Below are 283,849 nucleotides of genomic sequence, written 5' to 3'. Positions count from 1 at the left end.
AGTTCTTTGCTGGTTTTGCACAAATTAATGGCACTAAGCAGAAGGCAGAAATTATATCAAATTTTCCATGTTGTAAGATAAAAAAAATTCAACAATGCTGTGGGTGATGATTTGGTATGCTTTTCAGGTCTATTTCAGTCCAGCTGCCTCCTCATCATGAAAGCAACTCCATATAAACTACCTTGCAAGCCTCCTGTATAGTTTTCTAAACTTAGACTAGGCAAATATATTCACATTTCTTGAATATAAATGAAATCAAATAAAATGTAGTCAAGTTAAGAAACCCCACAAGGGCTTTTGAGGGCAGACCCACCAGCATCTTTTTGGTGCAATAATTGGTGAACCAAATGAAGAATTTGTCATAGTTTCTGTGCAAGGCAAAGCAGGGCGCAGCCATTGAACTTTTAGCCCTTTGCAAGCTGTAATTTTATTAATTAATATCAGGATGATGATGATGATGATGATTGTGTTGAGGATAAGGAAAGGATAGATTGCTGGTGAAGGAAAGCAGGCAGGCAGGCAGGCAGACAGTCACTGGTGCACACTTGTGTTTAATTAGTTAGATAATGGTGGTGTGGGTCAATTACTTTATATGAAACTTGTGATAGTTTGCTTTTTAATTGTATAATAATGGCAGATTAGCTCCCCACATGGATAGCAAACCAATATATTAATCAGTCAAATCATGTGATTAAAGTAGTCAAATCATCTGATTAAAGTGGTAGATGAGTGCTTAAATCGCGTTAGTTTCACCAAATCTCATTGTCGGCACTTGGAAATGACCTTTGTTTGCCCCCACAGGGATACTATGAATGGAGAGGGCCAAACAAGTTGTTCCCACCCAAGGTTTGATGAATTCACAAAGTCCCACCAGCTAAGTTTCAAAAACCCAAAAGTACCACCCGTCATTAGTTAAAATTAGCACAATCTGTTGGTGAAAAGGGTAATAATGTAAATTTAGGTTTTTAAAACATTTTTCCATTTGTCTTACTGCGTCTTCAACCTGGAGCTTCTTCACCACGCACTTCAACTCCTTCATCACCTCCTCTTTCTTTCTCGTTTCACTGAGTAGTTTCCCCTTCCACTTCAGCAGCCAAATTCAGAAGATTGGATAGCTTCTCGGAACCTTTACTACGTCCTTTCGGCTTTTCCTCATTTTTACTCTCTAAATTCTTTGAACATGTCGTGATGGAAACATCATCGTCCTCTTAAAACTCTTGACGCAGCCAAGAACTCTACCGTCACAACTAACGGTGTCGAAGACTTTTCGACGGAATGAAGCGGTGATCCAGAAACGGTGGTGGTGGTGGTGGTTGGCGGTGGGGGTGGAATGATTGTTGAGGACTAAGGATCGGATATTTTTTGGATGATTCTTCGACATTATGGGTTGGCTTGTAGAGAGAAGTCCGATTTGCATTTCCACTTGAGTTTGTGATATTGCTTTGATTTGGTTGAATTGTCTGAAAGTTGTGTCATTTGATTGATGGGAAAAGGACTATTTCCCTCCTAAATTTTAGCCCAATGTCACACCCACGAGAGATGAGAAATCCAAACTCTCGTCTATGATCAAACTACCATCCAAATTTTTAATTAAAAAAATAGGTAAAATCATTATTTTATCTACAAAATTTAAAAATTCAAAATTTTTATCATTTTCCCCTTTTAAGTTTTAAAAACTAACATTTCAATTCATCCTCAAAGTTTAAAAAGTTTAGATTTCACTCTTAAGGTTGGCTTCCTTCTTCGACCACCACCGACGACCGATTCTTTTCACCAATCTCCGTTCTCCAACTACAAAAGACGGCGAAGGAAAAACCTTCGTCTCCCAAATCTAGTGGGAGCTATTTCCCATCCAAATTTTAGCCCAAAGTCACACCCATGAGAGATGAAAAGCTCAAACTCCCACCCATAACCAAACTGTCATCCAAATTTTCAATTAGAGACAGAGGTAAAATCATTATTTTATCTGCAAAGTTTAAAAATTCAAAACTTTTATCATTTCCCCCCTCTAAGTTTTAAAAACTAACATTTCAATTCATCCTCAAAGTTTGAAAAGTTTAGATTTCACTCTTAGGGTTGGCTTCCTTCTCCAACCACCACCGACGGCCGATTCTTTCCACCAATCTCCCTTCTCCAACTACAAAGGACGGTGAAGGAAGAACCTTCGTCTCCCAAATCTGGACGACAAGACAAATGACGAAGGACAACAAAGTGTCGTCCTTCGTCATCTGCGTTGTGCAACGAAGAAGTCTTCGTCGCACTGTGGGATGAAGAGATTTTCGTCTCTTCGTCGCACCGTACGACGAGGAGATTGAGATCTCTTCGTCACACCACCGTCGTAGCAACAGGAGAAGGAGGAGGCTAGAGAAGACGTCAAAAGATAAAGTTGAAGAGTAGGGATAAAACTATTATTTTTTAAAGTTATGGGGGCGGCTAAACTTTGAAAAATATGAAAACCCTAGGTTTGAGGGTGAAAATGTTATTTTGTAAAGTTTAAAAACTTTAGGTAAACGTAAAATGTTAGTTTCTAAAACTTGAGAGGTGAAAAGTAATAAACTTTATAACTTTTAATATAAATGGTAAAATAATTATTTTACCCCTCCCTTTAACAGAAGTTTGGTCATAGGCGGGGGTTTGGGCTTTTCATCTTCCGTGGGTATGGGTTTGAGAGTGGGCTAAAATTTGGGTGGGAAATAGTCCTTTTGCCTTTGATTGATTTGTGGAAGTTTGGTTTGTTGAAATGTTGTTTGTAATTGGGAACAGTTATGTGATTAAGAGTGGTCTTTGTGGAGGAAACTTTCTTTGTGCACAGTAAGTGTTTGTTAAATTTTCTGTGTGACTTGTATGAGAGCAGTTTGTCTGATGACTGCTATTAAATAATTTCAGTCCCACAAATTTATAATGACAATTTTAAGTTTAATATTATAAATTAGCTTTTAATATAGATAAAGGGTATATCAGTAATTTACTGTTATACCAACCGAAAATGTTAAAAAAATTGGATGATAGGAGGCATTTTGGGTTTCTAAATTTAAAAGGTGGGATTTGTCAATACATTAAACTTTAAGTGGGTATGAGCGTTTGAGCCAATAAGGTTTGGATTCCAAATTTGTTAATATCATATTAAGATTTGATTTTATAATTATTTGATATAATAATTATAAAATTAATTATTAATTTTAAAATTTTATTTATTCGATATAATTAATTTAAATTCTAAAAATATTATCCAATTTAAATAACAACCTTTATTATTTAAAACAATATGGGTATTCGGAGTCAAATTAAAACATGGAAGGTGAACGACAATCACAAGTCCGTGACAAAAGAGTAATGAAATTATAATTTAATTGACAAGCAAAAACAAAATGAAGACCAGCATCAATTGACTTGTTTGTCTCATGTAATCAAATATTTTAACATTATTTGAAGAGATGAAGATAAGTTGGAACATTTTCTTGTCATCAACGAAGACAATTGAATGTGGGGGTGAATCTTTGGGTACACATGTCGTATTAATGACACTAGGCCAAAAGATTTGTTCCCACTAAAGATTTATTATAAACCCAAGCTAATACGTGTCGGAGTAAAGAAAAATCTAAACTTTTATTTATATATAGCTAAAATTAATTGATTTTATAGGTAAAATTATTTTTTAACTATAATATATTAAAATTAATTTTTTTAAATTTTTCTCCATATTTTTAATTATTAACAATTTCCTTTTTGGATTAAATTTAAAAAAATGTATTTCTCTCTTAGGATTTTCCCTAAACTTTTTCGGTGTTGGAATTCGATGGTCATCTCTCTTTCTCTATCATCGACAATCAACCTCCTGATAGAATCTATAGCAAAATCATGGTGAAAAAGATGTCTTAGTCTTTGATGAAGATTTCATTTTCATCTAGAGATGAAAACATCGTCGTTGTTGTTAATGATGGATGATGAAAACTGACATCTTCGTCTTTGATGAGAATGTCATATTTGCCATGATTTCATCACAGAGAGAGAGATTCCATCAAGAGGTTGACCATCAACGACAAAGAAAGAGAGATGGCTATCAAATTTCAATACCAGAAAAGTTTAGATAAAAATGAAATCCTAAAGGAAAAATATAATTTTTTTAAGTTTATCCAAAGTTAAATTGTTAATTTTCTAAACTCAAAGAAAAAATAAGAATTTTTTTTATTATTTTTAATATATTATAGTTAAATGACAATTATATCTTTAGAGTTAACTGAATTTGTTAATTCTGTGAATTTATGGGTGAAAATTTGAATTTTACATATTTAACAAATACCAATTTAGATTGTAATAAACCTTGGGTGATAACAAGTCTTTTGGCCACAATATTATCGGTAGAGTAGGAATTTTAGAGAGACTTAAAGCTTGTCTCGTGCAAGGAGGTAAGGCAACACTCTTTTTTCTTTCCTCTCAACATTACCCCACCATTAATCGATAACATAAATTTTAACTCAATGTGTTTCTTTTTACTCATCCGTACAAAAAATCATATATATATATATATATATATATATATATAAAAAGATGATAAAGACATAGAATTTAAGAGGGTCAAGTGTTAAATTAAAAAAAAAAAAATTGGATAAAATATATAAGAGCAATACTATGTATATCCATTTTGGATACACAAATATATACACACTCATATGTGTCATCATATGATTGGTTATTGTTTTATTCTTAATTCAAAATCATCCAATCACATGATGACACATATAAATGTATACATATTTGTGTACCCAAAATGGGTACACATAGTTTTATTGAATATATAAATAGTTTTTATTATATAAATAAATTATTTATAAAATTATTAAATCTAAATTACTAATAAATTTCATAAAACTTTATTGTATTTGATTTAATGTAAAAAAATAATAATCAGATATTATTTTACTTAAATATTAAACTAATAAACCATTATAAAATAATATTTATATTACTTATTAAATTAATAAAAAGTAAAGTTTTTTTCTTAAAAATTAATTAATAAAATTAAAATTATTTCTTATATTACATATCATATCATTATTTTTAAATAAAAAATAAATAAAATTCTTTATTATATAAGAAATTAAACAAAATAATATTAATAATAAAAAATAAATTAATAAAATAATTCTTTATTAACTAAAACTAAACATTTTTTTTAGTCTTAATCTGGTAGGTGTCATTGTCATTCTACTTAGACCTATTCAAAATTTGTCACTGTTTACTTTTTTGTTTAATCGGAGACCCTTGCTTTATTAGTTAAATGGGTATCTTAGCGTATAATAATTAAATTCATAATTATTATGTCAAAAAAATTTTATTATATATTTTTATAATAAAATTATATATATAAATAATAATATATTATCTTATAATTATATATTATTTTATTTTTAATTTTTAATAATTTAATCATACAATTAAATATAAAATTACACCAATAATATTACTGTTTTTTTCAATCAGATTCTCTCTCTGTGTATATATATATCCCGAAAATTTATTTTCCAATAAACCCTTCAAATTAAATGAAAAAGTGAAATAAAAATAAAAATGGGGCACGTGGATGAAAGTAGTCCACAATGGAACCATGGAAAATAAAAGAAGGGGGCCACCATTATCAAATCACATGACACCCACTAATCATTTCTCTATAAAAATAATAAAAAAAATAAACAAATCAAAATTTGGGCCACAAGTCAAGTGGAGGCCAACACATCACCTTTATCCTCCAATCAAACGTTTCCACATCACTAATTTCGATTTATTATTTAATAATATTAATAATAAAAATGCTGGCCGGCAGATATAATACAAAGAGTCCGGCCTTGCAAGACAAGATAAGGAGACAGCTCCTTTGACATGTTTTTCACCTTAAGTGGTGAAGGTTAGTTAAAAGATTAATGGGCAAAGGACTATTCCTACTCTAATTTTAGTTTAATTTCAAAAATATATCTATAATAGTTTAAAATTTTAAGTATTTATTTATAAACTATTTTTTATTAAAATTTTTAGTTATAAATAAATATAAAATCATCATTTTATCTTCATATTAAAAAATAAATAATTTATATCATATCTTCCTTAGATTTTGAAAAAAAACATTTTAACCTAACATTTCATCTCTATAAACTTTTAGGTTTTCTTCTCTCTGGCAACAGTGATAACAACGACGATGAACACCATTCTCTTCCCTTTTCTCTTTGTCATCGTCGATGATGTCCCACAATGGACAAAGAAGGATCATCTCCACAAATTGAAGACGAAAGGATTTAGCTTCTCTAGCACCAGCATTGTTTTAAGTCAATTCAGTTTTACACAAAGATGGATCGCATGATGAAAACTTCATCTAGAGCTGATTTAATGAAAAATGTGATAGGTCTAAGAGAGAAGGGAGGAAAATGCGATGACATTCTTTGTCTTCGATTCATCACATTAATGTCTTTTTGTCAGTCATGAGATGTCATCAATAATGGCAAAGAGATAAGGGAGAAAAATGGTGGACCTAAGGATTTATAGAGTTAAAATATCACTTTTTTTAAGTTGAGAAGTTGGGTTGAAATGTTATTTTTTAAAATATAAAAAAAAATTATATAAATTATATATTTTTTAATATAAAAAATAAAATAATTATTTTACCGTTATTTATAATTAAAAATTTTAACAAAACTTAATCTATTGATCATATTTTAATTTTTAAATTATTATAAATATTTTTAAGATTAGACTAAAATATAATTAGGAGTGATGTTTTACCCAAAATTAATTAATATAATCAAGTTAGGGATTCTCTGCTAATCACCTAATTATACCTTTCAGATGAAAATCCGAAAGGGACGAATGTCTTGATTAATTGAACCAGTGTGGTCTAATTATGGATTAGGTAATTATTATGAGTCAACGTACATCTTGTTAACCTAAAATTAAAATTGATGGCGTCATTAATATTATATTATAGGTAATTTTTTAAAAAATAAAAAAGAAAAAGGAAAATTGAGGTGAAAAGTGGGATAGGCGAAGGACGCGTGTATCCCAGTGAGTTTAATTTAAAAGTCTCCTCACCCCTCCATTTGCCTTTCTCCTCTATAAACTTAATCAACTTCTCCTTCTCTTGTTCAAACAAATAAACATTGTATTCAAATCAAACCTAACTGTTCCCTCTTCATGGAACCCTCGTTCTCCGATTGCGACTCCTCCTCTTCCTCCTCCCTCAAACCTAATCATAAGAGACGGAGATTAAGCTATGATCATCAACAACAACCGCCGCCACCACCACAGCATCATCATCAACACCAGCATGATCATGATAGTCGAAATCAAAACGCATCTTCTCAGCCTACCAAGCGATGGACAACAGACATCGAGCAACAGATCTACTCCTCTAAGCTTCTCCGAGCTATCCGCCATGTTCGTCGCTCTAACACCGGACGAAGCCGAGAAATCCGCCAAACTGCTGACCGACTCTTGGCCGTCTCTGCCAAGGGGACAACGCGGTGGAGCCGAGCGATTCTGGCCACTCCGCTTAGTTTCAGACTTAAAAAGCGACACGTTAAAGTCAAAACCAGCTATAGCCACTTGAAACGGAAGGCGGAGTTGAAGAAAGAAAAGAGCATGAACAGCAAGTTACCGGTTGTTGAGAAAAAATTGCGTGTTCTAGGCGGGTTGATTCCCGGTTGCCGTAAGATATCGCGCTTGAATCTTCTAGAAGAAACGATTCAGTATATAGCGGCTCTGGAGATGCAAGTACGAGCGATGACGGCTCTCACCGAGATTCTGGCCGGTGCTCCACCAGTGGAGAATCGGATCGGCTCAGACATGAGCTCGTAAAAGAATTGCCATGGCTTGGTTTGCCAGGTTGCATAAATTTTTTCTTTTATAAACTTTGTTTTTTTAATTTTTATGAGAAATTTTAAATTGGTGTACTGTATTTTATTGTATTATAAACGACATGACCTTTTCTTTTTTTAGAGCTCCAATTTGGAAATGTAGTTGGTTGAATCAACTTGGTGGTGTAAAGTCTAAAGCAGCACATGATATGCTAAACTTTTAGGTGCGTGTAATAATTGTTTTAGATTATTGACATCATTCATTCTCTGTGACTCACCAATCGTCAGTCAATAACTCTGCACAGTTCTTGTCAAATATCTTATAAATGAGCCATGAAGATTTTGCATGATTTGATTTGTTTTGTTCAAGAAAAGGGGTTTGGAAAGAGGGAGAGGAGAGGAGAGGATATTAGAGAGATAAGAAGACGCGGATAATGAGGAAAATGTGGGGAAGGTAAACCCCACAGGAGCAGAAAAGGGGTGAGTCAATTTGCAAGTAGCCATATTGGGTTTATGAACAAAACAGTTTCACTTCAGTACATACATACATGTGCATTGCTTTCATAGTCCTACCAGACCCCACCTTCCTAACCTAATTGTCTTCCATTGCATGTGATTGTTTTAAGGCTAAAGGACTTGTTTTCATCCAAAATATATTGTTTTCTTAAATTTTTTTTTATTAATTTTAAAAATTTTATTTACTCACCCATGAATGATTAAATCTCTTATTTTAAGAATAAAATTATTATTTTATATTTAATATTAAAAATAAATTTATATTTTATTTTATTTTTCTTTCTTAAACTTTAAAAACTAATAATATTTTTTCAACTTAAGTTTTCAAAAATAGTATTTTTTATTAGGGTTTTCAATTTTTTAGATTTAATTTTTTCAACAACGAAGAGACTTCTTCAACAATCTCCAAACAATATCTCTTATTCTCTGATGTGTCCTTCTTTTGGTCTTCCTCCTTCCAATGTTGTGCGGCGACTTGTCGTCTTCATTCTTTGATAACAATGACGTCGCACAGCTTTGGAAGGAGGATAACCAGAATGGGGATGCGTTGGAGAGAAAGAGACGTAACCTAAAGATTGTCAGAGAAGTCTCTTTATTACTGAAAAAATTGAATCTAAAAAATTGAAAATCTTAGGAAAAACAAATATTGTTTCTGAAAACTTGGATTGAAGGAAAATTGTTAGTTTTTTAAGAGAAGGAATAACTTATAGGTGGGTAAATGAAATTAAAAAAAAAAAATATTGTTAGTTTTTTAATTTTAACTATTTATAGGTGGATAAATGAAAATTTTAAAATTAATGGAGAAAAACTCAGGAAAACAATATACTTTGGGGTTGTGGTGTTTTAATAAAACTACTGTAACTTCCAAACATTTTTACACCAACCCCACCTCTTTCTCGATGTTTAATTTCTACATCCATGGCCATTACTTGCAATCCATTTTTTCATTCTTTATATTCTATTATTATTATTATTGTTATTATTTTTTGTTGATAGAGGGAATCTACTCGACCTCACTGGACAAGTAAAACCCTAATAGACAGTGATTAAACCTTATCATTACGCTAAATGAGTTAGAGTTTCGTTTTGTTGTAGCCCATCATTATTCAGACCCATTGTATTTTCTATTGCTCTTACAAACACTATCAGCATCACCACATCTTTTTCATTCATGAATTAGAAATTTTTTTTCCGTCAATACAGGTTAAAATTTCTATAATTGTTCATTTGGGTTTTGTTTATGGAGTTACCAAAGTCATGATTCCTATGGAGTTTTATTAATTAATTAAGCACCACATACGCTTATTTGTATTGTAGATTTCATAACTTTATGTTTTGTTTTTGTGTGTTAGCTATCAAATTCATACATATGTCTGCTCATGTTCACATGCATCCATGTGTTCATTCATATGTCTGCTTATGTTCACATGCATCCATGTGCCTTCATTTATGAAGTGCTTCCCTTTTACGGGTCAGTTATTAATATTGATTTAACCATAAATACAGCATGTATTGAGTTAGATGGACATTTGCACAATGAAGTTATAACCAAGATATGATTTTGCTTAGTTAGAAATAGTATATGAACGTTGTGATGTAGGTCTGGCAAACTATAACTCCACATTAATATGCCTGGCGAACTTCCCAATTAAGTTTATTAAGTGTGAGTAGCTGTGTACCTGAGAATAACGTATAGGTTCCAGATGAAGTAATTTAAGAAGATGGAAGGCAATTAGTTGGGTTTATAAATAGGAAATTGTCAGAGGGCGGCAGAGAAACAGGAACGCACGTGTGTTGTTCATATCCACATTACGAGTTCTTCTTTTTCCTTACTGGAATTCGTAAGGTTAGAAGTCATCAATTTATTATACGTATGCTCTTGTTTTAGGTTGCCAAATTTTAAGCTCAGCTATCTATGCATGAGGTTTGCTTCCAAAATTTTCAACCTAAGAAGATAGTTGAACTGATTTTATGAATATAATTTATAGATGGGTTTTTCGAATATACCTGAGTATTGAAGTCTTAAATTATCAATCAAATTTATGAAATTTGAGAATTTTTGTTCCACATGTCAACGCAATAAATAAAATGGAGTAGGCATTAATAGTGGTGGAAGGAGAAGACAAATGAATCAAACTTATGAGTTGGCAATTGCCCCCAACAAAACTGGACATATATATATATATATGGCCAAAGGATTATTTCCCACCTAATTTTAGTTAAAATATATCTATGGGAGTTCAAAAATCTAAGCATTCATTTATAGACTAACTTATGTTAGAATTTGCTATTAGAGATTATGATAAAATCATTATTTTACTATTAAACTTTAAAAAATTATATTATTTTCTCTCTTTTTTATTTAGAAAACTAATAATTTCCCTATTAGAATTAAGTTTTGAAAAATGACTTTTTCCCTTTTAGGGTTTCAAATTTCTCCAACCATTTTCCAGCTAACAACAGTCACTCTCTCTCCCTCCAACATCTTCTCTCCGTTCAAAGCTTTCTCCCTTAGATCAGCGTTGTTTAGATTTTTAAAGAATTCATATGAAACCCTTTGTCTGAAAGATGAATGTGTCATCTAGATGAGAGGTTTCGTCTAGATTCTTTAAATCAAGATGACACCAGTTAAAGGGAGAGAATTTCAAACAGAAAAAAGACGTCAGAGGGAGAGCCATCGTTGGGAGGAAGAGAGAGCGAATGTCATTCATCGGAAAATCAGTAGAAAAATTTGAAACTTTACGAGAGAAATGTCACTTTTCAAAACTTAATCCTAAAGAAAAATTATTAATTTTTTAAACAAATGAAAGAAATAGTTCTTTGGCCTATTCATATAAGAACAAAACAAAATTGCATGTCCACCACAAACACATGGTACTCTTTTTATATGGAATGAATACCAAATTATTTATGTGGTGGAGCCGTGAAGGCAATACACTTACACTCTAATAATTGTACAATATGAAAATGAGGGAATCATCACACCATTTGTATTTATAGACTAAATTTATTTCCCACCCAACGATTAGGAAAACTATTTTCAACCTCTTTAGATGCAAAAACTATAAAATATCATCTCAAACACACGACTCATTTAATAAAAAAGTCTTAACACGGTATAATATGATACAAGTATATTATCATATTATTACTTATTATTTTAATTTATTGAAATTATCATTATACTCTTGTGAGGGTAACTTACAATCCGTTTAGTTATAATAGTCGTAATAACACTAAAATGATATAATTTTTAAATTACAACTTTTTACTATTAGAGTCATCGAAATCACATTAGATAGATGTTACAAAATTATGTCTAAAAAGGTGTAATTTTATGACTTGCCTTGGCGATTTCGATCGGACCACACACTTCTTAATGCAATCTAATGATTTGTAATCCTAACTTTTTTTTTGAAAAACTTGTAAAGGATTTAGGGGCTTCTACCTTTTTTTTCCTTTGACGGATTTGTGTTTTAGATGAATATAATGTGAATCCTTACCGTGTGACAAAAGCTTATAGTCAACATAATTTCTTCTGATTTTCCAATTTCTGTCAATCCGTCGCCTGCCACACGTGGTTCCATCTATACGGTGCTTTCATTAGACTATGACACCACCCCTGTCACCTGTTCTTTTTCTTTTATTTGCGTTCTTTTTTTGTTTTTTACAGGGCAATTAAAACAAATTTGGTAGAGTAACCTTATATACATATTTTTTTATATAATTTTATAAATAAATAATGATATATTATTATGTAATTAGATAAATAAAAATTAGAAATAAAATAATACTTAATCATATTTTTTTTATCTAACCATTAGAGGATATCGTTCCTAACCATTTTCTTGTTAATTTACTTTCAATAAAAAACTATTTTCCAAAAAATTAAATCTAAAAAATTAGAAATCCTAAAGAAAAAATACTGTTTGTAAAAACTTAGATTGAAGAGAAATTATTAATTTTTAGAATTTAAAGAAAGAAATAATATAACTAATAAACTCAATTAATTTTAACCGTCTTTAAGTAGATAAATGAAAATTTTTGTTACACATTTCAACGCAATAAATAAAATGGAGTAGGCATTAATAGTGGTGGAAGGAGAAGACAAATGAGTCAAACTTATGAGTTGGCAATTGCCCCAATCAAACCTATACATGCACACAGACACATATACACAGATAGCCAAATGAGTAGGTTTTAATTTAACTTTAAAAATATATTTGTGAAAGTTTAAAAATCTGAACACTCACATATTAGTTAATTTATACTAGAATTTACCATTAAAAGTAATAATAAAATCGTTATTTTATCATTAAATCTTAAAAAATTATATTATTTTCTCTTTTTTATTTAAAAAATTAATAATTCCTACCAAAAACACATGTTACTTTTTTTGTACGAAATGAATACCAAATTATTTATGTGGTGGAGCCGTGAAGGCAATACACTTCCACTCTCATAATTGTACAATATGAAAACGAGGGAATCACCCCACCATTTCTATTTATAGGCTAAATTTCTTTCCCACCCAACGATTACGAAAACTATTTTTAATTTCTTTAAATTCAAAAACTACAAAATATCACCTAAAACTCGACTCATTTAATAGAATAGTCTTAATACGGGATGATACAAATATATTATTATATTATTATTTATTATTTTAATTTATTGCAATTATCATTATACTCTTGTGAGGGTAATTTGTGATCTGTTAAGTTCTGATAGTTATAATCACACTAAAATGATGTAATTTTTAAATTATATTTTTTTATTATTAGGTTATTAGAATTGCATTAAAGAGGTGTTACGAAATTGTGTCTAGAACGGTGTAATTCTATAACTTGTCTTGGCGATTTCGATCGGATCACACAATTCTTAACGCAATCTAATGATTTGTCATCCTAACTTTTTTTTGAAAAACTTGTGAAGGATTTATGTGCTTCTACCTTCTTTTATTTTTCTCTTTGACGGATTTGTGTTTTGGATGATATTTTATAATTTTTCAATTTAAGGGGTGGTCCTTGGCATGTGACAAAAAGCTTGCTTGTCAAAATAGTTTCTTCTGATTTCTGTCAATCCGTCGCTTGCCGCACGTGGTTCCATCTATACGGTGCTTTCATCAGACTAGGACACCACCCCTGTCACCTGTCCTTCTTCTTTTATTTGTTTCTTCTTTTTTTCACCAGACAGTTAAAATAAATTTTTTATATGAATATTTATATACAAATTTTTATATATAATTTTATAAATAATAATATATTATTATATAATTTAATAAATAAAAATTAAAAAAAAAATAATAATCAATTATATAATTATTTATCGTTATTAACAATTATATACTTAATTTTCTATAATTATATAATTTTTTTTTTTTAATCCAACCATTAGTGGGTACAATTTTTTTTTTTATTGATTTACTTCCAATAAAAAGCTATTTTCCGCACATTCGAACTTTATATGGATGACCCTTCTTTCTCTTCTACTGTAAACCTGATTTCTGTCAATCGTCGCTTGCCACACGTGGTTCCATCTATACGGTGCTTTCATTAGACTATGGCACCACCCCTGTCACCTGTTCTTTTTCTTTTATTTGTTTTTAACCGGACAATTAAAATAAATTTTTTGAAACAATATTATATACATAATTTTTTTTTTATATAATTTTATAAATAAATAATAATATATTATTATATAATTTAATAATTAAAAAATAAAAATAAAAATAATATTCAATTATATAATTATTTATCGTTTCTAACAATTTTTTTTTATTGATTTACTTTCAATAAAAAGCTATTTTCTGCACATTCGAACTTTATACGGATGACCCTTCTTTCTCTTCAACTGTAAACCTCATTCTCGAAAATTTTTTGACAAATCTATAGTGACGTTTTTTTTTTTTTTAATTTTCCATTAATTACAGTTATTTATTTATTTATTTATTTACAGATCGTCTCATCTGGACTGGGAGTTTATGGGCTGAGCTGAATATGGGCTTGATATGGGTTGGGAGCTCATTGCAGAAAGTGACCAATATCATATGGATTTATATAAATGTGTGGAGTACAAGACCTTTTTGCAGGGATAGACGGCATTGATCAAAAATCTGTTTATAAGGCTTTTCAATTACTTGACTTCAAATAACAGAGTTAAATGTAAATGCAGAGGATATTGACCATAGGGGTTAGTTTGAGTTGTGAAGGGAAAGGGTCTCCTTGTGAGAGGTTAGAATTCGAATAGTATGAATTTCCTCTCTCATGTAAGAAAATTTTGGGCTTACTAACTTGGGTCTAAATAGTTAGATACAATATAGCAAAACTTTGACTTTATCTAGTGCAGTTGTTATATATCTAACTACTATATCTCAAAAGTTTACCTATCCGGTGAAGTCAGACAAGATTCCTCGGATCAAAAAGAAAAAAGTTTAGAGAATATCAACAATTTGCCTTCTCATAAGCAAGTAAATATGCAATGCAAGATGACAGGGATGTTCAAGCTTTGAAAAGGCAACAATCAATTTATGAGATACACAATTTTTGTCATATGATGATGAGAGTGAAAGCATTGGATTAGCACGCATAATTTTTGGCGTTCCATATAAACACGTTCCTAAATGAATTTTTCATTTAGGGGCATTTGATTTAGATAATATTTTATTATCAAAATAGAGAGATTATCTTGAAGATATATTACTTAAAAGATTATTGGATATAAATGATTACTATGTCTGATAAAATTTGGTAGATATAAATAATTATTGTGTTTGGTTAAATATAATAAAAGAATACTAATAAATTATTTTACTTAAATGTCCTTAAATATAATTATTTTTAAATATTTTTATATTATTTATTATATTAATTAAAAATAAATTTTATTTTTGTCTCAAAAAATTAATAAATAATAATATAATTATAATAAAATTAAAATTACATTAGTAATATTTTAATACCTAAGGTGAATGTGGTAATTAGATTACCACTTATATTACCTGTCATGTTCGCATTGATAATAAAATATTATCATAATTTTTTATTACTGACAAATCAAACAAGGTAATGTAAGTAATAAAAGATAGATTATCAATGTAATATTTAATTCCCTGGAACCAAACAACCTCTTTGCGTTTTAAGATTCCCGTTTCAATGGCATGTTCCTTTTCCTTTCTTTTATTTTAACCTCCCTTGATTTGATAATACCATTCCAATTATAAGAGTAAATTATAATTTTCCAACAAGACATGACAGGGATCAGGTCGCCTTACCTAGACCCCCATTTTAGCCGATCTTTTTGGCAAGACGCTTGAGCTGACCTAATAAAATATAATAATTAAAAATTAAAATATACATATAAAAAATATATACTTTTGCATATTGGGTTGCAAAAACATGTCAATTGTCCACGAAGACATAACCCAAAGAGTCTTGGGCCGTGCCACAAATTTTACCATGCTAGACACAGATCGACCTCTAGGCATGGTGGGTTGTGTCTGAGTCGATCTGACGTGGTCTACTCTCGTCTCTAAACAAGTTAATGGGTCAGGTTAGGTCGTGTTGTATCGAGCTCAGCTTGCCATGCCAAGCCTCGCCACAATGCAAGTCGAGCCAGACAACCATATATTGAAGGCTCATGATATGACTTGCATTTTAAGGGTCATGTCGTGTCAAGCTTGTAGGCTTTTAGTGGGTTAACTCACTAACGTAATATTAAAACAACTTTTGCACCAGTAAGATGTCAGAAATTTTTATAAAAATTATTTTTTAATTTTTGGAACCGTTCACTATAGTAATGTGTCAAGTCGGGGTAACCTATGGCACGATCTAGACAATCTGCTACAGTAGTGGAATGTGCTCCTATAGATTGGGCTAAAAATGGGGGCTTCAGATTAGGCAACCACATATCAGGTCTTGATGGAATTGTAGTGAGATAGAAATTAGAAAATTATGTTTTTTTCTTTAGGGGGTGGGGGTTTGGGTTGTTTTATTTATTTTTTTATTTGGCTCGTTACAGTAGCAAACTATATCAGGTTGGATTTTCAAACCTAGGTATGACCTAGACAATTTATAAGTCTAACACAATCTACTACAATAGTGAATTATACCTTCTGTGGGTCTAGCCAAAAGAAAAAGACCCAAGTGAGATACCTTGTCCACTCATGTTTGTTTATAATAGGCCAAAGGGTTCATTCCCGCTAAAGTTTTGATGCGTTCTCAAAATCACACCCACAAGATTTAAAAAACTCAAGATCTCTTTAATGCACCAATTGCTGTTAGAATTGTCTGTTAGTAGCATAAATAAAACCATCATTTTACTAATAATATTAAAAAATATAAAATTCATTTCCCCCCATAAATTTTAAAAACTAACAACTTCACCCATACTTAAAGTTTTCTAACTTCGAAAAGTCACATTTTCCCCTTAAACCTAAAGTTTTTTTAGCACTTTTTCGGCGTCGATGACCTCCCTTCTCCACCCTAAACTATTGGTTGGTGCATGGGAAGAGATCTGGAGACACTAGCGATTGGAATCTCTTCTTCGATGAAGAGATCTCTAGAAAGATGTCTTTGACAAGATCTCTTATTGTCGATGTCTCTAAATCTCTTTTCATACATCAGCGGAGATTGTCGACATCGAAGATAGTGGCCAGAAGAGTAAAGAAAAAACCCAAGGTTTGGGGGGAAAGATGCGACATTTTAAAGTTAAAAAACTTTAAACAAAAATAAAGTTGTTAGTTTTTAAAACTTACAGAGGAAATTATAATGAATTTTATGTTTTTTTAATATTATTAGTAAAATAACGATTTTACTCTTATCTTTAATAAAAAATTCTAATAGCGATGGACCCATAAGTGAAATTTTGAGTTTTTTAAATTATATAAATATAATTTTAAAAGTACATCAAAACTTTTGAACAGAAAATAGTATGTTGGCGGTATACAATATCCTTTCTATAAAATTTGACTATCTGCAAGTCCAACACTACCAGTAGTATTCCAACTACTAAGGTGTAATCTTTCCACCAATCTCACCTCACGGTCTTCATTTAGATTTTGGTGATATGCAAGCACAATTTAAAAATTAAATTTTGAGTGGGTATTTATAATTTAGAAATTCAATAAAGGAAAATTATGATTGGCCGTAATATTGAATGGGAAATAATAATTTACTGTAACATAAAAAATAAAATAACTTTACCAATTTAATTGTCACACCATTCAATGTATAGATAACATTATTATTTATTATAATAATAGTTGTTCATACTTTATAATATCTATCTTAATTTCCAAATTAAGTGTTTTTCTAAAGGTCAAAGGATAATTTTCCACCTAAGTTTTAGTTGGATTTCAAAAATATACCAGTGATAGTTTAAAAATCTAAATAAACATATATAGACTAACTTCTGTTAAAATTTTTTGTTAGATAGAAGGATAAAATCGTTATTTTACTATTAAACCATAAAAATTTATACATTTCTCCTCCTTAATTTAGAAAACTAATATTTTTTTCATGATTAAACTTTAAAAAACTATAATTTTCCCTTTTAGGGTTTCGATATTTCAAGTGATCAATCTGAATCTGGTGGCTTAAAGGTTTGATTGCCACAGAGAAGAAGCGTTGATGAAGAATTCGATAGAGAAAAAGTTTCCTCCGTTGACAAATTTCGATGACAAAGTGTCATCCAAAAGTGTCGATGCATTGTCATCCATCTAGAAGCTTCAACGCTTTTGGACGATGATGTTTTGTCATCTAGAAGTGTCAATGAAGGATGCTTCTTGTCCATTGAATCTTTTGTCGACGCTTCTTCTCCACAGCGGTCAGATCCATTGAGCCACCAGATTTTGGTGGATCACCTACAAAATAGAAACCCTAAGGGGAAAAATTATAGCTTTTTAAACTTTAATCATGTGAAAGAAATATTAGTTTTCTAAATTAAAAAGAGAAATAATATAAATTTTTAAGATTTTATGGTTTAATAATAAAATGATAATTTTACCTTTACCTTTAATAAAAAATTCAAACAAAAGTTAGTCTATAAGTTGATATTTGAGTTTTCAAATTTCCACAAATGTGTTTTTGAAATTCAATTAAAAATTAGGTGGGAAATAGTCCTTTGACCTTTTCCAAATTAGAAAATGATAATCCCCTTTATTTTCTAATCTTTTGTTGAAATTGAATGCCAAGTTCATGAACATGAATGTATTCCAGCTAATTACAACCAATAAATGCCAAAAAATAAAAAATAAACAAAAAATAGAAAATTCAAAATTTCCCTCTCAATCAAAATTCAAAATGAAACCGCTATTTGTCTAATATACTAAATCAAGGGCAGTGGCATTGAGAGTCTTAGAGTGAGACCCCATCAAAACTCTCATGCCACATTATTATCATGCACATGCACTTATCCTATAAATATCTTCTCTCCTATATATACCCTCACCACTTGCCAGAGTAAAACACAGACACTTCACTTGGATTCAAATTAAGAGAAAGTTTGCTGCAGGAATGGCGTGGACGGCGATACGGTGGGGACGGATGTTCACAGTGTCGGAGTTGACCGTGGACGACGTCGTATGGAGTTTGGTAACGGTAGTGGAGTCTGTGGCTCTTGTCTCCATGCTCTGTTTCTTCTTTCTATTCTGTGGCTGTACTGTCTAATTGAGGCTTATGTGAACTCCTTGTCCAACAAGTGATATCATCTCTCTAGCTGAGGTCGTCGGAATCTGACGTCAGTGGCGGCATTGGTGGCGGAGATATCTATGTTAGTGGCACTGTAGCAGGTGGAGATTATTTGAATTTTGTTTGGGAAAATTAATGTATTTGTTTAAGCAGCCTCTAGTGATGCTAATCTTCTATTATTGTTATTATTATTATTCCATGTACCCTCAAAAAAAGGGAACTTCTGTCCTAGTAAAAGAGAAATTACTAGATGGGTAAATTGAAAATATAGTGCCATGAATTATTGGTCATGTTTAATTATTTGATCGTAATGACTCATGTTTGGATATTTGAAGACCGTCTCAGCCCTGGGTTGTCTTTTCAAATTGATAAACAAACAAGACATTTACCAACATCTTGGCTTAGATTATGGCTACAAATTCTTCATATTAATGTGTATGTACTTAATTAGGCAAGTTATTCCATCTAGAAATATAATTATGCATAATAATGTATGGCTGGAAAACCCACTTTATCTAGATCAAATCATTGAGCTTTATCAATTAATTCCACTCTAACAACTTCAACCCCAACTCTAAACCATCCACTAACATGCAATCTCTCAGGCTCGCATTTCAGCTTCTCGTTGAATACCAACAATCATCACTTTCAAACAACACTTTGATGTTTCATGCAGAGGGGGCACTCTTGAAGGCATTTGAAGGTGGAGGGATAATAAGAGCTTTCCTACTCTTTCTTGTATACCCTCTTGTTTATTTGGCTGGTGAAGATATGGGTTTAAAGATTGTCGTGATTGTGTGTTTTGTGGGGATCAAAGAGAAAAGTTTTCGATTAGGAACAACTGTCTCGCCCAAGTTCTTCCTGGAGGATGTTGGCTATGAAGGGTTTGATGTGGTGATGAGACATGGGGTAAAGATTGGTGTCAGTGATATGCCTAGAGTTATGGTAAAATAACGATCTATGTTTCAATGGCAGTAATGAAACCTCTCATTGCTGTCACATACAGTCTGAGTAGGAGTTCGGAGAGGCTTTCGCCAATCGAAACTGTGAGATTAACGAGGGACAGAGAGAAAGATTCGAAGATATTCGAAAAGCTATTAAGCCAAGGCGATGATCTTGTGATTTGCCCAGAAGGAACCACTTGCAGAGAGCCTTATCTACTGAGGTTTAGTCCTTTATTTGCTGAGATGAGTGATGATATAATTCCAGTTGCTATTGACATTCAAGTTTGGATGTTCTATGGCACTACTGCTAGTGGGTTAAAATGCTTAGATCCTGTTTTCCTTCTCTTGAATCCAATAACAAACTGTTCTCCAAAGCTACTGGAGAAGTTACCGAAATCATTCACATGTGGTGTTGGTGGAAAATCAAAGTTTGAAGTAGTTGATGTTTTGCAGGAACAGATTAGTAAAGCCTTGAAGTTCGAGTGCACCAATTTGTCAAGAAAAGACAAGTACATGTTGTTGGCAGGTGACGAGGGGATAATCTAGAATTTCAATCTGTATAATGCAAATTCAGAGGAAATTTTCCTTCCCCACATATTCTGGCCACTGGAACTGTCTCCGGTGGCCTTTCTTAGTCCAATCTCCCTCTCCCTCTCTCTTCCAATGTTCTCTCCCTCTCAGCGTAGATCGGACGCTCTCTCTCTCGGAAGATCGGCCATCTTTGTAACAACTAAACTGAAGCAAACGCGACAAAGTGGTTGCTTCTTAAGTTCGTCTTCGTGACGGATCCGTCTGAAAGCCACGAAGATCTTTATAAGTAATATGAGTTCCGTCACGACTGCTTCTTAAGATTGCTTGTCTCTTCGTGACGGATCTTGTCTTCATCGTGTTCACTTTGTCAAGATCCGTTTGAAGAAGTGGTCGCTTCTTAAATTCGTGATGGATCTTGTCTTCTGAGGGAGACAGAGAGCGTCTGCCCCGTACTATGAGAGAGAGAGAGTGGGCTAAAGAAGTGGCCAGAAAATGTGGGAAAAAAAAGAAAAAACTTTAAGAATTTACGTTAAGATAAAATTATGTGTTTTAAAATTAAACTAAAAAAATAAGCTAAAATTTTAGTTTTATAATATTATTAATTAAATAATAATTTTATTTTTAAATTTAATAGATTTCATTAAATTTAATAGTTAATAAATAAGTATTTACATAATGAATTAAACTTTGGGTTTGACCTATAATTTGTTGATATAGCTAAGCTATCCAAATCACATGTTATGGAGAATTTTAGGGGTGGAGACAATCAAGTTGAATTTAAACCTCTCTTGACTCGAATTTGATTCAAATAAAAAATAATTTAGTTTAAGTTTGATTTGAATTTGATTAGTCAAAAATAAAGATAATTCGAGTTTGATTTGAGTTTTTAATTCTAATTTATGATTTGAATTTATAACTTATTAATAAAATAATATTATTTTATTTAATAATGAACAAAACAACGTCGTTTTGATATTGATTAACATAATTCGAATCGAATCATAAATCAAGTTTAAGTTGAATGAAACCTTCTTCGACTTTTGAAGTGATCTCTCTCTAATTTGAGTACAGTTAGATATTAAAAACAAGTCGACACTCTCCATTTGAACTTGGGTCAAATACAAATTCGAATCGAATGAAACAAAGTCAAGCCAGCTTTTGGGGTTTAATCAGCTTGGTTTAAAACTAGTTGAAATTATAATTCAGGCCAGAGCCACCAAATGATGCAATAAATCAAATCCTATTACGAGGAATTTTTTCTATGAAGAATTGCGTATAAAAGGCGGTGGGAAATGGCCGTCTCATTGCCCGGAAAATCTGACTTTACCAACTTTATGAAAAAATTACGTTTGTATTGGTTTCTTTGAGTGGGCATTATTGTATTTTCCTATAACCCAAAAACTAAAATTAAAACCTCAAGATCATAGATTTTCACTGTTACCCAAAACCCTAACCCTAATTCTGAGTAATTCCAAGTGGGATTCCAGAATGGCGTGGAGGCAAATAATCAACACCAAGATGACGACACCCATTTCAAGTCCAACATTGTTCTCTAGATTCTTCTCTAAGTCATCATCCCCTTACCTCGGTAACCTGTTTTTCTTTGCTTCTATTTTTACTTAGAAACTACATAAAATGCCGTAGATTGAGATTTCTTTTGTCGTCGGGGAGATTTCTAACTTTAGCTTAGAAGCTGTGTGAGGGTGCGTCAATTTGTTTTTTTTTTTTCTTGGCCATTGCTGAGAAATTGGCTAAAGAAAATTTGTCCTTTTGATTTTGCTTTTCACCATTTTTTTTCATTATTGTGTATTTTAGTCGATAGAATAAAATTTTCTTAATAAACAGAATATAATAGAAATTCAACTCAATTAAGCTATATAGCGGTTTTACTCTTAATTCATCAAGTTTGATTTGAATTCCTGTTACTTGCAAGAGGAATTTCGGTTTTATAATCTTTTATTTTTAGGTTTCTGTGGAAATTGGTGATGACCAGAGTTAAGATGAATGGCTCTGTCAGGTTAATGAGTGGTGATTTGTGCTTGCCGGTATAATTATGTAGTTTTCTCCGCTTTTTATTGTGAGAAAACAAAGTATTAACTCCCATGTGGCCGCTGGAAAACTCAACATAAGAATGAGTAATGAAGCTGAATTGTGTGTTGAATGTTGCTTGGTTTCACACACTTGCTTGTGAAATTTGTATAATTTAAGTTGTTGAAATATACTTAACCAAGTGGAGGTATTGTTCTCGCATCTTACCATAGGCTAATAATCAGTCAGAAATCTGGAAAATGGATTTTGAGAGCATGCTTGTTTTTGTTGCACAGTCAAGGTTGGAATACCAGAGTTTCTGAATGGAATAGGGAAGGGGGTGGAATCCCATGTGGCCAAGCTTGAATCTGAGATTGGCGACTTTCATAAACTGCTTGTGATACGGACTCTTAAGCTCAAGAAACTTGGCATTCCCTGCAAGCATGTAAGTTTTCCCAACTTTTCAGAAACTTTATTTCCGGTCAAACAACTTGAAAAAATTGTCAATAGAACTATATGCACTTATAATGAGTATTAATTTGTATTCCCACAATGATTTGTCATTACATAATTAGGTGATTTTGAATTAAAAAAAAGTAACACCAGTCACTTGGTAATACATTAGCGTGAGTACTCAAATTGACACTCCAAAAATTACAGTGATATGAGAAATACATTGGGGATGATGTTGTTATATTTTCTGCAGAGGGACTGAAATCTTGTTTAGAATTGCCATCTACTTTACTGGTTGATGAACTGCTTTCTCCTGTTTATGATCTGGTAAAAAATGTTGATTAGATTGGGTGGGGACAAAGTTAGGTTGAAGTGCTTAGATTGTTGGCTTGAAGTTGTGTGGTGCATTTCTTACCCTGAAATAAAACCGTTACATAACATTTGACAAAAAAGTGGCACTATTTTTGAGAATTCCTATTTCCAGTTGGGTTTGTATTCCTTGCTTAATGAAAGAATTTATAAGATTTACCCTTGAGTACAATATTCAACCTCAGTGTGATTCTTTGCTTCTGAAATTTCTTCTTAAGCAAGTTATAACTTCTTATTTTTTGGTTTGGCAGAGAAAGCTGATATTGAACCACACCCACAAATATAGGCTGGGACTTTGGAGACCAAGAGCTGAACCTGCTAAAGCCAAATAATTTTAGAAGTGGCTAAACGAAAAACATTCCCCTGTCAAAATGTACTTCTGGGCAATTCGATATGGAGATGTGGAAATCTTGAGTTTTGCTTTATTATTTATTAATATTTGAAATCTTGTGTCACCTATTAGAATTTAATGGACAAAGGGTAATGGCACTAGAATTTTCTTGTCATCAGAAGCAAAATGAGTTGTTTAGTAGTTCCCCAGAACTTGTGGAATAATATTCTGAATTTTTCCAGTATATATTAGTGACATGTGAACATTTCGATTTTATGATTCCATACTAGAATATTGCAAGATGATTTTTAATTTTCCAGACAGTTTGAAAACGGACACCACCTCTTTTTCTGGCTGTTACTATTGCAAAGTTTTCAAATTTTGATGGATTTTAGATAAGCTTGAGTTCCATATAACTTTGCAGGCGATGATGAAATCATCTATTAACATCATATGTGGGAACTGTGAACCCAAAATACCTTCAAATCATATAATTTGCATAAGCATTGAACTGTCAAAAGAAGGAAAGCATGAGCGAAAGAATGTGCTGACAGAGACACTACTCACTACTCTAATGTTACTAGAATACCAAACTGACTGGAATAATAGGTTGATGGTACACGTAATTTACTGAATCCTCTATATTTTTCTTGCTTACTTCCTAGAATTCACCCTTCTATGACGCCTCCAGTTGCATTAGTGGATTATCTTGATAAGAATCAAAGTTAAGACGGCAGAAATGGTCCAATTTTTTTAACATTACATGTAGACTTGTCTAGGGGTTGAGCTGGCCTGTAACATGGCCTGATTTGCTGAAAGAGGCACGACCTGCAAGGGCACAATCTACAATTTTGCATGTTGTGTTAGACTTGTGGGTTGTATAGGGGGCCCTAGGCTCAGTTTGGCCTTAAAAAATAGAAAATTAAAAAAATAAATATATAATATAATAAATTGGTTCGCTAAAGGTTTATGGGAGGCACAATTTAGAGGTTTTTGGGTCATACCCCAAATCTTCTCATGTTATAGATCGGCACGACATAACTCATGGGCACATGAACTGCACGAAATTCGGCCAGGCACGAGAAACAACCTTGCCCTAGCACATTAACCCCCTCTCAACCACGCCCTCCAACATATTAATATTCTCACTAGAACCTAAAACTTTCTTATTGCTACTCAATCCACTGTTAGTTTTTACATCTGCATTTGGATTGGACACCTCATGGGCTCTTTCTTTAGAGGCCGAATGACTTATTCCCACCCATGGTTAAGTTCATTGTTAAACTCCTACCTACTAAAGTTCGAAAGTCTAAATATCCACCTCTTTGCTCTTAGGAGGTATTTGGTTTGAGTAATGTTTATCTTATTTTTATTTAACTATTAATATTATAAAAAATAAAATTTTATCTTATTTTTCTACCTTAGTTTTAAAAATTTATAATTTTCTCTAGTTTAAGTTTTGAAAAGTTATATTTTTTGTCTAAAGTTTATTTTTCATCCCCACATTTTTTGGCCATTGGAATGTCTCTAACCACCTTTTTCAATCTAGTCTCTTTACCTCCCGACACTAACCCAACCAATCTCTTCAACAAAATGACCCAGTTCAGCATGAACCGAAGCATGCCCGTCTTTGTCTCTCTGGCTTTTTCAGACAAATCTTGACGGTTTTTCAACTGACCACTTCTTCAGCTTCAATTTTGTCGACAAAAGATCTCGATTAGGATGACCATCTTTGTCATGTTCACTTCGTGGTTGGTCATCTTCATGGCTGAAGAACACCATCTTTGTGACTAGTCATCTTCATCTTATTTACATCAGAAGGGAGAGAAACTGGGCTGTGAAGGTGATCAGAAAACGTGGGAAAGAAAAATAAACCTTAGTGGAAAAATGTAATTTTTCAAAACTTAGGTTAGGGGTAAATTATGAGTTTTTAAAATTAAGATGAGGAAAAGTTTTTGTGGGTATTTTGTTGGTTTAATGGAGTAAAAGAAAAGCAGTTTCAATTTTCATGATGATATTTTTGGTTTTGGCTGCTCCAACAAGTCTCTTCATCACTATCTCTCTTCTCATTGCAAGGTAATTCATCTATTCTCAATTCTTCTTATTCAAGTTATTCTAGTATGTTATTTCTAAACGTGAATGAAATGGTTTTGTTTTAGGTGGTTTACTTGGTGAGTGAAGCAGAGAAGGCAAAATGGCAAATTCTTCCTAGAGACTAGTACCCAAAAGGTTTGATCTTTCATGATGGAAGATTGGCTTTTACACCAACTTCAAAATCCACCTTATCTATGTTCATATGGATTCCATTTGGGTTCTCTTTTTGCATCATTAAGGTTCTAATTGTCTTGCTATTGCCTTACAAATTGTCCATCCCAATTTCAGAGTTCACTGAGATGAGAGGTACCTTATCAAGACCAGAATTTATATAATTAGATCTATTTTCAATTCGTATCTATTTTTATCCACACATGCATCGATCCACTGTGATCTGCCCATTTGCCCTATAATAATTATATGGCTTTCAGAAACTTCTTTTCTGCTTACAACACTATACTAGGTGTAAGGCGAAATGAGCTGACAATAGGAAAGATTCCATGTAGTTTGCTGAAATAGCCTAGTCACATGAGATGGCGGCTGCTGAAATCAGATTTCAGGCCAGATCCACCAAATTATGCAATAGATCAAAGGCCAAAAGACTTATTGTCACTCAAGGTCTACACCATTGCCAAACTTTCACCAGTTAAATTACTTATTCATATTATTTGTTAAAGTTAATAAAATTCATTAATTTTAAGGATTTAATTGTTATTTAACATATAAATTTAAAAAATTCAAATTTTATCTCTTTTTCTCGTTTAAATTTTGAAAGTTTATCCTAAATTAAGTTTTAAAAAGTTAACTTTTCTCGTTTAGAGTTTTTTTTTTCCCTTCCTTCTTCTACAACCATTTTCATCTTCAACAAATTTTGTTTTCCCACCCATCTTCTTTTTCTACTATAGACAATGAAGGTCGAAGAGTCGCTACATTCATGTGAATTGAAGAGAGCGATTTATCTTAGTGGGAATCGAATTGAAGATGTTTCGATTTGATTTGTCTTCGCTCTCTCTTGTTTGATGAATCATTGACAAAAGATGCACTCTCTCTCGCTCAATGAATCTTTGGCCAAAGATACTTTGATTCGATAATTTGTCTTTGACTGATTCAAACAAGAGAGAGTGATTTGTCGAATGCAACTAATCTTTGTGTGAATCGAACTGAAGATGGGTTGTAAGAGTGAAGATGAATCGCTCTCTTCAATTTGCACTAATGCGGTAGTTCTTCAACCTTTGTTGCTCGTAGCAGAAAAAGAAGATAGGTAAGAAAATGAAATTGGTCTTAGAAGGAGATGGTTGTTGAAGAAGGAAGGAAAAAAAACCCTTGAGAAAAGTTAAGTTTTCAAAACTTAAGGTGAAGAAAAATTGGTAATTTTTTAAATTTAAGTAGAAAAATGAGATAAAATTTTATTTTTTTAATATTACATGTTAAATGATAATTATATCTTTAAAACTAATAAATTTTATTAATTTTAATAGTTAATGAGTAAATATTTAAATTTTCAAAATTTAATATACGAGACTTTGACCATAAACAAAAAAAAGTCTTTTGGCCTAAATCAAATTATGTTTTTATTGATTTGTTTGAGTCGACATTAAGATCAAGGGCATTATCGTATTTTCATACCACCCATGAACTAAAACTAAAACCTCACCAAGATCGTTGAATTTTACAGTCACCCAAAACCCAAATTCTGAGTAATTCGAACGGAGATTCCGGTATTCTGACTCTGAGTAATTGGAACGGAGATTCCAGAATGGCGTGGAGGCAAATAATCAACACCAAGATGACGATACCCATTTCAAGTCCAACGTTGTTCTCTAGATTTTTCTCAAAGTCATCAGCCCCTTACCTCGGTAACCACTCTTTTTTTTCTTTTAATTTTACTTTGAAACTACATAAATTGCCGTAGATTGAGATTTGTTTTGTCACCGGGATATTCGGAAGGAAGAGGGCGTAAATTTGTGGTTATAAGTTTCAAACTTTAGCTTAGAAGCTGTATGAAAGTGCATCAATTTGTTTTATTTCCTTAGCCATTGCTAAGAGATTGGCTAAAGAAAATATGCTGTTTGATTGTGCTTTTCATCTTTTTTTCATTATTCTTAATTTTCGTTTAAAGAATAAAATTTTTTCTTAATAAACAGAAAAAAAATGGAAATTTAACTCAATTAAGCTCAACAGCGGTTTTACTCTTAATTCATGCAAGTTTGATTTGAATTCCTGTTACTTGCAAGAGGAATTTCGGTTTTAAAATCTCTTATGTTTAGGTTTCTGTAGAAATTGGTGATGGCCATAGTTAAAGATGAATAACTCTGTCAGGTTAATGAGTGGTGATTTATGCTTGCCGGTATAATTATGTAGTTTTCTCATCTTTTTATTGTGAGCAAACAAAGTATTAATGCCCAAATGGCTGCTGAAAAACTGAACATAAGAATGAGTAATGAAGCTGAATTGTGTGGTTTCACGCGCATGTGAAATTTGTATAATTTAAGTAGTTGAAATACACTTAACCAAGTGGAGGTATTGTTGGCTCATCTTACCATAGGCTAATAATCAGTCAGAAATCTGAAAAAGGGATTTTGAGAGCATATGTGATATTAAAGCTGAATCTGAAATATCAGTGATGTCCTAAAATTGTTTTTGTTGTAACAGTCAAGGTTGGAATACCAGAATTTCTGGATGGAATAGGGAAGGGGGTGGAATCCCATGTGGTCAAGCTTGAATCTGAGATTGGTGACTTTCATAAACTGCTTGTGATACGCACTCTTAAGCTCAAGAAACTTGGCATTCCCTGCAAGCATGTAAGTTTTCCCAACTTTGCAGAAACTTTATTTCTAGTATAACAACTTGAAAACAATTATCAATAAAACTATGTACACTTATAATAAGTACTAATTTTAGCATTAATGATGATATGTCATTGTGTGATTAGATGATTTTGAATTAAAAAAAAAGGAACACCCAATCACTTAGCAACACATCATCATGGGTATCCAAATTGCACTCATTATAAGTGCGCATAACGTTATTTCAAAAAGTTATTATGACCTGAGAAATACCTTGGGAATGATATATTTTCTGCAGAGGAATTGACATCTTGTTTAGAATTGCCAAGAATTGCTTTCTTCTGTGTTTGTTCTGGTAAAAAATGTTGATTAGATTGTTTGAGGACAAAGTTTGGTTGAAATGCTTAAATTGTTAGCTTGAAGTTGTGTGGTGCATTTCTTACCATGAAATAAAACCGTGACATAATGTTTCACAAAAAAGTTACACTATTTTGAAAATACAAATTTCCTATTGGGTTAGCATTTCTTGGTTAATGAAAGAATTTATAAGATTTACCCTTGAGTACAATATTCAACCTCTATGTGATTCTTTGCTTCTGAAATTTCTTCTTAAGCAAGTTGCAACTTCTTATCTTTGGTTTTGGCAGAGAAAGCTGATATTGAAATACACCCACAAATATAGGCTGGGACTTTGGAGACCAAGAGCTGAACCTGCCAAAGCCAAATAATTTTAGAAGTGGCTAAACGAAAACATTCCCTTGTCACAAATGTATTGCCGGGCAATTTGATATGGAGTTGCAGAAATCTAAAGTTTTGCTTATTAATATTTGTAATCTTGTGTCATCTATTAGAATTTGATGTACTAAGGTTAATGGCACTAGAATTTTTATGTCATGTAAAGCTAAATGAGTTGTTTAGTAGTTCCCTAGAACTTGTAGAATAATATTCTGAATTTTTCCAGTAAATATCAGTGGCATGTGAACATTTCTGTTTCATCATTCCATACTAGAACATGGCAAGATGATTTTTATTTTCCAGACAGTTTAAGAACTAACACCTTTGCTTTTTATGGCAGTTACTATTTTCCAGACAGTATAAGCTGAGTTCCATATAATTTTGCAGACAAGATATCTTGACCAACTCTGTGTATAGAACTCTACATAAGCTTATTTTGAATTTAGATAATCAAAACTGTAATATATATATATATATATATATATATAGGTAATAAAATCTGTAATATATCGCCTAGAAGTGTTAGAACTGGATTCTACTGTAATGATATTAGAATACTAAACTGTCTTACTAGAATATGATAATGTTGAATTTCTATAATTTTCTTGCTTAATTCTTAGAATTCACTCTCCTATGATGCCTCTGGTTGCATTAGCGGATTATTTTGATCATAATCAAAGTTAGACTGCAAATTTGGTCCTATTTTTTAATGTTAGATGTAAACAGGGTGTTGGGTCAGTCCACAATATGATCTGACTTGCTAAAAAAGACATGACTCACAGCGGCATAGTTTGCAATTTTGTGAGCCGTGCCAAACTGTGAATTGTGCAAGCCGAGTAGGGTTTTTATGGTCTGTCCTAATATTCTCTCCTTCTCTCTCTCTCTCTCTATCTTGTCATGTTATGGGCCTGCATAGCACAACCCATGGGCACACAAGCTGACTTGAATTCTGCCAGGCGCGGGAAACGATCTCGCCCTAGCACATTAACTCTCTCCCAACCTCGCCGTCCAACATCTGAAAATCCTCACTAGAACCTTAAAACTTTCATGTTCGTTCTCAATCCATTTGTCCCGTTTACATCTGCATTTGGATTGGACCGCTCATGGGCTTTTTCTTTAAATGCCGACCATTATAATCCGCAACCATTTTCCAAATCAGCAGCTTGATCACTTTCACTACTTCATCTCCATATGATCCATGGCATGCCTTATCTCTTTCATTTTGCTTTCAACCTTTAAACTGAATTAGACTCATCACACAAATTTTCACCAACCCATTACAACAACCAACAAAACCCACAACGACTTTCAGCTGGTCTTTCACATTAAGCAAAATAAACAGGCCAAAAGACTTATCCCCATCCAAGGTATAGTGAAATTTCAAAGTCATATTTTTTAATTTTTAAATATCTAAATATCTATCTATAAAATAATTTTTGTTAAAATTCTCATATGAGGTTAGAGGTAAAATTGTTAAATTTCAAAAAATTAAAGTTTTATCATTTTTCTCCCAAAGTTTATAAACTCGCAATTTCCCCCACCAAAAGTTTGAAAAATGATAATTTCCTTCTAAAGTTTTTTTCTCTTTTCTTTGGCGAGGATCCGCTATCTTTGATCATTAGCCGTCCTCCCTCCTGTTTTATCTCTCCCTTTCAACCTTTCTCTAATCACCAATCGATAGAAATTGTCTGAAAATCCAGAAGATTTTTGTTTAGACAACGACATCCAAACGAAAGTCTTCTGGAAGATTTTCAGACTATTTTCATTGATCGATTGTCAGAGAGAGGCCAAGAGGGAGAATGGTTGACGGTTGGAGATGATAGATCGTCGTCGAAAAAAAGAGGAAAAAACTCTAAGAGAAAAATTGTTATTTTTCAAACTTTGAAGAAATTTTGAGGGAGGGAGAATTGTGAGATTTTCAAATTGAGAGAGGAAAATGTGATAAAAGTTTAGTTTTTTTAATTTTTTATTAAATGACTGTTTTACCCCTAAATTAACTAAAATTTTTAATAAAAATTACTTCATCGGTAGGTATTTGGAGTTTTGAAAGTTGGAGGGTAATATTTCATTATACCTTGGTGGGAATAAGTGTTTTGGCCAAATAAAGATAATTTCCTTAAACACACCCTTGCTAAACTGATCATATCACTCACAATCCATCTTACATTCAAGAAGAGCCATCTCAGAGCTTAAAAATTTGACCTTTATGACGAGACGCTCTCTTCTTTCAACAATCGATTCAAAATCAACATAATATAACCAACAACAAAAATTAAAAAAAAAAAATAATAAATTTTAGAAAAAAAGGTAAACAATCTATCTTAAGCAGTATCATGAATCACTCTTTTCAGAATTATATTAGACAATAAATTTTGTAATTTGCAGAAGCAATTGATCATCTTCAATTTTGCCTCCTTTTTGGTTGCAGAGAAAATTCAAGATAACAGCTGAAAATAACAGAGGCATGATTGAGCCACATTTTGTGGCAAACCCACCAAACTAAATCACGATAAAAATAATTGCAATCATAGAATCATTTTTTAGAATTTTCTGTTTCCTTTTCCAGGATTATTTTCCCGGGAAACTAACAAAAGGGTAACAAGGAAACGAAAACATAATGCACGCAAGGAATTAGTACAGAGCTCGAGACGGGCGATGCTTGTACAAAATGCACCGTTTAAAACCTCTTCTATTGAACCGCGTGGTCGTTCAAACTTTATCCATTAAAACGCATTGTCGGTTTCTTTTTGTTTATTTTACCAGCTCTAATCTTTGATCTTGAAAAATTTTAAGTAGTTGGGTATAATCATTATCCGAGGGATTTTCTGTGTTTTAAAAAATAAAATCTGACGATATATCTCGAACAACTGAAAAAGGAAAATTTCCTTAAAACAAAAAAAAAAAAAATTAGTTAAGATAATTAACTATTTAAGATCCAATAAAAATCAGTCGCTTTAACATTTCACACCGTCCCCTCTGTCTGTCTTTCCACTCCTTCCCAAACACCCCGAAAAAAGAGAAAAACGACATGTCGTTGAGGCCTGGCACTCGGACTGAGGTGAGAAAGAAGGGCTACAAGACCGGCGTCGATGCGGAGGAGGCGCGCCGCCGGAGAGAGGACAATCTGGTAGAGATCAGAAAGAACAAAAGGGAAGATAATTTGTTGAAGAAGAGACGTGAAGGTCTCTTGCTTCAGTCTCAGCCACTTTTTGATGCCTCTCAAAACGCCTCCGCCGCCATTGAAAAGAAGGTATAAACTTTCTCCCTGATTTGTGTCTGTATTGATCTTTGCTTAATGGGTTCTTGTGGAAATTTGATTAAGTTGTCTTTGTGTGTGTTAAAACTGTAGGGAGATAGTGATTTAGGGTTTCAAGATATGACAACTTATAAGAAGATCAAGAATTGATTATTGTTAGTATCTTTATGGGTTTATCAGTTTGGGGTTTGTTGAAATTATAAGCACTGAATTAAATTTAGGTTTAGTTTTGGGTTTTCAGTTATGATATGTTAGGAGTTTGGGCTATTTATGTAAGCTAGGAAAGAAAAACCAAAGGAAAAAAAATCTTGTTATATATGTTTATAAGTTAAAATGAATTCATTGGGGTAGGTTTCAAGTGGATTATGATAGGGTCGATGTGGTTTGCCTGTCTCATCTAAGACTATTTCATGTTGATGAGTCCTTCTATTAAAGAAGCTTGTGGATTAGCGCTGAGTCAGTCTTTTTTTGTCATTTATGATCTGTTAGGATTTGGATAAATGAAAGTGTAAGTTATGTGGTATGCATATCTCACAGAACAACTATCTTGGGTGAAAGTGTGATTTGCTATGAATAGTTTACTCTTGTTAGTATAGAGTCACTGTCTCATATAGAAGCATTTCCAATAAGGACAATTTTTTTTCATAATTGCTTTCGCTCTCAGTGGTGTTTGATTCAACAATTACACATAATCTTGTACTTTTTTATTTTTAATATTGTTGTTGTCTAACAGTTGGAAAGTATTCCTTTGATGGTACAAGGAGTGTGGTCCGATGATCCTACATCACAGTTGGAGGCCACTACACAGTTTAGAAAGCTCTTATCAATTGGTAAGGACATAATTCTGTCTTATTATTTCGTTGAGGAAGATTCTTCTTTTATTGTTGACTATGGGGACTCTATCATTGTGTAGAACGTAGCCCACCAATTGATGAAGTAATTAAAGCTGGTGTTGTACCTCGCTTTGTTGAGTTTCTTGGTAGGCATGATCTACCCCAATTACAAGTAAGAACTATTTCTGGATTTTGTTTTCTTGTTTGAGTAAAATAATGTGGTTGAAGATTTTGATCAAACTTAACGACTACTGACTTTGCTATTCTGAGCAGTTTGAAGCTGCATGGGCGTTGACCAATGTTGCATCGGGGACATCAGAGCATACAGGAGTTGTCATTGACCAGGGTGCTGTGCCTATGTTTGTGCAACTCCTTAGCTCTGGCAGTGATGATGTTAGAGAGCAGGTTGACTCTTATGTACTTTTTTTTGGTTAATATTGGAAGAAATTGAATAAATTCATCTTAAATCATAAATTTTTCATAGCAGTTAATCATACTGAAGTGTCTTATTATTCACTTTTTGTAAACAATATCTAAATGCTTCTAAGTGTCTGATAATAATTCCCTTCATATAGCTGTATGTGTATAATGTCTCACTTAATTTCACTGAAGCTGAGTTTTTTTTTTTTTCACAACCTTTAGGTTATCCTGTATCAAGTTGCTATTAATATCTTTGCCATTTTGTTGTTTCTTTATTAGGCTGTTTGGGCTTTGGGCAATGTTGCTGGTGACTCCCCTAATTGTAGGGATCTTGTTCTCGCTAATGGTGCTCTCATGCCATTATTAGCCCAGCTAAATGAACGTTCAAAACTATCCATGCTGAGGAATGCTACATGGACTTTATCGAATTTCTGTCGTGGCAAGCCACCAACACCATTTGATCAGGTGGGGTTTGAAGGAGAAATTTCTAACCTGATGTTTGGTTACTAAATCAACCTTTGGTTGTTTTGATATAGGTTTTACATGTTAAACATGTTTTCCTTGGTTTCTTTCAGGTGAAGCCTGCTTTGCCAATTCTCCAAAAACTCATCCATTTGAATGATGAAGAAGTTCTAACAGATGCATGCTGGGCCCTCTCCTATCTTTCAGATGGTCCAAATGACAAAATTCAGGCTGTAATTGAAGCTGGTGTCTGTCCACGTCTTGTGGAGCTCTTGTTGTAAGTTTCTCATATTTACTTCTTTCTTGAAACCAGGACTGACCTTCTCCTATATTTGTTCATATTTTTCATAACATACTTGTCTATCATCTTTTCCTTCAATGTAAATGTTTTCTATTATTATAAATTTTTACTTACACAACCTGTGAAACTGCTGTTACCAATTAAATTTCTGTCTGCCAGGCATCCATCACCCACGGTTCTGATACCTGCTCTTCGAACGGTAGGAAACATTGTTACTGGAGATGATGCACAAACTCAGGTACTTTCAATATCTTCATGTATTTACTGATCTGGACTGCTTTGGAGATTTTATCCATTTTAACCTATTTAGGAATTAATAACCTAATGGTGATCACAATATGGAAGTTGGACTTTTTGATTTGGGAAACCATAGACCAAACAGCCTCTTAAATCTTTTTCGTCATGTGTAATTTGCTGAAGCAATCTTTTCTTTCATATCACGAAGCAGCAAATAACTGAGTTTTGTATTTCAGTTTGTAATTGATAATAGAGTGCTCCCATGTCTGTATCAACTTCTTACACAAAATCACAAAAAAAGCATAAAAAAGGAAGCTTGTTGGACGATCTCAAACATTACAGCTGGTAACAGAGCTCAAATACAGGTATAATAGTCATTCTATATTTGTCTTCTCTATTAAGATTTTTCTTTATGTCCTAATTATGTGTTGCATCCATTAAGTGGGTCTTGTAGATTCAAGAATTGTGTTATCTTGTCGCATATCTGATGTTTGACTATTGTTGCTTAGACTTCTGATTTATTGGTGGACTTAACTGGTTGAGTGAATTTTGTTTGATAAAGAGCCAGCTTACTCTCCTGCATCTGTATTAAGAACATTCATTATTAGATATTTTTCCAGTAAGGCTTCATCAGTGAAATATAGCGGGCAGATTACCTTACCAAACAACTCTGTCTCAATACAATATTATTGCTCATGTTTTGTTTCACTGTTATCTTATACCGATGATATGTCTTTTGGTTTCTAATTTGTCATTAAAGGTTATCTTAATTAATTGCATGATATTGTTTAACCGGAGAGGAAGAGCATGCAGATTGGTTCTTGTCTATATGTCAAGTACTCTTGCATCATGTACACCATCTGAAACTCTGGCAATTATTCTTCTTTCTTTCTTTTTTTCTTTTTTAGAAAAAAATGTATTTGAAGTTTTTATTAACTTGCATGTAATGCTTGTGGGATTATGCAATTTGGTGATAAATGATTGGGTACTTTTTGTTGGAATGATAAAGGAATATTACCTGGTATTAGGAAGTGAAATATGTTTGACTGTTGTGTAATTTCTATTTTCTTCTTTGCAGTTGCTTGCTTATCTTCTTTATAAATAGCCAATACAAACTTTATCTTCTTTTTTTTTTTTTTTTTTGAATGGAACTTCCTCAGATCTATGTAGTGCCTCCATAATGTTAGTTACAAACATTATTGGTTGTTTATAGTTAGAAATTAAATACATTGATTGTTGGGACTCATTATTCTCTGTTAATTCGCTGTCCTACAGGCTGTTATTGAGGCCAATATTATCCTCCCTCTTGTACACCTTCTCCAACATGCAGAGTTTGAGATCAAGAAGGAGGCTGCATGGGCAATCTCTAATGCCACCTCTGGAGGTTCTCGTGAACAGATTCAGTATGTTACTTTGCTCTTTTTTACTTTTCCCTAATTGGTAATGTTCTTAAGGATGTGAACTACTGAGAATACTTGCACACTAACTTCTTTTGGTTGTGTGGCATGAATGTTTCAAAATAATAATTAAAATGTAATTATTTGTTGATAGTAACTAATTGCTAACTATTGCAAGGTCATGTCTGCTTATACTTTTTTAAAATTCTGTGGCTCTAATTTCATGACAATGTTTGATGAAATAATTTACTTTTGTGGGTGGTGACCTTGGGAACCATACCATGTGCAAACTTCATCTTAGTAAATATTCACATAATGGTCCTGCAATATAGCTTACTTGGTAGACCACTCATATTTTCATGTTCTTGCAGATTTCTGGTTAGTCAAGGATGCATCAAACCACTCTGCGATCTTCTGGTCTGTCCGGACCCTAGGATTGTAACAGTGTGCCTTGAAGGGCTTGAGAACATTTTGAAGGTGGGTGAGGCTGTCAGGGAAATGGGAATGAATGATGGAATTAATCTCTATGCCCAAATGATTGATGAGTGTGACGGATTAGATAAGATCGAGCAATTGCAGACCCATGACAACCATGAGATTTATGAGAAAGTCGTGAAGATTTTGGAGACATACTGGGCTGAGGAAGAAGAGGAGGTGCAGAATCTCCCAGATGGTTTTGCTTTGGGGAACAACGAGCCCAGCCTTCCACCTGGTGGCTTCAATTTTGGTTGAAGTAGTAGTATGTGGATCTGCTTGCTATCTTCTTAGGCATTGTTACTCTTGCATTGAAATTTTCTTTTCTTTTTTTTTTCTTTTTGGAACGTAGCGAGTTTGTTAGGGGCCAAGGGTCAGGATTTTTGGTCTGGCACATAGGCTTTTGTTTGTCTATGGAAAATATGTTGAAAGCCTTAGGGCTTTAGCTTTCAGTTTTCAGCTTGGTTTGTATTTTAATATTCGTAGGAAAATTTGTTCTTTATGGTTGCATTGATGTGTAATTGACATTTTGCATCACATAACCTTATCTTGCTTTGAACTTTTGGATGACAAATATTATTGGAGTTAGTGTGCCTTGAAGTTGTAGAGCTGCATCCATATTTCCACCAACCTAACCTCCATCCACTATTAAAAAATACAATAAAACTATGTATAATTTTTGTGCAAAACAATAATGTATTATCATGTGATTAAGTATTATTTTATTTTTAATTTTTAATTAATCATGTAATAATACGATAATGTTTATATATAAAGTGACATGCAAAGGTTATACACGTAGTACACTCTTTTTCGAATATGATCTAGGGTGACACTTAATAAGGAATGATAAAATTTAATCTGCCTTCAGGTATAGGCAACCACCTTACAATAAAGTCCATGGAAATATAAGTACAAGTTTTATACGAATTGGTAAGGGTTGTAGATTACCTGGACTTTGCACTGATTCTGGCTTGAGCTACTGACAAACTTCACAATTTCTATCAATATTCCTGACTTTTTTCTACATTTTCTTCCAATAAAAATATTGGAAATGTAATGATATGTGCATTGTACTCTAGAATGGCTACACCAAGGAGATTTGTGAAAATAAAACAACTGAAGTCTAAATATAGGTTTAGCCTCTATTACTAGTTTTCCTTTCCTTTTAAGCTTTTCTTGTTGCCAAGTACATTTGGGTTGACGTGCAGGATGTAGGTGGTTTATGGTGTCAAAATCATACACAGGGAACAGAAACAATATTTAAAAATTTTAAGTATTACATAAAAAATGATATTTGGCCATTAACCTTTTTGGATCCGTTTATGGGGATCATTATGCAATCATATTATAGGATAAGAGCAACCGCAAGGGGGTTAACATATTTCTTACTCCTGTTGGGGGGCTTCTTCGTCATTATAATGCAAGGGCGTGTGAATTAATCCCAATCCAAGTCTAGGATGAAGCCAAGGTATCCACTTGGAGCACCCAAGGCAATGGAGGCTATGGATGGCTTTAGAGTTTACTAGGACTTTGGGTGAACAAGTTACGAATTAGTATTGGTATGGAAGTGACAACAAAGTTTCAAAAGGTTGAAAATCAATTCGTTTATATAGAACATGATGAATGATTGTGCATAAAACATAATCATTTACGAATCATATCATATCATGGTATTATCCAAAATCTATGATTATCTAGATTTTTATGTATATAATAAAATTATTTAATAATATCAACTCAGGATAATAAATGCTCGTCACTTACTGTGCATGTTCGTTTATATAACTTGTCACTTATCTAATTTTCAACTTATCTTTATCTAAATTGGATAAAGTCAATACTCCATTATATCATTTAAACCCATCCATTTGCATGTGATTATGTTTTGACCATTCAAGTATATATAGTTAAGTTCAATTATTATATGAAACTCAAAATTGATAATCTGGATACAAAAAATGATTCACCCCATACAAATCAAGGCCTCTAAAATTGAGATTATCCTTTTTGTGAGTAATCTATAGTGTAACATGCATAGGTACATCTCAAGAGTATTTTAGTATTTTTTTCTTGTATTTATGTGTATATACATGGTTATGATTGAGTTGAGATTAAAATGAGTTAATTGTTGTAATTTTAAAGGGATGTGCAACTATACATGGAGGATGTATGCTCGTACATCGTATGCTACATCAACCAAAGGGATAGCGTGCTATGTTGGATTTTTTAAAGTGGTGCACATTGTAATGCTAGTGTCACCACAAACTCTACACAATTGCAACTAGGAGACGTGCTAATGGCTCTGATACCAAATCAAATTATATTGAGCCTATAAGTATGAAGATTGAAACTTATATTATATAAAACTAATTGACTTATATTAAGGTCTAATCTACCACATTTGTATACCTCTCACTCATATTGTTTTTATTAGATGCGGGACTTTAGTCTCCAATAATAATCAATGTTGGATCTTGGATTTGGGAGCATCGAACCACATGACAAGTAACCCATCACTGTTTCACTCTTATGCTTCATGTTATAATTGTTCTCACATGAAATTATTAATGGATCCTTTTCCTTTGTGGCAGGCTCAAACTCTATCTGATTATCTAATTCATTTACCTTTCATTAAGTGCTTTATGTTTTAAATCAGTCTCACAATTTACTATATATTTGTAAAATTATTTTAGAAAGATAATTGTTTTGCTAAGTTTACTACGACTTGCTATGAAATTCAAAAGCAAACATTGGGGAGGACGATTGGCAATGTTAGAGTGAGGGATGACATCTATTATTTTGTGGAAAGAGATTTCGAGAATAAACAAACAGTCGTGGAAAGTATGTTAATAGACCTTGTATTACTTTCAATGTTTCCAATAAAGATGTAATCATGATGTGGCATTGTAGATTAAGGCATCCTAATTTTAGTTATCTTAAACGTTTGTTTCCAAATTTATTTTTAAATAAAAATTTGAATTATCTACCCTGTGAAAATTTCAATTAGCAAAACATATTTGTATATCATATCCAATAAAGTCATAACAAGAATCAAGACCTTTTAGTGATATCTAGGGTGCTTCACGTGTTTAAAATATTTATGAATCTCATTGGTCCATTATATTTATCGATAATCATACACGAGTTTGTTGGTTATACTTCTTAAAAGAGAAGTCTGAAGCTCAACAAACCTTTCACTATATGTTATACAATCAATTCCAAACTACAATTCAAATACTTAGAGTTGATGATGGTACAAAATATTTCAATTTTGTCCTTGGTAATTATTTGGCAACCCATGGGATTATTCATTAAAGCTCTTATCCCAACACCCCTTAACAAAATAGAGTATTGGAAAGGAAAAGTCATCATATGTTAGATGTTGCCCAATTATTACTGTTCATAATGAAAATCCCTAAGTATTTTTAGGGGAAAGTTGTTTTAATTGCATCCCATCTTATACATTGAATACCTTCTTGAGTCTTAAAATTTCAAACACCACTCTTGATCCAAAAGAAGGCTTATCCCTTATCTTGTCCATCCTCTAAGTCAATCTAAAGTAGATCCAATAGCTCACAAATATGTATTCATTGGCTATTCCCCAATTCAGAAAGGATATAAATTTTATTCTCATAGTTTAAAAAAGGTGTCTGTTTCAAAAGATGTTACATTCTTTGAATCTACATCTTATTTTTCTTATACTCCTTTGTAGAAAGGGTCTACCTTATACCAAAAAAAAATCTAAAAAACATTCATCATCATACTGTTCCTTTATCATAAAATCCTAAGCTTACCTATACTATTCTTGATCCTGATCCTAAGGTATCAATTATGATTCAACAAATATTAAAAATAATGGGAATAAAACCTCTATCTGATAAACCAAAGTTGATTATTTATTCCCGAAGAAGACTTTCACAAAAAATAATGGAATCTAATACCTCAAGTTGCCAAGAGTCTAAACCGAGAATATGCTCAAACTCTAAGGAACCTATACCATCTAAACTTGAGCCAAGTTAAGAGTTCTTTCAATTGCTTTGAGAAAAGAACTAAGATCATGTATCTAACATCCAATATCTAAATTTGTGTCATTTGATAGGCTATCTCCTACCTTTCAAGCTTTTGTCACTAATATTTTGAAGGTTGAGATCCCATAAAACATACATAAAGTTTTCACATAATAAGATTAAAAGAAAGTATTTTAGAAAAAAATGAATACTTTGAGAAAAAATGGTACATGAGAGGTTGTAAATTTACCAAATGGAAAAAAATTATTGGATGCAAATGGGTGTTTACAGTTAAACATAATACAAATGGAAACATAAACAGGTATAAAGCATGAGTGGTTGCAAAAGTGTTCACATAGACCTATGGTTTAGATTACCAAGAGACCTTTGCACCAATTGCCAAACTTAATACTGTAAGAGTACTACTTTTAGTTACAACAAACTTGGAATTACTCCTTTAACAACTAGATGTACAAAAATGCATTTCCCAATAAGGACACCGAGATTTATAGGAGACAAGATATCAACTCAAAAAAACAATTTATGGCCTCAAGTAATCTCCTTGAGCTTGGTTTGACAAATTCACTTAAGTTGTAAAAATCATCACTATGTACAAACTCAAATTGATCATACCTTGTTTATAAAGCACACAAAAAAGTGGTAAGATTGTAGTTCGAATTATGTTGATGACATTATTGTGGTAGGAAATGATCTCAAAGAAATTAAGACCCTAAAATCTTATCTCGGTAAAGTATTTGAGCTAAAGCATCTGAAAACTCTTAGTATTATTTATGTTGCAAACATGTGTTAATTTCATTAACTTAGTTATTATGTTTCATCCATTGTTTGAGTTTGAATTCATACTTTATTGGTTAAGTTGCAATAAAAATGAAAAAAAACATGAAATCAAATGCATAACAAATAACTCATCGTAAATAAATATATAAATAACAACTCAAAAATCATATGAATAACCAATGATAAATATAAATGTACATCCATAATCTATTTGATGTAGTGAAAATACAACTGTGAGGTCAAACACCTATGCATCGAGGTGAACGACTCGTGGGGAAAATCCAGGCTCCATGAAAACACCAAACACTTTATAAAGCATAATATAAAAATACTACAGTCATCGAAACCCTATGGTAGACGCAATATCAAGCAATCTTTTTATGGTGTACGCCCAATAGTGGCCCAAAAAGTTGTTCCCGCTAGTAATGCTAGGATGAATGTGGTGTAGGGTCTCATCTGTTGTGCGAGCCTATCATGTTTGCCTATGTAAGTTGTCTCAAAGTCATATAAGGTGATCAACCAATCACACAAATCCAAGACCCTAGACCCCAATGGGCACAATTGAAGTTTATAGAGATGAAAACCTATAAACATTGAAAAATTATAATGAACACACGTTGTATATAAGTAAATTATAATGGAAACATGCATATACAATACCCTATCGACCTCTTCCTATAGTTTGTAAAACAAATCGGGCATGTTATCTACCTCCACCATCTTTGTAAATAACTTAAGCCACTCATACTCATTTGACGACGTGGTACTCCAACTCTCATATGCCATCTTGATATACCCCATAAAGAAGGTATAAGTTGTCATCCAATTCTATGGGACGATGACAGTCTACTCAAGTTGGTACCAACGTAGTAATGCTGGGAAAAAAATCTATATACTAAAATAAATATAGAACATGAATTGTATTATGTTTTGACAAATATATAAAACATTTAACCAAAGTCAATGGGTATAGACCACTTATATTATCAGTCAGCCACTCGTGCAACTCTGTGTGCCAAAAAACAACTTTAGACTTAGCTTCTATGCAATAAACATCATAGTTATCGGATATTGCAACTCTGATGTACTACATGAGGAAAGATTCCTCATGCTCTGTAGTAGAGAATGAAATGGTTTGAATTTGTCATTTTGCCCTTAGTTTGATTGGATTTGTATACAGAGTGTAAACAAGCGGACCCTTCTGGATGACCCTACCATGAGCACTTCACACCAACTAAAAAATTATATAAAATTGTTAATTCAACAATTCATCTTAATTAACAAATATAATGTTACCTTCTTGATGCACGATGAAAGAGTTTTGGTGGGGGAATCTTCTATTGTTATCAAGCCAACCATCTGTACCCTTGAGATGGACTAGAGAAGTAATTTAATATTATCAGTAATCAATATATATGAACATATAAAAATTATAATGGATATACCTAATCCTACTCTCCTTGTGAAATAACATCGAATAACTCGTCCCTTTGTGAACTAATATTAATAACCCATTTGCTTGCATTGGGGATCTCAGCAATTAACCATAATTGCTCATCCTAAAAAGAAGGAAAAAAAATTTAAATATATGTAATAATATTTAACTGCATTCAACTAATTGAATAACAACAATCTATGCTACCTTTATGATTTAGGAAGGTTTACATATAGAACTCTTAATCGATATCCCCTCATGACCAGTACTCTATACAAATATTAATAACAAATTATTCAATGACATTTCATATAAAATATATTAACAACAATTAATTACAAACCTTAAGAAGGGGAGGTGATGGAATTAAAGGGCCAATGGGTCAAGGCCTTTTAACACCGTCGCGAGTATCTTATACGAAATTAATATACATGTTAGACAAATGGGTAAATACAATTTACAAAATGAATAAATAAGATATGACTTTGTCACTTGATCGATTGTCTCTGTTATGTACACGTCATGATATTCTCAAAAAACTTATACGATTCTTTAGTCGAGACATCTGCTTTCGCAAGACAAATATCTGGTCCTGTAAAGAAGAAATCTCACCTAATATCATATTGCCCTAGAGGCTAATGCAATATCTAAGGGGGATAGAATGGGTGACATAGTTGATGGGCACTTATGCGTGGGGTGCTTAGTAACAGGGTCCTAAACTCCGTGAAGTTGTATGGTTTTGGTGGCTAAGGTCTCAACAACAGGACATGTAGTCTGCTCGATAATAGAGGTTAGAACATCTACAGGTATCTCAGGACTAGGGGCCTAAATGTCTATAGGTGGCATCGCCAAAGAAGCTTCATCTCCTGCTAAGGAGGGCGATGAGAAGGATGAGGATGATCGGGGATCCAACATACCTGTGTAGATAACAATGTTAGCATACCATCGTGTAACCTCCTCAATCAGTGATGGTTGGAGTGAGAAAGTAACATCATCCTGCTCATTTAAATATATAATTAAATATATTTGCATTAATCAATAAATCAATCAACCAATCAATTAACAATTACATACCTTATCACCAATGAATATAATTCTCATATGACTCCAACTTGGAACATCTCTCATATGCCACCGAACATCCGTAGAGATACATCAATAACAACAAAATCCACCCAATTATACAAGGTGTTGATCATCTCATAGATCCAATACTGTAATGCAAGTATTAATGTTTAAATTCAACTAATAATTTTTCCCTTGACAATCAATATATATAATTAACAAATATACAATTATTTAGAATGCAAGTAAGAACCATAAATGTCATATTTATGCATGTCTGACATCTGACCTAAGTAAATCTTGTCACTCATCGGGACACCCACTTAAATGTCATTTTCCACACTGAAATACTCCACGGGTAAGAATTAAAACTGTCCAAGTGATAGACCAACTAGAGATACTTTACAGATACCCTATTTCGTCTGTTATTCCCTAGTAACACCATATGAAGGCAATACAATAAGGCCATTTTGATGGCATCAATATCATTATCCCTTCATGGCCTTGTCAAGAAAACTCACTTCAAATCATGATATTGCATCTTCTGACATCCCCAAAAATAGGTCTTTCAAATTCTATCTCTAGATCCTCATAGAATATATGATAAAAGAGCAATAATCTGACTGAATGGTAGATTGGTCATAAGTGCAAACTCGAATAAGCTGAATCTCATGTCAACCCTATTAATCCTAAACCAAAACTCATCTCTCCCTAATCCTTGATATAACTGTCATAACATGAAGGAGTGCACTAATACTCCACTAAATCTTCTATTTGGCAATCAAAGTAAATGCCCAAAACAAGTCTTCTCAAACAACTATAATTGTGTTTGTGTCAATGTAGATTTAATCATGGATATTGTGGTTCACTGTACACAAGAAGTAACCTTTACTCGAAAGTGTATTGCCTTATCTGAGATTCTTAATTTGATGTCCTCATGTTTTCTGTTATAGGAAATATCTTGTAAAAAAAAATTATTATCATGTCAAAGTTAATAAAAATTTCATAAAAAACAGGTATAAAATTGGAGACAAGAATTAAAAAAACCTAAAATTTGAAAACTACAAGTCAAAAACTCTAAAATGATAAAAATTGAAAAACTACCTTGAAATTTAAAAACTACATATCGAAAAATTATAGAATGACAAACATAAATAAACAAATTTGAAATTTGAAAATTACACATAAAAAAAACCTTAAATCACAAAAATAAAAAAAACCAACTTAAAATTTGAAACTACAGGCCGAAAAATCCTAAAATGACAAACATAAAAAAAGGACCAGAAAGTCGAAAACCACAAATTGAAAAACCTTAGAATGATAAATATAAAAAAAACTACCTAAAATTTTAAAACTACACATTCAATTACCCTAGAATCACAAATACCTAACAACTAACCTGAAATTTGAAAACTACACGTTAAAAAACCTTAAAATGAGAAACACAGAAAAACAAACCTAAAATTCAAAAACTATACATCCAATTACCCTAAAATCATACAAACCAAAAAATTGATCTAAAATTTGAAAACTACACGTCATAAAATCTAATAATGACTAATATCGAAAAACTAACTTAAAATTCAAAAACTACACTTTGAAAAACCTAGAAATCACAAAAATTCAAAAATAGATCTAAAATTCAAAAACTATATGTCAAAAAATCTTAAAATGACAAAAACAAAAAAATTGACCTAAAGTTTGAAAACTACATGTCAAAAAATCATAGAATGATAAACATAAAAAAATGGACTTGAAATTCAAAAATTACACGTTGAAAAACTTTCAAATGAAAAACATAAAAAAAATGGACTTAAAATTCTAAAATTACACGTCAAAAAACCTTAAAATGATAAAAACCGAAAAACTGATTTGAAATTTGAAATATACACATAAAAAAACCCTACAATAATAAACATAAAAAACATATCTAAAATTCAAAAACTACACGTCCAATTACCCTTAAATCACAAAAATTGATTTAAAATTCGAAAACTACATATAAAAAAACCCTATGATGTGAAAAAACATAAATAAAATTTGAAAATTAAGCGTCAAAAAACCTAGGTTTAAGCAAAATATCAATTTGCCCCTTAACATTTTCTCACTCTCCTTCAAGTTATAAATGTTTAAAAATATCAGTTTGCCCCTTATCAATTTCTCTCCTTCCCATTGGTCCAAAATCTTTAAAACCTCACAATTCTCCCCCGAAGGAGCCACGGGTGTCACTGCTTAAAAAATCAACATTTCTCCCTTCCCCTGTGGTCCTCCGTGGGATACTATTCAAAAACTTGCAATTTCTCCCCACCTCCGGGGTTCCCATATAGACCTCCCGATATAACTATTTTTTAGAAAATCACAGTTGCCTCCTCCCCTGTGGCATTGATTCAACCTAGGGGATATTTCCGAAACCCTAGATTCCCCAAGTTTGTCAATATCCCTTAGGGTGAAGTTCCAACTTCAAAATAGGTCAATTTTTTGGCCAAAATCTCAGTTTTTAGCTATAATTTCAACAACAAATGATTACACGCATATTTAAACACAATAGTCTTAAATTAATTCATCCAAAACAAGAAATAATCAAACCACAAAATCATTTGTTCAAATCTGAAAACCCTTAACTAAACACTCCCAAAATCATACTCTAGTCAATAAAATCTAAATATAAAAATAATTCAAATAAGATAAAAGATGATTTACTCATCTTCTTCATCATTTTCATTATCGAAAAAATAAAAAATTCCTTCCAAAACATTAAATGGAAGACCCATGGAAATCTGATTTTGGGAACAGTGGATCAAGGAAAATATGGGTAAGGATATGAATTTTTTTTTGTTTATCTATAAGAGCATTTTGGTCATTTCAGGTAAAGAGGTATTTTTATTTAAGTCCAAAAAATTCGATAATTTCACTTAAACTCCTTATGTTTAGGATAAGTATTAAATATCCCTTTATTTTATTTGGGCGGGAAATTTTATGATGGTCAAATATGATTTATTAGACCTACTTTTCTTACTAACACATACATTGATTGGTTGTTCCATTTAATTGCTTGTGGAGTTTGTCGGTTCCTAACAATGACATTTGACCTAGTAGGAAAATGATATCCACCGCATGAAACCTACTTGCTCAACAAAGTCATATTTTTCTTAAAAAAATTAATGAAGGTTTGCAATGGACAGGTGATAACAATTAAACCGGAATACTGCATCCCAAATTTCGTTTGATGCTTCATAGAGGACTAGGTGGTCTATTTGTGGAAATTTGTGCACACAACTCCTAATTGTTGTTAATTTGATATAACCCTTGAATCCTATCTTTGTTATCAACATATCCTTGCATAGATGGTAGTGTTTATGTAAAATGTTGATGTTAGTCATAAAACAAAGAAACATGTTGCAGGTTCTGAGGCATTGGCATAAGGATTGAGGATGAGATTATCAGAAGTAGAGTATTAGGTATAAATTATGACGAAATTTATATTTACCTTTTGGTTTTATGATAAACTAGTAATCGGAGAAACGCGATTAGCCTTAAAACAATTTTCCATTTTTAATTTGTATAAATAATAATTTCCCACACAAAATCAAAAACTTTGTTGATGAAACAATAATATTAAGGAGTGAAATTACTATTTTATCCAAACTAGTTTATGTTAAAAATTATCACATAACCCTAAATTAACAAAAATTAAAAATAATCTTTAAATATCCAAATTATTCAACAAATCTTTTATTTTTTGTCCTTTCATTTTTATTTTTTCTTCTTCTATTCCTATGGATAAGATTGTAATTGTCCTATAATCGTATATTAAGAAATAAATTGTAACTTTTTTTTAAATAGGGGTTTTTATGAAATTTTTAGGGGTTTATTGCAAATTTAAAAAAGGTTTTAGAGTCTTTTGAAAAATTTTAATATTTTTGCCTCTGAATAGTTTCAAAAATGGAAAATATACTCCCAAAGAATTGATTATAATGCAATAAAATTTTTTAAAGGTTAAATTATCATATTTAAAATGTTTGAGTTAATAAAATATTGTTTTCTATTTTCAAAATCAATGGATATTAAATTTATGATTTTACCCTTACACCATTAGTTTTTTACAATAAGGTTTGAATTTGGGTGTGAAAGTGTCATTTATACTAAGGGTAGAAAAGTGTTTTTAGGCCAAACCTTGGGTGGGAGCATGTCATTTACTCTTCTGATATTGGAAATAAATGTTGCCTGGCAATTACTCTGCTTCATAAATACGGATACCCACAGTTACTCCTGTAGTTGTACCTATCGGATCATACACCAAACCCCAAGTTCTTTTTAAACGACATATATATTTATAGCGACAATTGTTCAAACATATACATACATATAGAGAGAGAGAGAGAGAGAGAGAGCAAATAATTTGGTACAGTCTGTAATGTGAAAGCTGCATCCAGTCTAGAAGAGCGAATTATTGAAGGAAATAACTTATGCAGGCTATCTTATCTACAGATTGATTGATTTCTTGTGTTTTAAGAATTTTACTTGCTTTTGAGATTAATTTGTAGCCTTGTATAAAGTGTTAACTAGTACCATTGCAATCCCTTGCTTCAATTTAACACATTACTGAACTTGCCAACTAAGTAATGGAGTTGCCAAATAAGTAATGGAGACTGATGGTGAAGGTTACATTATTCTTAGGTTTGGTATATACAAAAGGCTAAAGGACTATTTTCTATTCAAGTTTTAATATAAAGACAAATATACATTTACGGTGTTTAAAAAACTCAAACATCCACTTATGGATTAATTGTTATTAAAATTTTTTATTAGAATTAAAGATAAAATCATCATTTTATTAATAATATTAAAAAATATATATAATTTTATTTTATTTTTTGTCCTAGGTTTTGAAAACTAACATTTTATGCCCCATCCTCAACTTTGAAAAATAACTCCCCCCCCCCCCCCCCCACCCCATATCTCTAGAATTTTCTCCCCTCTCCGAAGACAGTGGTTGCCATTGTCTTTACGTTTAGCCTAACTGTCTCCCTTTTGGGTAGACAACGTTGATGGAGATGCAACCATCTTGTCCCTTTGTCAATGGCCAACGAAGAGACAAAAATAAATTGTCTTCATTTTTTTCTTGACAAAGAGATAAGATGATTTCATCTAGCTTCGTTAATGGAGACGAAATTCTTTATTTTTGTCGATGTCGTTTGTCGAGGTGGGAGATGGTTGGGCTAAAGGTGGAGATGGTGGCGGCCACTATTGCCTTCATTGGATGAGGGAGAAAACCTTACGGATTTGGGGGAAGGGAGGGGGGGGGGGGGAGTTATTTTTCAAAGTTGAGGTTGGGGTGAAATGTGATTTTTCAAAACCTAAAGAGAAAAAAAGATAAAATTATATATTTTTTAATATTATTAGTAAAGTGATAATTTTATTCTTAGTTCTAACCAAAAAAAATATTTAGGGTTAATTGATTCATGAATATATGTTTAGGTTTTTGAATTTATCTTTAAATTAATACCTAGTTGGGAAATAATCCTTTGGCCTATTCAAAAATTGACTCCTCAACAAACTATCTATCGTTAACCTACCTCTAAAATATGTACCATTCCATAACCTTGTCCAGTAGCTAAGGCTAAAACAATGAATGCACCATTTATGAAAGACTCTCTACTCTTAGCCTGGTCAATTTAAACAATGTTATATCTACACATATTTGGGTATTTAATTAATAATATAGATAATAAATTATCATATAATTAAATATTATTTTATATTTAATTTAAAATTATTCAATTATATAAAAATATATTATTTATATATTTAATTATATACTCAAATATATATTCATATAGTTTTATGGGTCTATAATGAAGAAAACTTTTGAACTGAATTAATGGACATGGCCAATTCATGACCGTTCATCCAAGCGCATGGTGACAAGGGTGAAGTTGATGGGTCTCTTCAAAGCCACAACTTGATCAATTGGCGTTTTAAAGTTTCCAAGGACTGGTCACGATTTAAGTCTTCCCAAAATAATAGGATCCCATTCCAACTACATTACAAGTGTTCATCTCCTATTGGGCACCTCCTCCAACCCACATCAATGCCTTTAATTCTGCCATAAATTTTCCAACTGCATCATAAATACAATCTGCCTATACAAGTAACCTGAAGAACCCACCTCGACTGTCTAATCAAATCAACGGTTGAGTGTTGAAGGTTGAGGGTTGAGTCTTCCCATTTATACCAAGATACAATATTTTGTGTCGGTTCACATTTAACTACCAAACATATACAAGAATTAAATTGTCCCAAATTTATTAGTTTTCTTAGCTGTCCTGCCATTTCTTAGAAGTTTTTGCACAAGGGCAAATTTATGGCCTATAAATATATATATAATTGTTACTACTTTCCATCCCATTAAAGTCAAAGTCGAAGTTGTGGAGTAGAAGGAAAGAAAACATGTCTCTTGTCACAGAAGAAATCAGGGCCAAGGCAGAGATGTACCGGGGAGACGAGATCTGTAAAGAGAAATCTCAGCTGTTGCTGAGGGAGGTAGGGTTGCCAAATGGGTTGTTGCCATTACATGACATTGAAGAATGTGGGTATGTGAAAGAGACAGGTTTTGTGTGGCTGAAACAGAAGAACAGCATAACCCACAAGTTTGAGAAGATTGGGAAGCTAGTGAGTTATGCAACTGAGGTCACTGCTGTTGTTGAACCCAACAAGATCAAGAAACTCACTGGGGTGAAGACCAAAGAGCTATTGGTTTGGATAACACTGAGTGATATATATATTTCTGATCCATCAAGTGGGAAGATCACTTTTCAGACTCCTGCTGGGCTCAATAGGTCTTTCCCTGTTTCCGCTTTTCAGATTGAAGAGAAAGAGAAGGATGTGAAGGACAAAGACAAGAAGGAGATGAATGAAGCTGTGCGAGTTAAGGATGTGTAATAAGCTTCATCTGATTCTCTGTAGTGTTTCTCCATGTGGATTTTTATGTACTGTTCTCTCCTCTTGCTTGTCTTACTCATTAAATAAGAAAAAATGATGACCACATTCCCCTCCCTCCACAAACCCCAAAACCCCACACCACCACCACGCCACCCCCAATGTGCACTTTTTATGTACTGTTCTCTCTTCTTCCTTGTCTTACTCATTAAATAAGAAAAAATTATGACCACATCCCCTTTTCATTTTCGGAATATTATTATGGTTATACTGTTTTCCTTTGGTCTTATTTGAGACTGGTTAAAATATCTGCTTATCTGTTACAAGGCCGGGTAAAAGAGAGATTCAGATTAACTTGATTATGATTTACCCTGAGTCATAAGATCTGATTATGAACAGTACTAAACAGTAGTTATGAAGAGAAACATGTTTTATTGACACTGACAAATGTGGGAGAATGGGAAGAAGAAAAAAAAAAAAAGATTGAGTTGAAGAGAAAGAATCGCCGTCATCCATTGTGAGTTGAGCTCGATGAGTTAAAATTACATTAGATTGAATTTAACTCATTCGGAATAGGACAGTGAGCTGATTTGACTCTAATCTATCGGTACACAAAGCAATTAAAAGAAGTAATAGAAATTATTCTCATTTGCAGAAGGTAAACTGAAACAGTCACTTCACATTACAGATTTTATGAACATCCTATACACCAAAATTATTTGGATTATCAACTCTAATGAATTTAAGAAGCGCTTAAAGAGAGTTGAGGTTTAACGCAAAAAAAAAAGTGATTTCAAGGCAACCACCAATGCGCAGTGCATAAGACTTCTAACTCCTACTGCCACTATGGCCAAGACCTAGAAATTAATATCAATCTCTCTCTTTCACTTTTCAGCTCTCGCCTTTCAAACCCTGAAAAAGTTCATAAATAGTCCAACCATTAGCGAATAAAATTTGGTCATAATTAAAAGGCCAAACAACTATTTCCCATTCAAGGTTTGTGCAAAGACAAACACATACCTTCAAGATTTCAAAGACTTAAAAGGTTTAGTCTATTTCCATATACTCATGAATTTTCGGTTATAGTTAAAAGTAAAATTATTATTTTATCAATAATATTAAAATAAATAAAATTATATCTCATTTTTTTTCTTAGTTTAAAAAACTAACAATTTCTCTTCAGGTTTAAGTTTTAAAAATTTTACTTTACCTCCTATGGTTTTGAAGCTTGAAATATTCTCTCTCTTTGGCCTCCCTCTCCAGCGAACGGTAGATAAAACCTTCATTTGGACAACAACTTCTTCATCCAGATGAGGCGTTGTCTAGACCAAAGTTTTGTTTGTCGTTTGCTAGAAAGGGAGGTCAGAGAAGGAGAGTACTGTTGGAGAGGTTGAAAATTTTTCAAGCTCCCAAACCTCTAGTGGGGAAATGAATTTTTCAAAACTTAATCTTAAAGAAAAATTGTTAATTTTATAAACTAAGGGAGAAAATGAGATAATTTTATTTATTTTAATATTACTAATTAAATGACGATTTTATTTTTAATCATAATAAAAAATCATTTTTTAAAACTTAATTTTGAAAAAAAATTATTAATTTTATAAATTAAGAGGATAAAATGATATCAGGTTTTATTTTTTTAAATATTATTGTTAAAAAATAATTTTACCCTTAATTTTAATTGAAAATTTTAATAGATTTTAGCTTATAGATGGATATTTAAAATTTTTAAAATTAGATAATGAGACTTTTATATTTTACTTTAACTTGGGTGAGAATAATTTTTTGGGCAAAAAAAAAAAATTTCAAACCCTCATGGAACAAGTGGTCCTTAGTTATCCGTTCAATCATATAATACCTTTCCACATGCCTCTTATCCTTCTTTCTAGCACCACCAACCAATTACACAAAGCCATGTCTGCAAGAAAATATTCCAAATTCGGAGGGTTATTTTTTCCTTCTCTCTTCTTTTCACTCCTATTTGATGGGTGCAATCAATGGAAGACTGATGAATATTTGTAAACTTGAAATCTCCATGGTAGAGTCGGTCAAATCACAGAATTGACCCACCAACCATCATTATACAAAGCATCAACCTCATCAATGAAGCTTATTGAAGCTATCAACAACCCCAGTATGAAATGTAATGAGTTTTTACAATTTGGTCACATTATATCCAATAAATTGATTTTGAGGTATATAGATGCCAAGAACTGTCAACACATAGATGAGAAGAAAACAAGAACTTACATTCCAGAGAAATGAGTGAAAAAACAACTAATTGAATAGACCAGAGAGGCTTTGCATTTAGATCCTCCTTGGTCAAAGGGGTTTTTAGATATCTAGGTGATTTATGGTTTTTGTAACAATGGAAACTCTTTTGTCCAAATTCACTAGTTAGTCACATACCAAATCAAAACATGCATGTAGAAAGTTTTTGTTCGTTCAAGGGCTATTATTCAATGGCCATTGCCAGATGCTAGTGGCAATGAAAATCACATTAAGCTTCTTAGTCCCCAAGAAATCATTATATATTGTTAAGGGGTTAATTTTCTCTCTATCTCATTTCTCTGGGAAATTAATTAAAATCAGTGCTAATCTTTTTCCCTAAACCTTTTTAGACAAATTTACAGTGATTTTACATTTTTAAGCAAATTTAATTTTCTTTCCAATAATACCCCTCTCAGCTAATAACGTCACCCCCTTAGCTAATTACATTAGATTTGGTATAGTTTTTTTTTAAGATTTGATAAATTATGATTCGAAGATTTAGTAAGTTATGATTCAAAGATTAAAAACTTATTTGGAAACTGATAAATTTTTGTTATAATATAGATTGGAACAAAAATATGAGCATAAGTGAGAAGAATGGTGGAGTGCGAGCGAGTGCGTGGGTGCGTATGGATGTGTAAGGGTGAGCGCGGGTATGCGAGGGTGCACACGGGTGCGTAAGGGTGTATGATGGTGAGTAAGGGTGTGTGCAGGTTCGTAAGTTATGGAAAATTGCGAGCAAAATTACGCGCATTTATGCATAAGAAAATTGAAAAATTGAATGTAATTGTTATGAAAACACTTGTCATTAAACGATTGCATAAAACAATTTAGATAAAGAAAATTGATTTTAGTCACTAATGATTTGGATAAATAGCTTTAGAGGCAGATGAAAATATTTACTCTATTAACACATCTTTACTTTTTCATTCTTTACTTAATTGATTATAAACAAACCATATTTCCCTTCAATTGAAACCATATTTCATTTACTTCAATTGATTGATCTGAAAAAATGGTAGGAGTGATATTCATGCTTCGATTTGGTAGGCAATAGCGCAAAGGAGAATTATGTTTTAGAATTTCCAAACTCATTTAGTCGACCCCATTTAGTGGAAACCAAAATTCCTCTCCCAATACACCCTTATTACTCTGTCAAAATAATACAGAATGCATTAATGGAGAATTATGTTTTAGAATTTCCATACTTAAAAATAGTCTAAAACAACTTTCTCTGAACAGTTCTTTCTGCCTACGAGTAAGAGTAGTCCTAATATGCTTAATTGTTTCAACATGACTTCTAACTTTTATCTTAGTCGTAAAATTATGTGTATCATTATAACACCTTTCGTCGAGCTAATTATTAACCGAAATTCCGTAAAAAGTCCCCTGAAAGCAGAAAATTTGCAACATTAAATCATTTGAACCCAAAACAAAATAATCCATCTAAAAAATAATCCATCATGTGCGTGTGAGTGCCAAGAGGTGCGTTCGGGTGCGAAGGAGTGCGCTTGGTGTGTAAGGGTGCATATGGGTGCGTATGGGTGTGTAAAGATGCATATGGGTGTGTATCAGTGCGTATAGGTGTGTATGGGTGCGTAAACGTGTGTATAAGTGTGTATGGATGCGTATGAGTGTGTATGGGTGCAAAATAGTGTGACGACTGTGGCCAAAAACCTTTCTCCTCCATCAACAACAACACAACAAAATCAAATCTGACAAAATACACTACATTATATTGGAAACCTACAGAACTCTAAACCAAAATAAATCACATCCTACAAACTCTAAACCTAACACAACAGATAGACATTTCAATGACCTTAACATTTTTCAACCAATAAACTTTCAATCATAACAATGCAAAGGAGTCAGATATACCTTAGACGACTTAGATGACATTACCAAAGTGTTTGTCGACGTCCCTAATCTGAATGTGAATCGATGGATAACAGATGGGTGGGTTTTTCCTCTTTTGTTATACAGTGGGTAATGGTCAAATGTGTTTTTAATAACCTCTTGCACCTAAATTGTACCCTTACATACCCTCGCGCACCCATATGCACCCTCATACACCCTTACACACCTTTCTTCGCACTTGTTAATAATTTCATTCCACTCTGTATTAGAACAAAAAATTGATCATTTCAAATAAGTTTTTGAATTTTCAAATCATAATCTAACAAACATAGAATGTTTAAAGCTTGTCGAAAAAAATTCCTAATTTGATGTAATTAGCCGAGAGAGTGACATAATTAGTACGAAAGGGTTATTATTAGAAATAAAATTAAATTTGCTTCAAATAGTAAAATCATTGTAAGTTTGCCTAAAAAGGTTTAAGCAGAAAAATTAGTGCCGATTTTAATTAATGTTCTCTTTTCTGTCAATCTCTCATCTCTTTGTTATCTTCATTTTTATTTGTATGTATCCTTATCTTCATCTGTAAGCTAATATAAATAGCAATATGCTCTTTGTATTATTCATTCAATACATAATATATTTTTTCACAAATCATTTTATAGTTCAAATATGATATTAGAGCTGTAAATTGATCTTATTTGTCCTTTTATTTTTTTTAACTTTGACTTATCATGTCAAATTCAACCTCTTCTTCTACCAGAAAATAAAAATGTGTTGGGCAATAAATGAGTATTCAAAATAAAAAAGAATGTGGATGGATCAATTAATTGCTACAAAGCACGTTTGGTTACTAAGAGATACTTTCAACAACAAGGAGCTGATTATAATGAAACTTTCAGCCCTATGATCAAAGCTACAAAAATCCATAATTTCTTATCAGCGTAACTATGTTGGGATGGGATATGCATCAATTTGACATATCTAATGCCTTCTTGTATAGTTTTCTTACAGATGAGGCCTATATGCAACAACCCCAAGGTTTCAAAGACAAGAATCACCTAACCTTTGTTTGTACATTGCAATGCTCCATCTATGGTCTTAAGCAAGCCTCTAGTGCTTGGTTTTAAAGATTGAGTTCCTATCTCATGGGGGTTGGTTTTATGTTATCAAAATTAGACACATCATTATTTATTTTTTATGATAAGATTAACAAAATTTTTGTTTTTGCTTATGTTGATGATCTCTTTGTTACAGGGTCCTCATCAACTTTTATTGATGAAATGATTCATGATATGAAAAGAATGTTTCATGTTCATGACGTGGGCTCTTTACATTTTTCCTTAGAGTTGAAGTCACGAATCTATCTAGTGGATTGCTTTTAAGTCAACATAAATGTTTGTGATCTTCTTCAATGGACAGGTCTATCTAATGCCAAAGCATGTGCAACTCCTATGGCTACTACACCATTATTGTCTAAAGAATCCAGTGTACCACTTTCCAACGGTGATGAGTAAAGGCAAGTCATGGGTGCTTTGCAATATCTTATCATGACTCGGCTCGATATTGCCTTTTCGATAAACAAACTTTGTCAATTCATGCATAGCCCAACTAATGTTCATTGGAAGGCTGTGAGAAGACTAATATGATACTTGAAAGGGACGCCATCCATTGACCTTTTTTTGGACAAAGACTCTCCACGTCACGTGCATTGTTTTAGCAATAGTGATTGAACTGGTTGCCTTGATGATCGAAAATCCACCAATGGTTATAATATTTATCTTGGTAAGTCTCTTATCTCCTGGATGTCCAAAAAGCAAGCAACAATTGCAAGATCCTCTACAAAAAGTAAATGTAAGACAATTGCGAATGCAAATGCAACAATTGAATTGCTTTGGATAAAAAACTGTTTTGAAATAACTTGGTATTGCATGTAGTCAAATTCCTACTCTTTGGTGTGACAATTTATGAGCTGTTTATCTCACTTCTAATCCTGTATTTCATGCACGCATGAAGCACATCGAAGTTGATTATTACTATGTGTATGAACAAATTTCCAATGGTTGTTTGAGAGTTCGATTCATTTCTACATGATCAACTGCCAAATATTTACACCAAGTCCTTGCTTTCAGCTCATTTTGCCTTTCTTCTAGACAATATGCAACTTTGGCCCTGTGCAAGGACTTGAGGAGAGTTGTTAAAAGATTAATTTTCTCTCTATCTATTATCTGAATCTCTCTCTTCTCTCTATCTCTATCTCTTATCTCTTAATCTCTCATCTCTTTGTTATCTTTATCTATATGTATCCTTATTTGCATCTGTAAGCTAATATAAATAACACTATACTCTTTGTATCATTCATTTAATACAAAATACATTTTTCCGTAAATCATTTTATAGTTTAAACATATATGATTAATCAATCATTCTTAAGAAACCATAATATATCACCATAACAATTGCAGGATAACATGGTATTGATACATACGGCAACAAATATAGAGACCTACAAGACAAATAATCATGACAAAATTATCTTTAAATTCTTTTAATAAAAATGCATTAGATTTTTACCAATAAGATCAATCTATAGTTTAGTCAAAACTTAGAAAAGTCAATAAGAATATAAACACATAATAAAAAAATTGAAGTTCATTAGAGATGACCTAAGACATATTTATCTGAAGCTACAAATGTAGAAACCAAGCAAAAGAACTGAAAGCAAACAAACCAAGGAGCAGTTTTGATTCAGGTATGACCTTGCATACACAGCACAAAAAAGTCAGGTGTGAGAGAGGAGGGAAAGTTATTGATGCAGTACATTATCCGATTATCGGTTAATAGATCAAAGTTGATTGAATACATATCTTATTGTTGTTTAAAGTTATTATATTTATAAAAAAAAATTGTAGATTGTTGCATTTTTTTATAAACTTTTATATTTATAAAAATATCATATATTTTTCATATTTATATATTTTTTATATGTTTATATCTATATTTTTTTTAAAAATACGTTTTAATGTTTCAATTTTTATATTTTTACGTTTTTGTGCTTTCTTTTGCATGCTTTATAGGTTGAGGGTGAAGATGATGGGTCTCTTCAATGCTAAAATTTAATCAAGACGTTTAAAATTTCCAAGTACATTAGTGTTAATCTCCTATCGGGCAACTCTTCCAACCCATCGCTGTGCCTTTAATTCTGCCATAAAATTTCCAACTGTATAATAAATACTAGAAGCCCATACAAGTAAGTTGAAGCACTCATCTCATTTGTCTAATCAAAATCAAATCAACGGTTGAGTGTTGAAGGCTGAGGTGGGTTGAGCCTTCAGCCATTTACAGTTGGGCCAAAAGACTTATTCCCACCCCCAAGGAATTGCGAAAACCCAAATTACTACTTTTCAATTTTCAAAAATTTAAATATCTATTCATAACTTAAATTTTATTAAAACTTTTAATTAAAATTAAAAGTAAAATCATTATTTAAAAAAAAACTAAAGTTTTATCACTTTTTTTCTCTCAATTTGAAAATATAATATTTATCCCACCTAAAGTTTAAAAAATGACAATTTATTTTCTAAGGTTTTCTCTCCATCTCTTTGACTACTGATTTCTCTCGGTTGTCGGCCAACCTTCTCTCCTTCTTCTCTATTGGCACTTCTCCTTTTTCAAAAACTCAAACACTTATCCATGACCAAAACTTTGTTAAAATTTTCAGTTAAAGTTAAAGATAAAATTATCATTTAACAAAAAAAATTAAAAAAACTAAAATTTTATCACATTTCCCTTTCTCAATTTGAAAATCTAATATTTACCTCACTCAAAGTTTAAAAAGTGACAATTTCCCCTTAAGGTTTTCTCTCCATCTCTCTGACTACCGACTTTCCCTCCTTCTTTGTTGGCACTTCTCCTTCTTCCCTCCTTCATCAGAGACAGAGACCGTTGTCTTCGTCTCAGACGAAGACAAAACATTTTCATCTTAGACGAAAATAGAACACATATTTTTCCTAGACAAAGATGTCGCCTTTATCTAAGAAAAAGACTGAAAAAAATGTTGCCTTTATCTGAGAAAAAAACTTTTTATCTTCATTTAAGATGAAAATAACATTTTCATCTTAGACATAAACGTTCTCTGTCTCTAACGAAGAACGAAGGAGGAAGGAGAAGCGTCGACTGAGAAGAAGAGGGAAGGCCAGCCGACAATCGAAAAAAAATTGGTCCCCAAAAAGAAAGAGAAAATACCCTAGGAAGAAATTGTTATTTTTCAAACTTTGAAGGAAAACTTTTGGGGGGGGGGGGGGGGGGGGTGTGAGTTTTAAAATTGAGAGGGAAAAATGTGACGAAAGTTTAATTTTTTTGGTTAAAAGATTATTTTACCCTAACCCTAATTAAGATTTTTAATAGAATTTGATTCTTAGGTGAATGTTTGAATTTTTAACAGTTAAAGGATAAGAGTTTATAATTTTACTATACTTTTTACAGTTTTACACCAAAATACAATATTAGTTGTCGGTTCACGTTTGACTTCCAAATATATACAAGAGCTAAATTGTCCTCTCAATCTATTATTAATTAGATGACTTACCCAATTGGTTAGTTTACTTAGTTGCCCTACCATTTCTCTTAAGTTTTTCAAAATACGGGGGCAAATTTCTAAAAATAAAATTATGCATATTTATCTTTGAGTACATGGATATATACATATTTGATGTGTATTATCGAATAATTAGATAATTTTAAATTAAAAATAAAATAATACTCAATCATATAACAACATATTATTTGTATATTAAAAAATGATATGTATAACATTGCTCAATTTATGGTCTAAAAAGTGTGTGTATATATATATATATATATATATATGCATACTGAAGTTGTAAAGTTTTCAAGGAAAGAAAACATGTCTCTTGTCACAGAAGAAATCAGAGCCAAGGCAGAGATGTACCGTGGAGATGAGATATGTAAAGAGAAATCTCAGGAGTTGCTGAGGGAGTTGGGGTTGCCAAATGGGTTGTTGCCCTTACATGACATTGAGGAGTGTGGGTATGTGAAAGAGACGGGTTTTGTGTTGCTGAAACAGAACGACAGCATAACCCACAAATTTGAAAGGATTGGGAAGCTGTGAGTTACGCAACTGAGGTCACTGGGAATTATATAATAATATATCATGTGTGTAATCAAAAGTGATATGTATAACATTTGCTCAATTTATAGTCTAAAAAGTGTGTGGGTATATATATACTGAAGTTGTTGAAAGAAAGAAAACATGTCTCTTGTCACAGAAGAAATCAGAGCAAAGGCAGAGATGTACCGTGGAGATGAGATATGTAAAGAGAAATCTCAGGAGTTGCTGAGGGAGTTGGGGTTGCCAAATGGGTTGTTGCCATTACATGACATTGAAGAGTGTGGGTATGTGAAAGAGACGGGTTTTGTGTGGCTGAAACAGAAGAACAGCATAACCCACAAGTTTGAAAAGATTGGGAAGCTAGCGAGTTACGCAACTGAGGTCACTGCTGTTGTTGAACCCAGCAAGATCAAGAAACTCACTGGGGTGAAGACCAAAGAGCTATTTGTTTGGATAAGACTGAGTGATATATATATTGCTGATCCATCAAGTGGGAAGATCACTTTTCAGACTCCTGCCGGGCTCAATAGGTCTTTCCCTGTTTCTGCTTTTCAGGTTGAAGAGAAAGAGAAGGATGTAAAGGACGAAGACAATAAGGAAACGAATGAAGCTATGCCAGTTAAGGATGTAAAGGACGAAGACAACAAGGAAATGGATGAAGCTTTGCCAGTTAAGGATGTAAAGGACGAAGACAACAAGGAAATGAATGAAGCTGTGCCAGTTAAGGTTGTAGAGGACGAAGACAACAAGGAAATGAATGAAGCTTTGCCAGTTAAGGAATTAAAGGACGAAGATAACACGGATATGAATGAAGCTGTGCCAGTTAAGGATGTGTAATAAGCTTCATCTCATTCTCTGTAGTGTTTCTTCATGTGCCCTTTTTATGTACTGTTCCGTCCTCTTCCTTGTGTTACCCATTAAATAAGAAAAAATAGTAATATAATTTTATAAGGTGTTTCCTGGTTTGAGTTTCGCAGTCTATTGATCCTTTTTTTTTTTTGAATATTATTATTGTTATAGCAGATCCATCTTTGAGATTAGTTCAAATACCCACTTATCGAGTTCTCAGATTTACAAGGCATGAATGATCATTTCTAGGAAACTTGTTTATGATTTATCTTTCCATATAAGATCTTATTATGAGCAGTACTAAAGCAATAGTTATTGACAGAGGAGGAAGGAGAAGAAGAAAAAGAGATGTGGATGTCCATTGCGAGCTGAGCTCAGCAGTTAAAATTGCTTCATCTTGAATTTGACTCGTTCAAATTGAATAATGAACTGACTAGACTCGAATGAACTCCTACACAAAGCAATTAAAAGAAGCAATCGAGATCATTCTCATCTGCTTAAGGTAAAACTGAAACAGTCAATTCACATAAGAAGTATTTAGAATATCAACTCTAATGAATTGAAGTAGCACTTAAAGACAGTTGAGGTTCAACGCCAAAGATTGAGATTTTAAGGCAACCACCGATGTGCAAATTGGATGCAGAAATGCATAAGACTTGTAACTTCTACTACCACCATAGCCAAGGCACCAACCAATTAGACAAAGCCATGTCTGCAAGGAAATAATCCAAATTTGCAGGGTTATTTCTTCCTTTTCCCTTCTTTTTACTTCCCCTATTTAATGGGTGCAATCCAGTGGAAGATTGATGAAAATTTATAAACTTGAAATCTCTAAGATAAAGTCGGTCAAATCACAGAATTTCATGACCACACTTTTATTTGAAATTTTATTAGCATGGTCAATAATAACAAAATCTTATATCATCATAAATCAGAAAGAAAAAGGGAATTGCTTTTATCAAAACCGTTGTCCCTTTTTTTTGGCAACGAGGAACTTCACCCAAATCGGATTATCACTTTTGAGATTAAATCAATTATATTAAATAGGATAAGTTATGAGTTTAATAACTGATTTTATAATAATTAAAATAGATAAATAAAAAATTTAATCTTGGTATATCATCAAAAGTGATTTAAAACTATATTCTTCTATATATAAAGTTTTTTTTTTCTTTTTTTAACTCAAACAACACTTTGAGGATAAACCATTGCCTTCTACCCTTTACCTTCCATGCACTTGCAAATGTCACTTCCATCACTAGGATAAGATTTACTGTTGTCTTGCCTTTTACGCTTGACCTTCCACGCACTTGCAAATGTCACTTCCATCACTAGGACAAGACTTACTGTTGCTTCTTTACTTCAGCCTAATTTTCTTTGTTCTGTTAAAACCCCAATTTCTAACTCCAACTAACAGCCCCCTCTTTCTTTTACATATTATAAATGTCTTTTTAAAATACAAGGAAGTCACTCTTTTCATCTAAACGTACAGATGACTTCAACAAAGATGGAATAGCTTAATCATTACGCAAATTTGCTAGAAAAAGTCAGGTTATAGGATTCTCTCCAGTGAAAAAGGAAGTGCGAATGCCTATCTCTGTCAGTGTGATCAGGATAAATAAGAAGTTCTAATTCTTTGATGGCCAACAAAATTCAAACAAATTAACCCATCCAGGGTCCCTCTTGCCCCAAAAGCACCCTAATAATATTCTCATTTTATCTAATCACTTTCTCTAGTTCCCATGCATTATTCAACCAACAAATGAATGAAAACACCAACCCACATTATTGTTTTCTCTGTTTCCTTTCTTTGTTTCCCGAAAACAAAAAGAATTCTTTTTGCAAAATTTTGTGAGTGTAAGTGTGAGTGAGTGAGAGAGTGTCCCTCTTGGTAGTTTCAGATAAAATTTGGATATAAGATTAATAAGGCATCAATGTTCATTTCTAGGAAACTTGATTATGATTTACCCTCGCTTATAAGATCTCATTATAAACAGTATTAAACTAATAGTTACGAAGAAAAACATATTTTATTAACATTGACAAAAGTGAGAGAAAAAAAAAAAAAGAATAGATAAAGACAAAAAATAAAACTGTTGTCGTTGATTGTAAATTGAGTTTAATGAGTTAAAATTGTTTTAGCTTAAAATCAACTCATTCGAATTGAACTGCGAGCCCACTAGACTTTAATTTACCCATACACAAAGTAATTAAAAGAAGTAACAGAAATCATTCTCATTCGCAGAAGGTAAAACTGAAACAGTGACTTCACACTACAGATTTTATGAGCATCCTATACACCAGAAGTATTTAGATTATCAACTCTAATGAATTTAAGTAGCGCTTAAAGAGTGCTGAGGTTTAACGCCTAAAATTGGGATTTTAAGGCAACCACCAATGTGAAACTTGGAGGCAGCAGTGCATAAGACTTGTAACTTCTACTACCACCATAGCCAAGGCCTAGAAATTGAATATTAATCTCTCTCTCTCTCTCTCTGTTGAGCTATCACCTTTCAAACCCTGAAAAAATTCAAACCATTAGTGAATAAAGTTTGATCACAAGTGAAATTAGCACAAGAAACTTTTGTGTGCAAATCATTAGCACCAATTTGAAAAACGAAAACCATGAAATATGCTTTAACCTGTCAGTCAAAGGCCAAAAAAAAAATTGAAAACCATCATGGAACAGTGGTCCTCAGTTATCCGTTCAATCATGAAATAACACCTTGTCACATGCCTACTGTTTTTCTCTCTCAGCAACAACCAATTAGACAAAGCCATGTCTGCAAGAAACTATTCCAAATTTGCAGAGTTATTTTTTATTCTCTCTTCTTTTTGCTTCTCCTATTTGATGGGTGCAATCCAATGGAAGATTGATGAAGTGGGTCAAATCACAGAATTTCATGACCACACTTTTATTTGAAAGGTTATTCCCACCCAAGTCATAGAATTTCATGATCACGCTTTTATTTGAAAAGTTATTCCATCCAAGTCACAGAGTTTCATGACCACACTTTTATTTGAAAGGTTATTCCCACCTCAGGTTTACTTCATTGACGAAGTCTTAAGGTTTAGTTTACTAACAGAGTCTTCCCAAATACTCACTGTTATTCAATTCTGTCAATATATTCTATTAGTTTAAATTGAAAATGACTGATTTATTTTATTTTATTTTATTTTTTAAATACATGATATGGTGGTCTGTATTTAATTGTCTACTGAAAAAAGTGTGTATATAGTATTGCTTACACTATAATGGAACCATTTCAGTAAAGAGAAGTCATCCCACTTCAACTCTAGGGATAACTAATGGAGGGAGCAAAGTAAATCTTTTTCAATAAAACTACATACATAATTTTGTGCACAAACAATAATATATCACTATGTAATTAAATATTGTTTTATCTTTAATTTAAAATTATCTAGTCATATGATGATATATCATTATTTGTACACAATATGCACATAGCATTAGTCAATGTTTTTACCATAGGCCACAATTTAATGGTTGTAATTTGGGTCATTTGGTCCAAAAACAAGGACCTAAAGAGCATCCATGGGAGGCACATATAATCAAAATACAAGAAAACACCTAAAGAGCATCCATGGGAGGCATATACAATCAAAATACAATGCAACCAATCCAATAATGAATAAAGAAAGTGAATGTGTAACTGATACATATACTATTATGAATACAGAACAGATGACCTTGCAAAAGAAGCATATCCAGGGCCTCCTTCTATGCTTGTCAATACGAACTATGACGATCAACTTTTTCATTAATCAATCGGACAAATAAACCATCAGTCACTACTAAGAATTATACTAAAAAATCTATATGTTACACTAAAATTTCATTTTATCAAAACCTTTTATTACTATGCCCTAAACTTGTCACTGTACAATAAAAAGATACTCTGCCTTACGGCGGGAGTGTCTTTGCATAGAAATAGTATCTCAGTTAGACAAGAATCTGAGACTTAGCTGCACCACGTGAGCATTTCTTCCGCCCAGTCTTGCTAAGAGCACAGACACAAATCTCGAGAAGATCATAATCCTCGTCCCAGAATAACAAGGAAGCCATATCTGGATTCTCCAGGAGCATTTTAGAAGTCAGGAACCCAGCAATAGTCCATGTCTGGAAAAGTCGTGATTGTTTTCCAATAAACTTCCCTGTTCGGGTGTCATAATATTCGGGCCAACGATCAGCTGAAAGCCTCTTTTCAGCCATGTCAACTGCCTTCTGGGCTAATTCGAATTTTCTCATCTTGATGCATGCCAATGTGAACTGAAAATGAGGTAATTATAAATGTTAGAAAGCAAAGCTCAGTTACAAGACTTAAAAAGAATTAAGCATTAGGCACTTATTTTAGATAAAAGAATACAGGCCATCTATCATCCTGCCTTCAGGCTGTTTATATATGCTATCTACTGCTAACATCATTACATCCTTGACTATGATGTAAAACTGGCCATTCAATGAATTAACCAGAAAATGGAACATTTCAATGGTCAACTGCACAGTGATTTAAAAAGGGATAAAAGGGAAGGGCAGAGGAATGTTTATGCAACCAAATCCACATACAAACTGCAAGAAGGTGGGTTGAGATGGATATATTAGGGGACCTTGTAACAATTAAGTGTTCACTAATCAAGTGTTCAGTAATGTTGAGCGCCACTAATTATACTAGGATAATCATAACATTACCTAAAAATCAAATATGTGATTAGCGATCCTCAGAAGTCTCAATATATGTCAATGATATCTAAGCTTACCTGCCACAGAAGTGTTGGCCAAGATCCACCATTATGATATGACCATGGTCTGCAAAGATTTGTAAAAGAAATGTTATTGGTGTTGATGAAACATTTCAATACGGTCATATTATAATTGGCTATAGCTACAAACACAAGATATTTACAGGCATACACACATGTGCACATGAAGACGTACTATAAGCATATATATGCACACACATACAAGTGCACTGGTGTGAGTGCCTGCAAATATACACAGAGAACTCACGTGTTCTTTGGGTCACTTCCAGTGATAATGTGCCACTCTTCATACTCCAAAGCAGGATAACATATCTTCAAAGGCATATGCCCCACAAGATCATTCCATTTGACTTCAAAAAGATTTAAAATAGCTTCATTTTGCTTTGGAGTACCCAAAGATGAAATGATGGACCAAAGGTTTCCAAGTGTGAAGAACCTAAAATCCATGTGAGCAGGTTGTAGATTGCCAATCAAATATCCACCTTCCTCTGGTATCCAATCCATTAGCCATGCAGGAATTTGTTCAGGATAAATATTAAACTTGTTGGTGGCATCCATGGAGTATTCTTCTGTTTTGTATCGGTATATTTCATTGATCTTCTTCATATCCACCCAATAATATTCTCTGATGTGAAATGATAATGCACTCAGTCTATTGTTGATTGCTCTAACTAAATTCTTGGATCCTTCACTAACTGACAGCATCTCACGGGAACACCGTAGGGCTGAGTAAAACAAGGCCTGCAGAATCAAATTTTAGACAGGCAAGTTCACTAGAAGAACATAAATAAATCTCAACAAAGAATAAAATAAATCAACAGTTTCCCTCTTTGTACTGAGGTTCCCCAAAAAAGTATTCATATATATATTTAAGGACCTGGCAAGATAAAGTACCATGTAAAATCTATAATATAAAGATAAAGAAGGATAAAAACAAAAACAAAAACAAAAAGACATCATAACTGATCTAACAACAATGGTCTGATATCCAAAACCAAACTTTTAAAATAAGTTCTTCAGCAACGTTCATGGTATCTCATTTTTAAGTATAGCTCAGCTTCCTTAATTCAGAATTTCATGTTTTAAAATTAATCCTATTTAAGCCTCCTTCCAAATTCCATATATCATAAACCAGGCTTGATATATGTTTTTTTCACATTCCAAATTCCATTCAAATTCCAAATTCTAAATTCCAAATCTCTCACATGTTTTTTTCACATTCACTTCACACAGACAATTTACAAGAGCAGATACACCATGGATTAGTATCCCTCAGATTACCATGAAAATAATCAATGATAACGTAAGGCACACAGACTTAGTTGAAAGGCAATAAATGATGGGAAAAAAGGGAAAGACAAACTCAAACTCACTTGGATCTCAAGGGGGTGACCATGGATACCCATCCGACGGTCTATCATGCAAGAACCATCAGTGACTAACAATGAAGGAAACATATCAAAACCATCAGCCAAGCACAAATTCATAATCAATTTTATGCCTGTCTGAACATCCACCCTTTCTTGCAATGCATAGTCACCAGTAATCTTTCCATATGCCCTCAAAAGAATAATCCACCACAACCCTATCACAGAAGCATAAAAACTGATGCTATCGCTAAAAGAAACTTCTGGAAGAACTTACAAAAGTACAAGAAAGACAGTACTAACAGTGTGACATCAAAAAGAAAAGAGAAGAATCAGATATTGGCAGAGGACTGTAAAGTCACAATGTACAAACCAGAATCCACAGGTGCAACACGACCAATTGCTGATTCACCAAAATCTGGATCTAGGACTTCTTCAAACTTATTGTCATCAAGAGGTACATTTCTGACTTTAAAACTGGCAGGCATCAATCCCTGTCCTGGGCTGTAGCAGTCCACTGTTTTCTCCCAACTCTACATTGAATTTGAAAAATTATTGTAACTTCAAATTAATCAAATACCGTACGACTGCAATATGCTAGCAATGCAATCAATAGAAAGGGATCCATATTTGAGAGTGCAGAACATGAAGACAGTCTGTAACATCACAAACAAAGAATCAGGCATAAATGAAACAAAATACCAATTCTAAAGTTCCAATTGTTGACTATCTATCCACTTCCTCTGCACAAGCTACCGTACCCAAAAATGCACACTATATCTCCATTATAGTGGAGAGGGAGATCAGATCATATGTTGTATTTAATAGAGAGAAAGATAGTCAACATGCAGCCACTCAAAAGTTATCATAAATACCATGCATATAAGTGCTGAGATTATTCTAAAATCACAACGGAAAAATGATTCTCCATTCAAATTTCAGCATTCTATCAAACCCAGGGATTTGATGAAAGTTATTTATCACCAAGGAGGCATTTATGAAACAAATAAACCTGCCAAGTATTTCCCTCCAGTAGAAGTTTGCCTCACAACCGACCATCACCAAAATATCAAACTGATTATCAATACAATATACCCTTTTAATACTAAATATATAATAACCTTCTCCTAATTACGTATCCAGCTTAAGATCATGCAATGAAATTATACAGCATAAAACCATCATCAAATGAATCTTAACGTAAAAAATTATGCTACCGGATTATACAATATAAAACCATCATTTGATGAACCTGAACATAAAGGAACAAACATTCATCATCATACATATGTAGCCAAAGCACAAAATAGCACATTACAACCACTAAAAAGCAATCAAGGTAAATTTTGAATTATAACCTGTAACTGCAAGGTATGAAGGAGGAAATTCTTCACTATTTCAGCTTCTCCTCTCAACAAGAAAGCCAAAGCAGAAGGCACGAAATCACGAATAAACACTTGATCATAATTCAACGGTTGTTTATCATTAGGATCATTAGCAGCCATAGTCCCTACAGGACTCCCACAATACCTTACAACAGATTCTTGCAACAATCTCCATGCCTCCTTTTCGATATCAGTCTCTTCTCTCCTAGGACTAGTCTCAATCACTAATCTCTTAACACCCTCCAGATTTTTGTCTCCATCAACATCTTCAACACTGTCAACTTCAGCTATTGATTCTTGCACTACCGCGATGTTTTCATCTTTATCAATTCTCTCAACAACCAAAGGCTTAACATTGACACCATTTTGAACATAAATTCTTTCAAAATTCGTATCATTCACACGAGTCTCAACAGAAGTTGACAAGTTTTGAACTTTAGATGCTAAACTAAAAGCTGCAAGGCAGAAACCTCTACTTTTAGTCGAAACACCACAATAAGGCCTTGAGACAACCCTGGTTTGGCCAAAACTAGGGCTCAAAGCGCAAAAACATTTCTGGGTATTGTAGAATATGCGTCGAACGCTCCAAATTTCAAAAGGACGTGATTGGATTTGGTTGCTCTGACCAAAAGTTAGAAAATTTTTGGTTAAAGTATGGTGTTGGTACTGGTGTTTAAGGGTTGGTAAGGACAAAATTGAACCATTCCCACGAGTCATTAGGAATCTGCCGGAGTGCTTCATTGTAGAATTGCCCAGAAGAGTTATTGTTTTCATTACAAAGAAAGAAGATTTTGGGTGAAAAACAAATCAGATGGTGTAAAATCTGTGTATCGCTATGTAGATTATACAACCTTAAGGAAGTATTTGAGAGAAGAAAGAAGAAATAAAACTCACAAAAGGAGAAGAGACAGATTAGTGATTTGAGATAAAGAATCTGACAAGAGGAAAATGGTGTCGGACGATCGTTGAACGAGGATGCTTTGAAAGAAGGGCTCTGTTTTTGGTTACAAGAAAGCATTTTTTTGTCAATTTCAATTTACCACCGTAAGTTTTTTTTTTTTTTTAAGTTTTTCAATGTTTAAATGGTTTTTAATTTATTGAGGAAATATTTGTAGATTTTTATTAAATTTCTTTTAGCCTTATATAGTAAACTTACAAGTTTGTTTAATATTGTCTGGTAGTCAAATCACGTATTATATCATGTATTAAAATATAATTTTTTATATTATATATTAAATATTATATCGTATCAATAATATAATTTTAAAAAAATAAAATAATAAAATTTTAATTAAAAAATAGAAAATTTAACTGATACATTATTATTTCAAAAAATATTATAAATACCAATGAAAAATTTATAATTTCTCATATATATATTTATATTGTATCATCATTTTCTCAAAAAAATATATCAATTTGTATCGGTGATATGTATTATATCATATGATGTATTTATTATGTCATATTAATTTGATATATCTTATAATATGTTTTATTTATATATTATCATAGTGTATAATATATATCATATATCATAAGATATTAATAACTATGGTGAAGATAATAGAGGGTGATAAAAAAAAAATTCAAGTCATTAACTATAACTTTGGCTACCTATTTGATTGAACAGAAGAAAAAAAAAACTTACCCTAATTGCATGGTTTGCCATGAGCTTACTTTTACACTTGGCTTCTTAATAAATCTTGTAAAGATTTTAAGCAACAAAAATGATAGTTTTTACTCAAGTAATTTGAGTGACAATAGACAAAATTTTATGCAAAAGAGGGTATGAGTTTAAATCCTATTTGATAATATTTTAAAATTAAAATTTTTATTTATCTAATAAAGTGATTATGGATCTTCACTGGATTATTCCAAATAAACGATAGAGTCAGAATAATCTAACTCAGATAAGATTCCTCATCATAAAAAAAATTGATAGCTTTTACTTTGATATATTTATGAAAAAAAATCATTATTTATAAGTTTCTATTAAGTGGATAGGAGATGTCGGGTTTTAGAGAGAATGATTTACACTTTTCCAACCAAGATTTAGTCTTGAAACCTTTTTATTTCCAATTGGATAAATAACACTTTTTCACTTAAAATCTATTTTTTTGTTAAAAAAATTGATATTATAAAAGTAAAATAATAATTTTATTATTTAAACAAATTAGAGAAAAGTTAAAAGGAATTACTTTTTCACAAATTCACATTAACATATTAAACATATAGTTTGACTCTTTCATAGGTTTGAAAACTTATAATTCAATTTTACTTTTCAAGTTTGAAAACTCTTACCATCAAAATCTCTGTCCAACCAAACACAAATCCACCACAACCGCCACTCCTCGAAGTATACTCATCATCATCCAGGTATACTATTCAAATCCCAAGACCGTAAGTGGACCTTCCTCCATATTTAAATTCACTCCTACCATCTCAGTCAGAACCTTGTTCTTGTTTGCTCTCGTAGCCAAATTCATACTCAAATTGCCCACTTTAATGGGACTTGAATTCAAGTTTCTAGCCATACCTAGATTTAAATTTAGGTTTTTTATCATACCCAAACTCAAAATTGAGTCTACACCCATACTTAGGGTCTAGTTTTCGACCGCACTCAAATTGAAATTTGAGTTTCCAATTATACTTATCAATTTTCTTTCATACTTTGACTAATAAATCTCTCAAACCAAAAAATAAGTTATCAGTTTAATTCAAAGCTCGACACTAATATAGAAAGTGTATCAAATGGCGAGAGGCTTAGGTTGAAGGCTCGTTGTAAGAAGAGAATTTGGAGTATTGGAGAAAAGGGAAGTGAAAATGAAACTGATATAAGAAGCGCTATTTTAAAGTTTTATAAATTTGGAGTTATGTATTAATTTTGAAAAATAAAATAGTGGGAAGTGACAATAGAGAGATAGTGCTGGTGCTGCGTCAAGGGATAGAAATCCATTGCCTCAAGCATCAGCATCCACCACTTAAAAACCAGGCTTCTTTTCCACCATCAACATCTTGCCACGTTTCATCCCTTTTGTGGAGTTTTGGGTTCTGCTCATTTCCTTGCAAGCCCGTCAAACTAAAAACAAGAATCAAGATTGCTTTCATTTCTACGTAGAAAAGTGCACCGAAAGTAGGCAACAAATCATATGTATTAAGCCTTATCCACAATTGCTCAATCCATTTTGCTTTCAGTTGACATGGGCAATGAGCCAAATCATAGCCAAGTATATCAATAACCGCATGGTTTCTGGGAATGGAGTCAACCAAAAGGCTTACGGTTTGTTTGTTCAACTATGGACAAAATTAGGGATCGCTTTTGGAGTAAAACAAACAATATGGTCCCCAGGCCTTCTAATGGGTTTCAGATTGAATTGGATAAACCAAAATTTGAAGCCAAGCTTGCATTTGTTCTAACATTTAGGCTGACTTGTTTTCATTTGAAAGATGATGAAATGAACATTGCATATACATTTTTTTTTTTTTAACAAATCAATCATAGTTGTGGTGATGAGTTACTTTTAAAGTGGAGAATTTGACTAAGTAAATGCCTTGTAAGTTGTACTAGCTGGCTGAATGAGAGGCTGTGGACAGAAGCAAAAATGTGTCGTGGATCATTTTCTTATCCTGTCCTGACTGTAGGGAGAGCTGAAGAAAGAAAGTTGGGAGTTGGGTCATTTCTGTTTACTGCTTTGTACTGTTTCTATTACATTGTTGAAGATGTGGAATTCAATTGTTTAAGAACCTTAAACCATCTGAAATATTTTACTGTCTCACAACATATTTCTTGAGGCTTTTGCAGTTCCAAGGAGGAATGCAATGGCCTTGCTCTTGTCAAGCTATATCATCTATTGGATTCAGGGAACACATAGGTACCTTTGATGGTTATTCCTTCAAGTATCCTCAAAATTGGGGAGATGAAGCTGACATATTCTTCAGGGATCCTTAGGTTCGTGATAAAAATGTTTCTGTGGAAATGTCATCACCATCATCCCAGACTGTGAAAGACTTGTGTCCACCAGAAGCCAGAAGGAAAGTACTTAAGCAGTATCTGATAGAGTTCATGTCTACAAGCACCAACATATGACACATCACAAAAAAAAAAAAATAATAATAATAATAATTAAAGAAAACTTCCTCGATAGAACAACAAAGCAGAAAGATCATCTCAATACAAATGATGATATATCAAGATCTCACTTCATATTCCCCTGCTTGTGTGAGAGCTCAAAAACCTTTGTAAAGCCAACTAGGTACATTCTTTAGATTCAGTTTATCAATTTGCAGGCCAGAGAGGGCAATGCCCATAATCCTAAAACCTACTTGAAATGTGGGAAATACATGAAGATGCTCTAATCCTTTCTCAAGCACCATTGTACCAGTCAGTGACAGGGCTTTATCTTTCAGAATCCATCCAATCGACCAAGAGCACACCTGTGGATGAATGTTCACCATAAAAAATAAAATTCCAATCATGGATTTCTTTTACATGCATTGTCATCCTCAACTTCAAAATTTCTAATTGATCCTTCATGGTCTAACTATAAATATGAGATTTATATAGAGCATTTTTAAGGCAAAACATATATATTTTAATATTTGTGATGCAGTTTGAATATATGAGACATACAATAGAGGCATGTGAGAAACTTGTATACTTTCATCCATGATCCTATCGCCAGTTGTAACCGATCTGTGACAAATTTTGTTAGCACCAGTTATTTGCCGCATAGGTAAACCCATTCCAGCCTTTGGGCCAAGTTCAGTTTGTGCATCCAGCCCTCAAATGCAGCCAAGGGCAACTCAAGTGTTACAGTCCAAAATTTCAGCCTATTTCGAGAATCTTCTAACAGAATTTCACCTAGAGAAGAATAGGGTAGTCGGGTGTTGCAAAATATACTTAAAGAAAGCATCATTTCAATATATTTACCTTTTTAAAAATCGCTCTAAAATACTTTGTGCCTACATAAAAAACTATTTATACCACCCAAATCATCAAACAATACAAAAATATTTTCCGACATATTTCTATTCTCTATTAGCCTTTCTTTGTTTAATCTTTTAGTGTTATGGCTTTGCATTTCCCCACTCTCATTTTGCCATGAGCTTTCAATTGTCTGCAAGGAGCTTTGATTTTCATTTTTTTTATGATGTAAAATTTATGTGTATAATTTCGATGGCATATTATCTTTGATTTTCATTTGTCCCTTCACAAATACTTGAAGAGAGGAATAATTCAGACAACAATCACACCTATTGCTAGCAAGGAGTGTACCATAATTGCCACAAATTCAAAAAAATTTGAGTATTCTTCTTCGTATACAATGCTGTGTCATATTCCAAATTCAAAATGAAAATACAAAGATTTCTCAAATAATACTATACATACCTATTTTAAATATATAAATAAGTATACATTTATATGTGTCATCACATGATTGAATATTATTTTATCCTTAATTCAAAATTACTTAATCACTTAATAACAAATATCTAGTATATTCAAAATAGATACGCATAATTTTATTAATATAGAAAAGATTGTGACTAAAACAACAACTTACTATTCTATCAACGAATTTCCTGTGATTCCATTATACAAATATTGGAAGTCCACCAGGTCAAAATAAAACATCTACTAATTTGTTTTCCCATACAAGTTCAACGATAAGCTGATCAAAATCCAGTGCTGGCCAAATTGTTCATGCTGCTTCTTTTCTCAACCACACTTTATCTTACCCCAATCTTCTATAATGAATGACTCAGACAACGCTGAATGCTGACTGTAGGGTAGATGAGAATCGAGTGGCAATGGTCTGGGTGGCAAATTGCTGGATCTGCTTTTTAGCATCTGAAAATAACATCAAAGTTATCATCAGCAAAAATAAGGAGAACATCTTTAAAATGATATAAAAAAGGTCATAGAGACACTTTAAGCTGCAATAAGAGCATTTCGAAAAAGCTGAGGGTTATGTGTAATTAGGATCATCCAGTGTCATTATGGTCATTAACTGCAGCTCCAGGAAATCACTTAGAATATACAGGGCTCAGACAAATTAAATGCTGTATAGTGCTACAAACAGATAACAGTTCATGAAACAAATTGAAAGCTAGTAAATAAGGTGTTGAACCACTCAAAAGTAAAGCCAACAAAATTCAGCTATCCAGCAGCAATACCAGGTCCCTCAAAGCAGGTGACTAGAGATTGTATATTTATGCATTTTATTTGGCCATTCAACTTTGCTCAAATTTTCTATTATGATCACGACAAGGGTGTTCACATTTACCGTTATGGTCACAACCATAATCTTCCACAGAGCCTCAGAATTTTTCTAGGCAACAATTAACATGATAGAAGGTCAAATTTAAGTTTTCAATTTTTCAAATACCCAACAGATGAATATCTTCCAACTTGATGCATCATTCTAAGGACTTATTTAACACAACTGAAATTTATAACAAAGATGACATTCAAGCAGACACAATTTTGTGCTAAGAGAATTAAACAAACAAAAAAACTGCTCACCCTTTCTGCATTTGGTAAAGCCAACGATATTCGCAATGCTGAGAGCTAAACAGACTCCAACAACAAGGAGATAATCAGCTTGGAACCTAATCAGAGAGAATATACCAAGCACCAACCATGCAACTGCCTACAAGGTACAAAATCAAGAATCTCAATGTAGACATACTTTGGAGAAATGAAGTACAGCAGATGAACAAAGTGACAACCCAGCAGCAGCATTACAAAAAAATATTGAGAACTTTAAGTCCAACACAGATTCACTTCCAATTTTTGAAGTGTTTCCCTATTCTACAGAAAAAATATTAATTAAAATTTTATGAAATCCCTAAAATTTGCGCATCTCTCTTGACCTTTTCTAAACAGATTATAATACACCTATGCTGCATTAGCATCTATTGTACCCTCTTACTCTGATGACAAGATTAAGTGAAACAGTCTCACTTACTGTAAGGTAAAGAGTCCACCAGAACAACCAGGAATCTTTCTTGTTCATTCGAGCCATAGACTATAAGCAAAAAGCATAACTATGCATGAGTATCAAGTACCAATATTGCAGGATTCTGAATAGGGTGATAGTTAAAAGAAGATAAAATTTAAATTAAACAGAAAATAGGAAATACATCTATTGAATAAATGAAAAAAAGGTAATACTAACCTCTTGGTCAAGACATTCAAATTTCCATACACTCTCACCCAAATCATTTATTTCATTCCACCACCTCAAACCAACTAAAATACGCCCACTTACATTTTTGACAACCCAAAAATCAAGAGCACCAAGAAGAACAGTCACCACAAAAATGATGACAAAGCTATCAAAAAATAGGGCAGAAAGTATGTAAAATGCCAAAGCTGCAGCCTGCAGCAAATAAGAATCATAATTTCATACTTTGAAATAAGACAATACAGCATATATACTAGAAAAAAGATTATACAGCCAATATACACAGGATGCATAAGATGTGACTACTAACCTTGAAGAGAACATGAAAGAAGCATGTTTTTGGGTTGGCATAATTTTCACCAGGAGGCTGCATTGCAATTGAAATTATATCATCCAAAATGAAGACTAAAACTGGATAATGAGGCTCCAATAAAAAATTTGATTTCATCTTAACAATAATCTTAATGATAATTACCAACAATCATATGCCAATATGTGATATGCAAGGTTCTGTTTTCTTTTTAAGAGACAAAAAAGAAGTTTGAAATTGCACAAGTACACCTACTTTTCATTAAATTTAGAAAGAGATACCAAACTTCGCCACAACTGAAAATTCGAACTTACTCTAAGTAGCTGCAACTTTTAAAACTTTTACACCCAAATTGGTAAAAGTAGAGAAAAATTTCATTTCCTTCATTGGCATACCTCCGCTTGGCCAAATACAAACTCTTAATAAAGCAAAGAAGTAAAATTCTGATATAAATTTGAACCAAGAGCTCCCTAAACGACGTCATCCACAACGGTTACTTAAATCCGCTTAACGCTGCATTTCATCAATACCACATGGTGTTGTTTTTCGTTTTTGTGAATTAAATAAGAAATGCCAATTGTATGAGCTGATGTGGATCAACCATTATGAGGAATATTATAAAACACTATATAACGAAATCTATATCTATGGAGGCCTCTTGAATATCACTTATTTTCCAAATAAGCCAACGGGTTGTGTCGACTTGCTTTCCTTCCAAAGCAACTTCCATTAAAACCATATCTCTAAAGGTCACATGACCGTTTGTGTTCTTCCATGCATTAAGAGTTAATGTGATCATTCAACAGAGAACATAAAGTGTCAAACTTCTCATCAAGGTTAATTTTGACGTGTGAGGGTTATAATACCCACTTCCCCCACATGCATTCCAACCAGCTAACAAGTTGTATTCTGACGGCATGTCTAAAATCCTGTCACAGTCACAACCAAGTCACCACACAAACTGTTCCGGTGTGACAACCCATTCCTCATTTTTTTAAACAAAATTTCATAGCACAATATTTTGCGTTGCCTCTTTCATCCATCTCAATATTCAATGAACTATATAACTCAAAATATATTTTCATATAAGTTCAAATACATTAAACAAATCTTATCCCACTTTAAGATTCTTAACCAATTTCCTATTTCTTCACTGAGTCCAAACTCACTCAAGATATTCATAGCTAAACTTCTTCCAGTGTAAATTCCATGTTGCATTTGAGAGTTAAAACTTACTCGTTGAGCTTTTTATGATTAATAGAAAGAGTACAAGTGACAGTTGCCAATTTTTAGGAAATATGTTGGTTTTATAGTTTTCAAATAAAAAAAATTCGGTGGCAACTTCTACTATAGAAACCGAATACGTTTTTTCAATTAGTTGTTGTGCACAACTTTTACAGATAAGACAACAACTCATGGATTTTGATTTAAAAATGAGTATCAATTCTAATCTTTTGTGATAACACAAAATGTCATTCAACTTTCCAAAAATTGTACTAATTTGTTTAACACAACTCATGGATTTGTTTAAATTGTTTCTTAAACTTGTTTTTGTCAACAATTTAAATTTTGATGATAACAAAAACAATGTTAAATGCACTAATTTGTTCAAGGCATGACTTAGGTATGATCAATTTGACAAAATTTGAAAAATGCAGGTATTAAGGTAATGCATGACCATGCACCTATGATGCACGCCAGTGCATATTTGAAATTCCAACCAAGCATGCATGTGTACAAAACCGTATGTGGATCCTGTTCATGCCTCTGGATTTTTGGGCTATATCAAACATGTAATGCACGCTCGTGCAAACTCGACCCACAATTGTGTATGACATAGATAAGGTCAGTCACGAGCAAAGGCTTTTTGTGCACAATATCTCATTCACACCTCAATTGACGTCAATGCAGGATTTTGATCAACATTGATGCATGCCCGAACATACAATTCATGCATGCCAGTCCATGACTTTTGTGAAGGAGTCACTAGCAAGCCATCCCATGCAAAGGTGTGCCATGAATCTTCTTGTTCAAGTCAACTTTGATAAAAGTCAACATTTATGCACACCCATGCATGCCTTGTGAAGGAGTCAAATCCAAGAAGAGTCGTGCACAACCGTACAAGAGGTATGTATACCCGTATAAAAGTCAAATTTCAAGCGTACATACTCCCATACATGCAAGGCATTCAAGCTACTAAATTTTTCACATAATCATCTTATGAAGCAATGTACGATCATGCATGTTACAAGAGAGAGATAGAGTTTGTAGATTGGTATCCACAGAAAAATGTCAAGACAAGTTCATAAATATTGTGAATTGTGATAGCTTAAGAGAGTAGTCATATGACAAGAGTGTCAAATCCTTGTTTTAGCTGAGACTAATCAACATAAAAATGAGATAAGATAAGATAAATACTTTCACCATAAGGAATAAATGATATACATACAAAGCATTCCATCTCATCCAAGAAAAGGTAGAGATGAACCTTACATGAAGAGAGAACTAGTGTACTAGGAAGGTAAGATGAGTAGAAGAAAGAGAAAAGAATTTGATTATGTTATGTAGGGTAGATGTTCCTACTTAGTATTTTATCACTCCACCCTTTTTGTTTGATTTGCAAGTAAGCATTAAGGTGGTGATGTCGAGGCAACCGGTTAGCTAAGCTATAGCATGAGCAAGACTCTTGTCACGAATTTTGACTATATTCTTTCTTTTTGTATACGCATTCTTTGGATGGTTTATGGTTTGATAGTGTTGATTGTTACTTTGTATTTTTTTTAATTATAACATTTGGAGTTTATTCTACGTTTACTTAATAAAGGGCATTTTAGTAATTTTCCCATACTCGAGAATGTTTTAAGTATTTTTATAAGGCATGTTTAGGCTAAGTGGGTAACATTTCCATCAAAGGGGAGGACCTTTGATGTGGGGTGTTGCAGCATAGGTTTTGATGCAATTGCAAGGATTCTCGCCGACTACTACAACGTGGAAGTAGGGCTGGACTCGAGCCGAGCCAGCTTGAGCTCGGCTCGGTTGAGCCCGAAACGAGCTGGACTCGGCTCGGCTCGATCGAGCTCGAGCCGAGCTTGAAATGGCTCGGGTTGGCTCAGTATATATTTTTTTAAAATTTTTTATACAAAACGACGTCGTTTTGATCAATATATATTAAAAACGATGTCGTTTTGCTAATGAAAAACGAGTCGAGCCGAGCCGAGCCGAGTCGAGCTCGAACCGAACTCGAGCCGCCCATATATGAACCGAGCCGAGCTCGGCTTGGCTCGAATCCAACCCTACGTGGAAGTATGCAAAGGAGATGAAGCATCGGTTTCCTTCGTTTTCCCTTGAGGACAAAGTAATTGAAGAGGGAAGGATTTGATACGAATTTGAGTTGATATCTCCATGAAACGATGTTGTCCACAATAGTCACTTAAATATGCTTAATGTTGTGTTTCGTCAAATCCACACGATGTTGTTTTTCATTTAGGATAATTGAACAAGAAATGCCAATTGTATGAGCTGATATGGATCAACAATTATGAGGAATATTATAAAAACATTGTATAACGAAATTTTGGATTTAGGAATGAAAAGCACAATACATTGTCTTCTTCAGCTTTCTGCTGTGAATTCTTCTCTCTCTAGAATTTCCTTTGTTTCTTTGATATTTCTGATTATTCCTATATTGATAAGCATCAAATTCATGCCCCAATCCCACATCTTGTAATCAGTAACAAACGCAAGACATGACAATGTATCAATCTTCCAAAAATCTTAGAAATTCGCTAGCACAACAAACAGATGGTCAAAGAAAGCAGGCCAAAACCAAATGGAATATTGGTTCGCAAAAAGAAAGAAACCAATATTCACAAAGAACAGGAAACCGCCATATGAAATAATTCGTGCTTGAATTATCTTTTTCTACCCGTAGAAGATTAATTTTTGCTGTAAATTCTAACATTTTTCCATCAACCAAACAAACCCGATTGAATCTAAGCAATTCACCTAATTAAGGAGAGTTTGACAACAAAATCATCATATTCAATCTCTTTAAACAAATAAAGCATCGTCCTTTTTTCAGATTTCTTTAAATACTATCATCTGAATATCAATCAAACAAATGGTATGTCTTTAATCATCTAAAATCCACAGATCTAAATTAATACTAGAAATTAGAGCTGATAAATTAGATAAACAAAAAATAGCAACCAAAATTAAGTAGAGCATGTATAACAACTGACCGGGTTGAGATCCATTATGAGAATCCGAAAACGAATTCAGATTTGAATGTTGCTGCACTCTTTTGTTTTTGGTAAATCGCTGTTGCGGATTAACACTTGTGAGATTTATGAAAGAATATCTCATATTTTTAAGTATTACCTATTCACCCAAAACGTTTGTTTATTTTATAAATCTCCACAAACTTTGGATGCGGGCTGAAGCCTAAAAGGTTATTGGCCCAAATATCTCATGGGCTGGTTAGGCAATCTTAAAATCAAGGCCCTTTAGGGTGTAAGGCTGACTGTTGATGATAAGATAGGACTTTTTTATTTTTTTCAGAGTAAAGGGATGACAAATTCGAACTCAACAAATCTTTGTATCAAGATTAGGAAGGGCAATCATTTAAAGTTTATATATATATATATATATTTTAGTACACAATTTAGATATGTAGATAATATATCATTATGTGATTGAGTGTTATTTTATATATTTAAATTATATATTAAAAATGTATACGCATAATTTTATTGGTATATAAAACATAAACAATCTTATATAACATATCTAATGTAAAAGACTTGATTTGGTGAGATCATATATTTGGAATTATGAAATGGGAACATATAATAAGAAGTGAATAATATTATCCATATATATGTTATTTTATGGGGGCAAATTAGAGACATAAATTAATGGGTAGGAAGGATGAAGAGAAAATAGAGGAGGTTATGCAGTATAGAATGAGAGGCCGTGGATACAACCGAAGTGTGTTGTGTAGTGGGTCATTGTCTTATCCTCTGTTATGTAAGAAATGAGAGACACCACCCAAACTAGCTTTGACAGACTCAGTCAGATTGCAATTCTCAAGAACCATGGCAAGCTTGGCTGTGTTGCACCACCAAACTCAGCCTTCTTTCTCTCTTCTCACTTCTTCTTTCTCTGACTTCAATGGCACCAGAGTCGTCCACTCTCATCTTCAGGTTCCCCTCCTTCCTAACTTTGTTTATCTGTCAGTATCATTATGACTTCTTGTGATCAAAGCAGCTCAAGTTTCGTTTTTGTTTTGATCATCCACCAGTAGACACTCGTTAAATTCGTACCATAGACTTAATAGTATGATGTGACTGGTAATTCGTTTAGCTGATTGTTAACATCGACAATGAACAGTTTAAAAGAAAGGCATTGCAGCCAAAAGGAGCACTCCATGTTAAAGCAACAAGTCAGAAGAAAATTCTTATAATGGGAGGAACTAGATTCATTGGTGTATTTTTGTCTAGACTTCTAGTGAAAGAGGGCCATCAGGTATAGCATACCCTTCTCTTTTATCATTAAACTTTCTATAACTATTGTTTCTGGTAGCTTTTCTTTTCTTTTCATGTCACATTGTCATTTCGAAGATGGGTCTGTTTATAATTCTCCACGCATCATTCCTATGGCAGGTCACCTTGTTCACTAGAGGGAAAGCACCCATTACTCAACAATTGCCAGGTGAATCAGACCAGGATTATGCTGAATTTTCTTCCAAGGTATTGTAAAATTGATTTCAAATGTCTGTCATAGAGTCTTCAACTTCAGCTGCTTAGTTGCAGACTGCAGCAGTGTGTGCCAAGTATACAAGATATTTAATGCTCCTTATAATTGGCTAGATTTTGCATTTGAAAGGAGACAGAAAGGACTTTGATTTTGTGAAATCCGGTCTCTCAGCTGAAGGCTTTGATGTTGTTTATGATATAAATGGTTAGTATAGACTTCTGTGTGCAGTCATCACGCTTCTATGCCTTCCATTTGAATACAATATGTTATAGCTTGCACATGATATATCGTTTTTGCATATCTTCAGGACGAGAGGCTGATGAGGTTGAACCCATATTGGATGCACTGCCAAATCTAGAACAGTATGCTCTCAACAATCTGTTGAGGATGTTCTATTCGGTCAAACAGCTACACTTATAATCATTGCACATTGAAATTCTATTTGTCCTTCAATTTTCATTCATTAGGACTTCATTACTGTCACTGGTAAAAACTCTTTATTAAAAGATCAAAACCATATATTCTCTTGAAGTTTGCTGAATAATTTAAATGAACATATATTAACTTGGAGTGTATGTGCTTAAAATTACAATGACTCTCTATGAAAATTCCCACTTAGTTCAGATGTGCACAAGTTAATAGATGTTGTTGCCATAAGATGGAATAGTTTTCTGTGAGTTAAATTGACTTGGATAGAAGCAAAAAAGTGAATGAATACTCTACCTTAACTAAAGAAAGCTTTAAGACTAAAATGCTTCATATCACATTACTGGTAATGCTGTCAACAGGTCAGTAGAATGGTGTGATCTAATCTGTCATGTTTTTATGCAAACTCATGAGAGAATTTCAGACTATATTTTTCATTTATGTAGAAGTTATCTTGAGGATATATAAAGTTTGGGTTATTCTCAGGTACATATACTGCTCCTCAGCTGGTGTGTATCTCAAATCTGATCTTCTACCACACAGCGAGGTGTGCTATTGATTATACTTTTGTTTTAGAATGGACAAAGTAAAGATCTTAATCCAAAAGATTATGAAAAAGGGGCTATACCATCTTGTAAATTATAAGATGTTGCCATGTGAAAAATGTAATATATCTGAATAAGAAGTTCCACTTCTATGAAATTTGTCTCTTTTTCTTACCCAAGGCTGCACTGTCAAATTGGTTTGGAAATTTACTTGTTCCATATTCTCATTTTACTTTATGCTTTTGTAGTCTCTAATTTTTGTGAGGTCCTTGTGATAGACTGATGCGGTTGATCCAAAGAGCAGGCACAAGGGAAAGCTTAATACTGAGATTTCGCTGGCATCAAGAGATGTGAATTGGACTTCTTTAAGGCCAGTGTACATCTATGGGCCCTTGAACTACAACCCTGTTGAAGAGTGGTTTTTCCACCGCTTGAAAGCAGGCCGCCCAATTCCCATACCCAATTCAGGAATGCAAATTACCCAACTTGGTCATGTGAAGGTTTGAAAATTTACAAACCCATTATTCATTAGCATGCAAGTTCTTGAGAACAACTCCTCCATGAATCACTTTCAGTGAAGTATCTATATCAAATTTGGTTTCTTTCAGGACTTGGCAAAGGCGTTTGTTGTTGTTCTTGGCAATGAAAAAGCTAGTAAGCAGGTATTCAACATCTCAGGAGAAAAGTATGTGACTTTTGATGGATTAGCAAAGGCCTGCGCGAAGGTAATTTGACTACTCCATTAATTTACTAATACTATAGTTAGCATAGCACATGAACCGCCCTTGATTGAGGCTAAATGACAGTGAAACTATTCATTTTTATAATAATTTTCTCCAGGCTGGTGGGTTTCCTGAGCCTGAACTTGTCCACTACAACCCCAAGGAGTTTGACTTCGGTAAAAAGAAGGCATTTCCATTCCGTGACCAGGTAAATTGTATATCTCTAGACTGCATCATTTCATGAAATTTTTAAAGTTAAATCTTCTTGGGTCAGTTTTGAGCCTTTTTGTTTATCATTTGCCATGATAATGCAGCATTACTTTGCATCTGTTGACAAAGCAAAACATGTGTTGGGAGTAAAGCCCGAATTTGACCTGGTGGAAGGCCTTACAGACTCTTACAACCTAGACTTCGGCAGGGGTACATTCAGGAAAGAGGCTGATTTTTCTACAGATGACATGATTCTGGGCAAGAAACTTGTTCTCCAGGCATAGAAGCTTGAGTAATTGTTATTGTCCCAGTTTGAATAATTATTCTTTGAATCCTTTACTGTTTGTATTACCAGCAAAAGTCATAATGAAAAATGGAAATTGCAGGGGATGCCGGGGTTTATTTTCTTGACTGCTATGTCTGTTATTATAATGTAGACAAATCAACCCTTGACTGCAAAAGTCATAATGAAAAATGGAAATTGCAGGGGATGTCGGGGTTTATTTTCTGGACTGCTATGTCTGTTATTATAATGTAGACAAATCAACCCTTGAATGCTGGAAATTTAGGTTGCTTGTTGAATGTTGAGTAGACTTTTGTAACATTGTTTCCACATACAAATCACGAAAATACGTAGAATAAAATTATATATATACAATTTTAATATATAAATATGTTATGATGTAATTAAGTGATTTTAAATTAATAATAAAGTAACGTCCAATCACATAATGATATATTTATGTGTATATGCGTTTGTTTTGTGTATTAAAAATGAATACGCATAGTATTATCCAACTATGTAATATAGTTGAATCGTGACATGAGAAAATTAACACTATAACTACCATTTAACATGAAAATTCTACATTCTCACTTCCAAGAGATAGTTTAAGTAATATAGAATGTGAGGGGTTCAAGTATGAGAGTATGTGTTTGAAATACACCATCCATCGACATATCAATATTAAATTTTTAATTTATTTAGTATAACGGTTGTGCAATCAATCACTAGATTCAAAATTTTCAATGTTTTTAAAATTGAACTGCACCATCCGTTTAACTGGTTCAACTGTGATCCAATTTATAATCTAGTCCAGTTTATATATATATATATTGAATTATTTAAATTTGGTAAAACTTGGTAAATTTGTTGAATCGAAAAAACTATTTAAACCAATAATTTGTAATTGGTTTTTCTCATTATTTATATAATAGAATGTCAATTGTTTAATTAATATATTTAAAATTATGTTTTATATGTTTCATATATTTTATTTTTTAAAAATATATTAAATGTTTGTACTATTTAAAAAATACATGATAATTTGATAATAAGTTTAATTGGTTAATTGTTTGATTAAACCCATAAAACCATAAATAAATAAAATGATCGATTTAATCACCGATTTAGTTTTGAAAAAGGCCAAAGGACTTATTCCCACCCAATGATTAGTGTTTTCCAAAATTTCCACACATTAATTTTAAAAATCCGAAACATCTACCAATCTATTAATTTTTTTAGTTATTATCATGGGTAAAATTATCATTTTATGAAAATATTTAAAAAAAACTAAAAATTTATCATATTTTCTCTTAGATTTAAAAATGCAACATCCCCCCCCCCCCCCCCCACCGAAGGTTTGAAAAGTGACAAATTCTTCCTTAGGGTTTCAATCTTCTCATTTTCAGTAAATAGTGACTTCCCGACCATTGACATTCTCTCTTCCAATCGACTTATCTCTCCCTCTCGATCTCTGTATTGCTTCCCATGTTGTCATTGTCTTTAACGAAGACGAAATGGTCTTCATCAAAGTTGAGATGAAACGGTCTTAGATGAAGAAGTCTTGTCTTTGTGAACAATGTTTATCTAGATCGGTGAACGATATGTGACTAATGAAAACCTATGAACGAAGACCCTAGTCGATGAACAAATTTCGTCCAGATTTAAATATGTTTTTGACGTGTCTTCGTCTTTTTTTGAACAGGGGAAGACAATCGTCAAATATGATCTAAATAGGGGAGGATGACAGAGAGACTAGAAGGAAGAGATAAGTCGATCCGAAGGGAGAACATCAACAGCCAAAAGGTTGTTGTTCACAAGGAAAGGAGGTGATCGAAACCTTATAAGGGAATTTATTATTTTTCAAATCTTGGGTGGAGGGTAAGAGGAAAATGTTAGATTTTTAAATCTAAAAGAGAAATATGATAAATTTTTTGATTTTTTTAATATTTTTATTAAATAATAATTTTATTGTTAATCATAATTAAAAAATATAATATATATATATATATATATATATATATATATATATATATATATATATATATATATATATATATATATGTATTAGTATTTAAAATTTTCAAAATTAATACATAAAAGCTTTAAAAAACACTAAATTTTGAGTGGAAATTAACCCTTCGGCCTTTTAAAAATATTAAAAATGTTATTAATTTTGTATGATTAAACAACGCTCCGACTCCAACGATCTTTCCTTGTGGAAAATTAAGAAAAGTCTTCATTCTCCAAAGTCCAAAAGTCAAAAATCAAAATACTAATCTATTAATAGATAAGGTCGGTTTTCTCTGGAGTCTGAAACGTTACGTTGGCGGTTAAAGCTTGGAGTTGGACCAACTAACTTAACTAATATGAAAGGGAGCTGCACGCTGCAACGTGGCATTTTCTCCTACTTCAAACATGGATCGTATTTTATGGGCCCCACGTGGCAAGCCATGTAACAGGGGACTGGGCCCGTATAACGTCTATGTTTTTTACGTGTTGAGAAACCGCGTTACACGGGCGTTTACATTTGTAGACGTAGGGCCACTCATAAGGCTATTTTTAAACATTTCTTTATAGTTTTTGATAAGAGGAAGCTTCTCGGTTGACTTACAATAATATGTTTTTATTTTAAATATGTAAAGATATATATTATTATATAATTAAATATTATTTTATTTTTAATTTAAAATTATTTAATTATATAAATATATTTATATATCTAAAATAAATATATATAATTTTATTGTAATAAGTTTTATATTATGTTGATCATTTAAACCTCACTCTAATCAATAAATTAATCTAAACCATTCGTTGAGAGATGTTAGTTGACCCGAAGTATAGAAAAATGGCCCAACTTATTACTGTAGCAGATCGGGCTAAGTTATGGGTCTTTCAGACCGAATCTTAGGCTTAGTCATAAGGGCTATGGATTGGTGCAACCCATTACTATTTTCATAATTATTAAAAAATTAATTAATAATTACAATATAAAAAATTATTTTTTATTAAAATTAATATAATACATATTACAATAGAACTTGATTCAACTATTTACTATAGGTCCCAATTTGAGCCTATATATATAACCCTAGATCGTGGATCTCATACTTTTTATGGGTTAATTCGATCTATAAAATTTGTAAATATACCACTTATTGGTTGATCTAACTCATACGCCCGATGGGTCTTGAACTAGTGTTGTGTTGTGTTATAATAACTTTTGTATTCACCTCACTTCAATTAATAAATTAATCTAAACTGTTCATTAAAACTTCTCTTTAATTTTATTTTGCGATAACACAGAATTATAAAATTGGATATCTATTTTTTATGTGTCATCTTTTTACATTGAATTCTTGCAAGGCTTGATATTCTTCTCATTGGTGCAAACTTTCACACCATCGACATATAAGCATTTTGAATTGTGGTATAATTGCTATATTTTAGATTATTTTTTTTCTAATTTTAGATTAGGTAATTAAAATGTAGTCTAGCATAGTATAATGGAAAGGAATAATTATATCATTATTTATTAATTTTTTTAAAAAAAATAAACTCTTTTTTAATTAATATAACAAGTAACATAAATAATATTTTAGATAATTATAAGCAATAGTATTTAAGTAAAATAATATATTAGTATTTTTTTATTACTTTTAACCAAACATAATAATTATTTATACTAACCATTTTTGTCAAATATAATAATAGTTTATATTTAGTAATCTTTTAATTAATCTATCTTCAAGATATTCTTTTAATTTTGATAATAAAACATTATATAGATCAAACACAATATAATAATTTGTAAAGATTTATTTACTCATTCTTTCATTAGGTGTTTATTAGGGATAACAACGAGGAGGGGTAAGGAGAGGATCTTAATTTTCTCCCCACAGGAGATATTAATTCCCGTCTCTATTATGGGGATGAAAAAAATTCTCTATCTCCTTTCAGCGAAGGGAAATCCCCTCTTTGTTTTCGTCTCTATGCTTGTCCCCATGGAGAAAAATCTCATCCTCATACATTCTAAACACAACATAAATATATAACAAAATTAATTATAATTAAAATTAACCCATTATTTCAAATATTACAAATATCATATATTAACCTCCTTAATATATACAATAAAAATATAAATAAATTTTAAAAATATAAATAATATAAAACTATATGAATATATTAGTATTTTAAATAAAGATATTAATATAAAAATGTGGAGATGAGTATGGTAGGGGGCAGGGCGAAAACGAGACACATATCTCTGTTTCAGATTGTGAGAATATTTTTTATTCTTATTTTTATTTTTGTTCTTATCCTATTTCTCATTTTTATCAAAGAATTTTTTTTTGTTAGAATTGAAAAAGGTCCAAAATCTTAAATTCAGAATGAAGTTATCATATCTAGTGTTTATAACAGTACATACAATTTTACCCCGGGGATTTATTTAAGTATAGATAATCCCTTTTTAGTATTTTATTAGACAAACATAATCTTGCACTTGGGTCAAATAACACCGACATGGCCGCATGTGTTATGCGTATTTTAGGATATTCTTTTCTTTATTAAGTTTAATTATATTTCCCTGTGTCCTGCACCGTCCTAATCCAGAATTCTCTCTTTATCCGCTAGATCAAATTTTTTCCAGAAGTCCCCTGTCAAAACGTCACTAAAACTTAGTCAAGTCTATAAAAACGACCACGGTTAAGATAATAATAAAATTATGTATACCTATTTTGATACACAATTTATATATATAAATGAAGTGTTATTATATGATTAGATATTTCTTTATCATATGATGACACATATTTTAAAATCACTTAATTATATGATGATACATCATTATGTACAAAAAATAAGTACACATAACATTACTCTCAAGATAATATGACATCTTATACTATCATAGTCTAGTCCCCTCCATCCGTGGAGCCCAAAATCCTATATAGCACCCCACCACTACACTTCATTTCATCAACTCAAATCGGAGCAATCTTCAAACCTTTAAGCACTCTTTTCAATCTTTCAAAATTTTCTCCTAACTTTCATTTCTTAAACTTTTCAATATGGCTCCTAATACCACCACCACTGCTGTCACCAAGAACACCCTTCTCTCCAAGGCTCCAAGCCTGTCAAGCCGTGCATTTGTGACTTTCTTGGCTGGTAACGGGGACTATTGGAAAGGAGTGGTGGGGTTAGCCAAAGGGTTGAGGAAGGTGAACAGCAGTTACCCTCTAGTCGTCGCGATTTTGCCTGACGTTCCTGAAGAGCACAGGAAGATTCTGGTCAATCAAGGCTGTGTTGTGAGGGAGATCGAACCCGTGTATCCACCTCAGAACCAGACTCAGTTCGCCATGGCTTATTACGTCATCAACTACTCCAAGCTTCGAATTTGGGAGGTACGTATTTCAATATCATTGGATATCACGTATTAATTACTGGTAAAACTATTGTTTGTGTAATTTTGTCGCTACTTTGGCATTTTTGCAGTTTGTTGAGTACAGTAAGATGATATATTTGGATGGTGACATCCAAGTGTTTGAAAACATCGACCATCTCTTCGACATGGCTGATGGTTATTTCTACGCAGTGATGGACTGTTTCTGTGAGAAAACCTGGAGTCACACTCCTCAATACAAGATTGGTTATTGCCAACAGTGTCCTGACAGGGTGAGCTGGCCGGCTGAGTTGGGTCCTGAGCCTCCACTTTACTTCAACGCCGGCATGTTTGTTTACGAGCCAAGCCTGTCAACTTATGATGATCTATTGAAAACCCTCGAAGTCACACCTCCCACTTCTTTTGCAGAGCAGGTAATTTTAAATTTATATTTACTGGTCAGTTTCACATCATCAATTCAAGTTAGAATTGTATATTAATTTTTTTTTTTTTTTGTAATATTGTAGGACTTCTTGAACATGTACTTCAAGGATATATACAAGCCTATTCCTCCAATTTACAACCTTGTGTTGGCTCTGTTATGGCGTCACCCGGAGAACATTCAACTTGATCAAGTCAAAGTTGTTCACTACTGTGCCGCTGTGAGTATTCTACGTATGCCCTATTGATTTGATATGAAAACATAAGGATCTAAATTCTAACTGATTATAAATTTCTCAGGGGTCTAAGCCATGGAGGTACACTGGGAAAGAAGAGAACATGGACAGGGAAGATATAAAGATGCTAGTGAAGAATTGGTGGGATATATTCGATGATGAATCACTTGACTACAATAACACTGCAGCAAGTGTGACTGAAGCAGAGCCAGGGAACTTGGGGCAGTTATTGGCAGCGTTATCAGAGGCTGGTGTTGTTCACTATATTACCGCCCCATCTGCTGCCTAGAGAGGCTGCCGATGAAGATCCATGTTTTTAAAAATGTATACAGTGTTCCATGTAATAATTTAGCTGTGTATAGGTGTAAAGGGTGTTGTCTTGTGGTGAGGTCTTTCCTTTACTAAAAGTGGGAGAACCTCCGGGAGGACGAAGACTTTTGTTCTTCCTCTTTATGGAGTGTTTAGTTTGTATAATATTTTATTATTAAAATAGAAAGATTATTTTAAAGATAGATTATTTTGAAGGTTATTTAGTATAAATGATTACTATATTTGATAAAATTTAGTATGTATAAATAATTATTGTATTTGATTAAAAGTAATAAAAAATTACTACTAAATTATTTTACTTAAATGTTCTTAAATATAATTATTTTTAAATATTTTTTATATTATTTATCATATTAATTAAAAATAAATTTATTTTTATCTAAAAAAAATAATAAATAATAATATAATTATAGTAAAATAATATAATTATTTTTAATTATCTTGATAATCTTTAAATTAATAAATAATAATATAATTATAGTAAAATCAAGATTATCTTAATAATCTTTAAATACCTAAAGTGGTGAAGGTGGTAATCAAATTATCACTTATATTACCTGTCACGTCAGTATTGGTAATAGAAGATTATTATAAACCAAACAAGAGAATAAAATATAAATTACCAATGTAATCTTCGAAAACTGAAACCAAACAGCCCCAATGTATGTTTGCTAAGTGCAGATATATTGTATTATATATGAATTTGTTATTAGTGAATTTCATTAGTTTTGATAGAGAGGATAAGTTCTCTGCGCTTTCTTTCTTTCTTTCTTTCTTTTTTTAAATTATAAAATTAGACTTAATATTTAATATAACTATTAAATTATTAATATATTCTCGTTAATTAAATATTTATTACTCATACTTTAAAAAGGTATAAAAAAATTATCCAATTTAAAATATTATATTTTGATAAATTTTTTGAAGGGCGTAGCCATTTTTTTTTAATTAATAAAAAATATATTACAATTTTAAAAATTTTCAACTAATAATGCTAAACTTATTTTTAATTTTTAAAAATCTCTTAAAATTTTCATTAGCACCAGTAATATTTTTAAAATTTTAGTTTGCACTCTAAAATTATGAAAAGGGGAAATATAAGAAATAATGTGAAAAAAGAAGATTAAAAAAAAAATTTAAAAAGAGAGAAAATAATGAGAAAAAAGTGGAAATAAAAAAATTTATGTAAAATGATTTTCATACCTTTTCACTTAATAAAATTCACTCAAAGAAGTAGATTATGGTGAAAATTTGTTTTTTTTTTTAATTTAAAGATGGAAATTTTGTTATTTTAATAAACTTTGGGTTGAAAATAGTCCCTCGGACTAAAAAATTTATCAACTTTCTTTGGCCTCTATCCATTAAAGGTTAATAACATTAACTCCCTTAAGAGTAACCTGTCAACTATTTCATGGTAAAATGTAATTAGAGAAGATTATATTGTCGTTTCTTATGCATTCTTTTCAGAAAACGCCAAAAAAAAAACATTATTAATACTCTTATCCTACATCGTCTTTGAGATTATCTTATGCCATCTTTAGTCGACTCTATCATTTGTATGCATAAGATGGTTTTGACAACAGCCAGTCTCACTGATTTGTATTCATGACTTGACCCTTTTTGCCTCTCAGTCCAAGTTTATTCATTAAAGGTGATTATTCACTTTTGTTTCACCTATGGGCCAAACTAATTTATACTTAGGGGTAATGCTATTGTTTTTGCAGCAAGTCTCTATGGCAGCATGGACTTACTGGTCAGGAAAGCTTATTCATGTTGAATTCTGAGCGGTCTTTAAAGAGTGTTGGGATTTTGTCCTTGTTGCATTGCCTTTGTGGTTTTCTGGATGGTCTTGCTGCCCAGCTCTGTAGCCTTCCTCTTGGTCCTTTAGGAGGTAGTATAAAGCATGGAGTTTGGTCTCACAGCAGCTTTCCAAGTTGCCATGAGATAAGGCACAGTTTGTTCTTAAGTGTTGCACAACCCAGACTGTAGCAGGCTCCTCTTTTGATTCTGCAGGTTCCTGGTAGCAACAGATTGGATCAGCCTGTAGCGGTTTCCAGAATTTCCAGTTTTTATAGTAGACTTGGTTTAAGAGTTACTGAAGCTGACATAGGCATTTTGTTCAAGGTCTGGACTGCTACCAGAAAAACTAGAAAGACTACACGTTTCTCTGCCCAAATTTTGCTTCATAATAGCTCTGCAAGGAGATTATTTTGTCGACCCATCTTGGCCAATCTACACTGCAAAATTATGCATTTGTGGGAAGTATCTTGTCTCATTTTCAGCTACCCAGAACTCACTGCACAGGCAGGAATTCTCCTAATCAGCCCAGTCTTTTGGTTGTGCCCACAGAGGAACTCTGCTGCAATCTGGAAGTGTCGCTGGACTATGATTTCCTCCAGGCAGCGTTTAGGGGAAGACCAACTGTTTTTGCTCCTGTGCAAGTGAATTTTATTTTTGTTGAATTTGACAAATATTTCTTGTTTTTGTTTCTATGGTGATTTGGTATGTTCTTTCATCTTGTCAAGTTAGAAAATAAATGTTTTTGTCTCTCTTAAACTCTATCATGATAGGAACCATGATATACTTTCAAGAAGAGATAATGTTGTTTTGTTGGTTTTTTTTGTTGTGTTAACCTTTCCAACTTTATTGAGATTTCAACTATCATTCTCGTTAGAAGGGAGGAGCGTAGGTTGTTTTTAGTTCTTTTTCTTTAGACTCTTTCTTTCTTTTTTCTAATATATACAATTACTTTTATATATATATATATATATATATATATATATATATATATATATATATGCATATGCTATCGTTTTCATTTTATGTAAGAATCAAATAATATTTTTCGAACAAAGTATAAAAAGAAGGTGAGAGATTGCAAAAAGAGGAGACTACATACCCATAAAAACCTACACATAAACCACAAAAAGCCTAGTAATTGATCTCTACTTTGACAAAATTTCTCGATGTTGATCTTGTCATTAGGCTTGTCAATTAGGTCAAACAAGCCTGAGACTTAATTATTCGACCCAAAAAATTCAGTTTTGAGTTTAATAGAACTCAAGCCTTGGTCAAACCTTGATAAAAAATTTTGTCTATTAAGTTATCAGACTCAAACTTGAACAAAGGTTGTTTAAGCTTAGATTCAATGAGGACTACAATTTTATTGTGGGTTGAGGTGTACTTATTAGGTTTTTAAACCTGTAAGAGATTATAAAGGTGTTTTTGAAAGTTTTAAAAATTATAGGGACAAACCTAGTAAGCAGGAAACATGCTCAAAGTTGGAAATATTTTAATGAACTAGGTTTGAACAAAAAATTTGAGACCCTTTAGGTTGAGCTCAAAATTTTTTACAAGCTTGAGCTTGAACTAGCTAGGCCTGAAGGCTTACTCATCATTTCTAGCCTCCCTTAATGTTACTCTTTATCATTTCTAAATCTATCCATATTGATCTCTTATCAAGATGATCCTTTTAACATTGTCCTTATTATTTTCAATCCCTCTTAAACGTTGATCTTATCACTTTTGGTAATTCTTCCTTTGAACTACAGTTGACCCCATGCTTGAATAATAACCCAATGTAACTCCTTTAATTAAATCACAATTCAAAGTGATCTATTAAGGAAGCAAATTGTACCTTCCTTAATAGAAATCTATTTGTTGTCTCTTGACCTCACTTCCAAGTTTTGTGACCCATCAAGCTCCTTGAACAATGATTTTGTGTCCAACACATAGTTAGAACATCCATTGTCCAAAAACCATACATCATCAGCGACAACATCATTACAAAAATGGGTCATGAAAGTTTACTTCATTTTTTTGCTTTCCAAAACTTGCTTGATTATTCTCATCTTCTGCTTTGGTCTAACAATCAACTCCCTTATGGCCAAGTTTCTTGTAATAGTGGCGCCGAATTGAGCTTTTATATTGCATATTTTCACCAAATTGTCTTCTACCTTTGCCACAACCACGAATACGAAAACCACCTCTGCCATTGATTTTCTAATTGAATATTATGTCTTTTCTTTTCAAGATGACTCACCCTTTACTCAAGACACTTTCTCTTTGTTCTTGTCATGCGTCCTAATTAACCTCTCTTCGTGAGCTTGTAAAGAATTCATTAATTCATCAAAATAATAATTAGATAAATCATGTGTTTTTCTCAACTGTGACAACTACATGACTATATAATTAATAGATTTTACTATAATCACCATTGTTGAGCACTGAAACTCTTTCATAATTTGTCAAACATTTGTTGAAGTATTTGCTTCTGCAATTCTTGATAAGACTGACTTATGCTTTGCTTGTTGAATGAAATATAAAGTTTTAACATTTTTCTTCTTGATTTTTCTCACGTTCCGCGCTAGCATACCCACGTTCAAGTTCCACAGTTCATGAGACTTGAACAAAGTCTTCATCCCATAAACACACTTAAACAAATCACATATACACTCGTTCAACCTAATCAAGATGACTTATTTATCTTTATTCATTAAATAAATAAATTTGAATCACTCTTAATCGATTAGATGTAACCAGGAAGTTTATATTCGGGCTCTCCTTGTTAAATTAAAATGATGTTTTATAAACAAGATTTAATAATGTACAAGTGTAGCTGTGACAAATTAATATCAGAACCTTTGATTTATTATACATACAAAAAGAAATTATGAATATATAAATAAGTTGGAGGTAATAAATTATCGAATTAAAGTATATAATTTGTAAAGGGATATTGAATTTTTTGCCTTAATTGGAGCACATTTATACATTTATACTATATTTTTCACATTTTAAATATTTTTACCATTTTATATGTTGAAATACCTAAATTGCTTTTATTTTTAACATTGAAAAATCAGATAAAACAATAATATTCTCTTTATGCATTACAGAGAGAGAACATATGGAGATATATAGTCTCAATATTTGAAACAATGTTTATACATGTGTTTGATAAAATCAAGAGAATTTAAAAATTTTTAAGTTTAAACTTCTTAGATTAAATTACATTTGAATTTAATTTTTTGAAGTTTAAATTCAAATAAAAAAATTTTAAACTTGATTTTATCTCTTTAAATTTCAGTTGACGTTAATCCAATATTGAAGCTATACATAAGAAAATAAGTCAATAAGTGAAGCCTCTATAGCCCATGAAGAGCATGCAACCTAAAAGCCTTGACGTGAAGTCTTGACTTAAAATAAACCTGAAACATAAAAACACTTGTGTTGAAACATAAAACCTTAGGTGTTAAGGTCAATATGTAGATTTTATATGGGATCACAGGGGTTGGTGTTAATGTCAAGCCTCGGCTTTGACACCAACCCCGTTTTTCCTCTGTTTTTGATTTAAATTTGGATTTTTGTCAACTTGTTCTTATTTTTACTGTAATTACATTATAGCAATATTAAACAATACAATAATATAAAATCACAATATTAAATAATAAAAAAATATGAAATCATAATACAATTATATTTCACATGAAGTCATAACTATTAATCTATTTTATATTATTTAATTTTAAATTGTTAAAGAAAAAAACATAAAACATAAGGATTTGAATAAAAAATCACACACTTGCTTTAAATATTTTCTAAAGTTGAAGAATTATTCTGTTTCAATTTTTTTTATATTGTAAAGATTTTTTCTTCTCAAAAGATTGATAAAAAAGAGGATGAATTTATCTGTATGGGTCACTCTTATGATATTTTGTATGTACAATTAAAAATAAAATAAAATATTCAATATCCCGTAAAAACTTTGGTTATCGCTTTTTCATCCGAAGGACTTAACAAATATTATTAACGAAGCTTCGTCCCAGGTAGCAAAATTGCATGTTGAAACGTGGCACTTTCTTCTACTGGATATTGACACTTGTTGAACGGTTGAACCTACCCGTCCGTTACAAAATTGTTTGAGATGCCGCGTTGCCAATTTTCTTATTACGTAGTAGCCCCATTTGACCAACCCCTTCCACCACTTTGCAGTTGCCACGTGCCCTCTCTGTTACTATAGTATTTGTGGGGCCAGGTCGGTTGTGGGGTCCTGTCGGTGTGTTATTACTTTTTGAAATAAATTCATTTAAATTTTTTATTCACACTTTTTCTCTTGTCTTTTTTGTTTTTGACTTGTCATATTTGACCCTCGACTTGTGTAAAATAATACCTATTCTCTGTTAAATAAAGTTGTAGATTGTAGAAGAGAGAAGGGTGTTTCTGTATTTTGAGCAATGTGAGTATCTTCCGAGGATATTCTACTTTATAATTAAAATAATGATATTCCCTCTTTTGTGCACCGCCCAAATCCAGAGTTCTCTCCTTAACCGTTGGATCGATTTAATGCCACACGTTGAGCCCTTAACGTACTTAAGTTTCAGTTATCAAGACCAACAGTCAGTCTCACCAAGTCAGTCTTCACAATATCAAAATGACGTCGTATTCCACCATATCCTTGTCCCTTCAACCTAAGTATATCCGTATTTAGTAATTTACTATTCTACCCACCCAAACTCCTATATAAACCCACCGCCATCACCGTTTGCTCATCAAATCGAAGCAAAACATTTTCTATCTTTTCAAAGCATTTTCTTCCAGCCAAACACTTATTTTCTTTTCTTCTAACTACATCCGCTTCTTTTCTTGAATTTCAATATGGCCCCTAATACCATCACCACCACAGTGACCAGGACCACCTCTCTCTCAAAGGCTCCAAGCTTGTCAAGGCGTGCATATGTCACTTTCTTGGCAGGTAATGGGGACTATTGGAAGGGAGTGGTGGGGTTGGCCAAAGGTTTGAGGAAGGTGAATAGCAGTTACCCTCTTGTTGTTGCGATTTTGCCAGACGTTCCTGAAGAGCACAGGAAGATTCTGGTGGATCAAGGTTGTATTGTGAGAGAGATCGAGCCTGTTTATCCTCCTAAGAATCAGACTGAGTTCGCCATGGCCTATTATGTCATCAACTACTCCAAGCTTCGCATTTGGGAGGTATTTATTCTAATTTCATTACATTTTATGTTTTTCACTTAAAAACTATCAAACAGGGCCCCGTTCATTCACTGGGTTTCTTTTGATTTTGCAGTTTGTTGAGTACAGTAAGATGATATATTTGGATGGTGACATCCAAGTGTTTGAAAACATTGACCATCTCTTCGACATGGCTGATGGTTATTTCTATGCCGTGATGGACTGTTTCTGTGAGAAAACCTGGAGTCACACTCCTCAATACAAGATTGGTTATTGCCAACAGTGTCCTGACAGGGTGAATTGGCCGGCTGAGTTGGGTCCTAAACCTCCTCTTTATTTCAATGCTGGCATGTTTGTGTATGAGCCCAGCTTGTCCACTTACCATGATCTCTTGAGTACCCTCGAAATCACTCCTCCCACTGCTTTTGCAGAGCAGGTAATTTTAAATTTATATTTACTGGTCAGTTTCATATCATTAATTCATGTTAGAATTGTATATCAATGTTTTCTTTGTAATAATGTAGGACTTCTTGAACATGTACTTCAAGGATATATACAAGCCTATTCCTCCAATTTACAACCTTGTGTTGGCTATGTTATGGCGTCACCCGGAGAACATTCAACTTGATCAAGTCAAAGTTGTTCACTACTGTGCCGCTGTGAGTATCTACATATGCCCTATTAATTAATTTGATGTGAAAAGGTAGGGATCTAAATTCTAACTGATAATAAATTTTTCAGGGGTCTAAGCCATGGAGGTACACTGGGCAAGAAGAGAACATGGACAGGGAAGATATAAAGATGCTAGTGAAGAATTGGTGGGATATATTCGATGATGAATCACTTGACTACAAGAACTCTGCAGCAACCGCGCCTGAAGAAGAGCCAGTGAACTTGGAGCAGTTAATCGCAGCCTTATCGGTGGCTTGTGTTGTCCACTATATCACCTCCCCACCTGCCGCTTAATGGTTGTGGATTCTCTATGAAGAATGAAGATCCATGTTTTTTTTTTTTAATGGATTCATGTTTCTCCTGTATAGGTTTATAATTTTTTTCCTTTTTTTTTTATTTTTTATTGGTTAAAAGTTCTGGTGTTCTTCCTTTCTTGGATGAAGAAAAACCTTAATTTTAAGATTGTAACTTGAGGAGGAAGAGGATTTTTGTTCTTCCTCCATTTCTTAATGTTGTGCATATTTAGTAATATATATCAGCAAATGTTTTTTTCTGTATATGAACTCCTTGCCTAAACCATTGGGAAATTACTTGCAGTATGGACTTATTCCCACCAAACTATAACTTCTGAAAATTTCATTTACTCGTTTATAGACAAATAAGTTAACTTAAATAGTTTTAAAAGTAAGATTGTTCTTTTATTTATAATATTAAAAAGAAATTTAAATTTTTTTTCTCTTTCTTCTTTAAACTCTAAAAACTAATTCTTTTTTTCCCAAATCAAGTTTTAAAAATGATATTTCCCCCCTAGGATTTAAATTTTTGGAATAAAGGTCATTTCTTCCACCCCTTTTATTAATTCAAAAGAATATATATATATATATACACACACACTATGTTACATCAATTTAAAAAATAAAGGAAATGAAACAAAAAAAAAAACTAGAAAAAAGGCATACTTTATTAAAATAATTATTTTCCTAATCAATTAACTCAATCAAAACTTTCTAAACTTAAATCCAAAAATTAATATAAATTAAGGTACAAAATATATTTAACAAACTTTTTGAGATTAAATGTTGTTTAATTTCAGTAAAAATTAAAGAGTATTTTTTTTATTTTCAACAATTCTAGCATGTTAGCAGATTTCAAAAAAGTGGTTTTTAAACTATGAGATGGGACCATGTCAGTGAATATAAAAAACACCCTTTTGAAATTAAAAAAAGAGAGAAAAAAATAATATTGTATATACATATTTTTTAATATATAATTGAATATATAAATGATATATTATCATATAATTGAATACTATTTTATTACTAATTCAAAATTCCTCAATTATGTAATGACATATTATATGTATATTTAAAAATATATGTATCTGTAATTTTATTGGGTGAGAAAATATGGATGAGAAAAACATTTTTTTCAATTGTTCTTAAGTAAATTATCTACAAATATAGTCTTAAAAATTCAATTGATTGGAAAATTTCCTATGTAACCATAAATTTTTATCATGTTGTCCATTCGGCACGTGGCAGAAAACACCAATTACCCTTGTATGTAAAATGTCCATTAAGCCCCATAAGATAAAACATTAATAGGGTTGTGGAGTCTTCAACTTAGAATTTCCTTGTGTTTCAAAGTCTCAATTAAGACATAAAGTAGGTGAGATATCAGATTTTACAGATAATCCTTCGCAGGTTTGGTACTAACTCCATATTTTCGTTACTCTTGTTGGAGTTTGATTGCTTTTATTGTGCTCGTGTAGAAAAATTCATGCATGCATGCATGCATGCATATTATTCATTGAATAATGCTATTTGAAATCATTAACATTATTATCTATATATGAAACTCTTTATAACTTGTGTTGCGTTGTGTTTTCATTTGACATGGTTTAGAGGCAAGGCACCATTGTGGGTCTTGACTATTCCCTAGGAAATTATTCCTTTTAGCCTTGGTAATTTTGAGTCTAGTTATGTTTATTTTTCACAGGTAGTTTATGCCTGGTATCATCTTCAGGTTGTCTCCGAGACCAGCTTATCTCTGGCAAAGTTTGATGTGGCCTATAGTCTTCGTTTGTACTGAAGGAAAGAAGAGTAATGATAGGTATTGATATTAGTTGAGAGTTAATTTGTCAACACAAATTGAAAAGAGAGTAATGAGAAAGCAAGGGATGGCCAGAAAACTACCGCATTCAAAACCTTTAAAACATTTTGAAAAACTTATCCTGATTATATTGAAATTTTGAGAACATTCATTTTTCATGCATTTAAATTTATATGGTTCCGATTAAAAGATAGTCTTTATAAAGCTAGCCGTGAGTGCTTTGCAATTTAACAAAATAAAAAAGATGACTCTGAAACTCAACACGCTCTCCCTCTTACCCCTAAACCCAAAACTTTCTTTTCAATTCCATGCCACTACCTTCATGCCCTCCGCTACTCTTTCTATTAAAACCAAGTAGGTTTTTCCTTTTCTGTTAACCCAAGGTGGAATAATAATCTTTGTCGATAAGAATTAATTTGTTTATAAGTTTTGTATTTATAGTTATATTAACTAACAAATATGTTGGTTAAAGCAGAAAGGTTAAAGGTTCAAAGCAGCTGTGTTGCGGTCTGCCACCAGAAAAGGTGGAGATATTCAAGTCCTTGGAGGGTTGGGTTGAGCAGAATGTCTCAGTGCACCTAAAGCCTGTTGAGAAAAGTTGGCAACCAACAGATTTTCTGCCAAAACCTGAAACTGAAGGATTCTACGATCAAGTCAAAGACTTGAGGGAAAGAGTTAACAATCTTCCTGATGAGTATTTTGTTGTATTGGTTGGAGATATGATTACAGAAGAAGCCCTTCCAACTTAACCAAACAATACTTAATACACTTGATGGGGTAGGGGATGAGACTGGAGCAAGTCTTAGTTCTTGGGCAAGTTGGATAAGGGCTTGGAGTTCTGAAGAAAACAGGCATGGTGACCTTCTCAACAAGTATCTTTACCTTTCTGGACGTGTCAACATGAAGCAGATTGAGAAGACCATTCGGTATCTCATAGGTGCAGGGATGGTAAGATAAATTTTATAATACAAATCTAGAAAGCACGGAAACTTACCCCATTTTGTGTTTCCGCATTTTGAAAATGTTTCTATTTCTGAAACACCCTAAAACTGATACCTATAAACATCCTAAAACTGGTACAAAGCGTTTAGAGGTTGTTTAAAAAATATAAAAAAATTTGAAATTCATTTTTTTTCTTATTTTTTAATTGACTAAAAATTAATTTCATGTATCACTTTTTTTTTACAATTTCAAACTTTAATTGTGATTTCATTTCTCCTTTTTTCTAGCATCTGAAGTTTTTTTCTTCTCTAATGTGTTAAAACTCTTCTCTTCTCCATCTCTGATCTCTCCAACTGTCAATGAACGCTTAAAAAATTGACTTAATTAAGTGTACACTTTTTTGTTACTAAAAGGATGTTGTATTATTTTGAAGATATACAAGTTGTATTTTTTTTTTTATAAACTTTGACAATTGTAAAAAAATCCGATATTTTTTATATTTATAAATTTTCTCACATTTCCGCTTCCTATATTGTTGAGAAATACATTTCAATGTTTCCATTTCTATGTTTCAACGTTTCCACGTTTATGTTTCTATACTACATAGATACAAATTTAATTAATCGATTAGTAATAATTTATCTATATATCTTAATCTATTAGGATCCTCAATTTGAGAAAAATCCTTATAATGTGTACTTCCAAGAGAGAGCAACATTCATCTCTCATGGTAACACAGCAAGGCTAGCCAAGGAGCATGGAGATGTGACACTTGCAAAAATATGCGGTATTATAGCTGCTGATGAGAAGCGACATGAAATTGCATACACGAAGATTGTGGAGAAGCTATTTGAAATTGACCCGGATGATACTATGTTGGCTTTAGCCGGCATGATGAAGAAGAAGATTAAAATGCCAGCGCATTTGATGCACGATGGTGAAAATAGTAAGCTATTTGACCATTTCTCAGCTGTTGCCCAATGCCTTGGAGTATACACTGCCAAAGATTATGCAGATATTCTAGATTTTCTTCTAGGAAGATGGAATGTAGATAAGCTGACGGGTCTTTCAGATGAGGGGCGCAGAGCTCAAGAGTATGTGTGTGAATTGCCTTTGAAGATTAGAAGATTGGATGATAAAGCTCAGGCTAGGAAAAAACGAGCTGTTGCTCTTGTTAATGCCGTGCCTTTCAGCTGGATTTTCGGAAGAAAACTAGAGCTAAACGTCTAAGTTTGATGGCAGCTTATACATTTCATATTTATTACTAATAATGCCAATAATTAAGCTGCTCATTAACTACTATGATATGAATAAAACTACGTTTTTGCTTTTTTGTTAAGTACAAGGGACATGCCTCAAGTAACGGTAAATCAAGCTCCCCCATTCAAAATTGTAGTGCCAAATCAAGGGGGGCGGGGGTACTCTAAAACAACAATCCAACAACAAGAACAATCATTGGCTCCTCCTTTTCATATAAGACACAAAATTGAAAATTCATTATATTTACAATCATCTTCCATAGTTCAAATATTTGATATTTGAAAATTCGATTCAATTGTGTCAGTATTAATTCTAGATAAAAATTTAATTAAATTATATCAATATCAAAATTCTTACATTCAACATTTATAGCAGGTCAAAGGTCTATTTCTCACCCAAGTTTAAGTGTGTTCTCAAAATCACACCTATGAGGTTTAAAAAGTCAAAAGTCTCACCCATCCGTTTAAAATCTCAGTTAAAGTTAAGGGTAAAATCGTTATTTAACAAAAAATTTAAATAACTAAAATTTTATTACCTTTACCCCCTTTTGTTGGAAAATCTCATAATTCCCTCCCATCCAAAGTTTGAAAAATCAATATTTCCACCTTAGGGTTTGCAAATCATTGTCAGAGACAACAAAATTCGTCGTCTCCGACTATGTTGGCTCTCTATCTCAATTTATGTCTCCTTGTCGATCAAATCCCAAATACTGAAGTATCCAATTTCCTCCAACAAAGGTGAAATCATCTTTGTCGGAGTGTCTTTGTCTGGGACGAAGGCGATTTCTTCTTCCTCGAAGGAAAGCAGGTTCTCTAGTGCTTGAGATTTGATCGACAATGAGAGATAAGCCAAAAAGGAGAGCCAACACAACCGAAGACGACTATCTTCGATGACGATTTGCAAACCTTAGGGAAAAATTTTGATTTTTCAAATTTTGGGTGGAGGGGGATTGTGAGTTTTCCAACGAGGGGGGCAAACGCAATAAAATTTTAGTTTTTTAAATTTTTTTATTAAATAACGGTTTTACCCCTAATCCTAATTAAGTTTATAAACAGATGGGTGAGACTTTTAACTTTTTAAACCTTACGGGTGTGACTTTGAGTACGCACCTAAACTTGGGTGGGACATAGTCTTTTGGCTTTTGTAATATGTGATATAACAAATGCATCACTACTACGACTAGTTATATGCCACTATCTCATATAACTCTTCAAGTCACTTTATCCATGATAAAGTTTCTATGTTGTTTGCAATAAGTCACATGCCTCGCACTTCATTGATTTGAGAAAAACAATAAAATAGTATATTTTCTTACATTCATTACTATGTGTCACTCTTCAACAAGTTGTAATGCATCATTTATATATATCATCTATTTTTTTTAATTAAGAGTATGCGATTTACTTTTAAGTCTAAATGTTTATTATACATAGTCTCAAGATGAATCATTAGACTATCAGACTATCAAATTGTTGTTGTGTATTGAAAAATGGGTTTCACGTGCTCTGACGCAGCAAAAACGTGGTCCCACACACCTTTAAGAGCCAAAACAATGTCCTTATGCACCTTTATGAGCCTGTTATAAACAAGCATGAATACGAACACGAGCCTAAGCAAAAATCAGGAAATGAACTAGCCCGAACCTAAATAGGATAATACTCGACTCGGTCAGCTCAATGAGTCGAGTTGAGCTTGCTAGTTTATAAGTTGGTTTTCTCTTCTATTGCACTGAGTTGGTTGTCTATTATCTAATTGTTTTTCAAAAGCTTGCTTTGTTGGCCTTCTATTGCATGAAAAAATGTCGTCGTTTGAGAGCATTTAAAGTTTAAATGAAACCCAAAAAAAAACCTAATCAGTTTTCACTTATCTTCTTGCTATTTCTTCTTTGTTGAAACTAAACCCAAAACTAAACTAAGTTGTCGTCGAACTCTTCTATTCACTCACAGTTGAAACATTGTTCAACTACCACAACTGCAACGCCGTTCAACTATTGACAAGGTTTATCTCTCCAAAACCTTTCAAAACAGTTGGTGATGTCAAGGACTACCTCAAGCCCCTACAACGGAGCTTCACAGCGACAATAAATGCCCTCCTGGAGCTATCTCCCAAAGCTTATCTCATTGTCTCAATGAGCATATCAGTAGAGTTGTTTATTGAGATTTTTATTAGAAACATTTTAGGAAAGGAAAAAAAAGCATATTTAACGAACTTCTCTTTTTCAGAAACTTGGTAATGTGTGCTTAGGAATTTTGAATGGTGCTAAAGTAGGGTTGCAAGATTTAAACCTTATTGAGGGAATGTTCAATACGAGCCAGAACCCGAGACAGTATATACGAACCCGAGTTTGGTGCGAGTTGAGCATAAACATTTAAATTATAAAATGAGACGAATATGAACATGTGTTTCAACGAGATCAGTGAGCCCGAACTGAGCCTGAGTTGAGCTTAAACGAAAATGAGTTGAACCTTATTCGGGCCATGACACACCGAATCAGACTTCGACCATTGACTCGTCGTTGACTGACCTATGTTATCGTTGACTGGTCGTTGATCGACGACTACTAACTGTTGATTATCAATAACCCATGGATGTTAATCGGTTCGGGTAAAGTGGTTGCCCAAGGGGTTGACCCATTGACCAAACGAGTTGGACAATCTGGTTTTCCCAACTCGATTGTAATTTGCGTCACCACAAAGAACCTTAATTTCGACTAGTTTAATTGGCCATCTTCTAGCCGTCGATCTACCGTGAAAGCTTTGGGCTTTTGAAGAGCCCACATTGGCGGTCCTAGAAGAAACAATTTTCGGTGTTAACATCGTCGAAATTTGGCTAAATTGAGGCAAGGAAGACATGACTATGGGTCTTGGTTTTTGCCTTTGATTTCGTCGATTCAAGGTTGTTTTTGGTGTGATTTTCAATTCAAAATATGTAAAAAAATCTAGGCATCATACTAATATGTTTCCAACTTCCAATTTCATGCAGATTGTTCAAATTAATTCAAACTCCAACATTCGAATTTTGAACAATTTTAAGCAAAAATTTCACATAATCAGATTATACATTCACAAACTAATAGACATAATCATTAACTTGTCTCTGGTTGCCAATGTTGGAAAATCATGTCAAATTCTGTAAACTGAAAATACAATATATTTGTGTACTCAAATTTAGGAATCTGCTTCTATTTCGAATTGAAAACGATCCGAGGCGCATTTGGATTAGTTATTTCCACAACATTATTTGTTTTTCATACTTTAATTTGGATTTTGTAGGAAGAAGTTTAGTGTATTTGGAATTGGAAGGCCTTTATGCCTTTTCTGCCACTGAGAGGAGGCAAGCAAACTTGCGGTAAACTGAAAATGGGTAGCTTTACTTTATGGCAGTTGTTGGGGCTTTAACATGTGCCCAATTGCCAATAACCTCCTCCAATTGTCAGCAAAGGCAGTTAAGGCAAACGGCCGGGTTGACCCGTCATAAGTAGACCTAGATCAGATATATATATATATATATATATATATATATATATATATATATATATATATATTATGTTACATCAATTTAAAAAATAAAGAAAATGAAAAAAAAGCCTTAAAAAAAAAGGAATACTATATTAAAGTAATTATTTTCCTAATCAATTAACTCAATCAAAACTTTCTAAACATAAATCCGAAAATTAATATAAACTAAGGATACAAAATATATTTTATAAACTTTTTGAGATTAAATGTCGTTTAATTTCAATAAAAATTAAAGAGTATTTTTTTCCTTTTCAACAATTGTAGCATGTTAGCAGATTTTATAAAAGTGGTTTTGAAACTATGAGATGGGACAATGTCAATGAATATAAAAAACATCTTTTTGAAATTTAAAGAGTGAGAAAAAATAATATTATTTGTACAGTATATAATTGGATATTAAATAATGTGTTATCATGTAATTAAATATTATTTTATTATTAATTCAAAATTACTCAATTATACGATGATATATTATATGTGTACTAAAAAATATGTGTATATATATAGTTTTATTGGATGAGAAAATATCAATGAGAAGCATTTTTTTCAATTGTTCATAAGTAAATTATTTACAAATATAGTCCTAAAAAGTCAATTACATGAAAAATTCCATAAATTTCTATCATGCTGTGTATTCGGCACATGTGGTAGAAAACACCAATTACCCCTCTATGTAAAATATCCATTAAGCCCCATAAGATAAAATATTAAGTAACTCCAATAAGGTTGTGGAGTCTATTTGAAATCATTAACATTATTATCTATATATGAAACTCTTAATAACTTGTGTTGGGTTGTGTATGTATTTTCATTTGACATGTTTTTGAGGCATCAATTATACCTTAAGGCACCATTTGTGGGTCTTGACTATTCCCTAGGAAATTATTTCTTTTCCTAGGAAATTATACCTTAAGGCACCATCAAGTTTGAGTCTAGTTATGTTTATTTATCAAAGGTAGTTTATGCCTGGCATCATCTCGGGCTTGTACCGAGACCAGCTTATCTCTGGCAATGTTTGATGTGCCATATGGTATTCGTTTGCAACTATATCAAGGGGACAAAAAGATAGAAAACTCTGTGTGTGATAAATTGAATAATGTTATATACACAAACAATGATATATCACTATGTGATTTGATAGTTTTAAATTGACCAAAAGACTTATTCTCACCCAAGGTTTGATGTGTTCTCAAACTCCTATTCATGAAATTTCAAAAACTCAAAAACTCAATTTTTGTTAAAATTGTCTATTACGGTTAAAAGTAAAAATATCATTTAGCTAAAAATATTGACAGAAGGTGGGCATATAGGCTTTTGAAACTTCATGGATGAGAGTTTGAGAATAAGTTTTTTGGCCTTTTAAATTAAAGATAAAATAATATTCAATCATATAGTGACATATTCTTAATTTTGCATATTGTTTGTGTACATAGTTTTATTGTGATAAATTTTGGTTGTTGAAAAGCAATCTTGTAAAGCAGGTTAAAAGGATATTTGGGTGAAGCTTGGCTTGTCAATTTCTCCTGGTATGTGTACCTCATCTATGTCTTAATTAGGTTGTTTCATAATCTTGGTGTGTGTGTGTGTGAGTATATATATTTTGCTATAATAATTTATCTATTACTTGATTTGCAGAAAGATAGAGAGGAAGAAGAAAGAGTATTGCCAAATTTTTTTTCAAAAGGGTGTTTGTCTCCAGGTGGTACAAGTATGAACTCAAATGAGAAGTCTCCCCAGTCATCCCTAAAACCAGGTTCTGCCATGCCCGGACACCTAAGTTGTACATATAATCATCTATAGCGTCCATGTTCGCCATGTATAGTGGTTTTGCTCTATACTTCCTTTTTGCTACCATGTCATAGGGGAGTATAAAGTTGATAGTAAGATCGAAGTTATGATTGTTTATAATGAAATATAATGAGATGGGTTTTACCTAATATGAAAGAATCGCTGAATTAATCCAATTGATTTGTTACTTAATATAGGTTCTTGGGGGAGGAAAGAGTTACGATATTAGTTGACAGCTAAATTTTTAATCGATGCAATTCTTTCTTTCCTTTTCTAAACCTTCCTCAAAGTCATCACTCTCACTCAAATGCTGTTTGCTTTCCTCCTTACGATCTTCCTCTTTCTCATCTTTTGTGTCTTCAATGTGTAATGAAACGATTTAGGGTTGGTTGGGATGGAGATAGGTTGTTCAAAGGTGGGTTAATGGAGACGTGGAGGGCCAACAAGACAGAGTCCCATCAGTAGTCTTAAAATCACAATGGTTTATGATAGCTTTTAAATGGATTTTTGCTCAAATCAATTGACAAGGTTATTGGATTAGAGTTCAATTTTTTTAGGTACGTGGGAGGTTGCTGGATTGGGCTAAAGGTTGTGGTAGGTAATGGCCAAGATTTGTAAGCAAGGTGAGGAAAGATGGGTGATACAGCTCGAAGGTCTCTCGAGATGTGATCCTATTATTTCTTGGTCTTTAATTTTGTGTGTACATATTAAAGAATCTAACAGCTTTTGATTCTCTGACTTTGGTGGTGATTCTCTTTGACTCCATTGAATGGATGGGGACTTTAACAGGTAGTCATAATCTTGCATCAGGCTGTGACACCTGGAAAACCAATTCTGATTTTGGTTTGTATTCCACTGTTCCCTTTGCCAACTGCTCGAGTCAATTCAACCAAGCTATCTTCATTGAACCGCAAAAGAACATGATCCTTGCAGTATGGGCACCGACAATCATGTTGAAGGTGCCTTGACTTCCATCAGCACACCGGAAAATGGCACAACACAACCAATTATTTATAGAGGCTTATTTCAGTATAATTATAAAAAGAAAAGATTTAAAAAAATATAATATAAAATAATATTATTATAATCAAACAATTTTCAATAACAAAGCAAATAATGTGTGAGAAAATGGAATTTTTTTCAAATTTAAAAGGTAAAAAATAATCATTCAACAAATATAAAATTGTGTAACGAAAGTCGTGTTTCCTTATAAAAAAGGCTAAAAGACATATTCTCACCCAAGGTTTGATGTAAACCAAACCTTTAACGCGCTAACTATTAAAAATTTAAACTCTCACCTATGGACTATTAAAATTAGTAGAAATAGTTAATTATAGGGATAAAATCGTTATTTAATTAGTAATATATTAAAAATAATAAAATATTATTTATTTCTCTCTAAATTTAGAAAATTAACAATTTCCTTTAAAATTAAATTTAAAAATTTTATATTTTTCCTCTTAGGGTTTCTCCCTCCGCATTTCCGGTGCTAGAACCAATGGCTTCACTCTCCCTCTCCTTTTTTAGCACATCTTTGGCCTATTCTCCTCATAATGACTCATCTTTATCAATGGATAATGAGTGAGAAAATAATTTTTTTTCAAATTTAAATAGTAGAAAATAATTATTCAGACAATACAAAAATTGTGTAACAAATAATCTACTCATAACCCTTGTCTCCATTTATGAAGGTAGTGTGCCTTTAATATTCAATTGTCAAAGTCTTCCCTTTCTCTCTTCTCTTTATTATACAACTACCAAGCAAGTCGTGTTTTCTTAGAAAATGTAAACAGGTTGGCTGCTTCATTAGTTTCTCCTTTATGCATTTCAACAACCGACTTACATTATATCAAAAAATTTATTGAAGTCCCAATTCCCAAGTACCCAATTAATCCTTGCTGGCCGCGAAGTACAGTCAATAATATTTTCAATAATGTAAAGGCAAAGAGCTATTTCTCATCAAGTTTTAGTCTAATTTAAAAAATATATTTATGATAAATAAAAATATATACACAAATAATATACATAATTTTATACCTAAAATAACATATCATCATGTAAATAGATATTATTTTATCTCTAATTTAAAATTAAATAATTATATAATAACGTATCATTACTTTTTTATGATGATACATTTGCCTGCCGCATTCGATATTCTATTTCCATATGGAAACTGTGTCTTATTTTGAAGCTGATCATAATCACCTTTATTCAAGTATACATTTTCAGCCAACTGGGATAAAACATCGGAATAGTTCTGCTAAAGCATGAGTTGGTTTAGGGAGATGATCATGATAATGACCATACATAAATTCCGATCCTTTTCCTAACTTGAATATCATGAGACACGGAAGCACGAGCTGACTCAACCTCAATTGAGCTTGAAACTTGCTTCCTTTATATAAGTTTAAGTTTTGAGGTACTCAATTCGTCATGTTTGTTATTCTAAAAAACTTGATTTGAAACGATCAAAACGATGTTATTTTAATATGTATTGATCTAAATAATATTATTTTATTATTTATTATGTCAAGACCAAAATATAATTACATTTAGGTTCTACCGGAGCCTTTAATTCTCTTAGGCATGCGACCATAGCAAATTGGCATAATCATAAATTATGCACAGTATAGAAAAGGAGAAACCCCTCGACTACAACTTTACTGGTTGAAAATTACATTTTCTGGCTACGGGCGATACATATTCAGTCAATTCTTGCCATAACCACGTATAGTTTTGCATAAAATATTCACAAGAAACATGCCAAAGATCGAGGGGAAAACGAAAATGTAAGGGCCGTACGTGTATCTGTAAATGGGATAAGATTAATTGGTTGGTAGGTTAAAGGTACAAAAATTTCAAGTTTTTCATTAATTTTAAGAGACTTCTAATTTGGCATCACTGTGCACTTCACCGGTCATATTTAGGTGAAACATTGAATCAATACCATTTTGGCCTTTTCTCTCTTCAATTGATATTATTGATTAAGCATGTAGGTGAATGTGGACATTGACCGTACCTTCAGTGGATTGCCAATGGCTAATACAGAGAAAGTATGCAGCAGTGTCATCTGCCTGCCTATGAATTCACATAAAAAAGTATTTTATTTAAAATCATCGAATCATATGATAATATATCATCTTTATATATAAATTATATATAAAAAATAAGTATACATAATTTTATTATAAAACTAAATAATTATATGGTGTTATATCATTACTTATAGATAAAATTATTCATATTATTTACACATATAACACCATCCTAACACCATATATTTATTTCATGCAATAATAAGTTTGCCTAACCAGCCCTTTGTAATGTCCACTTTAGGAGAAAAAAAAAAGAAAGAAAAGTAAAATACACATTTTCCAACCTAGGGTTTGGCGAAACCACAAGTTCACTCCACTGAATGTAAAACTATTGAACTCGATCTCGCTTAATTCTCAACTTTGTTAATGTAAAACTAACTCTAAAAGGACAAAGTAATTGTTTCAATTTCCTAAAATTTTGAAAAAATGAAAAAGAATTCCTTCTTTACTTTTACTTTTCTTTTTCTTCTTCCTCCTTTTTCTCTCATTTTCTTTCTCTCCCTTTTATTCCTCCTTATTACCACATACAACAAATTATAAATTTAAATGTCATACTACAACAACTAGACTCATATAATAGTTTCAAAATATATAGAAATTAAAAAAAAAAATTTAAATTAATTGATGAGTTTTTAAACTTTAGTAAAGGTTAAATTATCATATTTAAAACGTTTGAATCTAATCAAAAAAAATTGTTTGCCTTTTTTCAAAATTAATAAGTAGTAAAATTACTATAATGTCATTAATTTGTTTAATAGAGTATGATTTTAGATTAAAAATATCATTTATATCATTTAAAGGTGTCACTACTTATGTGGAAAAGTGTTGTTTACTCTTGTTTTTGGGATAATAATTAAAATAGGCAAAAAATTTTCCGCTTATACCTTTTTAGGCAAACGCATAGTAATTTTATTTTTATAAGCAATTTTTTTTATAACTCCAAAAATACCCTCCCAGCCCTGTATACGTAGACGTTGGAAGAAAAACTTGAGTGCGTGAGTGCGTGAGCAGTGCGCGCACCATTTCTTTTATATATATATATATATATAAATATAATAAATATATATATATATTAAATATTATAATATTTAATATAATATATATAAATAATAATAATAATAATTTTTAAATATATATTATATTATTATATATTATATATATAATAATATAATATTATATATATATATAAAATATATGCACAGTATACAGTGCACGCACTGTGCGTGCACTGTATATGCACTGTGCACGCACTGTGCACATACTGTATATGCACTGTGTACAGTGTGCGCACTGCACACGTACTGTACACACAGCGCGCACCCACGCACTCAAACCTTTCTTCCAGTGTCTACGTATACAGGGCTGAAAGGGTATTTTTGGAGTTACAAAAAAATTTGCTTATAAAAGTAAAATTACTGTATATTTGCCTAAAAAGGTGTAAATGGAAAAAATTTTACCTATTTTAATTAATATCCCCTTGTTTTTATATAGAGTTTCGAAAAGAAGATATAGCAGGGGCAATAGATCAGAAGTGACCCAAAGAACAGGCATGCCATCCGTAAGTATTAAATGAAGGTTCTTTGAGACTTACGAAGGTGTTAGGTAAGTGTTATAAATGACATAATAAATAGTAATAATCCCATGACTTATCTCATTCGTTTTTAGTTCTAACCTTACTATAGTAAAATTTTGAAAACATTCATTTTTCAAGCATATAAATGTACATGACTCCAGTTAAAACATAGTCTTTATAAAGGTAGCCATCAGTGCCATGCAAATTAAACAAAACAAACATAATCAGAAAAATGACTATGAAACTCAAGACACTCTCCTTCTTACCCCTAACCCCAAAGCGCCATTTTCAATTCCATGCCACAACCTTCATGTTCATGCCCCCTACTACTCTTTCTATTAATACCAAGTAAGTTTTTCTTCTTCTGTAGACCCAAGGTGGTTTTTTCTACCTATATATATAAAGATCAATGTAATAATAATAATCTTTGTTTATAAATTTTGTATTTATAGTTCTATTAACTAACAAATATGTTGGTTAAAGCAGAAAGGTTAAAGGTTCAAAGCAGCTATGTTCCGGTCTGCCACCAGAAAAGGTGGAGATATTCAAGTCCTTGGAGGGTTGGGTTGAGCAGAATGTGTCAGTGCACCTAAAGCCTGTTGAGAAAAGTTGGCAACCAACAGATTTTCTGCCAAAACCTGAAACTGAAGGATTCTACGATCAAGTCAAAGAGTTGAGGGAAAGAGTTAACAATCTTCCTGATGAGTATTTTGTTGTATTGGTTGGAGATATGATTACAGAAGAAGCCCTTCCAACTTACCAAACAATACTTAATACACTTGATGGGGTAGGGGATGAGACTGGAGCAAGTCTTAGTTCTTGGGCAAGTTGGATAAGGGCTTGGAGTTCTGAAGAGAATAGGCATGGGGACCTTCTCAACAAGTATCTTTACCTCTCTGGACGTGTCAACATGAAGCAGATTGAGAAGACTATTCAGTATCTCATCGGTGCAGGGATGGTAAGATACTTTTGTAAGATTTTTATTTACACGAACAAACTTAAAATCATGCGATTTTAATTTCACAGGATATAAGTATAGAGTATAAAATATTGAATCAAAATTTTTTAGGGCTATAAGAATATCTAAAACGCCACTATGCAATTTGAATTCATAGAGCTCTCGAAATTAGCTGTAGTGGAGTGATTGATCTTCCATTCTGAAAATCTCTCTGAATAACAACTTTCAATAGGGTAGAGATTTAGTCAATATATAGTAATTGAACTTATCAAATATTTTATTAAGACTCACACTAATGTTGTTTATCTAAAATATAATTTTTAAGTGTATTAGACTAATTTTTATTTAATCACGTATACTCATCTGTAAAATGTTATTAGACTATTCAATTATTTGATTTTATTAAACACAAACCATAATTAATGTTAACTCATATAAAGAAATTTTCTAACTTTTTTATTATATAAATTTATTTAATTGAACTACTGATTTATTTATATGTCTTAAATAATTAGGATCCTCAATTTGAGAAAAATCCTTCTAATGGATTTATCTACACATCCTTCCAAGAGAGAGCAACATTCATCTCGCATGGGAACACAGCAAGGCTAGCCAAGGAGCATGGAGATGCGACACTTGCAAGAATATGCGGCACTATAGCTGCTGATGAGAAGCGACACGAAATTGCATACACGAAGATTGTGGAGAAGCTATTTGAAATTGACCCGGATGATACAATGTTGGCTTTAGCCGGCATGATGAAGAAGAAGATTAAAATGCCAGCGCATTTGATGCACGATGGTGAAAATAGTAAGCTATTTGACCATTTCTCAGCTGTTGCCCAATGCCTTGGAGTATACACGGCCAAAGATTATGCAGATATTCTAGATTTTCTGCTAGGAAGATGGAATGTAGAGAAGCTGACGGGTCTTTCAGATGAGGGCCGCAGAGCTCAAGAGTTTGTGTGTGGATTGCCTTTGAAGATTAGAAGATTGGATGATAAAGCTCAGGCTAGGAAAAAACGAGCTGTTGCTCTTGTTAATGCCGTGCCTTTCAGTTGGATTTTCGGAAGAAAACTAGAGCTAAAGGTTTAAGTTTGATGGCAGCTTAAACATTTGATATCTATTACTAATAATGCCAATAATTAAGCCGCTTATTAACTACTATGATATGAATAAAACTACGTTTTTGCTTTTTTTGTTAAGTACAAGGGACATGCCCCAAGTATCGGTAAATCAAGCTCCCCCATTCAAAATTGTAGTGCCAAATCAAGGGGGGCGAGGGTACTCTAAAACAACAATCCAACAACAAGAACAATCAAAAGCTCCTTTTTTTTTTTTTTATATAAGACACATAATCAAAAATTTATTATATTTCTAATCATCTTCTATGGTTTAAATATTTGACATTTGAAAATTCAATTCAATTGTGTCAATATTAATTCTGGATGAAAATTTCATTAAATTATACCAATATCAGAATTCTCATATTTAACATTTATAATATATGATACAATAAATATATTACTACTACGACTAGTTACATGTCACTATCCTATATAATTCTTCAAATCACTTTATCCATGATAAAGTTTTCATGTTGTTTGTGATAAGCCACTTACCTCGCACTCCGTTGATTTGAGAAAAACGATAAAATAGTAGATTTTCTTACATTCATTATTATGCGTCACTCTTTAACAAGTTGTAATGCATCTATATAATCAAAAAAAATATTTATATATTTGTCCTAGACAAGATTATTTATAATAGGAGTCCAATGGTCAGGCATAAACATAAGTAGACTATATATATCATCTTTTTTTTTTTTAATTAAGAGTATGCAACTTACTTTTAAGTCTAAATATTTATTATATATGGTCCCAACATGCATCATTAAATTGTCAAATTATCTCATCTTATACTTTATGTGATAGTGTTTAGTCAACATGTTTACATGATTCAGAAACATGTGTTTTGAAGTATTATTACGTGTTTGCATGAGTATGAATGATGTATTACATGTTTTTACGCATTGTACGATCCACTGGATTTGTCTCAGGTGTCAATACAAGCATCAAATTGCTGTCGCGTACTGGAAAGTGGGCTTCACGGGCTCTAACGCACTGAAAACATGGTCCCACGCACCTTCATGCGCCAAAACAATGTCCCAGCATGCCTTCACGCATCGAAACAGTGTTGTCATGGCTTGCCACGCTCTAGAACAAAGCCTCACATCCCTGCACATGCCATATCACACCAAATTAGACTTTGACCATTGACTGGCCATTGACCGATGATCACTAACCGTTGATCGTCAACAACCCGTGGATGTTGATCGGTTTGGGTCACGTGGTCGACCAGGCGAGTTGACCTGTTGACCAAATGAGTTAAACAATCAAATTTTCCCAACTGGACTGCAACCCACGTCACCACAAAGAACCTTAATTTCAGCCAATTTAATTGGCCATCGATCTGGCATGAAAGCTTTGGGCTTTGAAGAGCCCACATTGGTGATCCCAGAAGAAACAATTTTCAGTGTCAACATTGTCGAAGTTCGGCTAAATTGAGGTAAGGAAGACATTGCTATGGGTCTTGGTTTTGGCCTCTAATTCACCGACTAAGGTTTTTTTTAGTGCGATTTTCAATTCAAAATATGTAAAAAATATCCAAGCATCATACTAATATGTTTCTAACTTCCAATTTTATGCAATTTGTTCAAGTTAATTCAAACTCCAACATTCGAATTTTAAACAATTTTAAGCAAAAATTTCGCATAATCGGATTATACATTTACAAACTAATAGGCATAATCATTGGCTTGTCTTTGATACCAATATTGGAAAATTATGCCAAATTCTGTAAATTGAAAATACGGTATATTTGTGTACTCGGATTTAGGAATCTACTTCTATTTCGAATTGAATACGATCCGAGGCGCGTTTGGATTAGTTTTTCCATAGCACTATTTGTTTTTTGTATTTTAATTTGGATTCTATAGGAAGAAGTTTAGTGTATTTAGTATTGGGAGGCTTTTGTGCCTTTTCTGCAATTGGGAGGAGGCAAGCAAACTTGCGTTAAACTAAAAATGTGTAACTTTATTTTATGGCAGCTGCTGGGGCTTTAATATGTGCCCAATTGCCACCAAGGTAGTTAAGGCAAACGGGTTGGGTGGGTTGGACCCATCATAGGTGGATTCAGATCCAATATATGTATTATTTTACATCAATTTAAAAAGAAAAGAAAGGAAAAAAAAAACTAAAAAAAAAGAATACTATATTAAAGTAATTCTTTTCCTAATCAATTTACTCAATCAAAACTTTCTAAACATAAATCTGAAAATTAATATAAACTCAGGGTACCAAATATATTTAATAAACTTTTTGGAGTATTTTTTTTCTTTTCAACAATTGTAATTAAATATCATTTTATTATTAATTTAAAATTACTTAATTATATGATAACATATTATATATATACTTAAAAGTGTGTGTATATATATAGTTTTACTGGACGCGAAAATATCAATAAGAAAAACATTTTTTTCAATTGATCATAAGTAAATTATTTACAAATATAGTCTAAAAAATTCAATTGCTTGAAAAATCCCTATTAACCCATAAATTTCTATCATAATGTAATTCGGCACATGTGGTAGAAAACACCAATTACCCCTCTATGTAAAATATCCATTAAGCCCCATAAGATTAAGTAACTCCAATAAGGTTGTGGAGTCTTTAACACAGAATTTCCTTGTGTTTCGAAGTCTGAATTAAGAAATAAAGTAGGTGAGATATCAGATTTTACAGATAATCCTTAGCATTATTATCTATATATGAAACTCTTAATAACTTGTGTTGGGATGTGTATGAGTTTTCATTTGACATGGTTTTGAGGCATCAATTATGCCTTAAGGAATCATTGCGGGTCTTGACTGTTCCCATGGAAAACCTACCTAAATATAGCACTAATATAAATTAATCAAACTATATTTTTCGGATCTTATTGCGTTTGAGCTTAGATAACCCCTATTGAAGCTTAAACCTGACAATTTAGTAGATAATTTTTTTGTCCAAACCCACCCAAAGTCTGAATATTGTTAAATTTGAAATTAACTTTTTCGGATTGAACAATTGGGTCTTGGGCTCATCCAAGCCAATTTACAACTTATTAAACAATTAAATGCTGGGGTACATCTAGATAATTGGACAAACATCACAATTTTGAAAGGTCAAATGACTATTTTCACCCAAGTTTAGTGAAAAGGTAAATTTTTTACTGATAGCTTTAAAAAAATTAAATATTTATTTACATATTAAAATTTATTAATAAAATTAAAGATAAAATTATTATTTAACTAATATATTTTAAAAAACTAAAAAGTAATTATTTTTTTTAAATATAAAAATCTAACAATTTCTCCCTCCTCATTTTAATTTTAAAAAATCATAATTTGCTCATTACGGTCTTTTCTTCTCTATCCAACAACTATATCTCTTCTCTAACGGTTAGTGTTTTCTCTTTCTCCCAGTTTCTCTCTCTCTCTCATCTGTCTCATCATCATTCCCTATCTCTATAACAGTTCATGAAAATAAAATGTTTTCATTTCAAACAAAAACAATTTGTTATCTTGGTCTTTTTATTTATGAATCTCATACGTTTCTGCCATTTTATTTAAACTGATGGAGCTCGTTTTGTGTTCCATTCATTTGTTCTACTGGAATTATTTAAGGTGGGCGGGTGGAAGAGTTCTTTTTAAATTTTTAATTTAGTTTATCAATGAATTTGATGCTCTTCTGTAGTTTCAAGTGGATGCTATTCGTTTCTGCCTGTTCAATCATTTTCTTGTATTAATAAAACTATGTGTACTACCTAATTCCATTGTCGAATCAAATTTCATGTCTCTGAGCTGTCTTTCTTCTGCTGTTACGGAGAGGCTGAAGATCTGAAGAAGCCTTATTGTCCTCCACGAGAAGTACATATTCAAGTGACTCATTCCATGCCACCACAAAAGATGGAGATATTCAATTCCTCCGAGGTTTGGGCTGAGCAGAACCTCTTGGTGCACCTAAAGCCTGTTGAGAAATGTTGGCAACCAATGGACTTTCTGCCTGAACCTAAATCAGAAGGTTTCTATGTGCAAGTCAAGGAGTTAAGGAAAAGATGCTAGGAACTTCCAGATGACTATTTTGTTGTGTTGGTTGGAGATATGATTACAGAAGAAGCCCTTCCTACTTATAATCTTGAATAAGCTTTTCAGTGTCAGCCATTCGAAGCTTTGGATAGAACAAGCTGATAATTCAGTGATCAATTCTCTTTTCTACAAATTGCAACCTTTTCAAATTTACTGACTTTTTTTTGTTTCTTTAACATGTCTGTTTCGGGATCCTAAACATAAAACAGTCCTTACCTCGGATTCTTCTACACTTCATTCCAAGAGAGGGCAACATTCATCTCCCAGGCTGGACAAGGAGTATGGTGACTTGAAACTGGCGCAGAGATGTGGCATCATTGCCTCTGATGAGAAACGGAATGAAACTTCCTATACCCATATTGTGGAGAAGCTCTTTGAGATTGACCCAGATGGCACACTGTCATGGCCCTAGCTGGCACGATGATGCCCAGTAGTTGCCTATTGGAGCCTATTCGAACGCTGTCATTGTGGAGAACCTATTCGAACACTTCTCAGCAGTTGCCTAGCGGAGTGGAGTCTACACAGCAAAGGACTATGTTTATATTTGGAATTTCTGTGGGAAGATGGAATGTGAAGAAGTTGACAGGTCTTTGCAAAGCTCAGGACTTTGTCTGCGGATTGCCCCCAAGGATGAGAAGGTTGGAGCAGAGAGCTCTCAAAGAAGGGCTAAGCAAACATCTGATGGTTGCAGTAGATGCTTTGTTTCATTTCATGTTCCTTCAGAAGATGGTTGGCCTACTGTGTGGTGATGTTTTTGTGGATACATGTTTTCTGATTGGTGACATTAAATCAACAATCTCACTTTAGTTCATTTTATTAGATGTTGGACTCTATTTCTTTTTATTTGATTCATAGTTAGGAAGATACCATGCAAATCTTCCTAACTACGAATTAAGAACCAAAACCAAAAAAAATATATTGAATATGCCTCTGTATTCCATTAATCAGAGTTTCATTTTTTTGTGCCTCCTATATATAAATTGGCAAACTTGGTTTAATCAGTAATCCGACCCTGTGGTCACTCATACTCTGTTTTTGTTTCAGAGTTGGCCTGGGCTTTGAATTTAGTTGGAGATTGAACTTGTTTTTCCCATGTAAAGTATCTCATACTTCCTCGGTAGTCTTTAAAATTTGCAAAATGATATTGATGCCGAATTTGTAGAAGAATAATCATAAATTCAACATTTTCGGGTATATATATATATAGAAATCAACAAATTATACTAATAAATGAATGAACAAAACACACTGACAATCGCACATGACCAAACTGATCATCTAAAAAGCAAAAAAATTAAACTTGGAAAGGCCATGGCCAATCCTTCAAATCCTCCTCTTGAGCCTGACCCACCTTAGCACTCCTCTTCACACCATTATCACCTTCCACATAGACATAATATTTCAAGAAAAATGCAAGACTAAGAACCACCCACTCTAAGCAAAAAATCAATACACATAACCCACCGGCCATCTTAAGTATCACTTCAGCATCCTCCTCTCTCACATAAGACTTCAAGTAATGAAGAAAATCACTAGTCCTGGTTAAGATCAAAATTGAAACTGACCCTTGAAATATTGCAGTTAAGACCGTCGCCACCATGTGGGCACCATACCATCTGGCAGAGTCTGAAGAAGCTGCCGCACAACCGGAAACAGCACCGATTATGGCAAGAATTTGAAGGAGGATAAAAAAGAAGCCACATACGGAAGGAATTAGCCTTAGTGAAAGGGTCAAGAAAATGCAACTGGATGCTGCACCCAGTAGAATGTAGTTACAAACTTGGAAGATCTTGAGTGTGCGAACGTGATGAGATTGTTGGGTGGAATTTAGAGAAATACCCATTTTCTATAGTAGTAAGAATTTGCAGAAGAAAGAAGATTGATTTTGATTCTGGTTTTGAAGGTGAATGTGGTGATGTGAATTGTTGTTTATATAGGAGCCGAGGGTTCCCTTTAACGGTTATATTTGACTTGAGAGAGACAGAGGGAATATGACCGTTGCGGAGGAGGGAGTGCGACTCGTGACGGCTGTGCCCGTTATGCATCGCCTCAACTTTTTCTCGACGATTCTACTCTAATATTATATTAGGATTTTATTATTATAAAATTAATTATTTATTAATTAAATTATATACATAACTTTATATATAAATAAAATATGTCACTATATAATTTAGAATTATTTAATATTTAATTTTTAACTATTTAATCATATGATAACATATTTTTGTTTATACATAAAAATATAGAGCGCTACTCATTATTTATTTACGGCGAAGGACTTATCCCTACCTAAAGTTTGTTGCATTTCTAAATTAATATTAAAAACTCAAACATCTACTTATAAGTGATTAAAATCAATGAAAATAGTTAAGCTTCAACGGTAAATTTGTTATTTAAATAGTATTATATTAAAAATAATAAAATATTATCTATTTTCTTCTTATATTTAAAAAACTAACCATTTTTCATATGATTAAATTTTAAAATAATATATATTTTTTTTAGAGTTTTTTCTTTTCTCTCTTTCATTTTTGGCCTCGTCTCTAGATGAAAATTGTCATCTTTGTCTAATGATGAAGACATTTTTCATTTGGAGATGACGTCAAAAAAGGAATGAAGAGAAAAAAGAAACTTTATTAGAAAAAATATTATATTTTAAAGTTTAACCTTAAAAAAAATTTTTAATTTTTTAAATTTAAGAAAAAAAAATATAATATTAATTACTATGCAAACTCTTTCATTTAACAGTTCTTCTCATCATGCTTGTTCAAAAAATATGCAGGATCAGGATCCACATCGTTAATAGTAAGCATGTAAAGCTCCGTTTTCAGAGGTGGAAAACAACGTAAGAGAATTATTATATTTTCAGATAATTTCTCTAATAAAATAATCAACCTTTTGTTTTTTTTTTTTTAATTGGAATAACTGAATTTTTCAATTTTTCTAATTAAAAGAATCTAACTTCCCAATTTTCTCATTGTAAGGACCGAAATTGTTTTATATTTTATTAAGGGAATCAATTTACTTTTCGACTTTGAATGATATTAAATAAATAAGAATGATAAAATAATTTTTTCTATTAAAAATATGGATATAGTCATTTTGCCATGTTAACAAAGGCAATTTATATGATGATATGAATAAACTCGTAAACTTAAAAAAATTTAATTCAAATCAAATAAAATGATATTATTTTGATTCATACACATCAAAATGATATCATTTGCATTGTTTTTTGTTTATTTACAGTATCTAATTGAACTTCAGATTGATTCAATTCGATATTGTAGCTAAACTCAAACTTGATTCTCTTCAAGCAAGTCGAGCTTGAATTGGTTAGATAAACTCAAACTCAAATCCCCTTAAGTCAAGCTGAACTCGCATTGATCCAAAACTTGAATTAAATTTATATGTAAAAAAAACAAAAACATTAATCCTTTAAATAAAAGAAAAATAGATAATCTTATCATACATAAAGTCCAAGTGTGAGAAAATGGAGTAAAAGACTAGAGAGGAGAGGAGTGGGAGTGTCGAGGGTTTGATTTCAGTCGACAATTTGAAGTTATCACTCATAATCCTAACTGAAGACTAGAGAGAAGAGAAGGGGAGTTAAAGTTCGAATAATGGGGAATTAGAATTAATTTTTGTCAAAAAATTAAAACAAAAAGTTGATCATTTGATCAGTTTTCAAAAACCATTTTCCCAATCCAAACTAAACAAAAAAAATTTTTAATCCAAACCAAATCAAATTACTATTTTTTTTAAGATTCAGTCAGGTTTTACGGTTTGTCAGCCGTTAGCTTTTTCCTTTACCAAAACACGTCCTCAAATTCTCTTTTAACCGGTTCAAGGACACCCTGTGCCCCATTAGGATACAAAAATATCGTTATCCAAACAGGCTCAAACTTTTCCACTTCCTTCTATTTGCCAATTTTAACTTCGGTTAGGTTGCTCAGATTAGGAGAAGCAAGTGAGGGAAGCCATGTCTTCTTCAAACGGCGTCAATAATGAACAACAAATTTCTGGTATGATTTTACCTTTCCAGTGAGAGAAAGGAGTTTCGAGAAAATCAAAAAAGAAAGTTTTTTTTTTTTTTCAAAGGTATACGTATTTTGCTTAGGTTTCGTTTTGTTTTAAGGTGCAGAGCCGACTCACGAGGAGCATCGCGAGATAGTTGGTGAAGAAGGGTGGTATATACTTGATGAAAATCAACAACATGTTGGTCCCTATGTACTTTCAGAGTTGCGTGGTGAGTTACTATTTCGTTTTGATCATGGAACCGTTGTCTTGAATTTGTGCTGTGATTTATTAGTTAAAGGAAGAAATTATTTTGAAATCATCGGTTTAGTTGTTTGATTTTTAATACTTCAACTTCACTGGTGAATATTTCTACTTTCTTGAATTTCAGTGCTACAAGTAATCAATCAATAGCACGCTTTCAGGACTATTGTTCCATCTGTAACATGTTCAATTCCTCTAATGAGCTATTGAACCATCTACTTTGCTGTTTTACTTCGCGTGGACAGAACATTTCTTAAATGGCTACCTCTTGGAAAGTACCCTCGTCTGGTGTCAAGGAAGAAGTGAATGGCAGCCACTGTCCTCAATCCCACTATTGTTTTCGGGAATTTCTCAACCCGAGGCTGCTTATTCCACTGCAGGTGAAAACCTTTTTAATGATTTTATTCCAACAAACATTTCTGTCTTTAAGACATGGGGTTTTCACTCTTTTGTTTTATGCAGAACCCAGCAAGGTTCTCAAGCATCATGATCAGGTTGGGGGACAGGAGGCAATAGAATCCACCGGCTTGGAAAGGGCATCTTTTCCCAGCTTTGAACAGGAAGGTTGGAAGACCTGTTTTACTTTGTTATTTGATTTTATGAGTTACATCATTTTATTTTTAAGGGAAATTTTTCTTTCCCTGTGAATACAGCACCTTCTAATGTTGATGATGAATTTGAGAAATGGAAGAGAGAGGTTAGAGAGGCAGAGATAGAGGCAGAGAAATTGAAAAACGGATCTGGTTCCAGCAATGTTGGTGCGTACTCTGGGGTTGATGATCATGATGGAGTTCCAGAATCCGTGGAGGGGGAGGAAGAATTCACTGATGATGATGGTACTACATACAAGTGGGATAGGAGTCTTAGAGCATGGGTTCCTCAGGTTGGTGCTTGGCAGTAGCAAGTCAATTATTTTTTATTGATATATGTAAAATTTGTTGACCAAATATTAAATTGAGCTTCAAAGGTATCTTTTTCATCTTGTATGTGTGTGTATATATATATATATATATATATATATATATATTTTGGTCTTTGCTATTGAGTAAAACTATGGTTATACTCGAATTTTACTTAACTGTGCATTTTAGTTGTGATTGTGTGCTTGCATGGGTTTGTCCCTGATTACTAGAATCAAGCCACTTCTGTGTGCTAAAAGTTTAGCTGTGATATTGTAAAACTAATTTAAGTTGAAGGTTGCAGCAAATAATTGCTAGCTGAAGTCTTTTTTGAAAATATGTGTTAACTGACTTTCATTAACTTTATTCATTTATTAGCTGTGCTTGCTGCTAAAAGTCATAACTAAGAAAACCAATACTACTGTTGCATTCACTTGTTGAGATGCAAAAGCAGCTTTCTTGTGTTGTTGGGGTGTTTTCATAAGTTGGCCATTTAGGGAAGTTGATATAAAGAAGGGTGTCCCTCGTATTCTTGTACTTTATTTTTGTTTTATAAAACCTCTTATTTTCTCCAAAAAAAGATTTAAATAAGGGAAGGGGACTGCAAATGATTGATTTGACTTGTTATATTCAGATAATATTATTTTTGTCTTATTTGTGGATAGGGAGGGGATCGGTAGGCTCAAGTGTTTTCTCCATATGATTTTGAAAATGGATTCTGGCTTAATTTAGAATTTCCTCACTTCTTCTGTCTCTGAGGGGTAATGCCCCTTCTTCCATTCTGCTGAAAAAATAAATTAACGACTTTGTGTTCTATTAAGCATTGGCAATGCCACCATTTGTTGATATGTTATCTTTTAGACATATGACTGGCCTATTTTATGGGTGATAGGAAAACATGCCAAGTGGAAATGAGCAATATAGGGTGGAAGAGATGACTTTCTTGGAAGAAGAAGAAGTATTGCCAACTGTGCGTGTTGCTGATACATCTGTAAAGGAAGATGCTGTGGAGGATCAAGTTAATGGTGCCAATAAGGTAGCAGAAACAAAACATGATAGCAAGAGAAAACAGTCAGACAAGGAAATGGAGAAGAAGGTTTTTGTCAGTTGTCCTTACATTACCTGAATGGAGTTTATTTTTTAGTAGAATACTAAGGCAGACATCTTCGGTTGATGCTTTCTTGCAGTTAATTTTGGCTTCTATGCATCATGTTATCATTTTGTTTTAATCTTGGCCATTATTAGCATCATTGATCTGTTATTCTTCTGTTGCCATATGTTTCGTTGCATTGGTAACAGAGTTCATGGAAATAATAGCTCCATGCACTTTCTTTTGACTATAATTATACTGTCTAGTTGAGTTCTGGGCGGATGTTATCTACTAGATACCTGTTATCATTGAGTAAAATGAACTTTAAAAGGTATACTTATAAGTTCTAACAAAGAAAAAAGATGATACTGTTTTCTAATTTGGCGGATGTTGATATGTGTTTTTATTGTTCAAATACAAATTGCAGAATCTTATATATGTATTTGATTTTGTGCTAAGCTTGTTTCCTTTTCACAGGAAGCTAACAAACCTCCTGATACTTGGTTTGATTTGAAAGTCAACACCCATGTTTATGTGACTGGATTGCCTGATGATGTCACTGAGGAGGAAGTAAGTCATGTCACTGTTTCATTTTCAGTGTTAATCTTTCATCTTAGCATGACCCTAATATGGGAAATGTATTGCAGGTGATGGAGGTATTTTCCAAGTGTGGAATAATCAAGGAGGTAGAAAGCCAATTATAAGCAATCTCTTTCATGAAAATTTCTCATGATATTTATATGTGGTTAATAGGCCTGAGTACCTTTTATGAGTGTTCATACATGTATATCTGTCAAATTGTGGAAGGTTACTTTAAAACTTGTTATTTGGGTTACTTTTGCGGATCATTTTAACCATTGTTGAATGTTGTATTGATTACATAATTTAAACCATGTTGATTTCTGTGTTGAGAAGAATGACAAAAATTTATTTAATGAGACACAAGAGAACTCAATTTGATATATCGTGTTTGTTCTGTTTATTCATTTGTATCTCAATTTTTAGATAATCTAAACACCTTCGTGTGCCTGATGTATTTTGATTTATCATTGTCTTAGATATTATCAAACTTTGGTGATTCAGGATTATTGAACCCAGCTAAACCTGAAAATTTATGCGTATGATGATTCTTTTAGGACCCCGAAACAAAAAAACCTCGTGTTAAAATCTATGTTGATAAAGAGACTGGAAGAAAGAAGGGTGATGCTCTTGTAACATATCTTAAGGTACTTTCTCGATTTGCTTTCCTTTTTATCTATAACATGTCATGTTGTAAAATCTCAGTATATTATATATACATGTGAATATTAGGAACCATCAGTCTCTTTGGCTATTCAAATATTGGACGGAGCTCCTTTTCGTCCAGGTGGAAAGATCTCTATGTCGGTCACCCAAGCTAAGTTCGAGCAGAAAGGTTTTAGTAATATTTATTTTACTTTTTACTTTTGGCTTTAATGGACAATGCCAAGGATGATGATGATCACTGTTGTTTGCCTCTTGTTGGTTGCTGAACACATCTCTATGTTTTGTTTGCACAATTATTTGAGGCTTAATAGTTGAAATGACTATCTTTTCGTAACACTGAATACAGGGGATAGGTTCATATCCAAGCAAGTAGACAACAAGAAGAAAAAGAAGCTTAAGAAGGTTGAAGAGAAGATGCTTGGCTGGGGTAGGTTTTTCATCTTGCATTTTGTGTTATTATATATATTTTTCATTTTGATAAAACAGACCTTGCATCTTAAATTGTTGTGACAAAGCATAGCTTCAATCTTACTAGTTGCAATCTTTCCAATGTACATATTGCGAGCTTTTGTAGCAATAAGCAGAAACTAATTGTGGTTTATAATGTCATTTTTTAATTTCTGATGTCTGAATAATAGTACGTTTTTCTGGACTTAGTGAAATAGCTCTTTCATTTATCTGCTTTAATGATGAGTGGATGATAGGGAAAATGAAGTTGAGAGGTATTTTATCTTTTTTATATAGTTGAGGTGTTTATTAGTGACTATTACCCCCTTCTGTTGATATTTTAACTTTTACATGACACATACACATTTTATGAGGATATGTTCATATATTTTGTTTTGTCCACCTAGTGAAGGAATGAACTTAGATCAAAATAATTTTTCCCCTTCCATCAGCCCATTTAGTCATCTTATAGTGTAGGGATTAAGTTTTCTTATTTTTACCACTCAATATGGGATTTTTCGTGTATTATGAAAGGGTAATTTTTTCACATGCTGGAATAACTTATATGTTTACATTTCAACCAGCCTTGTGTACAATCTTCCTTTAGAGTCAAATAATTTTGAGTATGATTTTTATTTCTTTAAATAACAGAATCCTCACATCTGACATACATATGTCAATGCAATCCATTTGAAATAGACTTTTTGGACTCTTGGAGAAAAAACGTCCATCAATGATAAAACTGTAATTTGTGTGAAGAGGCTGAAGCCTTGAAGTATCAAGTTGTACTATGATAATTCAATCTTTATTTCTCAACAAGTGTTTCCAGGCATTTACTCTAGTTTTGACATTCTAATCCCCAAATTTGGGTTGCATGTGTATCGTGCACTTCTAACATTATGTTTACTCCAAATTACTTAGGTGGCCGGGATGATGCAAAGGTGACAATTGCAGCTACTGTAGTTCTTCGTTATATGTTCACCCCTGCAGAAATGCGGGTAATTCCAAAACTTCATTTACTTTGTTGGACATTAGAAACGATTTGAGTGAAAGGCAACCCCATTTTACAGATCTTTGATGGATCCCATCTATATTTTCTATATAAGGATGTTGCAGAAAAACTGAATTGTCTTTTCATAATTGAATCATTATTGAAATAATTGCTCTGCTTTGCTATTCTAATTCTTGGGATTCCTTTAGAAGGAAGGCCTCATACTGACGTAATTTTTCTGTTTCACTTATAGAAGATTTAGGGGTACAAAAGTGCCTATTCCTGGTGGGGCTGCCAAGATATCATCAACTCCGTGTAGAATTGGCATGCTTACGCTTGAATGTGTTTCATCAAATAAAGTATAATCAGTCATAATCATTCTGGAAAACCAATTATGCACATTTTTATAATGTTAATAATTGAATCAGGATATTTTTATATATTTTTCTTGCTTGGAGTGTCAATCCAAGATTTAACATAGAGGTTGATGTTGTTTGAAATGCAATTAACCTCGTTTCCAGTTGAATTTTACATGACCCTCGGTTTGACGTTGTCTTTTATGTTAACAGGCTGATGAGAATTTACGCTCGGAATTGGAAGCAGATGTTCTAGAAGAATGTGTAAAGCTTGGTCCAGTGGACTCAGTCAAGGTACCAATTTAATAATTGAAATATATTGATTTCTCAATACCCATTTCAGTGGATATTCTCTTTTTGAAGACACTGGTATCTAAGTATGAATTTCACTAAATGATGCTGAATCTTTGCAGGTAATTTCTGCAGATGTGTCACTTAGGATATATTATGTTTCTCAAATTTTTTGAGACTAATTCTTGATATCAATGCATTGGAGGACTCTAAATTTCTTAAAATTTATTCAGTTGCCTATGTCTTAACTTCTTGCAGTTATTCTAGGCAGTGTAGTTCATGTGCACCTATTCTTTCAGAACCTTTATCTTCCTTGGACTTACTGCTACAAAGGATTGTTTCATTCCTAGCATGGCCCTGAACTAGTTCAGAAGTCGTAGTTTCTAGGCAGTGTGGTTCATGTGTATCTATTCTTTCATAACCTGTATCTTCTGTAGACTTAGTGCTCAAAAGTGTTGTTTCATTCCTAGCATAGTCCCGAACTGGTTCAGAAGTTGTAGTTTGTTGCTTAGCTCCAGTTGGTTTCCTATATTTGCTGTGCTTTCTGGTGAATCTTTTCTTCTTTTCCATAAGTGTAGACTGTTCATAATCTTTTATATGTTTTAAGCATTTTCTTGATATTTCTCTGGCTCTTCCCAAGACTTAATGGATGATATTATGCTCTTAAGGTGTTGGCTTTTTTTTTTGTTTTTTTTAAATTGATTGTTTAGTTGGCAGTAAGTGCTTGATATCTTCCTAGTTATTCAGTTGTCTAGCTTTGATTCATCATTTGAATGTTAATTTAGGTTCTTCCCTTATTTTATTTATCTTGCAGAATTGTTTATTCTTCCCTTTTCTTTTCTTTTGGTCTTGCTTGCAGGTTTGTGAGAATCATCCACAGGGTGTTGTTTTGGTAAAATTTAAGGATAGGAAGGATGCTCAAAAGTGTATAGATTTGATGAATGGCCGATGGTAATCCTTTAAACATAAAATTGATCTTTTTTTATGTGAGAATGAGCAGTCATAGCTTGATGCAGTTTAATATATACTGCTACTGTGAAAATTAAACATTTTGGAAGTGCCCTTAGTTTTATACTTGTCCTCAAGATCCTTTCTTTGTGATAGTATAAATTCAAAGTAAAAGCCATTCTCCCTCGCACTTTACATTTCCCTTTTAAGATTTTTTTTAAAGTAATGATTGAGCGTAATTGAATTTATTATAAGTGAAAGCGACCTGGTATTGCTCTATTTTTATTCCTTTCTCTGCATACACACGCCAGTCTTGTGGAACAAACTAGTAGACCGTATGAATTGGAAGCTAACATCGCTAGAGAATACCCCTTTCATTCTGGAAGCATTTATATGTTTTAGTCAGCTGGAACTTGAGAATGTAAATGTTGTGAAAGTAATTAATGACATGTATTGGGAGCAAAATCAGCCTGTCGATATTCATTCACTTGAAAAACTTTTTTTTCCCATTCAGGTTTGGTGGTAGACAAATCCATGCCAGTGAGGATGATGGAGTAGTTAACCATGCTATGATCCGGGATTGGGATGAAGATGCTGCACGACTGGAGCAATTTGGCGCTGAACTGGAAGCTGATTAGATTATGTATATTAAACCCTGCTAGAAAGATAATTGTGAAGTCAATTTTGTGTTGGAACTTTTCTTAATTGCATTTTCCATACCATAGTTAGAAAAGATTTCTGATGGCAATAATTCTTGTAAAGTTGAGATGCTGCAGGATCTGGGAAATGTGCTAAGTTGCTTTACATATTTAATGTGACTTATCCCACAGGCGATGGGAGAATGTAGTGCTGAAAACGGGGCTCTCGAAAATTCCCAACAGTGAAAATTATTATTTTCTATGATTGTCAGAATTCTATATATATATATATATATGTTGGAGTAGCCTCGGTTTTAATATGCATACAAAATTTGATTACATTGTAAGAGAAGCCTCCGCACAGGCAAGAGTAGGAATGGCAACGCGAAATGGTGGAGCCAGAAATCCTATTTTTTATCTTCGGTTCTTCCCCGTTATAGGGGTAATAAGAATTCCTTATTTCTTTTTTTATAGAAAAGAATTCTCCTTACTTTATCTACGGGGAAAATTTTCTTTCCCATTCATGTATTTACATGAAAAAATTCTTTCCTCATATAATATTGATATATTAAACAATAAAATTAAAATTAACATTAATTTATTTAAAATATTACAAATAACATATGATAATTATTTTAATATACAATAAAAATATAAATAATTTAAAAATATAAATATGTGTCAATATTTTAAATAAATATATTAATATAAAATAACAAAGACATATATTATTGTTTCCTATTGTAAAGATATTTTTTGTTTCACTCTCTATTTTTATTGAGAATCTCTTTCCCCTTAGTATTTTAAATTCAAATTGAAATTATTATCTCTATTATTGATATCTCCGCCTACCTTATATTTTAGGAATAGTTTCCTTAAATTGTATTTCTACAAGGTTGTGTGTGTATATATATATATATATATAGTCTGTTGTCCACATGTACTTTTATTTTCAATGAATTTACAAGCAATTTGGCAATTAAAAATTTGGACATCTTGCACTAAACTTTATTCGAACTCAGCCCATATTGAATCCACTCCTTCCTTCAATTGTATTCAATAGTAAAATATATATAAGACGATTTAACTACTTGCATACACAATTGCTCTCTTCAAAGTCCAATCAAGGCTAAATTAGAAAGGAAAACACACTTGCCTGCAACCAAAGATTAAATTCCAGATCCAGGATGCACCTTATTCTTCTTCCTTTGATGCTTGAATTGGCAATTACAGTCATGAATTGTTGTTTCGATGCAACCAAACTTCCTTTTCATTTCATTCCACATGCTAATTTTCCCTTTTTTCTTGTCATTATTCCCACTTAATTCTTTCCTGATCATAAAGCACTCTCTTTCTAGCTCCATCACCTTGTTGCTCGTTTCCTTTATTTCTTTCATCACTTTCTCCTCATCCTTACTTAAAATGGCATCTCTTACCTGTAGTTGTGCCATAAACAACACTTGCACAATCACCCTCAATGGCAATCTTTCGTTTTTGGCTGCGTGTTCACAGGCTTCTGCTGACATCTTTTCCCATTCTAAAACTTTGCATATCTCTTCTCTCTCAGTCTCTGTCAAGTATTTATGCTTGTCAAAGTATATATCAATGCCCCTGTAAATTCCATCTAAGTTTCTTTGTGTTAAGGCTGAGGATGTTGTTGTTGCTATGTTTGCAATGGAGATAAATGTTTCCTTCTTCAAATCTATGTCACCTGCAACTTCTGCCATGAATTCTTCAATCAGTTCCGCCACAGTCAGCCACCCTTCTGTACTGGAGTTACAGTAGCTGCTGTAGAAATTCTTTAAAATCCTCTTCAAACATTCAATGTCATATTGCACTTCTTTAGCTGAAGGAATTAAGAGATCTTTTACTGTTGCTTGGTCTAGTTGTTTTCCAATCCTAATCTCAAACCCAGTTCTGCAATCTTGACTAGCATCCATCGCAATTGCAGACCGAAGCATTTCGAACAATAATCTACATGGTATGAGCCCTTTCTCAAGAGGCAACAGCCGTTCAACTGCTTCAATGATTTCCCTTTGAGAATTCCTGTTAATGTCATTAATGGTGCTTGAAAAAATCCATCTTTTTGCATATTGACAAATGGATGCACCCAGGTACTCTGATGGAACTCTCTGCTTATTCATTGTTCGAATGAGGGGCTCATAGAGTTGGAGAGAGAATGCTGTCAAATCCTCAGACTCCCAATTATCAACAAATGAAATTCTTCGCCTTGCATTGGGCTTGTTGCAAATTTGCTCTTCAGATGCATGATTTTTTATTATTGGCTCTCCAAGAAGTAGAAGCTGAGGATCAACCAGTGCTTTTGAAATAAGAGACTCGAAGCACGCATCAACCAAGCCAAGATGAATTGCCTGTTGAAGAAAATTCTCATTCTCTGCTGCTTTGCAGACTTTAATGGTGGCATTCCAACTGGGGAGAACTTTCCTCCGTAAGAAGTTGTAAGCCTGGCTTAAAAGATTATTTTTGGCGTGAGTTTCAGTCATTTCCAAGTAGTAGGCAACACAAATGAGAGGCACAACATTTTCAGGGGACATGTGAACTTCAAATCCACGGCAGAATCTTGCAACAAGCTCTAAAGTTTCTGCATCAACAGGAATTTCTCTGAGGAAATGCGATAGCTTTTCATGGGGGATCCCAGCTGCTACTCTGGCTGATTTTGTAGCCAGAAGTTCCTAGAAATTAAAATTATCACATGATTTTGCAAATTCAGTGTAAATTGATTTATATGTAATTGCAAAAGAAAATGAGAGAATTTAAACATGGCTCACTCTGCTCAAACTCAAAGGCACACCACGTACAGTGAGCTGCAACTCAGATGAAGATGAGATCTTTGGCAACCTGAAAAAAATCCCATAAAAATTTATGTCAGCTTTGAAGTTTATTGAAAATTTAGCTTTATGGAACAGGATTCAATTGAGTAATGATCTTCAAAAAAGTTGAAGACTTACATGGAAGATGAAGCTGGAGATTCTTCTGAGTTGTTTGGCAGGGAAGGAGATGACTACTAATTACAACCTCCAAAACTAAGCCAACGTTTAAAACTCAAATGTTCCTAAAAAATGGGGGAATCTGTTATGCCAGAATCTGATTTTGAATCCAAATTCTGATTTTCTTTTCCTCAAGTATAGATATGGGATTAAAGAATGATATTAATATTTTGTTTTGAATAGGTGGCAATGGGCTGGCCGGCTCTGGCACAGCCCACTGAGCCTATGGGTCTGACCAGGCCGGGCGTAAAGCCTGCACAATGACGAGTCTTATGATTGGGCCGGCCTATAGAAAGTGTAAGGCCCATAGTTCGGTCTTATATAAATAGGGTTGAACGGGAAATAGGTTTGCCTATTAATTTTAATAAAAATAATAATTTTTTATATTATAATTATTAATTAATTAATTAATTATTAATTTTTTTAATAATTATAGAAACAGTTACAGGCTGGTCCACAAGCGTTATATTTAGGATAAAATCCGATCCATTATAATAATAGGCAAGACCCTTCTTGACTAAGCCATTTTTCTGTGTTTAACCCTAGTCTAACCTATTTGATACCTCTAGTTTTGATAGAACTAAGGAATTGATTTAGAAATTACCCCAGCATTAGTTATTTAGAAAATAAATAAAACAAATTAAAGTGGACTTGCTTTACCATTCAACTCAGCTTTAAATTTGACATATTATTGTGGAATATAAATGTAGTGTTGAACAAATGTTGTTAGGGGTGGATTCGAGTTAAGGCTCCAACTCAGTAGTTTGACTCTGGTTTGACTCATTTGTCCTCTAAAGATATTGTTTACCTAGTTGATAATATTGTTTATCTTATCGATAATTTCTTGACAATACTGTACATTAGTTCAAATGAGTTTAAACTAAATACAGTGGATTCAAATCTAATTTGAGTTAGTCTTAGGTCTAATGGGCTTTTAATTGTTGCCAATATTTTTAAAATTTAATTTATAAATTTTGAAATAAATAATGAATAGTTCAAATGTAAAATGTTTGAAAAAGAGCAAAATATCCTTATGAAAAGAAACTAAAAACCTAATAAATTATTAAACTAGATTTTTTTTTTTTATATTGAACAATATTATGTATGCCTATTTTGAATATATAAATGTGCACACACTTATATATCAGGGCCTTTTGTGTTTTTATAAGATTAAACAAGCAAAATAATAGTGAATTGGACTAATATTACTTAAAAGGTATGACTTATATTGTGGCTAAAATTTATTGAGTTGAAAAATATACAATAAATGCAAAAAAGTACCTGGAACACTCACTCTATTATGAGGAACACATTATGCACTCGTAAGTTGCTCGTTCAAAAGAGGAATAATTTTATTTGTTCATGATTTTATCCAAATTTAAGTAAATTTGATTATTGAAGATGAAACTTTCGATCAAGAAGAACACCCATTCCCAAAAGATTTCAAGTCAAGGGCAATTTATTCCAACAAGTGTTCAAGGGTTTGCCAAGATTGAAGAAAATTGAAATAAAGTCTAGAGCACATGTTCTAGCTCAAGAAAATCATGAACAAGGCCATAGACATTTCAAAGAAAATTAAAGTTCAAATTCGAAAGGCCCATTCTGGATTTGGAACACATATGTCCAAAGGTAATTAATTATTAAGTCGTTCCACGAAGAATATGAAGGTTTGTAAAGTCGTTCAACATTCTATCAAAAAGTTTAACAATTTTTACAAATCATAGAATGCCCATAAAGAATTTGAACACATATTCGAGGTGCAAGATGACAAAAGATATATTTGTTGGAGTTCAAAAAGGACGAAAAACTTTTTAGGAAAATCGAAGACTCTTGCTCAAGAATGCTTGTTTCACAAACTCTGTAGAACAATTAGGTCAAACGACTAGTTTGCATCATTCATCGAAAATCAAATATAAAAGCAAACCTCGGAGCTTATTGAAGGGTTAAAACTCATAAGTGATAAGCAAGCAAAAGAAAATACATTGAAAAAACTCATATACCCTTCATTCGATCTAAGTACTTCAGCTAAACCCCTTTGAGAGAATTTTATCACTTAATTATAAATCAACCTAATTAAAGGCATATTCATTATAATCAATTATTACTCAACCGATTATCCTCAGCGGTTTGACACAAACAGAGTCACAAGCATGAGCGACACAACCTAATTTACACTCCTAGCTCTTACCATTTACACTCTCACTTGCTTTGCGATCTAATCCTTCTCTGGAAGTACTGCCAAACTTTATCAAATGGTAGGCCATCTTTAAATGTTTAATTTCATGATTAAATTTGTTTAAACCCAGCTACTAAAAGTCCGCTCTGTCCTTGGCCTGTTAAATGAACATTAAAATCTGTCCCATTGAGGACTGTTTTGCCAGTAATAACTAAACATGTCCTTAATTGTTTGTAAACTAAACCATAGGAACCAAACTTTTTTCACCTATCATTATCCATCCTGCAGTTTAGTTCAAAAGCCTCAAGAATTTTTATCTGATACAAGTCGGTTAGTAGCTAAAAGGCAAGTATATCAACCATCCAACACTTGAATTTCTGGATTTCACTTATATACACTGCTGGTGTGAAATTATCATATCAACAACACAAGAAAAAACTAATTTCTTTGTAAGCAAACTCAATTACTTTCTCATTTTTACTTTTGAACATTTTCACAAGGGAAGATGCATGCACAAGTAGTTCCTTACTTAGCAAACTCAATTACTTTCCCATTTGTACTTGGAACTTTTTCACAAGAGAATATGCATACACAAGTAGTTTCTTACTTAGCAAACTCAATTACTTTTCCATTTGTACTTTCGAGCCTTCATAAGAGAATATGCGAACAGCATTTCTATAACTTAGATCTGCAAGTTCTTCTTTAGGCATTTCCAGCAAAGATGCAACATAAATGAGTACCTGAAATTAGAGCCATCATATTATCATTAGGAGCAAACATTTAATCCACAAACAAATAAAATACCACAAGGTCAAATATCCATTGAATTTATTCCATACACAATAATAAAGTCCTAATAGATCTACTGTTTTAATTTCCACATCCCCTCTACAAAATCATCACCACATAAGTTTGCATACATTTCTTGGTGATCTTTGAAGTTTAAACTTTGCCAAAGTTTCCAACAGAAGCTATACATTAATCATGTAGATTAATGCATGATTAATGCAGTGCTCCTCCGCAAAAGATTTGTCTACTTTCTGCAACCTTGAAAATTTTTGGCCAATTGAACAACAAAATCATTGCTTATGTACTTTAAGAGATTTGCATTTGGTACAAAAAGTTAATAGATGCTCAAACTTCCACATACTTCTGAGAAACATATGTAACCTAAACTTCATAAAAATCTGACAAATGTTTGTGTCTGTGCATGTGCAGTAACAGTTACAAATTGGAGATTGGTCCAACAGTAGATGATATATACATCTCTAAGATTGATAAGTAGAGAAACAATCATGAAAAACTCCTAGGATTGTTATATTGTGTTGTAGCTAACCAACTCCCCACTATGAGCCAAGCTCTACCATACAAGTTACTGGACATAGTATATCAGAGTGCAAAAATTAAGAGAAATGTAGCACTATGCCATACTAGTATAATGGTGTAGCTAATCTAACCTAGCTGACACTAGACCACAGTATAGTATCTTCATAGTCCTTGTTCACAGAACCTTCAACTCTTGCATCAGTATACTTTATCAATCTTGTGCTATTATTATTGTTTTTTAAAATCAAGTTGTATCTAATTTAAATGTTCAGTCTCAATATGAGATTATAGGCAAAGCATGTGCCAGCTCTAACCTACGAAAAACTAAGCAATGAAATTGAATAGCTTTTGAACTGTTATAACACCCGAGTATGTTAGTAAAAAGTACAAATTCATCATGCTCTCACTGCAAAGAATGCATTACAATGTATCAAACCAGCTGAAGTAGGTTTCATATAGTCCATGTATGATCTAACCATTAACATTATTGTATGGAGAGACCACTTTTAAAATAAAATTTGCACATCTACAGGCATAACAAACTTATGCACAATGCAATATGGATGAATAGTAAATTAAGAGCACAAGAAACATACATTATGAATGTTTGCTGGATGATTAAGCATTTCCTTTGGCAGCGCTGACGAATCTTTTGAAGCATGGGACTGGTCATCAGACGGTGTGCCAACATTTGAGGTTGAGTTTTCTTCCTGGGCATGAAACTCTTGACGGAGGGAAGGGTCTCCATCAACTAAAAAAAGAGAATCTAAACCTGACTTTGGCAAGGCATCAGGTGCGTCTGTCTCCAACAAAATCCTTTCTGAAGATACCTAACAAAAGTGTTGAGATTGAGCACCCTATATATTTTGAAATGCATAAAGCTTACTGAAATAGATTTCCTAACCATCTTCAGCAATTTCTTTGCCTTCTGTGTTTTCATGGACATAAGAAATCCAGAGAATGAAAAGTATGCACCAAGCTTTGACAACTCTGGAACCATCTCAGCAGAACCTAAGTAGGAGTGAAGAATGACACCAGCAGGGAAAGGCCCAATAGATCTAGGGAAATAAGAAGCTTGCTTAGAAATATATATATATATATATATATATATATATATATATATATATATATATATATATATATATATATATATTTATATTTATATAATTTTACACATAATAAAGTCCATTAAAAAGCAACTGGCCAGCAAAGACCATAGAGGGTGCTTTATGACCATTAACAGTACACGACATCAGGAACGTGAAACTATTTACATTCATCATCCCAATAATCTCACTAAATGATAATAAGAACTTTCAAGTGTAAACAAGAAACATAAAAAATTTTACTTCAATATCTCAAGCAGATCGCCAAAAGCACGAACACAATGGATGGATGCCGGCCTGTTCAATTCTTTTGCAAGTTTAAGCTGTTGGCTAAATACTTCAACCTAGAATGATATAAAAAGAATAATGAATAAAGAAAAGTTCGGGAATCAGAAGACTTTGAAAGATAGAAGCAAAAACCTCAAGAATTATCAAAGCAATATAACTTGGGAATTTAAAGGGCTATTATGAGACATTGCAACAGTAAAAGCACCATTATGCGAGAACTTTGGGTAACCGAGAGCAAAACTAAAGTGCTTTTGTTTGCAACCTACACAGCTCTCAATCCCCAGAACTTATAAAATACAGATGCAATCAGTTAGTACAAAGAAGCTTCCTAAATAATATAGTCCAGACCAAGTAGATTCAGACTTTAAAACTTGTTAGATATAAATATATCGTCATTCCCACACACACACACACACACACAAAAACCAAAAACCAAAACCACTTGCATAAACCTAAAAGCAAGAAACAGAGAGAATCTCAAAACCTGATCCGCGAAGTCAATCTCCCTTCCCCGAGAACCTTTATCCAAACCAATCTGAAAGAACTTCTCAATTAGGCACAAATACATTTTCATAATTTGAAAACAAGAAAAGAAATAAATAAATAAAATAAACCTCCCCAATGGCAGCTGAGGGAGCGGCCTGAAAGAATTCCTTGAGAGTGTGGAGCCAATGAGGAGTCCTCTCATGAATAAACCTATAAACAAACCCAATAAAATCAAATATCAATTACAAAACAATTAATTGAACTGAATTGATGAAACTATACCAAGGATGAAGTCCAAAGCAAGGAACAACAGAAGAATAATGTTCACTCATTTGTTTGACCAAGTGCCAATCCTTTTCGGAGACCCCATTAACAGCAAAATGACGAACACCAGAATCGACGGTGCTTTCAATAAGCTGAGGTGCCTTGTGAAATATTCTTGGGTCTTGAAGGTGACAGTGTGCGTCAAACAGCTTCATCTTCCTTTTAGCTCTTCTTTCTCCTCGGGGATTTCAATTTTCCAACATTTTGCCTATTCAAACATCGGGATAGGATAATTGTAAGGGTTAGAATTGACTTCATAAAATTTAGGGGGTGCGAAATTAACCAACACTTTAAGCCTACACAGAAACAACCAAAACCAAAATTTAAATACTAAAATACCCCCAACCCTTTTGAATACAATAAAACTATGTGTACCCAATTTTGGTACATAATTTGTGTACACAGATGAGGTGTCATCATGTGATTGAATATTTTTTTATCATATGGTGACATGTTTTAAAATCACCTAATTACATGATGACATATCATTGTATACATAAATTGTGTACCAAAATTGGGTACATATAGCATTGCTCGAATACAATAAACTCTAATAATTTATATAAATCTGTGTCACAACGAACCTTTACACATTTATTTTAATATTGATTTAAATTATTTAAAAATTCTATAAAATTTTCAAATTTATTTTAATATAAATTTTAGATCGAGAAATAAATTTCGTTATATTAATATTTATACTAATATTAACTCAAATTTTTATTTATCTAATAATTGTTTATTGTTTTTGGTGGGTTGAATTAAATTAATAATTTTGAAATACATTTCAAATTTACCAATAATTCAAAGGGCTAAAAAATATTTTTGATAGAAAAACATTAAAGGTAACTAATATTTTACACATACAATTTTTTTATATTTTTTATGTGGGGTATTTTTTTATTTTATATATGTGAGGTATTTGATATTTTTATATATACAAAATTAAGTGATATTTTTTTCTTATGCTCAAAAGCAATATTAAGCACACAAAAAATCACTTAATTTTTATATTTTTATATTTTATTATGAAAATAATAAAAAAATATTTTAAAAAATCTAAAATGGAAAATATAAAATAACTCACTGATATAAAGTATCAAAAACTCGAGGGGAAAAACAGAAAAAACCTCTATCGTATGGTAAAATCAATGTAACCCCCCACATATTGGAAAGATTAATATCAACCCTACCATTTATTTATTTTATCAGAATAAATAAATAATTGTGTGATATTTTTAAATAAAAGAAGCTTCTAGAAACAGAATGAATCTTGACTTCCAAATATTTTGCATGGTTAAAAAAAAACCACGTTGCAAACGAAAGGATTACGGAGCGGAGATTAACACGTTACCCACCAAGCAGCCCCAACTGCAGAATCACAATTAACCAATCACACTTCTTCTTCTCTGATAATGACTTTCTCTTACTTTCTTCCATAGCGATCTCTTCTCATTTCTCACATTTATATTTAACGCAAAGATTTCAGCTTCTCACCCAGCCTCCATCTGTCTCCTCCTCTCACCTCATATCGTTGTTTGAGGCTCTGATTTGTCAACATGAAATGATGCCTTTCATTTATTGCGAAAATCAAATCAGCTGTTGTAAGTGAAACTGAAAATGGAAGTAGCCTCGTGCGGGTTTTGCGGAAGCAGAAGCATACCGACAACTACGACGGCTACATTTTCTTTCAATGTCAGGCCTTCAAACGCTGTAAATTCTCCGTTGCATTTATCTTTTTCTTCTTCTTTTCGATCTGTATGTTTATTAATTGGACGCCAACAACAAGAACGGCGTCGTTTCGTTTGCAGCAACGACACTACTAGTGGTACCAAGAAAAGGCCTAAAGCTAAACCTCGCAACAGAAGCAATTTTATAACGCAATCGAAAATCCCCAAGACTAAAACTAGTAATGTCAGTTCAAATGTTATAGTTGAAAAATCGATTCAAGAGACGCCTAAGAGGAGTAAGCCAGTGAATGTTGGAAGTTTACATCAAAATGGGGATCCATTAGGGAGGAAAGATCTTGGCAAGAGCATTGTTAAATGGTTAAGTCAAGGAATGAGAGCAATGGCTTCAGATTTTGCTTCTACAGAGGTTCTGGGAGAGGGAGAGTTTTATGAGCTGAGACAGAAAATGGATCCTGGTCTTACTTTTGTAATACAGGCTCAACCTTATTTAAATGCTACGCCAATGCCTCTTGGTCTTGAAGCCCTTTGTTTAAAGGCTAGCACTCATTATCCAACTCTCTTTGATCACTTCCAGAGAGAACTCAGGGATGTTTTACAACAACTCCAAAACAAATCTATGGTTCAACAATGGCAGCAAACTCAATCATGGAAATTCCTTAAGGAACTTGCTAATTCAGGTACCTTTTTATCGTTACTTTCTTGTTAAATTCAAGCATTAGTTTTGTATTTTGTTGATTGAGAATAAAATTGGGTTTACCAATGAATCATGAAATTAGTATGGCGCATTTTCAGCTCAGCATAGAGCTATGGTTCGCAAAGTTACACAACCAAAGCCAGTGCAAGGTGTTTTAGGAATGGATTTGGAGAGGGTCAAGACTATACAAGACAGGATCGGTGAGTTTTCAAATCGGATGTCAGAATTGCTTCGCATAGAGAGAGATGCGGAATTGGAGTTCACTCAAGAGGAGCTGAATGCTGTTCCTACTCCTGATGAGAATTCTGACTCATCGAAGCCAATTGAATTTTTGGTTAGCCATGGGCAAGCTCAACAAGAACTATGTGACACCATTTGTAATTTGTATGCAGTTAGCACATCTACAGGTCCCTTAACAATTTTTCTTTATCAAGAATAGTTTTTCCTTCAGTGTGATGTTGATTAGATTTTTTTTGTTAGTGATATCATCTGCACTTGTTAAATGCTATTTAGCATGCTTAATGACCAATTCTAGCTAATCATGTGGTGTGGCTTTGTTTTTGTACACAGGCTTAGGAGGAATGCATTTGGTGTTGTTTAGGGTTGAAGGTAATCATCGATTGCCACCTACCACCCTTTCTCCTGGAGACATGGTATGTGTAAGGATTTGTGATAGCAGGGGTGCCGGTGCCACTTCTTGCATGCAGGGCTTTGTTCACAATCTTGGGGAAGATGGCAGTAGCATAAGTGTGGCACTGGAATCTCGTCATGGTGATCCCACCTTCTCTAAGCTTTTTGGCAAGAGTGTGCGTATTGATCGTATCCAAGGATTGGCTGATACACTCACTTATGAGGTACCTAATGAATGGAGTCCATATGGTTACTTTTGGATTTTGTATTGCATTGGGATAAAGATTGTAGATTATAACCCAAAGGCTTCTTATGTTGCTTTGAGATGCAACTTAAATAGTATAAGGCTGCTCCTGTAGTGACTATTACATGTTCCAATATTTGTATTCATAGTCTTTATCATGGTAATGAGAGATTCTATGCCATTACTGCTGTAATTACCTATACTTGAAAAGGGGACATGACAAAAGTGGCCTAATATAGACAATCTTTTCCTAAATCGTGTTAAATCCTACTGCTGAGGTCCTCGTCTACTTTCTTGATACTCACTTTCTGACCTGCTCTTATTATCATGTTTTCATGCCATGGTCTCTTCTAACCTCCTGAATTATAGCTGTCCTTTAAAGCATAAGTTCTTACTTCACTCTTGCTATATTAGCTGGATTTTCTGCAAGGTCTTTGCTAGTTTCTTGTTTTTTTTATTTATTAATTTATCTTAGTGGAAGGTTTATTAGCTTTATCCCTTGGTTGATTTTGATACCTGACAAATTTTTCTTCCCTGTTGTTCTAAATTCACCTTACTAATTAATTACATTCCTTTTTTTTTCTAATGAAAGGGTAAGTGTTCTGTATAATTGAGGAATCTAGATGTTTTTTGTCAGTAAATTAACTGTTTCTATCTGCATCTTCAAAGTGTTTCTACATCTCTAAGGTAAGAATCAATGTGAATGATGATTTTAGAAGTGAAAGAAAGAAAGAAAGTCAAAAGCTATGATCTTAACAAAGTTATTGCATGAGAAGTTTCACAAACTCTATTTTTTGGTCATGAATGGATGAGTATAATTTTCCTAAATTTTTTTCAAAACAGAACACATTTTGTGAACTTTCAAAATTTTATTGACTATTTAGTTCTCTGCCATATTACAGTATTTTCCCTTTAAACCAATTATGGTAATGAAAGACAAGATTGTGTGGAATTTGTTTGGGTTTTATACCGTATGGACATCAAAATATATAGAAAGCTTATATTTTTTTCTGCCTTTGTGTTCTATCAACTTAATCTGATTTGTTGGGTTGTGTGAATACTTAGATTGTGTATTGTGTATATATTATTAGAAATAGACACTTTTGTTCTGCGACTTAGTTGACCTTTATAGTTAAAGTTCTGGTAATAGTAAATTATGCATACTGGAAGATCATAAACTGTATAACCTTGCTTCTGTCAGAAAATTTTTAAAAATACAATTTAATATTTTTTATTATAATATACTGTAACAGTTACCTTGAGACTTCATTATATAAATTGGAAAACGATTTACCACAAAGCCCAGTGAATTCAAACATTCAGCTGAGGTAGTTACTCTTAAATTAATCCTTGGTAGTTTGTTGTATCAAATTTCCGCTTTTCTGGTGTATAAGGTTGCAGGTGTTGGAATGTTGTACCATTTTGCCACTATTATTAGGCACAAACCTGTTTTAGATTTGGTTTAATGCCTCCTCTTCTTTTTGTGATGGTGTCTTTGTCTGCTTGCAGCGCAATTGTGAAGCATTGATGCTGCTTCAGAAGAATGGTTTGCATAAGAAAAGTCCTTCAATTTCTGTGGTGGCTACACTATTTGGAGACAGGGAAGATGTTTCATGGCTGGAAGAGAATGATATAGCTGACTGGGCAGAAGTAAAATTGAATGGACAGTTGGAGAATGGAATTTTTGATGTTTCCCAAAAAAGGGCGGTTGCCTTAGGTTTAAATAAGAAGCGGCCGTTGCTGATTGTCCAAGGCCCTCCTGGTACTGGAAAGACTGGTTTGCTAAAGGAACTTATCATACTTGCTGTTCAACAAGGTGAAAGGGTCCTAGTGACAGCACCTACAAATGCAGCTGTTGACAATATGGTTGAAAAACTTTCTGATATTGGGTTAGATATTGTACGGGTTGGAAATCCAGCACGCATATCACCAGCTGTAGCATCAAAGTCTTTGGGTGAAATTGTCAATTCAAAGCTTGCTAGTTTTCTGATGGAGTTTGAAAGGAAGAAGTCAGATCTTAGAAAAGATTTGAGACATTGTTTAAAGGATGATTCATTAGCTGCTGGCATTCGCCAGCTCCTGAAACAGCTTGGGAAGACACTAAAGAAAAAGGAGAAGGAAACAATAAAGGAAGTAATATCAAGTGCCAAGGTGGTGCTTGCCACTAATACTGGAGCTGCTGACCCTTTGATTCGTAAGCTAGGTACATTTGACCTGGTTGTCATAGATGAAGCAGGGCAGGCAATTGAACCTTCTTGCTGGATTCCAATACTGCAGGGGAAACGTTGTATTCTTGCTGGTGACCAATGCCAACTTGCTCCAGTGATTTTATCTAGAAAAGCCTTGGAAGGTGGCCTTGGAGTATCCCTGCTGGAAAGAGCTTCAAATATGCATGATGGTGTTCTTACTGCAAAATTGACAACCCAGTACCGTATGAATGATGCAATAGCTAGTTGGGCCTCTAAGGAGATGTATGACGGATCACTAATCTCCTCTTCAACTGTTGCTGGCCATCTTCTTGTTGATTCTCCATTTGTCAAGGTATGATAACTATTTAAGAATAATCCACTAGATACACTACTTTCTTGTGTTTGAAATATTACTTTTATAGTATTTCACTGCTCAGTATAGTTCCCAATATTTGCTTTATACTTGGCTTCATAGTGCTTGCTTTGGCTGAAACTCAGCTTATATTATCCTCAATTTTTAGTTGATGGTGATGAATATGGCATTAAGTAAACAGTCCAAAGAATCTAAAGAAAGAACACTCATTAAATGCAATAGATGGTTGGCAATGTCTAAAATAGAGCTTTCCCTGATAGAGATTTTTGTTAGCTTTTGTCAGTCTGACTCTAATAGGATGTACTATCCTTAAGGCTTCCTTAACCATCAAAATGATTTTCCTTCTTTCTTTGTTGTCTTTTGGAATCATTGATTTGTTGATGGAAGTAATCTGTTGATGGATAGCATGTAAAATTATTTGCTGCAAGGTACTTTTGGGTGTAGAAATATTATTGACTTCATAATTGTGGATGATTTATTAAACAGATCTTGACATGAAAATATAAGTGGTAACTGTTAAATGGTTTTATTAAAATGCAAACAGTTATTCTGTTGCTTTAGGTAGTTTCCAGTCTTTTCCATATTAAAGTTTCTAGGATTCTTCTAGTACCATTGCAGCAGAAAGAATTTTGTGATTGATTAACCTTCTTACATAAATTAAAGACTTAGCTACGTGGAAATGCAGTGCCTATTATTCTGTGGACAATCAGAAATTATCTTTATTAAGAATTTTCAAATGAACTTAAATTTTGCTGTAAGAGACCTTTAGAAACACATAGCTTGTAATGGTATAATCTTTTACTGAAGATTACAAAGAATTACTTGAAAGCGTTTCCATCTGTTGTTGCAGCCCACTTGGATAACGCAATGTCCATTGTTGTTGCTTGATACAAGAAAGCCATATGGAGGTTTATCTGTTGGTTGTGAAGAGCATTTTGATCTAGCTGGCACAGGCTCATTTTACAATGAAGGGGAGGCAGAAATAGTAATGCAGCATGTCTTTTCCTTGATTTATGCTGGTAAACCTAAAACTTATGTTCAAGTTGTTCCTGACATTACACTCAATTGAATTGGACAGCCTATATATATATATGGGCTGCACATATAGTAAGAAGTTTGATTTGGTAATTTAAATTTGAAAGTTTATCAGTGTGGACATAAATGATTTCTATTGAAAGTTTAAAGAGAGAAAACACTTGTAAAGAGTGGAAAATTTTCATTTTTTTCCATGTGAATGTACAAATAATATGTATGCCTACTTATATTACATATTCTTGTAGCTCAACTACTAGACAAATGTAACCTTCTTTAAAGTTACTGATTATCTGCAACCCGGTAGCTAAAAGACTCTGTTAGAATCTCAAGTGCAAGGTTTGGGACTTGAATCCCACATTGGAAAATATGAGCTTCTAATGTAGGGTTTATACAGTCATAGGTTTTCCAATTTTAATAGTTAGATTTTAAGGTGTGGTTCTCCCATTATATTATTTGGTATCAGAGCCAGCACCATATCTTTCAGTGGCAATCATGCGGTGCCAGTGGTGACGTTGACATTGCAGTGTTCGTCCAAGGCTAGTAGGGAGATAGCGTGTAACCAACCCATATGGCCGTCAGGGCTGTGAAGCGTGATGATATATTAAGATCCTAAGTACAAGATATATAACTTAGATCCCATATTGGAAAGTATGGACTTTTAATGTGGGGTTTATATAGTTTTGGGTTCTCCAATCTTAATAACTAGCATTTGAGATGTTGTTCTCCCAAGGTTCGTATCAAACTCAAAATGACATGACTATCATAAACTAACATTTTCACTAATCACTTTTCTGAGTATTCATGTGAATTCTACATTTTATTTCTTATGTTGAAATTTTACTGGAAGCAATAATTTAGAAATCTAAGGACGTACTTGTAGAGTTTTAGTCTGGAGTGAAATATAGAGTTTAATTTCCTTTGGACATCCTGGAGCTCAGAATGATTCTGTATTTTGGGCTTTACATTTTTTGTTTTACAATATCTGTTTGTGAGATAAATAAATCATGAATCCATGAACAAGGAATATTCATGTTTGTTTTTGGATCTACCATGCAGGTGTTAGCCCAACAGCAATCGCAGTGCAATCTCCTTATGTTGCTCAGGTGCAACTCTTGAGGGATAGGCTTGATGAGCTTCCGGAGGCTGCAGGTGTTGAGGTTGCAACTATTGATAGCTTTCAAGGCCGTGATGCTGATGCAGTGATTATATCAATGGTATGGTTCTATTCTAATTCTGAGGTCGCACTCATCACTTTATAGCTTTTGAAGATTATACTTACTGCTCCTGAGCCTTTGCTCAACTGCTTGATTGGATGTGGTGGGGTCCAAAAGGTCTTGGATTTTACTCATATCTGGCAAAAGGAATAGACTGTCTTCTTTTTTGAGACCTTCCATTAACATTTTGGTTTCTTTCTTCAAGAAGAAAGCCATTGTTAGAAGTTATAATCTTTTATACATGAACCATCCCAGTAATGAAATTTTAATTTAGCATTGTAGAGACTGACTTTCAGATCACTGTGGGTTTATATGAAGACACTGAAACAATCTAAATTAGAAATTAGGCAGCCTATCCCTCACAATATATTTTTCTTGTTACCTGGTGCATGAAAATATTTCTATGATAGGGGAAATGTCTTTGAATCCATGAGAATACTTCCTTGCTGTGGTTTCGACTGAAATGGAAGACTAGGGAGTTAGATTATCTTTAGACCCGAATTATTTTCAAATACTATATTGAGAATTTTATATTTCTGGATGCATTATCAGTTGCAATGAGTTATATTCTTAAGAAGTCAGAATCCAATTTTTACACATTTCAAGCGCTTATGTGCATTATTTTCAGGTTCGCTCAAACACGCTGGGAGCTGTTGGATTTCTTGGGGATAGTAGGCGAATGAATGTTGCGATAACAAGGGCACGTAAACATGTAGCAGTTGTATGTGATAGTTCAACAATATGCCACAATACTTTCCTGGCCAGGCTGTTGCGCCATATACGATATTTTGGTAGAGTGAAGCATACTGAACCTGGTAAATTCGGGGGATCTGGACTTGGCATGAACCCGACATTGCCATCCATCAGTTAAAGCTTCGCCAAGCAGATAGCTTTAATTTTCTCACTAGGCATTGATTGTTTGGGAGGATTGGTAATTCAGGTAAAAAGATATTCTTGCACTCTTCTTGTAATCTGAGTCTGCATCAATTTGTGCAGAGCAGGTCATTTATCTTTAGTCACAGAAAAATGCATAGCAACAATTTAGTCATTTATTAAATTTGTATATAAACAATACACTTTGACTGTTATGAAAAATGTATACAATTTGATGATTGAATTAATCTAATGAAAAAATTTAATCATGAGTAGTGATGATTTTGTTGTAAAGGTGTAGTTTTGGATTGTTCATTGGTAGTGTATGATATATCTATTAATTTGTATATGAAACATTTCCACCCACACCATTGGAGACCCAAAAATTTCCTGTTTGTCCCAAAACAGCAAAATAGAAGTAATTTTCTATTTTATGTGTCTTCCCCACTCTCCTTCACTTTTCTTCCAATTGAATATCATAAATTCTCAACTAAATTGTACAAAAAATCTATATTGAAGATATTGAGGTTAGGTTTAAGAGTACGTATAATTCAGTTTAAACCGTAAAATTATATCAAACAATTTGAAATTTATAATTTGATTTGGTTTGTAAAATGATTTGATTTAGATTGATAAATTTTTTTAAAATAATTTTCAGTTAGGTTGCGGTTTGGGTGATATTTTTGAATCAAACTGTAAACATTATTTTTTTAAAATACATATAAATAAGTATAGTTGATAGAAGTTTTCGATAAACAATCAGGGGTATAATTTATTTTTTAATATTTATTTTATCATTTTCTTTATATATATGTTGTATATATATTTCATATTTATTTTACATGGTTATGTTATATTTTAAAAAACTATAATTCAATTAATTTTACTAAATAATATATAAATTTATAAGTAAATGATTTTAATATGTTAAAACTATAATTTAAACTGAATCGAATCGTATATTTTTAATTTGATTTATAATTTAAAATGGTTTAGTTTACTCTAAAAAAATTTTTAAACTATTTTTTTAATTTAGTTTGAAAAGACCCTCCAACTGTATTAATCCAAACCATACATACCTTAGTTAGGTTAATAAAAAATTAGAGAAAAATAAAGATTATTTTTGCAACATGATAATTTACCTTTAGATGAAAAATAATTCAGAGCCCAGCCCAGGTTTAAACGCCCAAAGATATTTAAGGAAGCGATTACAAATTAGGGCTATAATTAGCATTTTCCAGGACGGGAAAACAGAGGCAAAAAGGGCCCACTTCAAATTCACAACTGTGTCTGCGCCTCTTTGCAGCCATGGCCAAGACCCTGATGTCTCATCCGCACGTTTTCTCGTCAACATCTAGGAGCTTTTGTGAGTACCTTCTTCCATCAAAGAGACTGTTTCTTTGCAAAACTAGAATCTATGTAAACGAAAGCTTCTTGTTGTCTCGCAACTATAGCAGCAGAAACAAGCTTCAAATCCATAGAAATAGTGATGTAGCATCCAACTCCTCGAGGTTTGGTTTTGCGGGTTACCGTGGGTTCACCACTAAAGCCACCCACGTCAATGATGCTGGCTCTATTGACTCTCCTCTCATGCAATCTATGGAGAAAAAGGTAATTTTATTTTTCAATTTTATTGTTAATTTTCAAAGATTAAATTTTATTGGGTTTTTGTGATTACCTAACTAAAGAGTGAGCTGAAATGGTTTTATTAGGTTAGCTGAGGCATGTTCTTTATATTTTATCCGAACAATAAATAGAAATTTTTTTGAAGGAAAAATATTCAGAATTCAGGTGTTTTCATCTTTATTAGTTATATATTTCAAGTTAGCATCTTGGTTAGTGATGATTATAGTTTGGAGGCGCCTTAATTTTCTATTAAACGGCTCTGTGCTATCAAAATCTCTACTGGATTGACTTGGACATGATATTATATAAAATATCCCATGCAATTTTTTTCGACAAGCCATCACTTTGGACTAGGAAATTGATCCCTCGTTGGCACTTCAAGAGATATAAATAAATATTCTCTCTCATAAGCTGGGCAGTGATGTTGTCTATTCATATCAGCATGGGCTGGTATATGGAATTGCCCCATACCATTATTTTGAAAGACATATGTGATACCCTTAGGCGAATCCCACATCGACAAAGCACGGGAGAGATGCTGGGTCTGTGTGTGCTCTGTCTTTGGATCCCACATTGGTTAGTGGTGGGAGAATTGAATTGGTTAAATAGCCTGTGAGCTCCTTAACTGTTAAAATGCGTTTTGGGTTGCAAAGCCCAATAGCAAAAACCATGATGGACTGTGTGTCCAAAGTGGATAATATCTTGACAGTGGACCGGGCTATTGGACCTGGGGTGTTACAAATGGTATCAGAGCAGCTCCGCGTGTCCTCTTGAACGATGGTGGGGCAAACCTCAGCGAGGACGCTGAGTCCCATAAGGGGGGGTGTATGTGATACCCTTAGGCGAATCCCACATCAACAAAGCACGGGAGAGATGCTGGGTCTGTGTGTGCTCTGTCTTTGGATCCCACATTGGTTAGTGGTGGAAGAATTGAATTGGTTAAATAGCCTGTGAGCTCCTTAACTGTTAAGACGCGTTTTGGGTTGCAAAGCCCAATAGCAAAAACCATGATGGACTGTGTGTCCAAAGTGGACAATATCTTGACAGTGGGCCGGGCTATTGGACCTCGGGTGTTACAACATATAATTGCTTTTCTTGAGCCCAAACTATGGCTGGGATTAAGCCTTCTTTCTTGGCTTTAGGGTAAGGGAAAATGTCATCTAGAGAATGATAGCATGGGTTGCAATACTCATTTAGCTTGGGTTTTTTTTAATTTTTAATGAAGAATCAATAGTGTTTAGTTTCACCTCATTTGGTATTGGGTGCCTTGTCAATCAAAAAGTTGTCAATGAAGGCTTGAATAGAAAATTAAGCTTATGGTTATCAAGTTTTTGATGATTTGAAAAATTGTAATGCCTTATGGGAATAACACACTGTAGGGTTTTTGGGGTTTGAACATGAATAAAAGCAGTCTCAAAACCCCTCTCCAAGATTTCAGTGTAGATACAAATATATAACATGTGGATCAAAGGGGGTGTAAGAGCATATACGTACCAGCAATTTTGCCTTTGGGTTTCTGAATTGCTTCTACAAACCTGTCCAAGCATAGAACAACTGCTACTTGCACACATGAAGACTCCAAAGTCAACAATGTATATTATGAAGCAAGAGAATCAAATCAACTGCTAAGTAAGGTGAAAAAGGACAAGGGTTTCTGAGGGAGCAAAGGTGTATGTGGAAAACTCTAATGAATTAGGGTTTTCCTATGAGTTCTCTTTATTGGGTGTGTATTGAATGATACTTTTTGGGGCTGCATAAGTTTTTTTATATACTAACTTATTTAGCCCCTGAAAACTGTAAAAAGCCCTTCATAAAGCCTCATCTCTCCTTTATTGGGTTTTTAGTGAACTTTGTGATTTACTAAAGTCCAATATTGGGTCACCTCATAGACTAGCCCGTTAGAGAAATCCGTGAGACTTAAAATATCACTTAAACCTTAATGAAATAAGTCTTGGATCCATCATAAAAGGTTTGATCCATTGCAAAAGACTAGATCCAAATCATCCATCGATTGAGAACAAAATCACCGTTCTCGGAAAACCCAACGAATCCTAGCTCAACAAGGAGTTTCTAAGTCTTAATGTAATTAGGACTCTTAAGTGTCCTAATGATGTTAGAACACTTTTCAGAGCCTCGATTATATCTCAGCTCCCTGGAAATGATAGTGATTCATTCAATAGTTATAATCCCAAAACTTCATTAAACCTTGGTAAGTCAATCTCTTTTATATGTGTGACCCATAGATTCCTTGTCATGTTGGTAGTAAATAGAATCATGATTAATTTATAATTAATTATCTATTAATTTATAAAACAATATTGACCTCTAGCAAAACATCATAGTCACTCAATTAATAAAGAGTTAGTGGAACACCCAAACTTGTCAACAATACGATTACTATGTATTGAATTTTTTCATCACATCATATCTTATCAGGACTGAGGTATAGAAGTAGAGTCTACCTCGGAACATTCCTTGATTTTTGAAACAACTACCTAACAAAATTGGATTGACCAACTCAATCCTACCATGGGCATATTATTTGATAGTTGTTTCCATTAATCAAATGAACCATTGACATAGAGAGAATTTCTTTTTCTGGAAACAATGATTTTGATCTCTATCGATTGGTGATTTGTGTCCAGCCTATTGCAGTGGATCCAAGATGAAGCTTTAAGTGATATTTTAAACCTCATAGTCTGCCTTAATGGACTAGTCCATGAGGTGACCCATCGTTGGACTTAAGCGAATCACTAGGTTTGCTAAATCCCAATTCTATAAACCCAATAAAGGATATATGGTTAGGGTTCTGTAGTATGTTCTTAAACCCCCTTTGTTCCACATGTAATGTATTCAAATCTATACCTTGATCTTGGAAAGGGGTTTGGGGTTTTTGGGAAAATTTACTGTAATATTCCGCTGTTCATGTTTAAACTTAAAAAACCCAACAATGAAGTCATACTTGTTGGATCTAGATCTTGGATGATTATGAAAATTGAAACACGGAGTGAAAAATTACATCAGTTGGTTTTCTGCTTTTAATCAACAGTGTTTTTGAAAGTTTCAAAGTTGTTGATTGGATCAAACATTTTTCCACAGCAGTTTTTCATACTTCAACTAATAATCAGGATTCTTTTTATGATGGGAATTCCCTTATTGTAGATGTTTTGAACCTTTTACCTACAGCATGCCACCCATTTAAATATCTATAATCCAGATTAAAATTAGTTTTGGTTCCTCAAGTACTCCAAATGTAAAATCCTACACTCCTGCATATACCCAAAATTACTATCTTCAATGATGGCTCATCCCAACTGACCTCCAAGACAATCTATGTTTATAACTGGAGCTATAAAGCTGGATAAAAATTGCATCTTGGCATAGCACCATGTAGCATGTGAATAGTTAATTTATATGAAACATAAGCCTTATGATATCTCAGTTATGCATAAGCCTGAGGTAAACACAATGATCTATGAAGATGAGCTTAGTTCGAACCTTATTCTCAAACCCATACCCGTCTGGATACGAAAATGAAAATTTTCAAATGCCCTGGTAGTTTTGGAGCTCCTATTTTTCCTCTTTTACTTTCTTTTGATAATTGCAGAATTCCCAAAACCTGCTTTGTTTGATCTGCATTTTGTTTTTTCTTCTCTTGCTGGTATCTTGTTTCATGTCATCTTTAGAGCTGTTGCTCCTTTTATTTTTTAATTTTTTCCTCTTTTTTATGATATTTCATTGGATTATATAACATTTTTAAAACTACACATTCAATTTGCTTCAACAGATCAAGGAATCTCTAGATGCAGAATTGGTCTCTGTAAAAGATGCATATGGGGATGGTCGCCATGTTAGGTGAGTTCCAATTCTGTTCCCATGGACATTAAAATTAGAGAACAAAAATTTAATCTTTGGTTGCTTTCCTTTATTTTTGTTAAATTGTGTGACTCTAATTATTTTGAGAATTGTGTATGCAGGATATTTCTATGTTTCATTTATTTGTCTCATTGTTTTGTAGCATCTTGGATTGACCTAAACTAGTTCTTGTTTGCTGGAGAAACCAGTTGATTAATAGAATCAAGGTCATCCATGGCTCTTCTCCAGATATTTTATATATTTTATTAGACATATGTTTTACAATTTTTTTTACACTCTAAAGAGCCAACTTCTTTTCATGCTCTGAAGTTTTTGTCTTTTGTTTTTTAGTACCATAAAGATGCAACATTTAGTTCGTTGTCTTGAACTTTGATGATAATATATAGTTGACACCCCCTATATCTTGCAGCAAGAATGTTTATGTACTTCCTTTTGCTGCTGTAATAATTTTTTCTGTACTTCATTTTGCTGCTGCGTTCATATGGTTGATCCTTTGTAATGCCAATGTAGTTATTTAACCTTTTTGCATCCTTTATATAGAATGTGATGAAGTCAGGATTAGTTAGTTAATTAATTTTATTCAGGTGCAACAAATATTGGGAGGTTTCAGGTAATCTGGCTTAAAAACATGAAAAGAATTTATGGACTATCTACTTGAGCTAAATTCTGAATTGCCCATTTCACTTTTAGTGTTGATCAAATTGATTAATTCTGCTTGTTTTCTTCTTCTTCCTCTTCTTCTATATATATTTTTTAATTGATTCATGTAGATTGAGTTGTTTCACCTTATATTTGCAGCATTGATGTTGTCTCATCCGCATTTGAAGGAAAATCGGCTGTGAACAGGCAGAGAATGGTGTACAAAGCTATATGGGAGGAGCTTCAAAGCACAGTTCATGCAGTTGACCAGATGACTACTAGAACTCCAGCTGAAGCAGAAACCCAGAAATGATTATGAACTTCTATATGTCAGTAAAAGGGATGACAAACTTTATCTTGTCCTTTGTCCCATATCTTACCTATGAACCACTGCTGCAGCTTTGATTTTTCATTATCAAATCATATGGTTGCCGTTTTTATTAGTCGTTGGTTATACCTTGAAGAAAGCAATTGACATTTTCCTTGTATCTATCAGTGGCGGTTCTACAATTTCATTGCTCCATCCATAATCCATCCGCTTTTAATTTATCTTGGCCCGTGTCTATGTTGGACTTGCTTCATGGAGCCTACCTAATCTTAAACTTTTGTCTATCAATTTTCAAAAACTCAAAATTTCATCTATGAGTTGAATTTTATTAAAATTTTTAGATAAAGTTAAGAATAAAACTATCATTTAATGAAATAAATTAAAAAATTAAAGTTATGTCATATTTTTTTCTCAGTTTGAAAATTTAATAATTTTCTTTTTTTTCAAAGTTTGGGAAGTGATAATTTTTCTTTAGGGATTTTTCTTCTCTCTAACGACTTCCTTTCCAATCGTCAGTTGGCTTTCCCTTCTTTTCTGTTGATGACTAATTTTCCCCCACCCCAATGAAGACCCTCATCTCTATCTCAAGTGAAGATGCTCTGTCTTTGTCTGAGATGGAGAAAAGGGAGGGTTTTAGTCTTGATGAAAATAATTTTGGGGGGGTAGGGGAATGAGTTGTCGACAGAGGAAGAAAGGTCAATCAACAGCTGAGAAGGAAGCCACTGAAAAGAACGAGAAAAAACTTTATGGAGAAAATTGCTACTTTTCAAACTTTGAATAAGAGAAATTATTAGATTTTTAAATTAAATGAAAAAATATAATAAAATTTTAGTTTTGTTTGTTAAATAATAGTTTTTTTTTTTTATTTTAACTGATAATTTTAATAGAATTTGGTTTATATGTGAGACTTTAAATTTTTAAAAGTTGACAGGTATAAGTTTGAATTACACCTAATCTTGGGTGGCAACAACTCTGTTGGCCAATAGGATATGACATGCCTTCACAAATGCACGTGGCTGTGAGGATATTTCACATGGGAGAATAATAAAGACATTACAAATTTAAACTAATTAAGTGAATAATTAAGAATTGTAGAAAAATAATAAAAGGCATAATTATTATTTTAAAAAAAAACATAATATCCTAAGAAAGGATAATGCATAAGCAAGAATATAAGAAATAAATATTTTTTATATTTTATAAATAAATATTATTAAGTGTAATGGTTATAAATATAATAACTGTATTTTGGGATTACCTATCCAGTGAAATCAAATAAGTTCTCATCATTTAAAAAAAAAAAAAAAAGTGACTCTTAATTAAGGTTATAAAATTTTTTAGTTAAACATGGTACAGTAAACATCATAATAAGAAAAAACAAATTATAAGCATTATAATAGGTTTAAGAATGTAAATAGTTGAATATTTTGAAATGCAAGGACTTTGAAAAATCTGTCTCGTTAGTGAAACAGAACATTGGTCAAGGAAACAGAGGATAGTGAAATTTTACTCTCCCTATTGGTAACATCAATCATTAAAGGTCTTTAAGTTGACACATTTTTCTATCATGCGCCAACTTTTCAGACATTGCAATACGCAACACCTTCATAAATAAATTATTCCAAATTATCACCATTCTTTTGGAGATCATGTGTGAAATAGAAATTTGGTAAAATATGTTTAATTTTGTTATCTTCTGTCAATTGTGTCATGGAAGTAGTATTGTCTTCATACAATATTTTTGGGCATCATTCTTTGATCGCAGACCGCACGTCTAGTGAAGAACATTTTCGACTCGCCTCATGAATTGCTAGTATTTTTGCATGATTTAATTAAGCAGCAACTATTGTTTGTTTTGTAGACCTCCCCGATAATAAAGTTGTTCCATCACTGCTTTATGAGGATGAGATAACTATACTTCTTCTATATAATCAGATAAATACGAAGATATTGATTCCTGTGACTATAATAAGACTGAATGCGTGGCCTACGGCTGCTATGAAACTAATACAAAGTAAAGCTTGGTAACAGAGGCCTCGCACATAGACCAGACAAGTCTTAATAATATTCATCGTATTCTAGTGGTCTGCTCCCAGGACGCCTCCTGTTGAAACAGGAGGCTTCAATTTAAAAAATTAGTACTGTGTCTTGTTAGGGCATTCTGATGCTCTGTGCCCGGACCTCCCACAGTTGAAACAAGAACCTCCAAATCTGCTAATCATTTAGATGTGTTAGGATTGATGCAAATGTACAAGAATCAAAGCAAGTAATACACGTGAATGTGACACTTCATTAGAGCAATGTTCGGCAAGCTTTCCCAACACAAATAAACCAATTTGGTAAACCATCTTCATATATAGAAAAGAATGTATTCTGCAAGCTTCATTTTCTATGAAATATTCAAAAAGCTACTTTTCCTTTCAAGAAAAAGTGAATGAAAAAAGATCACTAACACTACATTAGTTACCAAAATAGTGCACATGCCAGAACAGTATTCTATCAGCCAGAGAAAAAGATATACCTTTCCCGAGTTGATGGCCTGCTTGATCTACTACCACCGATCAACCAATCATCTCCACTGCTTCTTGAAAACAAAGATCACTAACAATACATTAGTTACCAAAATAGTACACATGCCAGAACAACATTCTATAAGCCAGAGAAAAAGATACACCTTTCCCTGGATGATGGCCTGCTTGATCTACTACCACCGATCAACCAATCATCTCCACTGCTTCTTGAAAACAAAGATCACTAACAATACATTAGTTACCAAAATAGTACACATGCCAGAACAACATTCTATAAGCCAGAGAAAAAGATATACCTTTCCCTGGATGATGGCCTGCTTGATCTACTACCACCGATCAACCAATCATCTCCACTGCTTCTTGAAAACAAAGATCACTAACAATACATTAGTTACCAAAATAGTACACATGCCAGAACAACATTCTATAAGCCAGAGAAAAAGATATACCTTTCCCTGGATGATGGCCTGCTTGATCTCCTACCACCAATCAACCAATCATCTCCACTGCTTTTTGAAAACCTAGACCAGCTATTTTGAGCTCTAGAACTTCGACTACCACGCCTATATCCATCCTCATCATTGCTGCTCCAACCACCACGAGATGGTCTAAAACCTCTCTTGTCCCAGGAACCTCCTCGGGAAAACCTATCCCTATTAGAGAATCTGCCATAGTTATCACTTGAAGGCCCATCATCTTGCAAGGCAGGCAACTGCACAAACAATTGGCACAGGATACGATACATTCACAAGTAATAGATGAATATAAGGACTGAAAAATGAGGGGAGAAAGAGAGAAGAAAAGAGAGAAAGAAAGGAAAACAGGTCTATGGTGTTCGTAAACTAAATGCACATTAATCAGATCATTGCTAGTTCAAGCTACATAAGCCTATCATGAAGAAGCAAGCATATGAAAGAAGAGCAATTAAGATGGGGTATAAACCTTAGTAATTTTGGAAATGGTGTTCCCAGGTGGTATTTGCTTATTCAGCAACTCCTTGGCAATCTCCTCCGGAAGGTCAAAAACTGCTCCTTGAACCTGAATTCAACCACATAAATGTATTAGATTATACAAGCCCATGCATCAATAAATCAAAGAAACAGAATGAAGACAAAAACACTAAATACAAACCCTGTCATCAGCAATTATATTTATTTTTCCTAGTTCATCAGCAGCAGCAGGATAAATGGCAGAAAGTAACCCAGTGACAGATCTAGCAGACAAGAACCCTCTGGAGTAACCTGAATCCCTTGTCAATTGTAATGTCACCCATCCCTGCAATGTAGGGGCCCAGTTCAAGTTACCAGCAGACTACTGCAACTACTAATAAAAAGTATCCAAGCAAAACGAAAAGGAAAATGGAAGAGAAAAAATATCTATTAACAAAAAAGTAAAGAATTGTTTAAGGCACATATGGCAAAGATGAAAGATTTCATCAAAGCTGTATGCAACTTGAACTTCTGATACCGAAAATGCAGAGGACAAGGTCCAAGGAATAATTCAAGAAAAATATAGCTGTCAGCATTGCTTGCAATATAGAAACAAGTTATGTAAAATACAGGCTAAGTAATGTTCAGAATGACCAGAAGTGAAATATGGAAAATGCAAAAGGTTCATAATCAGAGAGGGACACTGATACCTGCTCATGGGTAATAAGAGAGCGGGACGAAGGAGGCCGTGAGAATCCACTCAACTGTGCTAGTGCAGCAGCAAGAGCATTCATTCCTTGTTCTTCAATCAACCTTTGAGCAGTAGGGACAAAGAACTCCACAGACTCAGGATGAACTCCATTAAGAGTAGCAACTACTTGCTCAGCTGATGATTCCAAAACCTCTTCAATAGCCGGGGGACTAACAAACTCAAACTTACACCCAACATCACGCTCAAGAGATCTAACTGTTCTCCTTTGGCTACTAGTAAACATCAGAATGGCAGTCCCCTCCTTTCCCGCACGCCCAGTACGACCAGAGCGATGAACAAAAGTCTCTGGATCATTTGGAAGTTCATAGTGGATAATCTAAGAAGAAGTTGAAGTAAAAACACAAAATTCTCGATTATTGAAATCAAAATGTGCACTAGGAAGTTTGCCTCAGGAATAAAGAGGAATGCATAACAATTCATAAACTGAGGGATCTTAAGATTTCCATGGCAGAACATAGAACTAACAGTTGTGAAGCTAAGGAACACAAACACTACACACATGATAGTGCGCTATTAACCATGCAGATATGTGCATGTTTCCACCTAATTGTTTTTGAGGTACTTAACAATAACTCACTTTGTTTATGCTTATAAAAACTGATTAAATAAGATGACCAAATTAGTGAACTTACTAAATCAACATTGGGAATATCAAGCCCACGAGCTGCAACATCAGTGGCAACAAGAACAGTAAATTTTCCTTGTCGAAAACCATTTAATGTTCTCTCCCTCTGGTGTTGAGATATATCTCCATGCAATGCCTCAGAAGCTATACTGTTTGTCAATGCCATTGAGACTTCATCAGCATCTCGTTTTGTCTGTGTAAATACAATGGTCTTCCCACCCTTTGCATATACCTACCAAAACAGTTGATATAAAACAAATTTCTTTCACATCATCCAAATTATCTTGAAATTTACACCAGATTCTGCTCTCGCATATAAAATATCATGTGTCCTGCATGTGCTTTTTACCATAAACAAAACTGTTTCCAATTGAACTAATGTATTAGACTGATGTCTCATACCATGCAAGCTAAATATTAGATATAAATTGCACTTCTTTATTTTTTATATTTTTGCTTTTTGCTCATTGGCACAATCTTTAAAGAAGTTACCAATACAAAGTAAGGTTTGTAACAATACCGTTATAAGATCACTAAGAATGGTTCGCTTTGAGGTTGCAGTTGTTGATATAGCATAAAGTTTAATCCCTTCTGCAAGCTTCTCCTCTTGGTCACCAACCTGTACAAAAAGAAATAAGATGGATTTAACAAATGTTGCTATAGCAAACATAATACATAGAATGTACAGTTAACGTCAAGATATACATTCTATGAAATGGAAGGAAGGAAAAGACATGTACCAAATCTATATTGAGAGGATTGTCCAAATACTTTCTAGATAATTTCTTGACCCAAGCAGGCATGGTTGCAGAGAAAAGCATGCTCTGTCTCTTGGGTGGAAGATTTTCCAAAATAACTTCTACATCCTCCTCAAATCCAACAGCAAGCATCTGATCAGCTTCATCAAGAACCAAAAACTCTATTTCCCCCAATCTGAGGGACCTATTTTTAATAAGGTCAATGATTCGACCAGGAGTTCCAACAACCACATCCACCCCACGGGCAAGAGCATTTTGTTGAGTGTTATATGAAACCCCTCCATAAACACACACAGTGTTCAAATAAGGAGCAGACTCTTTAATTTCTTTCTCTACTTGCTTGGCTAACTCACGAGTCGGTGCAAGAACCAAAACTTTTGGAAGTCGACCCCGACTAACAAAAGAAACAAATGCTCTTACTATATTGTAATTGAGCAATATATGAAAGATATAATACAAATGATAATAAAGGAAAGTGTACCTGAGAGATGGAGCTTGATCAGCATCTTCAGTAAGACGCTTAAGTATCGGAATTCCAAAGGCTAATGTCTTCCCAGTTCCAGTCTTTGCACGAGCAATCAAATCTTTCCCTTGTAGAGCTGGAACTAAAACAGCTCTCTAAACCATAAACATAACAACACATAAATTAGAAGGAGAAGGCTGAAAAGAATGAAAAACTAATTTTCAAAAACTAAGCTGCAGCCAAAAAAGCAAGTTATTCTGACTATATTCCATATCTGAAAATGTATTTAACACAGTATTCAAAAATTGTGTCAAGAGTTAACAACTATACTTATTTTATACAAACCTCTAAAGATTTTATTTGAAAACTGTTAGTTGAAAACTATAGTAACTGTTTAAAAAAATATACTTTCATCTCTGATTGCACACGAATTTGATTCTAAAACATTTAAAACTAATTAAATTTTCATAAAATTTCCGGTATCCTCATTTATGAAAACAAAATTCTGCATTTATTAGTAGAGTACCTGAATGGGGAAAAGGTGAGTAATGCCACGCTTCTCAAGAGTATCAACGAGACGATCAGGTAAACCAATCTTAGAAATGGCAAGTTCATCCTCGTCCACACTAACGTCCTCAGACTCATAATCCTTGTCAAGAGAACCGGAATCGTCGGAGTAGTCACCAAGACCTTTGAACGCTTCTTCACTGAGGACGTTGTTAGAAGTAGCTATGGCCGAAGCAACAAAGCCGAGGCCACTGCTCCTAAAAACCAAAGGCTTATTGCTCGAAGTTATAAAAACATTGAAATGAGGCTTATCAGCAAACGGCAAAGAGCGAAACAAAGACGACGTCGTAGCTCGTTTAGCGTAGACCTTCAAGATGGGAGTAGAAGATACTCCGAGTATAGCGGACATTTTGAAGTACAATTAGTGAGTAGATGGCAGCGTTAAGGTGAAGAAGAAGAAGTTGAGAGATAAGGCGGTCTTTTGATAATGAATGGCCTCGCAGACCTCCACCTCCTTCGATTAAGCTATATAAATAGTCACACCAGTTAGATAGATGAGATATTTCTCTCGGGTCTTCCTCATTTTTTCACACCGGATTCGGGTTAAATTTTCAATTTTTCTAATATTACTGTAAGCCTGAAACCGTTAAGCCCAACACTTATCGCCTTATAACCCACTTGGAACTTCCCTAAGTTTATCCTAATTTCACAAACATCCTTTGTAATTTTAAAATTATCACTAATGTCTTCTATAGCTCCAATCCAATAGACAATGTTATCGATAATCAAACAAAACGGGTAAAATGTAAATATTACTAATTGCATATCTAGTTTTACTTGATTAATGTTACTTTACCAATATTAATGCTAGTAAGGATGGCATTATCAAAACTTCAAATTAAATGTTGAGTAGCACAAGAATAAAAGAACAATCCTCTCATCTTATTAGGTGTCATGAGGATAACTTTTCCTAAGTAAAGTTAAGCAAATTTAACCTAATGTGATACAACTAAGTCCTGCATTTGGTTAAGCAATTCTTGCATCATGTCAAATGTCGGTACTTAAGCAATTTGGCTCCTTGCACTTGTTAGAAATGGTAGTCTTAACTCGAACCAAATGTAAAAGTCATTAAGTAAATATCAAGAACAATGACTTTTATTTCATTAAGAAAATACAAGCACAAATTACAACATACACTAGCACATATGGCACACTCACAACTCTGACACACGTTTACTTACATACACTTAGCACACTTAGCCCCTATTTTTGCCCATTTGCCACATTTTATATTGGTATAAGACCGACAGTTACATAAGATTGTTTTATTATGAATTTCAAACTAAGATAGACAATTTATTAGACATTCAACCGCTGCCCAATAACTCTTATATCAACCAATAGCTTCTCAACCAATAGCATATTAACCAACCTCATCTTGGCGCACTGTATATCAGCCTTCAATGCTTATCATGCATAAGTCCATGCACTTATGCTTCGTGTCCAACACACTCCACTTATGTTGTTTAGCCCATCCTTGACTAGCCTTATGTCTTAGTTTGGTCTCGTTCGCACGCATCCGCATTGATGTGCTCAAATGTTGATTCACCCACTCGCATCATGCTCTCAATTTCCTTAATCACTTGAGCCCATGGCTTGCCTGGATATGAATCAAGCTAACTTGGACTTGAAAGCTGATTTGATTTGATTTAATTTGGTTCAAATTTGAGTCAAATCTGAGATAAAAGGTTTGTCTCATTATTTAAACCGAGTGAAACTCGAGCTAAGATGTGTTCAACTCAAGTTCAGTTTGAATTCATAACTCGAATTAGTACTTAGAATTCGTAGGTTAATTTGGCTCAAATTCATGCTTAAATTAATTCTAATTGGTGGTCTAAATTTGTAGCTTGATTCAGTTCAAATTTATAGCTCAAATAAGTAATTTTGAATATTATTTAGGTAAAATGTTATCGTTTTGTCAATAAACTATAAATTCAAACCATCAATTTTAATCTAATTGAGTTATAAATTTGAACTATTGATTCGAGCTACAAAATCAAGTCAAACTTTAATCAAACTGAGTTGAACTATTTTTTATTTGAATTGAACCTGAGCTGGACCTAATTTTGACTCAATGAACCCGAATTGAATTTGAGTTAGACCATTTTCTATTCAAGATGCATTTGAGCTAAGAGATATTTAGCCCAGCCTGATCCATATCCACCTTTAATCTCATTTTTGTCAAGTTAAATGAACCTACCAAGCCTTACGTGAGGGGGGGGGGGGGGGGGGGGGGGTGTAAGCAATAAAATAAAAGGAATCATATATAAAAAAGAGTAAACTCATATTTAAAAGCATCATATATATTCATTTTATTTTATATCAAAATTTTTGAAATCCTTAAATATATCTTCAACAACAAGAATTTGTTGCTTGAAATTTGTTGTTACTCAATGTTTCACACACGTAATACATTCAACAACACTTGGATGTAAATTTAATCTTCTGTTATGTAAAACACATTCATTTACACTAAAAACTCATTCTGATACTATTAAAGATATTGAAAGTATTAACAAATCACGTGTCATACAGAAAGTATATAATAAGTAATTTTTTATGTATTTTTCATCAAATAAGAATATCAAATTGATCAATTTTACTCATAATTTTAGACAAATTGTCAATATTTATATAATTTGTCGATTTACCAAAAGAAAAATTAGAACTTATTAGTTGTTTACCTTTCACGAGGATATACCAAAGACGTTGCTTACCTTTAGATAAACCTAAACTTAACCATGGTTGTGACATATTTATATTGTTTTCATATTTTACTTCATAATCGAAATACATTTCAAATAAAAACTCACAAACATATTCTATTGTTAATGATAAAGTGGTCTCTAGATTTTCACAAATAACTTCTAACAAATTTTTTGTTCTTAATATTTTTTTTTATATATAAAGCAAACTATGAAGGTGTATTTTTACAATATTTTAAAAAAATTTCTTCCACATTTTGCAATTGGTCCAAAAAAATAAGGATATACATATATTCTTTAAAAATAGCTCTAATATCCATGATACAATAAAAACAAAGCTAGTTGTAGGATACTAAAATTCAATCATGGTCAATAAAAAAATAGGTTTCTTAAATTTTTTGGTTATGTATTAAAATTAGACTTATTAAGAGTTGGCCCATGGGTTGACACAACTAGTCTAATGGCTCGCGGGTAGGACGGGTGTACTAGAGACTTATAGAGAAGACTTATGAAATAAAATATTAAAAAAGAAAAAATCTTCCTCTTTGTTGTTGGCAATGACACTCTCGTATGACTACTTGAATTTTTTTTAACTTTCCAATAAATACCTCCCAAATTCATAAACATTTCACATTACTCAACTCTTAACTCACTCAATCTCTATCTCAAGTTCTCAACTCTTTTACTCTCTCGATCAACTCTCGTTTCAAAAGCTCACTTCATCTCTCTCCCAATTTTTCAAATTATTTTGTGTTCAATTCTTTTTAATATTTTGTCAATTATTATATTTCATCCCTTAATTTTGTATCAAAGTAGATTATAATTCAAATGAATTTAATCTTTTTAATTATTATGACAATGAAAAAAATATATATATTGATGATAAAACACAATTACAATTGTCACCAGTATTTAAAAAACAAAAGCAAAATTGATGATAAAGAGCTTCTCAGTCAAGTAAAAGAAAATATTAGTAGTAAATTGGTTTGACGTGTGGTGTACAAACACTATTTCTTGCCTAATGTGTGCGAGTTTGGGGGACATCAAACTTCTTCATTGACATATCAACAAACATTGTAAAAAAAATACTACAACACTTGAAAGGACAGTAACAAATTGTATTCACGAAATCAAGATCAGTTTCTGAATCTTTTTTAGCTAATCGATCTAATAATGCAATGGAAGAAATGTCTAACTTCACATATAATTAACAAGTTGTGTGAGACTATATAATCTAATATGTTGTTATCATTAATCAACCTTTTTTCATCTGATGATGCTAGTATGTTAAATGGTTTTGTGCAAAACGATGTTCACTAGACAATTAACAAAGTTCCTAAGAGTATATTAAGCTCATATAAGTAAAAATTATGAATTAATAAAAATAAAAAAAATAAATGAACTTGGTCAATTTAGGGATGTTATTTCAATTACTTTAAATTTATGGATATCGATTAATCAAGATTTAATCTATGTTTATGCAACAACCCATTTTTTTAATTTAGATTGACAATTAAAAAATCATTGCATTTAGAATATGACATACTAGACCATTTATCGAACATTAATTAATATTTTTAATGAATATCAAATAAATAAAAGTATTTTTTTTCTATTACATTTGGTAATGCTAAATTAAACAATAAAATTATTGACCTAATGATGAGACATTTAAATTTACCTTTTAATGGTAAATTATTTCATGTTAGATTTTCAAGTTACTGAAATCTAAAGAGACATTGAAATATATAATTTTAAATTCAAACAGGGTGAAAACCTCATTGAACATCATATTTTAGGAATATAACTATGAACATGGAAATTATCAAACATAGAGAGTTTGAGAATCTTATACATGTGTTAAATGACTATTTCGTTCTTTACGCAGCTATATGAACATTCTCCAACCCATAATGAGATGACGTCTTAGTATTCATATGAAGCATGAATGATGAGGAGGATAAAATCGTTTGTTAGAGGTTGCTAGGGTTCAATGAACAGGTTGTTTGTGTAAAGGGACGAACGTTCACCCACTAGGGTTTTCAAAAAGCTATTGAATTCGTAAAACACGTTTTTATTTATAAAGAGTTCATCCTTGGTCTTTATCCATATGATCTATGATTTATCCAAATTTTTGAAAACGAATTTGGATAAAACTATATCTTAATCCAATTCATGATGAACGAGCATTCATCATCCATGAATGAGTGTTCATGGTCAAGGAAAAAGTCAAACTGAGCTAATTCAATCCTATTGGACAAACATAGTCCATTTATGATTTTACCTAATCTAAATACACAAGGATTATTACCAAATAGCTTTATGGCTTAAAGTCCGAATTAACGTCTTTATGCATATGACCCATAAACTTTTTATCAAATCGATAATATTTAGATTCAGATCAAATCCAAACATAAACCAAGATTGGCATTTAGTAAGACATTATGACCACCTGACTAAGAGAGTGTCAATGAACAACTTTAGACTTTGTCAACTACATGGTTACGTATAATTTGATCCATTTGTCAATCGATATCTCTTAAAGTTAAGACATGAATGTATGTCTATCTCCATAACTCCTCAATATGACTAATACACATAGTTAACCAACTAACTTGGACCAAGCTTTGACCTAATCCCACTGTGGCCATAAATTCGATTTCATGTGAAATATCACCTTACATGTTTGGTGAGTAACGAATCATTTATTGATTCGCTATAGCCTTTATGCATATCTTAATATGATCAATCACTACTTTTATGATTACCCTTATTATAGTGGCATGTTTGATAGTATCAAATCATACCAATTCTTGTATGAGACAATTTGATGACTTCAAGTGTAAAAATCACATATACCTGCGAGTTAGAGGATTTGTTTCATAAATACTAGAGCAATCATCCATATGAAAATCCTCTTTTTAGGTCAATTCGATGAATACGTCTACAACCTACATCTATATGTTGCACCAAGATGTTAGTTAACAGTTTTGATACGTAATAAATATTACCACATTTCGATGGGATCGTTCAACACTACAATAATATCATCACTATTACGTTTATCATTGGTCAAAATAATATTAGGATTACAAACATTTATAGAATAACCATCTAATGTGTTCATAGGATTTTCACAATCATTTATCAAATCCCTTTATCATGATTCTACTATTTTAAGAGAATATTATTTATGCGATCATATTATGCAAAACATTAATACAAATGAATAATAAAATTCCTTTATTAATAAATAAGTAAATTGTATTATTACAAATATACAAATTGGTTGGCTTTATGGAAGTACCCTAAGAAGATGTATATATTATATAATGAATTTGATTTCACAAGAAGGAATAAGTTTAACACATACAAAAATGGGAACAATTAAGCATGTTATTACTTATATTGTATCATCTCTAATATGTTTACAAGCAAATTATTAGATATGTAAACAAATGAGAGTACGAAGAAAAAAAAAATGAAAACTAACATTAAAACTCGCTAGAATTTGACCTATTTAATGTTAAAATCTTACGAAAGTTATAAAACTATAATTACTTGATATTTTAATACACAACCAAAAGTTTATAAAGATCTTAATATAATGACAAATGCACAAATATATTTTAAATCTTGGTACTAAATGTGAAATAACTTCATTAAATTCAGTAATTTTATTTATAATTTATAATTTTATTAATTCATAATTCCTAGCAATACCAAATCTTATTGTGTTTTTACATGATTTTGTGTAAACAATTCTGAAATAATATTATCACCAAATTGAAAAAAAAAAAAGTTGATTAATTGTGACAAGTTACCTTACCATATAATCCCTCGTATTTTGTTGAACATATGTGAAGTTAGACATCTTCCCTATTATAGAAGTTGAAAAACTAGTAGAAGAAGATTTATGTACCAATTTTGACCTTACAAGCGAACTTTGTTATTGCCTTTTTAAGTGTGGTGACATTCGAACTTGTACATGTTAAACTAGAACCGTAATATTTGCATAATATGTATTAAACCATTTTACTGCAAATATATTTTTATTTAACTAAAATGATCTGACACTATTGATTTATGGGTTTTTTTTTTTTTTTTAATGAAGGTTGTGGCTATGATTCATTATCAAAGTATTGATTTTTTTATTATTGAAATAATTTAAAAAATTAAATTCATTTAAATTAAAATCCACTTTGAAATGAATTTGAGGAAAAAATATGATTAATTGAATTGAACAAATATTAAAATAAAATTAACGCAAAAATAGTCAGGAACCATATGAACTTGACTTGAGATTTGAAAGAGTTTGATAGATTAAAAAATTTGAGAGTGAAGTGATTACTTAAATAATTGTATAAATTTAGTAATATTTTAAATTAAAAATAAAATAATATTTAATTTAATTATATAATAATATTATTTATATATTTAAATTATATATATAATATTATTTATTATTTATTAATTTTAATTTTTTTGAAATAGTTTTAATAAATGATAAAGGGCGAAGGTATTCTTTCGGTTGGCTATTATATGCTAACACTGTATTGCCATAGCCTTGCTCGTCTTCCAAATGTGAAAATAATAAAAAAATAATTATAAAAAATAGAATTGTCATCTTGATTTGAATGTGAATTTTGTGATATTCATTTGGGTTTCCACCGAAGACAGTGAGATGAGAGCCGCCATTATTGGCTGCCAGTAGGGCTCGATTTTCGCAGATCTACTTTCTCCGTTAAGGTTTCTCTATCTTTCTATCAAAACAATTCTATTCAATTACTTGTTTTTTTAACCTAACTTTATTGCTCGCCTAGGGTTAAAGAAAACCTAGGTCTAGGGCTAACAAAGTCGAATTTCTAGTCAAATGTTAAGCTTCTTTTGAGATTGAGACACTTCGATTCGAGGTTAGAACCGTCGTAATTCTTATCTTATCACCTTTTTTCTGATTATGTTTTCACTGACTATCTTCTAATTGATTGTTGTATAAATTTTGGCGTTTAGTTATTTCAAAATGGGGGAAGTTGTTCCCATTTACTACGATATAATCGCTTTTATATGCACTGCTGGAGCTACTTCTTTGGCTGTTTTCCACATCTATAGACACCTTTTGAATTACACTGAACCTACTTACCAGAGATACATCGTCCGCATCATTTTTATGGTCCCTGTAAGCGTTTCTTTCTCTATATGTAATCATTTTTTACATTTTTCACTGCACGTGCTTTTGAGTTTAGTTGTTATGAATTTTGTATCTCTTTCTGTCTTCCCTTTCACTTGTCAAGTTCTTCCATGGATTTTCCGAGATGTGTCTTTCTGTATTTAGTGGAGTAGTTCTTGTAAGGAATGGTTTGCTCTTCAGGAGTGGACAGTGGGATACTTCATTCCATGAAAACTTGCATTTCATGCAGCATTATATTCATTGTTGCATTTTTGTTGAGTCTTGCAATGTTAGGAAATTGTAGCTTATATTATCAGTTACTATATTGTCTAAACTATGTGAACCTTTCTTCGTGGCAGGTCTATGCATTGATGTCTTTCTTGGCTCTTGTTTTACCAGATAGTGCTATATATTTCAACTCCATTAGAGAAGTGTAAGTATGTTTATTTTTATATTTATTTTGAAATGTGGGCATTCAACTTTAATTTTTGTTTAGTTTTGTAGTTGATAGATTTTGTCTTTCTGGCAAGGTCTGTCAAATCGTTGCTATATTGGGAAGTAACACACTAAATGTGTATCCATTAAGGTTTAGCTTGTATTTTTTTTTCCCTTTGATTGATAAATGAGTTACTCTTAGTTTGTTTTCAAGTTAACTGTTACTCTACATCTTCAAGAGTAGGCTCCATGGTTCTGAAATTTCTATCATCTCTTTAATTTTCTGTTCCTTGGAGCTTGTTATGGGGCCAGTTCTATTTCTTGGCTTCTTCCTTTATGCTTCTGGGACAGCATTTAACTTCTCTCCTGACAAAAGGATAATGGGAAAAGAGTAGGATATGCTCAGTAACATATGGTGTCCTATAGTTTTTTTTCCAGCTACTACATGCCAACTAGTATTTTAATGGTCTGTAGTAGCTGGCAAAATTTCACATTGATCTTCTCTTCATTTAGAGGAAGAGAGGTGAGGTGATGGTGTCACTGAAGTATTTCTATACCACAGTTGGCAAAGAAGGAACTGTAGATATTATGAAATTAGCACTGGGTCTCTAACATCAGATTTTAGGAAACTGAACTTCACAGAGGTGGATGCAATCCAAATGACCCAACAAATTCCAAACCTATCACATATATGCATGCAGTGTGGATAAATGACTAGATACAAGAAGCAAAAACCTCTGAACACAGCTCCTTGTTGTAAATAAACAAGAACTTTGGTAAAGCGTAAAACAGAAAAAAGATTCAGATCACTGCAGTTTCTGAAATTTTGTAGGATGAAAAATAATGACGCGTCTTTGACTTCGATGGTTATAGACACCAAGAACCCAAAAAATAACTATTTGCCAAAGAAGGCAGGGAGACTCCCTGAAGTAATCATAAAAATGTCCTGTCGCATTCTAGATCATTCAACAAAATAATTATCACTGCAGACTTCCATAAAATGCTTCTTTATATCCTCAAACGGCAGGGGAATTGCTCATAGAACTAAACAGCAGCAGAAAAAGAATTTTAGGGCAAAAGATCATTATTAGAGTTAGAAGCCTAACTAAAAATTGCAATTCTTGGGAATAATATTGATATTCAGATCATATTTTTGATTAATTTGTGCTGTTAGTTGCTTGTTTGCTTTGTAGATTTTACTTCAAAATATGGTTGTAATTTTTACTTGACTGATTTTCCTGTTGTCATTAACCAGTCAGAGGGCTCTGAAATACTTTTGAAGGAATAAAACTTGCTTTATTTATGCCAAAAAAAAACAAGTGACAAGTTATGGTTTGCACTGTGGAAACCATTCTTTGCTAATACTGTTCTTTGAATTGTTTCAGTTATGAAGCTTGGGTCATTTATAATTTCTTGTCATTGTGCCTTGCATGGGTTGGTGGCCCTGGAGCAGTTGTGCTAAGTTTAAGTGGTCGTGTTCTAAAACCATCATTTTGTTTGATGACGTGCTGCTTCCCTCCCATACCACTAGATGGGTGAGTTTACCATTATTATTGACTGAATGAATAAGTTATACTTATTTTTAGATTCCACAATAGAATCAGTGCATCTATAAATATTTTTGGAAATGTTCAGATTCTGTTACAATCTTTACAACTTGATTATATACTTAAATGCCGTATTACTGATGATAAACTTGCATATGTGGTAATGCAGGCGTTTTATAAGGAGGTGTAAGCAAGGCTGTTTACAATTTGTAATCCTAAAGCCCATCCTTGTCACTGTAACTCTCATCCTTTATGCTAAAGGGAAATATAAAGATGGAAATTTTAGTCCGGACCAGTCGTATCTTTACCTTACCATCATTTATACAATCTCATACTCTACGGCTCTTTATGCTTTGGCATTGTTTTATATGGCGTGCAGAGATTTGCTACATCCATTCAATCCAGTTCCAAAGTTCATCATCATCAAATCTGTTGTTTTCCTAACTTATTGGCAGGTGAAATTTAATTCTAAACTTTTTACCATTAGATATTAAATATATATTATTTCTGTATCTGCAATATGTTTTTAAACCCATGACAACATTAAATTGGTGTACTGCTGACATAAAGCATTAATTGGTTTTCTTTAAGGAAAAGAGTACTGTAGGGGTCTGAGGAGTGAAGGGAAGAGATGAATTTTACATTTAGTATTGATAGAGGGGAAGGATTCATCTAGAGGAGAGAGCGAAAATGCTCTCACAACAAATTGAATATTTCACTGCCATAGACCTTCCAATAATGAGCTATTGCAGACTATTGTTTCATCACTCATAGGAGTGGTAAACAACGAACTTATTATTTGGAAATATTCTAGAAATTCTGATAGACTTTGGAAATTCCTGAAATAATAATGAATCTAGTATCTTTAATGAAAAGATAAAATTTCTTCTCTTGAGTGCTAAAATGCAGTTGTAAATCTGAGACAACCTAAAATCTATAATGATTTTACTTCCCTATACAACTTAATCTCTTCTCAAATTTTCAGTAGATGTGATTCAATGCAGTGTTAGTAGAGCCAATATTCATGATAAGGCAGCTATTCAGAAACAAGTAAAAGCACTGCTGTTTTATAGAAGTAATCCAGCCTCATTATCAGTTATTAGATTTTTCTTGTAACCTTGAGAGTTGATTTGATGGGTTTTACGTCTCTTAGAGCCATCTACATGACGTGTATAATAAGTTATCTAACTATCAAGATTTTATGGTCCACTTGTTAATTTTGAATTTGATGAACTGATTAGAGGTGTGAGGGGATTTCTGGGCATCCAATCTAAAATTTATGGAAAGGCAAATGTTGTTTTGAATATATCATTTTACTAGACTTCTTGTCTTATTTAAGTTGATTGGTGCTCTCTTTTGTTTCTTTCTTGGTTTACTGTTGATGCTTTTTGATGAAAGACTATTGAGTTACCTAATGTTATCTGGTGTTTTTAAAGGTTGATCTGCTTTTTCTGTCTTAACTTAGACTTTATCTACTAAGGAAGGTTAAATTTGTAGATTGTTCTGTTTTAACTTATTTGTCTTGTTTCTGTCAGGGTGTTCTGGTTTTTCTTGCTGCGAAGACTCGATTAATAAAGAATGCAGATCAAGCTGCTGATTTTCAAAATTTTATAGTATGTGTTGAGATGCTTATTGCTGCTGTTGGTCATTTTTTTGCATTCCCATACAAGGAGTATGCTGGAGCAAATATTGGTTGCTCTCGTGGTTTTACGGGAAGCCTTGCACATGCTGTGAAGTTGAATGACTTCTACCATGACACTGTTCACCAGGTGCACTGGTGCTTTAACATTGTATCTAGCAATTCTTCTATTGTTTAATTCTCCATATCGTAGGTTGCTTTACCTCCACCGCTATACTGATGGTTGTTAATATTGTGCAGTTTGCTCCAACTTATCATGATTATGTACTCTACAACCATAGTGAGGGTGATGAGGGAACAAGGAAATACCGTTCACGCACTTTTGTGCCAACTGGCCCGGAAATGGATGCTGTGAGAAGGAATAAACACATGTTTGGAACCAAGCTGGATGACATTCAGCTATCAAGTCTTTCATCTTCTTCTGGAAGCTCTCAGTCTGATATATCGAAGTCATCTTTGCTTGTAGATACCTCGAATTCGTTATCTGTGCCCTATGATATGTCACTTATTGATATTGACATTTCCAGTTACCCTGAAAAAGTTCCTGCGGCAAATGAAACTGGGACTCAATGACAAGAATGAAGATTCCACTGCATATGTGTGAGAAGAGTGTCAATACTAGGAACCAAAAGAGTTGCGTCGGATAATATATTTGCCTGAAGGAAGCCTTGTTTGTCTAATTGTGTATGAAAGTGGTGTTAAAAAAATGATAGAGCCCTCAGTTGTCTCTCTCATGTGCTTTCAAGTATTGTAATCACTGGTACAAAACGAAAAAAAATTGATTTCTGGGCCGATTTCTTCACTATTGTCCAGTGTGTTGCCTTGCCATTGTAGATATGGGCTTCCATTGTCATACTTGCTAAATCATTACTTTAATCACCAAATTCGTTTCTGAATTGTTTTCGGCCACACATTTGAAGACCAATCATTTTGAATTTGGACTTTTCTAGTGTTGGTTTGAAATTTGGAGATGGCTGTAATTTTCTTTATTCTGGATTTCTTCTTGTCTATATGTACTCACTAAATGCATATAGGTTCATTAGTTTTTTTGTCTTTATTTTCTTTCCCATTCTTTATTTTTTTATTTCTTTCTGGGAAAGAGGGGATGGGGGATTTGGTGTGGTGTGACGTGTTCATTTTGTCTTTGAAGTTTATATTTTTATATACAGTTTGGTTACCAGTTGGACGTTTTGTTAGATCCAGATTCTAAATTGGGTATATTTTTGACATTTTTTACAACCAAATGATAATGAAATGAAGGAAGAATCTGATTGGATTGAAGATGGTGCTACATTGAGTGAAGTTATCTATATGGTTTAGGAAGAAACCATAGTGCACGGATTTCCCGCTTGTGTTAGCCACACAGCTGGAGTTGCCGGGCATCTGAGGTGACAAACTGCCAAACTATGATTTGTAGATAGATAATTTTGTTGCTGATAGGAGAAGAATATTTGATGGTAAGCAATGACTAGATAGATGGCCCATTTTGGAAGGGATAAAATGTGTATATTTTGCTTTTCCACTGTTGATGAGAAGTTACAGGTATTATTATTATATACAATTCATGTGGGTGGGTGAGTAGCTAAATTTCAATCAGAGTGAAGTGGTTTCCTTTTCAAGTGAACCAAAATGACAGGCAACAAGCGTCGCAACTTTTGCTTTATTATTAATTATAGGCGAAGGAAAATTATGGGCACTGCAGCCATGTTTTAGGTTTTAAGAGCTGACAATTGTAAGTAAAGTTTGGCACAAGTTATTAGACAGAAAAACTTGGAGGAGAAACAGTGGATAGTCAAAATAAGTATAGTTTGTTCTAACTGGGAAAACAGGACTTTTAGCAGCATCGGTGGGTGGGTGCACCAGTCTGTCTTTGATTCAGAAATTCGGAGAACTTCTTCAAAGCTAGTTGGCATTACGTTGTATCCATGTATTCTAGATGCGTTTTTTTTTTTTTTTTTTAAATCATAAGATTATATGCCTAATTTTATTTATAAATAATAATATATCATTTTTTTTATAACCGAGACTGTATTTATATTTGTTAGACAAATAAACCTAGATCATAATAACCAAACCCACAATCACAGTATCAGATAAATCGAAATTTTACAAGCGTGATAGAGACTCAAACTCAATTTATCTTAAAAATTTTAACACTACCGGTTTTCTTAGGGTCAATATTAATGTGTTATTATGTGATTGAGTGTTGATTTATTTTAACTTTTAATTATCTAATCATATGATAATATATTATTGTTTGTATATAAAATTACGTATGTAATATTGCTCTTTTTTTTAAATTTAGAATTGTTTAAAAGAGCAATGAGTTATAAATTTATAATCAATACTAATTTAGATACTAATAATGATATACAATTATTTAATTGATTATTATTTTATCTTTAATTTAAAATTAATAAATTATATAATAATAAATCATTTTTTATACCTAAATAAAGAATTATTATAAATATATAGTTTTATTATTTTTAAAATACCACTTAATTGGCAAATCCGCTTGTTCTTGGTAGGATGTGAAAATCCTCAAGCGGGGGATTTGCTACAAAGGGGTTAGGGGTGTCAAAATAATATTCGATAATCCAGTTGAAGCAATTTTTGAATCAAAAAGCGAATTAAAAAATAGGGTATTTAAAAAATTAGTTCAGATACTGATTTAAGAATATAGAAAATTTGATTTTTCAGTTTGATTATCGATTTGTCAAAATTTTTAAACCAGTTAACCGAACTGAATTAGTTTTTAAAAAAATGAATAAGCAATTAATAAAATAGGATGATTCTTTAAACTTTGGTTTAAATCTGGTTAACCAAATATTTAGTTCGGTTAATTAATATTTTTAATTTAGTTAAAAAATAATTCAATTTTAATTTATGATTTTTTTCTAAATAAAAAATTTTGTTTAGATTGATTTTAAAAATGGCTAAATCCATTCAATTAACCAATTTTAAACACTCTCACAAGAGGTTGATGTAGACTATCCAAATGAAACCAAACCACCCCTGCCCAAGTTGATGCAATTGACCCACCCCAATTTGGTTTCGGCCTTGAGCTTGTCCGAGGTTAGAAAAGATAAATAAATAATAATAAATAATTATTAATAATTTATGTATGATTGATAATATATTATCATTTAATTGAATAATTTTTAATTAAAAATTAATACATAATTATATACTAACATATTATCGTTAATATACAAATTAATACTTATTGTTAGTTTACAATATTACTCAACAAATAAACATAAATGGTTAATGACTTGATCGTTCATAAGGTTTGTTTTGAATGCTAAATATCTTCTAGTTTGAGAAAATCACTTTTATCTTTAATCTTTCTTAGCATCATAACTGAGCTAAACTGATTATTATTGGACTCAAGTTAGACTCGATTAGACTTATGCAAAATGTTTGAGTTTGAGTTTGAGTTAAAGACGACAATGGGTCATATTAGATCAACTTGAGCGTGATCCACTATGCTTATGGGTTATGTAGGCCAACTTACAAAAATATATAGGCCTGTAACATGACTTATGTCATGTTGAGTTCTTAATAGACCGATTTGTGAGCTTTTGGTGGGTCGGTCTGTTAATTATATATATATTTTTTATTTTTTTCAATTATTTTTTGTTTTTGGCTATATTTTTAAAATTTTTCATACTAATTTTTTCTTATAAAAACAATGACAAATAATAATAATTTTGATTCCCCATATTATCTTTTTGTTTTTCTATCAAATTAATAATAAATTTATTTATTTTTTTAATTTTCATAATATTAATGAATACTATTAGATTTTCTGTGTAAATTATTTGGATTTTCTATTTAATAATAAATAAATAATACATTTTTTTTAAATAGTGCACAATGTCGTGCCACCTCAAGTTAGCCTGCGACATAACTTGCATGGCTCATGGACCGCTATAATGTGTGTTGGACCCTTACCGACCGTGCCGAAAAAAGGGAGCTCAAATTGGGTTTTGACTCAACCTAACCCCTTTGATGTGTCTAGCTTGAGATCAATGAATTCCAAAATTATAGAATTGAGTTCGAATTGAAGATAAAAAGCTATTGAATTGAACTCGATTAAAAAAATTATAGTTAAAGTTTTAAATTTTTATTTTTATCAATTAACACTTTATATACAAAATTTGACTTTGGATTATACCGTGAATTTTAGAAACTAAAGGGGTCATATTAAATTGTCATCTTAGTATGTCAAAGTTAATTATGGGAAAATATAATTAGTTTTCAATAAAATTATATACATACTTTTATACATAATTTAGATATATAAATAATATATTATTATATAATTAAATAATTTTAAATTAAAAATAAAATAATATTTAATTATATAATAATAAATTATATATATTTAAATTATATAATAAAAATATTTATACATAATTTTACTAATTAACTTTACGGGATAAAAAGTAGGACTTTGAGATATAATTTTAAATTTTCGAAAATTTATTAGTTTTATAAAATCTGTCTAAACTGATTAACTCTGGGACAATAAACTTGTCGAGGTGGCAGCGAGTAACTGGTGAGGGAGTAACTGGTGAGCGAGCAGCCGTAATCCAAAGCATATCCGAACCACGTGTAAAAGTTGGTTTATTTACGAGAAACCGGTTTGGCTCTTGATAATATTTTCAGGTTTAGAGGCTCTCTAAGGCAGTGCACTGATGGCAGACAAACTTCTAAGAATCCCAAAGCCAAAACCAAACTCCAAAGCTATGTGAAAGTCTAATCCATTTCTATAGCCAAGTTCAACCCTTTCTTCTTATATATATTTTCATAACCTTTCAGTTTCCACCAAATTATCATTCTCACTCTCTTCTTTCTAACCCGTCATGTTGTTGGTGCTGCACAATCAGCTTCAAACCCCACTCTTTAGGAGCGAGTCATTTGGGCACATGGAGCAGAGCAAATTGATGATGGAGAAGAGACGGCTCTTCCTGAGAAGCTACCACTTCTGCAGAAAGAAGAGTGCGAGTGAGAGAATCAAAACATCTCTTATAAGAGTCAAGACGGTGATGGGGCTGAAGCTAAGATCGGCTTGTAAATTTCGGAAGTTTGTTTGGTCAAGGCTTAGATGGAGCTTAAACTATCGGAGAAGAAGATTTGTTCGTCTTGTAAACCACAACTACCACCACAAACATTGCAGCTCTTCCTCCAGCTTCCTGTAGTGGTAGACAAGACAACTCCGTTTTTATTTTATCATATTATTATCCTTATCTTATCTTTTTCTTACTGTTTCTTCAAAGATTTGATGATATGCTTGCTTGTTAGAGTTTGGTGTTTTATATACAGAAAGCTAGTAACTTTCCTGCAAATCTCTCATCAAATTAGTCTAGAAATGATAAATATGTTTTCTTTTTTCCTTTTTGTCAAAGTACTTCTGCTAGTTGCTTCACATGTCCATTAGTATGGATCATAAATTCTGTAATTGCTAAATTTTATGTAATTAGTCATTGACTTTACTGTTGTCTTGCGAAAGCTATGCCGGGTTGGTGTCAAGGGTGGAAGGGAATCCTTTTCTTCAAGTAAATGAGGGATATGGAAAAAAGGGGATTGATGAAATTTAAAGTTCAAAGTTTGAAAATTTCAAGGTTGAATTTAGTTTGAGGTGCCATAGACTAAAGTTAGGCATGCAGTTCCCAAAGATGAAAGGTTGAATGAAGAACATGCAGAGAATGATGATGTGTAAAGATATTACCATTGCTGTTGCTGAATTTGACTACATACACCACACCACACCACGCCACACCACTCTTTTCTTTATTTCTTTCCTTATCGTTGATGACTCAGCGCCATCTCCAAGACTTCATTTCCCTAAGACATCTTTGATTTGATATTGGGGTAATCCATTTATCGCCTTTGGATCTTGGTCAAAGGTTTTTATCAACTTTAATCCGATTAGGTTAATTTAGTAGCATGGCATATTTAATGGTAATGGTGCATATGGAGCAAGCTGTTTGAGAAGAATAGCTTGAAAAATGACAACTTTCTCATTCATTTATTGACGGAATTTCCATTTGGGTAGTTGCAGAAAGACTGCTACAGTTACCCATATATATATCTATATATATTGGTTTGGTGGGGATGACGGAGAATGAAAAGAAAAATAAAGGCAAAAGAGAAAAGAAAAGAAACGTGAGATAATCTTCTCTGTTATTAAACTATAAGGAGCAAGAATTCCAGTGGATTAGGTGGCACAAAGACATTGGAAATCTACGTCACTTACAGGTCGAAAGTGCTAACTAAATTCACTCATCTCTTTGCTTCTCTTTGTGGACAAATATGAATTAGTTAAATAAGAAAGCATATTCCAGGATCAGCAACTGTGCCAGATCCTACTGTTTATTATTAAGTCAAACATAATATGGACATTCTTCTTTTAAATTGCACCTTTCACACAGCTACTTATGTTTAAAGCAATCGTTTGATTTTGAATGAAAAAAGACAACTTTAAAAACTGTTCTGAAATGATATATATATATATATATATATATATATATATATATGGCAAAAGAACTTATCCCTACCCAAAGACCGTTACTTTTTTTAATTTTTACTCCTTAATTTTAAAAAATGTTTTTACCCATCTTAAGACCATTAAAATTAACTAAATCATAAACTTGACATAGAAGAAAATTATTATTTTTTAAGATTTAAAAAGGGGAGGAATAATATAAAATTTTAGTTTTTTAAAAATATTATAAGTAAAATATCATTTTTATTTTTAAAATCAATAAACTTAACAGTTTATAAGTAGGTGAAATGATTTTTTTAAATTAAAAAATAAAAATTTGAAAAAACAACAATAGTTGGGTTTGAATAAGTCTCTTGGCCTGTATGTAAATGTTAAACTGTTTTCATACATGTCATTCGGGATAAACTTATGAAATCCATGAGTGATACGGTGGTATGATGATACGATATATATACCATGAAGTATCAACTGATAAGGAAAATTTAGAAAATTTGTGATGAGAAGTGAGCGAGGAAAGTTGAAAAAACTAACAATGAGAAATATGTGCTTAATTAATGAAATTTGAAAAGCGATGATATCAAGCAAAGAGTAAATTCCTGATTCATGTCTGATAAAAGTCAAATTGAATCCAGAGCAATTACGATTAGAAGGAGAGAAGGAGAGAAAACCTTAGGGGAGAAATAACTACTTTTCAAAATTTGAAAGAAAATTTGGGGGCAAATAGTGAGATTTTTAAATTGAGGGGGAAAAATATGATAAAAGTTTAGTTTTTTAAATGTCTTGTTAAATAACAGTTTTATCTTTAATCTTAACTGAAATTTTTAACAGAAATTTACTTATAAGTGAATATTTGCATTTTTGAAAGTTAAAAATTAAGACTTATAGAATTTCACTATACTTTGGGTGGGAACAAGTCTTTTGGCGAAGTCAAATTGAATCCTCAACATAAAAGAGAGAACATGCACATAAGAGTAATATTGTATCTACAAACAAATATTATTAATATATCAATATAATTTAATGTGATAGTATATAATTAAATACTTTTGAAATAAAAAAATAAACAATTATATCACTTAAACAAATGTCGTCGCCTCATGAAGGCTTTATATTTAAGGCACTTGTGAGTATATTTGGTTTCCTCATAAAAAACAGTTGTTATATAGGTATAGGTTCAAACGAATACAAGATCAACATGTCTTTTGTTTATCGATTAAAAAATCAAGTTATAATGTTACATCCGAAGATCCGAATGTCTAAATATTAATTATTTAAAAGAGATAGCAAGTCATAATAATATACATGAAGTTTTTTAATATAACACGATTTTTTATTTTAATATATTTTAAAAGTATTCAATGATATCTTCATTATGAATGGTATGAATATTTGGATAATTTAGTATATACAAAATCTTATTTTTTATTTTGAATATAATTTGAGTACTTTGTTAAAAAATTCAGAGGGAATAAAAATTTTGGGGAATGTTTGTACTATAGAATAATTCAATAAAAAAAAGAGGGTAGACCTTTCTCTCATTTTTCATTGCTTTTCAATTTTGATGGTGGACTCAGGTCCACCTTCATAATGCTACAGATCCCTTCCTTATGTTATGTGAGGTGTAATTTATATGAATAAATTAATATGATTTATTTTTAAATAAATTTTTGTTCACCTAGTAAATGAGAGTTAGTATTGATGTTAAGTGGTAAAGTGACTCTCATCATCACAAACAATTATTTTAGTTCAATTATTAGGCCAAAAGACTTGTTTCTCTATAAGGTATAGTGAGATCTCAAAGTCTCATTCTCACACTTTCAAGAATTTAAACATTTATCTATAAATCAATTTTTTTAAAAAAATTTAGTCAAAAATAAGGATAGAATTATATTTTAATAATAATATTAAAAAAATATATAATTTAACCTTATTTTTTCTTTCAAAATTTGAAAACTAACAATTTCATCTATGTCTAAACATTTTCAATTTTGAAAAGTGATTATTTTCTCTCGCATCTTGGATTTTTTTCCTCACTCCCACCACCACTTCGTCTATGATGACTTCCTCCTTTTTTCTTCATTCGACTGGTTGTCTTTCATTGTGATTTGTCAGTGCACAGTGTGACGAAGAGACGAAAAGATCTTTGTCTCTTTGTCCCATTGTGCGATAAAAAGACAAAGATCTCTTCATTGCAAGATCTCTAGACAAAGAGATCTCACCATGGTTTGCCAACGCATGGTGACTGTGTGACGAAGAGACGAAGATCTCTTCATCAAGGATTCGTTGTATCGTCTTGGCCGAAGACGACTAAAGAGGAAAAGACTGGGAGGGAGAGATAAGATAGGAGGTAAGAAGGTTGATGGTCGAAGATGGTGAATCGTCGTCGAAGAAAAGAGGAAAAAATCTTAAGGGGGAAATGACCACTTTTCAAACTTTGGGTGAGGTAAATTGTAAGATTTTTAAACTTACAGAAAAAAATGTGATAAAACTTTAATTTTTTTAAGTAAATAATGATTTTATCCCTAATCATAATTGAGATTTATAACATAAACTGATTCATAAATAAATATTTAGATTTTAAAAAAATTAGAAGATAAAACTTTGAGATTTCACAACTGATGGAGCAAATCTTTTGACCTAATTATTAATCACCAAAATTGATTAACACTGTCCCAAAAGTGACTAAATTTTCAACTTCACTTCATCCTAAGCCGAGAAGATGTTTCCCAGGTAAATCTCAATTCTCAAAGCAAAGCCATCAAAGTAGATGGCAACATGTAGTTGATATGTTGGTCCGGGCTTATGAATATCTACCAACCCAAGCTCAGCAAATGGACACTGTTAAGGAGATTAAGCCGTGCATATGTACGATCTTAATCAGTCCTCGATGAACCCAGCTAGTGCTGGTGGAACAATTAAACAATCACAACAATAACGGTTAGAGTCGAAATGAGTTCATTCGAGCTCGAGCTTGATTGGAAGGAGCTCGAAACAAGTCAGTCTTATATGAGCTCGGTTGAGCTAGAGCTCGAGCTATTCGTCAAATTTTCTAATTAAAATTTTTGATACAAAACGATATCGTTTTGATTAATATGTATTAAAATGTTGTCATTTTAATAACGAAAAATGAATCAAACTGAATTCGTATTGAGTTCGAGCTTGACTTTCACTAACTCGAGCTCGTTGAGCTTGAACTTGAGCTCAATTATATGTAAACCGAGCCGAGTGTGAGCTCAAGCAAGCTCGAGCTCTACTCGGCTCGAATCCAACCTTAACAATAATATAAGCGGTCTGTCTTGTCAAGTAGATGACAAATTAGACCACACGTCACAGACCTGACTCCTCATTGTGTTTTAGTTGGTAAAAGATTCACAAACTTCACCTTCATTATTGACGAATCTCTGTTTCAGAACAATTAGCTAGATCTGCAGCTCCATTGGTTAATCATAATTACCACATTCATATTCATTCTTCTCCTTATCAAATGGATGAATCATAGCAGCTGCATCCCATATTCTTTTCTCCAACTGCCACACAGTTACTCATTTTAGAGTCTTTTTTTTACGTGGTTTAACCGAAAAACTGTATAAGGGCATATGTGAACGATGTAGCTGATAATATATGTAAAGTCAATTACAAAGGAATTACCTCTTTCATTTTTATTGCCTCTCTTTGCCGTTTTATAGGGATGGAATTACGTTTGAATACAATAATGATAATGAATGATGATACGATAGTGGTTTTCATAATGCATGGAATAGTAAAGACACTTCGCAGTTTGTTGCTGAATTCTATGGAAATTATTTCAGGAACATATGAAATTAATCCATTTTGCTGATTTATTGTGAAGATCGTGGTATACATGGTCCTGGTTGTGTTGGCATGAGGCTTCTAGAAAAGAGATAGTCTTTCACAACCTTGTAGCTGTATAATTGCCCTCAATTTTAGAAGTACAAATAGTGATGCTAAAACTTTCATTCTACTTAATCAAACTCTACACAAACAATCAGGATTTCAACTAACAAGATGACGGTAGGTGGAGAGTATTTAATGTCTCGTACGCGTGAGTCGTGTGCCAAATTGATTTGCTTCAAAGCCATGATTCCTTGAGGGTTATGTTTCTCTTCTTTAGATTGATACACATATTTTGGAGTAGTTTTTAATGGAGAAGATCTCTTTCCACTTTTCCATGTACAATGTGGAAAAGTGGGAAGGCAATGTGGTGTGTTATGCCATGTACAAGCAGGAGAAGTTTGATAGCAAATTCCAGGAAGAATATAGAAGATATATATTCAATGCCAAGCTTTCTACCACCAACGAAGATCCTGGTGAGATGTGTGAAGCTGCAGCAACTCTAACACCTCAGACAGCCGCTTCTCCTTCCCCAGAAAGTGTAAGCCTCAGTGAAAGATGACCAACATTAAGAAGGGAAGCTTATTTGTTCCCCACTTCACTCTCAAAGTCAGTGCCTCTCTATGATGTAACAAGAGGTTGCTTAATTTTACATACGAAAGGTAGTTCTTTCATTTGATTAGAATGGTCTTGCTCTCCCAACACCGGTTGTAGTTAGACAGGCTTATATGAGTAATTAGAATGGTCTGTGATCAAATAAATACCATTCATGTTGGCATCCCCATTTTTGTAGTCCATGTTAAATCTTCTCAATAAGAACTGTAAATTAATACACATAACCTGTCATATATTAACTGCTGCCTCATTAATTTAGTCTTTTGATTCTACTGTTTTGAAAGTACTTACCCTAGGAAAGTTCATAAAAATGTCAACTAATGTCCATCTAATCACATTGAGATAATTTTAAGTCACACCGACTAAAGTTAATCATCAGTCACCTGTCTTACCAAGACCTTTTCTCAAGTTAATATCTTACTCATCCATTCTTACCCATTTTACTAGAATTGTAAGCTATTGACAGGATCATTAATTCAACTTCTGTTACCATAAGTTATGAAGTCTTTCATAAATTGGGTGGCTTCTCCTTTATTGTAACTAATAATAAAGTAAAGGGATGATCTTGGGAAGGAGTGTTTGCCGATATTCCAATATAGAGTTGCTTTCATATTTATGTAGATTCATTTTTGTTATTGGTGTTTGTGGTTGTAAATGACTACACTTCTCTTATAGCCAATAGGAGAGGGTACGTTTTGGGCCAGAAGACTGCAAAGAGTTCACAAGAGTACTTGGTTATGTCGCCGTCAACAACAAATTTATATGCCTCCCACCAAAGCCAACACTTGGAGCTTTAACTATTCTTGTCTTCCTTTTTTGGTGAATTATCTTCCCAATTTGGTTTATGTATACACGCCATAGACAGATTATTTTTATTTGTAGTTATATAAAACTCCAATTTTGTAGTGGTTACTGTTTCAAGTTGAGAAATTTTAGAAGAGGTGAAAAAAAAAGTTTCTCTTTGGCCCGACTACTTGAAATTCCATTCTCTCTGAACAAAGGAGAGAAACTTGAGGTCAGTTTTGATAGGTTCTCTTCTTTTTCTTCTCATTTGATCCCATCAGTCAAGGGCTGTATTGGCCCTTGTTTCAGTATTTTGATTTTGTTCTTTCTGCGCTATGTAAATACCTATATCTGTTCATGTCCGAGTCTGATAAAGAAATTTCTAGAGTTGGTAGTACAGTTGATGATGATGATTATGATGGAGATGATGATGATCAGACGGTTGAAGGTGGTGGTGGTGGGGTCCATGGGAATGAGGGTGAGGAAAATCATGGAGGGTTTTCTTGGACACAGAAATTTAGACGAAGGGTTAAGAAGGTGGTCCTATTTCCAGTGGCAAAGGCAAAAAAGCAACTCTATAAGAGAAGACAAAGACTACAAAACAAAAGGGCTCCTCTTTCTGATGATTTTGCAGATGCTGGTGAGAATTTTGGCGATACTAGTAGTAAAGCTTGCTTCTTTTGTTTTATGCAACCAGAAACTTTAGATTCATCTGCTGCGTCTGTCACAAGTGACCCCAATGATCCTAACTTCTCTATTGAGATGTTGAGGTCTTTGATTGAGAATAATGATTTCTATTCTAAAGAATGCAACCCCCACCTGAATTTTCACGGGTTAATGACTCTGGAGGATTGATAATGTTGTTTTGTGGTTGTCTTTTGCCAGAAAGGTCAAACTTTTGCGTGCTTTATTGGTTTCAGCTGATTCTTGAGACTGGATTTTGGCGCACATTTAGAAAATTTTCATATTATTGGTCAAATACATTGTGGACGATCATGTGGCATTTACCATTGTTTCTTGAAGTTTTGACTCCAAAACAATAGCCTAATCAAGCTCTGGCATATTTGTTTGATGAAAAAAGAAGAAAAGAGCACTGTGATCCACTGCCCAATTAAAACAAGTTATTGAAATCCCTTCTAGTTTTTCAATTGCAGAGAAATTTAGTATACTTATAGGTCAATATTGTCAATATTCATATTCTTAAGACATGATTTCATCATTTCATTCTTTGCGCACGATAAAGTGTGATTGAGTTCAGATTTCTGTGGACTGTTTGTTGCTACATGTGCCTGATTTAATAGGAATTGTGGAGAATTTTGAAGGTTCTTTAGAGGCGTTTGGTTTGGGGAATGTTTTATTACCAAAATTGAAATATTATCTTAAAAGATAGATTACCATGAGGATTACTGGATAATGAAAGATTATTGAAATCTTTTATTACTTTGTAAACCAAACAAGACAATAAAGTAATAAAAGATAGATTATTAACGTAATCTTTAAATTTCCCAACCAAATGAACCTTTAGAGTATACAATTTTAAGAATGATAGCCATCAAGTCCTTTCCCCTACTTTGCTTTATCTAGCTACTTAGACTGTAAGGACCACTTAGTGTGAACCACATGGATTATGTTTAATAAGAGAGCAACTACTTGGCCAGTCAAGATAAACAGTATATACAGTTCAGATCACAATTCAAAATGGTTTTCAAATTTAATGCAACCGCTGAATATCAAAATGGACAAGTTTCTGGGGATATTATTTCAGAGTGTATGTTTAGAAATTGAATCTTCCTAAATTTAGTACATACCAGTAGTAGAATTCGCCCGTATATTGGTAAAAGCTTTTGTAGTTACAGGTTATGGTATTCTTGCCGACGGATATTATTGCAGACTTATGACTACTGCAACCATGTTTTAGATATATTTTTTCTACTTGTATTTTGCATTTGTTCTCAAAATATTCAGAATCAAGGTCTATGTTTGATTCTTTTATCTTTGGTTCTTCCTCATACAGTGTTGTGAGTGAACCATTGTCCATTTACATGTAACTCATGGGTTCAGCAATAACCCCTGTTAGGAACTTTTGAACCAGATTACACAACCTTTTTTTTGCCAATATTTTGGCCCTAAGGCCACCAAAAATTATAGTTCTCTGGCTTCACTATCTCCATATTGATATATAATAATGATATAGATGTATCTTCATATAGTTTTCCATGGCTTCATTACTGGAATCTGGTGAATAACAATAGCCAACAGGTGTGCTTCTAGTTGCTGGAAATAGTTTGTAAGTTTTATTAGCTTCTATAAGACTTCATTGGTCTTAAAGAGTAGAAAATAGCTTGTGAAACAGAGTTATGGTTGACAAAATTCTCGGTAAAGCCAACTAGCTTGTGTCCATGAAAGCAACAAATCAAAGAGAAGAAAATACTATGCCAAACTGGAATGAAATAAAAATGTCTCTTTCCAGCAAAGTCAGAAACATATGTTTATCAGAAGTGATTCACCAGTTCAATTTCTTTGCCAAAAGTAGGCCATGGCACTGGGTACATGGATTCTATTATTATCAATATCAACCTGCCAGAATCAACAGTTCTAAATATATAACTGCCAAAGAACTATTCCCACCCAATGTTTGGTGAAAAGACCAAAACACATCCACAGAAGTTCAAAAACCCAAACACACACTTGTTTCTAAATTTCCATTAAAATTACAATAAAATATTAGGGTAAAACTGTCATTTTAATTATATATTAAAAAATATATAAATTAATTTCATCCCCCCCCCCCCCCCCCCCAATTTTAAAAATAGATATTTCACCCTTAGGTCTCAACTTTGAAAAGACTTTTCCACAATCAAATCCCCAGGTTTTCTCCTCTCCAACAATGACAACTATATTGATCACCATCTCCATCCTACCTACTCCCTCTACCACCGCCGATGACTCTAATGACATGCGAAGAAGCTCTAACCAATGACTAATTGAAGATGAATCAAAGACCATGGCGTTCCATCGAATCTGTTGCAATCCCTCATGTTTTTGTCATCTTCTAGTCTTCTCCTAGCCCATGGTTCCAGACGTGGTTGTTGAATCAGACTGACAAGATTGAATTGATGACCTTGTCAATTGGTTTGGACGAAGATGGTTCATCTTCTCTGAGGAAGACGAGGTTGGAAGAAGAGAGAGAGATAGTCGGATAGTGCCTGTTGTTGGAGAGGGAAAAGTTTTGCCAAAAAATCGAAACCTTAAAAGAAAAAGTGAATTTTTCAAAACTTAATCTTGGTTGGAAATGGTTAGTTTTCCAAATGAGGGGGGGAATGAGATATATTTTATTTATTTAATATTATTGATAAATAGATAATTTTATCCTTTAACCCTAACTAAAAATTCATAGGTGTGTGGTAATGAAGTAAACTTTAGGTGGCTATTTGATTTTTGATCTCCCATAAGTATGTAGTCTTTTTACCAAACTTTGGGTGGGAACCTTTGGCCATACATAACAGGCAGCAACAAATTAACAGCATTTTGGCATCCTGTACAAGGGAAGTAATTGTTGCGTCACATGTTGCTGTAAAGAAAACCAAACTTAAATCAATAATGTTTGGAATCTTAAGCAGGTATATGTCTACTCAACTAGTCAAACGTGAAAAGGATAGGGTCTAAATCAAAATCATTATCACTGGAGAATTTTGATTAATGCTACTATGAAAGAAATCTGCGAAATGCTGCCGATACACCACGTGCTCTTTAGTTATAGGCTATAGCAACTCCAAGATAGGAAGCCAAAATGTCAGTATCCAAGCAAACTAATATTCTATTCCAAAATCATGATGTGGGGACTGCCAAGCAATGAAATCTCATTGCATCGTTTCTTCCTTAATCCCATGGAACAAACGTCAGTAATGAGAAATGAAAAGCTTTATCATGATAAAATTCCATGTGAACTTACAGTTACACCTTGAGGTTCTCTTTTTTAACAACACCTGTTCTTCAGGCCAACTTCTCTAGAGCAGATAAAAGAAAACTTAAAAAGAAGTAAATAATTTGACTCTATGCGGAACAGATAACAGAAAACTGAAAAAAAAAAAATAATAATAGTATGAGTTTGTTAACATCCTTGGGACAGAGAACTGAAAACTTCAAAAGGAACTTATAGACGGGGAGTTTACAAGTTATCCAATTGGTGTTATCTTAATATCTTCAAGTAAACTGAGATATGTATATAATAAGATTTGTTGGGATTAGCGTCTTAAAGTCAATTCTTTTTATAATTCAAGTTCATGGGTAAATGTCATATATGTAATTTTCCGTGATTTTTTTTTTTGGTCCATAGGAGCATATAATTATGCTAAGAGAAATGTCTTTAGAATGTTAAACTGCGAAGAGGGAATTAGTGCATGTCAACTGACTGTAAGAACCTTATGTTCATATTAAATGATTGTTCTAGAAACATCTATCGTTCTGATATTATCATAATTAAGGGCACATATAATATAATTAGGATTATCATAGTGTTAAAAGACTCTATTGAAAGGTGGTAGTAAATCTAATGTGTCAAAATTGTTTGTTGACAGTTTGGTACAATATATGAATATACATTGTAGATGTGTCCACTAGCTAAACCTGCCAAGAAGATTTTATATAAATGATTACTTTAACGTCTATGAAATAAATCTTCTTAGCAAACAAAAGTACATGTGGTCCTTAAACTTGAGGTCATCAGACTATCTTTTACAAGAATCAGTATAGTTTGACACCAACCGTATGTATTTTTTATAGAAGGTTGTCAGAAAGATGGTAATTTATCATATCAAGATATGTTCGAAGACTATAATAAATCAATAAAATATTTATCACTTCTGAGCATAAAAGCGAATATCTCTGATAGGCCATAATGATTGGCATTGACAACCAATAAAATCTATGATCTCAGTAGGATTGTGTCATTACTCAATCCAATATTGCAGAGACATTGATACAGACTTTAGTCTATACATAACGAGGGTACCTTGAGGTATACACTAAATCTATATCTCAAACTTGAAGAAATATTGTATGATAAAATAATCAAACTATACGAGTAATTGTATTATTGATAGGTTTAGAGTTAATCACTAACACTTCATTAGTCGTGTTGTTATGATGTCTTACTAGCAGTCAATCTTGGTCTGTGTGTGGATGGTTGTCGGGTTGAGAGCTCGATATGAATCCATTCACTATCACCTTAACGAAGAGTCTATGGATCATTCATAATAGGAGTTTATCAAAATTTGGAGACATAAGATTATTTAAGATGAATTCGGTCTGGTATCTAGATGGACGATTTCAAGTTTGAGATGTCTTTGGACTCAAAGTGCAACTTATAACACCTAGGGACCAAAGTGTAATAATCTTGAGATGTTTGAATGAAATAAATATTCTGAAAGTTGGGCATTTTTTCACTTGGATGAGGATAAAACCCAAATCGATTATTTTGGGTTATGTACGACTATGCATGGATCATGTTATGCTCAAACATCCATGATCCTTGGATAAGGATTATCCATGATCCTTATCCACCCTAAAATTTGATTATATCATGAATTGTACAAGATATAGATAAGAATGATGTGCGGTCATGCATTTTGATGAACGATCATGCATAACATCTACATAAATAGACGCGATTTCATAATTTCACAAGTTTTTATAAACAGAGAGAGAGAGTGCACACTCATGCCTCTGAAACACCTGCTGATGCACAAACCTCCTAGTAATAATTTGTGCACATTTAAGCTTCATATGGATACTGAGGTATGGTTTTGATTGTGTGTTTTAAAAAAATTTAAATTCAACCTTTGTTGCGTTTCGTGTGTCATATAACCTAATAGGGGAGCCACATTCAAGTGATTATCATACAAATTTTATTATGCAATTCCATGAATTCAATTGAATAAGTATGTTCTTCTTATTTTGAGTTTGAATTCGTGTAATCTTGTAACGATTGATGAGTGTATTGTTGTAGGCTCATTTGATATAAATCAACATAAATGTGTTGTCAAATTGTTAAATGCAAGTTGTGAAAATCAATTGATTGTGTGCCTCGATCTTGCATTGTCATGCGAAATCACCTTCATTATGCGTCGTTGCACATATTGAGGGTTGTTGTTGGGATAAGATAGGCTCTCATAATTTTTTTTTTTTTTTAAACTTTTGTTTCGTAGAACGGATTTGACCGATGACCTAGTTTTTCAAAAGATATTTGAAAACAAATTTGGGTTGGACGCAAAGTATTTGGACTAGTATTGACATCTTCAAACTGTACAAAAAGAGAAGAAAATATTGTATGTTTGTTGTGGAGGATTTACTTGTTGAGCCCAAACATGACATCACAATCAAGGAATTTAATGCTTCTGAAAAACATGAAGATGATGCAAAACATGCATTAAACATCATATTGACTTTGTTGACTCATGATATGCAAACTAACAATTTGACTGATAAAGACATAATTGATCATTTGCATAAGATTTTTTGGGATCATACTCATCTAGAGCGTTATGAAACAACGAAGGAAATCCTTACTCATAAAGTGGAGATTAGAACTCACATGTTTAAGATAATTAAATTGATCAAGAGGATCAAATCTCTTAGCTCACTTGTGACAAAAAAGCTCACGTATGACAAAAAACATAACATTCGACCTTATTGTTTCATCTCTACTTGAATCTTATACTAAGTTTATTATAAACATTCTACAGGATCATAAGATAAAATCCACGGAAGGTTTGCTAAGAATGATGTTAAATGTTGATGTACACATCAAAATGACTACATTGGTCAAAGCCAATATGAAAAGAGAGGAAGAAAGAAGTAAGGTTATGGCTAAGCTAAATTTCGAATCTCATCCAATACCTTAGAACACAATGAACCCTACTAATGGAGCAGATAGCAAAGGTAAGGTAGTTTGTTTTAAATGTGGTAAATCTGACCATCGGAGCAAATGCCACAATACCTTCTTTGCTAACAAGAAAAGAAAGACCAAGTCTTTACTTCATGTATGATTGAGAATTGAACATTTTTTCTCAAAATTAAGATTTGTGCACCCAAGTAATCATGGTTTGCCACGTTATGACGTGTGTGCTATGAGTGAACAGAGGCATACATGTCTTGCAGAAATTAAGGTAAATTTTTGTTGTGCCTGAAGTCATGGCTTTAAATTTATCCTGGGTGGTAAGTACCCCGGCTAATAAAAATTTAGTTCGTAAAATTTGAATTCTGAGAATCAATTTAAGGATAAGAAGTGTGAAAGTGAACCTTTTCCATCATTTTTTTATGGTAAAATCCTGAGACTGACGTTTGCCAAGGTTGAGTCCCTCAAGGATTTCTGGGTATTTGATTGAGAGAAATAGCCTAGCATTCATGAATTTAAATATTGGACAATTAACTTGACAATGTTCCTGCTGAGAATCGATCGAAGCATTGTTAAATTTGTTGCCACAATTTACATAATATGTATCGACTATTTGGGGTGTGCGGAATTCGATTAAAACCATAAAACCAAACCAAACCACTTAAAAATTATGATTTAATTTAGTTTGATTTGTTAAATGGTTTGGACGATTTTCAAACTGAACCAAACCGTAAATCATATTTGAAAAAAAGATATATATAATATAATATAATATAATTTTTCAATAAAAATTTAGATGTACAACTTGTTATTTTTATATTTGTTTTATCATTTTTTTACATATGTATTGTATATATATTTCATATTTATATTTTATTCTATAAAACTATCGTTCAATTAATTTTATTAAATAATATATATTTAAAAGTGAATAATTTTAATATATTCAAATCATAATCTAAATCGTATTTTTTTAATTTAATTTGATTTAATTTAAAACTTACAATGATTTGAAAAATTTTTCAAATCGTTTTTTCAGTTTGATTTGAAAAAATTTTCTCACTCAACTAAACTGGGTGATGCACACCTCTATTGACTATGTTACGGTGTAGTTGTAAAGTTATAATTATATCATTATCATCATAGCTATGATTGTGTCGTGCTGCCCTGTAAAGTTACAATTATCATATTTACCATAACCATAGGTCTGCTTTATTGGTTGGGGACAAGAGAAAAGAGCCAGACAGATCACTAGAAGGCAAAAAGAAATGCTAACTTAATTATTTGTCTATGTTTGATAGAGAGTAATGCCATATCAGCTTGTACTATAATATCGAGATTTTTTTACTTCATATGGTAGAAATTTTATAAAATTCTTTGATTGAGAAATCAAAAAGAAAAGATAACTAAGTAAAGTAAAAGAAATTCATCTTTATTCTGCATTAGAAGATTAGTTGGTCCATGTTTGATTGCTGGCTTTGCAAGGTAGTATATGTTATATATTTAAGGCCAAAAGCCCACCCAAGGTTTAGCGTATGCCTCCACACACACCTAGGGGGTTTTAAAAACTTAAACATCCATTTATAAACTATTAAACTTAATTAAAACCGTTTGTTATAAGAGATAAAATCATTATTTTATCATTAAACCCTAAAATCTTAAAAGTTTATATCATTTTCCCTTGACCCAAAAGTTTGAAAAATTCATATTTCCGATTACGGTTTTTTCTTCTTTCTCGGGCAATCGAAATCCATTTTCGTCATCAACTGGCCTTCTCGTCATCTTTTTCTCTCGTTGTCAGTCTTCCCACTATAGCAGTTTCGTTAAACAAAGATGAATTGTTTTTGTCCAACCATTGGATTGTCATCAGAAGATTCGTTTGATGTCAATTCATTGGGTGAATGAAGATGAATCGTCTTCCTTCAGTTGAAAAGACAAAGATGATGAATCATTTTTGTCTCTTTGTCGGACAAAGACAATTCGCCTTCGTCCAACAAAACTACTACAGTGGGAAGACCAACAATAAGAGAAGATGGTGGGAAGGTCGACTGACAGTAGAAATGAATTTCGATCACCAGAGAAAGAAGAAAAAACCTAAAAGGAAGAGTGAATTTTTCAAAACTTAATCCTAAGGGAAAATGATATAAACTTTTAGGGTTTTAGTAATAAAATGACGATTTTATCCTTTATAACTAACTATTTTGGTTAAGTTTAACATCCCATAAGAAAGTGTTTAGGTTTTTGAAATCCCATATGTGTGTATTTGAGAATGGTTTAAACCTTGGGTGGGAATAAGTCCTTTGGCCTATATTTAATGACTTTGATTTAATATCCCAACTAATCTTTTTCAAGATATTTTAGGATTGCTTTCAATAGGCCCACATTAGCATAATTACCATTTGAGAAGATTAAATATTTAATCATGTTTGGATTTTTCATTAAGTCCTAAATTTATGGTAGTATAGACTAATCTAACCCATCATGATTATCCTCTACTTTTAATTTTTTCAAATTTATGATTACAACGGAAGATCTTTAAATCAAACATTTGCTTACGGTATATTTATGTAAAATTTATTTTGCATACACGAAATAAATTCATACCATCTTAGTTTTATAAGATTTATGTATAAAATATAAAATATTGAATTGAAAACTTTATGCAATATGAATTTATTACACTATGGAGATTACCTACATTGAAATGATTGATCTTTTGCTCTGAAACTTTTCCTGAATGACGACTTTTAATTAGTAAAGTTATATTGTATGAGTTTTGGAGGGAAAACCTAACAAATATACTTGGTTATTGGACCTCATCAAAGATCTAATAAACCTTAAGACCTACCATAATGTTCTCTATCCATATTAATATTGAGTTTATCTCAATTTTATTAAATCAAAATCATAATTAATGTTATTACACATTAGAAAGATTTATAACATACATTGAATCAGGAAACAGAGCATGTGTTTTATTATGATAGAACAGAGATTGAAATTGAAATACAAACTCCACCCAATTTGATGTCACAAACTGAAACAAGCCCAAGTATAATGCAATGTATCATTGATAGAAATGGTTAATTAATCCTCATTCTCTACTTGGGAGCAAGTCTGGACTTAATTTTCTCAACTTGCTTGGTGCCAATTTGGAAAGCCTTGGTCAAGACATTGTCAGGCACTGTTGGCTGTGCAGTAAACAATGTGAGAGCAATGGATTGAGTACCTGGAAACTGGCTGTTAAAAGCAGCAATAACAGCAGCAGACACATCTCCATTGTTCTTCTGAAAATGCACCAGCCCTCTTGGAAACACAAAAGTTTCACCCTTCTTGATGACCTTTGTGAAGAGCTTGTTGGCAGTTGTTATGAAGCCAACGGTGAGTTCACCCTTCAGGACAAACACCATTTCGGTGGCGCGAGGATGAGTGTGAGGTGGGTTAAGGCCACCTGGGGCATAGTCAATGCGGGAAAGTGAGACACCAAGAGTGTTTAGACCTGGGATTTTCTGAACATTGGCTGCTGTCGCAAGGGAACCCAAGCTGTTGTTTGTGCTTCCTGGGTTGGCCAAAATGTCTGAGAAGAAATCTTCTTCTGTTGGATTTTCCTTGCAGGGGAATCCATTGACTTTCGTAGCTGTTGATATTCGTCAATTCAGGAAAAAGAAACAACAAAAAGAGAGATTATATCTACCACCTACAATGAAATTACTGAAAGCTAAAAGAAGAAGTGATTTTGAGAGGTCCCAATTGTAATATGGAGCTAAGGAGCAAGTGAGGTCAATGAAAATTATGAACATGAAGAACACAAATCAAGTAAGAAGAACAAGAAGTTTACCGGAATTGAGGTCGGCGACGCAAATATCTTGAAGCAAATCAGGATCTGCAACAGTGATTGACAAGGCCACAGCAAAAGTCAAGACAAAGAGAGTCACAAGAGCAGCAGCCATATCTCTTTTGTGCTTGGTAGCAGTTCCTATAAATTATTGTTGTTGATACAGGAGAAAGAAAAAGAGAAGCAATCAAGATAAGAGTAAAAGAAAAGTTGGATTGAAAATTGAAGAATGAAAGAAAAAGGATGACAGCGTGACGCATATATAGTGACAGACAGACAAGTAATGGGATGATAATATTGAATAATATTCTGTTTGAAGAGGAAAGTCAGGGTGAATACTGGCAAGAACATGGTGTCCTATTCGTAAAGAAAAGTCAGAACAAAAGGAAAGGCTGACGCTGTTACTTGCCACCTATTTTGGGCTTGGTTGGCTCTGATTTGGTGTGCTTTTATTAAGCTTGCATGTTGGGAGGGATGACCCCCTTCTGATTTTTTTGGTACTACTCTACAGGTACGTGGGGGTGTCATTGCTTCTACTTTGTTCCTTAAAAGAATGTGTTTTACGTTGCTTTGCTTTAATTCGGCCCTTGCCTTTTACGGAATGCGATGTGTAGTCACATTTCACCTCCATGTTCGTATTAAATTTGAGAGTTATATAATTTCCCATCCAAGGTTTGACTTTAAAACAATTTTCCACATATAAGATAAACTAATCTACTTTTTTACATGTTTGAAAACTTGTAATTTAATCCCCGCAATTCAAATTTTAAAACTTTAACTATTACGAAAGTCACTGATCCGAACCCAAATTCACTACAAACTACAAATGCCACACATCCAAACCCAAACTCATCACAAACTTAATAGAACCTAAACCCAAATTCACCACCACAAACTTAATAGAATGGCAAAATTTGCTTAAAAAAGAGAGTGAAAGTGAAAGGGGAAGAAAAGTTTTGATGACAAATATGATATGCAAAGGGATAATTTGGAATTCTATTGTAAAGTGAAATAATTAAGGGTGACATAATATTCTAACTTTATGACATTTTTGTGTAAATCAATTTTTTAACTCTTATGTTAAGAGAAATGTTGTAAATACTTGGTCATTATCTACATTTATTCTATCAAAATATTTTCAAATATATTATTTCTTAGGTTTAAATATATTTTTCCCTTTTTATATTATTGTATATTGATTTATATTTTCTTATATAAGATATATAATAGGTATAAATTTATATACTATTCAGATAGGTGAACATACTAGAAATATAAGTTCTTCATATTTTGATATATTCAAGTTACCGATCAATGAATAATATATATATATATATATAGAGGCGCCAATAGGGTCCATGGGTCAGGTCAGATCTAAGGTTCACATAATAACAGATCTTATAAATAGGTTAACCCATAGAAAGTATAAGATCTATAACCTGACTCTATATATAGGGTTAAGTCCGCTCATTAATTTTAATACAGAAATAATTTTTTATATTATAATCATTATTTAATTAATTAATTTTTTAAATAATTATGAAAACATAAATAGGATAGGTTGGGCCAACCCATGAGCCTTGTGTCTAGGTTGACCGTTACAATTGTGGGTCAGGCCAGGTCATTTTCCCGTGCTTCAAGCTGAGAAGTGAGTCAACTTGACCCATGCGACATCTGAGGAGTTTTATTTGATAACTTTTGTATAATGGACAAGTCATTTGGTTACAAAATCAGAGTGATTTTGTGTTGTGTTGGAAGAGTTGTTGGTGTTAGCGTGCATAGAGGAATATGGCTTGACGTGCTAGTAAATTTGGAAGAGACTTGGGATTTGGATATGATAATTTAATTTATACTCCAAGAGCATCTTAAATTAATTACACAAATTGATAATCATGAAATAGGGTTTTCATATGCTTAAAGTTTGGATTAAGAGCAAAATCTACCAGACGAAGATTTCTATCCATCTAGGATTTTTCTTGGTAATAAGAAACCTCATCCAAATTGGAGTATCATTTTAAAGATCGAATCAATTTTATCAAATAAATTAAACTCTAAGTGTAATGATTGACTTTATAACTACTGAACTTACCGAAAGAGACTTTTAATTTATATTTTTTTATACATAAAATTTCTTCTTTTATCACTCAAATTATCTATCTAAGATTTATTATTGCCGTATCTTTGGAGTAGGTTTGCTGTTGCAAGCAGAAAGGCGGAATAGAAGGTCAATTAATCAAGTACATGTCTTTGAAACATTAGACAATTAACTGAAATTTGTCCATTAGACAATTGTTTCAACTTTCAAGGAATGGCTAAGGGTGAGTGTCGTGCACCCTTCAGCTTTGAAGGAATTGGTAACTTGCTCTTTTTTGTTATTCATGATTGATTTGAAGTCTGCATTTATAGATAAATCTGAACATATTTATCCAATAACATTCGGATTTTTATATCTAATAAAAATATGTGTATTTAAAATAATATATATTAAAAATAAAATAAAATTTAATTATATTATTATTAATATATTAGTATTTATTCTGAAAGCACATATGTCCACAAAATATATGCAAACACAACTAATTAGATCCAGGAAATATATTATTTGAAGTCACACAAATATATTCATAAAAATAAAAAATATATATGTATGTTTGTTATAAATGGTGATTTTTTCTACCACGTAAAAGAAAATGTGGACAATAGCATTAAATGAAGATGGGCGGTGGACTTTGAACTGCAACATTTACCGCTTGGCAGCACATCTACTTCACCTTGGGCAGTAGAATAGGCTATATATAGGGAAGAGGACTATTTCCTACCTAAGTTTTAGCCCAATCTAAAAAATATACTCATACTTGATAAAAAACTTAAATACTCACATATCTCTAAACAACCGTTAAGTTTTCTGTTAAATATAAGGGTAAAATCATTATTTTATAGTTTATATTCAAATTATATAATTTTATCGAATTTTCCTCCTCCGATTTTAAAAATTAACTTTTACCCCATACCTAAACTTTGAAAAGTGATTTTCACCCATCTAAATCCCTAATTTTTTTCACTCTCCCTACGGCCACCGGCGACGACATGGTTAGAGGGAGAGTGACGAACGTCGTCCAAATATGGACGATGCTTGACGACACTTGTCGTCTAAAATAGACAAAGAAGGGCATCCAGATCTGGACAACGAAGTGCGTCTAGATCTAGACTATGCTCGTCCTCCAGATCTAGATGATGGTCATCCTCTTTGGATGACGATCGTTGTCCAAAGGTTGATCTTTGGACGAAAACTCTTCCACTGTCAGTTGGCCATCGCTAGAGAAAGTGATTGGATTTTAGAAGAAAAAAGTGAATCTTTTAAAACTTAATTCAAGAAAAAAATATTAGTTTTTCAAATTAAAAGATGAAAATGAGATAAAATTTAATTATTTTAATATTATTGATAAAATAACGAATTTGCTTTTTTTATGATCTAGTGGGTTATCTATGCTTTCTTTAGGATCCAGTGGATAAAGCAGCCAATAATATGGGCTCATGCCTTTGAGCTCAAAGGGCTTTCCTAGTCTCAAATTGGACAAAATCCAAAACATTTGGGTCCAACATGCCCCAAGCCAGTCTTGATACATACAAGGAATCTAAAACCTTATCCTTACCAAATTATTTGTACCATGTTCATATAATTCTAGTTTGATTGGTCACTTAAACAAGTTAGAACAAATTAAAGACTGGTTTCTGAGGAGGTTTGGACTTCCATGCATATGTCCTAATAGTATTTTCTTAATTAATTTAATAGCATTTGGATAACTGATTTTCATTCATTTCATCATCAACTACTGAAGATTATATTGCCGCCCGCAAACTCAGTCTCAAACAGGACACTCAACAGCTAGCTCCCCAAGCAAACTATGACTCATTTTCTACAAATTCTTTTACTTCAATTCTACCTATATATCGCCATAGGTTCTTGCATTCAGAAGAGAAGCAATCTGTTTCAGAGAGCTGCCATGAAGGTAATGTTACATTTCATGCATCTTCAGTTTCCTTTAAGGCCAAAGGACTTACTCCCACCCAAAGTATCTTGCTTTCTCAAGTTCCTATTTTTTAACTATGAAAATCTCAAACACCTATCTATGAGGGGTTAAGTTTATTAGTTTCAAGAGTAAAATCATCATTTTATCTGTAATATTAAAAATAAATTAAAATTTAATCTCCTCTTTTCCAAAACCTTAAAAACTAAAAGTTTATCTCTTAGGTCAAGTTTAAAAAAATGACATTTCACCCCCAAGGTTTAGTTTTCAATTCCCGACACCATCGCCAACGAGAAGATTCCTCGATACATCATCATGCTTTGGTGGTCTCTTTCCCCTCCTTTAGAATGTCGATCGAAAAAGATCTCATCTTTGTCTCACCAGTTTCATTCGACATCGATTGGGTGTTCAACTGAGAGGAGAGAGATTGTAAAGAGAGAGAAAATTTTGGGAGGGAGAGGCTGCCTACAATGACGTTGGAGTTTGAAAACTAAACTCTATGGGGAATGTCATTTTTTAAAACTTGGTTTATGGGGAAAATGATTAGTTTTTAAGGTTCAGGGAGAAAAGAAATAAAATTTTAAGGGGTTAGAATTCCATTAATTTTAACCGCCTATAGGTCGGTAAATAGAATTTTCAAAGTTAAGGGGTAGAAACTTGAGATAAGAAGATACTTTTGATGGGAAATAGTCCTTTAGCCTTCCTTTAATTATCATGTATGCAATCTTTGATGGTTTCATGCTGCATGAATTTACTTTAGAAAACAGTGATTAAGTCAGGTTGAATTGACTGACGATATTACAAATAATAAAATTATGTGCATAATTTTTATATACAATTTTATGCATAAATAATGATATGTTATTATGTGATTGAGTATTGTTTTATCTTTAATTTTCAATTGTTTAATTACATGATAACACATAATTATTTATGAACATAATATTATTCTATTACAAATACCTAAGTTGTTTGATAGATATAGACAAAAAAAGACGGTGTTGGATGTATTGAAATTTGAAACTTGTTAATATTTGTTTATTGAAAATTGCCTTGAGATACGGAGTTTTAGAATCGGATTAAACTGATCAGTTCAATCAGTTAAACTCTGTATTAGTCTATAATTTGATCTGGTTTTATAATCTGATCCGTTTTATATACAAATATTGACTTGTTTGAAATTCGGTTAAATTTGATAAACTGTTTGAATCAGAAAAAACTATTTAAAACCAATAATTTGTAATTAGTTTTTTTTCTTTATTTGTGTAATATAGTGTTAATTATTTAATTAACATATTTGAAATTATATTTTATATGTTTTATGTTTAAAAAATATGATAAATGTTTAATATAATTCAAGAAATATATAATAATTTGGTAATACGTTAAATCGATTGATTATCCGGTTGAATTGATTAAACTACAAACCAGTAAGATGATTGGTTCAATCAATACTCTAATTTTAAAGATATTGCCTGAGATTAGTCCCAATTCTACATATTTACCTATGATTCTATGAAGATGCTTCACTTATGGAACAAAGGGTGAATCATACCATAAGTTTCTCAATTGTACCTTTCTTTATATTATATTTTCAGTAAAACTATGTGTACCAATTTCAAAATAACAAATTTGATATATGATATGTCTAGAGACGAAGACATTGAGGAGGGCCATCGAAAGGAGGCTGGGTAAGAGAAGAAGAGACGTTGCCTAAAGGTCACCAGAGGGGAAGAAACGTTACTGGAAAATTGAATATGAAAACTTGGAAACCCTAGGGGGAAAATGCTATTTTTGAAAACTTGGGTTATGAGAAAATTGTTAGTTTTTAGGATTTAAGAGATGAAATGATATAACTAACCAACTCAATTAATTTTAACCACTCATGAGTGGGTAATAAGATTTTTAAAATTAATGAAAGGAAACTTAAGAAAACAACATACTTTGGGTGGAAAATAGTCCTTTGGCCCTTTTAAAAACCAATAGGTTGTCCAAACCTAAATTTCAATCTGTTAGTAAAATCTAAATACCTATCCGTGGAAACCTAAAAGTATCATTGAGAAATTTTAGAGTTTCTCTTTCTATGGCAATTTTCCCCCATATATTTTCCCCTCTCACGCTGCCACCCTTCATTTTTGTAACTTCCACGATTGTCTATTCTCCACAGACTGTTGATCTCTCTGCAACTAGCATCATTTGTCTCTAATTGTCCTCTTTGTCTAAGACCAAGCTGACTTCAACCTAGTTATCTTCTCCAACGGTCGAGCTCTTGTTTGGCGTAGTCACACACATCAACATTTGTCCCTTTTCTTTGACTTGAATGATGACTTTTTTCTCCGATTTTAATCAACAAAGATTCTTTGTCGTCGACAAAGATTTCATCTTCATCTCTAGTCAAAGACAAAGATGTCGTTTTCGTTGAGACAAAGATGTCGTCTTCGTTGAGACAAAGACGCCGTCTTCGTTGGGACGAAGACGAGTTGTCTTCGTCAACGACAACGTCAAGGAGGACTGTCAGAAGGAGGTCACACTAGAGAGGAAGAAACGTCTCCTGGAGGTTGCCAGTGAGGAAGAAAAGTCGTTAAAAAATTGAATCTGAAAACTTGGAAACCCTAGAGGGGAAAATGTTGTTTTTGAAAACTCGAGTTGAGAAAAAATTGTTAGTTTTTAAGGTTTACGGGAGAAAATGATATAACTAACGGACTCAATTAATTTTAACCGTCTATGGGTGAGTAAATAGGATTTTAAAAGTTAATGGGGGGGAAAACTTAAGAAAGTAGCATACTTTAGGTAGAAAATAGTCATTTGGCCCTTTTAAAAACCAGTAGGCTGTCCAAACCTAAACTCCAATCTATTAGTAAAATCTAAAAACCTATTTGTGGAAACTTAAAAGTATCATTGAGAAATTTTAGGGTTTCTCTTTCTATGGTATTTTACAATGTACCCTCACATATTTTCCCCTCTCATACTGCCACCCCTTACTTTTGCAACTTCCATAATTGCCTATTCTCCATAGACTGTCGATCTCTCTCCACCCAGCATTGTTTGTCTCCAATTGTCCTCTTTGTCTGAGACCGAGCCGACTTCAGCCCAATTATCTTCTGTGACAGTCGAGCTCTTGTCTAGCGAAGTCACACGCATTAGCACCTATCTCTCTTCTTCGACTTGAATGATGATTTTCTTCTCTGATTTTAATCAATTTTTAGTATGAAGGTGAAGGGTTCTTTGGGACTAAATTGATCGAGACCGATAGATGAACGGAGAAGAAGCCCTTCGTCTGAAAATCAAAACCAAGATTGGGACTGAAAAATGAAGAAGAAGAAACCGAGATCGAGACCAAATTTGTCATTGTGTGTCATCAGGAGTGACAAAGAGCGTCGAAGAAAGAAGTTTGTCGTCCGCGATAGAAAAAGAATGCTAGCTATCAATTAGAAAGGGCATTAGAGAAAATAGAAAGAAAATATAAACCTTGGTAGAAAAATATGAGTTTTAAAAATTTTGAACTGATAAAATTATAATTTTTATAAATTAATGAAGAAAAATAAAATAAAATATTAATATTTTTATATAGATTTTTAAATAACATCTTTATCTTTCATACTGTAAAAGAATATTTTAAAATGTGCTTCTAGTTTTGATGATTTGGATTATACATCTAAGATGTTTGAAGAATGTCCTATGAGGCTATACTTGGTCAGATCGCGGAGATGTTTAAGGGTGTTTTCTTATTTATTCAGAATATTACGTGTTAGACAACTGGAATCCTAAAACGCTTTAGTTATTGAAAATTTGAATGAAAAAACAGGACCCAGAGTTTTTCTTATTGTTACTTATGAGATCTTGGGTATTTGGTTTCTTGCCTCGAGTTTCTGGAGAGTAAGAGAGTGAAGACGGTTGAGGAAACGAAAGTTTTTATGGGTTTGATTTGTTAGAGGCAGAAAAGACACCATTTGAGTATTTTTGTCCTTCAAAAAAAAAAAAAAGTTGGCTGCTTTCGCTCAAAAGTCAACTATATGCACTGGTTATTCTAATGCGTATATTTCAAAGCTCTTCTAGGTGTGTAAAACGGGCATGAGTGAATCGAAGATGAAGAAGAAGAATCACTGTGGTTCAATCAGAGGAGAACTCTATTTTCTCCTAGCATACGCAGCAGTCTTCTATTTTTTTGTCATTCGTCGCTCTCTTCAAATCTCTACTGGTATTCCATTTCTTCATCTATGTTTAAAATTTAACTACTAATAAACGATTCTCAGTTCTCAATTCGTTATTATCTCTCTCTGTCTCAGATCACTATAAAAAACTCTACGCATTACGTCCCGGCTGGCTCTCTAATTTTCTCAATGTAATTTACCTAGCCCCCTTTCGACTATCACTACATAGAAGTAATTAATTATTTTTTATTGACTGTTCTCTTCTACTTTGTTTTAGGATGTCTCTGATGCTCAATGGAGAAATTTTCGTTCTAATATACCTATTCTTTCTGTGGTTTTTGGAGTTTTCGCCACATTGGCCAATTCCCTTAGAGCTATTTTTCATTTTAGAGCCAAGGGGATGTCAATTCTCTGGCTTTTCCTTTCTTTAGTTTACCTATTCTATCTACATGGAGCTTGGTATGCCTTTTTGTCACACTCTTTATATTTTGTTTAATCTTGGGATTTCACTAAACTTCTTGTTCAATCTTTTTGCAGTGTTATATTTATTCTCTCTATTGCCTCCCTTAATTTTCTTCTGGTCAAGGTATGTTTGCTACTCCATAAAATTTCCATCTGTCACAGTTGTAGATTTCCCACCAGAGATTTTTTGTCGTTGACATATTTAACTATATTTGCCTTTTTGCAGGTTTTTGCCCGAACAAACTACTTCCCATTTCTACTTTGGGGCTTCAACATATTTTTCCTAATATGTAATCGTGTTTATGAAGGATATTCATTCTCATTATTGGGGTGCGTTGTGTATGATACATTAGTAATTGCTTGTTCTTTCATGTAGTAGTTGCATTTCTTGTTTAACACAAGACATTATCGTCCTTCTAACTTTGTTTATGTTTTCTGTCCTGCTTAGGCAACGATGGTCATATTTGGACAACTTTCGGGGGACCTTTAGATGGCATATTTGCTTTAACTTTGGTATGTTCTTGATTCTATTCATTTTTGTCTTTCTTTTCGCTGTGAGTTTTCTTCATATCCTTTAGTTGAGTGTCATATGCTCTAATCTTCACAATTAATGGACTACTGTCCTCCATAGGGTGCTTTGCCTATTGTTAGATTAGAGCCAACTGGGTTCTTTAGCCACATAAATTTTATAGGCAATTACAGAACTTTGATAGTTGGATAGACTACTGTTAGTAATTTAGCTGGTAGTGTTTCTTGGGGTTTACAAGTGACCTTGTAATTGATTGCCTCTCACACCTGGTTAGGAGTCTGGTTAATCTTCATATGGAGAAAAGAAATAGAGCTTTGAGTTTTGAATAGAAGTTATTCTTGCAGAATGGAATTGTAGTTTGGAAATCTTACATATGATATTTTATTTGTTTATTGAGTGTTCTTTTTAGGCAGGTTTCTTATTTAGATTAATTGTTTCAGTTATTTTGCGCATGATAAGTTTTGGATATGATTACTATGTGGCCCATCAGGATTCTCGATTTGATCACAAGGTATTTGTTTCACAGAGACTTTGGTACTGCCAATAATTTATGCATATTACTGTTTGTGGGATTTTTTTTTTCTGTTTGTTTTCAGCTCTACTTGGGTTTTGCTACCATGTCTATAAGGAAAAATAAAATTGCAAATTTGGTAGCAATGAACTAGGGCTTGAATTGTGATTCTACTATGAAATATTCTGCACACATTCATTTGCCTTGAATTTTCTGTATTGAAACAACATTGTGTGCCTGTTCCTCAAGAGTGGACACTATGTATTCTTGTGCACCATTATATTGAACATTGATCCAGAAATTTCAGGGTTTCTAAATTGCAAATTGATTTTCCTTTTTTTTTTATTGAGAGTTTATGTTTGCCTGTACTCAAACAGTTGAGGGAAACAATTATTTTAACCAATCAGAAGCAAAATTTTTCTGATATTTTTTCATACTGCTCCAACGTCTGCAGAAGCATGTCCAACGTTGCCAAAATTGTAAATTCGGAGAAAGCTGCTTGGAAGTTCTACAGGTTAGCAGCTACTTAGACAGAGCCATTGTACTAGTGTTCTTGCTGCATCCTTGTTGCTGCTATCTTCTGTACTAATAGGATTTGGTGTTCATGAATTTATTTTTACACACAGGAAAGAAGTATCATTGAAAGTTTCACCTTTAGTATATACATCTGTTATTTGGTATATGCACCTCTTTACATTGCTGGGCCTATTATAAGCTTCAATGCGTTTGCTTCACAGGTCGATGACTCTTATCCTGATACTATGTTTTCATTGCTTTCTTTTTCCTTATGTTAATATTCCAATTGTATATAAAGCTCTGAACCATTCTCTGGACGAAGTGGTTTTAGTGGTACGCTCTGTAGTTGTACTTAGTCATTGGCCTCATTTCTTACTCTGACCATAGAGTTCCAGTTGTTTCAGGAGTCATTAATGGTCTGAGTTAGAGAAACAATCAAACAGTTAAAAGCATTTATCTGGACAATATTTTGATCTTTGAAGAATGTTTGTAGTGGAAGGTCCAAAAGACATTAAATAAGCAATTCCAGTAAATACCAACATTAAGGCCAACATGCACAAGTGGTTTAGATTGTGGGATCATGCAACTATTAGGAGTGTGTAACTTATTCATGTTATTGGCCACAGTTGTCTGCAAGTTAGAGGATAAATAATTATAAATTACAGACAATTAATATGCTATATATGATTTTCTATTGAACAACACTATGGCTGTACACATATATATATATTTCCCAAAAAACTTTGTCCATCCTGGTACCTTTTCATGGATTCTCATTGTGTTTTCTTCCTGCAATGATTTTGCAGTTAGATGTGCCTCAAAGCAACTACCCAAGAAGAGATGTGGTTTGGTACGGGTTACGTTGGGTATTTAGTCTTTTTCTAATGGAACTAATGACACATCTGTTCTATTACAATGCTTTTGCAATCAGGTAAGCTTGGAAAGGATGAATCTTATGTCAGGAATGTTGCAATCATGTTTTGTTGATGAATAATTAATTTTATTTCTGCAACACCAGTGGCATTTGGAAACTATTATCTCCTTTGGATGTTTTCATAATTGGATATGGGGTAAGACATGATCTTGATTCTTTTTATTCTTTTTCCAGTTGGATTATAGGCATCTTAGATTTAAATATGAATCATCTTGAAATATGTTCTTTTGATATCAAAGATATTGTTTCTATGTATAAGTTATCTGAGCATTGCAACAGGAGGTGTAACTTCTGCTGTGATGAGCAATCAAACTCCCTATGAGTGTTTATTGAAGTGAGGAAAGAGCTCATGTATTATGTGGCTGAAACAAGTCCAGAAGATTTATTTTATTGGCTAAAATATGTTATACAATCAATTAGTACCCTTGGGAATGACCTAATTGATCTAGTTTTGATTATAATTTGTTTCTTTTATTACTGTACAATTAGAAGCATTCAAAAAATGTGTATAGAAAGAAATAATTAATGAGAGAATAGAATTTGTTCTGCGTTACAGTTAATGGTTAAAGATGCTGTAAAGTTTAGGCTCACTTGTACCTTATTATTATCTGTATTGCCTCTTTAATTTGTTAGATGGTAAGCAGTTCTTGGAATGATCATATTGATCTTATGCATTTGCCATATGCTATTACAGGTCTTAAACTTCATGTGGTTAAAGTTTTTTCTGATCTGGCGCTATTTTCGCTTCTGGTCACTGGTATATTTTGTTTGAAATTGTACTTTTCCCTTAAATCTTATTTATTCTTAACTGTTGCTTAAATATAGTTTCTTCTTATGTAGTCTAGTCCTTGAACAGATTTATTTTCTGGTCAATCATAACTTGTGGTTGACTTTTATCATTATTGCTTGTATACAGATGGAGAAAGCTTATTTCTTACATTAATGTCATTGTAGATATGTGGCATCAAAACATGGGAGAATATGCCAAGGTGTCTTAATAATTGCCACAGCTTGGAAACATTTTGGAAAAATTGGCATGCTTCCTTCAACAAATGGCTTGTGAGGTACATCTTTCAACTCTTCATCTGGTCTTTTCCGGCACTCTGGTTGATTCTGAAACGTATAACTGAAAATGGCTATAATCATAGGTACATGTATATTCCTCTTGGGGGTTCTCGAAGAAAACTTTTGAATGTTTGGCCTATATTCACGTTTGTTGCTTTATGGCATGATCTAGAGTGGTATTTCTTTTTTCCATCATATTCTTTTTGTTACTTCATCTGTCAGTTTGCAGTGTGATATGCTAGTAAAAATTGTTCCCCTTTACTGAAATCCTGTTCTCTTGTTTTAGGAAGCTTCTTTCATGGGCATGGTTAACTTGCTTTTTCTTTATTCCAGAAATGACAGTGAAATCAGCAATGACTACATTTCAGGTGATCTTTCCCTGAATTCTTAATTTTGTACTTCTCATACTTGTATGAGTTAAAGAGTAAACAGCTTGGGTTCAGATTTACCCTCTCCAAAGGGGCTGTTTTGAGTTCAACAAACACTGCATTGGTTGTCCTAGCCTATATGCTGTTGGGTCGATCTTTGGGTACTAATGAATTGAACAAAGTTAACTATGTTCACTTTTATACATTTATTTTAGAAGGTTTATGGCTTGCTTCATAGCATTTGAAGTTTGATTGTCACTGTATATGCTGTTGTCAGGCTGAGAGTGCTTTTGGGGAATTCATTTTCCGAGAACTCAGTGCACTTGCTGGTGCCATCACAATCACTTGTCTCATGGTTTGTTCTCAACTGCATTAAAGCTAGAGTAAAGTTAAAGTTATTATTTTAATGTACAGTTTATAACTTTCTCTTTTAAGAACTCAAGATTTTCATTTGTGGTGTCATTTTATTCTTCTAATCTTCTGAGAATTCACACTGGTTGGTTCAGGGTCTTAATTTATCTATGCACCCCTAAATTACCACATTTTTAATTTGTCTAGGAATTTTATAAAAAGTTATTGCATCTCTAGGCTCTGTAGAACTTGTTATAAGCTTCATTTATGCAGATTGCGAACCTTGTTGGTTATGTTATTGGACCATCAGGCCTTAATTGGTTGATGTCTCAATTTCTTACAAGAGAAGGTAAGTTGATGCCTACGACCTTGTTTTTGCTGCTTCAGGGCCATGTAGCTTGCACTATTTGATGCTATATTTCATGTTACAGGATTGCCTGTATTGGTTGGCATGTTTATAACCTTCTATGTTGGGACAAAGGTAAGTGGAATCAGATGGTTAAAGTATTCTAATGATTTTGGAGTATATATTAGCATTACAATAAAACTATGTACAGAACTTTTGATACATAATTTAAGTACACAAATAATGTGTCATCATGTGATTGGATGATTTTGAATTAAAGATAAAGTAACACTAATCATATAATGATGCATCATCTATGTACCTAAATTATGTACCAAAAGTGTGTATACATAGCATTGCTCATTAGCATTAACTAGGAATCTTTTCACAATTTAAGGTTCTGATTGCCATTAACTTCTCCTCAAATGAAATCTTATTGTGCAGCTGATGTTCCACATCCAAGATGCCAAGCTAGGGCAGCAGTAAACCTAGTGCCTGATTGATGTTTATTTCTTGGCGTATGTTCCCTGAGCTGTTAATTTGTAGAAATAGGAATGCAGATTTTGAATTGTTATTTGCATATTCATTTTGAGGACTTGGGATTTGCTCAATAAATTTTTCGATGACAACCATACTTCACATTGGCTAGTAGTAACAAAATTTCATTTTATACTTGAATTGTATAAGGTAAAATGATGGGGAAATATCTTTTGCAGATTGCTATTTTAGTTGTTCCTCTTCACATTTGCATTCATGAAACATTTATGTATGTTCTCCTGGGCAGCCTTAAGTAAATTTCTTGTAATTATGTGCCTCAATCAATAGTTACATACATATACATCTTCACATCCTTTTTATTGTCAAGTCTTGTGCTACAAATCACAAGTCCATTCTCCTAAATGTTTACCTTCAGTTCAAAATTACCTAATCATATGTTGTCATATTAAGTTATAAGGGCAACTTAATAAATTAAACACAAGATAAGGATGAAATGTGTTAGGTTGTTTTCTTTGGGTGAACAAAGACTACCTACTTTTTGAGTTTTTGGTCGTTGCTCTTGTAGTAAGTTGCTTCTCTTGATGTTGCTTTGTGATTTTGGTCAAAAAAGAGTTTTATTGTATAATAATTATCACCTAGTTCTTGGAGTGCAAGTTGAATTTTAAAAAAACTTTTAACTTTTTTGAAAGGATGGATGACATGTGGAAATTCAAAATCTTTGATCATATATTATGGCAAGTGATGCTTTGCCAAGTGCAGTTATGTGGTGCATTGATTATGCCGTTTTGCATGACCATGAACTTTAATCATGCACGTTTTGTTTGCATCCTAGGATGCTAAACATGTTTCTTAGGGATGATCACAACCGCTTCTCATTATGTCTCGATTTGGCTACAAATGAGAACATTAACTCTCAATTTCTTCACGTCCTCAAAGTTCTTGAGTCTTCATTTCTTGGGTCTTTGACAGTCTAAGCTCTAGAGGTCTACTTTTGGTGGTCAATTGGAGAGTTATGTATATCAGGTTGTGAGACAGTGAGTTATCAAGCACTAAGAGATCTTCGTTACACGAAAACCCTAGAATAACAACAATGGTAAGTTATAATTAAAATGGAAACAAAATAAAAATGATGGAAACTTACTTTTTCTTAATTTTTTTTTTCTGTCAAAACCAAAATTACATGCTTAAACCTTCGATTTTAAAGCTATTATTTGTAGCAACCAAAAGATAATTGTTTATGAAGCATTTAAAAAAACTTATTTTCATTTACAATTTGAAAAATATAATATTTGACTCATTCTTGGTAGTACTTATATATCTACTTTTTGAACTCTGAAATTGTAAATTTGGTATGGTTGGATTGTTTGTTAGTTATGCACACTTTTAAGCTTGGATGACGTCGATTGATGTCGAAAATAACTTAACTTTATCGGGAAGATAAAACTGACTTTATCTTTATCAGGGAAGATGAAGACAAGATCCAACGAAGATGAGAGATCTCATCTTCGTTGGGAAGACGATGTTTCGTCTTTCGTGACGAAACATCATCTCCTGCTAGGTTTAAGACCATCGGCCAGGGGAAAAGATAGTGAGAGAGTGACCGTCGAAGGAAGAGAAATGAGATATCGCCAGATAAGCGACCAAACCTTGGGGGGGGGGGGGGGGTGGTGGAGGGATATCATTTTTTAAAACTTAACCTATGAGAGAAATTGTTAATTTTTAGGGTTTGAAGAAGAGGGGGGGGGGGATAAAATTTTAAGGAGTTAAAGTTTCGTTAATTTTAACCGCTTATGGATGAGTAAATGAAAATTTCAAGGTTAAGAGATAAGAATTTAAGATACGAGGATATTTTGAGTTAGAAATAGTCATTTGGCCTTCACACAAGCTCAAAGTATGTCCGACAAGGAATTGTTAACAGAGTAGAAACTGTTGCTTGCGTTAGATTTTGCATCAAGAGATTCACTTTAGATGTTCCAATCGAAGTGGTTGTTGGTCAGACCACAAGTATGTCATCTGTTTCCCGGTATCTAGTGTGGTGAAAATTAGAACCATTGATGGTGTGTGGCAAGTCTGGACTTTGCCCTGTATTCTTCTTTCTTTCAAGCCTACCTGTTGTTGAAATGAGGGCGAGTCAATTTAATCGAGGAGCTGAATATCTGAGTTCATATGTGTTTTCACCAATGGTCTCAGACATTAGCAAAGTCCATCTCTCAAGTAATGATACTGAATTCTGTCTCTAACAATTATACATCGTTTGAATGCTTTTGTAACAAATTTTGTAAATGAATGGCAATCTCTAAATACTTTCAGATTCTTGACCATTTGGAGGTCTGTCCCTTCTGGAGTCTCACTATGAATGCACTTGATGTTTCCAAACAATCTTCTTCAAAGGAGAATCCAGACAAGGCAAAAAGAGATTCCTCTTCGACAGAACCTACAGAGCAAGGCCAATGGATTACTTCTTACAATTTTAAATAAAATCATTTCTATATCTGGAAATGATTTGTTATAGACAACAAATCTATGCACTCTCTGACCAACTTCAATTCATCTCCAACAAGGTGTGGTTTTGATTCCCGGTCTTTCTTTTAATTTCCTTATCCTTGTTAACTCTTTTTGTGTCTTTGGAAGCAGCATTTATTGTGGCAAGTAGCACATAATCCTCTGCTGTGGACCAGATTCCTCATGGCAATTTCTGCCATTTCAACATTTTGATGCATTTTGCAAGAACCAAGCAAGGTACACAAGACCGGATCATCCTTGAAAGTTAGAAGGACAACTATTAATAACTTCAAGTGCCTTTTCAAGCATCCCGGCTTCCCCATACAGATTCACCATGCATCCATTAGTGCTTAATTCCAGGATTCAAATTGAACTTGGAGATCATCATGTGAAAATACTCAACACCTTCTTCAACTAGCCCTTGGTGACTACAGCCACACAATAAACGAAGAAAAGTAATGGAGTTCGGCCAAAACCCCACAAATAACATATGCCTAAAGAAGGCAATAGCTGCATCACCATGACCATGAACTCCATAGCCAACAAAGTTCCAAGTGAACAGAACCCTCTTATAAATCCCCACATTTTGCATACTTATCTATAAGAGCATTCCCAACAAAAAAAATTCCCCAACACCCTCATCTCTGAGACAATACTACGCAAACAAGCTTCCATGTCAAAAGCACTCACATGAGCACAAGAAGAAAGCAAGCCAACAAGTGTGAAACCATCGAGACCCACTTCTCATTTCTCATTCTTTCATAATCCGCCAGTGCTTTAACATGAAAACCCCCTTGAGAGTAGCAAGAAATCATGCAATTCCAAGAAACCAAATCTCTATTGGACATTTTATCAAAAACCAACCTTGCAGTTTCAGCCAATCCATCAGCAGCATAACACCGCAGAAGGCTGACTCAAATAACAGCACATCTCAAACCACATCTTATTACAGAGCCATGAAGCTCTAGGCAATTATTTAAAGCCTTAACTCGCTCACAAGCCTTGAGCATGAATGAGAAAGTGAAAGTATCAGGGTGGGACAGAGACCAAAATCATGAAATTGTCATAAAAAATTGGCTTGAGGAGAAGGGCTCTGAGCAAATCCTCTAACGAATGTATTCCAAGCTTGTTTTTGTGGCTTTTGGTTTGGATTTGGTTGGAAAGAAGTTGAGCTTAGGAAAGAAAGCCTGAGATGGAGATGGCACAAAAGTTCAGAAGTTTGTTGGAAATGGCAGGATGGTGTTGAAGACTATTAACGATGACGTGTGTGGAATTTTTTTTTAAGCCTTTGAAGGCTGTTGCATCCTTGCAAGAGAGTTAAAGTTGAAGCACAAAGTAGTACATATGGGAAGCAACATAGATATTTAGATTAAATCTTACATTAACATCCTCAAGTCTGCCTCAGAATGTTTCAACTCGTAAGAACACAACCAATTAATCTGACTAATTTTTCTATTCCACCATAACTGCTAGAAACCAATGTGTGTAGCTCTGGCCATCTACATTTAAGTTATATGCAAAAAATAAAAAATTATAAAAAAAAAACCTATTTCTTCTTCTTACCACCACCACCAGCCTTGGACTTTTTGTTAGCCGTTTCTTTAGGAGTATTCCCCAGTGTTTTCTGCCATCAAGTTGAGAAAACAAACACTATACTTGAGAGAGTGCTTCTCAGTAAGGTATTCAATATCCAAGCTTGAACACAAGATATTAAGGATATTAAAAACTAAAGTCTAGTTTGCTTGGACTTAAATTATGTGCCTTTGGAAACCCCCACTCTCACCTTCTTCAGTTGATCTACAGATACATTATTGGTAAATTAAGGGAGTTGATTACCATAACCAATTATGGAATATTAGAAGATTAACTTCCGTGCATAAAGGCTTTTAGGACAAAATCACTATAACCATCTTTACTCAATTTGTTATACTCAACTAATTCACTACTTCAAATCTACGATGTCAAACACCAGTTATAATTAAGAAAAGAAAGAATAAATTAAACTGGAAAAGGAAAAATAATCTGGTGGCTTGTCTTCAAAATGATAAATCACCGAAACAATTGTTACACCTAAATACATGAGCAGCTTATATGATATGGTCCAATTTTCTCATTATACCATAGCAATGATAAAAACCCCGATTTTGCTGAATGAATTAAGGGTAAGAAAGATAAAGTGCAAATAAGATCAGGAGGTTCAACAAGCTTCATAGGGTAGTGCTTTGAGCCCAGGGCTACAGATGGCAGCCTAGGGCTGCCAATGAACTAAGGATTGAACCACAAATTTTGGATCGTGTCATTAAGGGTACCAAGAAATTATGGAACCAAATAAGGTCTACACATAGAATACCCAACAGCAAAGATCAAGCTTGGAAGAAGGGTAATCTTTCTACCATTGTGTCATTAAGTTACACTACAGAAAAAGAGATCTTATACATATAGGCATTAGTTTGCATGAGAATTCAAATCAAAAGGCAGTGGGCGAAAAGTTATAGGTCATGATTAAGATTAGCAAGATTAGCACACAACTACTTTATATGATCCATTAAAAGTTTATCTTCAATTAACCCCAAAATGCATCACACAAAAAAATAGGCAGTCAGATCTTAATGCTAATGAAGCATACATTCTGTCTTCTGGCAGCATACATGTTAGCAACTGGTTTAAAAAATTATTCCAGCCTGTAACATGAAAAAAAAAAAAAAAGGAATGGTCGGCAAAAGAGAAAACTTTATTCAAACATAATTATTGAAGCAATACTTACCAGCCCTGTGATGACTTGTTCTTGGCTGACTTAATTTTTCCTATGGCCTAATATACAAAAAAAAAATTCAAAAATTGATTTAAAATAAATATTATTTCTTGACATGCTAAATAAATATAACCTCATGGAAAGTGTAGGAGAGAACTTTGCCATAACACTTAGAAGACAGACCTTTGTCACTCTATCACTGTTGAATCCATTTTCATTCACCAGAAAGGTAATCAATCCCTGAGAAGAAAGAAAATACAAAGCAACAACTTTAACATACTAAAAGGTCAAAAAGCAAGCATAATTCAACATATATGTCTAAGTTGGGCTATCATTCACCTCTTCATCTGGAGGAGTCCACTTAAGATCAAGTTGCTCTACATCAGTCAAGACTTCTGGTTCCTTAAACAGCCGACGAGTCTCTTGATATGGCCAATCTTCTGGTATTTGGTATCTGGATAAAAAAATAAGTTGAATGAATTTGAAGCAGATAGAAAGCATAAAAAATGTTCACCTCTCAAACAAATGAGTACATATACAGACTGATCAACCCGCATACCCTAAAAACTTAAAACTCCTTATGAGTTAATAATCCACTAAATTTATTATCAAAAAACAAAACAGTTATCACAGTAAATGTATCTTTTTTTAAGATAGGAATTTAGAATCAGTACTAATTATATGAGAAAGAGTAGACAGTTTCATAAAACAAGGACAACTCACACAAGGACAGCCTGCATTGAAAAGGATACAGAAAATATACACATGATATTGTAGGCAATAATGTGTACTAATCATGGCCAAATTTTATAATTCCCAAAATTGGAAATTAAACAAAAACCAGCAGCAATGGAAGAATTTATGGAAACTGATTTCAAACTAGTCATTTTGCTTGAAATTAGGCAGAGTGATCCTGTCTCATAATCTAAATGATAATCCAGACATGAATGAAAAAGAATGAGTTCTCCAACAATACTGCAGCCTCTTTCACCTTTTTCAAGAATTTGATCAGCAAGTTACAACAATCAAACTTCCAATTCATAACTTAAAACAATTTGATCATGCATTAGAAAACCGTTTCACACTGTATAAGCGGAAAAGAATAGCAATCATGTAATTACTTTCAAGCTGAAAGAAGTAATTACCTATCTTTATTTATATTCTCTAGTATATTCTCTATTAAGCCATGTTGACGAATGAGCTTTAGAGCAGTCTGTCCACCAATACCTGTAGCAAATGTGTATTATGACAAAAAAATTTAAGATGGAATTATTGAACCTTTAGACAATTATTGTCACAAAAAACAAAGTCCACTTTAAAATCCAAGTACCTCGAATGCTATCACAATAATCACAACCAGAAAGGATACTCAAGTCAATAAATTGCTCCATGGTAAGATTCAGTTCTTCCAAAATCTGATACAAAATAATCAAATAGAACAGTTAAGTAATTACTCGAGTAACCACATCAGTGTTCAATGTCCAATGGACCTTTGCAACTTCAAACTCGATGACAGGGACTTTTCTTGAGCTAGGATCCATCAAATGACGAAGAAATCTAGGAGCACCGAAAGTTAGGGTATCCATATCTTCAGAAGCAACAGCATAAACCTGATATATACCAGAGTTTACATCAAATAATTAGCAATATCTACAAAAGGCAGTAATGCTGTCATTCAAAGATTTTGCAGGGTCATCACACATTTATGAGAAACTGATATACTGTTAAATGATATAGAGAATAAATTAAATGCATATTAAATGCCACATAAAGCTTAGTGAAACCATCTTATTTCATGAATTGTGCACACATTACCAAACAAAATAGCTAATTGTCAAACTTGAGATACATGCCTTGTCTGATTTACAAAGTGCAGCACATTGGGCCTCTGCTTCAGAAGGAGCCTACAAAAATAAAGCAAAAGTTATAAAATCAAAACCATTTACTTCATAATTGGCAAAAAACAAGTTATTCATAAATAAATCAAGAAAAGAGATATCAAGAAAGTGGAAAAATAAACACATATTCTCAACATAACAAACTCCCCCAAGCAATAAATTGCATATCTAAACTCACCTCAACTACAGGCACTCCCATTAGTCTTAGAAGTCTTTTGCAGTCTTCATTGTGCTGCTTTGTCACCTGCAACAATAGAGAGCATATGGCCTCAAAATCTAGCACAAATGAATATATTCCTCTCTGAACAAAACCTAGACATAAAAGTGAAAAAACAATAGTATGGTAATCATAAATTACCAGAAGCAAGATGTAAGAGCAAAGGACCCACCTTCACAGTCTGTTTACTGAATTTTTCGATGTCGTCTTTATTACCAGCCTGCAATGAGGAAAACTAGAAGTTGTATAATTTATGAGTTACAGGAAACTTCTATAAAAAATTTGGCATATAGAGTTCTTTTGAACAAAACACACATGACCACCCATGTCAAAACTCCTACAGACCCTTGTAAGGGAATACATATTCGTTTTCCTAAAACATGTATATAATATAGACTGTGTTATAAAAAATTTCATATGACACCAAAAATATTATAAATGCAAAAAAATTTTATAGCCATTCTGTCATGGCTTCATATACGAGAGCTATTTGATGGAAATCTCATCACTGTATTGAAACAATGCACTGAAGTCGTGTCAAGAAACCATAATGTGTGACAGATTTTCTTCTTTAAATAATAAAATGAAAAGTAGAAAAGTAACTAGCAGAACAATCACGAGAAATGCAGAACAGAATATTCATATACCGCCACAGCTTCAGCCAAATCTTCAGTAGCATCCGCCCTCTTTGAGTAACTGCATCACAAGCACAGGGTCACAAGTACTATTAATGATGATACACAAGCTTGTGAAATTTGGATTGTATTTTAGGCAAATGATGATAAAGGTTGTACCGCTTTGCAAGCTCTTGTTTTTTCAAATCTGGAGGCTTCCCGTCAAAAACATAGCTGATTACTTAAACAAATCAGATGAGCCAAAGCACAAACATAACCAAATAAAATTCACATAACATTGAATTAAGTACTATCTGAAAGATTTATGTTTGAAAGAGGAAAAAGCAGAGGCAAGAAACACATTACACTGGCTTCATTCCAGCTTCAAGAAGCCTAATTGTACGAGTAAACATGCCTTGTAAGTGACTACAAAACGAACCCAACGAAATCCAATGTCAATATTCACGAACCAGATGAGAAAACTGAACAACAAAAAAAAAAAAAGTTAACTATAACTTGAACTAAATAGTCGCAAATTTTCTAAATCTTACCTAGTAACTTCACCAGCCTTATTAGTTAACGTTTCAGTCCCAGTTCTTCCCACCACAATCTGCTCATTGTTCAACACGCAAAAGCACACAAACCCACACATAAGTTAACCTCCAAAAATGAAAATTGTGTTTTTTTCTCTAAAAAAAGGAAAAAAAAAAGTTCTGGGTTTTCTAATAACTAAGTTTTATGAAAATTTTAAAAAAGAAAGACCAAAAATGTACGAACAAGGAACTGGTAGATGCTCATGCTGGCATCAATGGCAATCTTGCGACCAAAATAGCTGTCAAATTTCTGTTCTTTCATGGCTTTAGGTGCGTTGTCAGCTAACAGTTTTGTTAAACCCTAACACACAACACAGAAAAATACACCTAAATTCACAATAAGTAACGAGAAGAATGAAGAAATAATAGAAATTTCAAAGCAAAGACCAAAAACCTTGATACCCATTTGATCAGTTCAACCAAAAAAAAAAAAAAAACTGCTTCAATTGCCGGTTTGGGTTAACAATAGGCACACTTTTTATCTTCAACTTTCCCGCCTACTTCCGCAGTTCTTTGTGCGTTATGTTCACATACAAAGCCTCAACTGGACACGAGTGCCTTTTTTTTTTTTAGAGTTTTGCCAAAAGACTTATTCCCATCCACGATTCGTTGAAATGACAAAATTCAATCAGTTAAAAATACTTAATTTCCTACCTTCAATAAAATTTACTGTTTAATTTAAGTGTAAAAATATTATTTAATTAAATATATTTAAAAAACTAAAAATTAACTATATTTTTATTTAATTAAAATTTATTATTTAAATTAATAGAAAACTAAAAAACTAAAAATTTAAATTAAGGGTAAAAAAGGGAATCAGACTACAGAAAAATAATGAGTCCATCAATTCTTTTATCTCTTCAACAACTAACAATAGAGTAAGGATCACAGAGTACATTCTTTGATCCATTAGATTAATTTTTAATGAATAAACAACACCAAAAGTAAGCTGACTAATTAATGACTTCCTGGAGTAATGGTTACACCGGTGGACAAGGACTTGCCAGCATGAACCAATTATCATATGTTGAGTAGAGCTCTTGAAAGCTACTTGCCATAACACCAAGTAAGCTTTGCTTCATCAGTTTATAAAACAAGATATAAACACTCAACTTCCCACCTTCAGAATTTTCCAAAACTTGTGACTTCTTGTTCACAATTTGTTATTAAAAATGAGTCTCCACAATATGGTAAGTTTCATCATTTTCCATTGCTTCCGGTATTTTCTCTAGCTCTCTCTGATGTGTTGCATGTTTTGGACTGCAGGGGACTAACAATGGAGAAGACGCATTGATCACCAAGCGAAAGGGTGGATTCAAAGCTTGCATGTTTGTTTTTGGTGAGACAATTATGCATGGTTTTATGGCTGTGAATTTAATTGAACTTAACATGTGAGATTAAGTGTTCCATTTTGTTTCAAATTTTGTAGCCTTGACAGCATTGGAGAACATGGGATTTGTAGCCAATTTGATCAGCTTGGGATACTACTTCTTCTCTGTGATGCACTTTGATTCAGCTGGCTCTGCCAACACTCTCACAAACTTTATGGGCTCAATTTTCTTGCTCACTCTTGTTGGTGGCTTCATTTCTGACACCTTCTTAACCAGATTCACCACTGCTTTAATTTTCGGAACAATCGAAATCCTGGTGAGGAAGCATAAAATCCCTATTTATGTACAGTATCAGAAACCTCAAAAATAAAGACTTGCGTTTTGATTTTGGATTATTGTAGGGCTTGGTGTTAGTAACAATTCAAGCTGCCGTAAACAGCTTGCATCCTGTTGATTGTGGCAAGTCAAGTTGTGTGAAAGGTGGTGCAGCAGGGATGCTATATTTCTCTCTGTGCTTGTTAGCATTAGGTACAGGTGGATCCAAAGGATCTGTTCCTCCACATGGTGCTGATCAATTCAACCAAAACGATCCAACAGAAGCAAAATCACTCCCCACCTATTTCAATTGGCTGCTATTCACTACTACAATTGGAGCTGCCTTTGGGGTCACTTTTATTGTGTATGTTAGCACAGAAATAGCATGGTACAAGGGCTTTCTCATAACAACTGTTGCTACATTTGTTGGCTTTATTGTTTTCGTCATTGGAAAGCCTTTCTACCGGTTAAAACTGCCCAGTGGCAGCCCCATTACAAGGGTTTCTCAGGTCCATCCCCACCTCCACCCCCATGAACCATGACCTTCAAGTTTGCACATAAATATATACATATTGAGCCTAAGCATAGTTGAATGTGTAACAGGTTATAGTTGTGGCATTTAAAAACCGAAAGCAGTCACTGCCAGAGAATCCTGAGGAATTGTATGATATCAATGAAAAAGAAAGAGCTGCAACAGAGGAAAGAATCCTACACACCAACCAGTTTAGGTACTGTCTCATTGTTAATAATGTACAGCAAGCTAATTTTTACTTTTCTCAACACACATGATTATGAGTTGGCTTAATGAGACTCATTAGATTCCTATAATAAGGGATGCTTAGCTGTACCTTGATCCACAAGACAAGCCTCATGGAAGCTGCAGAGAAGAGCTGTCCCCTCTCAAAACGTGTATTCCTGTACTTAATAATGCTTAATTAATCCTTGGTCAACCTAAGTTAACAACTAATTAAAGCCTTTAGGTGAAGAATTGACTACTTAATTAAATGATTGATCAGTTAACCAGTACTTACGGATGTGACCTGCACGAATTGACAGCTAGGAAGTATGACATTATAATATTAAACTATACTTTCTAATTAGCTAATTAGCTAATATCAAATACATTAGTTTAATTCTTAGTGTAGTTGACCACTGAGAAAATTTATGACTTTTGAGCTTGAATTAATATGATTAATTGAAACTGCAGATGGCTCGACAAGGCTGCAATTAGGAGCAAAGATTCAGTGCCAGCACCATGGACAGTCTGCACTGTGACTCAAGTTGAAGAAGTGAAAGTTCTAACTAGAATGTTGCCAATTTTAGCTAGTACAATCATAATGAATACTTGTTCAGCACAATTTCAAACATTTTCAGTACAACAAGGCTATCTCATGGATCGCCATCTGGGCAAATTCGAGGTTCCTCCTCCTTCGATCCCAGTGATTCCAATATTATTCATGCTAATTCTGCTTCCTATATATGAATATGCTTTTGTGCCCTTCGCGCGCACGATCACCAAGCATCCCTCAGGCATTACACAGCTGCAACGCGTGGGTGTGGGGCTAGTTCTTTCCATAATTTCAATGGCGGTAGCAGGCATTGTGGAAGTTAAAAGGAGGAACCAGTCCTTCAAAAACCCTTCAAAGCCTATCAGCCTGTTTTGGTTATCATTTCAATATGGGATTTTTGGGATTGCAGACATGTTTACTCTTGTGGGATTGTTGGAATTCTTTTACAAGGAAGCTCCCTCAGGAATGAGATCACTTGCTACAGCATTTACATGGCTGTCACTTTCATTTGGCTACTTTTTGAGCAGTGCATTTGTTAGTATTATAAATGCGGTGACAAAAAGAGTGGCTCCAAGCAAACAAGGATGGCTACATGGAGTCAACATTAACAACAATAATCTCGACTTGTTTTACTGGTTCTTGGCCATTCTTAGTGTGCTAAATTTTGGACTTTATTTGGTGTCAGCCTCATGGTATAAGTACAAATCAGAAGATCCTTCTGTTAATGCTGATGAGTTGATATTAACAAGACCTCCAAATGAGTTGATTCTTACTAAACAAGAAGAAAAGAGTGATGAGGATGGTGAAGAAAAGACAAAGGAAGATTATGAAAAATCTGCTGCAGCTGAAACAACTGAAAATGATAAAGAAAAAGCCAATGATTGGTGAAGTTATAAGAAAGTTTATTGCTGCTTATTACATATGTATGTAACTGAGTGTGGGTGTGAAATTTGTATGTTGTAAAGGTTTTTGTTACACATTGACAACCATTGGATCAAGTGGTTTGATGTCAACTAAATAAATATTATCCGTTTGTTTTGCATAGTAACAATAAATCATAAAAGTGAGGCCGAATGACTATTTCTTACTTGAATTTTAATAGAAAGATAATTTCCTATCTTTTAAGTTTGAAAATTTTGTTTTATTACGATTTATCAAAGTCAAACATTAGTTTTAACAATCAAAGAGTATTTTTGTTACTTTATATAATATATAATAAGATTAATATCACTCTCATACTTAATAGTACAAAAAACATTACATTTTCATCCTAACATTTCAATTTTTTCTTCTTATCTTTTTTTTTTTTTTGCTTTTCTTCTCCTTTTTTTTTTTTTAATTCTCGGTCGTCAAAAAACACCTAGGGTGAAGTGAGTAGTTCAAAAAGTGACAACTTTCAAATATGACGGGTGTGTATTATAGCATACAAAGTCAAGTAGGGCTAGCATTGCAACAGAGTTGAACTAAATTAAGTATTGTTGGGCTCAAGCTTGACTTGATTCACAAAGTTCAAGCTCGATTAGCTTGAGAGTTATAGGCTTGAGCTCGAGATGGGAACTGTTGAGTTGAGCTTAGCTTACAAAATTACTTCAAAATTTTATAACTTATATAATTATCAAATACCTCATATATTCAAAGTTAAGAAGTAAGATGTTCGAGGTGTAAGTGTAAGATTTTTAAACATTTTAGGAATTTGTTGATGGTATACTCAAACTGACCTGTGAGCTCATTGAGCCAAACAAAAGTTAGGTTGAGCTCGGTTTGATAAAAATCGATTCAAGTGTAACTCAGCTCAATAATAATCAAGTCGAGCCAAGCTTGACACAATGAGGGTTTGACAGCCTAAACCCTCAACCTTTATCTCCTCTCAATCTCACTCAATGGAGAGACCACATCTCACCTTTCTAACACTTTTCTCTTGTTCCAACATTATTATTCTTTTTTGGCGTTATTATTCTATTTCTAACACCTTTTAGTGGCTTTCTAGCATTATCCTTCTATTTCTGACATTATTTTGGTGGGTTTTTGACATTGTTATCTTGTTTCAATGTTCTTCTTTAGGGTTTTAGCTTTTGACATTGCACTAGTGATATTTCAACATTGTTCTCATGTTTTTGACGTTGTTCTGCTATTTCTAACACCTTTTGATGGCTTTTCAGCATTGCCCTACAACTTTTGACATTGTTTTGATAGATTTTCAACATTGTTCCACTATTTGGACATCGTTGTTTGATGTTTCCAACTTCTAACACTATTGTGATGACTTTCTGGGACCATTCCCCTCTTTTAGATATTGTCTTTTTGCTTTCAACGTCTTTTGGTGATTTTTCAATACTATTCTCCAATTTCTGACATTAATTTAGTGGCTTTTTGACACTATTATCCTGTTTTTGGTGTCGTTCTTTGGTATTCCTAACTTTTAACCATGTATATATTGAATAATGAATTGTCATCTAGTTTTAATAAAAATAAAAGTGTATTTTTATTTTTTCACCAAACTTACAAAAAAATTTAACAAATTTTATTTTCCAAATTCATAACTTAATGGGTGGAAAATAGTGAGTTGACCTAAACCGCAATTTTCATGGATCTAGACTTCACAAGTAGGGCTGGATTCGAGCCGAGCCAGCTCGAGCTCGAGCTCGGCTCGGCTCGGTTCGAGCCCGAAACGAGCCGGGCTCTGCTCGGCTCGATCGAGCTCGAGCCGAGCCCGAGCTGGCTCGGTATATTTTTTTAAAAATTTTTTATACAAAACGACGTCGTTTTGATTCCCATATGTACACAAAACGGTGCCGTTTTGATATGAAAAATGAGCCGAGCCGAGCCGTTACCGAGCCAAACCGAAAACGAGCCAAACTCGAGCCGAGCCGAATCCGGCTCGAGTCGAGCTCGAGCCGAACTCGAGCCGACCATTAAAAAACCGAGCCGAGCCCGAGCTCGGCTCGACTCGAATCCAGCCCTATTCACAAGTAAAGTTTTGAACTTAGTTGTTAAGTGTTTTTGCAAACATTTTTGAAACACAAAGAGCCGACTGAGGGTAAGTGAAGCATAGAAAATGTGTAATTTTCAATTGGAAATATTTTCTTTTCTATTAAATTTAATAATAAAATAATAATTTTAAAGACAAAATTCATTTATTAAATTATAAGAAATTAGTCTAGTTAAAAAGGTGTTAACAATGTCATATATAAACTTTTTTACATATAACCCTTTTAATTATTTAATTTGTTTTTAAATGTAAAATCTTTCACTTAACACATATCACAAAAACATATGACATAAATAATATCTAAGAATATTCATATCTATTAATTACATATTCTATGAGTTTAGAGAAAGCTAACCCTACATATAGAGTATATTCCATTGGCTTGAAAAGTCTTTGGCCAAAAGATTTGTTCCCACCCAAGGTATAGTGAAATTTCAAAATCCCACATTCCAACTTTTAAAAACCCAAACACCTATTCATGAGCCAAATTCTATTAAAAATCTCAATTAGGGTTAAGGATAAAACTACTATTTCAATAATAATATTAAAAAATATATAATTTATTATATTCCTCCCCGAGTTTTAAAACTAACAAATTTACCCTACCTAAAGTTTTCCAGTTTTGAAAAGTCATATTTCTTACCCTCTCAAAACCTATGGTTTATTTTCTTCACCTCTAATCATTATCTCTGACGCCAGCAATTTTCTTTTTCCACCCTAAACCATCTCTGACACCAGTTGTCACATTTTCCTACCCTAAATTATTTGGACGAAAAGTCTAATAGTCGGAGAGAGACTAGTTGTCTAGATGACGATTTAGGGGTGGGGAAATGTTGCAACTGGTACTGACAACAGTTTAAAATGAAAAGGGGACATTGTCAACGTCGAAGATGGTGATCGAAGATGGAAAAAAAACCTTAATTTTGAGGGGAAAATGTTATATATTTTTAATATTATTATTAAAAATGATAATTTTACCTCTGTCTCTAACTGAGATTTTTAACAAAATTTAGCTCATAGATAGATACTTGAGTTTTTGAAAGTTAGAGAGTAGAACTTTCGGATTTCACTATACATTGGGTAGGAACAAGTCTTTTGGCCAAAGTCTTTTATTGAAGATATAAAATGAAGATAGATTGCTTGCTAATAAAACTAATAAATTGAAATACTAAAAATAATAATAAAATTAAATATGAGCACATATTTCATGCATGAATAATGTCTCTCTCAATGAGCACATCAATAAAATATGAACAGGGCAAATGATTCATAAGAAACCATTTACAGAGTAGCTGATATTAATTAGTATTTAAGTTTAAAAGGTTGTCTTTCATGTGAAATATAATAGATAAATAAAGTTCAAATGGTGTTACTGCACGTGACAAAAGGATAAACTTTTACGAGAGATAAGGAAACTTTAATATTTAAATAAAGGCCAAAGGACTTCTTTCCACCCAAAAATTGCTTCTTTTTCAAGTTTTTATCCTTTAACTTTAAAAAACTTTTTGACTCAACAATAGACAGTTTAGTTAATCAAATCCATTAGTTTTAAAATTTTATCTCTTTTTTCCCTTTAAAATAATTTTCCGCTAAACCAAGATTTAAAAAACAATATTTTCCCCCTAGGGTTGACTCTTCAATCTCCAACAGTCTCTCCCTTTGGATGTATTCTCTTCCTTCGACGGTCTCTCTCTTCTCTAGCCAGTGATTCAAGTTGGGAAGGCGAAAATCTTTGTTATCTTCCTAAACAAAGACGAGATCTCTCGTTTTGGTCTTCTCGACTTGAATCGTTGGTTGGAGGAGGGAAAGATTGTTAGAGGGAGAGAACACGTCTAGAAGGAAAGACTGTCAAAGATTGCGCCAAAGGAGCAACCAAACATTGAAGAGTAAATCCTAAGGGGGTAAATGTTGTTTTGTAAACCTTGATCTAGGAGAAATTATTATTTTTTAGGGGTTAGAAGGGAAAAATAAGATAAAATTTAATTTTTAAAAATATTATAGATAAAATGATGATTTTGTCCTTAAAATTAAATAAACTTAACAACTCATAAGTGATAAAAGGAATTTTCAAAGTTAAATAATAGGAACTTGAGAATGAAACAATCTTTGGGTAGGAATAAGTCCTTTGGCCTTAAATGAATCATGTGAGACATGAATTAAATATTAAATTGGTAATATTGTGGAAAAATGGATGTGCACATTGCACCGAAGAGATAATACTATGTATACTTATTTTAAATATATAAATCTGTACACATTTATGTATATTATCATTTAATTGAATGTTACTTTATTTTTAATTCAAAATCATCCAATCACATAACGTCATACATCAAATATATATATATATCCATATTTATATTTATATATTCAAAATATATACATATAATTTTATTATAAATATAAATATATACATATAATCTCCACATCCACATAAAATTTCTTATAGTTTTTCGATTTCACTTGCACCAAAGTTTCCAAACAAACTACATAATTTCCCCGATAAAATGAAATCTTTTGAATGCTTACCATTTAGCAAATTAACTATAGAAGTGTAGCCACCGACAAGTGAACAAGAAGGCAATTTTCCATAAAAACACATAAATTAATTGATTAATAAAGAAAGCAAGGCAATTTCACATGCTAGCATCCTTTGTAAAGGTTGCAATTGACAATTACTTCATTAATTATACTTAATGTTATTCTTAAATTAGTGACATCTAGATTAAACAGTAATCATGTTTATTTTTTTAATATTTTGGAATCTAAACATAATTTAAAATTTTTCCAGTAGTCTTGCAACAGAATTACGAAGTTGTGACAATTAACGGTAGACTTGTTTTCTCTACGATTTAGGATAGATAGTAACAATTGCGGAAATAGTAAGATAAGATGAACTTAGGTTATTTTACCGTTTTGACTTATAAAATTATTATTATTATTATTATTATTTTAAAAAAAGCTTTCTCTACGATTTGGAATTCAAAACTAAGACGTTCACCAAACTTTATAATATTAAAATAAATGAGAAATAATAGTATTTGACTATGTAGGTATTCTTTAGGGATAATTGTGATAACAAATAACGTTAAATATTTTTTTTTTTGTAATTAATATATAATTATTTTTTACAAGTTTATCATTGAGTTTTACAATATTATGATTGAATAAACACTGCTAACAAACATGGTATATTAGAGTAGACACTAACTGATACTAAATCATTTAAAAAAAATTAGTATTAGCGAGAGAAAAATAATAAGTAAATAAATAATCGATTGTCATAAACATTATTTTTATGATTTTAATGATCAATTATGTATACTCTCATTAAAATTAAACAAATTTATGGTTTTAATAAAAGAAAAATTATTTTTAAAAGTCAATTTTTCATCGTTAGAAAGTTTTAACGATGAAAAATAAATTTCTAATAATCATTATCTCTTTGTTAAAATTATAAATATATTTAGTTTTAAAAAAATATAAAAAATTAGTAGTTAAAATTATATAAAAATAATATTTATAACTATCAGATATATACTCATTCATTCTTTTTCTTTCCTTAATACTTTTTTTTTTTGGGTGGTAGTTTAAGGTTGAAGGTGTCGGAGGGTTGAAAGGAGCATGTTATTATGGAAGCAAGTGCTTTCACATGCCTCACCTGCTTTTATTGGTTGGTGTTAATTTCTGTGTCTTTGTAATCCCATTTATGATGATTTGTTGTTTGACCAAACCCTCGTTGTATTGATAGCTCCACATTGCATAAAACCTTCGTTTAATTATATATGTTAGCCCAAAGGACTTATTCCCACCGATTTTTGTGCGTACTAATAAAGATAAAATCATTATTTAATAAAAATATTAAAAATTTATCACATTTTTTATTCTAAGTTTAAAAATCTAACAATTTTTCTTTCAATTTCACCCAAGGTTTGAAAAATGACAAATTCTCCTTAGGGTTTCGATCTCCTCTCTTCAGCGACAATCTCTTTTCCAAACGTCAGCGTTTTCGCTCCCTTCCAGCTTCTTGTGTGCTCTTTTTGAAATTTGCAATTCATGCTACATTTTCTCTTAGAAGAGATTCAATTGGTAAGCTCAAACTCCCATTGTTACCTTTTCTCTTAGGAAAGATTCAGACTAACTCATTTGTGCTAAGTCAATTGTTTGAAGACATCAATTTTTACGGCCACTGCAGCAGATCAATACAAGTTGTTGAACAGTGCTCATGTGGCCTCACTCTCATTCAAGGAGCTGGTGCCAAAGGAGCAGGTATTCATACCCTACACCTTTTACTTTAATGGTGTTCTGATTCTTTGTTCAACTTTCTTCTGCAGATGGGTTGTGCTTTTCTAGTTTCTTGTGTGCTCTTTTTGAAATTTGCTCTTGTTTTTCATTCTATTGATTTGGATTTGTTTTTAGTCATGGAAGCATTGATTGCAACTAGAACTACACATTTTAATGCTCAGACTTTTGTTTGTTTGTTTTTCTCTGAATGTTGGTTCTGTGATCTGAGTGGAACATTTATATTCTATTGCATGTTTGTTTTTTCACTGGCAAAGATGTTGATCTTTGTATGTAAATATGTTGCCTCAAGTAAATCTGGTTATGACAGAATGGCTTATTTATAAATTCATGTTTTTCTCACTGCCAATCCTAGAGGCAAGATACATGGTTTCTCAATGATTCTCCTGTTGTTGGTAACCGGGTATGCCCAATCTAAAGAGTTATGCATGGATTTCCAAGAGCCTAAATTATGAAAACTTATATAATATATCCTTACTAAAATAGGCATGCATTTTGTTTGATTATATGTTTGCTTGTTTGTTTGTTTGTTTGCAGATGAAAGGCCACTTCAATTAGATAACAAATGCATTGTTTTTAAATTTTTCTTCTTCCCTCTTATAAAATGAAACAATAGTAATCGAATTTAGCTCAATCGCCCACATCTATTGAGTGGTTTTGTTGATAACTCACGTTGAACAAATCTATTACGTTTTGACTTTACTGGATTTGGTCACGGGAGACTAGTTTTTTTCTTGCATTCTTACTAGTCATTAAAGGACATTATAAAGCTCAAGACCTAAAGAATGCCCTTTTTGAATTTGCATATGGGATTATAATACTTGTATCTTATCTTGTATATGCCTTAACTCGCCCCATTGTTGATTAGTGGTTGATATAACCGAAGCATAAGTTACATATAAATCCAATTTTCTTTTATTTGGCAATGTGCAGGCAGTTGCAATAGCTGTTGGAGATTGGTTTTTTGATTGCACAGGCGTTAAGGTCATTGATTGTGCTTACCCTTGTGACAAAACTTGCCCAATCTAATTTTCAGAGCCTAATTTAATCAGTTGGAATCAATTTAAATGGTCTATGTGTAAGTGTATCCCATATTCTACCCATCATTCATTAAATGCACTTACAATTCAACCAAGGATGAAAGTAGAGACAATAAATAGAGGATTGCTGAGAAATGCAAATGCAACCAGCAATCCTTTTCCATAGCTACGGCTGTTTACTTGCTATGTGTTGGAGACTAAAAAAGAGTCTTACATTTAATAAAAAAAGAGTAAAATAAGTGATATATAAGTATAATGAATTAAACTTTAACATAAGCTTATTAATTTTGTGAAATATGAGTTTCGATATCTGCATTTATAAGCCAATATATTTCCAAATGACCTCCCTAACCTAGGGAGGGTGTTGGAGATTAAAAAAGAATCTCACATCTAATATTTTTGGTAACTATTATCTTTGCTCTGAGATTTCTAGAGCTGTGAAGCTTAGCCTTCTGAATTTGTGTGTTTAAACTAATCCAAGAAAAGGACAACCTTTTACCCAGAAGTTAATTTAACTCGTATGATCCTTCAGCAATAAAATTTCATTTCATGCCAGTCAATTCCTCTGTATAATCTTTTACCATATATATATATATATATATATATATATATATATATATATTTTGGTAACCGAGGACCCACCCGTATCGATTAAATGGGTAAACTTGAGTCATAATGATTGGATTCACAATCATTGTATCAAATAAGTCAAGATTTTATAAGCGTGACAAAAACTCAAACCCAGATTTCTCTTTAAAAGTTCTAATACTTTACCAGTTTTGTTAACTTTTAAAATTATCTTTTACCATATTTTTTCTTTCATTTTTCTATATCAAGGAAAAGAAAAAAAGTTAAGTTCTCCTATATAACAATTAGTTGATTTAAAAATCATTAGCAATGATTGTTGCAAGATTCCAAATTGCTTTCAAATGATGGAAAAAATGATTTGTTAGTTATTCTGCATTAATTCCTCTTGCAGTAACTAAACCAACTTCGTTTACAGAGTTTCATAAAAACCAAGGGGGGTCTTATAAAGCTAGCTATGTTTATCATATGAAGACAAGAGAGTCATCATCTCATAATTCTAGTACAAGTTTCAAAATCAACGTATGGACCAAAATGAAATGTGCAGAAGAAAGTAGCCTGCTATTGACAGAATAGCTCAAAACAGGCCAAGCACATAGCATTATTGTAGGGATTCCCATATGTGGTAGTTACGCTTTAATTACTGGTGGATTTGAATTTGAATATGACTTACAAAGATGTAAAAATTCACTGAGTTTGGAAACCAGGTACCAGTAGAGATAGCAACAAGGTGGATAGGGTTTGAATACCTTAATCCTTATCCATGTAAAAAGAAACCTTTCCTTGAGGATGATCGGAATCCCTATCTCCTTGTCGCCTGAAAAATTCTCTATTCTTTCTCTCCCTATTCTAGCGGGAAAATTCCTTATACTTTTCTCTCTTCATATCCACTAAAAAATAATAAAATATTTATTAGATGTCATATCATATTTGTAATAATTTAAAACTTTTGAGAATAATTCAATATGTAACGGTTTAGGTATTATGTAAGAGAGCAGATGAATTGGAGAGGGGATGATCCAGGGAAATTTTTATTTGTATTTTTGATTGTGAGGATTTCAAGTATCCTAGTCCTTATTTATATCTTTATTAGAGAATTTTCTTTTTGTTCGGAGAGGGATAGGTTGAAGACCCAATTTTGTGAGTCGAATTGTTATCTCTAGAGATAGGCAATACAAGAAGGATCATGTGCTGCTCTTCCACATTTTTGATACTCAATTTGTATCAAACTATTATTTTTCTTCTCTATCAAGAACTTCTAAAAATTATCAGATAACAATTAATAGTCTATGTTTAATCCTAGTCTTTTTCAACTTGATTTTCTATTAAAAAAGGTCCTCAGCATATTATATTTGTGTATCATTATCCTTGCTTTTATAATGATTTCATCATCATTGCACTCATCTTCTTCCCTCATAAATTATTAATGCCCAATAGCTTGAACCTTGCCCTCTATTATACGCTTAAAGAAAAGCAAAGATTCTAAAACATTCAGCTTTGTAAAGTAGAGTTCATAAAATATTATTAATAGAAATGAAAACTTGGCATTGGAAAGCTGGTATCTCATCATCAATCCCTCCCCTTAAGTCTAAACGCTATGCTTTTTGTATTCTTTCCACACTCAAGATTGTAGGGCCTCAATGAAAAGGCCTAATAATTTAGTTCACATGTGTTTGAGCACACAAGGATAAATAAATAAATAAATAAATAAATATACATACATACATATATATATATATATATATATATATATATATATATATATATATATATATATATATATATATATATATATATATATATATATATATATATATATATATATGTATAAAATCAACATAAAAAAGGTAAATGTATCTGTATATTCATAGCAACATCAATATTAATAATATCGTTCTCCAATGTCTGCAAAGAAGAAGCTTATAATATTGAGAAAGAGTATTTCTTTGGTTGCTTTGCACATGGGAAATCATAAAGGATTCTGTCTTTTGCTTAGGGCTTGTACTTTGAAAGCCACTCTAGCTTTAAAAGTTGTGTAAAACCCCCTATGAAGCTCAAGGTAGAAGATAATTAGACTATTTCATCTGTGTGGTGTGGTCAGTTCTATCTCAAATAGATGATTTGGTTCAAGTAAAGTTTTTTTGTGACCAAAAAAAATAAAAGTAGAAGATCTTTGCACCATTTCTTTAGTATCCATTAATTCTCTAGTGAGTTTCTTGGAGTTAAGATTATTACATAAGTGTTTTCCCATTTATATTAAGTTTCAGAATGAATAGATGCCCCTCTGATGGTCCCCTCACATTGTTGAAGTAAAAAGTAAAATTTGCCCACTTCAAGCACATAATGGCTAATGGCCTCATGGGAATTTTGTCACCTCTGGATTCAATTAACTCGCTGGGAACTATTACTAATACTTATAGTTTAAGTTTTTTCAATTTGTAGATTAATATTAGTGGTGCATTCCTTCTGTATTTTGCATTAGTTTAAGAAAAAATGGTGATTGGCAACAAGGAAAATTGAACAGATGGTAAGAGAAGGTAAACCAATAGAAGAGTAGAATAATTGTTGCTGTCGTACTGTGATGGACCATTGGGAGAGGGAAGTGACTTAAAGGCTGTAAAAAAGTAAAAACTATCACCATCTGTTAGGGGACAATGATAGACAACCAATTAAGAGAAATGGTCCCTTGAATTTTGCATAAGGGAAAGCTCATGAAATTTTAATGTATTGTTCAATGTGAAAACGATCAAATGGAAAGAGATTGCTAGTATTAAAGTAACTGAGTCCCCGGAACAAAAGAGAGTCACAATCTTCATCAGCTTCAACTTCAAAAGGTAATGAACAAGGCAACTTTATTAAAGCCTTGTGGATAATTCTAAATTCAATCTTAGAATCAGCCCTTTTTATAGTTTTCTGATAAAAGAAGAGAAAAAGTATAGCTTTGAATCCAGAAAAAAAAAAGAGACTTATTCTTGATATTCAATCACAAATATGGAAGATTTTTGTATAAAAAATTTACAAAATCAAAAGAAAATTCTATGGCACACACCTGTAACAAGAAGACACCTTTTACAATCCATCAGAAAAAAAAAAAAAAAAAGAAGAAAAAAGTTGTGTAATCCTTTCTTCCCTCCCCCTATTAGACTCTGAAGCTGCTAAATACAAGAGCAATTTACAAGCTAAAGGGTTTGTCCAAAAGCCACAGAAAGTCTCTGTAGATCTTTAGTATGCATATATGAAGCCTGTGAAGTTTGTTGATGTTGGTTCTGATGCCAACTGGTACTTGATCCATCTGGTATTAAGGGTGCTTCTGGTTTAACTTCACTGTACACAGGCTGAGGGATTTGGCTTTGTATTGTGCTCCCAAGGAAGAATGGTGTGTTGAAATATTCAGACCATTTGATGTCTTCTTGATCACCAGATTTTCCAGAGTCTGTTAGTCCCCACGAAAAAGCAGCGGTGTTACTCTCAAAGAAAGAATTGTTGCTTTGCAATTCAATGCTATTACTAGTGCTTCCATTGCTGGTGCTGCAATGGTTACTGAAGCAACTAGCTTCCCAGTTTTGGACTCCATTGATATCACTAGGAGGATTCTCAGAAGGAAGACTAATGGAAGGCTTTACGTGAATTGGAGTTTGGAACATTGAAGCTGAAATGGAAGAGAGACTGGTTTGTGTCATATCAGAATTAAACTCGGAAATCATCTGATCAGAAGAGGAGGAATTCTGGTTGAAGCAGATCGATGAATTCACGTTAACTGACAAGCCAATATTAGGTCCATAATTCATCTTCTGGAAAGGGAAATAACCTACCAAATCCGGCCTGCAACTTCTGGTAGCAGTATCGTTGGAGGCACCGCCAAATCTATCCAGAAAAAATTCCTGAGTTTGAGGATTAGTAGACAAGTTGTTGCTGCTGCTGCTGTTGCTGATCATATTCAAAGAAACTTCTGGAGGGTAGTGTCTTTCTGAAGAAAAAGGAGGAGGTTTCAAGTCTGCAGGCTCATTGCAGTAATCTTCAGAGGTTTTGTCATTGCTTGTAAATTTCTTTTCTGGATCATTCTCAACCTCAGAGAGAGGCTTGTGAGTGTTGGGGTCAATGCCTTTTTGTCTCAGCTTCTTCTTAATGCTAGAGTTCCATAAATTCTTAATCTCATTATCAGTTCTCCCTGGCAACTGAGCTGCAATCTGAGACCATCTGATAGCACCAAACAACAACAAATTTAAACAACTAAACCACAAAATTAAACAAAAATGGATATTCAACTCATTAATCCTGAAATAAACCTGTTTCCAAGCACTGCATGCAGTTCAATTATCAAATTCTCTTCCTCAAGTGAAAATGCTCCTCTCTTCAAATCAGGTCTCAGATAATTAATCCATCTCAGCCTGCAACTCTTCCCACATCTTTGAAGACCTGCAGCCAAAATTACAACCTCAAAAGTAAACTAAACAGTCCTTAATTCTGTGCAATGCATTCCAAAAAAAAAAAACAGTAGTTGTTCTTCTTCTACCTGCAAGCCTGGGGACTGAACTCCAACATCCATGTCCATGCTTGGTAATATAATTCAGAAGCTTCTCATCTTCTTCAGGAGACCACAGGCCCTTCCTCAGCTTTTGCTTGTAGCAGCAAGAATGCCTTCCCATGTCTACTCCAAGTTTATGCAATGGAGTATGAGCAAAAGGGTGGTGGAATTTGTGAAGAAAGAAGAGAGAGAGAGGTTAATAAAATGAAGTAGCAGGAGGGGTGGTGGTGGGGAATCAAATTAATAGGAAGAAGTGACTCAAAGAGATACAAAGTCACATTCAAGAGGAGAGACTGAAAGTAGATTATGGTTTCTAAATTTATATATCATCTCTGTCTGAGTTGTGTTCTCCCTCTTCATTGGTTGGTCCATGTCAGCAGGTGGGGACCACCGCACTGTGGGGTCTATGTGTGTGATGGACGGCCAGGATGTAATTGGAGAGGCAGGCATCTATTATGATGATGGAGATGAAGAAGAGCTCCAATAATTTGACTTACATTGCAAATGTCTTGACCAAAAGCTTGAGAATTCATGCAATTTAGCTGCATTGGTTGGGCATTTTCCTGATATATAATTCAGGGTAGAGACTAAAACTTGCAAATTAGTCCATGTAAATGTTAGAGATGATATAGAGAGTGGTCACGGATATTCAAAAATATATACACATAATATTACTCGTATTATATTCCGTAAGCTGATTCGGCCAATAGAAGTCACAACTAAAACAAGCAGAGAGGATTTTTTATTTTTACTATAAGATGTATGGCCTTTATGGTTAATATTTATTTTGAAAGCAATGCTATATTTCAACAAAGTCTATTCTAAGATTCTATATACAAAAATAGCGGCAAATTTCAAAATGGAAAACTTTCTTTGGAACAAGAAATTTCCATCATTATCTAACACTTTCAAATTTGGCATCTTTGCAATCAATTTTTTTTTTTATAACTAGAAGCAATAATTATTCATCCCTCTTGAGCCTTTAATTAAATACATTGAATATTTATTTTAAGTAGTTTTTTTTTTCCTGTTATTCGGCTAGCCGTCCCCTCAAAATAATTTCCAACTACCCTTTTTTTTTCATTTTTTGGGCAATTTTCTGAAATAGAGATCTTCTTTGAAAGTTCCATATTTAGTACAAGTTAAAAAATAAATAAATAAATAAATAAATAAATAAATATATATATATATATATAAATATATATATATATATATATATATATATATATATATATATATATATATAACATCTTACAAGATAAAATTAATTAAACATGAGGGTATGGTCCAGATTCCACCAACTCCACTGCTCATTCTTGTTTCTTTAATGTGAAGTCCCCCTTCAACCAATTCTTTAATGCTTAAGTGTTCTGTGAAAGACAAAACGTACAGCCAGTTTATAATACTATATCACATCAGAATATTTATATATGTCTTATACATAGTTAATAGTTAAATTAAATTATTATCTCTTTTAAGGATGGGATAAATTATTTTTTATTGAAATGATTAAATTTCTTTATTTTTATTAAAAAATTAAACTTTTGTTTTTCATTGAAAAGTCCGGACTTTCGCTATTTTTATATTGCAAGAATGGAACAATCACTTAAGTTTAGAGCGTAGTTGGTAAATACAAAATCGAGAACAAAATGATACGTAAATTTTACAGATATAATATAACAAATAATAAAAAATATATTTATAAGAAAGGCCCTAAAATTTATATATAAAAAAAATATAGAATATATATAAACGGATTTAATACGATATATTATTAATAATACGTTTATAAAACTATAGTAATAATTTTAATACTTTTCACGAATCTCCTATTGAAAATCAATATATTTAAATGTAAAGTATATAATTAACTATTAAATCTAATATAACATAATGCATAATCAAATTTTTTTATATAATAAGTAATGTATAAGTCTTTTAGAAAAAATAAATTAATTAATTAACTTGGATTTTAGATTTCATATTAGAGAGAATATTTGTACAAGCCACAAAGAAGAAAAACACAAAATTAGGGCTGAAAATTAAGAAATAAATGTTGCTGGGCTTTTTTTTTTTAAATGGTAGTGGTATTTTTGTAAACAATTGAAAATAAGAGGGACAATTTTGTGCTTTAAATTTAACCAAAAATTCAAAAAAAGGACAAACGTAAAATACCACATTTAATATAGGATAGGTGTAAAATACGCGTTTAAGATATTTTGGATTCAAAAATTATTTTAAATGTATTTAATATACAAATAATATGGGAACGTAAATAATACCCGTATTTATTAAATAGGTCAAAGGACATTAAATAAAAAAGTAGTGTTATGTGCATAATTTCTGTACATAATTTTGTGTATAAATAATGATATATTATCATATAAATAAGTGTTGGTTTATCTTTGATATTTTATTATCTAATTATATAATAATATATTATTATTTATGTATAAAATTATATACATAGTCTTATTATAAATAAAAATGATGGCACAGTTTTTTTCATAGAAAACACTAACATGGGTATTTTATCCAATGACATGGATAATTTGTGCATTCACGTAAATATTTACAATTGAAAAAAATCTCAAATTATATTTTTTCCTAAATTTATTTATACAAAAACTACAAAAAAATAAAATAAAATTTGCTCAAAATAAGCAAAACCCAAACAAAATTAATTTATTGTTTTTGTTTTTTTAATGGAAAGGACTTTTGAGTTGAAAGATTGCTGTTTTTTGTTTTTATTGTTTGAACTCAATAAGGGACACATGGACGATGATACAAAAAAATCTTTTGTTAATATTTCAATAAAAATTAAAAAAATCTTTTAATTTAAATGAACTGATAAACTTAAAAAAATAAAAAGGAAGTAAGGTTTAACGATAATAAATATTATTCTAAGTAGAAGAATTTTAAACAAATAAGATAAATAATAGAGATGGTGTAAATAATAAATAATTTACATTTAGAGGTTAGATTTGTTTTTATACGATAAAATATAAGTTTGATTTTCTAAATAGAAAAATATGAAAGTTAAGTCTCTCCAATAGATAAAGTTTGGCTAGTCGAGAATTATTTTAGTTATTATTTCTGAATTAAAAAAATTCATATCGTTAATTTTTAACTAAGTTAGAGATTATGCATGTTTTTGTATAATAAAATATAAATTTGGTGACTTAAAATTTGACTTACTCAACGTGATTCATTTTACACCAAAAGAATAATTCGATTCAAATGAGATTTTTCATTATAAAAAAAAAAAATTTAACCCTTCAATAAAAAAACAAATAAAAGTTTTGTCCTTTTACTAGAATGAAGATGATAGTTTAACATCTCCATGTATTATTCTTTTGTTGATTTAAGGTTAAACTTGAATTGAGTTAGCTCAGGTTTGATAGTTGGTTCAGTTTAATTAGACTCGACTCAAATTCGTTTAAATTGATATCAAGTCAAAAAAATTAACTAATTTTTCAAACTAACTCAAATTAGTTTGAATTTGATTTATGACTTAATTTAAGTCATATCGAGTAATTATCAAAACAATATCATTTTTATCATTATTAGGTAAAACAATATCGTTTTGTTAATAAATTATGAATTTGAGTTATAAATTTAAATCATAAACTCAAGCCAAATTTCAAACTTCAAACTTCATTTCAAAGTTGAGTTATTCAAAATTTTAGTTTAATAAATTTGAATAGAATTCAAATTACTCTATTTTTTATTTAAGTCAAATTCGAATAAAATAAAAACTAAACTTGGGTGGTAACAAGGCCAATGCTAATCGTACACGTATATGACGTACGGAAAAGTTTTGCTACTCGAAGGCTGCGGGGAATAAGTAAAGGAAGCATGAGTTCCTATATATAACGACAATCAAAATAATGATTTTGTCTTCCACAACCAGGAGTATGTATACCTCAAATCTGAATGTGGACAAGTTTTGGTGAATTATTTCCAAGTTACATCAATAATTATATATATATATAAAATAAAAAATATCAATGCTTTTAAATTTAATTAGTAGCCGGTAATCATGTAAAATTTTGTTATTATAAACAATTAGAAATAAATGTTGATGTAACTTGGAAATAATTCACCAAAACTTGTCCACATTTATATATATATATGAAATGTATTAACCTTTAAATTAACACTGAATCAAACTCACTTTTTGCTCAAATAAAAGATCATTTGAAATAAGATAAAAATGAATGTGAGTTATCATTTACTATAAGGTTGCATTTGGTTGAAGGAGACTAAAGATTACTCTGATAATTTATCTTTTATTAATTACGTTAATTTGTTTAGTTTATAAGTAATAAAAAGATTTTGGTAATCTTTTATTTCTAATGGTGATGTGATAGACAATATAAGAGGTAATTTGATTACTACATTCACCTTAAGTATTAAAAGTTTAATAAAGTAATCTTGATTTTATTATAATATATAATTTATTTATTAATTTTTTTAGGGTAAAAATAATCATATTTTCAATTAATATAACAAATAACATAAAAAAATATTTTAAAATGATTATACCTAAGCATATTTAAGTAAAATAATATAATAATATTCTTTTATTACCTCTAACCAAACATAATAATTATTTATATATACTTATTTTTATCAAATATAATAATTTATACTTAGTAATCTATAAAGTAATATTTCAATTTTAGTAATAAAACATTCCTAGAATCAAACACCCCTTAATAACATGTTTCATATACGGTCAAGGCACTTCTGTTTCCAAAACATTTCTTGTATATAAATAAATAAATAAATAAATAAATATATATATAATATATATATATATATATATATATATATATATATATATATATATATATATATATATATATATATATATATATATATATATATATATATATATTATTGTAACGAGGAGACAAGCTATATAAAATAAAAGGCAATTTTATTATGTCAAAACAGATGATGGGTTAATAGGCAACAATGGCACAACTAAATTTAGTACATGGGCAAAATCACAAACACCTTATGCATAAAGTTACCACAACTTCAAATAGGTCTTTTTTCAAACACCTTACAAATAGTCAAAAAATAACCTAAAAAAGACCAAGCTTCTTCAATACAATAACCCCTAAAACAAACCAAAAAGTCAAACAAGCTCCACAAACAATCCAAAAATCAAATTCAAACAAAACCAACAATCCAATATAGTCCTAAATGAATAATCAATCAACAATATGAAATGAAGGTGAATGAGGGTTGACAATGTTGTGGAGAAATGGGTGAGATGGTGAGAAGCATGTATTGGAAATGTATTTATAGTATAAAACTGTAAATTATAATATAAGGGGTAAAATTGTAAATTCATATAAACTTGTGAATTTTTTTTCATAAGTTAAGAAGGGTCAAGTCATCCCACTTCAGTCCACCATTTTAAGGATAACCAGCTTTTTATGAGCGTCTTCTTGTCTTAGGATAATTCTTATATATGATACCTTTGGTGTAGTGATAAACTCAACTCAACTTGACATTCCTTTTCCTCTATATTGGTGTTTCATATTTATAAGATAAAAAGAAGAGTTACATTCAAATTGCGTATCTAAGTATTTTTATTTAAAAAATTATTATCAAGATCTATTTGTATTTTGACTGAACTACATAAAATAATTGCATTAAAGACATATTCCCAATTTGGAAAGATACAATAGCTTTCTATTATAGACATGAGGGAAAATAGAAAAAGAATCTTGTAGATGTTAGAGAGCTATATTGCCTTCTGGAGTATTTTTCATTATCTTTGAGTGAATGGTTTATCTACACTCTTGGATGATTAGCAAATAGAAAATGTGCATAGCCATTATTACTATAGTTAGTCATTAATCATAACTCGCTAGGTGTCATTCATGTGAATTTGGATAAGGAGGAGTTTCATCTTTTAATAACTGCTCTTTAGTTTCTAGAATGCAACTACAACGCAACATTCCCGAAGTCTTGCCCTTGAAGGAAAATGTTACTAATTCTAAACTAATAAAGCAAATAATGGGCAAAATAAATTCAAACTCATTCAATTATTCAAAAAATTGCCAAAATGTTGTTACATCATAAATCATATGCAAAACATCCCAAAGTATCATAATATTAGTATCCAGAAACTATAAGAAATATGTGTGTATAAATCGAAATCAAACAAAATAAACATGAACATCAATATCAAGATCCCCTCATGTGTCACTCCGTGCTGACCTGTCGCCACACAACCACCAAATCATCTTTTACATGTGAAAATAAACAAAAAATTATGAGTGACAAACATTCAATAAGTAGAAGTATCTATCATACAATCAGTCATATTTCATCCTTCTCTTTCATCATCTATCACATATTCTTAATTACATTCTCTCTTGTCATTTAGGGTTCATCTCTAAAAAATGCAACACTTGTAATCCAATTCAACATTAGTGGTGAAAACATTTTTTTAAAATCATTATTTTCATATTCTAATCTCTAAGCTTATCAAACTAGGCTGAGATAGGGATTTGACACCCAAGCTAAGTGTCTCAATCTCTCAAGTTATCACAATTCACAATATGTATGAATTTGTCTAGACAACTCTCTATGGACGCCACTCAATGGGCTCTCTCAAGACACCTTTCTATAGGTACAAATGTTTTCGTGGGTGCATATAGTGAATGGCATGTCATCTATGGGTACAACACCATTCTATAGGTGCATAGCTTATGTCATGGATGTCTCCTCATAACAACCTTTTAAAAAACACATCTCAAACATCTAATGAGGATGCATGTTTCCATGGGTGGCATTTAAATCTCTCAATCTTATGATCTTTGTGTCTTACACATGCACTCTAAAGATAATCGGGTCTCATAAGTATTCTATAAGATATTTATATTCTAACTTGACACCTTATCACTTAGAAATATGCTATAACATTTTCTCGAAATCAATCTCATAATCTCATCTCCATGATATGTTTTCTAAGTTGATGTTCTTAAGCCCAAGAAAATGTCATCCTGAGGCTCTTTCTAGCTTTCACCCATCATATAGTGTAGTGATAACTCAAATCAACATGCTCTTCTCCTTTCTCTATTTTGCTCTTTTATATTTATAAGATGAAGAGGAAGAGTTATATTGAAATAACATATTAGTTCATATATGATTCTTGTTACGATGATAGAACCAAAGTCAAGAAGTCAATGCAACCAATATTTGCACTAGAGACATAGTTGAAACAAACTTAGTTAAAAAGGCAACATTTGTGCTAGAGACTTAGTCAAAGTTATATTTCATTCTTGTTCACTTGTTAATAATATGTCCGTTAGAGCCTATGTTTTGGGAGGTTGTTGTTTGATATTTTCAATTAGCAGAGCCTTTATATGAGATTGTGATAAATCGACTAAAATCATCAAAACTTATTTCTTTAGTTCAGTTAATTACAATATAAGATTGGTAACTTCTCAATTTTTTCCACCATAGCTCCTAGATGCTCCGCTAGAGTAAGAGGCCATGGCCATACAAAACCTAATCCTAATAATTCTCAATAAAAAACCTATTTTTATTGAAGTAAAACAGAATAATTATGTTAAAGACATGATCTTGATTTGATAAGAAATGATATCTACTTAAGGGAGAATTAAAAAAAAAAAACTTTTAGATGTTAAAAAGATATGTTATCTTACAAAATTCGTTTCGTTGTCTTTAAGTAAAGGATTGATCTAGATTCTTATATTATTGATAAATAATAAATATGTATCATCGTTATTACTGTAACTAATCCCTGATGATAACTTGTTAGGTGTTATACATGTGAATTTGGATGAGGAGTTTGACCGTAAAAAAGATATCATATTTTAAATTATGATTAAATATTACAAGTGTTTAATTTTCACCTGCAAAATTGTTCATCATGTCCGTTAATTTTCACTACATAAAAAATGCCTTCAAGACAATGTAGGCAGACCCACCCATATAATATATAAAAATAAGGGAATAGGCATCCATTATGACTTACGTACAGCAACACGACAAAAAGAAATAGTGAAAAAAGAAAAATTATGGAGCAAAATTGATTTGTTTATTTCTTGAGGGAAGAAGCCAAATGGATGACAAAATATTCTACGCAAGATATGCAAACATCCAAAACAGTAAAATATTTTAATTAATTAATTTCCTTAAACACGTTTCATATTTTATTCGAAAGAGACTTTACTTGATAATAATAATACAAAAAATCTTATTTAATCACTTTGTGGATGTGTAATAGTCTATCTCTTTGTTGTGAAATTATGAACCTTCCTTGACGTTTAGCAATGTTTAATTAACTCTTAATCATATTTATTAAACAAAGACTCCTTGAAAAGATGCTTGTAATCTCCCCCATAACTCATCATGATGATTGAAGAGATAACTGTAATAAGATTATTCTGTAAGAGGAATATGAGCTGCTTCGTTTTTTCTGAAGTCAACTGTACGTTCATTATTATTGGTTTATTCTTTTTCTTCTATTTCTTATTAACATGTCAGCATCGCTGTCATTTCCATTTTATTCATCCTTCCCTTAATCATCTTTTGCTTGTTCACATATGTACCCCCTATTTAAAAAATTAGGGTTTTGTTATGGGAGACAGCGCTGTTCTTTTACAAGTCATCAATATTTTAGCTAAATAGATATTGTCTTTTTTTTTTAAATAGAAATCTTATGAGTTGAATCATTCATTTGGGATCAAACTAATTTTACTAAATAGGTAAAATTTTGAATCGTATAATCGATTTTATAATTATTGTTCAAATATTGTTGAACTATTTAAACTCAAAATCTCTTATAGATGAAACTTTTTCATTGTCATTCAAACTATTTTTTGCAAATATTATTGTTACTAGTTTTTCTAACGTAAATTGGAAGGAAATTCGCGCTGTTTAATTTATTATTATAATAAAACTAGCTAGCCTCTAAATTATTGTTTCTCCATTACTTTTATAAATTAAATTAAATTAATTGTGCCAGCATATTGTTTGTGGGGAATGTATGCCTGTTCTTTATCTCTATCTTTATCTTTATTTCTGACTCTGTCATCAAATGATTAGAGCTTTCAAACAAGCACTATGAATTGATTTAAGTTGAACAAGCCACGTATATGAATACTTTATACAGAGACAAAATAAAAAAAATTGTTTGCCAACACATGCAACACGTAGAGATAAAGGTCAAAAGAAACTAAATTATGGGTCAAGTAGCCGATCTCAATTCATTTCAGCCACAAGAACTAACAAAAAATCAAAATGTTTCAAAGACCATGTTCACACGAATTCTTGGGGAAAATCTAATACAAAATAAAATTAAAGGTTCTCTGCTGTGTCTTCTTTTGGAATGGCTGAGCTGGGTTTGTTTTGATTAGGCAAAATATTAATCAGAAAACCCCTTTTAATGACGGCGGGAGGATGCCGAAGAGTTTATATGTAGCACCAACAAGGAAACAACAAATTAAATAGAAACCATCTAAGAAATGAATTGGAGGCTCAGAAGTTCTAGCGTAGTTTTCTTGAATTATAGCAAGAAATTATTGAGTATCATTTTTGCTTTGAGGACTTCTTTATGTGAAACAAACTCCAAAATAGAAATATCATCTTCAACTGTGTTCTCCTTATCATCAGTCAAAATCTATGGACTAGTATAGTTTTCTCCAGGGTAATTCAATAAGTACTCGACATCCATTTCATCTCAGTAATATGTTTTTATTATCATTTCAAGCTTTTGAATGCCTACACCATCTAAAGGTTTATTTAAAGCCTCCAAAGAAATGGTTTTCACAGACCAAATTTTGCATTGCCGAAAGTTAACATCTACTATCCAAGTTGAGATTGCAAAAATCATTGCATCCAACATATATTTTTTCTGGAAAATAATTAATTACAAGGCTTCATAAACGTGATAACAATTTGAACTCAAATCTTCTCCTTGAAAATTCTAATATTTCAACAGTTTTGCTTTTTTTTTATTACCCCATGTTGACTTTCTTTCTTCATAACTCTCCATAAGAATACAATAAGATCAACGACGATAATGCATCTTGAAAGTTCTTACAATGCATCTTGAAATCTCAACATGAAGTATAATAAATCTTAGTTGCTGTAAGATTTTATTTGATTACATGTTCATAAGCAAATTAACTAGAAGTATGTACAATGGATGTATATTATTGATTAGTAAGTACATTCACGATTTTATCAAGATGAAAAAGTAGAGTGAAACTTAGTTATTAAAAAGTAAATTAAATTGCTAGTCTGATTGAATAAGAAAATAGAAAAAATAAGAGATATTTTAATAAACTATTAATTTATTAAATAATACTTCACTTAATCAATAGATTTCTTTAGTCTAAGGCTATTAATCTATAGGAGTTTTACTGTTTCTTAGGTTAATCGAGTAAATATTGTCTGTGCATAAGTTTGATATATTTGTTTCATAAAAGAAGTCAAATCTCCATAGCTCTTCATTATCATAAAGTGGAATGTTTTGGTAAGAATATTGAGTAGGGTCAGTTTAATTAGCAATTTGAGTGATGATTTGATTTAAACGTAAGGAAATGATAATTTCTTGGTAAAGCAATGATAGTTTTATACCTTGTGTAAAGAGTTATATTAATTTTATATGAAGCCATTGGGAATATGGGATTGAAATTCGTGTTAAGCTAGGCAAGATCATTACGAGATAAAAATCATTTAGAGATTTGAAATAGAGGGAGACATAATCCCCATGTCCTTGAAACTTGAGATGCTTCATGGTTGTTTTCATTACCCTTAAATTCTAGGAGAAAGAATAAAGGGACTTTATTTGAGATGACTCTTAACGCAATCTTTAATAATGTTTAATTATAACACATCTAGGAAACATAAGCACATGGATATCTAATGAATTCGGTTAAATCATAACTAAAACTTAATCTTTTTTTTCATGTATGTCATTAGTCTTATCGAAGCAACGTTGTGATGATAACACAAACGTGAATGTGAATATCATGACATGGCTTACCATTTATGGAAGCTTTAGGAACTTGATTATAATCATTAGTTAAAGGCCAAAGGGCTTATTCCCACCCAAAATATCATGTTTTTCCAAGTTCTTATCCGTTATCTTTGAAAATCTCATTGACCCCCCCTCCCCCCCAAATAAGAGGTTAAAGTTAACAAAACTCTAATCTCTTAAAATATTATCTCTTTTTCTCTCTGAACTTTAAAAACTAACTATTTCACATTTAGGTCAAGTTTTAAAAAATAACATTCTCCCCCTTAGAGTTTAGTTTTTAAACTTCGATGTCATCTCTGATGTCATCACCAGCGGCCTCTCCCTCCCAACTCTTCCTCTCCCTTTGACAATCTCTCTTCTCTTACACAGACCTCCGACCGGTGTGACTGAAGCTTGAAAGATAAAGCTCTTCGTCTTCTCGACTTTAATTGCACTAACCAAAGGTCCAGATGAGAAGAGAGAGATTGTCGAAGGGATAAGAAGAGTTAGGAGGGAGAGGCCGCCAGTGATGATGTTGGAGTTTGAAAACTAAACTCTAAGAAGGGAAATGTCATTTTTTAAAACTTAGTCTGAGAGGAAATGGTTTGCTTTTAGGGTTTAGGGGGGGAAAGGAAATAAGATTTAAGTTTATTTTTAATATTACATATAAAATAATGATTTTGCCCTTAAAACTAATAGACTTAACCACCTATAGGTAGGTAAATAAGATTTTCAAAGATAAGAAATGGAAACTTGGGAAAACATGGTACTTTGGGTGGGAATAAGTCCTTTGGCCTTAGTTAAACTCACTCCTATGAGTTAGAGATATATATTTCGCGAAGAGATATATATATGATAATATATATATATATATATATAGTTTTGAGTATATAATTAAATATTTAGATAAAATATTATCATATAATTATATATTATTTATTATTAATTTGAAATCATTCCATCATATAATGATACTATAGTTATTACTATCATACGATACGAAACAGATAAAAAATAGTATGATACATGAGATGTATCGAATTAATGCAATACAATAGATGTATCATATGATACGATACGTATAATATGATACGATATATATTATTGATATGAATTGATACACTTTTAAATAAAATGATGATATAATAGTGGTGTATATAAAAAAATCTTAAATTTTGAAGAGTGTTTGTAATATTTTATAAAATGATTACCAGTCAATTAAATTTTTTATTATTTTTTTATATTTTATTTTTGAAAATTTGTATCATACGATATGATACAATATTCATACACAATACAAAAAATTAGATTTTCAATATATGATACGATACACGATTGGATTATCATGGATAATATATTATCTAAATATTTAATTGTGTGTTTAAAACTATATGCATACAATTTATTGATTATTTCCTATATGCGAAAGTTAAGCTTTATATCTGGTTAACAATGAGTTTCTGAATCAAATTACATTTATAATTAGTATCAATTTGAATTTTAATGATAAAATATCATCATATGATTAAATATTATTTTATTTTTAATTTAAAATTACTTTTATATGATGATATATCATTATTTATAAATATTTATATAACTACAAATAGTTTTATGGTAAAATTATATATAGACTATGTAGACGTGGTTAATTTGATAGGGTGAAACATAAAACTAAATCAATATTATCTAATTCCAAAAGATACAATTATAGTGAAATAAAAATTGACTATAATAACAAGGAATCAAATTATGAAAAGGGGTTAAGGGCTTTAACCCATATCAATAATTAAAAGCATTGTCGGGTTGAAATGTTTAGGAGATACCCCCCATCAAGGAATAATTACACATTAGCTTTTGCTTTGTTAGTGGGGAAATGATAGTCAACTTTCTTGCCACATTAACGTGATTGCTTGAGGAGGAATTTAATTAGTGTCCCTAGCCAACTGCCTATTAGTTTGATTGTTTCTGAAGGGGGTGGGGGGACTTTTCAAGAATCAATTCTCAATTCTAATTCTCCATCAAAGATGTGTCGGCCTCTAATTGGAGTTGTTTAATTTATATATTTGCCAAGACATATTTTCAATGAAGCGTTTGTTATGTCTATTCAATTTCGCTAAAGAACAAAGCTTAGTAAATGCACACTTACCGGAATCTAATAAATGTCCCTAGGCCTAATAAGCTACGCATACAGATTGTCGTCACTTCTAAATGCTTTTGAAAAAGGAAAAATTGTGCAAGGAATGAGCAATGCATATAATGGGTTAATTTCAATTCGGAATCCTCACGTGACTCTATTATATGTGTAAATTTGTGGGATAAAAGATTTTCTTTTTGTCGATTTGTGTGCAAAAGAAAGGAAATAAAAAGTGGAACCTAAGGTTTGATTAGTGGACATATGATGAAACAAGAAACATTCCAATTAGAGGGTATAATGTTTAAAAAAATACAAAAGGAGCAATTCATTATAAAGAGATATTCATCCCCCATATCTCAAAATATGTCAATGGAAAGGTGAGAAGACAACTAGACATCAAAAGGTTTATTCGTTAGTGTGATCTTTTGAATGAAATTCTAGAAACCCCCCAAGGGGCAATTAACTTTTTAATAAAGGAATACTTTTCAATGTCAATGAATAATAAGCCCTCCAAAGGTAGTTTGTTTGCAAAGGTGGGATGTCCATCAAGAGAGCATGAGCTCAAAATTTATTAGAGATATAACAACATTAAAGTTTTTACTTACCTAAGTACTAATTAGTAGACAAATATTATTTTGACTTGTAATTCATAAAATAAACTTCAAATAAATATATATTTTTTTAGAAGTTACGAAACAAGAAATAAAGGTCAAATCCACAAAGAATAAGAATAATCATTTGAAATTAAAAAAGTTTCTATTATTAGAGAATAATCTTTCTTAAATTCAACATTCATAATTGCATTGTCGTTGCTCATTTACCATATTAGAACAATGACAACACATATTATGCCATTAATCACTCCGTTGTCCTAAACTTATGTGCAATGTTACATATACATATTTTGAGTACATAAAATAAATATACAGATGGTATGTTATCATATGATTAAATATTACCTTATTCTTAATTCAAAATTATTCAATTCTGTAATGATACATCATTAATTTGTCTACAAAAAATTGTGCACTCAAAATATATATACATAATTTTATTATACTTTTTATTGTGCACACTTCCACACCAACACATTGCTTTTTTTTTTTCTCAGTGACAAAATTTTTTATTTCACCTGGTGTGCATGAATTTTGTCTCAATGGAATCTCACCGAAGAAGAATTATTATTAGATTTATGACTATTATCAAGCGCATTGGAGAAGTTAGTCCTAGTCAAAATTTGCAACCTCCTTCACTCGTTCACTCGTTGAAGACTAGAGATTTTGGCTCAAATAGCTGGACTGATAGGCACAGTCATACATATATATATATATATATATATATATATAAATATAGTAAGTGATAAGATGATATCATACATGATAAAAACACATTGCTTATACTAGGGAATTTTGGAACCCTAAAGATTGTCAAAGAAACCTCGCGTGAGATGTATAATATTGTTATATTACTCTCTATATTAAATTCTTTCTAAATACATATTTCGAGTAATATGTCAATTTACATGACATTCATGCTTAAACAATGTTTTTATAACAATAATAAAATTATGTGGAAATATTTTTAGTACACAAATATAGAAACTTAATTGAATTTAGATATGAAAATGTATATTTAGTTATTTTGTTGTCGTTATTAATAATTCATAGGATTTTAAAGGAAAAATGAAAGCTTTTTCCAAGTATTTGTTAATCCAATTTCTCGAAAGAGTGTTTATAAACTATACTCAAATCGCTTATACACTTTGTTGTACTTGATGAAGCATAAAAATATTCATCAAAGTTACCTATTGAGGATTTATCCTAGTAGTTACAGCACATAAATCCAGATTCTTGACAGCAATTCCGGTTCCGTAAAGTCCAAAATCTCCAAGACAAAGTTGGTATGAAATCAATTAAACTTATGAACAATAATAAACACCTTATCAGCAGGCCAGGTTTTAACCATCGACACCATTTCTCGTCAATCTGCAACACTAAAAATACGTATTCCTCAATGTTGGCAACAAGAACCTGTCAAAATTGAAGTAAATTTACTGTCAAAAGTATCCAGTGAACAACATCAGAAGATTCTCAAATACGATAAATTTATTGACAACCCTAACTAGCACATATTGCAAAAAATTCGACCACTAGAAGTGATAAGGAAAAATCATTAAAAAAAATATATGATTTAGTAATAACAACTATTAGGGGAAGAAAATAGAAAAGCTCAAAATCTACTATTACCGTGCATTAAAAAATTAATGAAAAAATGTTGTCATAAAATTTGAACCCAAGTTCAATAACATGGGCAAGGTGCCAACAATTATAGTTTATGTGACATATTATTGTAGAAAGGCCAAATGACATATTCCCACCCAAGGTTTAGTTCATTGTCAAACTCTCACCTACTAAGTTTTGAAAATTCAAATATTCACCTATCATTTGTTAAAATTAACAAAATCCGTTAATATAAAGGGTTTTTGTGTTCGGCCTTCATCATTCGTTTGTCAATTTGGGAGTGATAGAGTGTCAACAAAACGAAGAGAGAGCGTTGATAGAATGAAACCAATTCCGGTCACCGAAGAAGCAAAGGAAAAGAAACCTTAGGATGGGGGCAAGGGGAAATTGTTAGTTTTTAAAATTATGGGAAAATAAGATAAAATTTTATTTTTTTAATATTACTGATGAAATAACAATTATATCATTAATATTAACAGATTTTGTTAACTTTAAAAGCTTACTAGTGGTATTTGGATTTTCGAAACTTAGTAAATGGGAGTTTAATAATATTAATACACTAAATCTTCGGTGGGAATAAGTCGTTTGGCCTAGTAGAAAAGCTACTAACATTTTCTACATCAAAATAAAAGGTTCATGAAAACCATGTTGGTGGTTTTGGAAAAGTTGATTATGTTTTTACATAGAGGTTGATGGGTTTTTGCATTGAAACATTGATGTAAAAATTAGAAACATTGTCAAATTCAGCTGCAAGTTTTTTTTTTTCTTTTTGGACATTGAAAAATATAGGGAAATTAATTAAAATAAGCAAAATTTTAAGCGTTTATACGTTTTTAGGCCACCCTATAAAAGTTTTACCAAAATAAGCAAATCGTATTTTTTTACCCTTTTTACCCTTATATTGAAAACCAAGTAAAATATTTTTTCTGAGAATGTGCGTCGGTTTATGGTGGTTACGATGGTGGCTAGGGATTTTACAGTGAAACCCTAAATATGTCGAATTATATATATGAATGTTTTTGAATGTTTCGAACGCTTAAAATGATGTAGTTTCGATGTTAATGGATGTTTGGAAGTGTAGCCGTTGAGAGACAAAAGCGCACAAATTTACAGTGTTGCGCAAACACTGTTCACACCGCACAAAAGTAGATATCATAGTCTGTGAACAGGATTTTTGTGCAATTTTGCAAGTGGTTTGAGCTATGTGAACAGTGTTTACGTAGTTTACGTGGCATTGTAAATTTACGCAGTTTGCGCGACACTGTAAATTTGCACGCTTTTGTCTCTCAACGGCTACACTTCCAGACATCCGTTAACATCGAAACTACATCATTTTAAGAGTTCGAAACATTCAAAAACATCCATATACATAATTTAACATATTTAGGGTTTCACTGTAAAATCCCTAGCTACTATCGTAACCATCATAAACCGACGTACATTCTCAGAAAAAATATTTTTACTTGGTTTTTCAACATAAGGGTAAAAAGGGTTAAAAAAATACGGTTTGCTTATTTTGGTAAAACTTTTCTAGAGTGGCCTAAAAACGTATAAACGCTTCAAATTTTGCTTATTTTAATTAATTACCCTTGAAATATACACATACATAAAATGTATGAAGAAATCTCACTTGAGGAGTTTGTTCTGTAATTGGTATATTCAGAGGCTTTCCATAAGTTGCACAAGTACAAGAATATATTTGTGTCTTCACATTGTGTGTTGCCACTGCCTCTAAAACTATGGTGTTTAATGTTACATTATGATAGTACGTATAGAGAAATTTTTTATGAAATTTAGTTACCTGGTCTTTAACAAATTGGCTCGCAAAGAGGTGACAATGGGTTGGGTCAGGCCTGAGGCTTGTATAGTAATAGACCTTACGAGCCAACGGACCCATAAAAAACATGAAACTTATGATCTGACTCTATATATATAGGGTCGAGCTAGGCCACACAATAAAGGGCTAGGCTCGGACCTATAGCAATAGGCCAAGTCGAGTCTTGCAATAATGGACCAATTGATTAATTTTAATAAAAAATAAATTTTTATATTATAATTATTATTTAATAAATTAATTTTTAATTTTTTAATAATTATAAAAACATTAGTAGACTGACTCATAGGCCTTGTGTCTAGGCCAAGGTTCGAGCTAGAACAATAGTAAGGCAGGCCATTTTTTCACATTTGAGATTGACTTGATTCGTTTGACATCTTTGTAACTTAACCAAGTTAATACGGTATAACATCTGATTGCACGCAGGAAGACTCATTGTACAATGTACCATGTGAATTGATTGATCAAAGGGACCCTACAATGTTTAAAACTATTAAATAAATTCACAGAGTTATAGAAAAATTAAAAAATGAAAGGAAAAGAACATCAGCTTCACAGTTAAAACTCTTGTAGTCATTCTTTAGTCTCTGTTGGCCTACATTAAATAAATACACAGAGTTATACAAACTTTTTTTTTTAAATAACCAGACTGTCTATATTTATTAAATAGATAAATTTAAAATATAATGAGCAGATTTATAATTATTATATTAGATAAGTCAAAATTTTATAAACATGATAAAAGTTCAAATCTAGACCTTCCCTTTAAAAGTTCTAATGTTTCATCAGTTTTACTAACTCTTGAATCTACATAAAGGGATTTGAAAAGACCAAGTAAGATTTTAATTTACATTAACTAAACAAAATTGATTCAATCCTAATTTGCAAGATATATGCTTAAAGTATAAATTACTAAATTGATATTTTTGGTTATAATAATACCCAATATGCCCTACATTCTGAATCAGTCAAATTTTCAAAATTACTTACATTGAAGTGACAAGTCTTATTCTCTTAAAATCTCCCTGAATGAGACTCTTTTATGAGTAAAATTATACTATTAAATTTATCAGTAAACTATTATTAGACTATTTAATTACTTGATTTTGTTAAACCGAAATTCTAATTAATTTTAACTCATATTAGGAATTTTTTTAATATCAGACAACTTCAACAACCGTAATATAAATAGTTTTACAATGATTTAAAACCTATCGGCAAATACCAATTATTATCATTGTAATGTATTATAACCCTAAAAAAAATATATTTTCAATCTTGTAATCCAAATATAAAAAATAAGTGTAATAGATATATTTGAAAATTTTCAAATCCTTTTTGAAGTTTCAAAATATTTATAGTAGTTTTATTTCTACTAATATACCCATATTATGCTTATTAGCAAAAAATTCTTTTTCAAATTAAAAAAATACACAGTAATTATGAATTTTACTGTTGCTTCTCACGTAATTTCTATATAGAATACCGATTCTAAAATAGTTGAGTTTGTGCTTGTTTACCTATTTAATTTTATATAGATTTGACATATTTCTTTTCTAAGTATTCCCTTATTGTCGATCATAATTAAAATACTTCAAATTTTACATATTTGATATATTTCTTCATCTAATCCATTTTTAAGTTTATTTTAATTAATAAAATACTATCTTACTTGAAAATTTTACCTCTTTTTTGTCGTTCTTATAGGGTTGTTATACTTCTATGTTTGCCTATATATAGTTTTGGCCATGCTTCGATTTGGAATGTCAAGATCTTTTGATTGAAAAAAGGAAATAGATCACACATTTCTTTCCTTTGGGTCATTGGGGAAAGAGGAATATAATAGCCATTGGTCTTGAAGTGTAAAGAAGATGATCATCGAACTCTAAAATTCAAAGAATCTATTGTGAAATTGAGTATAAAATATTAGATATTTTAAAGTTACGAAATTTTAATAAATACTGATATGGATAAAATAATTAAAAAAATAAGTGAATAAATATAAATAGAGAGAAAATCGATGAAAAGGGCCGTAGAGCGAAATAGATTAAAAAAAAAAAAAGATTAAAATGATTTTCAAGGAATGAGAGGGGTTTAAGGCGTTTTATGGTAGTGGGTTGTGAGGGGAAAATGCAAAACCCACCAAAAATTTGACTATTTACGAAAAAAGTTATTTTTTATTAATTTTACCGTAGGCGGTTGGACGGATCTCTAGGCTTGGGCCTTGAGAACTTTCTAGACCCATTCTGCCCCCCTGTAGGCCTGGCCCAACATGGCTGTGCCACCCTAGGGATCAACCTAGCTTGGACCCGGGCCTCAAGGCCCAGGGCTTTTTCCCTGGCTCAAGCAACAATGGGGAAACTTTTGAGTTAATTATTATGTATATAGTTTTATGGCCAAAAGACTTAATCCCACCTAAGGTTTAATATAAATTCAAACTCACCTCTGTTAACTTTTAAAAATTTAAATATCTATTTGTCTACTAAATTTTATTATTACTGCCAAGAATAAAATCATCTCCCTTCTCTCTTAGATGTAATTGTCTTTGTCTAAGATAAAGATCAATCATCTTTGTCTTAGACAAAGGTCGTTTGTCTTCATCTCATACAAAAATGATCGGAGAGAAAAAGGAGAGTGACGAAGAGAGAGAGAGTAGACGATCGGAGATGGTGAATGGTCACCAAAGAGAAGGAGAAAATAACCCTAGGAGGAAACAATCACTCTTAAATGAAATTATTAGATTTTTAAATTAAGAGGAGAAATGTAATAAAATTTTAATTCTTTAATATTTTTAACTAAATAAAAATTTTACTCCTAACAGTAATAATAAAATTTAACAGACAGTTGGACTTTTAGATTTTAAAAAATTAACAAATGTTGTTCAAATTTCAGCTTATTGACAAAGAAAAGACACGAATTCGACTATTAGCAAACAAACTAAATACACCAATTATAAAAATGCAATAAAATGGTCCCCAAAAAGCTTGTTTGATAGTAAATGGTGGATCACATTAATTCAATTATTATAAACCTTTTTCAACCTTCTTTAATTTTCTCTTTTCTTTTTAGGTTAGAGGACTATTTCCCACTTAAGTTTTAATGCAATAACAAGTACATACTTATAAGACTTGAAAAATCTAAAAACTCACTTATAACAAAATTTTTGTTAAAAATATCAGTAATAGTTAGAAATAAAACTATTATTTATTAAAAAAATTTAAAAATTAAAATTTTATCACATTTTACTTTCTAAATTTAAAAATCTCATAATTCCCCTCCAAAGTTTTTAAGTTTTGAAAAGTGACCATTTCACCTTTCCAAATCCTTAGGTTTTCTTTCTCTCCTCACTGGCAACCATCTCCGACAACGACAACCTTTGAAAACTAGACGAGAGAGCTAGCGCCATCTCTAGTTGACGATTCTTCGTCTTCATTAAAGAAGAGATGTTGTCTCTTCATTAATGGAGACGAAGAGACAACATCTTTTCATCAACAGAGATGAAGAATCATCAATCGAACATGGCGTCGGTTCTCGCATCTACTTTTCAGAGGTCGTTGTCGTCGAAGATGGTCGTCAATGAGGGGAGAAAAGAACCTAGGAATTCGGGGGGTGAAATGGTTATTTTTCAAAACTTGAAAAACTTTGGATGGTGGGGAATTGTGAGTTTTTAAATCTAGGGAGTAAAAGTAATAAAATTTAATTTTTTAAATTTTTAGTAATAATAGATTTACTCCTAACCCTTACTAATATTTTTAATAGAAATTTTATTATAAGTAGATATTTAGATTTTTCAAACTCTGTGTGTGTATTGTCTTTACATTAAAACTTGGGTGGGAAATGGTCCTTTGGCCTTCTTTTTTAAGATAAAGTTTATCCTAGAATCATAATCATGCAGCCCAAATTATCATATGTGACATACACTCTTTTCACACCCTGTTACTATTTTTATTATTTTTCAACAATTTTTATGTTCATTTTCCAAGTTTGATTTAGAAGTGGTAGGTAGCAGTAGTAGAAAGTTCTGATTTTGTTGTCAGTAATTGTTTTGATTGTTGCATGTTTTTGCTGTAGTTTTTGCATACTTTAATTTGGTTGTTACCAACCATATCATTCTTTTTCTTTTGCTTCAATTTAATTTAATTTTCTCTTTCTATTTCATCTTCAACTCAGTTCCCATGGCTACTGAGGCTGTATCTTCTGAAGCTCATCGGGTATGCTTCGGGTTTTTTTCCTTTGGTATTTTTTTAATAAACCCTTGTCTCTTAGAATAATCTTTAGCTAGAAATCAACTGAGAAAGTATGATCATTTGTTCTGTTACATAGAGGAAATTATAATCCTTTTAATTAATCCATATTTAGGTGATTGTGTTGATGATTTTAACAATTTGAGACCTAACAAGATGATATAAATCAGATGCTAACAGTATGAAGATGGAAAGTGTTTTCTTGATTTTTTTTTTTTTGTTTTAATCAGCAGTTGGGTTTCATTGATTGCAGAAACTTGAAGAGAAGGTGGATGATTTTGTTGTTTTAGCATCAAAGGACCCCAAAGTGCAAGGGGCTGAGGATGGGAAGGTTAAGCCTTCAGTACTCGAGGCTCTGAAAGACTCTATTTCTGATGCTATTAAGAGCAAGCCAGAGGAATCTGAAGAGAAACCAAAGATTGTTGAACAACTGAAAGAAATTGAACCAAAATTAGATATGAAATCTGAGGAGGTAACTGAAAAGATTGAGACCATCTCCACAGATTCAGGAAAAATAGATTCCCCCGTTCCTAAAGTTGAGGCAAAAGTGGAGGCACAACCTGAACAGGTAGCTGAAAAGGTTAAAATCTTGTCTGAGGAGGTTGACAAACTGGACTTGGTAGCTCCTGAAGTTGAGTCAAAAGCAGAAAGGCAATCTGAACCAGTAACTGTGGAGGTTGATAAACTGGTTTCGGTTGTTGCTGAAGTCGAAGCAGAATTAGGAGGGCAATCTGAAGTGACAGAAAAGGTTGAGACTGTATCTGAAGAGAGCAAAAAACCAGTTCTGGTTGTACCTGAAGTCGAGGCAAAACAAGACGCACCATCTGAAGTTGCGCCTACGGAAAAAGATGAAGAGAGCTTGGTTGATAAGGTTGAGGAGAAAACTTGCAAAGAAGAGGAAACTAGTCTAGGCATAAGTTCAGAACAAGTTGTTTCAAAAGATCAGGAACCTGAAGCTGCTGTGAAAGAAGATGTAGTTCAATCTTCTATTCCTGATGTCATAGAAGAGAAGGAACCAAGTGGAGTTGGAGCTGCTGAAACTGTTTCAAAAGAGGCAGTGGTTGAGGATTCAACTCAGCCTATTAAAGAGGAGGGTGTCAAGAGCACTGAAGCTCGAGTTACTGAAAAGATGTCTCCAGAAGAGAGCACTGGAGAAGATAAAGAAGTGAAAAATGGGAGTGAAGAGATGGCAAAAGATGAGAAACCAGCCATAGATGAAACAAACAAAGATGGGAAAACAGAAGAAAAGCTGGATGATGCCACTAAAGCTGTTAGCAATCCGGCTGAAGAACTCCCAAAATCTGAGTTAAAAGTGAAGGAAAGGGAGGTCTCCAAGGATGTGGATGGTACAAAAACATCCCAGAACCTGCCAAAAGAAGCTCCTGCCAAGCCTACTCAAAAGCAGTCAAACAACCTTATATCAAAGGTGAAACAGTCACTTGTGAAGGCAAAGAAAGCTATCATTGGAAAATCTCCAACTTCAAAAACCAAGAGTGATGTGAACGCCAAATAAGGCATTCCACTAGGCAGCTTTGCATATTTGTATCATTCTGTGTTGTGCAGTTTGTTGGTTGATTCCCTCTCTATACATAAAAGCTTTAGGTATTTCTGCTAAATATTGTATAAAAAATTACTGCAAATTTTATTTTCTTTTACCCTATTCATTTCTGATGTATAAATACTTTGTGTTAGGGGTTGGATGCAAGTATTATCAAAGAACAAGAACTCGTCAGATTTTAAGATTTAATAATAGATGCTTGTTATAGTTTAGTGATCATACTTTCTCTTCCATGTATGAGTGCATTGCTGTTATTCATTTAGTTCTATGGATTCTTTGCAAAGTTCAAATTCTCATATACTGATTGTGGACATAGTATTTAAAACTATATCATGAATTGATTGAAAAGCTTATCAGAATCTCTTTGGACCACATTCATTAGCTTTAACCCTCAAGATACTTCTCCACGGTTCCAATTCTACTGTTTTGTAATCGATTGATGGGACGGTTAATTTATTGACACCACATAAAAATTCAGTAATCTCTTAATGTGGAGACTGATATGGCTCTTATACATTGCACCAAACTGATCTGCATGATCATAAACTTCCAAATGCAGGAGAAGGAAGTTTGGTAGAATACAGATCAGTTTCGCTGACAGATATGGCTCAATGATAACACTACTAGAAAGGAGCCCTAAATCTGTATTGCTTGAGAATCACTTATTAGAGCTAAAGTTTGTACAAAATTGAAGTGGAGGACAATGATCTTCAAGAATAAGACTAACAGATATGATATAACATACTATCATTAACAGACAAACCTGCAGGCTACTTCATATTATAACATCTTTCTGGATATAAAAGTGCAGGAGCACTATGCGATGATTCGCAACATCAATTGCTTCAAGATGATCACATCGAAGCAAGATATAAATAGATAGCCAAATATCCTTCCTTAACTATACCATGTAAACAACACAACTATAGAACTTCAGTAATATTCACATAGAGAAAAGCTAATCATAGAGCTTTAAAGGGAGAAGAGAGGGAGAGATGTGTACTGGAAAATTACTATGACTTAACAATTCAAAGAATGTTACTCAATATCTACAAAGAAAAAACATTCCAATAAATGCTGTTGAGGTACATATTCTACTCTTTGACATCGCATTATTTCATGTGTCATGTAAACAAATGAATGTACATGCAAAGGAGAGCATTTTGAGGATCCTCAACATACCAAAATCTGTGCAAATTGTTGTTGTTCTGTCCTGTAATTAGAGTTCAAATGGTTATTGTTGAGATACCAGCTAAATCGGATTTCTCTCATTTAATCAAAATTTTCAGAACTAGCTGTCATTCAAAACCTGCAAAAAACAAGCAAGCATTTAATTTATCCACTCCTTGAAACACAATTTAGTGATATATCACATCAATGTAAATGTAAATCATCTTAGTCACAAATAAACACTCACAGGCTGCTCTATTAGGTACATTATCATTTTTGTTTGGAGAACCTAAAGCCCCATGGCCAGTACCTTCTGAGGTTTGACTATTATCTTGCACCACAGTACGCTGTCCTAATCTTCCATTTGTTGCTTGACACTGGAACAGGAAAAATTGTTAGTTTGACTACATTCTGGCAAGCTAAAAAGGAAAAAGAAATTTGGTTTATCCATCCAACAAGATACTTGCTAGGATGAAGGAAAGTTCAGGAAGTTAGCAGAATATAACCGAGGTTATTGTTTTCCACATTTTAGAAGTAGCAAATGATAATACCTATGCTCACAATTCAATTTTCTTAACTAGAACTGGAAATACTCTGTATTGATGAGCAGATGCATATTTTCCCTGAAGTCATGCCAATCAGTTAATTTTGAAAATGACATCGACTTCATGGGATGAGCATTGCTGTCCAAGTTACATTCCTAAATTGTACACATAGATATTGATAGAATATTCTATGAGCTTCTCTGCTTGTCTATGAAATGATTCAGTGTCTTCATAATTCTTCTTCAACTATGTACAAACATATTTTTAACGCCTATAGCCTAGAGTGCCTGTTAAAAAATTAAAAGGTCTAAACCGTCTATATGCCAGCCGCAAGTTTGCCTCCAACTAATAGAAGATCAAAATAGTTGTATGACACATACTGAAGAATCAAACTCCAAAAAATAGCCAGGAAAGCACATGTTAAGTACAGGAAGACGGGAATTAAGGATAAGGAGAGCTAGAAAAAGAGCTAAGGCTTGCAATTTTTGCTTTCATAAGACCTAAAGAATGGCCCTTGTACATGAAACTTTGACAGAGAAATCTTCAATATGATGACTTACCCTATGCCCTTTCCTTTTGTAGCCACTTATTATTTATCTTCTCTGATTCAGACACATTTATATTTTGACTGCACAATTCATTCTCTCTTTCTCATTTATGGGGACCTAGGACCAAAAGGCAACCATTGCTTAAGAAGGGCAGAAAATAGGTTCTTAGAGAATTCAAATTCCGCATTACAGAAGAGTGCACGTTAATCTCTCAGCATGTAACTGTATGATAAATTTCACTAACCTGATTAGATATCTGATTCATTGAACTATTGGTGGTGGTGTTTTGCAATGTCTTATTCATTGAACTACTGGTAGTGCTATTTTGCAATGTTTGATTCATTGAACTATCAGTAATGACATACTGCATTACTTGAGAACTGTTGTTCTCGATCAGATCCTTTGAGGTTGAACCTCTAGCTGAATCCAAATTATCCAGAGGACCTACTGTGCCACAGGCATTCAGTCCCATGGCTGACTTCATAATAGGCCCTCCTGATAAAGGAAAGGGTGCATGTGACATTGAGACGGGATGTCCTTGACCATGAAGCCCAAACAGCTGGAAGTTAGATCCTGCCATCCCATGTAAAGCAGTGGGTCCTGGCACTGGCAGGCCTGGAAAATGTGCTCCATGCAATGGAGGCACCTGAACCATAGGATAACCAGAAGATCCACCATTCATATTGGGCATACCAATTCCATAACCAGCACTCATTCCCATTGCAATACCCATCTGTAAGTAATGAGCCATATGAGCTGCATGCATTTGTTGCGCTGCTGATGGAAACGCCATTGGTGGCATATACAAACCAGCTCCCACTGACATAATCTGCATAAAATTGGTAAGGATAAAATACAGTTACTTGATTGTTCAAATTTTAGAAAGTTAAAAATAAATCATTCAGCTAGAGGGAGTCTTAAAGTTTACTTGAACTTGGAGTTGAAGTGATTTCAGATACTCAATGGCCTCATCAAGCATTGAAGCTTTGTCCACCTTAAGCAAAAATGAAAAAGTCAACAGAACTGTAAGTTACAGAAGCTATCAAGCGTCTGGTTGTTGTTGTTCATTTACTTTAATTTGAAAAATAAATAAATGTGTGCAATATATGGAACCACCAAAAGTTCAGATTAAAATAGATATTAAAAATATGATGAGTATACTTGACCTTTCAGTTAAAATTTCCACAAACGGATATGCTCAAACAATGATTTTAAGCTTCAATTTGATAATAATGATTTTACAACTTAGAGAGGTTATCAAAGAACCAAATCAATGACTTCCAATAAATTAAATATACTAACCTTATTACAGTTTGGTATAAGCTCTTGTAAAGCACGCATCTTTTCATTAATCCTATCCCTTCGCCTCTATTATTGCAGTCCAAATGATAACAAGTCAAGAATATGAGACATGATAGAATGCAAGATGGTAATGGACATAAAAGAGCTCTTAGTATTAGTATTCTGCTCGAATGGTCATCCTCACCCTTTCGGATAAATTATGAACTTCTGCAGCTCGGCTTCTCTTAGAGCCAGTACCCACTCGAGTGGAGACTGTTTTCTTTACACCCACTGATTCTTCTTCAATATCCTGCACCAAAATTGTCTTTCTTATTATCAGGAAGAAGATATAATATTTGGCCTACCAGCAAAGACTAGCATACACCTATTAACTCACCTCATTAGGACATTCAGGATCCTCAGTGTCACAATGTTTTCTTTTCAAATTATGTGTTGGATCATCTGAAGCTCTCTCTACACTGCTCCCTGAACACAGAGAAGCAGCAGCAACTACAGGCTCTGTAGTCTTCTCACTGTCCAACAGTCCTTTAGTTGCACTTTCGGCAAGAACTTGATTATGGTTATTATCATTCTTTGATGCCTCTTCTTGGTCTACCTCACAAGATTCAGCAACAACTGGTTCCTCAGGTGGCTTAGCTTCAGATGGTTTTACATCAGTTTTAGGACATGCAACCACAGGGTGGCAAATGGAACTTGCTCCTTTTCTTAAACCACTACTCAAATCATTGACTGTCGATTCTATAGTACCACTTGCAGCGGGCGCCTTATCCTTACTACCCATCGTTTCTATCCTTGATAAACCAGAAGCATGAGGCAAACCAATACTCTGAAGATTAGATTTAAAAAAAGCAGAAGGTCGTTGGAAATGAGAAAAGTTCATCAAACCGGTGCTATTGGAAGGCATCCTTGGATCTTGCCTCTGCATCTTTATATCTGGAAAACTGCCAGCTGAACTAGGGGCAGAATCACCAAAAACAGAACTGTGGGTCGAATTATTCATACTATTACCAATATTATCAGGAACTCTTGATCTGGGATATGGAAATGAGGTTTGGCATTGCTGGGATGACGACTGGTATGACTGACTAGTACTAGTCTTTGGTCTCGTAGCCTCACCATCTCCTACTGAAGAAATCTTTGACACATTTCCATGCTCTAAACTTGCATCATTATGTACTGAATCGGTATTGAAGTCTCTATCAAACTGAGTGGTGCTACTTTTCTTATCAATCGAAGTGAAATTATTCTGGGCGGAGAGATCATTTCCAGTGACTCCAGACAACTCAGGCAAGAAATCTGAACAGTATTCATGTTGTAAAGATTCATCAATAGGATAATTCAACCAAGGAACCATGTCATCATCTTGATTCAAACTAATTTCACCAGATGGCACCAACATCGGAATCTCATTCAACACTGAGTCCATTGTCCCAAACTTTTCAAACTTGGTATTGCTCCCATTTCCTATATCTTTGTCTCTAGTCTTGGCTGTGTGAGATGGTAAGCTATTTGATATAGGGCTCTTTCTGTTCCTACTAGACTGACCCTGCATTAAAATCTGGCCATTCTCCCATACTAGTTCAAGAATGTCATTCTCAGGTCTGCATTTAATCTCTCATCCAAAACAAAAATAAAACAAATCAGAAGGAGATTATAAGATCATTATTCAATAACATAAACAACAAAAAGAACTAAAAAGGAATAAATATAGAGAGAAATTGAATTTACTCATAAGACAAATCGGTTGATGTAGGGTTCTTGTCCTGCTTTGATGAATCAAGCTTCTGTTTACTTATGCGATAAAGCTCAAACAAAGGCATGATTGAAACAAAGAATTTAATTTTCAGAATAGCCCCATAATCAAAATCATGCATATAGCCATTATTGGTACTTTTCACCCCCAAATTTTTTTTTTCTTGTATGTGAACTGTTCAATGAACCCAGAAACATATACATGAAGCCAAGCAAGTTTCAAGACAAAGAAGCCAGAACAAAAGCCCCCACAATAAGACAATCCCAATAACTAATTTTACAGTTACAAATTTACTTAAACAAAATATTTCTTTTGAAACAAAAGTCCTCTTCAGATACACTATTAAAATAAAAAAATTGTTATATAGATAAAAGTAAAGTCAAACCAATTCTTTAATCACTCTTAAAGATCCAAATTAAGCTCCTTCAACAATTTGTTTAAAGAAAAATCCCAACCCTTCCACTTCTCCAATCATTATATCAAAATCCCAGATCAGATTTTCAGCATTCAACAAATTCAACTAATCTTTCAAATCAAAGCATTAAAATAAAAATAAAAAAGTCCAAGACTTAAACAAGAGTTGAAAATGGACAAAAAGGTTGAGAAAACCTGAGAGTGTTCCTGGAAGAAGTGAAAGTTCACGAATCCAAATGCATTGAAAACGTCAAAACTGAGTTGTAGTTCAAGTAGATACAGAAAATAATTGTCAAAAAATTTAATCTTTAGAGTAAGTGGTTGAAGCTCGAAGAATGAGAAGTCCACTATGCATGGTAGAAGTATTCCAGTGTCAACGTACCAATTAGTTGTATGTAATTATCTTTGCAACTATTTGACAACTGATTTCATTTTGGCATGTAAAAACTTATATGTAATTTGACTGTTGAATTTATTTTGGTATGGGCATGGCGGCAATGATAAAGTTTATGATTATAATCAAAAGGGTTCGTTGCAATCTTATTAACAAGATGACTTTCTAAGTTAGATGGAGGAGGGCCATCAAATATGGTTGGGTTCTTCATTCTATTCAGGTAGGTGTAGTGTCCTTATTCTATCTATGTGATAATGGAACATGTTATCCTTTGATATTACAAATAAATGTTATCATTTTGGCAATGGGACCTTTGTGAGCTTTATGATGGAACTATTAATAATATCTTAAGTTTGGAGGAGGTTGCAATGTCCCTTGGCTGATTTTAAGGTTTCATTAATGAAGATTATGAGTTTGACTAATTATGTTTAATTATAATTTTCTTCCCCAAATACATTCTTAAGTGGTGAGAATGATAATGATATTAAGCTTTTGCTATTATGAAAAGAGGGGTCCTTAATTAATCATCGCTATCAACTTAATGGGCTTCATGTAAGAAATCAACAAATCAATGAGTCAAAAGATATTGACCCTTAAGGTAAATATACCTAACAAAAATCTTCATATCATTCTAATATTTGTTTTAATTATGACTAAAGTCAATGTCATACTGACTCCTAAATTAGAGCAGTATTTTGATCTCTAATGGCATTGGGGTACACAAAGTCCAAACTAGAATTCAAAAGTAAAATCATTTCTAGATTTGCTTTTTTAATCCCATGATTACTTGAGTCTAATCTAATTCGTGCTTCCCTTGATTGAGGCTGGTAAAATTTCTTGGTTGCCCTTTTATCCAAAGGGGGGGCATTATTAGTGCAAAATGGAAGGTTTAAATCGTCCTTGAATTGAATAAAATATTTCATTATAAAGTGATTAAGTATGAATAAACAAGAATTGTAACAAGGGTATGGCAAGAAAGTGAGAATTGGATGATTGAGAAGCTCTTCATGAAAGAAGAAAATGAATAGAATTGAAGTATTTGATTCTTTGCTTTTGCATGTGGAGAAGAATCAATAAATGAAATGAAATAGTCCTCAACAAATAATAAAAAACAAAGGGATTTGATTGACAGATTGCACCATATGAATTCTGAAACATAATGTCCATTTTCTAAGCAAAGAATATGGGCAATGTCTACGTGGACCCCTGATGACCCAGCAAGGGATTTGGTCTAAATCTCTAGCTGTATCAATCTCTCTCAAATGTGTGGACCTTACTGAATTGCAATGAAGAAATTGAATGGCATCTTTCTCTTTGCGTTTGGTGCAATGTATTGTAGTGGTCAGTGAGACATTGTTTTTACTCTCTTATCTCTTTCTCCTTGGAGTGATCAAATTTTGAGGTCCTCAGATTGACCCCTCATGACATTATAAGATAAAAAGTTAGAGAGCTCAGCTGAAACTGGATCAATTTTGCTTGGTAGATAGTGAATTTCGGGTGCACTTTTTTGGTTCCTTTGCTTTTTCTGTCAATCTCATTATGATCATCATCATTAAAACAACTTATGGCCATTTAGTTGAGAAGATTAAAAATTATTTTGATAATATATTTTTTATTATTTATATTATTTTGTTTGATTTATAAATAATAAAATATTCTAATAATCTTATATTACTAATGATGATATGATAGATAATATAAGTAGTAATCTGATTATCATCTTCACCTTAAGTATTAAAATATTATTAAAATAATCTTGATTTTATTATAACTATATTTTTATTTATTAATTTTTTTAGAGTTTAAAATAATCTCATTTTTAATTAATAAAATAAATAATATAAAAAATATTTCAGAATAATTGTATCCAACAAATTTAAATAAAATAATATACTAATATTATTTTATTACCACTAACTAAATATAATAATTATTTATACTTATCTAATTTTAGTAAATTTTATCAAACATAATAATAATTTATATATAGTAATCCTCAAGATAATTTATCTTCAAAATAATTTATCAATTTTGATAATAAAATATTTCTCAAATTAAACACCCTCGTAAAGTAATATCAATGCCAATCAACATTTGAATTGTGACTACTATTGTTGACCGTTTCAGGTCTATCATAGTGAGGTCAAATGACTGTTTCCCATCCTTTGGTGCGCAACAAGTTTAAAAAAAATTAAATTCTTATTTATTATTTACTTTTATTTCTGAAATTTGTTTTATTTTTTTTGGAATTGACTGTTTAGCTTTTTTATTAAATTTACAAAATTACACTTATTATTTATTAATTACTAATATATCTTTAATAATTTAAAATTTTATTACTTAAATTCTTAAAATTATTAAAACTTTAAATAACTTTAAAATATTATGTTTTAAACAATTTTTTAGAGATATAATTGGTATTTTTGAAATTATTATCAGACATAATAAAATTTTGAAAATTAAAAAAAAAAAACTTAACTTTTTTCAAATTTTAAAACCTCCTTGAAATTTTTTTATTAACACCCCTAATATTTAAAAAATTATGGTTTACCTTCCAAACTTTTGAAAACAAAAAAAAAATAAATAAATAAAGAGGAAAAAGAAAAATAAAGAGAATAAGGAGGAAAAGATAAAATCGAAAGAATAAAAAAAAAAGAGAATATATAAAAATTTATGTAAAATAACATTTTTGCTTTTTAACCTAATAAAATTCACTAACAAATGTTGATAACGGGTGGAAATTTAACTTTTTGAAACCCAAAACATAAAAATTTGTCATTTTAGCAAACCTTAAATGGTAAAATGTCTTTTTGAAACAGAAAGGATAATGTAAACAAATGAAGGGTGAGGCTCCAGGAGATGATAGTGCTCCATCATATAAACGGTGTAAATAATTAAATCTTGATGGCTGCTGAGATTACTGCAGAAATATTGAACCATGAAGCATGCTTTTGGGTCTTAACACAACCTGTGCATGCCATTTTCTATGCTTCTCGCTGCAATCTGCACATGTGCATGAAGCATGCTTCTGGCTGCAAATGTTTGGTTATTAACAATTTCATCTCTGCAGCCTGCCTCCTGCTACTGCTTTTGATTATTAATTTTTTTAATTTTAAACTTCATAAAAGCATTTTTCATCCAAAACAGGCTAAACGGGCTCAACACTTACAAGCTCAACTAAAAATTCATTTACTAAAGATTTGGAACGCGATATAATATGTTAGCAATCAGCTGATGATAGTTTTTTTTTTTTTTTAAATTTAAAAAAAGGAGATTGGCAACTGGAATAGAAGTACTGTACCTAAATGTGACAGATTTTTATATAAAGAAAGGGACCGTTTGAAGAATAAAGAGATATAAAGATGGAGGCCTGCCCATGCTGTTTGTCCTGAGGAGTGATGAGATTGAAAGACAGAAAAAATAGAGATATCTGCGTCACCTGGACGTGAGTTTTAGTATGTGTGCAGCATGTACAGGCCAGTGTGAGAAGTTATCAGAATGAATACATTTTGTTGTATGCAGAAGCTTTGACTATAATGACTGGTAACAGTAATTGGACAAGGTGTTAATTTGGTTGCTCTTTGCAGATTTGCCCATACTCATCTTCAATTAAAGCCGGTCATTGAAGAATTTTTGAATTGAATGAATATTATTGACGAGACCCTTTATTGATTCTCATGAGAAGATTCAAACTTTAAATCTTGAAGCTGTAAATTAAAAATCTTACCGCTTATGGATATTACCCATTCAAGCTTATGTATACAAAATAAGGTTGTCGATCACCTTCTATTTCTGAATCTTGCCATGCACCTCTTGTCTCTTGGTGTTGAAGACCATTACTTTTTAAGAAGATTCATTTGCTTGTAAGAGCACGTTTGGTTCAGAGAATGTTTTATTACTTTGAAAATAGATTACTTAAAAGATTGTCGTGTATAAATAATTATTATGTTTGATAAAATTTGATAGATATAAATAATTATTATGTTTAGTTAGAGATAATAAAAGAATGCTAATAAATTATTTTACTTAAATATCTTTAGATATAATTATTCTAGTATATTTTTTATTTTACTTGTTATATTAATTAAAAATAAAGTTATTTTTGTTCAAAAAATTAATAAATAAAAATATAATTATAATAAAATTAAGATTATCTTAATAATATTTTAATACCTAAAGTAAAACTAGTAATCAAATTACCATCAATATTATCATAATTTTTATTACTAATAAAATAATATAAATAATAAAATATAGATTATCAAGATAATTTTTATTACACATAAACCAAATGACTCCTAAATTTAAAATCTATTTTGGGCTCAATTTTTCATAAATTAACTAGAGCTTTTTTGACCAACTAATTTATACTGGTCAAAGATTTCCAATTTGCAATATCTTTAAAGTGATTGTAGGAGATTCACTTAATCAATCACAGAGATGTTTTAAGCTTTTGTACTTTATCCATTTTATTTGTACCTTCCAGTACTTTCCCAGAGTAAAATTCATCTTGAAATATTATTCTTTAATCATTAAAAATATGTATACATATTTTAAAATTATTTAATCAAATAATAATATATAAAAATATATAATTATTTATGTATTCAAAATAAATACGTATAATTTTATTAAATATATACATATACAGAGAGAGAACCCGATTTCCAATTTTAAACTAATGTTTGCAATTGTACTTTTAAAATTGTAATTTTTTGTTAGACTTGTTTTACTGTTTTCCGTAAAGGTTACTGGGCTGTTATAACAGAACATGACTGCCGCTTCACATATAAGGCAGCTCTCTTCTGTTTCTGTCTCGATGCTTCTCAACAGCACAAGCCTAGACTCTCTTTCTCTTGCTTTGATTCCAATTTCTAAATGTAATCTCTGATCAAAATCCAACACTCTTTTTCAATTTCATTATGTTGGTGGGCTACCTATCCAGTGGGATATGATGACATATGGACCATCACAATAATGCATGAAATTTTGCATATTACTTAATTGAATCATGGATTCTAATTATTTCAATCCGCGTAATGATCTATTCAGCAGGACCTTTGTCATTTATTTAGTGTCCTATTTAGTGCGGCCCGCCATACTCACACATCATGTTAGGCCGAGGCTTACCAAATTATGGGTCATGCAAGCACGTGGTTCCCTGGGTCATACTTTTGTACACTTTTAATAGGTTGATTTGCATGTTTTTCAAGTGTGACTGTCATATTATATAATTTTCTATTTTTATAATATTTTTAGACTTTAAGATTTTTTTGGTCTGTCATGTCAAGTCACCTTATAAATCTTATCCATAAGCCCCTAACATGGCTCATTTAGTTCATGGGCTTTCACATGAGTTATGAAATTACTAGTCATATCAGTATAGGTCATACATCAAGTCTTGTTATTTTGCAGGATGACACGACCCATGAGGCACACTCTTTGGCAAAACATGGGTCATGGGGGCAATAAGTCACACTGAATTTGTCGTAACATAGCATAATATGACCCACAAATATGTTTACTTAAACCTATATAATTATTCATTTAGTTTGAATTAATTGTCATTTGATTTCAAAAAAAAAAAAAAAGCATCACCATTTGAATTTTAAATGGGATTATACTTTGAATTAAGAAAGTAAAATGCTTTTGAAATTGAAAATGAATATTCATTTGATATTGATGAAATGATAGTTTTGAAACATTGAATATATAATTCAATTTTGAATAAAAGAAAACAAAAAACCATTTTTTTCATTATTTCAATCATTATTGAATTTAGAGTTTAAATCGGTTCCAAGAAAATATTGAAAAAAAAAAAATCATCTCTTGACTTTGTGAACAACTATCATAAAATCCACTATAGTTTTTCAACCATTTTCTCTTAATTGGGATGGCATCAAATTGATCTCCATGCAAGCTTCTACTGACTCCTTTTGTATGGATACTAAAGGAGCTCTTCTACTTTGGAGAGAGTGGTGAAAGCATTCGTATAATCGATCAGATCAATCAATTGAAGATTGAAGGAGTCACGCCAACGGTGTTGAGTTTTTTTTCTTCTTTTGCTCTCTCAAATATGCATATATCCATGTCTTTTATTCATCATTCCTGATCCAACGGGTCTTGGGATTCATTTGTATTAATTTTAACTTTTCGCTGCTTCTTTCATGTTAAGGGTTGCCTTCATTTGTTTAGCAGGGTTGTTAGTTTTGAAGAGGCAAATGTTGTTGTTGATACATTTCCTTTTATTTTTTTCGTGATGTTTGGGAATTGGAGTCATGGAATGTGGTTATTGTTGGGAGCATTAGTCATCATAGCTCAGGAAAGGAGGCTCAAGTCTCATGTATAATTTTGAATGCATCAGTGCCCAAGTTGAATCATTGTCATATGTTAGGCCATACTTGTGTGTAATTTTTTATTTTTTGTGAATAGTTCCGATAAGCTGATTTTGAATTGTTTGCAAGTAGAAAGTTGGAAGTACAATTGGATTCGAGTTTGAGCTCGAGCTTAGCTTAATCGAACCTGAAACGAGTTAGGCTCAACCTTCAGAGTTCAACATTTTTAAGCTAGAGTTCAAGTTTTATAAATGTTCGGCTTATAAAGATTGTGAGTTTGAAAAATGTAATATGAATTAACTAAAATGACATTCATTTTAATTAATATACATCAGAATAATGTTATTTTAATATCAAGTCAAACTCCACTGAAATCGAGTTAAACTGGTTTAAACTTTGATTAATGTTGCTTTTCCCAATTTATTGTAAAGAAATTCAACCTTTTTCCACCAATTCAGATCGCGTAATTCTAATTATTCTTGATGATAAAAACCTAGAAATTCGAATTAAATACAAATTTAACACAATGTAGAAAAGCAAAGGTTTACGTTATATAACAATAGATTCCTCCTTTGGTCTAACAATGTTATCAAGTGAAAGCATTCCAGAAGAAGGATTTCTCCCATTCTTTAGAGCTATTTTCTTTGAGACACGATGGTCGGCCAGTCACAGGTAGATACCTTGGAGACTTTGGTGCTAGACCATGAAAGAGAACCACAATAAATGATGTCATGGAGGACATGGGGAGTGGCTAACTTGTATTCAATCTAAGGCATGACAAACTGCTATTAAAGAAATAGTATGTTATTTAAGAGGGAAAACTTCTATTTTCTTTACAATATGTTAATGTCAAAAGGGATTCATTTAGATCACTAGACATCTTTGTTGTGCTTTGTTTTCATCTTACTGTTTAGGTATCATGAATAATTGATATTTGATTTTATATAATGGTCAATCACCACCATCAGTCACTTCATCAATCAAGTCAAAGACTTCTCCTTAATTCTTGTGATTAGTCAACACAATCAATGAATCAATCCATCAATCAGGCCAAAGAATTCTCCTTCATTCTTATGATAAGTCAATATCATCCATTACTCCAATCAAGCAATAGTATTCTCTATAATCCAATTGTTTTTAGAAGTATCAAAGTGGTTGTTTTTGCTTTTTTGGTTAGATTGTTTCTAAGAGTATTGAGCTGCGATGGAAAAGTCTTATTATGTTGAAGTTAAGTGCTTGAGTTTGGATTCATAGTCTAAGTTTCTCAACAACTCTTTCAAAGAGATAAGTAATTCTTTAGCACGTGAAACAGTCTTAAGCTCTTTGTAGTCATTAGTGAGGCTATTGAGTGTGTGAATCACAATTTTGCCATCACCCAACTCATGTCCAACCATAGCAAGGTCATTAATAATGGTTTTAATTGATTGCATAAAATCAAAAATGTTTTTACCTTCTTGACTGACCTTAGTGAGAGAATCAATAAGAGCAACCATTTGGGTATTGAATTTGTTGGTATAGGTGGCTCTGTGTTTGAGTTAGACCTCCTTTGCATTTTTACGCCGAGACATAATCAGACTTCCTAGTTCAATGATAATAATTTGGATAGCAAGAAGTAATAGTTAATCTTGATGAATTCAAATCTTAGATTTGAAACAAGATGAAAAATGAGTCTATCATAAATAAACTATATAGATGAATGTAACATATTCTTAATATTATCTTTGAATAATACAAATCTTTTATACATGTATATCGCTAAACTAAAAAAGGATATTAATCTTGAGGATTAACTAAATGTATACAACACAATTAAAAGTATTATATAATATTTACAGAAATTTTAACCTAAAAATTAAAGAAAAAACTGTGGCTTGATTGGAGTAATGAATAATGTTGATTCATCTGAATCAAAGAGAAATATTTAATTTGATTGATAGAGTGATGGATGATGTTGATTTATCATAACAATAAAAAAAAAAGTCTTTGACTCGATTGATGATGTCAATACAAAATAAATTTTGAAACGAATATGATAAGGGAATGGGCAAAATTAATCTAGATTTCAAGGCAAACGTAAGATTTTATTAGGAAAATTGTGGCTTCAGTTATAATAATTCATACTGTTTGACAAACACCCTTACAAAATGAAGGGAAAAATCTTTTTGCTCGAGGAAATAATTATCTTAGTATTTTATCAATAAAACATAATAATTATTTATATATATCAATTTTATTAAATATAATAATAATAATTTACATATAATTATTATCAAAATAATCTTTTACTTTTTATAATAACATATCACCTCAACACCCTTCCATAAGATCTTCTGGTCTACAATGAATAATAATTCCTTCTATTTCGTGTACAATGAATAGTAAAACATAAACTAAGACTTGTCTCACTGTCAACGTAGGACATAAAATCTTAAAATAAAAATAATCCAAATTAACCTGGCCAAAGGTCCAGCACCAATGCCGATAGTGAGAATTCGAAGAGCAGAAGCGGCTGCAACAGCTACAGGTGCAGGCACGCATTCTAAGACAACTGAGAAGCACCTAGCCTCTGCAAAGCAAATGCAGTCCCAACAACAACCTACACAAAACAAACCAAACAAATTCAACATATCCCTAAAACATGTGTACCCACATAAAAATTAGAAACAAGAGTCAAATAAACCTCCACAGCACTGTCAATATTTTCTCTTGAGGACCGAATCCCCCAAGAACACTAATAGCTTGTGGTGTAAGTCCTACTTGCCCCACAACTGTAATTCCAGTTTCAACTATTGTCAGTTTAGTAGCATCCATTAAACTTTCCTTTAAAATCCTAACAACCTGGTCCACTGCCTGCTCACAATGGAAACTCCCACATAAACCTCTTCTCCTTTAAATAATTACACAATGAACAATCTCTATGATGGTAACTCAAGAAGAGTTTATGAATGATCAAACAAGTTGTTCTACATCTATTTGGGAAATCCTAAATTTTGAAGCTTTCATATGTCGAAGAGCACATCTCCTCCAGCTTTTTAAAGGATAAAAAGTTTTAATATATTAATTTGTATATATTAAAACCATTTTATAAAATTGAGCTTCTCCATGAGTAAAGATTTTTGTAGATGAGATGAGAGCTTATCTTGTTGAAATTTGTAGTAGTTAGTAACTTAATAAAATTTTGAAACAGAACCCAATTTTCTTACTTGATAATGCAAAATAATATGATATATCAATCGATGTCTATATGTTGTCCTTTTTAGTAAAAAGTGAAGGCGTGGAAGATGGAAAATGTTGGTTTTGATGGGATGGAATTCACACTAATTCTATGGATCACAATTTTCTTTTTCTATATTATTGAAGAAAGCCATCACAAAACTAACTAAAGTCTAAAAGCATAAGCGTGTTGTTGAAAATTGAAAAGCATGAACCAAATCATAAATAATGCATAATTTAGCATATCAAAGTGCTAGAATATGAAAAACCAAAATAAAACTACTCTTGAAAGGAGTAAAACGACTCACCTTCTGAACCCATAAAATTATGTTTCAAGAGTTTGATTAAGAAGAGATTAATTCAGACAGGAATTGAAAAAAGGATAAATTTCATATATTGGCGAGTGATTTATGAAAAACTTGAGTCCTAATCATAATGGATCTTGGGCTGAAATTTGAAATGGGTTTGGACTCAAAATTGTTCAATTAGATTTGGAGCCCAAATAATGAGGTTATTTTTACTTTTATTTTATTTTATTTGCACATCTTTGTCATAATGACTTCATGGCATCATTTCACCGGCTCATAGCGATACTAGTCCCACACACATTTAAAGTCAAATTAAAGTGACCTTACCAAACCATGATAAAAATGAACGGACAGGATTCAAGTTTTTTAATAAAGTCATAACCTTGGTTACCAAACTCTCAACCAGGGTTGCTGCAACCACATCTCAGCCTACTATATAAACCGCCTCAATGTCAAGCAAGAGGGCACACACAAACACAAGAGCAAGTGGCTCATATTACTTTTCTCAGGTCGGGCTACCCTAGCCGCCATGGAAGAGAGTGGAGAGGGAGTTAGGATTTTGGGAAGGTTTTGGTGTGGGTGAGTAGGGAAGATAAATGGTTTCAAGTTGCTTTTCATATAAAAAGTGACAAAAAGTTTGAAGACTTTGTGTATCTTCCCTACTCCACCCATGCCATAGGTTTCCCATTATTCCTCCCTCTCCTAATCACTTCCTCTACTAGTTGAAGTTGTTCCATCATCAGAAGCTACCATTTTTCCTAGTTTTTATCTTTTGCATGTGTATATGAATGTTTTTATCGGTGCTTGCATGGGGGGTTTTGTTGATTTGAACTCTTTGTTGTTTTTGTGGGATTCCTTTGTTTTGTTTTCTGGTGTTTCAGGTTTTCGCGTGGTGGTTCTCGAAGATGATCTTGCGGAGTTATAACTTAGGGAAGAAAGTACTGTTGAAGAGAATCTTTGATTTTTTTTCTCATGATTTTGCTTCTCAATACGAAGGATATCTCAAGTGGAGTTAAAGGTCAAGCGTTGATTTTAGCCTGGAAAAGGGGGTTTTAGGTATTAGTATTGTGTTTGTACATAAGCCCACAAAGTTACTAAATTCAAGACAAGACTTCTTGTATCTCAAATCTGCTTTTGTATCTAACCCCATATTTTTTCATATATTGAAGGGTGATTTGTGAACCTTACACATCCTATCTTGATTTATCCTAGGACTAAAATGAACCAAATGCAACAGGAATAAATATCTTGACAAATAAATATAATAGAGCCAAGAAATTAACCAATAAAAACAAAAGCCACAAAGGTTTCAGTATCACAGCTAACGTGAATGTCTAATGAAACTACATCTATTTGGGATTCGGGGTCAGTGATGGAAGCATGTTTTGTAAAACTAACTCCTAAAATTTCACCATCATGATCTCATGTTTACGTGCTAGAGATTTAATTAACTAATAAAGGAACAGAGAGGGTGTGGTACATGTGCTTAACGCATTTCAGCAGTACCAAGATTCTTTGAAGTCACCAAAAAAGCAAAATCTAAAAATATTTGCAGTTATCATGTATGCAATTGTGCCTAGTTCCTGAGTGGAGAATCATTTAGTGGAAAGAAAAGGAATCTGATGCAGCTGCTCACATGGGGACAGTCTACTAGGATGAAGTTGACAGAAATGTCAAGCATTTTGCATTTCATGCATAAAATTTGATATTATGGACATTATAACACAAATAAAGTAGAGGGTTCCACTAGGTAATGGAAATTAGAAAGAGGAAGCCAATGACGATTACAAAGTGAGCCTAGAGAATTACATACCCTGTAAAGCTGGCCCTCCTTGATGGGAACAGAATGCTATAAATGGAATTGATCTTCAAAAAAGCATGTAAAGAAAGGAGCATCTGCGACTGAAAATTACCTAATATTGTTCCAGCATTCACCAGTCACCACTAGATGGAAGCATCTACAAAGTGTCTCCAAGAGCATCTTGATGACCTTAATTTCAACTTCTACTTTATTCCCTCAGAGACTTCTTTCCCTTTGTTTTCTTGGTACCAAAAAGAGTCAGCTTTGTAAAATGTACTGGATGAACTTGGTGAAGTTTTGTAAAAGTTGTTGGTTACTAATATAAGATAGCAAACAAGAGGTTAATACTTTGCTGCAAAATGTTTGTGCTTCCATTACATTCTCAATCCGTGCATCAGTTGTCTATAACAAGGCATCACAAAAGGAAAAATAGATTAATTAAGCCTCGCTTTGAGTACTTTACTGAAGCAAAACCAGCTCATACCTTAATCTTTGATTCCTGCAATGCGTAATGATTCTTCCCATTAGTTTTCCAGGTGAAATAGAAAGAAACATGTGATTAACTAAAAGAATGAAGCTTTGTCTATGAGAATAAGCTGAGGAAGCTAGAAATGAAGGAATTTCTGAAGAAAATCTACTCAACAATTAGATGGAAGTTTTGCAGAGAGTGAATGATAGTCTACTAGCTGAAATCAAATACATTAGCAAGTATTGGTTAGAGTTAGATATCTTGATAGGACTAAAAAGTTTGAAATGAATTTATAAGCTACAACATTTTGTCTGGGTTAAATTGTATCAACGTACTTAAAGATATTGTTATCTATGGCAAAGATTAGGACTGAAAAATGGTGACAGAAGTTCATTTAAATTCATCACAATAATCTCTGTAGGAACATGAAAACTTAATAAACTGATGAAACCAGCAGATGTCCCTAATAATAATCCCCTCTCAAAATCTCTGAGGCAAACTTAATAACTGTATAACAGTCATCACAAGTGCACAGGTTCTTTTTCCAGATTAGAGTCCAACAGGAAGAATCAGGAATCAGAATGCAAGTGCTAGTGTCTCACTTATGGTATCACAAGCTCTGTTCTTTGTATTCTTCTAAAAAAATTGCCTCCTGTGTTTCAGCCCTATAACCTTCCTTCTTCACCAAGTCCTCCAATGTACTTAACATCTCGTAAATCTGTTGTCTTAAATTGTGATCCATCATGCACTGTAAACACAAAGGTTTGTTTTTACCACCAATCCAACTGCATCCAGGTTCCTTGCCAACTCCACTCACCTCACGAGTCCTCTAATTTCATCAGCATCCTTGGTCTGCACATCCATGTTGTTGGTAAACAGCAATCCTGGTTATCCAACAAACCACAATTCAATTCTCAATCTCTTCAGACACCCAAGCAGCATCAACCAAGCTCCCACAATTTGCTTACATTGTAATTAATGAACTCGCAACAAACATAATTTTCACAAATCCAGTTTTAATAATATGGTCATTGATCAAGGTTCCTCAATTTAATGCTGCACGACTAACAGAAGCATGAAGAAGAGCAGGATTCTCTCCTCATGACCGAAAAGTAATTACAAGCTTCTCCAAAATTGTTAATGGTGAACGAACCCCATGATTATACAATTCCGTGCATGCAATATCTCTATCTCCCATGCGTTGAAACAACAAAGCAGCGTCATGAAACAACCCATAAATAAAGTACATATCCATCAATGAGTTCCTTACATAAGCTAATGTCACCACACCATTCTTCACAGCCATGCCATGAACTTGTCTCCTAAATTCTAACCTCCCCATATTAGCACATTCACTTCTTAAAAGCCAGATCAGCCCACTTGATTTAGACTAGTAAATTCCTCCCTATTAATCTCACAAAAAAAGCGCAATTTCAATATCATACATTTCAATTCGAACCCATAACCATAAAATCCCCAAAACAAGGTCTCTTTGAGGCATTTTATCAAACACTCTTTTTGCCGCGGTCACAGTGTAAAACTGTAATTACCATATTACCTCGTATTAAAAAAGACTCATTCTTTCTCTTTCTTCTTCATCCTCCTTTCTCCCCCCTCATTTATTTCTCTTTCTTTTTCTGCTTTTTTTAATTTCGAGATTTATTTGGTTGAAACCAAGAAAGTGTGGTGGTGAGATTGCAATGCCATATAAGTATGAATCAAAAGGGGCGGGAATGGATGTCATGTCTGACTGTTTTGATGATGAAATATGAAGGTAGAACATGCAACAACAAAATATTGATTGATTTTGGTTTGGCGATTAGGGATGGGATGGTGAGTGGAGGAGGAAGGACATGAAAATAATGGCTAGAATGCACCCACCAGGCAGATGCCACCGAGTCTGTCGGCAATGTTTTTTTTTTATTTTTTATTTTTTGGTAATTCCCTTTTTCTAAAACTTTGAAAAGATAGAAGGATTATTAGGTCATTTTATAGTTAATTTTATGTTTAAATTTTTGTTATATGTATATATTTTTTATACATATATAAAGTATTATTATATAATTAAATATTATTGTGTATTCAATTTAAAATTATTTAATTATTTAATAATATATATAATTTTATTTTTAAAACATTTTTAAAATTAAACCAACCGCAAAAAATAGATAAAATCTAGACGTAGGGATGAATCAACCATCAATCAAAACTTGAGCATATGCTCCCATGACTCCATCCACGGAATCATATCAATTTAGGAAAACGTAAATCTCTTGATGTTGAAGCATGTGAAGGTGGCCTCACCATTCATTTATCACGCAAAGCTTCGCTGTAAATAAAGTTGAGCTTGTCCATTACTCAATCGCTGGGTGATGTCGGCGTCAGTCATTAACTCCCATATGTGAGAATTTACATATTTACCCATATATAATGGGTTATGGTCAATTTCACACCAATCGTTTCACAATTAAGATATTTTAATAAGTATTTGGTAAATAACCAATTTACTCTTTATAAAAAACAATATACCTGGCCACGGTTCATGAACTGATAATTTTGATTTGAAATCATAGGTTTATGATTCGAAAAAATAAGAATCCTGAACTGAAACAGTAATAGGATAGCTTGTAACCAATTCAAAACCGATAATTCTGGTTCATAACCGTAGTTCAGAACCAACGGTTTCGATTCGAAACTGACATTAAACCGTTAATTCTAATATATGATATTTATTTAATTTTTAAATTATTAATTACAATATTGAAAATTAAAAAAAATATTTGGACTTAATTTTTCAATTAAGCTTCTTACGTATCTTCTTAGGGTTTAAAAGAATCAAAACCTACGTAGACCAAATCTCCTATTACCAGAAGAATTTCCACTACTTGCCATTTTTTGATAATAAATAAAATTAATTATCTAAATAAATTATATGATTAATTATGAAAGATAATAAAAAAATAATAAATAAAATTAATTATAGAAATAAATTCTATAATTAATTATGAATTGTATAATATAAATAGAAATTATAATTAATAAAAAATAAAGAAAGAATTTAATTAGATTTGAGATAATTTGATTGAAAGATTGAGAGAGTATTAAGAATTGAAAAAGAATGAAAGTTTGAAGGATTGAGTGAGAGAGTTGAGAGATTGAAATTTGAATAGGTATATATATATATAGGAAAAAAAAAATTTGAAACAATTTAAAAAAATAGAGGGTGAAAATGAGATTAAGAACTTTTGCAGAGGACCATTGGTCCCCTACAAAAGTTCTGAAAATTACAGGGGACCGTTGTCCCCTGCACTTGCAGTGAAGGGAACCGTTGGTTCCTTTACTAAATTTTAAAAAATAAAAAATATTCAAAAAAAATTTAAAATTTTCTGTTTAGTATAGTAAACCACCAGTTTACATGTTAATTCATAAACCGGATGTGAACCGATGGTTTTACGATTCAAAATTAAATAAACCGAAACCAAACCACTAAAATCTGGTTTCGATTCCGGTTCTGGGTTTATCCATTCCGATTCCAGTTTTATCCAGATTGGTTTCGATCCGGTTCATGGGCCAAACCGCCCGTGGCCAGGTCTACAGAACAAAGATGTTTTTGGTTGAAATTGTTTAAAATTAAGGGTATCATGAAATTACCTTAATAACAATAAGGGTAAAAATGTAAATTTAACGAGATTTTATCTAAAATAAAAATGAATTTGGATTAAACTGTTTGTTAATATCATGCATAACTCTAATTGCATGCCCTAAACATTATCTCCTATGTGTTTGGACTTTTGGTTTCCATGATGAACCTTACCGATGATTAAAAGTATATATGGTCATCGCTTTAGTAATTTTGTAACTTGAGCAAGACCATTTAATCTATCATGTAGTCTAAAATAATATAAATTCCTACTTTTTATTTAATCATATGGATTATGTTACATTTGTAAATTTTTTATCTCAATATTGGAGGCATAATATATTTCTCTTGTTGAGGTAATAAAAATTATATTTACCAACTTTGTATATACCAATGGATATGTACTTGATATTTGTAATAAAGTGATTGAATGATTTTGAATTTATAATTATATTGAAAAATATTGAGCATGCCAATTATGTGAATTGAATTCTAGAAAAAATAAATTTGGCATACCCGGTTTCGATTTCATTCTTTGGATGATTCGAATTTGCTCTGAGGATCGACTTTAGTCATTTTCCATGATGTCATTAACCTCCACGTATTGCCATTTTGGGAGACTTTAGATTTTTGTGTTTACTGTGTTTTTAGATATAGAGAGGAGAAGCAAAAATAATTGAATGGCGTATCAAAATGATGTTCACTTTCATTTGGCAGTTTTAAGACATTTAAATAAGTGTCCAACTGTCAATAACTTCTCCGAACTGCCTTTTGGCAATTTAATGAATTCAAGTTAGGCCAACCTGTCATATGAGGACTTAGATCAAATATTTCTCACTCACATATGACAAAAGACATAAACCAAATACTTGGACAGGAAAATCTCATTCAATAGTATGTTTCATACTTATAAATATGTCATGCGACTTCATGAGAAACTTACACTTGGGAGCTAATTACTATGTATCTGTTAGAAATGACATAGTTGCTTCAACCCTTATAAAAAATATAAAGCGTTAGTCTCGTTGTATCCCATATTTACTTGATAACACTCGTTTTTTTTAATCCCTTCAATTATTGTTATGTTATTTTCTTATATATTCATGATCAAGTCTATTCTCTCTTATGAGCGACAAGATCGGTTGACCAATAGACACACATAATTTATATAAGTTTTCATTTTTTACTCGAAATTTTCAATTTAAACTTAGTTGTTTTTCTAGTCATGTTCCATAAATTAAATCGTGTGTGTCATAGGTCTCAAGCTAAGATAACAACACTAAGAGTAAACATCGAACAACAACAAAATATCTAAAGATACTAATACGAGGTAAACCTCATAAAATCTCACACAATAAAGAAGCATGAATTCATCCTTTCACTACTTCAATTGGTTGACTTACTCATGCACAAATGATATGAATCATATACGATGGTGTGTATTCTTTATAAATGTCATTACTTCAACACTGTACATATCTTAGTTTAGTCGTTGCCCCCAGCGCCTAACTTGAGTTCTTAACCATCTTCATATTTTTAGGTATTTATTTTTATTAAGAACTCATATATGACATTTAAAAGTTATTTGAATGTGAAGAATCTAAATAGGTCATTATCAAATGTATTTATTCATGGCTCATCTTTAGACCTGGCCACGGGTCGGTTTGGCTGATGAACCAGACAGAAACAGGCTCGCCCTGAATCGAAACTGGAACCAGACTAAATCGAAACTAGAATTGGAATTTAGTGGTTTAGTTTCGGTTTATCTAATTTTGAACCGTGAAACCACCGATTCACATTCGGTTTATAAACTGACATGTAAACCGGTGGTTTTATTGTGCTGAACCGGAAAATTTTAAATTTTTTTTATTTTTTAAAATTTATTAAAGAATCAACGGTTCCCTGTGCAGGGGACCATCCCCTACACATTTGAAAAGAAAATTGCAGGGGACCAACGGTCCCTTACAATTTTCAAAATCATATTTCACCCCCTATTATTTAATATTTTTTATAAAAAAAATTTCCTATATATATACCCGTTCAAATTTCAATCTCCCAATTTCAATCTCTCCACTCTCTCACTCAATCCTTCACACTCTCATTCTCATTCTTTCAATTCTTAATACTCTCTCAATATTTCAATTCAATCAAATTCTCTTAAATTTAATTAAATCTTTTATTAATTTTTTTATTAATTCTAATTTCTATTTTTATTATACTATTCATAATTAATTATAGAAATTATTTCTATAATTAATTTTATTTATTCTCTTTTATAATTAATCATATAATTTATTTATATAATTAATTTTATTTATTATCAAAAAATAGCAAGTAGTGAAAATTATTCCGGTAATAAAATTAATTTTATAGAATCACTTGATTTAACTACGGATAGTTCGATGACGGAAAATAATACTCAAGATAGTGGAGGTGAATGATAAGGTAAGGGGGTACTGTCAGCTATTAAATATGCAAAGGTGAGAGAACTACGTAGGCTTTGATTATTCTAAACCCCAAGAAGATACGTAGGAAGCTTAATTGAAAAATTAAGTCCAAACATTTCTTTTAATTTTCAATTATTGTAATTAATAATTTAAAAATTAAATCAAGATCATGTATTAGAATTGACAGTTCAATGTTGGTTCCGAACCATCCTATTAAGGTTTCGATTCAGGGTCCTTATTTTTTCGAATCGTGAACCGTGAACCATGGCCAGGACTACTCATCTTGATTAATCATCAAGTTTGATTGATCACTAAAGTGACATTTCGATTCTAACAATTCTTTTCTCAAGAAATTTTTATTCCATTGGCACGCTCTCTCAACACCACCTTTCTCAACAATTATGTCTCATCTTTGCTCGTTCTCCCAATGCCAAAGAAGATTGCTTATGTAAGTAAGTCAATTTCAAACTTGTGTGACATTATAATTTTATTGAACTTTTAAATAAAAACGATGTATATATAATGAAAACCTAAGAACTTTGGGATGCAAGTTCAAAAGAAAAAACAAAATGAACTTGAATTCATAGTTTTCGATATTATATCACTAGTACAATATATAAACTCAACAGCTTATCAACTACTGCCTACGCAATCAAGAGATTTAACATGTGCAAGATATACATCTCTTGAAGCAAGTTTGGTCAAAGGATCAATGAAAATACGATACGTAGAATTATATTGTACGCTTACTTTCCTCTTGGAAATGATGAATCTTAAACATTGTATTTAATTTCAATATGTTTGATCATACTATAAAACTTGGGATTTTTTTATGAAAACTATTACATCTTGATTATGTCAACAGACAACTATTGTTCCAACAATATTGTCTTATTTACCCAAATTCACAAAAAATCTTCTTAACTAAATAGTTTCTTGCAAATCACTAAACAGACTATATATTTGACTTCCATTATGGATAAGGTTACACATGTATTTTCTTATTGTCCTAAGATGTGAGTCTTCTTGTAGAAAGAAAACATAGATAGATATTGATTTGCATTGGTCTAAATCACCTCCCCAACTGACATTTGAATAACAAATCAAACGCATATTTGATCATTTTCAGCTAATATGTAATTGTCTCACCTATATCCTTCAGGTAAGAAAAAAAAGAACCTTCCTTTAATGGTCGTCACTTACTCCAAATCATTTTCAGCTATCAACACATCATCACATACATAAATGTAATTGCAAATTTATCATTAAACTTTATCACAGAAATACAGTAGTTTTATTTAATCATTTTAAAGTTATAAAACATTACAGTCGTGTGAAAATTCAAGTATCACTATCTAGATGACTAAATTAGGTCATACGTTGTTTTGGAAACTTACACACTTTACGCATCTAACCCTTAACTATGATATTTATACATTTTTTTACGTATATTTCTTTGTCAAGTTCTTTATTCATGAAAGTTGTCTTGACATTTATTTAATACAATTTTAAATCCAAATATGTTATTATGACCAAAACCAAATAGATTGAAATGAAATTTCAACTGGCAAAAACGTTTCCAAGTAAGCTATACTTTCTAGTTAAATATAGTTTTTTACCATAAGACGAAATTGTATCTATCTATTGAGTTATTTGGCTTACGTTTGATTTAGGGAATCAATTTGTTTTTAATAGGTTTTTGACTCGATAATAAGTTGACCAAACTCTATATTTGATTTGTTTCTATGTATTTTATCTCTTCTTTTAATGCATTTTACCATTTTTCCTTATTAGTGGGCACACGCCTTAAAACGGGCATGAGTTTAGATTTTTAGACTCGTACTTATGGGTTATGAATTTTAGTGTGTAGGTCAGGTATGCCCACAGGTCACTCACTATTTAATTCCTATTGATTTTTTTTTTCTTCTTCAATATCAAACTTACAATACACTTAATACAAATGTTACATATTTTCTCATCCCTTCATGTAAATGAACTCAAATCCACTATAAAATTAAAAAAATTGTTATATTGAAAACAAATTTAAATAATTTGAATACTAAACACTTTGTTTTAGATATTTGTTTCATGTTCGATGCTAAAATTCTTCAAATTTATAAAAAAGGTTTTTTATATAATTTGAATTATAAATTGAAGTAGATTTTCATTCCTCTATAGAATACTTCTCATTTCAATGGAGTATTTGTTAAAAAAAAAAAACAGTTAAAAATTATAAAAATAATATATTAAAATAATAAAAACAAAAAAGTTGTAGTAAGAAAGTAATATTAGTAGATAACTTGCAGGTCGACCCATACCGATAAAATCAAACACAAATTTTAGAAATTATTAACCATATCAATTGACCAATTTTTTATTCGTACCTATTTTACACCTAGTCCGCACCCAATTCACCCGCTTGTTTGTTAGGTTTAACTATAATGAGTCACAATTGGTATCTTAACCTTATGCAATGTAACATAAAGTTATTTGTTTAAATATAAATTTGAAATATAATGGATAAAATTGTAATGCTCTAATAATCGCTTAGAGGGAAAGAAAACAAATTTTGCGTGCATCCAACACTTAGGATTAGATAAGTTTCATCCTAAAAAAGGTGAAGTGACTTTAAAAAAAAATCTGACTATCATTTCTAGATAATTATCCATAATCAAATCCTTATTCAGATAAATTCTTTTGTAAATTCAATTCACTCTTTATTATAATTTTACAAAATTATCAATAATATAACATAAATATAAATTTTCAAATAATAAATTAAACTAATTTAAAAACTTTTTTTGTGTTCAATTCGCTTGTATTGCTTATTGCTATAATAATCGATATTGTAATCTATTTTGTATAAAACATAAAATTACTTTTTTATCCTATTGTAAATAAGAAATCACAACAATGTGCGTTTCAAAATTAAAATAGACAAAAAGCTTCTCCTTTTGTCTAAAGATATTCCGTTGACAACTCGCAAAATATTCTAAATTCCATTTCAATTTGATTCCTTAATGACGCACGTGAGAGGGCGGTTTCCGTCCTCCTGTTCTTTTTTGTTCGTTAAGATTACATTACGTGAACGGTTTGTGATCCTCCATCTTCGCCCTTTATTCCCGTTTATGTGGCAACCTGCCATCCGTCAGATCCTGAGAGCGTGGTCGGCTTGTCTTTTAGCTTGACGCGCCCTTGCAGTCCTGGAAAATTGACACATAATATTAAAAAATTTATATATATTTAATAATATTACAACAAGACATTTAAAAAAACAAGAGTATAGTAGATCATGAGATTATCATGAGA

The 283,849-nt window shown here is 32.4% G+C and overlaps 28 protein-coding genes, 4 long non-coding RNA genes and 3 pseudogenes across 98 annotated transcripts; 24 read left to right on the top strand and 11 right to left on the bottom strand.

The window, feature by feature from the left end:
* The first annotated feature begins 7,078 nt into the window (after nucleotides 1-7,078).
* Nucleotides 7,079-8,104, top strand: LOC123220194 (transcription factor bHLH149-like). Its single transcript, XM_044642245.1, has one exon. The coding sequence runs from the start codon at nucleotides 7,180-7,182 to the stop codon at nucleotides 7,840-7,842; it is 663 nt and encodes a 220-aa protein (XP_044498180.1). The 5' UTR covers nucleotides 7,079-7,179; the 3' UTR covers nucleotides 7,843-8,104.
* Nucleotides 8,105-19,588: 11,484 nt separating this feature from the next.
* On the top strand, nucleotides 19,589-20,995 carry LOC123220443 (annotated as a pseudogene).
* An 843-nt stretch (nucleotides 20,996-21,838) lies between these two features.
* Nucleotides 21,839-23,975, top strand: LOC123219998. The gene is made up of 3 exons (XM_044641983.1): nucleotides 21,839-22,108; nucleotides 22,845-22,993; nucleotides 23,622-23,975. Exons 1-3 carry the CDS (start codon nucleotides 22,009-22,011, stop codon nucleotides 23,700-23,702), a joined length of 330 nt encoding a protein of 109 aa, XP_044497918.1. The 5' UTR covers nucleotides 21,839-22,008; the 3' UTR covers nucleotides 23,703-23,975.
* A 1,655-nt stretch (nucleotides 23,976-25,630) lies between these two features.
* Nucleotides 25,631-26,146, top strand: LOC123219997. The gene is made up of 2 exons (XR_006502963.1): nucleotides 25,631-25,777; nucleotides 25,861-26,146. It is a non-coding gene; the product is annotated as an uncharacterized LOC123219997 (long non-coding RNA).
* Nucleotides 26,147-27,446: 1,300 nt separating this feature from the next.
* On the top strand, nucleotides 27,447-29,795 carry LOC123219996. Of its 2 annotated transcripts, none has more exons than XM_044641981.1 (3): nucleotides 27,447-27,651; nucleotides 28,448-28,596; nucleotides 29,657-29,795. In XM_044641981.1, exons 1-3 carry the CDS (start codon nucleotides 27,552-27,554, stop codon nucleotides 29,693-29,695), a joined length of 288 nt encoding a protein of 95 aa, XP_044497916.1. In that variant the 5' UTR covers nucleotides 27,447-27,551; the 3' UTR covers nucleotides 29,696-29,795. The 2 variants fall into 2 exon arrangements, with proteins under 2 accessions (XP_044497916.1, XP_044497915.1); XM_044641980.1 differs by lacking the exon at nucleotides 29,657-29,795 and adding an exon at nucleotides 29,229-29,576 and having other exon boundaries at nucleotides 27,451-27,651.
* A 2,292-nt stretch (nucleotides 29,796-32,087) lies between these two features.
* Nucleotides 32,088-37,296, top strand: LOC123221370 (importin subunit alpha-4-like). The gene is made up of 10 exons (XM_044644222.1): nucleotides 32,088-32,566; nucleotides 33,306-33,402; nucleotides 33,486-33,577; nucleotides 33,679-33,810; nucleotides 34,105-34,290; nucleotides 34,401-34,564; nucleotides 34,748-34,826; nucleotides 35,062-35,190; nucleotides 36,101-36,228; nucleotides 36,594-37,296. The coding sequence occupies exons 1-10, from the start codon at nucleotides 32,345-32,347 to the stop codon at nucleotides 36,952-36,954; spliced, it is 1,590 nt and encodes a 529-aa protein (XP_044500157.1). The 5' UTR covers nucleotides 32,088-32,344; the 3' UTR covers nucleotides 36,955-37,296.
* Nucleotides 37,297-50,380: 13,084 nt separating this feature from the next.
* LOC123220152 lies at nucleotides 50,381-51,175 on the top strand. Its single transcript, XM_044642182.1, has one exon. The coding sequence runs from the start codon at nucleotides 50,455-50,457 to the stop codon at nucleotides 50,944-50,946; it is 492 nt and encodes a 163-aa protein (XP_044498117.1). The 5' UTR covers nucleotides 50,381-50,454; the 3' UTR covers nucleotides 50,947-51,175.
* An 8,773-nt stretch (nucleotides 51,176-59,948) lies between these two features.
* On the top strand, nucleotides 59,949-61,178 carry LOC123220332. 2 transcript variants are annotated; one of them, XM_044642519.1, is made up of 2 exons: nucleotides 59,949-60,775; nucleotides 60,827-61,178. In XM_044642519.1, the coding sequence occupies exons 1-2, from the start codon at nucleotides 60,344-60,346 to the stop codon at nucleotides 61,037-61,039; spliced, it is 645 nt and encodes a 214-aa protein (XP_044498454.1). In that variant the 5' UTR covers nucleotides 59,949-60,343; the 3' UTR covers nucleotides 61,040-61,178. The 2 variants fall into 2 exon arrangements, with proteins under 2 accessions (XP_044498454.1, XP_044498453.1); XM_044642518.1 differs by having other exon boundaries at nucleotides 59,949-61,178.
* A 3,490-nt stretch (nucleotides 61,179-64,668) lies between these two features.
* On the bottom strand, nucleotides 64,669-69,599 carry LOC123221199 (alkaline/neutral invertase A, mitochondrial-like). Its single transcript, XM_044643962.1, has 6 exons — nucleotides 68,559-69,599; nucleotides 67,574-67,733; nucleotides 67,207-67,418; nucleotides 66,081-66,574; nucleotides 65,831-65,879; nucleotides 64,669-65,342 (listed from the first exon to the last, which is right to left on the bottom strand). The coding sequence occupies exons 1-6, from the start codon at nucleotides 69,357-69,359 to the stop codon at nucleotides 65,016-65,018; spliced, it is 2,043 nt and encodes a 680-aa protein (XP_044499897.1). The 5' UTR covers nucleotides 69,360-69,599; the 3' UTR covers nucleotides 64,669-65,015.
* A 4,488-nt stretch (nucleotides 69,600-74,087) lies between these two features.
* On the bottom strand, nucleotides 74,088-80,463 carry LOC123221824 (Golgi apparatus membrane protein-like protein ECHIDNA). Of its 3 annotated transcripts, XM_044644745.1 has the most exons (6): nucleotides 80,330-80,462; nucleotides 76,089-76,145; nucleotides 75,770-75,973; nucleotides 75,560-75,619; nucleotides 75,115-75,241; nucleotides 74,088-74,439 (listed from the first exon to the last, which is right to left on the bottom strand). In XM_044644745.1, exons 1-6 carry the CDS (start codon nucleotides 80,342-80,344, stop codon nucleotides 74,351-74,353), a joined length of 552 nt encoding a protein of 183 aa, XP_044500680.1. In that variant the 5' UTR covers nucleotides 80,345-80,462; the 3' UTR covers nucleotides 74,088-74,350. The 3 variants fall into 3 exon arrangements, with proteins under 3 accessions (XP_044500680.1, XP_044500682.1, XP_044500681.1); XM_044644747.1 differs by lacking the exon at nucleotides 75,560-75,619 and having other exon boundaries at nucleotides 80,330-80,463; XM_044644746.1 differs by lacking the exon at nucleotides 80,330-80,462 and having other exon boundaries at nucleotides 76,089-76,151.
* Nucleotides 80,464-81,049: 586 nt separating this feature from the next.
* LOC123220136 (chloroplast stem-loop binding protein of 41 kDa b, chloroplastic) lies at nucleotides 81,050-84,239 on the top strand. Its single transcript, XM_044642161.1, has 10 exons — nucleotides 81,050-81,292; nucleotides 81,480-81,614; nucleotides 81,752-81,838; nucleotides 81,959-82,049; nucleotides 82,153-82,207; nucleotides 82,758-82,818; nucleotides 83,095-83,316; nucleotides 83,425-83,541; nucleotides 83,657-83,746; nucleotides 83,853-84,239. The coding sequence occupies exons 1-10, from the start codon at nucleotides 81,185-81,187 to the stop codon at nucleotides 84,030-84,032; spliced, it is 1,146 nt and encodes a 381-aa protein (XP_044498096.1). The 5' UTR covers nucleotides 81,050-81,184; the 3' UTR covers nucleotides 84,033-84,239.
* A 4,771-nt stretch (nucleotides 84,240-89,010) lies between these two features.
* On the top strand, nucleotides 89,011-90,609 carry LOC123219913 (galactinol synthase 2-like). The gene is made up of 4 exons (XM_044641881.1): nucleotides 89,011-89,442; nucleotides 89,534-89,854; nucleotides 89,948-90,082; nucleotides 90,162-90,609. The coding sequence occupies exons 1-4, from the start codon at nucleotides 89,110-89,112 to the stop codon at nucleotides 90,384-90,386; spliced, it is 1,014 nt and encodes a 337-aa protein (XP_044497816.1). The 5' UTR covers nucleotides 89,011-89,109; the 3' UTR covers nucleotides 90,387-90,609.
* Nucleotides 90,610-96,975: 6,366 nt separating this feature from the next.
* Nucleotides 96,976-98,625, top strand: LOC123219912 (galactinol synthase 2-like). Its single transcript, XM_044641879.1, has 4 exons — nucleotides 96,976-97,417; nucleotides 97,512-97,832; nucleotides 97,921-98,055; nucleotides 98,138-98,625. The coding sequence occupies exons 1-4, from the start codon at nucleotides 97,085-97,087 to the stop codon at nucleotides 98,360-98,362; spliced, it is 1,014 nt and encodes a 337-aa protein (XP_044497814.1). The 5' UTR covers nucleotides 96,976-97,084; the 3' UTR covers nucleotides 98,363-98,625.
* A 1,877-nt stretch (nucleotides 98,626-100,502) lies between these two features.
* LOC123221496 lies at nucleotides 100,503-102,461 on the top strand (annotated as a pseudogene).
* A 10,091-nt stretch (nucleotides 102,462-112,552) lies between these two features.
* Nucleotides 112,553-114,512, top strand: LOC123220070 (stearoyl-[acyl-carrier-protein] 9-desaturase 5, chloroplastic-like). The gene is made up of 3 exons (XM_044642071.1): nucleotides 112,553-112,707; nucleotides 112,846-113,317; nucleotides 113,833-114,512. Exons 1-3 carry the CDS (start codon nucleotides 112,592-112,594, stop codon nucleotides 114,409-114,411), a joined length of 1,167 nt encoding a protein of 388 aa, XP_044498006.1. The 5' UTR covers nucleotides 112,553-112,591; the 3' UTR covers nucleotides 114,412-114,512.
* Nucleotides 114,513-118,327: 3,815 nt separating this feature from the next.
* On the top strand, nucleotides 118,328-119,314 carry LOC123221495 (annotated as a pseudogene).
* Nucleotides 119,315-119,709: 395 nt separating this feature from the next.
* Nucleotides 119,710-120,413, bottom strand: LOC123221018. The gene has a single exon (XM_044643683.1). The coding sequence runs from the start codon at nucleotides 120,348-120,350 to the stop codon at nucleotides 119,802-119,804; it is 549 nt and encodes a 182-aa protein (XP_044499618.1). The 5' UTR covers nucleotides 120,351-120,413; the 3' UTR covers nucleotides 119,710-119,801.
* A 2,012-nt stretch (nucleotides 120,414-122,425) lies between these two features.
* LOC123221017 (splicing factor U2AF-associated protein 2) lies at nucleotides 122,426-129,958 on the top strand. 3 transcript variants are annotated; one of them, XM_044643682.1, is made up of 15 exons: nucleotides 122,426-122,535; nucleotides 122,649-122,759; nucleotides 123,037-123,171; nucleotides 123,254-123,355; nucleotides 123,445-123,674; nucleotides 124,583-124,786; nucleotides 125,258-125,350; nucleotides 125,428-125,466; nucleotides 125,917-126,006; nucleotides 126,092-126,194; nucleotides 126,372-126,452; nucleotides 127,394-127,470; nucleotides 128,033-128,113; nucleotides 128,970-129,061; nucleotides 129,573-129,958. In XM_044643682.1, the coding sequence occupies exons 1-15, from the start codon at nucleotides 122,493-122,495 to the stop codon at nucleotides 129,694-129,696; spliced, it is 1,605 nt and encodes a 534-aa protein (XP_044499617.1). In that variant the 5' UTR covers nucleotides 122,426-122,492; the 3' UTR covers nucleotides 129,697-129,958. The 3 variants fall into 3 exon arrangements, with proteins under 3 accessions (XP_044499617.1, XP_044499615.1, XP_044499616.1); XM_044643680.1 differs by having other exon boundaries at nucleotides 125,240-125,350; XM_044643681.1 differs by having other exon boundaries at nucleotides 122,450-122,535; nucleotides 122,655-122,759; nucleotides 125,240-125,350.
* Nucleotides 129,959-130,722: 764 nt separating this feature from the next.
* On the bottom strand, nucleotides 130,723-132,909 carry LOC123221788 (BTB/POZ domain-containing protein At5g17580). Its single transcript, XM_044644700.1, has 3 exons — nucleotides 132,666-132,909; nucleotides 132,486-132,555; nucleotides 130,723-132,389 (listed from the first exon to the last, which is right to left on the bottom strand). Coding segments are annotated over exons 1-3 (1,596 nt in total). The 5' UTR covers nucleotides 132,668-132,909; the 3' UTR covers nucleotides 130,723-130,865.
* Nucleotides 132,910-135,322: 2,413 nt separating this feature from the next.
* Nucleotides 135,323-138,713, bottom strand: LOC123220088 (uncharacterized metal-dependent hydrolase YabD). Its single transcript, XM_044642100.1, has 7 exons — nucleotides 138,369-138,713; nucleotides 138,215-138,296; nucleotides 138,085-138,135; nucleotides 137,556-137,656; nucleotides 137,111-137,264; nucleotides 136,803-137,036; nucleotides 135,323-135,620 (listed from the first exon to the last, which is right to left on the bottom strand). The coding sequence occupies exons 1-7, from the start codon at nucleotides 138,563-138,565 to the stop codon at nucleotides 135,501-135,503; spliced, it is 939 nt and encodes a 312-aa protein (XP_044498035.1). The 5' UTR covers nucleotides 138,566-138,713; the 3' UTR covers nucleotides 135,323-135,500.
* A 1,076-nt stretch (nucleotides 138,714-139,789) lies between these two features.
* LOC123221154 (DNA-binding protein SMUBP-2-like) lies at nucleotides 139,790-147,622 on the top strand. 2 transcript variants are annotated; one of them, XM_044643883.1, is made up of 7 exons: nucleotides 139,792-140,778; nucleotides 140,894-141,202; nucleotides 141,366-141,649; nucleotides 143,179-144,210; nucleotides 145,082-145,250; nucleotides 146,323-146,480; nucleotides 147,109-147,622. In XM_044643883.1, the coding sequence occupies exons 1-7, from the start codon at nucleotides 140,031-140,033 to the stop codon at nucleotides 147,349-147,351; spliced, it is 2,943 nt and encodes a 980-aa protein (XP_044499818.1). In that variant the 5' UTR covers nucleotides 139,792-140,030; the 3' UTR covers nucleotides 147,352-147,622. The 2 variants fall into 2 exon arrangements, with proteins under 2 accessions (XP_044499819.1, XP_044499818.1); XM_044643884.1 differs by lacking the exons at nucleotides 145,082-145,250; nucleotides 147,109-147,622 and having other exon boundaries at nucleotides 139,790-140,778; nucleotides 146,323-146,430.
* Nucleotides 147,623-148,572: 950 nt separating this feature from the next.
* Nucleotides 148,573-153,937, top strand: LOC123220006 (protein BOLA4, chloroplastic/mitochondrial-like). Its single transcript, XM_044641990.1, has 3 exons — nucleotides 148,573-148,964; nucleotides 152,767-152,834; nucleotides 153,654-153,937. The coding sequence occupies exons 1-3, from the start codon at nucleotides 148,662-148,664 to the stop codon at nucleotides 153,805-153,807; spliced, it is 525 nt and encodes a 174-aa protein (XP_044497925.1). The 5' UTR covers nucleotides 148,573-148,661; the 3' UTR covers nucleotides 153,808-153,937.
* Nucleotides 153,938-155,726: 1,789 nt separating this feature from the next.
* LOC123220320 (DEAD-box ATP-dependent RNA helicase 3, chloroplastic-like) lies at nucleotides 155,727-160,934 on the bottom strand. 50 transcript variants are annotated; one of them, XM_044642457.1, is made up of 13 exons: nucleotides 160,427-160,934; nucleotides 159,919-160,055; nucleotides 159,420-159,831; nucleotides 159,200-159,298; nucleotides 158,687-158,911; nucleotides 157,993-158,370; nucleotides 157,485-157,628; nucleotides 157,296-157,391; nucleotides 156,803-157,065; nucleotides 156,650-156,712; nucleotides 156,497-156,559; nucleotides 156,344-156,406; nucleotides 155,727-156,033 (listed from the first exon to the last, which is right to left on the bottom strand). In XM_044642457.1, exons 1-13 carry the CDS (start codon nucleotides 160,814-160,816, stop codon nucleotides 155,958-155,960), a joined length of 2,409 nt encoding a protein of 802 aa, XP_044498392.1. In that variant the 5' UTR covers nucleotides 160,817-160,934; the 3' UTR covers nucleotides 155,727-155,957. The 50 variants fall into 50 exon arrangements, 43 of the variants coding, with proteins under 43 accessions (XP_044498392.1, XP_044498394.1, XP_044498396.1 ...); XM_044642459.1 differs by having other exon boundaries at nucleotides 156,344-156,403; XM_044642461.1 differs by having other exon boundaries at nucleotides 156,344-156,400.
* A 6,779-nt stretch (nucleotides 160,935-167,713) lies between these two features.
* Nucleotides 167,714-173,017, top strand: LOC123220322 (transmembrane protein 184A-like). 4 transcript variants are annotated; one of them, XM_044642505.1, is made up of 8 exons: nucleotides 167,745-167,915; nucleotides 167,996-168,085; nucleotides 168,183-168,348; nucleotides 168,699-168,772; nucleotides 170,160-170,309; nucleotides 170,491-170,776; nucleotides 171,857-172,090; nucleotides 172,201-173,017. In XM_044642505.1, the coding sequence occupies exons 3-8, from the start codon at nucleotides 168,193-168,195 to the stop codon at nucleotides 172,531-172,533; spliced, it is 1,233 nt and encodes a 410-aa protein (XP_044498440.1). In that variant the 5' UTR covers nucleotides 167,745-167,915; nucleotides 167,996-168,085; nucleotides 168,183-168,192; the 3' UTR covers nucleotides 172,534-173,017. The 4 variants fall into 4 exon arrangements, with proteins under 4 accessions (XP_044498442.1, XP_044498439.1, XP_044498440.1 ...); XM_044642506.1 differs by having other exon boundaries at nucleotides 167,745-167,921; XM_044642507.1 differs by having other exon boundaries at nucleotides 167,714-168,085; nucleotides 171,857-171,934.
* A 10,645-nt stretch (nucleotides 173,018-183,662) lies between these two features.
* LOC123221624 lies at nucleotides 183,663-184,984 on the top strand. Its single transcript, XM_044644491.1, has 2 exons — nucleotides 183,663-184,367; nucleotides 184,613-184,984. The coding sequence occupies exons 1-2, from the start codon at nucleotides 184,085-184,087 to the stop codon at nucleotides 184,768-184,770; spliced, it is 441 nt and encodes a 146-aa protein (XP_044500426.1). The 5' UTR covers nucleotides 183,663-184,084; the 3' UTR covers nucleotides 184,771-184,984.
* Nucleotides 184,985-193,571: 8,587 nt separating this feature from the next.
* LOC123220506 (germin-like protein 5-1) lies at nucleotides 193,572-194,696 on the bottom strand. Its single transcript, XM_044642747.1, has 2 exons — nucleotides 194,461-194,696; nucleotides 193,572-194,259 (listed from the first exon to the last, which is right to left on the bottom strand). The coding sequence occupies exons 1-2, from the start codon at nucleotides 194,570-194,572 to the stop codon at nucleotides 193,724-193,726; spliced, it is 648 nt and encodes a 215-aa protein (XP_044498682.1). The 5' UTR covers nucleotides 194,573-194,696; the 3' UTR covers nucleotides 193,572-193,723.
* A 7,396-nt stretch (nucleotides 194,697-202,092) lies between these two features.
* LOC123219915 (membrane-bound O-acyltransferase gup1-like) lies at nucleotides 202,093-208,460 on the top strand. Its single transcript, XM_044641884.1, has 19 exons — nucleotides 202,093-202,683; nucleotides 202,772-202,827; nucleotides 202,914-203,095; nucleotides 203,174-203,222; nucleotides 203,325-203,428; nucleotides 203,547-203,611; nucleotides 204,068-204,138; nucleotides 204,593-204,652; nucleotides 204,765-204,875; nucleotides 205,461-205,585; nucleotides 205,673-205,724; nucleotides 206,283-206,345; nucleotides 206,543-206,652; nucleotides 206,737-206,829; nucleotides 206,940-207,021; nucleotides 207,299-207,376; nucleotides 207,646-207,721; nucleotides 207,804-207,853; nucleotides 208,163-208,460. Exons 1-19 carry the CDS (start codon nucleotides 202,557-202,559, stop codon nucleotides 208,202-208,204), a joined length of 1,596 nt encoding a protein of 531 aa, XP_044497819.1. The 5' UTR covers nucleotides 202,093-202,556; the 3' UTR covers nucleotides 208,205-208,460.
* A 1,559-nt stretch (nucleotides 208,461-210,019) lies between these two features.
* Nucleotides 210,020-210,808, top strand: LOC123220103. Its single transcript, XR_006502983.1, has 2 exons — nucleotides 210,020-210,430; nucleotides 210,527-210,808. It is a non-coding gene; the product is annotated as an uncharacterized LOC123220103 (long non-coding RNA).
* Nucleotides 210,809-212,061: 1,253 nt separating this feature from the next.
* On the bottom strand, nucleotides 212,062-217,364 carry LOC123220102 (flap endonuclease 1-like). 4 transcript variants are annotated; one of them, XM_044642115.1, is made up of 17 exons: nucleotides 217,187-217,364; nucleotides 216,977-217,093; nucleotides 216,751-216,809; nucleotides 216,566-216,625; nucleotides 216,380-216,433; nucleotides 216,233-216,281; nucleotides 215,758-215,805; nucleotides 215,547-215,612; nucleotides 215,324-215,374; nucleotides 214,961-215,080; nucleotides 214,801-214,885; nucleotides 214,616-214,697; nucleotides 213,810-213,924; nucleotides 213,654-213,710; nucleotides 213,483-213,529; nucleotides 213,345-213,399; nucleotides 212,062-212,342 (listed from the first exon to the last, which is right to left on the bottom strand). In XM_044642115.1, the coding sequence occupies exons 1-16, from the start codon at nucleotides 217,196-217,198 to the stop codon at nucleotides 213,390-213,392; spliced, it is 1,032 nt and encodes a 343-aa protein (XP_044498050.1). In that variant the 5' UTR covers nucleotides 217,199-217,364; the 3' UTR covers nucleotides 212,062-212,342; nucleotides 213,345-213,389. The 4 variants fall into 4 exon arrangements, with proteins under 4 accessions (XP_044498050.1, XP_044498052.1, XP_044498051.1 ...); XM_044642117.1 differs by having other exon boundaries at nucleotides 217,195-217,364; XM_044642116.1 differs by lacking the exon at nucleotides 213,345-213,399.
* A 600-nt stretch (nucleotides 217,365-217,964) lies between these two features.
* LOC123221493 (protein NRT1/ PTR FAMILY 4.5-like) lies at nucleotides 217,965-220,684 on the top strand. The gene is made up of 6 exons (XM_044644335.1): nucleotides 217,965-217,982; nucleotides 218,059-218,131; nucleotides 218,222-218,439; nucleotides 218,525-218,947; nucleotides 219,042-219,166; nucleotides 219,646-220,684. Exons 1-6 carry the CDS (start codon nucleotides 217,965-217,967, stop codon nucleotides 220,613-220,615), a joined length of 1,827 nt encoding a protein of 608 aa, XP_044500270.1. The 3' UTR covers nucleotides 220,616-220,684.
* A 5,971-nt stretch (nucleotides 220,685-226,655) lies between these two features.
* LOC123219916 lies at nucleotides 226,656-228,223 on the top strand. The gene is made up of 3 exons (XR_006502946.1): nucleotides 226,656-226,805; nucleotides 226,912-226,985; nucleotides 227,952-228,223. It is a non-coding gene; the product is annotated as an uncharacterized LOC123219916 (long non-coding RNA).
* A 3,374-nt stretch (nucleotides 228,224-231,597) lies between these two features.
* LOC123221683 (transcription factor MYB61-like) lies at nucleotides 231,598-233,440 on the bottom strand. The gene is made up of 3 exons (XM_044644577.1): nucleotides 233,157-233,440; nucleotides 232,930-233,059; nucleotides 231,598-232,840 (listed from the first exon to the last, which is right to left on the bottom strand). The coding sequence occupies exons 1-3, from the start codon at nucleotides 233,287-233,289 to the stop codon at nucleotides 231,823-231,825; spliced, it is 1,281 nt and encodes a 426-aa protein (XP_044500512.1). The 5' UTR covers nucleotides 233,290-233,440; the 3' UTR covers nucleotides 231,598-231,822.
* Nucleotides 233,441-254,279: 20,839 nt separating this feature from the next.
* Nucleotides 254,280-256,420, top strand: LOC123221836 (muscle M-line assembly protein unc-89-like). 3 transcript variants are annotated; one of them, XM_044644755.1, is made up of 3 exons: nucleotides 254,280-254,397; nucleotides 254,570-254,610; nucleotides 254,897-256,420. In XM_044644755.1, the coding sequence occupies exons 2-3, from the start codon at nucleotides 254,575-254,577 to the stop codon at nucleotides 256,154-256,156; spliced, it is 1,296 nt and encodes a 431-aa protein (XP_044500690.1). In that variant the 5' UTR covers nucleotides 254,280-254,397; nucleotides 254,570-254,574; the 3' UTR covers nucleotides 256,157-256,420. The 3 variants fall into 3 exon arrangements, with proteins under 3 accessions (XP_044500690.1, XP_044500689.1, XP_044500691.1); XM_044644756.1 differs by having other exon boundaries at nucleotides 254,308-254,431; XM_044644754.1 differs by having other exon boundaries at nucleotides 254,291-254,610.
* A 782-nt stretch (nucleotides 256,421-257,202) lies between these two features.
* Nucleotides 257,203-262,317, bottom strand: LOC123221777 (transcription factor PIF3-like). 3 transcript variants are annotated; one of them, XM_044644685.1, is made up of 8 exons: nucleotides 261,495-262,317; nucleotides 260,143-261,367; nucleotides 259,951-260,055; nucleotides 259,767-259,832; nucleotides 259,393-259,458; nucleotides 258,709-259,293; nucleotides 257,682-257,748; nucleotides 257,203-257,510 (listed from the first exon to the last, which is right to left on the bottom strand). In XM_044644685.1, the coding sequence occupies exons 1-8, from the start codon at nucleotides 261,638-261,640 to the stop codon at nucleotides 257,500-257,502; spliced, it is 2,271 nt and encodes a 756-aa protein (XP_044500620.1). In that variant the 5' UTR covers nucleotides 261,641-262,317; the 3' UTR covers nucleotides 257,203-257,499. The 3 variants fall into 3 exon arrangements, with proteins under 3 accessions (XP_044500620.1, XP_044500621.1, XP_044500619.1); XM_044644686.1 differs by having other exon boundaries at nucleotides 257,619-257,748; nucleotides 260,143-261,378; nucleotides 261,495-262,316; XM_044644684.1 differs by having other exon boundaries at nucleotides 257,619-257,748; nucleotides 261,495-262,315.
* Nucleotides 262,318-273,844: 11,527 nt separating this feature from the next.
* On the bottom strand, nucleotides 273,845-275,188 carry LOC123221369. The gene is made up of 2 exons (XR_006503260.1): nucleotides 275,056-275,188; nucleotides 273,845-274,483 (listed from the first exon to the last, which is right to left on the bottom strand). It is a non-coding gene; the product is annotated as an uncharacterized LOC123221369 (long non-coding RNA).
* Nucleotides 275,189-283,849: the final 8,661 nt, after the last annotated feature.

The sequence above is a fragment of the Mangifera indica genome, chromosome 7 (assembly GCF_011075055.1).
Source record: "Mangifera indica cultivar Alphonso chromosome 7, CATAS_Mindica_2.1, whole genome shotgun sequence".
NCBI classification, from domain to species: Eukaryota; Viridiplantae; Streptophyta; class Magnoliopsida; order Sapindales; family Anacardiaceae; genus Mangifera; species Mangifera indica.
This window is presented reverse-complemented; position numbering and strand designations above follow the sequence as displayed.

Coding starts and splice junctions, on each gene's coding strand:
- LOC123221788 (XM_044644700.1), bottom strand. Junction 132,390..132,485: donor TGCCTTTGAGTTTGAGCAGA/GTGAGCCATGTT, acceptor TTTAATTTCTAG/GAACTTCTGGCTACAAAATC.
- LOC123220006 (XM_044641990.1), top strand. CDS start 148,662: ATGGCCAAGACCCTGATGTCTCATCCGCACGTTTTCTCGTCAACATCT. Junction 148,965..152,766: donor TGCAATCTATGGAGAAAAAG/GTAATTTTATTT, acceptor TTGCTTCAACAG/ATCAAGGAATCTCTAGATGC. Junction 152,835..153,653: donor GGGGATGGTCGCCATGTTAG/GTGAGTTCCAAT, acceptor TTATATTTGCAG/CATTGATGTTGTCTCATCCG.
- LOC123220332 (XM_044642518.1), top strand. CDS start 60,344: ATGTCTCTTGTCACAGAAGAAATCAGAGCAAAGGCAGAGATGTACCGT.
- LOC123219913 (XM_044641881.1), top strand. CDS start 89,110: ATGGCTCCTAATACCACCACCACTGCTGTCACCAAGAACACCCTTCTC. Junction 89,855..89,947: donor CCACTTCTTTTGCAGAGCAG/GTAATTTTAAAT, acceptor GTAATATTGTAG/GACTTCTTGAACATGTACTT. Junction 90,083..90,161: donor TTGTTCACTACTGTGCCGCT/GTGAGTATTCTA, acceptor TAAATTTCTCAG/GGGTCTAAGCCATGGAGGTA.
- LOC123220088 (XM_044642100.1), bottom strand. CDS start 138,565: ATGAAGCTGTTTGACGCACACTGTCACCTTCAAGACCCAAGAATATTT. Junction 138,136..138,214: donor CCTCAGCTGCCATTGGGGAG/GTTTATTTTATT, acceptor AAGTTCTTTCAG/ATTGGTTTGGATAAAGGTTC. Junction 137,265..137,555: donor GATCTGCTTGAGATATTGAA/GTAAAATTTTTT, acceptor TTATTTCCCTAG/ATCTATTGGGCCTTTCCCTG.
- LOC123220322 (XM_044642504.1), top strand. CDS start 168,193: ATGGGGGAAGTTGTTCCCATTTACTACGATATAATCGCTTTTATATGC. Junction 168,773..170,159: donor TTCAACTCCATTAGAGAAGT/GTAAGTATGTTT, acceptor GAATTGTTTCAG/TTATGAAGCTTGGGTCATTT. Junction 170,777..171,856: donor TTTTCCTAACTTATTGGCAG/GTGAAATTTAAT, acceptor TGTTTCTGTCAG/GGTGTTCTGGTTTTTCTTGC.
- LOC123221824 (XM_044644745.1), bottom strand. Junction 75,242..75,559: donor GGTGGACTCTTTACCTTACA/GTAAGTGAGACT, acceptor TGTACCTTGTAG/GCAGTTGCATGGTTGGTGCT. Junction 74,440..75,114: donor CTTTACCAAATGCAGAAAGG/GTGAGCAGTTTT, acceptor TGTTATTTTCAG/ATGCTAAAAAGCAGATCCAG.
- LOC123220506 (XM_044642747.1), bottom strand. CDS start 194,572: ATGGCTGCTGCTCTTGTGACTCTCTTTGTCTTGACTTTTGCTGTGGCC. Junction 194,260..194,460: donor CGTCGCCGACCTCAATTCCG/GTAAACTTCTTG, acceptor GAATATCAACAG/CTACGAAAGTCAATGGATTC.
- LOC123221154 (XM_044643883.1), top strand. CDS start 140,031: ATGGAAGTAGCCTCGTGCGGGTTTTGCGGAAGCAGAAGCATACCGACA. Junction 141,203..141,365: donor TGCAGTTAGCACATCTACAG/GTCCCTTAACAA, acceptor TTTTGTACACAG/GCTTAGGAGGAATGCATTTG. Junction 145,251..146,322: donor CTTTTCCTTGATTTATGCTG/GTAAACCTAAAA, acceptor TCTACCATGCAG/GTGTTAGCCCAACAGCAATC.
- LOC123220136 (XM_044642161.1), top strand. CDS start 81,185: ATGGCAAGCTTGGCTGTGTTGCACCACCAAACTCAGCCTTCTTTCTCT. Junction 81,839..81,958: donor ATGCTGAATTTTCTTCCAAG/GTATTGTAAAAT, acceptor ATAATTGGCTAG/ATTTTGCATTTGAAAGGAGA. Junction 83,542..83,656: donor TAGCAAAGGCCTGCGCGAAG/GTAATTTGACTA, acceptor AATTTTCTCCAG/GCTGGTGGGTTTCCTGAGCC.
- LOC123219915 (XM_044641884.1), top strand. CDS start 202,557: ATGAGTGAATCGAAGATGAAGAAGAAGAATCACTGTGGTTCAATCAGA. Junction 202,684..202,771: donor CTCTCTTCAAATCTCTACTG/GTATTCCATTTC, acceptor TCTCTGTCTCAG/ATCACTATAAAAAACTCTAC. Junction 207,722..207,803: donor TCAATTTCTTACAAGAGAAG/GTAAGTTGATGC, acceptor TTCATGTTACAG/GATTGCCTGTATTGGTTGGC.
- LOC123221683 (XM_044644577.1), bottom strand. CDS start 233,289: ATGGGAAGGCATTCTTGCTGCTACAAGCAAAAGCTGAGGAAGGGCCTG. Junction 233,060..233,156: donor TTCAGTCCCCAGGCTTGCAG/GTAGAAGAAGAA, acceptor TTTTGGCTGCAG/GTCTTCAAAGATGTGGGAAG. Junction 232,841..232,929: donor CATGCAGTGCTTGGAAACAG/GTTTATTTCAGG, acceptor TGGTGCTATCAG/ATGGTCTCAGATTGCAGCTC.
- LOC123219996 (XM_044641980.1), top strand. CDS start 27,552: ATGGCGTGGAGGCAAATAATCAACACCAAGATGACGATACCCATTTCA. Junction 27,652..28,447: donor GTCATCAGCCCCTTACCTCG/GTAACCACTCTT, acceptor TTGTTGTAACAG/TCAAGGTTGGAATACCAGAA. Junction 28,597..29,228: donor TTGGCATTCCCTGCAAGCAT/GTAAGTTTTCCC, acceptor TGGTTTTGGCAG/AGAAAGCTGATATTGAAATA.
- LOC123221777 (XM_044644684.1), bottom strand. CDS start 261,640: ATGCATGATTTTGATTATGGGGCTATTCTGAAAATTAAATTCTTTGTT. Junction 259,459..259,766: donor TTATACCAAACTGTAATAAG/GTTAGTATATTT, acceptor TTTTTGCTTAAG/GTGGACAAAGCTTCAATGCT. Junction 257,749..258,708: donor TGAATCAGATATCTAATCAG/GTTAGTGAAATT, acceptor TTCCTGTTCCAG/TGTCAAGCAACAAATGGAAG.
- LOC123221199 (XM_044643962.1), bottom strand. CDS start 69,359: ATGAAAACAATAACTCTTCTGGGCAATTCTACAATGAAGCACTCCGGC. Junction 66,575..67,206: donor GTCACCCCCTTGAGATCCAA/GTGAGTTTGAGT, acceptor TTGATTCTGCAG/GCCTTGTTTTACTCAGCCCT. Junction 65,880..66,080: donor GGAAGTGACCCAAAGAACAC/GTGAGTTCTCTG, acceptor AAATCTTTGCAG/ACCATGGTCATATCATAATG.
- LOC123221624 (XM_044644491.1), top strand. CDS start 184,085: ATGTCCGAGTCTGATAAAGAAATTTCTAGAGTTGGTAGTACAGTTGAT. Junction 184,368..184,612: donor TGATGATTTTGCAGATGCTG/GTGAGAATTTTG, acceptor GTCTTTTGCCAG/AAAGGTCAAACTTTTGCGTG.
- LOC123221017 (XM_044643680.1), top strand. CDS start 122,493: ATGTCTTCTTCAAACGGCGTCAATAATGAACAACAAATTTCTG. Junction 122,760..123,036: donor TGTACTTTCAGAGTTGCGTG/GTGAGTTACTAT, acceptor TCGCGTGGACAG/AACATTTCTTAAATGGCTAC. Junction 123,356..123,444: donor TCCCAGCTTTGAACAGGAAG/GTTGGAAGACCT, acceptor CTGTGAATACAG/CACCTTCTAATGTTGATGAT.
- LOC123221370 (XM_044644222.1), top strand. CDS start 32,345: ATGTCGTTGAGGCCTGGCACTCGGACTGAGGTGAGAAAGAAGGGCTAC. Junction 32,567..33,305: donor CCGCCGCCATTGAAAAGAAG/GTATAAACTTTC, acceptor GTTGTCTAACAG/TTGGAAAGTATTCCTTTGAT. Junction 34,291..34,400: donor CACCAACACCATTTGATCAG/GTGGGGTTTGAA, acceptor GGTTTCTTTCAG/GTGAAGCCTGCTTTGCCAAT.
- LOC123221836 (XM_044644755.1), top strand. CDS start 254,575: ATGGCTACTGAGGCTGTATCTTCTGAAGCTCATCGG. Junction 254,611..254,896: donor TATCTTCTGAAGCTCATCGG/GTATGCTTCGGG, acceptor CATTGATTGCAG/AAACTTGAAGAGAAGGTGGA.
- LOC123220102 (XM_044642115.1), bottom strand. Junction 216,434..216,565: donor GAAGCTGGAATGAAGCCAGT/GTAATGTGTTTC, acceptor TTAAGTAATCAG/CTATGTTTTTGACGGGAAGC. Junction 214,698..214,800: donor TTATTGTGATAGCATTCGAG/GTACTTGGATTT, acceptor CATTTGCTACAG/GTATTGGTGGACAGACTGCT.
- LOC123221493 (XM_044644335.1), top strand. Junction 218,948..219,041: donor CCATTACAAGGGTTTCTCAG/GTCCATCCCCAC, acceptor AATGTGTAACAG/GTTATAGTTGTGGCATTTAA. Junction 219,167..219,645: donor CTACACACCAACCAGTTTAG/GTACTGTCTCAT, acceptor TTGAAACTGCAG/ATGGCTCGACAAGGCTGCAA.
- LOC123219912 (XM_044641879.1), top strand. CDS start 97,085: ATGGCCCCTAATACCATCACCACCACAGTGACCAGGACCACCTCTCTC. Junction 97,418..97,511: donor CCAAGCTTCGCATTTGGGAG/GTATTTATTCTA, acceptor TTGATTTTGCAG/TTTGTTGAGTACAGTAAGAT. Junction 97,833..97,920: donor CCACTGCTTTTGCAGAGCAG/GTAATTTTAAAT, acceptor GTAATAATGTAG/GACTTCTTGAACATGTACTT.
- LOC123221018 (XM_044643683.1), bottom strand. CDS start 120,350: ATGGGTATTTCTCTAAATTCCACCCAACAATCTCATCACGTTCGCACA.
- LOC123220194 (XM_044642245.1), top strand. CDS start 7,180: ATGGAACCCTCGTTCTCCGATTGCGACTCCTCCTCTTCCTCCTCCCTC.
- LOC123220070 (XM_044642071.1), top strand. CDS start 112,592: ATGACTATGAAACTCAAGACACTCTCCTTCTTACCCCTAACCCCAAAG. Junction 112,708..112,845: donor ACTCTTTCTATTAATACCAA/GTAAGTTTTTCT, acceptor TGGTTAAAGCAG/AAAGGTTAAAGGTTCAAAGC. Junction 113,318..113,832: donor ATCTCATCGGTGCAGGGATG/GTAAGATACTTT, acceptor TTAAATAATTAG/GATCCTCAATTTGAGAAAAA.
- LOC123220152 (XM_044642182.1), top strand. CDS start 50,455: ATGTCTCTTGTCACAGAAGAAATCAGGGCCAAGGCAGAGATGTACCGG.
- LOC123219998 (XM_044641983.1), top strand. CDS start 22,009: ATGGCGTGGAGGCAAATAATCAACACCAAGATGACGACACCCATTTCA. Junction 22,109..22,844: donor GTCATCATCCCCTTACCTCG/GTAACCTGTTTT, acceptor TTTGTTGCACAG/TCAAGGTTGGAATACCAGAG. Junction 22,994..23,621: donor TTGGCATTCCCTGCAAGCAT/GTAAGTTTTCCC, acceptor TTGGTTTGGCAG/AGAAAGCTGATATTGAACCA.
- LOC123220320 (XM_044642457.1), bottom strand. CDS start 160,816: ATGTCCGCTATACTCGGAGTATCTTCTACTCCCATCTTGAAGGTCTAC. Junction 159,299..159,419: donor ATCCTCTCAATATAGATTTG/GTACATGTCTTT, acceptor CTTTTTGTACAG/GTTGGTGACCAAGAGGAGAA. Junction 158,912..159,199: donor TTCTTAGTGATCTTATAACG/GTATTGTTACAA, acceptor CTGTTTTGGTAG/GTATATGCAAAGGGTGGGAA.